Source organism: Arvicola amphibius, chromosome X (assembly GCF_903992535.2).
Source record: "Arvicola amphibius chromosome X, mArvAmp1.2, whole genome shotgun sequence".
Taxonomy (NCBI): Eukaryota; Metazoa; Chordata; class Mammalia; order Rodentia; family Cricetidae; genus Arvicola; species Arvicola amphibius.
Window position 1 is genome coordinate 65,311,884 of NC_052065.1, and position 278,702 is coordinate 65,590,585.

Here is a 278,702-nt window from a genome sequence, read left to right on the forward strand (position 1 = left end):
CTTCTCAATAATACATTCTCCTGGAACTCAAGATGCTCTATAACAGTAACAGAAAAGAAATGAATACAACAGGGAATCAAACACCTCAATGTAGATTGCAAAAGTTTATTGGTAGGAAGCAGTAAGCCAGACATTCGGTTATCTTTGCCATAATAATGTATCATTTTTGAATAGTATATTAAAAATCCATAATGAATTATATTTAAACCAGTACTAGAAAAGTAAATTAAGAATCTACTTAAGGCACTTCAGAAAAAAGCTAAATTTAAATTTTCCACAAAATTAACACTATTTTAAGCAGTGAAAATCTGCTTTCACAGATTTTAGCCCAAATGCGCCTTTCTTCATAATGAAGAATGTTGCTCTTAAACAGAGAGAAAACAGAACAATGACCACGGGACATGACCTGGAGCTCCAGAGCTTACACAGCAGGAATACTGCCCAGTTCAAACTTAAAGTCAGGGCCTTGTCACACAAGTTTCCTAAAAAACACAGCTTAAATCCATTTGGCAGAGACGAGTATAAAAATAGTGGATAAGAAATCAGAATCACTCAATTTATAAGGGGATCAAATGTATCCTCTTATTCATTGAATTTGTAACAACAACAGTAAAAACCCCACATAAACATTTCTTCAGGGCCAATGATGTCTTTCCACAATGATGTCTTTCCAAACCTTTGTTCATAGGACAGGGGCAGGCTATTACATGATCAATAGCACGAAACCGTCACAGTATCTTTTGTTTTGTCTCATTGTAGTTCAGACTGGCCTCCTTAAACATTATGTACCCACAGATGAACTTGAACTTCTGATCTTCCCATCTGTCTCCTGAGTGCGCTGGAATTACATGCATGCACCACCACATCTGGCTTATGTGATGTAGTGGATCAAACCCAGGGCTTCCTGCACGTCAGGCAAGCACTGCATCAACTCAACCACATATCCATCTCTGTATCTTTTAAATGTAATATTTCTAATATTCTTTACATTTTTTCACAGTTTCAATTCTCACTTATTGTGGTGCTGGGGATTGAACCCAGGGCCTAACACAGGCTAGCCAAGTGTTCTACCACTGAGCTACATCCCAGCTCCACACTTTCATAACAGTGACATTTCCAATTACTCTTCATAACTCTGGTGGAGGTCAGAGTCAGACATATTATAACCATGACTTAAATACTGCCCATGGAAATTTGGTTAGCCTATAGGGTTATTTCTATTATCACAGAAAAAGACAAAATTCAAACAAAATCCCCTCACAATTTTATTATGGACATATTTTTGAAATGATGTGTTGATATGATGCCACACTATGTGTCAAATTCTTGGACTTTAGGGCTCCTACTTCGGCCACCAGAGACACATGCTACCACTATTCTTTGTATCCCTTATTAATGGGGGAAATAAAAGCTAAAATGACAGCAGAAAGCAGGGTCAATGGTGGTACATGCCTATAATCCCAGCACTTGAGAAATTCAAGACCAACCAGAGCTATGTCTCAAAAAGGCAAAGACAAACAAAAAGGACCAGGTTTCAAGAAACATTTCTTTTAAGAAAACAAACACACAAATAAAAACAAAAGCCAGACTAGGCTTCAAAAACTACCTACTTAAAAATTAGCCCAAGTTTTAAGGAATATGTATTTTAAAAAACAAAATACCAGGTTTCAAGGAACATTCTTTAAAAACAAACAAATAAAAGTCACTCATAGAACAGGGCTCAAGAACTATTTTTTCCTGTGGCATTTAGGATTGAACCCAGAGTGTCACTCACGCTAGGCAAGCACTCTACCACTGAGCTACCACCTCAGCTTGAAAACATTTACATTTCATTGCCTTTTTCTCTTTTTTCTCTCCTTTTTTTGGACACAGGGTTTCACTATGTAGCCCAGGCTAGCCATAAACTCACAAAGATTTTAGCTTGTGTCTGCCACAAGCCTGACAAAATGTTTCATTTCTATCCATAGGCAACAATCAATATTTCTTGATTTTCTTTTCCCATTCTAAGATAGTCCTTTCCACGAACACAACTCAGCTTATTTTTCTGTTAGGTAAAAATGTGATTGACAATGTCTAACTAACATACACAAACATCTGAGACCATTTATAACTTATAGTGATTTTAGGCAATACATTATTATTATTAGAGAAGGGGCACTTTAAATAAAACTAGAAACAGAATGAATCAGAAATCTTTCCATGTACAAGGTAATTAGAGTACACTCATGCAAAAATCATACTTTTGTAGTTAGAGGTAATTCTTAATGTATAAAGAGGCATATGTAGCTCTTATTTCGGCAGGAAAGACACAGGAAGAAGACAGATTTATTTTTCCAAAGGCTACACAGTCCATTTTCAGAAGTTCAAATAGTGCATATGATACCTTGGTCCAAGAGGAAAGATGTAAATCATACCCATCTGCACAAAGGAAAACTAATGATGGCTTCCAGATGCAGTTGTTTGTAACAGGCAGAGGTGGAAATTCCTGCTCAGAACCTTCCATCCCCAGCCTTGGATAAGATAAAATCAGATGATGAAAAGTTAACTAAAGTAGTTTTGATGTTTGCTCTACGTAAAATGAAGTAGTAGTTTTAAATTTTATAAAGTACCTAATTCTACAAAAATCAAATGTTTCATAAGTTCACAGGGAAGGGAAGGTTAAGAGGAGACTAATTCCAAATACTTCATGATCTTACAATTGCTTATTAAGGCACTACACATCTTTGGTTAAATGATTAACTATTTAAATCACTTGACAAAAAAAGAGGTAATATAAAATACATGAGTTGCATTCTTCTTCAAACACCACATACGTCTTACTTTTCAGTTTCCATTATTATCACAGTCTATGTGTCTCTAGAATCCTCTTTAACTCATCAGAAAGCTGAAACAAAAAATATAACAATACATTAGACTCTGATAGAAAAGTAAGTTTTACTTCTTACAAATACATAGTATGTTGATTTTAATATATGGACCATGACCTGAGTATCAAAAACAAAAAAGAAACATTAAAAGATCCAGTAGTCTTCTTTTTTTGAGATGGTGTCTCATATAGTCTATGTTGGCCTCAAACTCATTATGTGGCCAAGATAAACGAGATCTGATCCTGTCTCTGTCTCCGAGTGCTGGAGTATAGGTCTATAATAGCATATGGCTCAGTATTCACAGTGGTATACTGTAGGATGATGCTGTATTAAAACAGAAACTATGGAAGCTGGAGTAATGGCTGAGCAGGTAAGAGCACTTACAGCTTTTGGTAGAGGACTCAGGTTCAATTCCTAGCACCCACATGGTAACTCACAACCTGCTGGTAACTCCAATTTCAGGGGCCCCAAAACCCTTTTGATCTCTGTGGGCACCAGGCATACGCTTGCTATACACACATATATACATGCATGTAAAACACTCATACAGACAGAAATAAATCTTTAAAAATAAAAATTTATGTTAACAAATACTGAGATTATAAACCAACACATTCTATTTGCCATTTCAGTTACTTATAACAGCAAAAATTAAGAACCTATGATATAACAATTTCCTCCCCTAAGCCACAGGGATCTCTATGAACATTTGAAACTATGTGGCTGTTTCTTTTTGTTTGGTTGGTTTTGGTTTTTGGTTTTTCGAGGCAGGGTTTCTCTGTGGCTTTGGAGCCTGTTCTGGAACTAGCTCTTGTAGATCAGGCTGGCCTCGATTCTCTCTGTTGTTTTAAAGATTTACTTTTATTCATTTTAATTATGTGTATGTATGTGTCTGCATGTAAGTATGTGGGCATGAGTGCCCTCAGAGGCTAGAGGCACTGAGTTCCACATGGCTGTGAGCCACCTAATATGACAGAGGTGTTGGGATACACCTGTAGATCCAGCTCCGGAAAATACCCCTTCTTAAAACACACCAATGAAACAAACAAAAAACAAAGGGGCCAGAGAGATGGTTCAGTGATTAAGAGTGCTTGCTGGTCTTCTGTAGGACCTGAGTTCAGTTTCTAGTAATCACATAGAGAGGTTTGTAACCCCAACTCCAGGAAAAATGATGTCCTTTTCTGGCCTCTGCACACATGTAGCATATATATTCTCTCATACACACGAAGAAAAAAATTTAAAAAAAAAAACTCACAAAGCTGGGTAGTGGTGGAGGCTCACACCTTTGACCCCAGCACTCAGGAGGCAGAGACAGGTAAATCTCTGTGAGTTTGAGGCCAGCCTGGTCTAATCAGTGAGTTCCAGGACAGCCAAAGCTACACAGAGAAGGTCCTGCCTTGAACAAACAAACAAAAAACTCACAAACAACACTTCCTGTAACCCCACAAAAGAAATCAGCAGATTGCTGGACATGGTGATACACACCTTTATTTCTAGCACTGGGAGAGAGACACCAGGCCAGGGGAGGTACATGCCCCTAGTACTGGCACTTGGGATGCAGAAGCACTGCTGCCAAATTCATAGGCAGTGTGGTCTACATAATGAGATACAAGCCAGTGAGGGATAAATAGTAGAACCCTGGCTCAAAAAAATACCACCAATACGTAAAACACATACTCAAAGAAACTGAGCCCCTCCAAAAGGCTGAGTATGGTAGTGTATGCCTATAATTCCAGAACTTGGGTGATAGAGACACAAGGATCAGGAGTTAAAGGCTAGCCTGGGGTAGATGAGATCCTGTTGCAAAAACAAAACAAAATAGAAACAAAAAAGTAGAAGCCAGGAAACTTTCAAAATAAAGGAATTAAAAAGCTAAGCAATAAAATATTACAGGCTGGGCGGTAGTGATGGGTGCCTTTAATCCCAGCCCTTGGGAGTCAGAGACAGGTGGATCTCAGTGAGTTCAAGGCCAGTTTGGTCTACAGCGTGAGTTCCAGGACAGTCAGGGCTACACAGAGAGACCCTGCCTCAAAAAAAAAATAAAGAAAGAAAGAAAAGAAAAAAAAAAAGAAAAGAAAAAACAAAACAACAAAATGAAAAAAATAATATTATAAAGCAATACTAACTAATCATTTTAAGTATAAGTAAAATAAGAATATACCTGTATGGATAGCCATGGTATTTTGATCGAAAGATAGAGAGCATCCAACTGAAGAATAGCACAACAAGTCCAATTCCAGCCACACACATCACTGTGAGAAAAGAAGAGAATAAAACCATCAGGTTGCACCTAATAAATCATCAGCACAGTGTAGGCTGCACACTTCCAAAGAGGAAAACTGACTAAGAAACAGCTTTCCCAAAGATTTAAGCCCCATTTTTAGAGACAGGGTTTATCGTTTTAATATGGATTCTGAAGACAAGGGCTAGGAGGAAAAGGGTTACTGGGAAAAAAGTAACTCACATTTTTTTTCTTGGTTTTTTTGAAACAGGGTTTCTCAGCTTTGGAGTCTGTCCTGGAACTAACTCTGTAGACCAGGCTGGCCTTGAACTCACAGACATTTGCCAGTCTCTGCTTCCAAAGTGCTAGGATTGAAGGCATGTCCCACCATTGCCCGACATTTTTTTTTAAAAGATAGTCTCACTAGCTGGGCAGTGGTGGTGCAGAGGCAGGTGGATCTCTACGAGTTCGAAGTCAGTCTGTTTTAAAGAGAGTGAGTTCCAGGACAGTCAGGGCTACAAAGAGAAACCCTATCTTGAAAAAACAAAACCAACAACAAAAAAGGTAGTCTCACTACATAGTCCTGGCTGGCTTAGAATTTGCTATATAGAAAGGGCATGCTTTCATATGAACTCCCTATGTAGACCAGGGTGACCTTGAACTGCTGGCTCTATACTTTATCTCCCGAGTGTTGAATTACATGTGTGCTCAACCACACATGGCCCTTTGCTTTTAAGATTTATTTATTTTATAATAATTATACATCTGTGTGTCTATGTATCTGCTGGAGGTATTACTATCCCTGATTTCAAGCTCTACTATATAGCTATAGTAATAAAAAACAGCATGGTATTGACATAAAAACGGACAGGTGGATCAATGGAATGTAATCAAAGACCCTGATGTAAATTCACACACCTATGGACACCTCATTTTTTTTGTTTGTTTTTCGAGACAGCTGTCCTGGAACTCACTCTGTAGACTACACTGACCTCAAATTCATAGAGATCTGCCTACCTCTGCTTCCTGAATACTGGGATTAAAGGTGTATGCCAACCAGTGCCAGGCTTTTTATAAAAGGATCAAAATTATTCAATGGAAAAAAGAAAGTACCTTCAACAAATGGTGCTGGTCAAACTGGATGCCTGCATGTAGAAGAATGCAAACAGATTTACCACCCTGCACAAAACTCAAGTCCAAGTGGATAAAAGACCTCAACATAAAACCAGACACACTGATCCTGATAGAAGAGAAAGTGGGGAATAGCCTTGAACACATGGGCACAGGAAACAACTTCCTGAATAGAACACCAATACTGTAGACACTAAAATCAACAGTTAAATAAATGGAACCTCATGAAACTAAAATGCTTTTGTAAGGCAAAGGACACCATCACTGGACCAAATCAGCAGCCTATAGAATGGGAAAAGATTGTCTCCAATGCCACATCAGATAGAGGGCTAATATCCAAAATATATAAAGAACTAAAGAAATTAGCTATTAATAAAACAAATAATCCAATTTTAAAGATGGGGTGTCCCGCCGGTCCTACAGCCATTCAATACCAAAGAAATACACAGAGGCTTATATTAATTATGTTTGGCCTATTAGCTCAGGCTTGTTATCAACTAGTTCTTTTTTTATGTGTAGCCCAGGCTGGCCTTGAACTCGTGATCCTCCTGCCTCTGCCTCCTTCAGCAAATCCTACTGGCATGCACCACCACAACTGGCTAGTTCTTACAACTTAAATTAATTCCTATTTCTTGTCTATGTTTAGCCATATGGCTTGGTACCTTTTATCAGTGCAGCATTGTCATCTTGCTTCCTCTGCATCTGGGTGGCAACTCACTCTGCCTTTCCTCTTCCCAGAATTCTCTTAGTCTGGATGCCCTGCCTATACTTCCTGCCTGGCAACTAGCCAATCAGCGTTTTATTAAACAAATATGAGTGACAAATTTTTACCAAGTACAAGAGTGTTATCCCACAGCAATGCGGTACTGATGTAAACAGAGAATTCTCAATAGAGGAACAAAATGGCCAAGAAACAAATATTCAAAATCTGTAGTCATCAAGGAAATATACCTCAAAACTACTCTGAGAGTCCATCTTATACCTTTCAGAATGGCTAAGATCAAACACGAATGATAGCTTATGCTGGAGAGGATGTGGAGTAAGAGGAACACTCATCCATTGCTGGTGGGAATGCAAACTTGTACAGCCACTATGGAAATCAATATAGTGGTTTATTACAAAATTGGGAATTGATCTACTTCCAGACAAAGCTATACTACTGCTATGCATATCCCCAAAGGGGATTCCATCCTATCATAAGGACAACTGCTCAATTGTGTTCATAGAAGCTTTATTTATAATAGCCAGAAACTGGAAACAAACTTGTATGTCCCTCAACTGAAGAATAGATGAATTAGATGTGGTACATTTACAAAATGGAGTATTACTCAGCTGTTAAAAAAATACCATAAAATTTGCAAGGAAATGGAAAAAAAAGTAGGAATAGAAAAAATCAGCTGGGAGGTAGTAGCATACACCTCGGGAGAATCTCTTTGAGTTTGAGGCCAGCCTGGTCTATAGAGTGAGTTCCAGGATAGACAGAGAAACCCTGTCTCAAAAAAAACAAAAAATGGGAAAAAGTCATCCTGAGTGAGGCAACCCAGACCCAGAAAGGCAAACATGGTAAGTACTAACTCATAAGTGGGTGTTAGCTGTTAAGCAAATGAAAATCAGGCTATAATCCACAGACCCAGAAGTGCTAAGTAATAAGGAGGGCTCTAAAGAGGGATGCATGGATATCCCTGGGAAGGGGAAATAGATTTATTGGGTGGACTGTGGGTGGGTGGTGATGGAAACTGGAGGAATCAGATGTGGTTGGGTGGTGGTGATGGAAGAAGAGTACTAGGAGAGATGATTGGAATTGGAGGGATTTTGGTTGCATGTGAAATATGGAAACTGAGTTCAGTAGAAACTTCCAGGATTCTACGAAGATGACCTCAGGAAGGACCTGTAGTAAAGGAGGATACAGAGCCTGATCTGGCCATCTTTAACTGTGGCAAGGCTTTCAGAGGTAGGACTGAGACAACAACCCAGCCACAAACCCTTCTATCTATAATCTGTCTATCCTGCTTGTAAGACATACTGGGGCAATGGAGGCACAGAACTTGTGGGAGTGGTCAACCAATGACTTGTCTAATCTGAGGTCCACAGCCTGAGAGGGAGTCCATGCTCAACACCTGGATGACCAGGAACTAGAGGTTGGATAGCCCAGAGACCTATTTTACAAAAATATTAATAAAAGATTACTAACAATATCCTTATATATTCATATATCACTGCTTACCTGATGGAGGAGAGTTATCTGTCTGTGAGAGTTAACCAATAAGAGGCTGAAACTATGGGCCAGGCAGTGTTTTAAAAGAATACAGTTTCCGTGTAATTATTTCGGGTGTAAAGCTAGCCGGCGGCCGGGTGGCGGGACACAGCCCCGCCGCTTTCACACTACACTTACCCCAATCATCATCAAAGAGCCTACTACTGACAGCTGATAGGAGCAAATGCTGAGACCCACAGCTAAACATTAGGCAGAGAGAGAGCCCAAACTGGAGATCTCCACTGGGTCCCTCTCCTTTGAGCTTGGGAAACCCCAAGGAAGAGGAGGAAGAAATGTAGGAGGGGGTTCAAGGACACCAGGAGAACATGGCCTACAAACTTCAATTAAACAGGAATCATAGGGGCTCACAGAGACTGAGGTGGCATGATTCTGAACTAGGTCCTTTGCATATATGTTTGCTAACTTGGTGTTTTTATGAGACTCCTAACAGTGGGGGTAGGAGTATCTCTAACTTTTATTTTTACCTGCTCTTGGGACCCTTTTCCTCCTACTGAGTTGCCTCATCCAGCTTTGATATATGGGTTTATGCCTATTTTTATGGTATCTTGCTATACTGTGTTTGGTAGATGTTCTTGGGAGGCATGCTCTTTTCTGAAGGGAAAGGGAGGAGGAATGAACCTGGGAGATATGGGAGGTGGCAGAGGTAACAGGAAGAATGGAAGGAGGGGAAACTGGGGTTGAATATATTAAAAACAAAATTTAAAAAGTAAAAGAAACTAAAAATAAATCATGATTGGGCCAACAAGGTGGTTCAATAAAAGGTGTTTGCTGCCAAGCCTGACTATCTGAATTTGAGCCCCAAAACCCACATAGTAGGAGGACAGAATGGACTCCTACAAGCTGTCCTTTGACTTCAACATCCATGTTGTGTCATGTTCACACACATTCACATGCATGCACACACACAGAGGAAATAAATAATAAAATGAAAATATTTTTTAAAAATCTAGAAAATTAAAATAACATACATATATTATATATTAAATGGTTAATAAATATCTATTCTTCTTGTAACATGGTTTGTTTTTATATTTTTTGAGACAGGGTCTTACTATATAGCAGTGAATGGCCTGGAAGTTGTTTTGTAGACCAAACTGGCCTCAAACTCACACCTGCCTCCTAACTGCTGGGATTATAGGTATGCACCACCATGTTTGGCAAAAGTAGCTGTCAAATCACAAATCTAATATACTCATCTTTTTACAGAAAATAAATATTATCTATAATAATTTTAAGAAATTATATTGTAGGCATCTTCCAGTGTGTATCTGTTTGATTGAGGGTCTTGTTATTTGAGGTGAACTCAAACTCACTATATAGCAAAGAATAGCCTTGAGTTCCTTATTCTTTCTGTTTCCACCTCCCAAGTGCTTGGATTGCAAGTGTGTCACCTTGTACAGATTTTTGTTTATGAGTCAGGGTTTTACTACATAGTACAGGAAAGCCTGAATTGGCAGCAGTTCTCTTGTCTCAGTCTGGCATGCTGGGATTATAGACTATGCTGCCACACTCAACAACATGCAAATGTTCTAAAGCATAAAAAGCAGATGCAGCCTTGTAGTGATGAGGCGAGCAGGCCTGCTTTTCATCCCACCCGGCTCCCGCACAGCTAGCTTTACACCCAAAATAACACACAAATTGTATTCATTTAAACACTGCCTGGCCCATTAGCTCTAGCCTCTTACTGGCTAACTCTCACATCTTGATTAACCCATTTCTATTAATGTGTATCGCCACTTCACTGTGGCTTACTGGCATGAGTCTAACCACCATCCGTCTTGGGTAGGAGAAGCATGGCGTCTGCCTGACTCCGCTTTCTTTCTCCCAAAATTCTGTTCTGTCTACTCCACCCACCTAAGGGCTGGCCTATCAAAAGGCCAAGGCAGTTTCTTTATTAACCAATGAAAGTAACACATACAGATGACCCTCCTACATCATTTCCCTTTTTACTGTTTGAACAAAAAAAGAAAGGCTTTAACTTTAACATAGTAAAATTACATATAACAAAAGTTATCAAGCAAGAATTACAGTTACAATATTTATATCTATTTTATCTTTTATCATAACAATGGAAAACTGTAACTGTAACCATTCTTCAACTCCATCAAAGACTCCAGAAGGATATAATATTACCTAAGCAAACAAGAAATAAGCAACTTCCAAACTCTAGAAATGACAGAGACATCTCAGTGCCTGGACAGTCACCCAAAGTTCTTCTGTACCATTGGGGCATCCATCTTCAGCCTACAGGCCCATAATATCCAGCGGACATTTCCATGAAGCAGGAAATTTCAAAGACAGTTTAGTCACTATCTGCTGTGTCCTGAAGAATGTCTCGCAGACTCTTTCATGAATCAGGAACCCCAAAAGACCATCTCACCTTTAGCCAAGTTCAGCAGTCCTCTCTCTGAGGGTTCTTTGTGTCCAGTTTATGCAACAGTCCAGGCAAGAGCAGTTTCTTGCCCAAATGGCTAACAAACTCCATAAGTAGCCTCTTTGCTGCCCATCTTTCTCTTGAAGTAGATTGGTGCTGCCAGCAGCAGATGTGTCTTAATGTCATGAAAAGCCCTAAGTTATTAAAACATCTTAAATGCCATGTTCTGTAGTCTTTGAAAGATATGAAGAATGTCTATTTAACTAAAATATACCTCTACATATCTAGAAAATCTAACTAACATGACTACAAACTTGACTATTATAGATGATTATCTATTAACCTATATTTCCTAATTATACATTACATTCTTAAATGAACTACACAATCACAATACCTTAATCAAGATCAGAAATAAATATACATATAACAAAATTGACCTCAAAATCCATACCAATGTAAATTATTTATATCTATATCACAGCCTGGGGTTCAAGACCTTATTAGTGATTTTCTTAGCCCTGACATCCTAAGTTTTAGAATTACAGGTGTGTGCTGCCACTCCCCATCTAAGGCTTTTATTTTGTTTGAAAGAAAGGTCTTCAACATATAGACCTGTCTGGCCTGGAACTTGCTATGTTCATCAGTCTGGCCTCAAACTTGCATCGATTTTACTTCTGCCTCCCAAGTGTTTAATTTTTTTTTGGATTTCTAACATTTAACATTTTATTTCTTTCTAGTGATGTATTTCGCTGAGTAAGAACTCTCATGGAAGGTAAATTTATGTTTCATGATTCATTTCAACATTTGCTGTCATCTTTTTTTTGAATTTTTTTATTAAAAATTTCCGCCTCCTCCCCACCTCCCATTTACCCCCCTTACCCCTCCACTCCCCCTCCTTCTCCTATCCAGAGAGCAGTAAGGGTTCCCTGCCCTGTGGGAAGTCCAAGTTCCTCACCCCTCCATCCAGGTCCAGAAAGGTGATACTGGCTTTCGGGGGGCCAAGTGTTTAATTTTTAAAGTGAGTATAAGACTCAAACACACACACACACACTTTTGTACTATTGGTGACCTTGTCTGTGAAGGACAATCACTCTATCATAGAGCTCTAGCCCCAGGCCTGCCCATAGTTTTTTCCTGTTGTTTTGTTTTGGTATACTGAGGATTGAATCTAGAGCCCAGTATACACTAGGCAAGTACTCTACAACAGAGTTAGTTACATGCCCAGTCCCCTTTTTACTTTTTTTCTTTTGAGACAGGGTCTTACTAAGTTGCAGTCTGAGTTTCATCTTATTTTATAGACCAGATAGGCCTTGAACTTGTGATCCTTCTACCTCACCCTCCTGAATGTATGGAATTATGGGCCAGTAGCATCAAGTCTGGTTCCTACATTTACAGTTTTTAAAATGTGTTTTACAGATGGGGCCAGGTAAGTGGCTCAGTTGGTAAATCCTAATACTTGAAAGGTGGAGACACGTGGATCAGAAATTCAAGGTCAGTCAATTTGAAACTGATCTAGGCTATATGAGACCCTGTCTCAATAAATTAATTAATTAATTAATTAATTAAAAAACTTTAAAAAAACAGATGTTCTTGTGGTCTTTTATTTGGTTTTATTTTAGTATTGGTTTTATGAGACAGGGTTTCTCTGTGTAGCCCTGGCTGTCCTGGAACTTGGTCTGTAGACCATGCTGGCCTCGAACTCACAGAGAGCCACCTGTCTTGGCCTCCCAACTGCCAGGATTAAAGGTGTGCGCTACCACTGCCTGGCTACAAGATGTTCTTATGAGTGAGATGATGAACACAGAGGAGGCTGAGGCAAGAGGATTGAAAGTTCAAGGTCATTTTGGCCACATGTAACAGAGTTATCTCAAAATAAACAAAAAACAATTGATCAAATAAAAAACTGTAAAGAAATAGATTATAAAGGGAAAATTAACTAGAGAGTTTTTTTCTGTATGAAAGGCAGAATTGGAACACCGCGACATGTGACTTACTCCTTCGCTTCCCAATATCCATGTCAGAGGTAGCAGCTTCACATAAAAGCACCATGCCTAAGGTAACCCCGCCATCTTAGAAAAACTGTTTAAGGAGAAATTCATGTAGCCACAAAAGACATACCACTTTCCTATTCCCAGTTTCTCATGAAGAAAATAAGATGAATTTATAAACCTTCAATTTTTTATTTTAAAACAGTAACCAAACACTCTTATATTGCACAGTGTTAATTACTACAAAGATTAAATTGAAAAGTAAGGTTGAACCAGGCATTTGGCAAAGCAAGGCCAGCCTGGGCTATATAAGACTCTTGTCTAAAAAAGAAAAAACAAAATAAAACAAACCTTGGCCCCATGCACCTGGTAAGGTGGTACATTTAATTCCAGCATTTGGGAGGCAAAGGCATGCACATCTCTGTGAGTTCAAAGTCAGTCTAGTTTATATAGTACAGGCCATCCAGTGCTACAGAGTGAGACCCTGTCTCAAAGAAACAAAACAAATGAACACCCCAAACTGGTCCCCCCCCAAAAGAATTAGAGTTGAAAATACTTCAGTTTTGTAAAGTCAAATGTAATTTTAAAAAAATCCCACCTATGCTTGGTGGTAGTGAGTGACACACGCCTTTAATTCCAGCACTTGCGAGGCAGAGGGAGACAGATCTCTGTGAGACCGAAGCCAGCCTGGTCTACAGAGCAAGTTCCAGGACAGCCATGGCCACACAGAAAAATCCTGTCTCAAAAAAGCAAAACAAAACAAAAACACCAACCACAAAAAATTCCACCTATATATAAAATCAGCTTTTTGGATATCATACCTTAAAACAAGCTGCCTGATCACAGCAGTTTTCCAACTTCATACACACTACAAAATACTAAGTAGTCACTGTTAGCACTTCAACACCCCTGAATAGGGCATACTTGAAATACACACCATTTAAGACAATAGCAACTCACTTTTAATAGAAAATAATCTCAAAAGCTTCTTCATATTTTCAACAATTAACATTTAGAGTACTAATTATGACTCAGCTACCCAATTTTGTCTTATTCTAATGAAAAAGGAAAATCCCTCATGGGGCATGACCTTATTAATTTTAATAACAGTAGCTATATAATTCAGAATGGAAATACTACTATAAACAAAAAGTACATCACATGGTTGAATAATAAAATGAGCAGTATCAGTGCCTATGTTCTAACAGAAAAGAGAACATCACCTGTACTTTTTTGAGTACTAGGAATGGTCACACACTCCTAATTATGTACATGATGCACATTACATGCTACTGCATGTGGCTGTAATTAAGTGGTAAGAGTCAGGTGTTCTAATGAAGCTCTGTAACTGACTACATTCATCTCTTCATTACCATCTTGTGCTCTCTCTTAAACAGCCTCCTGTTAGGAATGACTGTTCATTCTCCATGTTTTTAATTAATTAATCTGTGTGTGTGTGTGTGTGTGTGTGTGTGTGTGTGTGACACAGTGTACCTGTTTGCACTTACATCACAGCAGATGTGTAGAGGTTAGAAGACAACTGGCAGAAATTGGTTCTTTCCATCAACCATATAGGTCTTGGAGATCCAACTTGAGTTGACAGGGTGGACAAGTAGGCACCCTGCTTGTGTCTTCGTTCCAGCCCAATGCTATTTTTGGTTTTGTTTTTTATTTAATCTATTCAGCCAGCATTTTTCCTTTTATTTACTGTGGTTCTTATATCTAGGTTTTCTCTGAAGGACACTAGAAATCAGGGTCTTGTGCACGGTAGGTAAGTGCTATACCAATGAGGTAGATCTTAGCCCCAATTATGCTTTTAGTGTTTTAAAATGACATTTCATTTTACATCTGTTAATTTATCTATGTTTGTTTTCTTCGAGTCAGAGTTTCTCCACAGAAACTCTGGCTGTCCTTGAATTTGCTCTGTAAACCAGAAAGTGGCCTGCCTCTGCCACATGAGTGCTGGGATTAAAGGTGTGTGACACCACACTCAGCTTAATGTTTCATTTTTTTAAAGATTTATTTATTATGTATACAGTGTTCTGTATGCATGTATGCTGTAGGCCAGAAGAAGGCACCATATCTCATTACAAATAGTCGTGAGCCACAATGTGGTTGCTGGGAATTGAATTCAGGGCCTCTGGAAGAGCAGCCAGTGCTCTTAACTGCTGAGCCATCTCTCCAGCTCTTAATGTTTCATTTTAAGTCTCACCTAAACCTCATTTTTCTTCTAAATCCATACATCAATGAGCTAATCAACCTGGCTTTGCCGGACTAAAGGTTTGCCTCTCATTAGTCTGTAAGTTATTGGGTCAAGAATGAAGACACAAGCAATACAATTCCCAAAAGGTATTGCCTGCATTAGGACAGCAGCTCCAACCAAATCTGTATAGAGAACATAAGATTGTAAGAAAACAATCAAATTAAGATGGAACAATAAAGACTTATTGTAAAAGGATACTGAACAGAAGAACAATGTGGGTTTCAGCTACAAACTGGGCCTGGCTGCTTCCATGGATATAGTTCTGGGAGAGGAAGACAAAATGGAATCTTTAAATTATACATTGAATTGTAGCGTCCTAACCCTAAAATAAAGTATGTTAAACTTTATGAAATTATCAATTCACTTGCTGTATGTATATACCATACTTTGTTCGTCTACTAAAAGCTATTTCTATATTATTTATTTACTTCTTTCTTTGTATTTATACTATCTATTTAACAAAAGTGTATGAGAAAAATAATATTTAAGAGTATAAAACTATGAGGTAAAAAAACAATGTAGACATGACAATAGGAACCACAATTTTCTAATTAATCACCATGTCTGAGAGTACCTAGCACATCACTAGAAATAACAGATGCTCAAATAATTAATTAATTCTTATATTTAGTTTGAGAATGATTTTCTTAGCCATCCTAGTCAAAAGAACTCAAGAAATGGAATAAGGAACATCCCACTTTGGAAGACCACATGCTCTAATTGTACCTGAAGCTCCATAAGTGGGATGAAAGAGGCAAAACTCTACCTAGTTCCTGTATACACTGGCTCTGGCTTCTCAGGGTAATCATATTACATCAACTTTGGTATACAATGCAAAGAAATGACCAACTTACCACATGTCCTGTATGTGGATTCTTATGAGCATATGGTGGTCCTCTTATATGGTTCCACATCTGACCAGATGTCATAGCAAGTACAAAACACTAGGAAAAAAAATATTGGAATATTCATGGTCCAGCTAGCCCATATTGATTAGTTAAGCAGGTACATGAAAATGCTTATCCATTCAGGAAACACAAGACTTTTTGTTTTCAAAAAATGATTTCTTTATTAAGGTTTATATTTTGTCACAAGGATCACAATTCAACATCATTTCTGAAGGAATTTTAAACTGTAAACAGAGAAGTTTCAAAATTCAACATTGAAAATACATTCGAAGCCAGGCGGTGGTGGCGCACACCTTTAATCCCAGCACTTGGGAGGCCAAGGCAGGCGGATTTCTGTGAGTTTGAGGCCAACCTGGTCTATAAGAGCTAGTTCCAGGACAGGCTCCAAAGCCACAAAGAAACCCTATCTCGAAAAAAAAAGAAAAGAAAATACATTCGAAAACATTTTCAAAAGAAGTATAACTAGGAATAGCAAGATGGCTGAGTGATTAAGGATACACATACTGTTCTTGCAGAGGATCTGAGTTTGGTTCCCAGGACCCATGATGGGTGGCTTATAACTTCCCATGACTCCAGCTTCTAAGGAATCAAATGGCCCTGTCTTACCTTCATGCATACCTGCACTTATGCACATACCCCCCCAACACATATACACACGCTAAACATAAAATAAAATATAAAAAAGAACTATAAACAAAATCAGTTGCTTGAAACTTTGGAAATCCTAATAAGATAATGAGGGAAAGAAACCCACTTTAAGAGAGGAAATAAAAATATAGAAAATCTTAGGACCAGAAAGATGGCTTGGCATATAAAAGTATTTGCGACAAAAGCATGACAATGTATTTGATCTCCAGGACCCACATGATGGAGGGTGATGAATGAATATGGGGTCTACTGAATTTGTACTATATGTACTAAATGATATGGCCATAAGCCTAGAGGAAGTATGTCACTTGGGGTAAGCTTTGGGCTTTCAGAAGCCTAAGCCAGGCCTAGTGATGTTCTCTCTCCCTCTCTCTCTCTCTCTCTCTCTCTCTCTCTCTCTCTCTCTCTCTCTCTCTCTCTCTCTCTCTCTCTCTCTCTCTCTCTCTCTCTCTCTCTCTCTCTCTCTCTCTCTCTCTCTCTCTCTCTCCCTCTCTCTGCCTGTGGATTCAGATGTCGAACTCTCAGCTCCTTCTCTAGCACCATGTCTGCCTGCATGCCACGATGCTTCCCACCATGTTGATAATAGACTGAACCTCTGAACTGTAAGCAAGTACCAATTAAATGTTTTTCTTTGTAAGAGTTGCTGCGGTCATGGTGTCTCTTCACAGCAATAGAACACTGACTAATTCTTATGTCTGAATGGTTGGTATCCAGTTGGCAGAACTGTTTGGAAAGTGTTGGGACCATTTGGAGTCCTGGCCTCCAGTTGCTCTCCCCTGCTAATGACCTTTACTTAGCCTTCTAATTTGAGCTACTGAAAGCTGTGTCCAGCTCTGCTTCCTGAGCACGTGTTGCCTTGTCCTTGATTGAGGATCAGGAGATGAGGTTTTCACCTGCTGGCCCACCTGACTGTGTTGAGTATATAAGCCTCCATGGTACTATTCAGTAAAGGGCTTCTTTACCAGCAACTAGAGGTGTGTGTTTTTGTGTGTTTCAATCTCCAGCCCCTTGCCCGAGGCTCACCAATGGTCCTGTAGCGCAGGCGCCGCAATACAGGAGTAGTACCGCACTGCACTGTCACGTAGTACAGGCGGGCGCTACAGGAAAGGATTTGGAGATGTGACTTTTTTGGAGGTGTGTCACTGGGGGTGAGGTTTAAGGTTTCAAAAGAATTGTGCTGTTCCCAGTGTCCTCTCTGTCTCCTGACTGTGGATGACATGTGGGCTCTCAGCTGTTCCTTCACTCCACCATCATGAACTCTAGCTCAGTGAAAGGCTGTCTTTTAGCAGTTGCCTTGCTCAGGTGCTTTCAACCAAAACAGTGACCTGAGTTCAATTCCCAGAATCCAAATAAAAAAGCTGAGAGCACTGGCTAGACATTTGCTTCTCTTGTAAAATAGTGGAGTTTGGTTCCCAGAACCTCCATTAGGCAGTTCACAAATGCCTATAACTCCAGGGATCCAGTGCCCTCTTCTGTCCTCCAGCCAACCTTGCTCTAATCAGTGAGACACCTCCCGAAAACAACAACAAATCCCAAGGTAGACGGAGCCTAAGGAAGAACACCTGAGTTCACCGTTGGCCTCCACACAAACGAGCACACATACTCACATCTCCACGAACAAGCACCGACATGCACACTCACCACAACAAAAATGGGGCTGAGTAGATGGCTCAGCGGGTAAGAGTGCATGCTGTGAAAACAAGAGCACCCGAATCTAAATCCCCAGCATGGCTGGACATCCTAGAGTCCTTGTGTTGAGGAACAGAGACAGGAAGAGCCCAAGAGCTTGTTGGCCAGCTGCTCTAGCCCAAACAGGGAGCTTCAGGCTCAGTGCTAGATCCTGTCAAAAAGTGGAGTCGGCTAGGGCGGTACATGCCTTTGAACCCAACAGTGGGAAGGCAGAGGCAGGTGGATCTCTGAGTTCAAGGCCAGCCTGGTCTACAGAGTGAGTTCCAGGACATCCAGGGCTGTTACACAGAGAAACCTGTCTTGGGGATGGGGGAAAAGGTAGAGAACAATAGAGAATGACTCTGGATATCCTCCTCTAGCCTATGCATGTGCAGTTGTATGCATGTACAAGTACACGTATGTGTACACATGTACACACACACACACACCACAAAAGTATTTTTCACAGAGATAACAGCTAACAGAATCCAAGAAAAATTCTGGGTGCAGCAGTATGTGCTTGTAATATCAGCACTAAATATATGGAGACAGGAGGCTCTCTAGGGATCACTAGTGAATTCCTGGTTCAGAGAGACCCATTTCATAAAATAAGCTGAAGAAGTGACTGAGGAAGACACCCAATAGCTATCTGTGGCCTATACACAAGCACAATAAAGAAAACAAAAGAAAAAGGGTAAAGAAAATAAATTAAGTTCTTTTTCAATCAACTTTTCTCTTTCAATTCACTTACCAAAGCTGCAAAAGCCCATCCAGTTTTATTAAAGAGGAATTCCATATTGCTTCTTCGCAGATACACAAGTCCACCAATAACAGCCAGAAGCAATCCCAACATTAGGGGTCCAGCATAATTTGGAGGTCTGATTACTCTAATCTAATGGAAAAGAGAGAAAAACATTCTAAGATATAAAATTTATTTTCTAATTAATAATAATGAAATGAAAGCTGATATAGGTGGGTCTTCTATCTATCTGTTGCTTTCATTGGTTAATTAATAAAGAAAACTGCTTGGCCTGATAGGTAAGAACATAGGTAGGCAGGGAAGACAGAACAGAATGCTGGGAGGAAGAAGGCAGTGAGACAGTCACCATTGAAGCCAGCCATCAGGTCAGACATGCTGAATCTTTACGGTAAGCCACCACCTTGTGCTGCTACACACATTAATAGAAATGGGTTAAGCAAGATGTGAGAGTTAGCCAATAAGAGGCTAGAGCTAATGGGCCAAGCAGTGTTTAAAAGAATACAATTTGTGTGTTGTTATTTTGGGTGTAAAGCTAGCTGTGTGAGATCCAGGCGGGATGAAAAGCAGGCCTGCTCATCTCATCTCTACAAAAAGCAGTTAAAAATGTAATTTTCAGGAAAAATATTTTAACCATATTACTCCAATCAGTCAAAACTATACCCTAGAAACAATATGTAATAGGCACAGTATTATTTTAGTTAAAACACAATACCCCTTAGATTAAGAAATTTTGCTAAGTACACACACTATGGTCAGGAAAATGGTTTCTATTCTGAACTCAACAGGCTAAGACAAGGTATTTTATAATATTACTCTTTATCAAGATGATCCTGTTAAATCCTACTTATGAAAGATCCACCAAATGATTCCATCTCAGTGCCATGAAGACAAGACCAGCTATGACTCCCAGTTCAGATTCAAAGACAGTGAAAAAAAGACTTTTTGTAAAGTAGGGAAACTTACATTGACATCAGTTCTGTCTGCGATCCAGCGGGCAATCTGTTCAGCTGAAAACCCTCGCACCTGTAACTCGTATGTATCAGCCCTTTTGGGTTTTCCTTTTGGAGGAAAGTTGATGAAAGTTGGAGCGGAATTCATGTTTAGCTGAATCAAAAATAGTCCATGAAAACATAAGTTACCAAGAAAATAATCTTAACGACAACTAATTTTTAAAATTAAACATTTTTTTAAGACAGGGTTTTGCTGTGTCATCCAGGCTGGCCTTGAACTTGCAATAATCCTCCTGTCTCTGCTTGCTGAGTGCTAGGATTAAAAGAATGTACCACCATGCCTGGGAGAAATTTAGGCTTTTCACACACATGAAGATCATGATTATCTAAGGAGCATTATGGAGTAGTAGGCTTTCAAATGCAAGGCTACCCCTGACTGTAACAATTACACTTTATTATCCAAATAGAAATTTCTAGGTAACATACAATTTTTTTCAACTTGAATAGGAAATTTCCCATACCAGTTATTTAAGGTTGCTCAGAGATTCTTAAAAAATTAAGTATACATTCATGACACCTAAACTTATTTTATATAGCTGTTACAACCTCATGATACTAAAACGGGAAGAGTTCAACTTAAAAGACTGTTAGAGAAACACTCTGAGTTCAAGACAAGCTTGGACAACTTTGCAAGACCCTGTCTTGAAATAAAACACCAGACATGGGGTCACACATCTGTAACCCCAGCACTGGAGAGGCAGAGGCAGGTAGATATTTATGAGTTGGAGGTCAGTCAAGTCTGCACAGCAAGTTCCAGAATAAGCACCTACCAACTGCTAGGAGTATAGGAACAAGTGCCTGGCTTGTTCTTTATGTATTTACAAAAAAATTTGTGTAAGTCCCAGAAAAACAAATCCTTGAAGGACAAGAAAAACCTTGTGACAAATAAGGCAATTATCTGGGAGACAAGGCTGCATTCTGTAGCAAAGATGATGTTGGGGGAACCAGATTGATCCCAAGCTATACTGACTTTGGACTGACCATCTTGATGAACCAGAACTGAGAAAATGATCAGATGACACCTTCACTTGGCTGTTTAATTAATTACACATACCTCTTCCCCACTGCCCAATTCTTCTGTTTAAACTAGTACCAATAGAAGGTGCCACTGTTCTTCCCACACTGAACAAATTCCTCTCTGCTTTACACACACACACACACACACACACACACATTTGTGTGTTTGAGTGTGTATTGTGTAAGTTGTCAGGTAGGATGATGAACACTTATAGTCCCAATACTTGGGGATGGAGAAGAAAGGATTGGAAGTTTGTATCCAGCCTATGCTACACAGACCATGCCGCACAACACACTTAAAAGGGTACACAGACCATGCCACACAACATACTGGTTGGCATTGGTTACTGACTTTTTTGATTAGTCAAATTTTGCTTTTAGTTCACTAGCTACTCTAGCTTTTGCATTAAAGTATTCCTATTTAACTTCTTAACAATATTTTTAGATTTATGTGTATGAGAGTTTTGTTTGCATGTATGTATGTATACTATATGAATGCCTGCTGCCGTGAAGACTAGAAGAAGGCATCAGATTCCTTGGAAGTGGAGTTATGGATGGTTTTGAACTACCATGTGGGTGCTGGGTACCAAACCCCAAGTCCTCTGCTAGAGGAATGAGTGATCTTAACCAAGTAGCTATACCTCCAGCACCACTATTTAACTTCTTGTAATCACCAAAATTGTATTTTGCTTTATCCATGCTTTATTCCTGTATACAAGAAAAAAATCAAACATCTCACCATTTGAAATACATCGGAACCTTCATCAAAATCCACCATGGCAAAAAATATTCTGTTGGTAAATGCACTGGAGTACCGCCAAGAGTTTGCCAGAATCTGGAATTCTTCATCAGCTTGCCTGAATGAAATCAGATTGGTGGGGAATAAAGCAAAAAAAATATATGAAACAATTTAAAAATCAATGCAGTTTACCAGCAGTAAAACAAAACCTAATTAAGTAATAGCAATTTGTTGCTGTTGTTTTTTTTGAGACAGGGTTTCACTGTGTACCTGGCTATCCTGGAACTCACTCTGTAAACAAGGCTGACCTTGAACTCAGACATTCACCTGCCTCTTCTTCCCGTCTAGCATAATGGCAATTTTTAGTAAAAGAAATATTTAAAATTATTGGCAAGCTGGGTGGTGGTGGCAGCACATGCCTTTAATCCCAGTTGTGAGGGAGGCAGAGGCAGGTGGATCTGAGTTTGAGGCTGGCCTGATCTACAGATTAAGTTCCAGGACAGCCAGGGTTATTACACAGAGAAACCCTGTCTCAAAAAAAAAAAGGTTGTGGGTGCTGGGGATTGAACCCAAGTTCTGTGGAAGAACAGTCAGTGCTCTTAACCACTGAGCCATCTCTGCAGCCACCCAAAACAATTAAAAAAATTTTTTTGAGATGGGGGTCTCACTAGGTAGCCCTGGATATTCTGTAACACACTCTGTAGACCAGGCTGGCCTTAATTTACAGAGATCTGCCTGCCTCTGCTTCCAGATTAGATGTATGTGCCACCACAGCCAGGCTCCAAAACATCTTTGGTAGTCACAAAACAAAGAAATGCAGCTAACATCCTCTATAAACTATGGAGGCTTTCCCTCCTTTGGTGTTTTTTCCCCCTAAGACAGAGTTTCTTTGTGTAGCCCTGGATGTCCTGGAATTAAAGGATTTATTTCTATGTACATGTGTCTGTGTGAGGATGTGTGCACATGAATGCCAGTGCCCACTGAGGCCAGAGGCATCAGATCTACTGATCTGGAGCTGGAGTTACGGGAGGTTATCAGCTGCCCAACATGGGTTCCTAGAACTGAGTTGGGTACTCTCCAAGAGCAATAATGGGCTCTAACAGCTGGTCTCTCTCCAGCCAGTGTGCTGCTACCACTCTTGTTTTTAAGACAGGGTCTTGCTATGTTGCTCAACCTATACCACACTATACTGGTCTCAAATGTTCCTTCTGTTTCAGACTCTTCGTAGGAAGGAGTATGGGCATACAACAATTTTTGGGTTTGGTGCTGGGGATTGAACCCAGGGTCCCACACATTCTAGGCAGGAATCTAACACTGATCTATACCCCAAACTCTCACAATTTTGAGACCCTAAATCATCAGGCAAAGAAGATCTAACAGTCTACTTTAAAAATCAAAAGTATGTAACCAGACAGACACAGTGGCACAGGCCTGTAATACTAACACTCAGAAGGCAAAGATAGTCAAAGTTAAAACCTTGCCTGCTGTTATAGCAAGTTTCAGGACAGCCAGGGCTACCCAGTGAGACCCTGTCTCAAATTTTTAAAAATTAAATAAGATCTGGAGGCTGAAAAGACGACTCAGTCAGTAAAGTGCTTGCCTTGAAAACATGAGGACATTAGTTCATCTCCCAGAAGTCATGTTTAAAAAGCAAGAGTGGTGATGTCCTCCTAATTGCAGCACTTGGGAAGCAGAGACAAGCGGATCCCTAGGGCTGGCTGGTTAGCTAATCCAGCCTAACCAGTGTGCTCCAGGCAAAGGAGAGACCCTGCTTCAAAGAAGGTAGACAACATTTCTGAAGATGACACCAAATACTCAGGCCTCTACACCCAGGCACAAACATGTACCCGCACACATATGAACACATGTACAAACCCTCACACATACTCTGAAGCACAGATGCTGTTATTCTTTTGGCCCTTTAAGGGGAAAGCCATGCCCACTCCCAGCGACCCCCCCAACCCCCACCCCTGCCCCGCCATCTTGAATCTCTCTCTTCCTGTCCTTTCTTGGCGTGTGCACACGTGTCTGTCTCTCTGTCTGTCCCCCCTTTTCCCTTTCCCCTCCATAACAAAAACAACTCACCCACGTACAACTGTTTTTAATTACATAAGGGGTTAGAGAGTTGCCGCGACTGTTTAGAGCTTACACTGCTCTTGCAGAGAATCTGAGTTTGGTTGTAAGAACTCAACATCAGGCAGCTTATAAGCATCTGTAATGGATCATGTTGGCCTCTATAGGTATCTACATTCACATGCCAACTCCTCTGAGCCAACTCACCAGCCCTTGAAAGGGAGCTTTACACTACTTCATTTAAGTTCCACCTCCTCTCCACCTATACATAATTAAGAAGAAAACAAAAGTGGCTGGAGGGCTGGAGAGATGGCTCAGCGGTTAAGAGCACTGCCTGCTCTTCCAAAGGTCCCGAGTTCAATTCCCAGTAACCACATGGTGGTTCACAACCATCTGTAATGAGATCTGGTGCCCTCTTCTGGCCTGCAGGCAGAGTACTGAGAATACTGTATACATAATAAATAAAAATCTTTTTTAAAAAGTGGCTGGAAAGATGACTCAGATATTAAGAGAATGTACTGCTCTTGTAGAGAATCTAACTTTATTTCTCAGTACCCAGGTCAGGTGGTTCACAACCACCTGTAACTCTAGCTCCAGGAATATCAAATGCCTCTGGCCTCCAAGGGAACCTGAACTCATGCACACATACCTCTGAATAGATACACATAATAAAAATCAAACCTTTAAACAATAAAAATAGGTTGGGCATGGTGGCACACACATTTAACCCTAGCATCTGTGAGGCAGAGGCAGGCTGATCTCTGTGAGTTCAAGGCAAGCACAGCTTACATATTATCAAGTTTCAGGACAGTCAAGGATATACAGTGAGACTTGGTTTAAAAGAAATATAGTAAAAATCCCCTTTTAAGGGCTGGTGAGCTGGCTCAGGGGGTAAATGAGCTTTCTGCTGAGACTTACAATCTAAGTTCAATTCCTGGGACCCATATGCTAGAGAGAGACAACCAACTTCCACACCTGTTTTCTGACCTCTATATACTTGCATAATTTTCATGTACACACAAATAAATAAAACCCCTATAACAAATTATAACTCTACTTCAGAAATATAAAATAAAATCCCAAAAGAAAAAAAGTGTGAAATTGAAAGCATTTATAAACCCTTCCTTTTGGAGTACTGGGGATTGAACCCAGGACTTTTTCTAATGCTAGGCAATTGTCTACCCTGATATCCTGAGCTACATCCTCAGCCTAAAAGTATTTGTAACATGGGGCCAGGAGATACTCAATGGGTGAAAGAAAGTACTTGCCATGTAAAGCCTGTTGACTTGTGTTCAACCCCTAGACTCTATGGTGGAAGGATCCTGTTGGAAGGACAAAATTGACTTCTGAAAGTTGTTCTCTGGCCTCTACATGTAACATTATGTACACAAATGCACTCACTCACACGTGCATGTGTCTGTATTCTGTCAATCATGTTATAAATAAACGCTGATTGGCCAGACAGAAAATATAGGTGGAAAACCAGACAGGAAGTAGAAATGATGTAATGAGAACAGGAGAATTCTGGGAAGGAGGAAATTGATTCCTCCCACTCCTGCCGAGATCACCGAAGCAACAAGATGTGATCTGCCCCACTGAAAAAGGTACTGAGCCACGTGGCTAACATAGATCAGAAAAATGGGTTAATCAAGATGTGAGAGTTAGCCAGTGAGAGGCTAGAGCTAATGGGCCAATCAGCTTTGTAACTTATAAAGATCTCTGTGTTATTTCTTTGGGGCTTGCTGGCTGTGGGGTACCAGGCGGGACAGAAACCCCAACAAGCAGGCCTGGCTCCTTCATGTTACATGCATGTACAAATACATAATAAAAATTATGTCACAACCGGGCAGTGGTGGCGCACACCTTTAATCCCAGAACTGGGGAGGCAGAGGCAGCACTGTAAATTCAAGGCCAGCTTGGTCTACAAGAGCTAGTTCCAGAACAGGCTCTAAAGCTACAGAGAAACCCTGTCTCGAAAAACCAAAAAAATAAAAAGTCACTACAACTAGTGTATAAACTGATTATCAATCCAAATGGTGGCTCTTTGATTTTTACATAATTCATGATAGCTACAATATTTTATTCTTTCTTCCCTACCAATTGCACAACCAAACTAATTATAAAAGAGTAGTGCTAAATGCTGGAGGGATGGTTCAGCTGGTCTTCTAGAGTTCCTGAATTCAATTCTCAGCAACAACATGGCAGCTCACAATTATCTGTAATGGGATCTGATTTCCTCTTTTGGCATGAATGAATACAGAACACTTACATAGAATACATAAATAAACCTTAAAAAAACAAAACAGTAATATTGTCTGTTATTATATAACCCATGAGTAAGGTATACTCTATTTATTAACAAACCCACTGTACAAATTTGATTCTTCTGAGATAGAAAAAGTTAAAAACCAAAAACCTATTTAATTTCAAAGTGGAGATGAAAGATCATACTTGCAAACGACACACTGTCTATGAAGTTGGAGAGCAGTGAACATCACAATAACAGAGTAATTTCTTGGTGGTGCTTTAACAAGGCGACGGAACTTGTCTCCATTCATTCTTATTACAGGTCTTTTATTGGTCCATTCCATCAGCTGACTAACCTTCTCAGATAACACCATCTACAAAAGACAAAATGAGATCTTGTGAATATACTCAAGTTGGCATTTAAGGTTGGGTTTAGCAGGTCTTGTTTATAATTACAGCTACCCAGGACATTAAAATAAGAGGATCTCCTGAGCCCAAAAGCCCAAGACCAGCTTGGGCAACATAGTTAAGACCTAAACCTCAAATATCAGGAACAAAAAGCCACAAAGAGGTGTGGTGGCATATGCCTATTATCCCAGCACTCAGGAGGTGAAGGCAAGTTCATAAGTTTGAGGCCGACCTAAGATTCCTACCAAAACAGTATCCAAAAAACCCCACAAAAACAAACAAAGAAAAACAACTGGGCATGGTAAAACATGCCTTTATTAGCACCTGGGAGCAGAGGCAGGTGGATCTCTTTGAGTTCAAGGCCAAACCTGGTCTACTTAGTGAGAAACCTTGCTTCACCAAGTATTTGTGGTGGAGGAGTTTGCAGCAGCAGCAGCAGCAAAAAATACAATAAAACCAAAAAGTCACTTTAGGGCTGATAACCTGAGTTTGATCCCAGGAATCTATGGTAAAAGGAGAGAACCAATTAGAACTTGTTCTCTGACCTCTACACATGTGCTGTGGTGCATGCATACTTACACAATGAAATAAGTATATATGTTAAAATTACTTTAGCAAAGCAAGTTTCTTTTGTGTGTGTGTGGGGGGGGGTGAGACAGGGTTTCTCTGTGTAACAGCACTGGCTATCCTGGAACTCACTCTTCTGTAGACCAGGCTGGCCTTGAACTCACAGAGATCGGCCAGGCTCTGCCTCCCAAGTGCTGGGATTAAAGGCATTTGCCACCATCGCCTGCCTTGCAAAGCACCTTTCTTAAGCTAAGCCCACCAAGTAGAGGTACACAGAATATAGGAATCCCAGAGGGTGGAGTAATGGCTCACAACTTCCTATGACTCCAGTTCCAGGGGATCCAAAGCCCTCTAGCCTCTTTAGACATTTGTACACCTGTCTCCATACACATGATGAAAAAAACTCATGCAGGTACAGAAACATAGAAATAAAAGAAAGCAAATTAATCTTTTTTAAAAAAGAAAATATAAATCCTATGAAATAAATTGGGAGCTGGACCTGATGATACTTTTTCTTTTTTGTGATAAGATCTCATCTGGCAGCTCAGATGGACCAGAAATTTGAAATCCTCATGCCTCATTCACCTGAGCACCAAGATTACATGGTAAGCCACCACAATTGACTCAAATATTCTTTCTTAAAAATTATCCTTAAAGTTTAGTATTTTATAAGATTTAAACTGAGGGTGGTAGTACAGATGAAAGAGGATCAAGATTTCAAGGTTGCTTCACCTTTATAGTTCCAGGCCAACCTGGTTTACATGAGACACCATCTTTTTTGTTTTTATTTTTTGGTTATTTGAGACAGGGTTTCTCTGTGTAGTCCTGGCTGTCCTAGAACTAGCTCTATAGACCAGGCTGGCCTTAGACTCAGAGATCCACCTACCGAAGTGCTGAAATTAAAAGTGTGTATGGTGGTAACCACACAGCTCATGAGACACATCTTAAAAACACCAAAAAATTAAGCAAACATTACAGTTTAAAAGACATTACTATTTAATAATACATAAAATATAAGATCATAAAACATTTCATTTGTCAAAGATTCTAAAGAATGTTGAATTGAACCACTGGTATATGCTTTTGGTTTTTGTTGTGTTGTCTGTTCATAGTCATGGTTTCCACACACCCACACACACCCACTGTGAAACAGTTTCTTTGTGTAATAGCTCTGGCTGTCCTGGAGGGTTTTTTTTTTTTTTCGTTTTGGAACAGGGTCTCATATAGTCTAGACTGGCCTCAAACTTGAGATGATTCTTCTGCCTCAGTCTCCTGAGTTTCAGGATTACAAGCATGAACTACTCTGCAAATCCAGAGAACAGTATTTTCAACAAATCATGCTTGCATAAATGAAAACCTCAAAGATACGAAACCCTAAACACACTTTACTTAGGGGCTAGGAATTTAGGTCAGATGGTAGGGTGTTTTCCCAGCATGCACAAGGCCCTGAGTTTTCTCCCCAGCACTACATAAATCAGGTATGGTGGTGAATGCCTATAAGTACAACACTTGGAAAGCAAAGACAGGAGGATCTGGTGTTCAAGGCCATCGTTGGAGGCCACTCTGGGATATATAAAACAAAAAGAATACAACTCAATACCACTATACACCCTTTAATAAAATGAAATACAGTGGCAACAGCAAATCCTGGAGAGGATGTTGAATGAGGTCTTTCATACACTGCTGTTAGAGAAGGTAGATAAGGCCTACTGCAGCTTCTTTTAATATTTTACTATACAATAAAGCTCGGGAGTCAAATATTAAAGAATAAACCTGATTGATTCATGGAGCCATGGGGCAAAAAACACTTCACACTCTTCTCCATTTTTCCAATAGAAAAGAACAAGCATCTTTTCAGTCCCTCCTTATCATCTACACCCCTCTATCTACTCTGAGTGAGCCAGAAAACTCAATGGATGGCCTTAGAGTGAAAACAAATAAAAAAACAAATAAAACTCCCACAACATTTCCCCCTTTTTGTCTAAATAAAAGGGAAAGGTTTTAACTCTAACATAGTAAAACTATATATATATATATATATATATATATATATATATATATATATCAAAAAGGTATTAGTTGCTTTTGTTTTTGTTTGGGTTTTTCGAGATGGGGTTTCTGTGTATTTTTGACTGTCCTGGAACTCACTCTGTAGATCAAGCTGGCCTCATACTCAAAGAGATCCACCTGTCTCTGCCTCCTGAGTGCTGGGATGAAAAGCATGCACCACCAGTGCCTAGATCAAAAAGGATCAGTTTTAAGAAAGTAAAACTATATATAATAAGAACAATTATCAAGTAAGAAATATATTCACAATGTCCAGTCCATTAGTATTTGGCAAATTCAGATAAAAAACTTCATTATCTATCCTATCTTGGTGAGTCTAAAAATTTTGTATCTAGTTTTACTTTTTTTCTATCTAATTTAACTTCTAAGGAAAACTCTAACAATTTAATCTTCAACCCCATCAGAGACTTGAGAAGTGCAGAGCAAACAACTTCTAAAATTATAGAAATAACAAACATCTGGCTGCCTAGAAAGTCACCCCAAGGTTCCTCTCTAACACTGGGGCATCCATCTTTGGCCTACAGACCTAAAATATCTGACAGAATTTTTTGTGAAGAAGAAAATTTTGAATGACTGTCCTAAGTCCTGGCAAAGTTTGGCAGTCACTTCTTTTGTGTCCTACTTGTCTAATTTGGACAGCACACTGTTAGTTAAGGTAAGGGCAGTTTCTTGCCCAAATGGCTATCTTTGCCACAATGAAAGCAAACTCAAAATGGAGGTTCAATGATGCCCATCATCCTTTTTGAAGTAAACTGGTGCTGCCAGTAGCAGATGTGTTTCACTGTCATGAAAAGACTTGTTTTTAAAACATTTTAAATATTAAATTCTGTAGGTCTCTGCAGTGTTTAAAGACCATCTATCTTATATATATATATTATGACCTTGAAAACATACCTAACATAATTGTAAGTTTGATTGTTGTATTATGACTAACTACTAACCTGTCTTTCGTTATTATTCTGAATAGCTTTCAAGGACTAAAACTTTATATTACATTTCAAAATGAGCTGCATAGGTATAATACCTTAAACAAGAATAGAAACATATATACAGCATAAGAAAAATAATCCTAAATTTGTATCAGTGTACAAAAATACCTTAAACAATAAAAGAAACATATATACAATATAACAAAACATATATACAGTATAACAAAAATAACCTTAAATTTGTATCATATACAAAAACCCATACCAGTGTAAAATATTTGAGACTAGTAGTTGCTTTTTCAGTTTGAAAGTATATTCAATAATCTACCTTTTTATCCTATCATTTCTATATCCCTCTTTTGTTTTTGAGAACAATATCATAGAATTTAATCTCCTTTGTTTAGTTTCCTCCCTGACCGTGACCAATAACAATGTGTAACCACCTACCCTAAATAATGACAAACATCCATAATCCACCAAATGAATGGAATACACCCACCCCACTTTTGAGAGTTTAGGTGTCATGTTCTTAAAATTACTTCTTGCCATCTGGAAATGGCGGCATATTTGGAGGAGCCTGAGCAAACTGAGATAATGGTCAAGTCCCAGGAAAGTTAGCTGTTGTCCAGTCTCCATGTGATGGGAAAGTACAGGACTTATCTGAAGTCCTGGTTGGACCATCTTAGCTAATCACCTGGAAATTGTCCTGAACAGTTTGTAGTACAAAGTTTATCTTTGGGGAGTATTGTCAGTGTAGTGGCATGGGTCGCTTTTAGGAATGGTCATGGATCACTGCAGAAAACTTAAACATCTTAAATGTCTCATGTAGCAGACCTCAGAGAGGTTAGAGGACCACAATCTACTAAATACATTCGGGGTATACAAACTTAGTACCTAGTTACTTGCTTCGGACTCAAGCTTGAAATCATGTACAGGAAGCTATATAAAGCCTATTATTTCAGCTTCTTTTAATGTTTTATTTTCAATAAAGCTCAAGTCAAATACTAGGGAATGAATCCAGTTGATTCATGGAGCGACAGAGAAAATCACTTCACCCTTTTCTTTTTAGCCTCTCCTTGTTCTCTGCATCCTTCTATCTTCTCTGAATCCACTAGAAAAGTATGGTCCACTCCATGGGTGGTCTTGGAGTGAAAACACAAATAGTTCTCCTACAGCAAAGCCACCTAAGAAAAGCATTTGGAAATTCCTTAAAAATAAGTAACTAGAGGATATGATATAGATACATTGAATACATATATCAGATTGTTAAAGAATAAGGATAGTCTAGAAATAAATAAAATAAAAGCAACTAAACACAGCTCCTCTCAGTTCAGAGAACACTGGCTCACATTTTTATTCTTTTTAGTTTTAGTTTGAGATAGCTCACCACTAGTTGCGCAGTTTCTTCCTTAAGTTCTCAGAAAATAAAATTATCTTCAAAATACTGCTTAAAGAGAGAGCAATTAAGTATACTTTCTGAAAATAAACTGAAGCCAGATCACAACAGATGAAGTAGTTTTAAAGTTCCACATAGAATTACATGAACACAACCTGGAATTTCACAATTAGATGGTAGAACTGGGGGTGGCAATACATACCTGCAGACGTAACTACTTGGAAGTCGGAGACAGGAGAGTTGCTTAAGCCAGAAGTACAAAGCAAGATGAGATAACACAGTGAGATTCAATCTCAAAAAAAAAGCAAAATAAGCTGGGTGGTGATGGCTCATGCCTTTAATCCCAACACTCAGAAGAGAGAGGCCAGCATGATCTACAAAGCAAGTGCCAGGACAGCCAGGGACTACACAGTGAAACCCTATCTTGAAATAGCAAGAAAACAGCAAACTATTGTTTTTAATATATCTTAAAATAAGTAAGCCTAGCTTGGTTTTATAGAGAAAATACCGTTCAGAATGTGTACATGTCTGGCAGCAAATTCTGTTAAAAGCACAGATTTCTCCATTTTATCTTCCAATAGACTTGACTGAGTAGATCTAGAAAAATCTTCAAGAATATGGAATTCTAACAGATTCAACGCAATGTCCATCAAAATCCCAGCCAAATTCTTCAAAGACCTCGAAAGAATGGTACTCAACTTCATATGGAAAGCAAAAAACCCAGGATAGCCTGAACAATAAAAGAATTTCTGGGAGCATCACAATCCTTGACTTCAAACTCTACTATAGAGCTACAGTACTTGAAAACAGCCTGGTATTGGCGTAAGAACAGACAGGAGGACCAATGGAATGGAATAGAAGAGCCGGATATCAATCCACACATCTACAAACACCTGATTTTTGACAAGGAAGCAAAAAACATCAAATGGAAAAAAGAAAGTTTATTTATTTATTGTTTTTCGAGCCAAGGTTTCTCTGTAGCTTTGGAGCCTGTCCTGGAACTAGCTCTTGTAGACCAGGATGGCCTCGAACTCACAGAGATCCGCCTGCCTCTGCCTCCCGAGTACTGGGATTAAAGGCGTGCGCCACCACTACCTGGCTAAGAAAGCATATTTAACAAGTGGTACTGGCATAACTGGATATCAACATGTAGAAGAATGAAAATAGACCCATATCTATCACCATGAACAAAACTCAAGTACAAAGGGATCAAAGACCTCAACATAAAGCCAGCCACACTGAACCTTATAGAAGAGAATGTGGGAAGTACACTTGAATGCATTGGCACGAGGAACCACTTCCTAAATATAACCATAGCACCACAGACACTGAAAGAAACAATTAATAAACGGAACCTCCTGAAATTGAAAAGTTTCTGTAAAGTAAAGGACACGGTCAACAAAACGACAGCCTACAGAATGGGAAAAGATCTTCACTAACCCCACATCAGACAGAGGGTCTGATCTCCAAAATATACAAAGAACTCAAGAAATTGGTCACCAACAGAACACATAATCCAATTTAAAAAAATGGAGTGCAGACCTAAACAGAGAACTCCCAACAGAGGAATCTAAAATGGCTGAAAGACACTTAAGGAAATGTTCAACATCCTTAGTCTTCAGAGAAATGCAAATCAAAACAACTCTGAGATTCCATCTTATACCTGTAAGAATGGCCAAGATCAAAAACACTGATGACAACTTATGCTGGACAGGTTGTGGGGAAAAGGGAACACTTCTGCATTGCTGGTGGGAATGCAAGCTGGTATAACCCCTTTGGATGTCAGTGTGGCAATTTCTCAGAAAATTAGGAAACAAACTTCCTCAAGACCTAATAATACCACTTTTGGGTATATACCCAAAGGATGCTCAATCGTGCCACAAGGACATGTGCTCAACTATGTTCATAGCAGCTTTGTTTCTGTGAGTTCGAGGCCAGCGTGGTCTACAGAGCGAGTTCCAGGCTACACAGAGAAACCCTGTCTCAAAAAACCAAATAAATAAATAAATAAATCCATTCTTTAAAAAAAATTTATCTTTCCTTTTCTTTTTGCTTTTTCAAGACAGGGGTTTCTCTGTGTAGCCCTGGCTGTCTTGGAATTTGCTCTGTAGATTGGGCTGGCCTCGAACTCATAGAGATCTGCTTGTCTCTGCCTTCCAAGACTGTTAGGATTAAAGGCATGTACCACCACAGCTGACCTTATAAAAGAATACATTTTATTTTTAATTATGTGCATATATGTATGTCCCTGTGTGGGTATGAACACATCACTGCAGGTGTCCAGAGCCCAGAATGAGGTGTCAGATCCCCTGAAACTGGAGTCACAGGCAGTTATGAGCAGCCTAATGTAGATGCTGGGAACTAAATTCAGATCCTCTGAAATAGCAGGAAGCACTCTTAGCCACTAAACCATCTCCCCAGCCCAGAAGTATAATACCTTAATTATTATTTTTAGCCTTTTTTGAGATTTAAAAAAATGTGTATAAGTGTTCTGTTCGCTTGTGTGTATGTGTATTATGTGTGTGCACTGAACCCTCAGAGGTCAGATGAGTGCATCAAATTTCCTGGAACTGAAGTTAAAGGAAGCCAGGAGCTACCACATGGGTGCTCGGAACCAAACCTGGGTCCTCTCCAAGAGTTAAGTGCTCTTAACCACTGAGTCATCTCTCTAGCCTCATGTCTTAATAATTCTTAGGCACATCTTTCACTCTTTAGCCTTCTCTATTCATCTAAGGGTATTTTTAAAAGTTTATTTGTTCATGTATTTTGTTTACTCAGAAGTTCTAGAAGAGCAAAGCAGCCAGTGCTCTTAACCACTGAGCCAAGCCCCTATAGACTTGATTTTAAGACAAGATCTTACTATACAGCCTTGGTTGTCCTGCAACTCCCTAAGTGCTGGGAATAAAGGCTTGTGTGCACCACCACTGCCCAACTCTCTCATTCAATTTAAATGGAAAGGTTTTAGTTCTGTTTTCTTACTTCTGTTTTGAGAGTGGGTCTCCCTCTGTGGCTCAATCTGGCTATCAACTCATGTAGCCTAGTCATGCTTTAACCTAGTCATACTTTAACTAGGCATGGTCCTCTTGCCTTGTTCTCCCCAGTGTGTGCTAGGATTAGAGAAATTCACTCCCAGAAATCTAGCTTTCTCTCTTCCATTATGTAGCCCTGTGTAACCTTGGACTTTACTATGTAGACAAGGCTAGTCTTGTCTAGTCTTAAGCTTATAAAGATCCTATTCCTCTCAAGCCCTGTTTTAACAAGTATGCAGCACTACACCCAGGCATATTTATCTCCCCTAGCTTTATCAAAGAAGCTTGAATCTTAGCCAGGCAGTGGTGGCACTTGCCTTTTATACCAGAATTAGGGAGGAAGAGGCTAACGGATCTCTATGAGTTCAAGGCCAACCTGGTCTACAGAGCGAGTTCAAGGCAGTTAGGGCTACACAGAGAAACCCTGACTCAAAAAAATTGTAACCACTATGAATTCTGACACTACCATCTCCCAATGGTAATGGAATACAGAAATCCATTACCATTTAGAACTACAATTAGTCCTGTCATTCAAATTATTTGAGTTTCAGAAGCGTCACCAGTCTGGATTCCTCTAAAACATACCCCCCCCCTTTCTTCAAAACCTTGATGTTATGTCTGTTCTAGTCCATCAGGGCATGCGTACTCATTAAGAAAATCTTATTTTTAGCCTTCCTACTCATTTAACTGGTCTTCAGCAATACATTTATGACTCTGTTCTTCAATTAAAATGGAACTGATCTGGAAACATAATCAACAGATAATTACTGAAAGAGACAGACTGTGAGCAGAGAACTGAGCATTTTTAATTCCTTTGCCATCTGCTCCATTCTGTTTACCTACTTTCTAAACATAGCTAAAATACATCCCTATCTCCTTCTTTGATGCTTTTTTTTGGGAGGGGGGAAGGGCTGTCTCATTTTTTTGTAGCTGCTTTGTTTCTGTAATGGATACTGTCTATAGAGCTACAGGGTATGCATCTGTAATATTTCTTTGAAAGTTATTTTTCAAGTTTTATTCCATGGGTATGCTTGCTTTGTTTGCCTGTGTGTATGTGCACCACACACGTGTCTGGGGCTCAAGGGGAAAGAAGGTGGTATCATATTTCCTGAAACTGGTGTTACAGATGGTTGTGAGCCACCATGTGGGTGCTGGGAATCAAATATAGGTCCTCTGCAAGAGCAGAGTATACTTAAAAACTGAGGCATCTCTCCAGGCTAACATTTGTGATATTTCTATGTGTCAGTTTTCTACATTGAAGAATCCAAAAGTTTTTCAAGTGATACCCTGCCTCATTAAAGATACTGGTAATTCATGCCCGGGCAGTGGTAGCACATGCCTTTAATTACAGTACTTGAGAGGCAGAGGTAGGTGAATCTCTGTGAGTTCAAGGTCAGCCTGGTCTACAAAGTGAGTTCCAGCATAGCCAGAGCTGTTAAATGTTGTCTCAAAAAACTATATATGTGTGTGTGTGTGTGTGTGTGTGTGTGTGTGTGTGTGTATGTATGTGTGTGTGCACATATATATGCACACACATACATACTCACACACACATACATACATGCATGCATACATACATATATACACACAGGTAATTGTTTCTGAACTTGCTTTATTTGAAAAAGTACATCGCAAAAAGATAAAGAGTTGGAGGTGTAGCTTGGAGGGAGAGGGCTTGCCTAGCATGTGTAAGGGCCTGGATGTGAGCCATAGAACTGAAAAAGCAAAAAAGCAATTGAAAACCAGCTATTTATAGAGGAAAGGAATCACCTATATTTTATATTCCAAGTACTGCATAAGAAAATCCATGGAGAGGGGCTGGAGAGATGGCTCAGAGATTAAGAGCACTGGCTGCTCTTCCAGAGGTCCTAAGTTAATTCACAGCAACCATATGGTAGCTCACAACCACCCATGAGCTCTGGTGCCCTCTTCTGGCCTGCAGACAGAACACTATACATGAAAAGAAAGAAAAAGAAAGGAAGGAAGGAAGGAAGGAAGGAAGGAAGGAAGGAAGGAAGGAAGGAAGAAAGGAAGGAAGGCAGAAAATCCATGGAGAATCTATGGACTGTGCTCATCTCACTTAATTTTCACAAAAGCCAAATAATGGGGATCCCCCCAAACTGCTGCTGATGAAAACAAGACTCGGCAATTTGCTATACAGTTCAGTATGACTGGATTAAAGCAAATCCTCTTTAATATTTGACAAGATTTTTTTTTTGAGAACCGAAAAACAAGAAGACAGCCATTCAAACATTATCATGATCATTTTATCATTCTTTGGTATTCTTTTTGCATCTGCCCCTTTACATATTTTTCTATCATTTTTCGTCTTGGTTAGGGTATTTTTTGCTGTGATCAAACATCGAGAGCAGAAGCAACTAGCAGGAGAAAGAGGGTTATTTCACTTCCACTTTCACCTTGCTGTTCATCATCAAAGGAAGTCAAAATAGGGCAGGAACCTGAAGGCAGGAGCTAATGAAGATGCCCTGGAGGGGAGCCAGGACTACACAGAAAAATCCTGTCCTGCAGGGTGGGGGAGCAGTGAGACAAAAAGAAAGTGTCCTAAAGGCTTGTCTGTTTAGAGCCTGACTTTATGGAGGCATTTTCTCAATCGAGGGTCCATCCTCTCAGATGACTTTAGCTTGTGCCAAGTTGAAGCAAAACTAGCTAGGGCAAAGAATACAGATTCTCAGAAAGAGGGCAAAAAACGTAATTTTAGATGGTGGAGAGATGGCTCACTGGTTAATAAGAGCATCTTGTGGCCTGGCAGAGGAACCAGGATTTGTTTCCAGCACCCACATGGTTACTAACAACCAGCTCTAACTCCAGTTCCAAGGGTTCCAGTGCCCTCTTCTGGATACCAGACATGCACATGGAGCACAGACATACATGCAGGCACAATACCCACACATAAAAAAATGAAAAAAAGAAATATAATCTTACCAAGTATGGTGGCGTATATCTATAACCTCAGTACTCAGGAGGCTGAGGCAGAAGGATTGTGAATTTTAGGGCAGCATGAACAATACGGTAAGAACCTCTTTAAAAAAAAAAACTAAAAATAGTGGAAGAAGATCAGGAGCTCAAAGTCATCTACATATATTGAGTTCCAGGTCACCTGAAGACTCTACAAGCCCCAGTCTTAAAAACAAAAAACAAAAGAACCCACAGCACTTAAGAATAAGAGAATCAGGATCTCAGGATCATCCTCAACAAAGCAGCAAGTTTAAGACTAACCTAGGTTAAAATTAGAGAAGAAAAACCCATAAAACAAAAATAAAAACAGTAGAAAGCAACATTAAGAAAGAAATACAACTATTTTAGCCTGTACTAAGGACTGAATCCAAGGTCTTGAGCAAGCTACACACGCACTCTACCACCAATCTCTATCTTTAGCCCTGTATTTAAAAACCTGCTCACCAGAAGATGCAGCTTACTGGCAGTGTTTATTCAGCAATCATGAGGCCCTGGGGTCAATCTAGGGTACCAGCCCAGTCCAAAAATTGTTTTCAACTGGATGTTCTGGCTAGTTTTATGTCAACTTGGCACGCTAGAGTCATCAGAAAGGAGGGAGCCTCAAGTGAGAAAATGCCTCCAGAAGATAGGGGTATAGGCAAGCCTGTAGGGCATTTTCTTAATTAGTAATTGATGTGGGGAGGGCCCCTCTCATTGTGAGTGGGGCTGGGGGGTTGGTAGAGGCTTGTGGTCCTGATTCTACAAGAAAGCAGGCTGAATTAGCCATGTGGAGCAAGCCAGTAAGCAGCTCTTCTCCATGGCCTCTGTCTTAGCACCCGCCTCCAGGATCCTGCCCTGCTTGAATTTCTGTCCTGATTTCCTCTCATGATGAATTGTGATATGTAAGTGTAAGCCAAATAAACCCTTTTCCTCCCCCAAGTTACTTTGGTCATGGTGTTTCAACACCGCAATACTAACTCTGACTGAAACACTGGGGATATATAGAACAGTTAGTAGAACATTTAACCCGCATTTGAAAAGACCTGGGTATTCAATCCTCAGTACTCCCTGAGCACATGTGTGCGTGTGTGTGCGCGCACACACACACACACACACACACACACACACACACACACACCCTTCCTGTCTGGAGAGCTGGCATTTGCTGCTCTCTCTCTCTCTCTCTCTCTCTCTCTCTCTCTCTCTCTCTCTCTCTCTCTCTCACACACACACACACACACACACACCCTTCCCTTCTGGAGAGATGGCTCAGCAGTAAGCACTTGCTGCTCAATTATGAGGACTCAAGTTGGGAGCTCAGCACCCATGTTTCTAAGAAAGTCCACAAATGCCTGTAACTCTAACTCCAAGAAATCTGACTCCACTTTCTGGTATCTGCAGGAACTAACACACATAAACATATACTTTCACACAGACACACGCATATAAGTAAAATAAAAATTATTTAAAGACAAGGTCCTGGCTGGGGATGTAGCTCAGTGGGTAGAATTCTTGCCTAGCATACATGAAGCCCCAGGATATTTGCCAGTACTGCAGAGATTAGGTGTGGCCTGGGCAACCCAGGCTGACCTGAAACACAAGAGTATCTCCCTCCCTGCCTCAGCCTCTCAAATGATTGAGAGCCTAACACCCAAGTCAGACAGTCCACAAATGTCTGTAACCCCATCTCTAAGGGATTTAAACCCCATCTTCTGGCATCTGCACTCTCCTACACACGTATACACACTCACACAGATACACATACAGAAAGAAAATCTGACACCCTCTTTTAGCCTCTATGGGCACTGCATGCACGTCACATATGTCTTTGTGTAGACAAAACATTCACGTGCATAAAGGTTTCTTTTTAGTTATGTATGTTTCTGTGTATAGAGGTATGTGTGTGTGAGTTAGGTATGGGCATTTGAGTTCAGGTGCCCACAGAGGCCAGAGAAGCAAGATTCCTGGAGCTGGAGTTACAGGTAATTGTAAGCTGCCTGACATAGAATTGAACTTGGGTCCTCTGCAGAAGCACTACAGACCACTAAGTTACCTTCCCAGCCTCCAAAATAGAGCGAGTTCCAGGACAGCCAGGGCTGTAACACAGAGAAACCCTGTCTCGAAAAGCAAACCATGCAAATAACTAGAAGAAACCTGTCAGCCTGGTCTACAGACCAAGTTCAGGACAGTAAGGGCTACACAGAGAAAACCAAGAATCCTGGACTGACACAAGGCTGGCTGAAGCAGAATACAGGAGCTATAGAGGCCATTTTTCTACTCTGTAAAGTAGGTTAAGATGTTTTCAGGTTTTTTGTATTAGCACTCTGGAAGCATAAAACTGGGCCAACAGGGCCTTATGCAGGATAGGCAAGCACTCTACCTACCACTGAGCTATGTCCTGGCTTGGAACTCTGACTTCTGTTGACAGTATTTGTTACTCTGTTGTATAGTGGTCAACGGATACAGTAGTAAAAGTTATTTGAAATATACAGTGAATACCGTTACATTATCTCCATACTAACTTTTTTTCTGTATCTTGGTTATAAATTTCTGACATAAAGACTTGGACCCTTGGAAAATATTTTTCTTTTTTTTTAAATACTTATTTATTTATTATGTATACAATATTCTGTCTGCGTGCATGTCTGAAGGCCAGAAGAGGGCACCAGACCTCACTAGAGATGGTTGTGAGCCACCATGTGGTTGCTGGGAACTGAACCCAGGACCTTTGGAAGAGCAGGCAATGCTCCCAACCACTGAGCCATCTCTCCAGCCCCGAAAATATTTTTCTTAATTAAAAAAAAAAACCACTGAGTTACATTTCCCATATTTTTTGTTGTTGTGCTTATATCCTGTTTATGATAATTTCCTTTGATATACATAAAAAGGATATGTTAAAGGTCAGCTAGATAAGTAGTTAATGTAATTTATTTTTAAAGTCTGAACAGTGGGCATGAATAAAAGGGAGTTAGAATCAGATTATTTAAAAAAATAATTGAAGCAAAATTTATGTAACATAAAATCCAGATTAACCATTTAAAAATATACAATTTAGTATATTCCTTTAAGAAGTAAACAATTTTAGAAAAAGACTTGTGTTTTATCTACATGTATGCATGTGTACAAGTCACAAGAGGGCATCAAGTCCTCAGAATCTGATGTTAATGATGACTGTGAGCCACCATGTGGACTGAACCCAGGTACTCTGCAAGAGCAACAAAAGACCAACTGCTGAGACATCTCTCTAGCTGCCCCCCCCCACCCCCGGGCAAGAAATCTACTTTCTAAAAGGTCTAAAAGGCATTCGTGTTTTTAGTTCAATAAAAAATTACTAAACATTTTTTTAAGGACTCATGAATATTTTATTGTATGGCTTATAACTCGTTACAGATTTGAGGTATTAACCCACACAGTAGATTACGAGAGCAAACACACTGGGTGGGCAGAATGGAGCAGGGTCATGAGCTAGGCTGGGGTAGCAAAGGGACTGCAGGAGACACAGACTTGACTGACAAGGGGTGGGGGGGTGCCTGTGAGAAGGGAGGAACTCAGCAGTAAGGTTCCAAGCACAGGTGGCTGGGAGCCAGTGCCGCCGGCAGAACCCTGCACAAGGGCCGGTTTGCAGGGTCCCTTAGCAAAGGTTTCTGTGTAAACTTTGATGCTATGCTTGACCATGTTACCGCACAGAATCCCCTGCACACATACCTGATCAGTACTGTGGCTTATAGCTTTCAACACTTGGCTCTGGTTGCTATCCTTCCATAGTGAAAACTGTCACCTAGCACACAGCTAAACCACCTTCTCCAGACCCTCGACATGCTAGCCTAACTGACCTCTTTGGTTTATGTCACTGTGCCACAGACCAGTTTACCTTCACCTGCCAACTATCAAAGGCCTCTCCCTAACCACCGACTGACCCAGGCTCCTACAAGCCAGCACATCCCACCTGTTGGCTCAACCCCAGCACTGTCAGCCCAACACTGTTCCAGAATGGCTGGCGTCTTTCTCCTCTGAGTTGAGCCCTCTTGTTCTCCACCAGCTCAGATCCATGTCGTGCAGCAGATTATGTCAGTGGTAAATATCCCAATCTTATAAGATCAAAATTATATTAAAAATTTTAACTGATAAAAAAATTACTAAACATAATTTCACTGATGGAAATTCTAAGCTTACAAGCCCTTCAGCCTTTCTGCTGGGCTTGGTAGCACACTCCTATAATCCCAGCACCTAAAAAGAAAGCAGGAGTTCAAGGTGATCTCATGTCTTCGGAGAGTATGAGTCTGGCCTGGGCTAGTTTCAGGAGACCTTGTCTCACAACAAACAAGCAACAACGAAGAACCCCACATCTTTATTTTAAAAGATTAAGCGGGGCCAGTGAGATGGCTCATGGGTAAAGGTGCTTGTCACCAAGCCTGACTATCTGAGTTTCATCCCCGGGTGCCATATGGTAGGAGAGAACCTACGCCTGCAATTTATCTTTTGGTCTCCACATGTGTGCAGTGGCATTTGACACTCCTCCCCCCCATACAAACTAACAAACAAGTAAATAAAAATTAAGGGACCAAAGAGATAACTCAGATCTTCCAGAGGACCCTTCAATTCCCATCGCCCACATTGGTCAATTTATAATAGCCTGTAACTTCAGCTCTGGGTAGTTCAAGGTCCTCTTCCCGCTTCCACTGGAACCTACACACAAAGTCGCACATGCGCGCACATGCACATGGAGGCATACACGCACATCTTAAGAGATGGTATAGCCAGTTAAGAACATTTGCTGTTTTTGCAGAGGACCAGATTATATTTTCAGCACCCACATAGGGGCCCAAAACCATTTCTAACTCCAGTTCCAGGGGCTCTGATGCTCTAACATCCAATGGCACCAGGTAAACATTCATATACCTAATTTTAATTACTTAAAAATAAAAGCAAATCTTTAAAAAGAGTAAGTGACCAGGCTTGGTGGCAGACACCTTTAATTCTAGCACTGGGTAGTCTGAGGCAGGAGGACCAAAAGCTCAAGGCCAGTCTAGGCCACGGAGCAAAACATTACTTTGTGATTCTGGCACCCCAGAGGAATTCAAGGCCAGTGTGGAATATGTACCAAAAACTTGTCTAAATATCCACAGGAATGACTTACTCTTTCTCTTGAAACAATACCAATATACAGGGCAAAACGTGAAAGCATTTCCTTTACCAACATTACTAAATGCCCAGAGATAGCAGCTGCTAAGGTACTGTCATGTTCTAACAGTTTTCCCTAGGCAGATACACTAACTTACAGCTTAAAACCAGGACTTTGAGGGTACAAAATTATGTATTGCCTTGCGTATTGTTTTCTTCAAAGAATGGCTTGGGCTGGGCAGTGGTGGCACACACCTTTAACTCAGCACTTGGGAAGCAGAGGCAGGTGGATCTCTGAGTTGAGGTCTGATCTCTGAGTTGAGAAACTCAGTCTTGAATTCCAACCTCACCCCCACCAAAAAAGAATGGATTGGGATTCTCCCAAAAAGTCACATCAGGGGCTAGAGAGCTAATTTAAGTTAAGCACTCTTGATGCCTTTGCACAGCACTTGGGATTGGCTCCCACGTGGCAGGTCACAACTGTCAACTATAGTTCCAGGTGATTCCACACCCTCTTAGGCCTCCATGGAGGTGGTGAGCATCTATCTATCCATGAATTGAACGCTCAAAAAAGATAAAAGTCATATCAATTCCTTGGCCTAGCATAAAGGCTGCTCACTAGATCATATCTTTGCTAATTGTATTTTTACTTTCCTCTTTGCCACTTTCCCTAATTTAATGTTTTCATTTACCCGTTTTTTTGTTTTTTCAAATAGGGTCTCATGTAGCCCAGACTAGTCTCTAACTCACTTGGATGATACTGAATTCCTGTTCCTCTTTCACTATGATGTTTTGAATACAGGCATGGCCACCATGCCAGGCTTAGCTTAGTCTTTTTAGTCTTATGAAATAATTCAAATGCTCAGATATAGAAATTAGTTTATTTACTAATTTAACTTAACAGCTGTAATGTTTTACAGGCATTTCAAAAATGTGCACATAGGTTTTATATACTCGAGACAGTGCAAAAAGTACAGGAAATAGCATTGGAATGAAGGGCTTTAGTCTACTTTAACTACAGAAGTTAACTGTGTAAACCTAGGGTTGGTTTTCTTTACCTATAAAATTAGAGGGTATAAATAATTGTTACTAGTTGTTAGTAATCTTTTAAAGCTCTAAGGGTATATGGTTCTAAGTTACAAATGTTCAAAAACACAGTGCTAAGATTCATCTGTTTGGACTGCTAAACATCAAGCTAAAAACTACAGCTGGGTGTCGCGGCTCACACCTGTAACCCCAACACTTGGAAGGCAAATGCAGGGTTTTCATGAGAACAAGGCCAGCATGGGCTACAGTAGGAGAATGCTTCAAAGGAAACAGAGCAAAAATAGACAGAAAGGATATTGCATGTCTTCCACATCTCAAAGTCTGTTTCACAAAGGGGTGGCGTGGGTGTCTCAATTTGCTCATTTGTGTCTACCAAGCACACAGAACACAGCCGAGCACGCTGATAAACGGGCAGGAATGGCATCATCTCGCTCATGTACTTCAACTCCTGAGCTGACAAGACAGCCCTTACACACGCTAGAGGGAGCGACATGGTCGACAACAGAAGCTTGCATTATACCCTCTGGGTAGCAAATCGGGCTTCTCAGCCTGACCCCCAAAACGGCCCAAACTCCAGAATTGTCACAACTTATAGCTGCACATTTTCCAGCTGCTGGAAGCCAGCTGGCCACCCGCTCCAGCCTGCTTTTGGACCCGAGACCCCAAAACACAATAAGTTACAGCTCCCGCTTTTGTGTGGCCAACTTCCTCCCAAAGGCGGAATCCAAGTCACGCCCAGCACACATCCTGGGGAAGGAGCGAGTTGACCGTCTCTAGCCCCAAGCCGAGAAAGTCCCTGGCGCTGGCAGGCGCCGCCTCACCTCCTTCTTTCTTTGGGCAGAGGCCGAGGGAAGTCTGGAGATGAGCAGCAATGCCACCGCCGCGGTCGCACACGCACACCAGAGCCATCTCGGCGAGGCCATGTTCGCTCCTCTCCCTTGGCGGCCGGGCGAAACTTTCTTCCAGCAAGGTCCGAGGGTGGGGCGTGAGAATGGACGAGCCGAACCCTTGTCGCTCCCCATTGGCCCGGCTCAGCCCTGCCGGGCGACCCCTCACATTACGTCACGCGCTGCAGCCGCCCGCTAAAAAAATGCAGTTCGCTTCCGATTGGTTCCAGGGAGCCAATAGGGAAAAGATAATCTGGAGGTTTCTTATTGGTTTGCTAAAAAGGCTGCACCGCCCTTTTCATGGTGCGTGAAGACGTCGCGGGTCGCGAATTTCAATGCGCATGCGCAGCTGTGCAAGCCTGCGCTCTTATTATTTTGGAGGGAAGTGTTGAACAAAATGGTTTGTACAGTTTAAAATGGAATCATCCTCCAGAAAGCGTTCGTTTAGAATTGTTTCAAATTCTAGCCGCCTAAGCAACGCAAGCCTCTAATCCAAACATTGGGTCGTTTTTTGGCTACATTGCCAGGGTTCCAGGCCAGCCTGAGCAATGTTAAGATGTCCTTGAAAATAAGCAAACCAAACAAACAAATAAATAAAAGAAGCCCTCGTGGTTTCTCACAACCCAAAACACCTTCAGAGTTCCAATTTAGCCTGGGCTACAAGAGATCTTAGATCAAAAGCGTAATTTTAGAAATCTAGATAATATTCTGGAAGAGCGTTTGGAGAAATGTCTCAGTAAGAATATTTTAACTGTTCTTGCAAAGGACACTCCCAGCACCCCCATGGCAGCTAACAACAGACCAAAGTTCCAGTTGCGGGGAAGGGGTTCTGATGCCTTATTCTGACGTCCACAGGGACCTGGTGCACATACTTCCATGTGGCCCAAACATTCATATACACACAGTATTTGTGTGTGTTTGTGTGTGTGTGTGTGGTGTGTATTTTTGAGACAGCGTTTCTCTATGTAACCAATCCTGGCTATCTCTTATGGATCTTACTTTGTAGACCAGGCTAATCTTCGATTCATAGAATCTGCTGCCTCTGCCTCCAGGGATGAAAGGCATATGCCACCACCACTCTGCTTTCTTTTTTCCTTTTTTCAGTACATACTGGTTTTGAAGACGGCTTGAGTTCTGTTCCCATAACGGTGTGAGGTGCTCACAATGTCTGTAACTCCAGCTCTTGGGCCCAGGATTTCATGGCCCTCCTCAGACATCTGTTCTATGTGCACATGCTACAACAGACACAAACACATATGGTTCTAAAATAACTAAAACAATATTCTAGCCAGGCATGATGGTTCACACCATCCATCCCAGCACTCAGAAGGCAGATGGCATGCAGGTGCATCTGTGAATTCGAGGTCAGCCTGATATACAGAGGGAGTTCCAGTACAGTCAATCAGAGCTCGACATGGAAAACCTGTATGTATGTGTGTGTGTGTGTGTGTGTGTGTGTGCACGCACACAAATACACACACATACATACATATACATATATTTGGTTGAAACCTCCAGATCACCCTGTGTGATCTGGAAAAGGCCCCATTCCTGTCTCTCTCTCTGCAAACACTCACCTAAGCATTCAGCTTTTGACCAGTTTGTGGCAGACATGTCACCACTCCTCGCCTACAGGCTATATAAGCTCCCTGCTTTATTTCAGATGTGTGGCTTCTCCAGCCTTATCTCTGGGACTAGCAAACACACCCTGAATTTGCTTTGCTCAAATAATCCTGTTCTACTTTTTCAAATTCAGCTTGATCTGACTTAATAAATTGGAGAAACCTATTATCAGGGGACAGAAAACGTATCGGTACCCCCTCACATGAAAGAAAAAACTGTAATCTTGGCACTGGGAGGCTGAGGCTAGATTACTACAAGTTGAGCCAGCCTGGGCTACATACTAGACCTATCAAAAGAGTGGACTGGTGTGATAGCTCAGCACAGCTGGTAAAGACACTTGTTGTCAAACCCCAATCTGAATTCAATCCCTGGGGCTGACATAGTAGAGAGAACCAAACTCTTGAAACTGTCCTTCATCCTCAACATATGCACCATATATGTGTGCCTATACACAGACACACAGACACACACACAAACACATGCATGCAATAAAATTTAAAAAGTGTTCGGGTTTTTGGGGGGGTTGGCAGCACATATACTAAGTTTGGAATAACATAAAGGAACAATTGTCATGGCCCCTAACAGAAGGGTTTCAAATTTATTAATAGCATTTTTAAACTCTTCACTAAAACTTAGAGGGACCAAGAGGGCATTGCAGAAAACATATGCCTTTTACTATTTACTTTTGTTTTGTGGTGGGAGCAAAAGTAGATTGTGAAGAAGCATGTCCCTCTGTTTAAAGATCTTTAGTAGGTCTCAGCAAGTTTGCATCAAACATCCCCACTACTAGTACATCTAAAATAAAGATAATGCTTTCCAGCTGAGGTAAGCTTTCCATTCTTGTCCAGTTCTGTTTACTGTATTATAGAGAATTATAAAATGAGGTGTTTTCACCTGACAATGATAATTTTTCAAGAAGACTTTCAAGAAGAAAAATCACAAATAACAGCAAAATAAAGCAATCTACCTTATAATTGTGATTTACTTATTTGCAGTGCAGGGGATTGAGTACAGGACCCCAGTAAAGCTGGGCAAGCATTTTACCACAGAGATACCTCTCAAGTCCAAGTTGCATTTATTTTGAGTGTGTGGAAACATATTATATGATTACTCTTTCAGGTCCTATTGGAAAGCAAACCCCCCACAGATTATTTGGAGAGTTAAAAGATGTGCATTGAAGGAAAGTAACTGATCTCAACATAAAGAGATAGGAAATAAGATGACCATGGTGGTGCATACCTTTAAGGCTAAGCACTCAAGAGATAGAGGGCAGGAGGGTTCAGGTGTTCAATATCAGCCTGAGCTACATAGGAGTTCCACCCTGAGCTACAAGAAACCTTGTCTCTCGTCTAAAAACAGCGAGAAGAGAAGAGACAGACACTATTAATACCCCACATGTGGTGGCATTATTACATGTAATCTCAAGCAGTTGGCAGGTTTAGAAGCAGGAGGATTCACACGTTGATGCCCCCACTTGGTTGGTTACATGGTTGAGCCCCAGTCTTGAAGAGAAAAAATTGTTGAAAATAGTATATAACAAAATTAAACCTGGCCTCAAGGGCCGACTTAATTTCCAGCTACAATGGAGGTTTGAAGCAGACAAGGGCTGTAATTTCAAAGCCGGTTTTCTGGATGACAGAGTGAGTTATCAGCTAATGTGTGCAAACTTAGTGAGAGCTTATCTCAAGAAGTTAAAAATAAAAAATTTAAGTGCGGCATTTCTCACATCTATAATCCCAAGCTCTTGGGAAGCTGAAGCAGGCATATTGCCATGAGATTGAGACCAGCCTTGGTTGCATAGTAAATTCCAGATCAGCCTGGGCTACAGGATGAGATCCTGTCTCAAAGAAAGAAACAAAGACATAAGCAAACAAGCATACTAAAATAAGCATGGGTATTCAAGTGTTTTGTTGTATGCTGACTTAGATTATTTCAGGTATATGACCATATGAACACAACATGGTACAGACTCACCAATGGATACAAAACATAATGAATCAAAACTTGATTCAGAACAAGATGGTCACCAGGCAGTGGTGGTGCATGCCTTTAATCCTAGCACTCGGGAGGCAGAGGCAGGTGGATCTCTGTTAATTCGAGGCCAGACTGGTCTATAAGAGCAAGTTCCAGTATAGGCTTCAAAGCTACAGAGAAACCCTGTCTCGAAAACCAAACCAAACCAAACCAACCAACCAAACAAACAAACAAACCAGGATTGTTAGTCACAATGCATTCTTTATAAGTTACTCAGTTTCTTTTCTGCCAAACTCTCTTTTAAAAATTTTTTATGATGTATTTGTTCTTTTTTATTGCTTTTATTGAGCTATGTATTTTCTCTTATTCCCTCCCTTCTTCTCCCCTCCCCTTTACTCTCTTCTATGCCCCATGCTCCCAATTTACTCAGAGATTCCCCACAAGATACTTTTTAATTACAAAGGGACAGCTGGCCTCAGACTTAGAGATCCACCTGCCTCTGCCTCCCCAGTGCTGGGAATAAAGGTATGTGCTACCCCTGCCTGGCTCTTGTTTTCTTTTTTGAGACAGGGTCTTTCTATCTAGCCCTGGCTGACTTAGACCTCACTATGTAGCCCAAGACGCCCTTGGACTTGTAGGCTATCCTCTCGTCTGTCTACCAAGTGTTGTGATTACAATAAACCGTGTACTATCTCTGTTTTAAAAGCATTTTAAAAAGTAATTATGTGTATGTCTGAAGTCCAGAAAAATGTGTTGGGTCCACTGGAGTTGAATTTGGAATTCTTCTGATGCACCATCCCGAGTGCTGGGATTATAGATTATTCCACTACATCTGGCTTTAAGGATGTCACTTGTTTTGGGTACAGGGCCTGGAATGTAGGGCTCCCAAATACTAGATATGCACTCTACAGCCACTCCAGGAATGTTTTGTTTTATTTTATTTTACTTTTTGGTTTTTCAAGACAGGATTTCTCTGTAGCTTTGGAGCCTGTCCTGGAACTAGTTCTTATAGACCAGGCTGGCCTCGAACTCACAGAGATCCGCCTCCCTCTGCCTCCAGAGTGCTGGGATTAAAGGCATGTGCCACCACCGCCTGACTATTTTTTTTTAAAAAAAATACTTTTTAGAAACAGGGTATCTCTGTATAACCATGGCTGTCCTGGAACTTACTCTGTAGACCAGGCTGGCCTTGAACTCACAGAGACTCACCTGCCTCTGTTTCCCGAGTGCTGGAATTAAAGGCGTGCATGACACTTTAAAATTCTTCTTCTTCTTCTTCTTCTTCTTCTTCTTCTTCTTCTTCTTCTTCTTCTTCTTCTTCTTCTTCTTCTTCTCCTTTTTTTTTACAAAACAAAATAAAACTTTTTTGCAGGCTTTCTCTAAATTTGGATTTATTTCAAGATTAAAAATTGAATTTAGCACGGTGGTGCACACCTTTAATCCCAGCATTTGGGAGGCAGAGGCCAGCCTCAACTACATAGGCCAGACAGCACTACATTCCTCCCAAAATTACAAAATATAATTAAGTTAAACCAATTAGTATAGGTAATAGAAGACAGAAAATGAAAAATTTGAAATGAGAATAGTTTGAAGTGAGACAACTAACCCAAACCTCTGGAGTTTCAGCACCATCTTGAAGCTGGTGCCTTAAGTAAAGTTGGTGTCTCAGCTCTCTTGCAGAGTCACAGAGTTACCTCACTGTTTAGTAAATATTATTCTAGGACTCTTACAAAGCTTGAAACTACATTTCCCAAAGGCCTTTCTTTTCCTTTGCAGGAAACAGGATCACTATTTCTATAGGTCAACCCCAAATCTCGCGAGATCTTACCAAATACCGTACGGAATCCCCACATGGAAGCCATTTTGTTTTTCAGGGCTCTTTGCAAGGGTAGCTGGGGGTCGAATCTGCACAGAGGCAGCACCGGGTCGTCAACCGCAGTTCCATCTTCTTCTCTTCCCGCGATGTTGCCCTTTACCAAAAACGCGCTAAGCCGGCTCCAAGGTGAGTGTGGGCGAGTCCTTACTGCATCCGCGAATCCGTCTGTCCTTCGTGCTCGTCGTGCCCTTTTCCTCCCCAGCATCCTGCACTTTTAATTGTAGGTGCACAGAGCCCCGCATGGTCTCAAGTCCCTGGGAAGATAGCCACTCACCTGCAAGATAGCCGTGGACAGTGGCTTTATAAATCTCGTTGTGTTCCTAGCCTAGTTCTGCATTCTCAATCCTTCAGGGACCTATGATTTCCGGAAGAACTCTTGGCGGACACCTGGCTCTCCTTAAGTGATGTTCTAAATTTTAGCTTTGGGAGTGTATTTATTTGCAACCCCCAAATAGATGAACTGATCTTACACTGTAACGGTGATAGGAAGGCTAAATCTACATCACATGGTTTCATAGCAAGGGGAAACCCTAATGTGGTAGCCTGACAACTTTAGCCATCTGTAGGTTATCAACGGACTATTAACTATTGCGAAAACAATTGTGGTCAATTTTTCTGGTTTGAAAGTTAGGCAAGTACCGCGGAAATTTGAGACTAGTATTATATGTGAAGAACACACTGGATTGGAGAGAAAAAAATCATTTTCATACTTGCTTTCCTTTGAAGTGACCTTCAGTAATGTGAATAGAGGTGACCTTACACAACTATCTTTAGCTTGCTCTCTAACCATGTTTTTATTTTACAGAGATAGTAGTGTAAGAAATTGTGCTCTAAACACTGAAGTACTTTAGGAATAGTTGAGAAAAATAGAAGCCCAACTGATGTTTTGTAAGCCAGTAACTGTTTATTATTTCTTTTATTTAGAGCAAATCATTTAACATTTTGAACTTGTTTTCTTGTTTTTGCAAAGAGAGATTAGTAAATAATACATATTTCAATAAGTTTGTTAACCAATATCTGATAGGTAAACAGCCCCTCTTTTTTGTATAGAGGAGAGATTTAAGGAAATCCACTTGGTAAATCAGAGTGTTGAAAATAACAGTAGTTTGGTAATCTCAATTTATTTGAAAGTGATTTAGGGATTTTTATCCTGTGGAAAAGGTGATCTTAAAAGGTTGTTTCTCAATGTGAATTCCTGTACTTACTCAGCTCTAAGTGTTCTAGGAGCACAAGACATAAGAAATGTTATGAATTTGCTTAGTCTGGGTGTGGCTGTTTTTCTGAGGGAGGGTCTCAAGTAGAGTAGGCTAGCCTCCAACTTAATTGGAGCCAAAGATGATCTTCAACTTCTGATCCTTCTGCCTCCACTTCCCGTGTGCTGGGATAACAGGTACTTAGCACCTTAGAGACTTAAGTGCAAGTGTGCACATGTGGTGCATGCATATGTGCATGTGCGGATGTTGTGTGCACGCACCACTTGTGTTTCTGCAGCGTAGGGACCGAGTCCAGGAAATGTGGCATGCGCCACACCAACTGAGCTACATTTGTTCTGAGTGTGACTGGTCTAAAATTGAAAGCTAAGTAAAACAGCTAAAGAACTATATAATGGTTAAGAAATTATCATGATTATACCCCATAGAGACCATTATTATTTTAGTTTTGGGAGGTGATGGGGTTTTAACCCAAAGCTCTGCAACTGAACTATAACCCCAGGCCCTGAAAACTATTACATTTTAAGGGTTAGTGGAGGCAGCATTTTTTGTTTTGCTTTTATTTTTGAAATGGTCTAAGCATTATCTGGCATTAAAATTGAGGGCAGTTTTTCTCCCTAAGCCTTCCAAGGGCTGAGAGTACAGGTGTGGAACCACCAAATCGCAAACCAGCATTGCTCTTTCCCACTGTAGCTGTAAGCACCTTAAAACAATAAGGGCGTGATACCTAGTTTGGAAAGGAAAAAACCAAAACTGATAGTTTTTCTTGGTATTTACCACTTCTTTCTAGTTTTATTTCTTATTAACTTGCATGTATACCTTGTTCTTCATTAAAACTTGATTGGCTTCTAGCACAGTAGATCTGTCAATTTTAATTTCACATTTCTATCGCTATATACAACAGGTACTCAGTTAATTCTACTTTCTTGTACTACAGTGATTTTTTGTCTTCATATATAATATCACTTCTAGGCTAGAAACTGCCTAATGATAAGTCTCTATCTTATACATTTTTATATATTCTATTTTTAAAATAATTTTTATTTTATGTGCATTGGTGTTTTTGCCTTCCTGTATGTTTGTGTGAAGATGTCAGATCCCCTGGAACTGGAGTTACAGATAGTTGTGAGCTGCCATGTGGGTACTGGGAATTAAACCCAGGTTCTGTAGAAGAGCAGCCAGTGTTCTTAACCACCAAACCATCTTTCTAGCTCCCCTCCCTGTACGTTATTTTTTTTGAGACAGGGTCTCGTGCATTCTAGGCTCACTTGTTATTCTGCCTCAACCTTCCAAGTGCTGGGATTACAAATATGCTTGCCTGCTTATATACTCTAATATAATTGAGCCTTATTACTAATTATTTTAAACTTTAGCTTACTGTAGTTTGAAGTTATTTTGTTGTAATTTTAAGGCAATAAACATTGGGTGTGTATAAATCTGATGATTTTTGGTTCATTTCCCCTTGTATATTTTAAATTATTGAGCGATGTTGGGTAAATTTTAGTGAAAATTGAAGTCATAAGTATTCAAATTAGTGAATGTTATCCAATAAACCATTACTGATATATACCTCCAATTTTTCTTTTTCTCCAACCATTTCCTGAGTCAAGGTGTCACTGTATAGCTTACTATATAGATCAGGCTGGACTTGAACTCACAGAGATCCGCCAGCCTCTGCCTCTACCTCTGGATAACTTAGATGAAAAGGTGTGTGCTATCATTCATGTCCTCCATTCTTTTTTTCCTGAAAGTTTTCAGAAATCCAAAAAAGTGAAAATTGTGTGAAGAACATTGACCAATTATATTAACATTTTGTTATGTTTGTTTTTATCCTGCTTCTATCTCTGTGTCAGTTTATTTTATACACACACACACACACACACACACACACACATATTGAAATAGAGCATCTCTGAGCATCTCTAGCTCAGTCTAGCCTAGAATTCACTGTGTAGCCTACTTTGCTATTATACTCATGGCAATCCTCCTGTCCATTTCCCAAGTGCTGAGATTACAGGTGTGAGCCCCAGGACCTAGCAGTTTATCTTATTTTCAGAGCATTTGAGAAGGTGCTTACTTGTTTTTGTTTTATTTTTTGTTTTTGTTTTTGAGACAGGGTTTTCCTGTGTAGCCCTGGCTGTTCCAGAACTGTCTGTAGACCAGGCTGGCCTCAGACCCACAGAGATCTGCCTGCCTTTGCTTCTGGAGCACTGGGATTTAAGGTGTGCACCACTATCTCCAGGCCACTTGTTCCTATGTGTAATGTGCTTAACATTTAGTTGAGTTGCTTGGTAGTATGTAGAGTTTACTACCTTTGTTCTCCTGTTTGGCAGTTGTGTTCTCTCTGTTTTAATAATTGACACATATATTTCTGTGTTTTTTTTTTTTTTTTAGTTCGAAGCATTCAACAGGTGGTGGCAAGACACAGCCATCAGAAGCGGACACCTAATTTCCACGACAAATATGGAAATGCTATATTAGCAGCTGGAGGCCTCTTCTGTATTTCTGCATGGACATATGTAAGTACTTCACTTGAATATTATTATTTTTTTGCAGTGCTAGGTCTCATACATGTTAGGCAAGTGCTCTGCCATTGAGCTATACTCTCAGACTCAGTGATTCTTCATTTAAATATGTTTTATTCTTATCTAGTCTATGTATTGGAAATGTTAAATTTCGAGTGAACGAGCGATTTGAAAGACTATCTGATCATCCACCCATTGTCTTTATTTGCACTTAGCATTCATCCATTTTCTTAATGTTTCCAGTAGCAAATTGCTTGTTGGAGCACAAGGCAGCCCTTCTAGATTGTGCAGCTGTTAGAAGGATCTTATTTGTGGATCCCAAGCATGGTGGCATATACCTGTAATCCAGCCCATGAGAGACTTAGACAAGAGGATTGCAAGTGTGTGATCAGCCTGGGCTATCTAGTGTATATAGTGAGACCTTATCTCTAAAACAGTTAAAAATTTAATGTTGAGTTAAATATGCTTTCCTTTATAATTATTGCAACACCAAAATTCTGACCCATCATATTTCCATATGATAGCCATCAGCTAGTAGATTTTTGTCATAGGTTGTAAAGCACATGCTTAACATTGACTGGGCCCTGGGTTCAATTCACAGCACCAAATAAACAAACCAAACAAACAACACCCAAAAACCATTAGCATAATGTCTTTTAATTTGATAAGATTAAAACATCTGTAGGTGTATTGGTCAGACTTTTGTTGTATATTTTCTGAATTTTCATATTTTGAGTCACCTTCCTAGACATACTTAAGTGATCAGATTTCCTTCTAAAATTCTGTAATCAGAACTGAGGCACAAGCCAAGTGTGGTGGTACATACCTTCAATCCCAGCACTTTGGATGCTGAGGCAAGTAGATTGGAAGCATAAGACCAGCTAGAACTATAAGAAGTTTGAGGCCAGCTTAGGCTACATAGTTGACTTTGTTGCAAAAAAAAAAAATCAAAAAACCCAAAAAATCAAAACCTGAGTATAATTTTCTTGCTAGATGAAGTATAACTTGATTTCCATACTCTAGAGCGCTGTGTCTGTTGCTTAACTTATTTTCTAGTTGCTCGATCTTCAAAAGTGTAATTTTGAAATTTTAATCAATATATTTTGGGTGTAAGTGATGCAGATTTCTGAGTGAAGTGGCCCACATCTATAATTTCAATACTAGGGATGCAGGAGGATCAAGAGTTCAGGGTCATCTTCAGCTACATATCAAGTCTGAGGCCACCCTGATCTACATGGAACTGTTTCTCAATAAAACAAAAGGGACAACCCAATCCTTGCTTGAAAGTAAAGATAACTATTAATTTTGGTGCTGGGGATTGAACCCAGGGTTTTGTGTATCTAAGCATATTCATGCACCTCTAATGATCTATACCTCAGCCGTGAAGTCAGTTATTAAAATAAAATGAGTTCTCTTAGGTAGTTGTGGTGGACAGGCAAAATTTTGGAGGGGAAGAAAATGTAAAATATAATTTTGAATTAAGGACAGCTTCAAAATTCATTTTCTCAGTCTTCTAGTCACATTCCAAGTATTTAACAGCCAGATACGGCCAGCGATTCCTGTATTGGACAGTGTAGGTTTAGAACATTTCCTTCAACTCTGAACTTTGAGTTAAGCAACCTGATCTAAAGAATTAGTACAGTAATTAGTTTTGACTTCTATGAAAAGCACTATATCCCTGGTGACTTTCTGTTTGTTATTTACCTAAGGAGCAGAATTCTTTGTAATTTTGAAGAGTTTCCAAATTGAGAAAGTGGACTGCGGTTTAAATATGTATAACTGACAGCCTTTTAATTTTTACAGACAGCAACACAAATTGGAATAGAATGGAACCTGTCACCTGTTGGCAGAATCACCCCCAAGGAATGGAGAGATCAGTAGTCATGCCAGCTGGTGTAATAATCAAGGAATTATTTCAAAACCAATCAATAAGTGATGCCAAGTCAAAGAATCATGTATTCACTAAAATATGGCATATTGAAGAAAAAATAAAGTACCTTTGAAACCTTCATTTTATGTTTTGCTTTCTTTGTAAACGAAGCCAAGCGTGATGACTTTTCATTTATTTAAGCATTGTATTTGAGTCAAACAGCTGTACCATCTCTTAAAACAGCTTTTTTCTTTGAAGTGGTATGAGGGCAATCTATGCTCTGAAAGGCAACTTTATAGTAAGCTGAAATCACAGCTAGTGAACAATAACCACAGAGCTGGGTCAAGAGTTTGGTCCAGATCGGTTATGCCTAGTATCTCTACCTCATGGTTATATTTGGAGTTGGCGTTAACTCCCTTCCTCTCCTGCTTGGAGAATTTAGACTGTCACCAAACTCAAGTGAATAATGATCCTGTAAATATGAGCTAGATTTGCTAAAGACTAGCTCCTTAGCCCCCATAGCATATTCGACTTAATTAGCTGGTGGATTCTCAGCATAATCCTTATTCTGTGGGGAGCATTTGTCACCTACTTCCTAGTTACTGTTGCCATAACAATAACAGTATCTGTTAATCATGGCTTTAAAGAGATACATTTTGATACTTGACTCATTAGCCTCTCCTGTTGGTTTTCAGTAATTCTAGCAATGTAACATTTAGGTTTGGGGAATTGTCCTGAGTTTAGTATATGACACTGAACTAACTTGCTGTGGAAGATGTCAACTAAACAAAAAAATTGAATCACTCCATTACTTTTGGTTAGAATTGTAGTCTGTAGTTAGTTACATTTATAATGCTTGAGTAATCAAAACACGGAATTCTTGTCAAGGAATTTGTATTAAGTTTATTTATTTAAGTTATTTGTATTAGCTAAGGTTAGAGACTTCGCAGAACCAAAACTGAGTTATAGAAGTTGTCTTTAGCAATCTCTTAAATATATCTGCTAGGAATTCCACATTCTGCTTACTAAAAGATTGTAAGATTTGTACGTGGCAAGATTTGTAACTCTACTAATACTATTTGATAAATTTTAAGCTTGGTGTGGTGCCATATACCTTCAACCCCAGGACTCAAGGCAGGGAGGTAGGAGGATCACTCCAAGTTCCAGGCTAGTCAGATCCTACATAGTTGAGATCCTGTCTCCACCCAAAAACTTGAACATTTTTTATGAAGTCTGTGGAAATGTTCAAACTAGTATTAAGCCATTCAAATACAAATTAATCTGAAATGTGATTAAACAAGAGACTTGGATGCCTTAACATGTTAGGTCCTACACCTTTTAGCCTCAGAATTCATTTATGGTGAGGTAAATGTCACTATGATTTGTTCTGTTGGGTAAATGATGGTTGTCAGCTGCGTGTAATCTTTTACATTTACTTAATTTGTGTGTATTTGTGCCCACATTCACCACGGTGTACATGTGAGAGTCAGGACAACTTGCAGGAACAGGCTTTCATTTACCTGAAGGTTCTGGGGAATAAACTCAGGTCACCAGATTCGGCAGCACATGCACTACCTACTGACTCATCTTGCCCTCCTTTGATAGGTGCCTTTAATACTACATAACCACTGGTAGAAATGAACGAGTTGTTCATTGATTCTTGCCCCACAACATTCTAACCTTGGTGCTTTCCTGTTACACTCAGCCAGGCAGGTTCTACATTGCATGAAAATGGCGTCCCTTTTACTCCTTAGCATCTTACTTGGAATTTTATTATTACCCGGAGTTGGAAGGTCATTAACTTCTCTGTAATGTATTTCTTTGGTTGAAGAATTGAGACAATTTACCTCAGAAGCACTGCTAATCCTTTAAAAGGCTTCGAGGGACTATGAAGTACTTTTAGATTAAGGTGAATGTCATAAAGTTCTGTTTTTAATTTTCCTCTGAAATGGAATTGCCATGTATTTTTGTTATTTGAATTTATTAAGCTTATCAAGTACAAAACATTAAGATTTACTTATGTATACAGTATTCTGTCTGCATGTTTACATGCATACCAGAACAGGGCATCAGATATTACAGATGGTTGTGAGCCACCATGTGGTTTCTGTGAATTGAATTCAGGACCTATGGAAGAACAGTCAACACTCTTGACCTTCGAGCCATTTCTCCAGCTCCCAGATGTTACCTTTTTTAAAGTTAAAAGATGTGCTCTTTATGTGTGCCACTGTGTGGAGGTGCCAGTGGAGGCCAGGATACCGTGTTGGATACTCTGGAGCAGGAGTTAAGGCGGTTGTGAGCTGTTCTGGAAAGTAGTATTCTTAACCACAAGGCTATTTTCCCAGTCCCAGATGTTCTTTCCTTAGCCCGGAGACTTCGTTAAGAATATACTAATGTCAGCCCAGTGGTGGTGCACGCCTTTAGTCCCAGCACTCGAAAGGCAGAGGCAGGTGAGCTCAAGGTCAGCCTGGTCTACAAGAGCTAGTTCCAAGGACAGGCTCCAAAGCTACAGAGAAACCCTGTCTCAAAAAATAAAAGAATATATTAATGTCATACTGGAAACAATTTGGAGGTACTTAATAACTCCCAGTAAACCTGAAACTTAAGACATTGTCTTATGAAAGCTCACTCTATAGTAAACGTGAAAGGAATGTTAATATGCTTGAGCATTTCATGGGCAGTAGAAAGGATGGAGACAAAGACGACATTTTAGAGTGATGTGGTAGGTGACAGAGAAACCAATATCTAGATTGACTAGAGGGCTAGCTGACTTGCTATCCTGCTTCTTTACAACTGGTTTCCTGGTTCCTACCATTGAGTGAGTTTTATTTAATAGTTGAACAACAATTGTGTTGAGGGAGCAAATGTGTATCAAATGGCCAAAGCTATAAACCATGTGAGTAGTGATATTTTTTGTTCGTGAATTTCTTTGAGTTTAACACCAATCATCTTTCAGTTATAACTCAGTTTGTTGATATTTGGGAGCCCACTTAAGTCACGTTAGTTTCTTTTAAAAATTAATTTAAAAAAATTCCATGTATATGTGTGTGGGTATGTGCATATTTGGGTGTGGTGGCCTTGGAGTTTAGAAGAGGGTGTTGGGTCCCATGGAGCTATAGTTACAGGTGGTTGTGAACTACCCATTGTGACTGTTTGGAACTGAATTTGGGTCCTCTACAAGAACAGTATGTGCTTTTAACCACCGAGCCATCACTCCAGTTTCTTTTTATTTAAAAAGTTTATTTTATTGCATGTATTTATTTGTGGGTGTGCTGTATGCACTATATATAGCCCAGGTGTGAAGACGAGAGGACAACTTGTGAGAGTTCTCTCCCTCCACCAGGGATAGAGCTCTTAGGTCAGTAGGTTTGGTGGTAAGCATTTTCACCTGCAGGGGATTAAACTTAAGGAATTGTCAGCCACTGTGGTATACATACCTCCAACCCCATTGTATAATTTTTTAAAAAAGATAATCGTGTCTGTTTCTGAGCGTGTCTGCGCGCGCTCGCGCCAGTATGCACTACAGCATGTATGTGGGGTTAGAGAACAGTTTACAGCAGCATTCTGTCATATGTCATTTGGGTAGATGTTTTTTCTGTGTATATGGGTGTTTTGCTAGCTTGTACATCTGTACACCAGATATAGGCAGTGCTCTAGAAGGCCAGAAGAGGGCATCAGATTCCCGAGAACTGGAGTAACCACTGGTTGTGAGCTGCCATTATTTCTCTGGAAGGCAGTGCTCTTAAATACTGAGCTATCTCTGCAGCCTGGAGGAAAAAAATCTTTTTTGAGACAGGATTTTACTCTATACCCCAGTCTGGCCAGGAACTCACTATGTAGCCCAGACTGGTTGCAACTCGCCACCCTTTCAAGCGCTGGGAATACAGCGAACTGGGAAAGACGAACTATATAGAAGGTTTATGGCAAGTTTTTTTTGTTCTTCACGTACTTTTTCCCCTTTTTGTTGAGTTTGCACTAGGCACTGGGGTTGGGAGACAAGGAGGACGGCAAGCGCCTAACCCATCTCAGGCGAGGCTACGTGCGGGCAGCAGAGGGCGCAAGGAGCTCAGGGCACGCGCTCCATTTCACGTGACGTGGACCCTTTTCCCTAGTCGGTCCAGCTTCCGGGCTCCGGCATCACCCGGAAGTGGGGGCCTCGGAGGAGGGCGGGGCAAAGGCTGCGGGCTGGGGAGGCTGGGGCTGGGAAAGCAGTCGAGGGAGGAGCTGCCGCCGCTGGCGCCTAGACTCTTCTTCAGTGTGTGCGAGCGCGGAGGCTGCGAGCGGGTTGATCGCTGCCTCCCCGCGGTGTGCCGGAGCTCGAACCCCAGCCCTGGAAACCCAGGTGAGTCCCACAGCGGCTTCCCGTCGGCGACTTCATTGGAGGGGTCGTTTTGTTAGTTGTTCTACTGTCTAGAGCGGTGAGAAGGTCACCACTCTAAGCTGGGTCAGTCTCTAAACTCCTTCACAACTCACACGTTTAACCACACGTAGGCTTTACCCTCCCAACCAGGACAGAGAAGGGAGGTTGGGTCCTGATTTATGCCACTTTGTTGTGCTGTCCTGGAGAGGGTATTCTGATCGTCTGTGGCCTGTGTTAATTGTGGACACTAAGTCTGCCCGTACTGGAATTTTTGTGGACTGGGATCTTTGCTTAGTGGCATCCCTTTCTACTTTAGAAACTGAGCTTCTGAAGACCACCGTCACTGGCTAAATGTTTTTCGAAAACAGGCATTTGGCTTTTGTCACGCTCCGGGAGCATAAGCTAAACGGAGTCTCGTCACCCCTTCGTTTTGTTCTTTGTGCTCTGTTTCTAGTAAAGTTACAGCCACCCCTGTCCCACCCTGCAACATCTTTCTGAGGCTCTTCCTCTCTCCCTTTTTCCCTCTTCCTCTTCCCCTTCTCAGTGCTGGGGGTTGAATTCACTACCTACCACATGCTGGGTTGCATCTTACTTTTGACAATTTTTGCTGTGGGTGCCGAGGTTATTTTAAACTCGGGCAACACTCATGTTTTACAAGCCAATATTTTTCTAGGATCTGAACTTTGTTTTAATTATAGCCTCATTATTTAGTAATAAGGCTTTGTATTGAGACAGCGTGTGAAGAACATTGAATTAGTTGATACTGAGGTGTGAGGGATGAGGCGATGCCAGATTGAGACAGTTCTTGGACTCAAAAGAGTTTGCAATCAATTAAGTCAAATTTAGCTATGAAGAGCGTGGGTTCTAGCAGCCCCACTAACTGGATAAACAACTTAGATGGTTTATACCATCCCTCGTAATGAAAGGTTATTTTGAGCAGATATTTTAGTTTGCTAATTTCAAGCTTTCTTGCATCTATGGTAATCACATGAAGGTTTTGTTGTTGTTCTTGAGTGTCCCGCAATGAAGTAAGGAAGAAACACACAATCACCTAGTCACTTAAAATCTCGCTAACATACATTACAACCAGGAAGAATAAGGATGTATAGAAAGAAGCATTTGAGCTTGGTCTGGAAAAGCGGACAGGACTTGGCTCTGTAGGAATGGGAGAATAGTCCAGGTAGAAAAATACTGGGGAGATCATGCTGTATATCACTGTCTCTATTTCTAACAAACACCCTTTCAAGATTTCAAGAGAAAAAAAGAATAAGGGCTGAGGAAGTAGTTAGGTGATAAGAGAGTTGTCTTCCCATTGCGAAGGCCAAGGGCTCTATCCCTGGCACCTTGAATAAAGTAAAAATACGAAAGAGCTCATGAAGGATGGTCATATAGAATCAGTTGTTAATCCACAAAAGGCCTACATGTAGAAAAAATAGAAATGATAAACATAGTGAATGTATGAGGTTTAATTGGTAATGTGACCCTAGATTTAAAAGACACAAAAGTAGGAAGGCATGGTTTGTGTGTGGGAGCAAGTCTTGCCTTCCCCTCATTATGTTTCTTTGTTGAGCCTCAGTTCTTAATTCTGATTATTGTGCCTTAATTTGCAATAACTAAAAGTAATATTGGCAACTGGGTATGGTGGCAAATACCTTTGGTCCCAGCATTTAGGAGGCACAGGCCAATGGATCTCGAGTTCAAGGCCAGCCTGGTCTACAGATTAGTTCCAGAACACCCAGGACTACACAGAGAAAGCCTGTCCCCAAAACAAACAAACAACAACAACAACAACAAAAAAAACAAACCCAAACAAAAATCGTTGGCACCGAGTAACCTTTTTTAAATCCAGAAGCTGTTCTAATTTTCCCTCTAGGAATCCTTGCATTTCTCCTCCAATTGATTTCTCTCCTCATCTTGCAAATGTAATGAAAACACTTCAAACCAGTGGCAGATCTTGATTTGTGGCTTCAAGCCAATGATAAACACTACTTTTTTTTTCCTGAAGGGTAGGTGAATATCTTTTTTTCTTTTTCTTTGTTTTTTTTTTTTTTTTTTTTTTTTTTGAGACAGGGTTTCTCTGTGTAGCTCTGGCTGTTTGGAACTCACTCTGTAGAACAGGCTGGCCTTGAACTCAAGAGGTTCGCCTGCTTCTGCCCCTTTTTTTCTTAGATATCAATGTTTTAATATTCGAGGGAAATATTTCCTAGGACTTAAGTAAAAATAAGAATGAGGAAGATAGCTAGTAAATCATGACTAGAGAGTATTTTAGTTAAAACTACTACCATTCTGACAGTTGTAAATCTTTTACTTCTTGATCTCAGTCTGTAGGGTGACTTCATGTGGTATAACTTATTTCAGGGTGTGGTGGCATATGCTTAATTTCCAGCACTTCAGAGACCAAGTCAGGAATATTAAGAGTTTGAGGTCAGCCTAGGCTACATAGCCAGACTTCATCTCAAAGAAACAAAACAAAACAAGAAAACTTGTATACTTAACTTATTGAGGTAATATGGCAAGGAAAGTACCAATATTAACTTAGAATGGGTGTTATAGAGTAGCTGCTGTGTTTCTGGTTTCATAGATATGTTCCTACGTTGTCCTGCATTGTCAGCAAATTGATTTCCTCATTATGTGAGTTCAAGTATGATAGATCACACTGATTTTCACAAATACTTCTTTTCTTGATAGAAATGAGGAGAAAATATCCCAATTTTGAACTGATTATATGGACATTATTGCATGTTGTCTGTTTGGGATTGTACAGCTATGTCTAGGTGATTTGAAAAAAATTCCTAGTTTTTACTGTACCTAGTGTAGAAGTGCAGTTTTCCACATGTATGATCAGAAGTGCATTTAAATGGCTTACTTCACATGGCAGGGATACTGTTTTAGCCTGGCTATTTACGCTTGCTGAGTTTGTTCATAAAAAGCAGCATGCTTGCTGTGTGCTGTTGTGGTTGCTGCTGCTCCTGCATATGCAATTGATGTCATAACTAAAGCAGACAGGAAAGGAAAAAACTTGAATCCCGTCCCTCTTCCACTCCCAGTGGACAGTTTGCAGATCTCTATGTGTCTTTTAACATTAGAAAGAAAATAACTTCTGTTCTTCCTCTCTCTCTTTATCTCTCTCTGTCTGTCTGTCTTTCATGTTTTGGTGGTGAGTATTGAATCAAGTCTTCAGGTGCTTGCTAGCCAAGTACTTTCCCACTGAGTTTTATATATATATATATAGTCCTACTCTCTGTCCTCTTTGTTTTTTCTCTCCCTCCCTCCCTCCCTCCCTCCCTCCCTCCCTCCCTCCCTCCCTCCCTCCCTCCCTCCCTCCCTCTCTCTCTCTCTTTCTTTCTTTCTTTCTTTCTTTCTTTCTTTCTTTCTTTCTTTCTTTCTTTCTTTCTTTCTTTTTGAGACAGGGTTTTTCTGTGTAACAGATCGAGCTGTCCTGGAACTAGCTCTGTAGACCAGGCTGGCCTGGAACTCACAGAGACCCACCTGCTTCTGTCTCCCGAGTGTTGGGATTAAGGGCTTTATTTCTTTTTTTAAAATAAGAATTTAAATTTTATTTGTTTATGTGTGTATATATTTATTTACATGTATGTAGTGCTAGGAATTGCACATCCTAGACAAAAGCTCCGCCACTGAGCTATATCCTCAGCCCTACTTTGTTATTTTTGAGACAGTTTCACTATGTAACTGCAGCTGGCCTGCCAGTCACTATACAGCCCTGACTGGCCATGAACTTCTAATTCTTTTTCCTCAGCTTCCCTCGTGCTAAGATAAAAGGCCTGAGTCACCAAGAAAGCCAAGTTCTGCTTTCTTGGGCTTTTGTCCGATATGTGCTACATCCCGCTCGGGAGAAAGAAAAATGGAAAGGGTTTCTTCTATGAAGGCCTGAAAAACCATCAAAAAAGGTCAGAACAGAGAAAATGAACTGAAAAGTCAACAACCCCCTCTAAAATAAGTTCTCAGCACACTGTAGGAGAAATTTGTAGTCACTGGTGTGATAAAGTTTCTTAAAAGTGGCTGCTAAGGGGTTTGGATGTAGGTCAGTCATAGAGCATGTGCCTAACATGTGAGAATCCCAGCTTTTAATCCTTGGCACATGGAAGCGTTGGCCTTACAGCTAACCAATAGTTACAAAGAGCTCGCTTGTTAAGAGTTGCAAGTGTGTGTGATCTCCTTTGAGGTGGCATAATGAAAGGTATCTAACATCGTTTTGAGACAGGATCTCATTAACTGGTCTGGATGGTTCTGCAGCTCACTGTATAACCCTGGCTGACCTCAAATTTGAGATCCTCCTGTACTTGCCTCCTGATTGCTGGAATTATGCGCACGCACCACCACTACAATGCCTGGCTTGTCTAACTTTTCTGTTGATAAAATCATTTGCTCTGAAGATTATGGCAATGTTGATTCTTTTTCCTCTTTTTTGTGAAGCTAAATATATAGCCTATTTTATGCTAGACAAACACTCTTCCTCTGAACTCCAACTCTAATAGAACTACTATTAATAATAATTAGAATTAATTCAATTCTGTATTAGTATTAATTATTTTTAGTGTATTAGTAAACATATCAAGTTTAGGGTATAATTATTAATAAATATAGTACTAAAATATTAATATTAGTGTCATTTGAATATCGCTTGTTTCATTTTTACAAAAATGTTCTTTTTTTATTTTTTTCCTTCCTTCTTTTTTTTTCTTTTTTTGATTTTTCGAGATAGGATTTCTCTGTGTAACAGCCCTAGCTGTCCTGGAACAAGCTCTGTAGTACAGGCTGCCCTCAAACTCACAGAGATCTGCCTGCCTCTGCCTCCTAATTGCTGGGATTAATGGCGTGTACACCACCACTGCCTGGCTATTTAACTTTTCTTAAAAAAATATTTTTGTTTTAATTTATGTGTTTGTGTGTTTTCGCACGCGTGTGTAGGCTGTATGTGTTTAGATAGTTGTGAAGTCTAGAGGGCATAGGATTCCCTGGAACTGGAGTTATGGAGAGTTGGAAGCTTCCTGATATGAATACTGGGAACCAAATTTTGGTCCTCTGCAAGAGTTACAGGTACTTTTAATTGCCAGGCTATCTCTTTTGGCATCTCTTTAATATATATTTGCCAAGTGGTGGTGGCTCACACCTTTAATTCCAACATTCGGGAGGCAACGGCAGGTAGATCTCTGTGAGTTTGATGCCAGCCTGGTCTACAGAGCCAGTTCCAGGACTGCTTAGGCTTTATAGAGAAACTGTCTCAAAAAATGTAAACAAATCATTTTATTTGGCCGGGCGGTGGTGGCGCACGCCTTTAATCCCAGCACTCGGGAGGCAGAGGCAGGCGGATCTCTGTGAGTTCGAGACCAGCCTGGTCTACAAGAGCTAGTTCCAGGACAGGCTCCAAAGCCACAGAGAAACCTTGTCTCGAAAAACCAAAAAAAAATCATTTTATTTTTATTTCTGTGTATATGTACACATGTATGCAGGTTCCTGAGGAGGTTCAGAGAAGGCATGGGATCATATGGAGCTGGATTTACAGGCGGTTCTGAGCCTCCAGATTTGGGTGCTGGGAACTGACCTTTGGGCCTCTGTAAGAGCAGTATGAGCTCTGAACTACATAGCTCTTTTTTTTCCCCTTTGAGAAAGGGTTTTATTCCAAGACAAGGTTTTCTGGAACTTACCATGTAGCCTGCTTCAGCTCCCAGGTGTTGGGACTGCAGGTGTGAGTTACCATGCCTAAATTTTGTTTGTTTTGAGATTGGTTCTCTTGTAGTCCAGGCTGGTTTGAGTTCAGTGGTAACCAAGGCTGACTTTGAACTCCTAATCCTCCTACCCCTACCTCCCAACACCGAGATTACAGGCCTAAATCATCACTCCTAGCTTCCTATTTTAAGATTAATTCAGCTATTAAGTTTTAGTTCCAATTTATAGCCACAATATCTCTTTCCCCCAGAGGCAGGGTTTCTCTGTGTACGTCTGGCTATAGCCACAATACCTTGATAGTAGTTTTAAATCACAAGTATAAATACCTTATGTATCAGTTCTATATCTTCAAATATTGTATATTTTGAGCACATATATTTCTAGCTGGGTCTTTTAATTTGGGCTGTGGGAACCATGTAGTTTTCAGGTATTTTTTTCCTTTTGGTTTTTTGATAATGAGTTTCCCTTTGTAGTTCATAGTGCTTAGAACTCACTGTGTACTCAGAATGGCCTTGAATTCAGTGCCATCCTCCTGCTTTTGTGCTTTTATTATACTTAGACTTAGCTTTTTAAAATTTATTTTTATTTTATATGCATTGGTGTTTTGTCATGGGTGTCAGGTCCCCGGAACTGAAGTTGCAGATAGTTGTGAGCTGCCATGTGGGTGCTAGGAATTGAACCTTGGTCCTCTGGAAGAGCAGTCAGTGCTCTTAACCACTGAGCCATCGTTCCAGCGCAGATCTAGCTTTTTGTTTTTAAATCTTTAATCTACTAAGTGATGATTGCTAACAGATTTATTTTCTTTTTAGAAAGCATTTATTTATTTATTTAATGCACATTGAGGTTTTGCCTGCCTGCATGTCTGTGTGAGCATTTTGTATGCACCAGATCTAGAGTTACAGGCAGTTGCGTGTTGCCATGTGGGTGTTGGGAATCAAACCTGGATTCTCTTGAAGGACAGTCAGTGCTCTTAACAGCTGAGCCATCTCTCCAGCCCCCATAGATTTATTTTCTACATTGTATAATTTGATATTTAGTGCAAAAGTCTGATTAGAATTGTCTTAAGAGTTTGTCCACAGTGATTATTAAAAATATAACTCACAAGTTCCCATATCTTAACTCTAGAACATGTGTTAAAGCATAGGATCTTAAATCTTTTTATGTAGTTTTTGAGACAGAGTTTCCGTGTGTGGGCTGGGTTGGCCTTGAAGTTGGAATTCTGCTACTTTAACCTCTCCAGTGCTGCAATCATAGGCATGTACCCCCATGCCCTTGCAGTACTTATTTTTATGCATATAAATGATAGGGACCAGAACAGTTTGCTCTGAAAAAGAAATCTCACACTTTGTCTATTGTTTGTACTTTGGTAGGAGTAATAGTTTTAGGTTCTGAGGATGAATCATGGGCTTTGTGAATCCCCAGCCCAAGACTAGCTATAAGTCATAATAGCAGATTCTATTCCCAGACATAGCATGTGGATAAATTAGGGTTTCAAAACACTCAATCTTGGCTTCAAAGTCTGTCTGTCTGTCTATCTATCTATCTATCTATCTATCTATCTATCTATCTATCTATCTATCTATCTATCAACAGTCTTACTATATAGGCTAGGCTGATTTACAGGCAGGAAGTATGATTTGAAAGCACACAGGTAAACCAAGCGTGCTTGCACATTACTATAATACTAGCATTGGGAGGTAGAAGCAAGAGGATCAAGAGTTCAGTCCCATGTTGTAGGAAGTTGGAGGCCAGTGTATGTATGGATGACTATGAGACTCTATCTCAAAACAAAACAAAACAAAAGATAAAAAAGTATCCCAAGCAAAAAACTCCACATAGACAAGAACTGGATGTGGCAGCTCACATTTATAATCCTAGCATTTAGAGAGCCAAAGCAGGAGAATTGCCTGAATTTGGGGCAAGCAAACTTGGACTAAATAATGAATTCCAGGCTTCCCTAAGCTACAATGAAAGACTCTGCAGGAAAAATTGTAATAGCTCATTTCCTTGTTACCTTTATCTAATTTCAAAAGAAAGGACCTGTAGTTTCCTTTTTCTTTTCTTTTCTTTTCTTTTCTTTTCTTTTCTTTTCTTTTCTTTTCTTTTCTTTCCTTTCCTTTCCTTCCTTCCTTCCTTCCTTCCTTCCTTCCTTCCTTCCTTCCTTCCTTCCTTCTTCCCTTCTTTCTTTCTTTCTGTCAGAATCTCACAATGTCTACAAGGCTGGCCTTGAATTCACAGAGATCCTCTTGACTCTGCAGGGATTAATGGCATGTGCCAGTACCACTGACATGTTTTCCTATCTTTATAGTAAACTTGGCCACACTTCACTATTATCATATAATAATGTATAGAATTGAACTGTTCTGAAAGAAAGTACAGTAGAACTTAATAAGCAAGTACAGGTCACAACATTCCCAGTTACATTTCTTGGATCCAGTGGATATTTTCTCTTGCTACTTTAAGCTTCTTAAGTCACTTTTGTATTACAATGTTGTTTTGCTAGAGAGAGGCAATATAACATCATGTTAAAAGTGGGGACTCTGGCCTCAAACTATCTGGGTTGGAATCTTTGTTCCTCTGCTCACTGCTGGTATAGGTAATCTTACCCTTCTTCGAATTTGTAAAGTGGGGACAATAACAGTACTTACCTCCTAGACTTGGCAGTGAGTTAACACTTAGAATGCTTTAAGAACAGTGCCTGGTGCCAGGTGGCGGTGGCACACACCTTTAATCTCAGCACTCAGGAGACAGAGGCAGACGGATCTCTGAGTTTGAGACCATCCTGGTCTACAGGGTTCCAGGACCTAGCCAGGGCTACATAGAAACCCTGTCTCAGAAAAACCAAAACCAAAATAAAAAAAGTGTTTGGCAAGTAGTAAAAACATGCAATAAATTTCAGTTACTACTATTATTATTTTAATGTGTTACTCATTGTAAAAGTAATTTTAGCAACCTATGTAATAAAATTATAAGTTATAGTTCTTCTCCACTATCAATTTAGTAGACTGTAAGAGTTATATATTAATCAATACCCACAAGCAATAATTAATTTCTACATTATGCCACAGAAAAGGGAAAACTGGATTTGGGAGGGTCCAGGAGCCAACAGTACACCTACTATTTGAACATGTGACATGCATCCTGGAACTCATGCTCACCAGCAGATAAATCACCATGATGCTGTCATTCTAGTTCCCTACCATGAAAACCTGTAACAATTGCTTATGTAATCAGCAAGCCACAAACTCCAGGGCGTCGAGATTTTCCAAATGATTTCCTTAATTGCCAAATACTCGATCACAGTTCTGCTTAATGAATTTTGAAATGGAAAATGTCAGCAAGCAAAGAGGCCTGGGCATCTCTAACATGGTGAGCAAAAATAACTATTCTCATGAAGTTGGTGTAGATGGGATTCTCATGCAGTTCATCTGTATGCTAGGAAGTGTTTATGGTGTGCTTCCTGTGTATCCAGTTTTTCTTATACCCTGTGAGATACACAGAGATTTGCAAGGTGTCTGGTCTCTGGTGGAGCCTTGCCAGGGAAAGAAGTCAAATGCAGGTATTAGGCTGTAATACTGGTTCCAACGGTTTTGACATTACAAAAGAAAGTGAGTAGGAGTGTTTGGCATTTCTGTGCATAGTGGAGGTGGGACTTCAGTTTCTTTACTTACTCAATAGTGATTTACTAAGTTGCCACCCTGCTCACAAGGGATATGCTAGTGAACACAGTGGACAGTCCTATCTCTCTGGATTAGTCAGAGATAGGATTTAAATATGAGAAAGACAACATTCTAGATGAAGGGATAGAAAAGAACGAGATCAAGTAGTGTGTGACTTTCAGTGAAGGACTTGCCAGGCTGTAATAGGGATTTTATGTCGATGCAAAACATTGAAAGTGAAGGCTTTGGGGACTGTTTAAGTCTGTGGGTCTGGTGTTTCAGAGGGGGCAAGAAGTGTGGGCTTTGGAGTCATATTGCTTTGGTTTGGTGTTATCTCTGAGTTTTTCAAGTTTAGAATTTTGTTGTAAGATTTCTCAAGTATACAACTTCATAGTCATGATACTTGTATCAAATGACTGGCAATAGAAAGGCTAATCAATATGTACATGGAGTACCAGTGAGGTGTCTTAGAGATCAGGATAAACAGAAGGAAGTTAGTCAGGGAAAGAGAAAGATCTGTACCATGTGATAGTTGTTAGGGTGCCCAACATCTTCACCAAAACAGTACATTTGATTAGTCTGCTTGCCTGCCTTCTTTCTTTCCTTTCTCTTTTTGGAGACAGGGTCTCATAAATTCATGCTGCTTTCAAACTAGCTATGTAGCTGAAGATAACAGTGAACTCTTGATCCTTCCACCTCCACTACCTGAGTGCGGAAGAGCAGATATGTATCACCGTGTCTGGCTTATACACTGGTAGAAATTAAACCCCGGGCTTTACATAGGCTAGGCAAGGACAATACCAAGTCTGTATTGCTAGCCCTAGCTTTGTTTTTTCTTTTTTTTTTTCTGAGGCAGGATCTCTTTATATAGCTGAGGCTGACCTCATATTCCCTGTATAGTTTAGGGTGGCCTCAAACTTTACTTGTAGCTCAATCTGGCCTTGAATTTGCTCTGCTCTGGTCTCAGCTTCCTAAGTGCTAGGATTGCAGGTGTGTGTCACCGTACCCAGCCCTAGCTTTGGTTTCTGACTGTGATTCTGCAATAGGATGTTTCCCCTTCCCAAATATGAAGACAATCAACTACAACTACTACTTGACCCATCCATTTGAGACTTACCAGTAGTTGTTTTAGCTTGTACATTTTTGTGAATCCCGGATGTTGCCCAGACACTCCCTCAAGCTAGACCAGCTGTCTGCCACTGAGATATACCCACAACTCTGGAAATGCAGATTATGTTCTGCATCTGAAGCATGTGCTCAGTTTTAGATTATCTTTCATAATTGAAGCAACTGGCCAGACCAGTTGTGCCTTGGTTTTCTGTTGTTCCTAAGCACAGCTTGGGTAGAGGTTTCTGAAGCAAGAACTGCTTATAACATATGTTTGTTTCCCCTTAGGTTGGCTTGCAGCATGTGTGGATTGCCACATGAATGCCTACTATGAACTGTCTTTTCTCTCTTTTTACCTTTGGATTTGATGTGTTATTGTGTTCTAGAAAGGTTTGATATTACTGTCCTGGCATTTTTCAGTTCTTTTCTTCCCTCACTAAACAGGCAAAAATGATCACATAAGATCACCCTGTCACATCCAATCTTTTGTTATGATGATCTCTATGTTTAACATTTTGCTTCTTTGATATGTAGACCAGCCAGACTAACCAAGAACTCATAGCAATCTTCCTGCCTCAGTCTCCTGAGTGCTGGGATCATAGTTGTGATCCCCCTATAATATAAGGAGGAGCTACTTCTTTGTTTATATTTCTTAAAAGCAGAATAAGCATAGGTTTATTAAGAAAACGTAAGGAAGACCTCCTGAAAGGAGGAGAGATTACCAGGGAGAAATGCTCAACTTATTTAAAAATTTTTTAAAAATATTTGTGTGTGCACACACCATGTTGTGTATGTGAAGGTCAGAGAATAGCTGAGAAGAATTGGTTCTGACCTGTGGGACCCTGGGATCAAATTCAGGTCATGAGGCTTGTTGAGAAGTGCTTTTACTTGAGAACCTTCTTGCTAGCCCAGCCTAGCTTCTTTTAATTTTGACATCCTGAGGTCAGGGCAGGTTCTGCTAGTGTAGTCCTGAAATGGACTTGCTTGCTTCCCTATTTTATCTCACTGAGAATCTCATCTAGGCCATATGACAGGAAGGGGTAGATACATGAGAGAGGAGAAAACATTATGGAACCAGTTTGGGGTGTCAGGAGTAGAGCTTTCTAGATGTGCCTGTAGATCCTGATCTGCAAGTTTGAGACACCCTACTTCATTTCATCTCAGGTTGTTGTGCTACATGAACCCACAGGCCATAGGATTATGCAATGGGGTACCTGAACATTGCCCAAGCCAATCTTCTCCCTTCAGTCAGTTTACCTACTGTGTACAGACAATGAGTCTGCCAAGTTCACAATTCGAATCTCTTTGTTTCCCATCTTAAGGTTTTATTTATTTATTTTTAATTGAGACAGTGTTTCTCTGTTTAAAGTCCTGGTTGTCCTAGAACCAAATTTGTAGTTCAGATTCCTTTTTAACCCAACAAATAAACTTTAGGTGTTTCCGTATTTCAAGATATTATGCCAATATTTTTCTCTATTTAGTGTATACTCATTAGTAAAATGACAGTGCCTGCTCGGTCTAACATATAGGTTATGAATAGTAAGTAAAATAATTGTATGTGAGACCCTTTGTAGATGGATGACAGTGTGTGGTGCAAGCGTGAACTAATGTACACTTTGGATATGTTGTGTAGTAGTGCAAAGTGCACTGAAGTTCAGCTGAGTCTGGAGTTTGTCAGTTCTGCTACTAACACCCTGTGACCTTGGGCAAATTAGGTGGAATTTCCTAGCCTTTCCTTATCTGTAAGTTAAAGTTAATAACGCCACCCCACCTATCTAGAAAGTCGCAGGGTTTTTAAAAATCACTTATTCTTCTCTCATACAATATATCCCCACCCGAAGCTTCCCTCCTTCCTCTCCTTGCAGTTCCCCGACTCCTCTCCCACAGCTCAACCTCTTCCATTTCCCTTCAGAAAAGGACAGGCCTCCCAGTGATATCAACCAAACACAGCAGCATAACAGGGTACAATAAAGACTAGGCACAGACCCTCATATCAAGGCTAGACGAGGCAACCCAGTAGGAGGCAAGGGGTCCCCAAAGCAGCAAAGACTCAGAGACACCGTCACGCCCACTGTTAGACCCACGAGAACAACCAGCTATGAAAACCACAGCGTGTACGCAGAGGGCCTTGTGCAGACCCGTGCATGTTCCACTATTGCCGCTCAGCATCTGTGAACCTCTGTGAGCTTTGCTTTGTTGATTCTGTGGACCATGCTCTCCCACATCCTCGACCCCTCTGGATCCCACAATTCCTCCTTCCCCTCTTCCTTGGTGTTTCCTGAGAGTTCCAAGGGGAGGGACCTGATGGAGATCTCCAACCTGGGCTTTCTCTCCACCTAATGTTTGTCTGTGGGTCTCTTCATCTGCTTCAATTAGCTGCTGGAGGTAGCCTCTCTACTGACATCGAGACTAGGCACCTATCTATAACTATAGCAGAACCTCATTCGGAAACATTTCATTTTTTGTTTGTTTGTTTTTGTTTTTTTGGTGTTTGTTTTTGTTAGTTGTGTATGCTTCTACCCTAGGACTCTGCATTTTGGTTTTGTTTTGTTTTTTGTTTTTCTAGACCAGGTTTTTTTTAAATATATTCCTGGATGTACTGGAACTTGTTTTGTAGACCAGGCTGGTATAGAACAGAGAGATTCTCCTACCTCTGACTACTAAATCTTGAGATTAAAGGCGCACACCATCATTACCTGGCAAAACCCCCCATTTTTATTATATTTGTGTGTGTGTGTATGTGTGTGTGTGTTTGGGTGGGAGGTGTATATACACTTAAATAGAGCAAGAAAATTGATAGAACTTATCCCCACATTCAGTCAATCACCAAGTCTGTTGTCTAGTCCTTAGCATTTCTCATATGTATCTACTTTTCCTTATCTTTATTTAGTCCATGATCTGTTTTTTTCTTTCTGAGCAATAGCAGTTTTTGGTTATTGTTGTTTTGTTTTTTGATATTTGAGACAGGGTTTCTCTGTGTGGCCCTGGCTGTCCTGTAACTCACTCTGTAGATCAGGCTGGAACCTCAGGCTCACAGAGATCCACCTGCCTCTGCCTCACGAATGCTAGGATTAAAGGCATGTGCCACCACCCCCCAGCCTGAACAAAATAGCATTTTAGGAAAAAACTGGCGTGTGTGTGCATGTGTGGGTGTGCATATGTGTGTGAAAGTGAAATGTACTCTTTTTTAATATTTATTTATTTATTATATATACAATATTCTTTCTGTGTGTATGCCTGCAGGTCAGAAGAGGGCACCAGACCTCATTACAGATGGTTGTGAGCCACCATGTGGTTGCTGGGAATTGAACTCAGGACCTTTGGAAGAGCAGGCAATGCTCTTAACCACTGAGCCATCTCTCCAGCCCCTGAAATGTACTCTTATAACCATTGCTTGAATCTTTAATCTTTTGAGACCAGACTTCTCACTCGTTACATTCTGCCTTCCACCTCTGTGTGGGTTGGGGCATTGAACTCTGGTGTTCAGGCTTGTGCAGTAAGCACTTGACCTGGGAGCCATCAAGCAGTCCTTATTTTACATAAATATGAACAAATAGTTCAAGAGTGGCAAATGTGTTTGTGCTGAGAGAAAGCTGTAAGTGCCTCCTTTAATAGGAAAGGTGAAAACTCAGCTTGTCAAGGAAAAGAAAATAACGAGCTTGTTGAAAGCTATATTGAGGGGCTGAAGAAGAGTGCTCAGTGGTTCAAAGTACTGGCTTTTCCTTTGAAGGACCTGAGTTTGAGTCCCAGCACCTGCCCAGTAACTCAAAACCATCTGTAACACCAGCTCTAGGGGATCTGATGCTCATATAAAGAAAAATAAATACAATTTTTAGCATTAAAAATACATTAGGAGATTTTTTTGGTCTGTGAAACTGTAAAAAAAAAAACCCAGCTCCTTTTCCTGTTACATTTTATTTATTTAGTTTTTAATTAATAAATTGTGTATTTTATTTATATAGGTGCTTTGTCTGCATGCATCTCTGCACACCAGAAAAAGGGCATTGGATCTCATGAGACTACAGTTATAGATGGTTGTGAGCCACCTTGTGGGTGCTGGTAATTAAACTCAAGACCTCTGGAAGAGCAGCCTGTACACTTAACCATGAAGCCATCTCCCCCACAGTGCATGATAAATGCTTACTTAAGCTAGGAAAGCTATTAAATTTGTGTCTGTATGAAAAAAAGCATGGTATACTTAGGGTTCATTATGGTCTGTGCCTTCAGGCATCCACTGGCGATTTTGAGATCAGAGACTCTTGGGTGTGGAGGGTGGCTACTATTATACTTTCTCATTCTCTGTTTGGATTGGTTTATCTTTCTCTGTGCCTATATGTCCGAAATGAATTTCTTTTTGTTTTTTTAATGGTTTTTTTTTGAGACTGAATTTCTTTGTGTAAGTGGCTGGATAGAAGATTAACTCGAAAAGATCAGTAGTAGCCCTCCTATATACAAGCGACAAATGGGTTGAGGAAGAAATCAAGGAAACAACACCCTTCACAATAGCCACAAATAATATAAAATATCTTGTGGTAATTCTAATCAAACAAATGGAAGACCTGTATGACAATAATGTCACATCACTTTCAAAGTGAAGTGTTAGCAATGAGAAAACATTATACAGAATTAGTTTTTAATAAGAAGTTGTTAGTTTAGCCTGTCTATATGTGTATATTTGTCTCTGTCTACATATGCATGTACATGTATTGTAGTATTCATAAAAGATGGAAATAAAAGTCACAGTACAAAAGTACCTTACACATTTATTTCAATCCAGGCTTTGGAGGACATGTCCTATGTAGTGTCCCAGCACTATGAAGGCTGAGGTGGGAATTATGACTTCTAGTCCTATCTGGGCTACAGAATGTGACCCAGTCTCAAATCAAAACAAATACTTCAAATACTTTTTATAAGTTATGTTTATTTTATGCGCATTGGTGTATATTGCCTGCATGTATGTCTGTGTGAGGGGGTCAGATTCCCTAGAACAGACAGTTGTGAGCTACCATGTAGGGAATTGAAACCTGGTCCCCTGGAAGAACAGCCAGTGCTCTTAACCGCTAACCATCTCTAGCCCCAATACTTCAGTTATTCAACATTTGGAATTTAGTTGTAGCTTTATTCCCCACAGGGTTTTAGAATTCAAAATGTCCATCTTAGGGCAGGGTCCTAGGGCTCTGGATGGGATTGCCTGCACAACAAAAAGGTGAATTTTAAAAGGTGTCAACTCATCCTTTAAAGCATACTGACTACAGGCAGGAAATGACCTTGTGAAACTGCTTCTCCAACAGGGAACACAGTTGTCTTGTAGGCCAGGCACATCTTTACCAAGGCTACTGTAAGAAATATGTCAGCTGATTTAAGTAGAAGTAGTTTTGTGAGATGATAAAATTCATGCTGGTACTTTCTGAATGGAAATAAATCAAAAGGAAAAAGAAAGAACATGACTGCTACATGACTGCACTAGGTATGGTGTAGGAGGTTTATTGTAGATAAAAGGCAGAGCGTAGGTAGAGGCAAGGATGTCTGGGAGAGTCCAGAGTGGTCATGACCTTCTGCAGATGGGGGTGGGGGCTGGGAACGATAGGGAGAAGGTGGAGCGGGGAACCAGGTGCAGTAGCCAGGAGGCCCAAAATACAAAGAGAGTGGGTAACTAAAATGTCTGGATTATATAGGGAAGAGCAAACCAACGCCCTGGGCTCGAGAGTTTGAGATAGGGGTTGGGGTATGCCAGCCAGGAGGGTCCTGTTACAGGTAGGGGCTGAGGTGTGCAGGGAGAACCTGGTGGCCAGTTCTGCTTTGATATACCAAATAGGCATCTTAGCCATTTGACCCAGGTTTAAAGCCAAGCTAACACTTTAAACTGCCAAACCACGGAATTTAGGAGTACATTCTGGATACAACATTCTCCCTGTAAATCATGATGAATTTGTACTTTATTCTGTTTTCAGTGTTAGAGGTTGGACACCATGCACATACTAGGCTTTTCCACCCTAAATATGCATTTGAAATATCCAAAATATTAAATATTATTGTCCGTGACAATTTGGCTTGATTCATCCCACCCAGGGTTTCTCTAACTGTCCTGGAACTTCTAGACCAGGCTAGCCTTGAACACAAAGGTTGTCCTGCCTTTGCCTACCAAATGCTGGGATGAAAGGTGTGCCCAGCATTGATTTTTTTCTCTTTTTTTTAGATTTTTATTGAGCTCTACATTTTTCTCTGCTCCCCTCCCTGCCTCTCCCCTCCCCTTTAACCCTCCCCCAAGGCTATGCTCCCAATTTACTCAGGAGATCTTCTATGATTTCTTTTTTTAAAAAATGGGTTTTTCTGTGGAATACACATGTGAACTGCTAAAAGGTTACCATAGTGAAGCAAATGCACATTCAAGACAAATGTGCTGCTAGATCCTCCTGTTTTCCAGCGACTCTAGACTTGTTCACACTGTGCCTTTCCTGTGCCTTTGTGACTGTGCATCTCTGACTTCCACATTCCCATCACCCACCCCTAGGAACTACTGTTTCTCTGTCTATCTCTGTACATTCAGTTTTGTTGATTCGATTATGGTGTATTTTATTTTCTATGCTTGGCTTATTTCACTTGACAAAAGTCCTCCTACCTCATGAATGGCATGGAAAATAGTGAGCTCTTTTTTTAAAAAATAAAGCTTAATCTTCCATTGTATACATGTTCTATATATTCTTTTTCACCTTTTATGTTTATTAACATATATTTATTATACATAAGGGTTTCATTATGACAGTTTCAAACTGTATTATAGTGCATTTGATTAGATCCTCTTCCATTATTCCTTTTTGTCCCCTTCCCACTATTGCAGATCCCTTTCCCCTTTCCAATTAGTTTCCTCCCTACTTTCATGTTAAGTGACCCAGTGAGTTTCATTAGTGTTTACTTACAGGAAGCGAGGAGTTGTTTATAGGATCATGTGCACGTTGTCCGTGTAATCACAACTGAAGATAGTCTCTCTATATAGGCATATTTGCCTTGAGTTCTCTTTAGCAAGTATGCATTTGAAGTATTGCAGAATTTATTTTGTTCTTAGCAGTTCAGTAAATTTTAGATGGCTGTATTAGCACTTCTACTTGTTTGTGATAACAAATCACTTAAAACTTGCTAGATAAAAGCTGGAGAGAGATGGCTTAGAAGTTAAGAGCACTGCCTACTCTTCTAGAGGACCCAGGTTTGATTCCCAGCATCCACATCACGGCTCACAACCCTCAGTAACTCCAATTCTGGGGGATCTGTCTCCCTTCTGGGGCATCTTTGGGCACTGCATGCACATGGTGAACAAGCATACATGCAGACAAAATATCAAATGCAAAGGAAAAATAAATAGATTGCCAGACAGTAGTGGCACATGTCATTAATACTAGCACTCAGGAAGCAAAGGCAGGAGAATCTCTGTGAGTTTGAGGCCATGCTGGTCTACAAAGCAAGTTTCAGAACACCAGAGCTGTTACACAGATAAACCCTGTCTCTAAAAAACATATGCAACTTAGATATTAAGAAGATAATGGGGCTGGAGAGATGGCTCAGTGGTTAAGAGCACTGACTGCTCTTCCAGAGGACCCAGGTTCAATTCCTAGCACTCACATGGCAGCTCACAGCTGTCTGTAATTCCAGTTCCAGTAACCTGACACCCATGGCAAAATACCAATGCACATAAAATAAAAATAAATAAATTAAAAAAGGAAAATAAAACCATAATGGTAGTTGATAATGGGAGAGATTATATATATGATAGGAGGCAAATGGGAAATTTCTGTATTCTCTGGTCAGTTTTATTATGGCCCTAAGAATATCCTAAGGATAAAGTACCTTTAAAAAACACAAGTTAATTATTAGATTGTGTAAAATGTGAAGCAAAACTGGCAGCGATGCAGAACTACTAGAACATTCATTGCTGGTGGGTGGGAGAGAAAAAGCAATATTTCCACTGAGCAGAACATCTTTTGGCAGTTTCTTATGCACTTACCTGTATATGTGACTCATGAGTCTTTCTTCTAGGTATCTGCCAAGAGATATGACAGCTTAGGTTCACCAAAAAGCTATACTTGGTTGCTAGGACTGTAGCTCACAGTAAACACACTTATCCATGCTTTTGAGCCCCTGCTTTAGAAACTTAATAAAACAACCCAGTACACAAATGTTGATCGCACCATTATTTAGCAGTAGTCACCACAATTGGAAACAAGCCACTTCTTTCATCTGGAACTAGATAAGCGGATTGTTGTACTCCATGTCATGGTATGCTACTCTTTGATAAAAAAAGGAACTACCTGTTGATTGTGCAATTATGTCATTGATCTCTAACACCGCAGTTTCCTGAATGAGCGGAGCCAGCTTCAAAAGGCTACGTTGTACAAAATTTCATTTATACGACAATTCCAGAAAAGCAAAACTAAGGAGGAAAACACTGGGTGCTGTGGTTTCAGGGTATTGGTTATAAAGTAAAGGAGTAACATGGGGAAATTTTGGTGGTCCCCCTCCCCCCTCTTCCTGGTTTCCCTCCTTTTCTCCCTGTCCCCTATCCCCTTCTTAGTCTTACACCCTTTTTCCTCCTGTCTCTCATTAGAAAACAAGATGACTTCTAAAGGATAATAATAAAAATATAATAAAATAAAATATAAGATAAAACAAATGGTATCATATAGTGTTGGACAAGGCAAACCAATTGAAGGAAAAGAGCCTAAAAGAAGGCACAAGAATCAGAGACCCACTCATTCCCACACTCTGGAATCCCATAAAAGCACTAAACTGGAAGCCATTATATATTTATATACACACACACACACACACACACACACACACACACACACACACAGATGACCTGGTGCAGACCCGAGCAGGCTCTGTGCATGCTGCTTCAGTCTCTGTCTCATAATAACTTTGATCATGTTGACTTGGAGGGTTTTGTTTTCTTGGTGTCCTCCATCCCTTTTGACTCTTACATTCTTCTTTTTAATTATTATTATTTTGGGGGGTTTTTTTGAGACAAGATTTCTCTGTAGTTTTGGAGCCTGTCCTGGAACTTGTAGATCAGGCTGACCTCGAACTCACAGAGATCCTCCCGCCTCTGCTGAGAGAGAGAGAGAGAGAGAGAGAGAGAGAGAGAGAGAGAGAGAGAGAGAGAGAGAGAGAGAGAGAGAGAAACTGAACATGACCAGCAGACTTGACTTAGGTATGAGAGGAGAGAGGAAGAGAAAAGTGGAAGACAGACAGGAGAGAAGCCCAAGAGAGCATGTGGTCAAAATGGCAGGGGAATCTAGGAGAAGGGAAGTCCAAGAGCTGGTGAACATCAGGTTAGGCTGAGAAGAGCTAGGCGCATGGGCTCTGTAATAGGCATTTGTGATGGTGAGAGAGCGTGGAAGCCAGCCTCCACTTTGGTTTGCTAATAGGTACCACAGATTTGTCCCTAGTCATTTTGTCATTTGTCCCTAGTTTTTTGGGGCCTGATACTCTGAAACTAGAGTTGTAGGCTGTTGAGAGCCACTTGATGTGGGTGCTGGGAATTGAGCCCTGGTGTACAGGAAGGCTAATATATGTTCTTAACCACTGAGCCATCTGTCCAGCTGCAAAGACACAGCCAAATAGACCTCACTATAAATGAGAATTTAGCATATATGCAATAGTGAAAGCATTTCAGATAGGGAGAAAAAAACCTATCTCACTTAGCAAATGACTGGGATAACCAGTTAATGATGTGAAATGGGAAAAGTTACCTATGTTATGTACCTAAACTAAATCAAATTCTAGATGAGTTTAGTATTTAAGTGTAAAGTACAAAAGGAACTGAAGAAAGTATAAGCAAACTATTAATATAGGCTTAGGGTAGGAACAACCTTTCTAATTATACCAGAGTCATGATATAAGTTAAAAGCTGCACAAGAGGGGGCTGGAGAGATGGCTCAGAGGTTAAGAGCACTGACTGCTCTTCCAGAGGTCCTGAGTCCAATTCCCAGCAACCACATGGTGGCTCACAGCCATCTGTAATAGTGCCCTCTTCTGGCCAGCAAGCATAGACAGACAAAACACTATATACATAATAAATAAAAAAAGCTGCACAAGAGAAAAGAACCCAGAAAGAGATAAAAAGATAAACAACAAACTGTTCAGAGCATGAGGAGTATATGTGACAAAGGCATTTTCCATATTTATATCAGGCAAACACTCGTAAGAACAGTGTAGCAGGGGCTGGAGAGAGGGCTCGGTAGTTAAGAGCACTAACTGCTCATCCAAAGGATCCAGGTTTAATTCCCAGAACCCAAATAGCAGCTCACAACTGTCTTTAACTCAAGTTCCAAGGGATTTGATGCCCTCATACAGACATACTTGCAGGCAAAAAACCAGTGCAAATGAAATAAAAATAAATATTTTTTTTAAAAGAACAGTGTAGCAGTAAACATGGATGAGCAAGTATCTCTGTGGTAGGATTTGGAGTCCTTTGGATATTTGCCCAAGAGTGCTGTAACTGGCTCATATGGTAGCTCTATTTTTAATTTTCGAGAACCTTTCACTGATAGGAACTAGAATTAGCCTAGATGTCCATCAACAGATGAATATGGGACATATGCACAATGGGAAGTCTATTCCGTTAGAAAAAGAATTGAAATCATGAAACTTGCAGCAAAATGGACGGATCTGGTAATTGTATTATTCAGTGAGGTTACGTAGGTTCCAAAAGACAAACACCACATATGCCTTCATACAATCTCTAATTTTAAGTATTTATGTATGTGAGTATGGGTCATGGAACTAGAAAAGGGCCGTGAGAAGGGGGGAAGGTCTTAAGGGAAAGAGAGAGGTGATAACAGCATACATGTGACATGAAAGTGGAGAGACTCCCCTCAGTGAAAGTGGGAGCAAGGGGGATGTTAGGATAGGGGTACAAGGGAGGAGGCTCAACAACAACAAAGTGTGTATAAAAATTCCAGAACGAAATCCATTGCTTTGTATGCTAATTTTAAAAAAGGGCTAAAAGTTCATGGTGGAGGACAGGTATGGTGGCACACACTTTTAATTATAGTAGTTAGGGCTGAGGCAAGTGAGAGCTCTGTGAATTTCAGGCTAGCTTGGTCATGTAGCAAGTTCCAAAACAACAAAAAGTACATAATGGTAATAAACAGGCAGTCCATAGCAGAAATTCAAATTTTCAGAAAGTCTAATTACCAGAGGTAAAGATCAATAGGTGGACATTTTTCATATAACAGACTGACAAAGCTTAAAAATAATTAAATAAAAACATATTTTTCCTTGTCCATAATAGTTGTGATACAGTACTAGGTTTCTTCTCTTTTTCCTTCCAAGACAGGGTTTCTCTGTGTAACAGCTCTAGCTGTCCTGGAACTCACTTTGTAGATCAGGCTGTCCTTGAACTCACAGAGATCTACCGAAGCCTGACTTCCAAGTGCAGGGAGTCACCAGGCTAAAACATTGATATTAATGTGAGAAAATAGGTACTCTTCCTAAACTGCTAGCCGGTGAGATGCCTCTTTCTGGAGGATGGTTTGGTAGCAGTAGCAAAAGCTTTTACAAGTACTAATCCGGGCTGGGCATAGTGGCACACAGCTTTAAACCCGGTACCAGGGGCACAGAGGGAGGTGAATCTCAGTGAGTTCAAGGCCAGCATGGTCTACACAGTAAGACCTTGTCCCCAAAACAACAAAAACCTGTGTGTGTGTGTGTGTGTGTGTGTGTGTGTGTGTGTGTGTGTGAGATGAATTACTGTTTTTGAGGTAGGATCTCATTATGTTGCTGCAGCTGCTTTCAGACTTGGGATTGTCCTTCCTTGCTCTCCCATTGTTAGGATTACTGGCATGCTTCACTGCCTGAATTCCATCCTCTTGTTTTTGAGACAGGGTGTTACTATGTAGCTCAGACTGGCAGTTAATTTGTACTAATCCTCTGGCTTCAACCTCTCAAGTGCTAGGATTCCAGGTATGTACCACATCTGGCTCTAACCACTTTTATGAGATGTTAGAGGGAATATAAATTGGCATACTTTTTCTAAGGTCAGTTGGACACTGTTTATCAACATTTGTATTGTAGGTACTCTATGGCCTAGCAGTTCTACTTCTAGAAATTTTATCTAAAATAAAGACTATATACAAGGATATTCTTTGAAACAATATTTGGAATAGGACTGAGCTGAAAATAACCTAAATGTAAATCAAAAAGGGATATAAAATATGGCATACACAATGGACTACCAAATAATTCTTTTCAGTACTGGGGATTGAACCCTGGGCCTTGCACATGCTAGTCCAGTGATCTAACTTTGAGCTGTGTTCCCAGTCTTCATATAAGAACTTTATAAAATGGCAGGTCAGTATTTCTTCTTTTGAGACAAAGTTGTTTTGTTTTTGTGGTATTGGAGATGAAACCTGAGGCCTCACTAGCTAGGCACTCCTCTACTGAGCTACATCTCTATTCCTCCTTTGGTTTGATACTTGTTGCCAAGTCTGAATACTTGAGTTTTGTCCCAGAACTGACTTGGCACACCTATGCCATGTCATGCTTGCTCACAGTCCCATTCACATAAAATAAGTAAATAAAAATATAAAGGAATTTTTAAAATTTATATCTTTAGAATACACTTTAGGAATGGATTCTTCTGTCTTTTTCTTGTATTCAAGTTCTTTTGAATGATAAAACATGCTAAGTAGGCTACATATAAATTATCTTTATAATGAGGATGAGGATATAGCTATGTTTATTTTGTTTATTAAAAAGAATACTCTCCCAACTCCAAACCATCATATTCTAATTCATATCTTCATTTAACATATGAGCCTCCATGATTGCTAATGTGCAGGGTTTCATATAACTTTTTAAAAACAAACTGGGCACTTGGAGGTGCACACCTTTTTTGAAAATAATTTATTTAACTTTATTTTGTGTGCATTGGTGTGAAGATGTCAGATCCTCTGGAACAGACAGCTGCGAGGTGCCGTGTGGTACTGGGAATTGAACCCAGGTTCTCTGGAAGAGCAGCCAGTGCTCTTAACCACCTCTCTAGCCCTCATATAACTTCTTTATGCTTTGTTTTCCATTTTATAGACTGCATGCATTCCTTGTTTGGGAGATGATTTAATTCTTAGTTACAGGTTTCTTTGCCAAAGTCAAAGTAGAATATGAGGTGTGTTCCTCTGATCTGTAAGATTCTCAATCAGACATCTGATAATCTGGCTGCTTCTTGCTTCTCATTACAACTGGATTTTCATTGGCTTTGAAAAGTAATTGTAATCTTTGTTGCATCTTCTTGTTTTAAATTTTCCTATAATTGAAGAAAACAATTTTTCTATTTTTCTTTTGTTCTTCTGTTAGAAATTTAAGGTTAAAGAACCTTACATAGGGGTAGGGGAATGTAGCTCAGTTGGTAGTGTGCTTGCCTAGGTTGATGTATTAGGCCCTAGGTTGACTCTGTGGCAGCACAGAAACTGGAGTTGGTAGAGGACTTTATAATCACAGCACTATGAAGGTAGAGAAAGGAAGATCAGGCTGTTCTTAGATGTGTAGGTCATTTGTAGTCTGCTTGGGCTACATGAGACCCTGCTTCTAAAAATGTTAGACATTTAAAGATTATTAAGTAACTTTCTGTTAATTATTTTAGTGCTCAGCACTGTTTAGTCTAACACTAATAGAATTCTTTTTTATTAGCCCTCCCTCTCTTTTTAAAAGATTTATTTGATTTTTAATTATATATACTTGTCTCTGTGTGGGTATGCATGTGAGTCCAGGTACCCATAGAGGTGAGAAAAGGACATCAGATCCTCTGGACTATGAGCCTCCTGACGGGTGTTGTGAACTGAACTTGGGTCCTCTGAAAATGCAATGTGTACCCTTTTAAATTGCTGAGTCATCTCCAGCCCTAACCAGTCCTCTCCCCTCTTTTTTTCCTTTTATGTGTGTGCATGTATCCCTATGTGCACAAAGAGACCAGAGTTGATGTAGGTTATTATCTTCAGTTCTCCTTTTTATTTTTATTTTTTGACAGGATCTCTCTGGAGCTCCCCAAAGTAGTGAGTCCCACAATCCTTTGTTTTTGTCTCCTTAGCACTGAATTACAGATAAATGCTGCTGTTGGGTGTGACTTTTTAATGTATGTGCCGAGCATCAGACTCAGACATTCATGCTTGTGTGGTAAGCACTTTACTGACTGAACCATCTCCCCATCCCTTTTTGGTTTCCTTGAAACAAGGTTTTCTGTAGCTTAAGCTGCCCTTGAGCCGGCTGTTTAGAGAACTGGTTTTCTTGTTAGCTTTTTTTTTTTTTTTAAAGACAGAGTTTCTCTGTGTTTCTGCCCTGGCTGTCCTGGAACTTACTCTGTAGACCAGGCTGGCCTCAAACTCACAAAGGTCTGCCTGTCTCTGTCTCCCAAGTGCTGGGATTAAATGTGTGTACCACCACACATGGCTTTCTCTGCCTCTGTGTGTGTGAGTGTGCACATGTGCATGTTTAATGATCAATGTTCAAAGAGCCTGCAGCTCATTCTTCTCTTCTCTTCTGAGACAGGGTCTCCCTATATAGTCCAGGGTGGGTTGAAGTTGTGATTTTCATGCCTGGAATTACAAGTGTGGGCTATCTTAAATGCGCTTATCCCTATTGCTTTTATACATCTATGAAGTAGTTTTGTATGTTAGATTCTTTTCAGTAAAGTTGCTGAGTCATGTACATATCCTGTGTTTGTCTTACAAAATTCCCTTGTCAAAAAGGCCATAGTGATTTAGACTTGATTAACAGTATGATAAAATATTTTTCTATACCCTAACATTAGTGTTCTTTTAATTTCTTGCCAATGCAGTAAGCAAAGAAACATGATATCTGTGGTGGTTTGAATAAGAATGGCTCCCATGGGCTCATATATTTGAATGCTTAGTCGTCAGTGAGTGGCACTTTTTGAAAAGGATTAGGAAATGTTACCTTGCTGGAGGGAGTGTATCATTAATGGTGTGCTTTGGGGTTTCAAATGTGCCTGCCAGGCCCAGTCTCTCTATGTCCCTCTGTCTCTGTCTGTCTCTTTCTCTCTCTGCTTGCAGGTTGGGATGTAGCTCTCAGTTACTGTTCCAGCATCATGCTTGCCACCATGCTTCTTGCCATGATGATAATGGATTGACCCTCTGAAAGTGTAAGCAAGTCCTCAGTTGAATGCTTTCTTTTATAGAGTTGCCTTGGTCATGGTGTCTCTGCATAGCAGTGGAACAGTGATTAAGTCAATGTCATTGTTTTAGTTTATAGTTTGTTTACATAGTCCGTTAAAAAAATCTCACTATGCAACCAACATTAACCTTGAAATTATGATTCCTCTGTATTATCCTGTTACATGCTGGTATTACAGCAGGTTTTTTTTTTATCTATTACCTGTCTGTTGGTAGAAGCGGGGCATTGAAGTCACACACTTTACTGTGTTATAGTCAATTTGTGCATTTTTATCTAGTAGTGTTTGTTTTTATGAAATTGGGTATGCCAGTATTTGATGTGTATATATTTAGAATCATTACCTCCTCTTGGTAAATTGTCTCCTTGATAATATGACCTTTTAAATTTGATTTATTTCTTACTAATTTCGGTTTGAGGTCTTCCTTGACAGATTTAGTATAGTTGTTGGAGCTCGATTTGTTTGGAGTATCATTTCAGTCTTTTTTTAAAACTATTTTATTTATTTATTATTGCTGTGTGTATTTGTGTTTTGTCTGTATGTATGTTTGTGTGAGGGTGTCAGATGTGGGTGCTGGGAATTGAACCCAAGTCCTCTGGAAGAGAAGCCTTGTTTATCATGAAGCTGTTTCTCCAGACAGTGTTTCTCTGTAGTAGTCCTGCTAGTCCTGGAACTTGTTTTATTATGTAGCCCTGCCTGTCCTGGAGCTCTCTACATAGACCAGACTGTCCTATAACTTCTGCCTCTAGTGCTGGGATTAAAAGAGTGTGCTACCACACCTAGCCAATCATGAAAGCTTTTTAGTTCTCCTTCATTAGGATCCTTCTGCTAAGTATAATAATCTACTCTTCTTTCTGAGCTGTTCTCGGATTTTAGTGTCTGTTAATAATCTTGCTGTTATTCTAATGGGTTTGGCTTTGTTTGCGCATTGCTGTTTGTAGCAGAGAGCAGGTTGCTGAGGGTGCTAAGTTAGTTGTTTGTAGATTCCAGATATTGTCCACATCACCTTAACTAGCCTGTTTACTTTGCTAAGGGTGCTAAGTTAGTTGTTTGTAGATTCCAGATATTGTCCACATCACCTTAACTAGCCTGTTTACTTTGCTAAGGGTGCTAAGTTAGTTGTTTGTAGATTCCAGATATTGTCCACATCACCTTAACTAGCCTGTTTACTTTGCTAAGGGTGCTAAGTTAGTTGTTTGTAGATTCCAGATATTGTCCACATCACCTTAACTAGTCTGTTTACTTTGCTGTACTCACAGTCAGTATAGCTTCATTGTTATTTCACTATTATTTCCTAGTGCTGAAAGCACAATATTGTATTTACTACTTTGTGTTACTTTTGGAAGAAATTTTAGAGAAATGCTTTTAAATCTAAATGCAAGCCAGACATTTGAAGAACTAGTAGAAAGAATATTCACAGCATTTCTGTTTCTTATATCCACTGAAAATAAGTACAAAGCTGGAGCCAGTCACTGATGGCCATTGGTTGTCTTTTTATCCTGATCCTCTTGACCTCATTCCAAATTATTGGACTAATTCATTAATCATTTATGAACTAGAGTTCAAGGCTATTATTATATTTCATGTTTAAACTATAATAATGTGTTTGTGGTGGTACACACCTATAATTCTAGCTTTATGGAGGAGGCTGAGGCAGGAGGATTACAAATTTAAGGCTATTTTGGGACTATGTAACAAGTTCCAGGTGAACCCAAGCTATATAGTCCATATTTCAAATAAGACAAAAATTATCAAGAAAAATTATAAACTATATTATAAATGAAGTAATGTTTATATTTATGTTATATAAGCAAGGAAATGACTTATAATCAAATATTCTTTTGTGTTTTATTCATATTTTAGTTATTTTTTTAACACTGGGTTTCTCTGCATAGACCTGGCTGGCCTGGAACTCACTGTGTAAACTAGGCAAGACTAGCTTTGAACTCAGAGTTCCAGAGTGTTAGGATTAAAGGCATGCACCACCATGCCTGGTCATATTTTAGTTTTGATTATTCATTTTTCTTTGACATTTCTGAAATGTAAAACCAAAGCATGTTACATGGCATCCAGGATATAATAAGCATGGATGGGGACATGGAGATGCCAGAACTCCTGTGCATTTTTGGTAACGTGTAATATGGCCCAGTCATGGTGGAAAACAGTGTGGGAGATCCTTAAAAACTAAGCACAGTTACAACAAGAGTCACCAGTTCTCATCTGGACATACACCAGACAGATGAAAAACAAACTTGAGCAGATATTTATATGCAACTATCCATTATAGCATTATTCACAATAGTTTAAAGGTAGGAGGAACACAAAGGTTTTGCCTCATCCAACCCAATTTGTTTTGACTCACCAGAATTTATTGGTAGGCTATTAGATTGCTTATAGAGCCGGCAGGAAGGATCATCAGCCAGATTTAGAAAATGAGCAATAACCCAAAGAAAATAAAACAGAGCAAACAAGGTCACACCTTAAATAATTTGATGAGGACTTCAGTGGTACTGACTTTCTCAGATAAATGGATAATGTGGTGTGCATGTGCATGAAGTGCGTGCGTGCGTGCGTGCGTGCGTGTGTGTATTTTCAGTTCTAAAAAGAAACTACTTTTTTTGGCTTTTCAAGACAGGTTTTTTTCTGTATAGCTTTGGACCCTGTCCTGGAACTCACTCTGTAGAACATACTGGCCTCAAACTCACAGAGATCCACCTGTCTCTGCCTCCTGAGTACTGGGATTAAAGGCCTGTCCTACCACTGCCCGGCATGGGAAATAGAATTTTTACTACAACTTATAAATATTTTTAGAGAAAGATCAGATATCATTGAAACCTGTATATGAGGAAAATCATTTTACTTTTGAGTATTCTGAATGACTACAACTTGAAAATCAGTAGTATAACATACTGATTGTTATAGTTTATAGGAGGCTATTTCAGTTCATGACTTTATAGAACAAAAATGAAGTGAAATTCTATGATGAGAAGAACAAAATGAAACGTTGTTTATTTGTATTTATGTGTGAATCTGTATGATATTTTGTACACCATGTGTGTGCAGGAGCCCTTGGAGATTGCGAAGAAGGCATTAGATGTCCAGGAACTAGAGTTATAGATGGTTTTGAGCAATCATGTGGGTGCTGAGAACTGAACCAGGGTTCTCTGCAAGAGCAGTAGTAAATGCTTTTAACTGCTGAGCTGTCTCTCTAGCACCAAGATTTTCCTATTTTGAAATATAATGTAGCCGAGACTGGCTTGGAACATACTGTATAGCTCTGATTAACCTTGGATTCTTGATCCTTCTTCTTTCACCTTCCAAGTGTAGGAATTAGAGGCATGTGCCAAAATGCCTAGCTAAGTCTAGTCACTTTTTTAAAAACCTAAAACATTCATTCATTTATTTAACAATATTTATATGTAGGTCCAAGATCCTTTCTTTGTATATAGATCCTTTAGAAATTTTATTTATTTTTTTAAAAATATTTTAGTTACTTTAATTTTACTTATTTTATTTTATGTGTTTTGCCTGCATATATGTCTGTGTACCATGTTTGTCCCTGGTGTCTAGGCAAGCCAGAACAGGGCATCAGATCTCTTAAGTCTGGAGCTGTTGAAGTTTATGAGCCACCATGTAGGTACTGGAACTGACCGTGGATCCTCCGGAAGAGTAGCCAGTGTTCTTAACCACTCTGTGGTGCGGGGCAATTGTCTATATTTTGTCAGTTATGTTTTAAATAAAAGCTGATTGGCCAGTAGTCAGGCAGGAAATATAAGCAGGACAACCAGACAGGAAGTAGAGGCGGGTCAATGAGAACAGGCGAATTCTGGGAAGAGGGAAGCTCCCTCTGCAGTTCTGTCCAAACACTGAAGAAGCAAAATGGGACTTGCCACTGAAAAAGGTACTGAGCCATGTAGCTAACACAGATAAGAATTAATATAAGTTATAAGAGTTAATAAGAAGCCTGAGCTAATGGGCCAATCAGTTTATGATTAATGTAGACCTCTGTGTGATTCTTTGGGACTTAACAGCTGGGGGAACTGGGCAGGACGGAAAACACTGACAACAACTCTGAGCCATCTCTGCAGCACCCATCTTTTTCTTTCTTGTATAAACCATACTGATTGTTTCATTCCAGATTGCCAGTTTTTAGTTTGATTGTATTAAAACAGTGGTTGGCAACCTTCCTGATGTCGTGACCCTTCAATACAGTTCATCATGTTATGGTGACCCCAACCATAACATTTTTTTCATTGCTGTTTCATAACTGTAATTTTGCTACTGTTATGAATCAAAATATAAATATTTTTGGAGATAGAGGTTTGCCCAAGGGGTCAAAAAACACAAGTTGAGAACTGCTGTAATAAAAGGAAGCAAATTAAAGATGTCAGACTTATTTTAGATTATAAAGTTTGTCTTTATACAGATATTTAGGCAATAACTTTACTCTTCACCTTTATGAACTTATCCTAAAGCATTCACCTTTATTTTCATAGGGAAAAATCTTTTATGTTCTTATTTTAACAGTTTACATAATATTTAATTAAATTGTACAACTATGAGATTAGTGGACACAAAGAGCTTGAAGGTCAAGCACAACTGATTGTTAGCATGCTGATAGTTGTGATAGAGTGAGGACTGTGTGTTCAAGTGACAGCCTCTAGAAGTTAAGCACACTATGGGAGCCTGCAGTGATGGAAGCCAGACCATCCACTAAACTGCTAGAGGTTGCTTAAGATAACTTTTAACAGCCGGGCAGTGGTGGCACACACCTTTAATCCCAGCACTCGGGAGGCAGAGGCAGACGGATCTCTGTGAGTTTGAGGCCAGCCTGGTCTACAAGAGCTAGTTCCAGGACCGGCTCCAAAAAGCCACAGAGAAACTCTGTCTCGAAAAACCAAAAAAAAAAAAAAAAGATAACTTTTAACAGAGTGAAATTTGCTTTTTCTCGTTTAATATATCCTGAACATATTCTTTACATGAAAGTAGACTTACATCCTTGTTTGTAATGGACACCTGCTATTTATTGCTTGTGTATTAGGCATGGTTCTTGTTTGCAGCAACACAAAGTAGTGCTCACTCACCTAACCAGAAAAGGAATGTATTGATGGGTGATTAGATTGCTTACAGAATAAACATGGAGGATGGTCGTCTTACCTTGCTTGAGAACCCAGTGAAGCTAGAAGAGAACAAAGTCATTCCCTGGGAAGAGAGTGGTAAGGACCTTTTCACTAGCACTGGATTTCTTGGGACTTCTACCACTGCTACTGCTGGAGTGTTATAACATTAGTTATAATTGGGATTTTTTTGTGGTTGTTATAACAAAAGTTATATTTTCTTCTCTTCTTAAGGCAGGCTCATGTAGTCCAGGCTGGCCTCAAATTCATTATGTACTCATGGATGACCTTGGGCTTCCACTTCCCTAGTGCTGGAGTTAAGGGTATGCTTCACCATGCCTGGTTGGTTTATGCACTGCTAGGAATCCAGTGCTTCATGTGTAGTGCTTTCTGTTTTGTTTTGTTTTCAAGACTTTGCAGCCTGTCCTGTCTTCTTTGGAAGGCCTGACTTAACATTTTTTGGTTAAACAACATGTAAATATATCATTTTCTTCAAAATATTGAATTAGCTCTTTCCACCAGCTTTCATAAATGAGTACTGCACACTATTAGATTGGTCTTCATTCATCAGTTCATCTTTTGTAGAATTTATTTTTCTTCATTTTGACTATCATTGTTCAGTTTTTCTGTTCAAATGTTTTTTATGCAGTTCTAGGGGCTAGAGCAGTGACTCAGTGAGTAAAGTATTTGCATGGAAGCATAAAGACCTGAATTTGAATCTCAAGAACACACAAAAATGCCAGCCATGGGGTCTTGTTCCTTTAACTTCAGTTCTGGGATGCAGACCAGAGGATCTGAAAGCTTGCTGACCAACTATAGCCAAGATAGTGGTGATCAGGTTCAACAAGAGATCTTGTCTTCAAAAATTATGGTGGAGAGTGAAAGATAATAACTAAAGTAGATTTCAGGCCTCCACTGTGCACCTACAAGAGAGCTCCCAAGGTCCTGATGAGGAGCAGAAGGAGAGAGAACATGAGAAAGAAAGTCAGGACCGTGAGGGGTGCGTTCACCCATGGAGACGGTGAGACAGAACTAACGGGAGATCACCAACTCCAGTTGGATTGGGACTGATGGAACATGATACCAAACCAGACACTCTGAATGTGGCCGACGGTGGAGGCTGACTGAGAAGCCAAGGACAAAGGCTCTGAGCTTTGACTCTTCTGCATGGACAGGCTCTGTGGAAGCCTTCTCAGCTTGGTTGATCACCTTCCTGGACCTGGGGGGAGTTGGGAGGACCTTGGTCTTAACATAGAGTAGGGAACCCCGATGGCTCCTTGGCCTGAAGAGGGAGGGAGGGGGGGGATATGGGTGGAGGGGAGGGGAGGGAAGGGGAAGGAAGAGGGGAGGAGATGGAAATTTTTAAATATCAAAAAATAAACCAAAAAAAAATAAAAATAAAAAAAGAGAACACACCCATACACCTCCTACAAATATTTTATGGAATTGTTGAAATTACTCCATGTATTTAAGGGAATTCCAGAGCGGCTTGATATATAGGCATTTGCATCATCCTCTTCAGTGTTTGGTCTGTATGTTGGGAAAAAGCAAAGGTTCTGGCCTCCCACTGGTCCTAGACTTTTCATTGTCCTCTAAATTAAGGAAGCAGCCAAACTTTGTTTTTTGAGACAGGGTCTGGTTATGGAGGTAAAATTGCCTTCAAGTTCAGCATTCTCTTGCCTCAACCTCTAGAATACTAGGAAGAACATCTTTGTACATATTTATTTATCCTGCGTATATCTTTTTTTTTAGGACATTGGCCCAGTTTTTTTTTAATGTATGTCTGTGCCACCCTGTTACAGGTGAGATATGGAGGTCAGACTTACTTCAATTTAGAGTGCAGTTTTTTTTAAGCTCCTTCTACCTGTTGTTTGAGACAGTGTCTCACTGAACTTGGGCCTTGCTGACAAGGCTAAGCTATTTGGCTAGTGAGCGTCCTCAGTGATAGGTTTACGAGTTAAATTCACTGCACTTGTTTTCCTCCTCTCTCCATTTATTTTTTGAGATGGGATCTTACAGTGTAGTCCCTAGCTGGCCTGAAACTCTATGTAGACTATGCTGGCTTTGAATTTACAGAGATCTGCCTGCCTCTGCCTCTGGAATCACTAAGATTAAAGGAGTGGGTTACTATGATGGGCATGCTTGCCATTTTAACTTGGATAATCTGGATTGAATTTAGGTCTTTAAACTTGTGCAACAAGCACTTTACCTACTGAATCATCGTCTCTCCAGTCCTATTTACCTATTTTTAAATTGTTTTTGTTTTAGTATAATACTACTCTGTTGGTTGTTTTGTTATTGTTTTGAGATAGTGTCTCAGTATGTAGACCAGGCTGTCCTCGAATTCACAGAGATCCACTTGCCTCTGTTTCCCAAGTGTTGGGATTAGATGTGTGCTGTCTGTCTGTCTGTTTGTGTGTCTGTCTGTCTGTCTGTCTGTCTGTCACTCTATCTATTTGCACACTACTTGCATGTCTTGTGCCTGTGGAGGCCAGAAAAGATCATCAGATCCTCTGGAACTGGACTTACAGATGGTTATCAAATGCCATGTGGATGCTGGGAATTAAACCCAGTTTCTTTGGAAGAAGAGCCATTCTCTTAACTGTTTAATCATTTCTTCAGCTCAAGACTTTTAAATAATTAGCACCATTAAGGCTGGGGCTATAGCTCAGTTGTAGAATAACACTTGCCTATCATGTACAAAGCCCTGGGTTCAAAAATGCTCTAAAATGTTTTTTTTTATTCTTTGAGCTTATAATATAATTAATTACATCACTCCTCTTTCTCTTTATTCCTTCTAGTCCCTTCCATGTGCCCCTTTGTTCTCATTTAAATCATGGCCTCTTTGATTTTTTTGTGTTACTAGTTACATAAATACAACCTGCTCAGTCTGTATAATGTTACTTGTATGTATGTTTCCAGGGCCGACTATTTGGTGTTGCATAACCAACTGGTGTGTTCTTCCCTGGGGATGACGATTTCCCCCACACTCAGTATTCTTTAGTTGCCTGGAATTTTTTGTATAGGCTTGAGACCTCCTGGGCCTTCCCCTCTCCACTTTGGCATGTTGATTGGTGTCATCCTTTTTCAGTTCTTTTGTAAGCAGTCGTGTTTGTGAAACTTGGGTATAGCTTCTCTGACATTTCTAGGAGATACAATTTCACAGCAAACTTCCTGTTCCTCTGGCCTTTACAGTCTTTCCATTACCATCTTCTGCAATCATCCCTGAGCCTTAGGATCAAAAAAACTCCTTTTTTTCCTTTTGGTTTTTTGAGACAGGGTTTCTCTGTATAATTGCCCTGGCTGTCCTGGAACTTGCTCTGTAGAATGGGTTGTCCTTGAACTTAGAGATCCACCTGCCTCTGCTTCCCAAGTGCTGGGATTAAAGGTATACACCACCACACTTGGCTCTATTATATTTTTATACTTTACTTTTTGCCAACCAACCAACAAATATGAAATATAGGTTTTTTTCAACTTTATATGAATAGTTAAATTTTGCCAGTATTAATTTTCATATGTATGTATGAAAATTTTCATTTGCATGTATGATTTGGAATACTGCCTTGCCTTAGAACTAAAATTTTAAAGTAGATGTTTCCCGTTGAAGAAATCTATATTGGGGACTAGTTGTGTTGATTAATGATGAGGTACTCAGAACTGAAAAACAATGAAAAAATCTATTATTATAGGAAGTCTTTAGAATTTGCCTGCAAGTTGTATCTGGCAAGCTTGACTCCGATGATTGTTTTGATAGGGGCATACATTCCAACCACCTTTTTTCTTAGAATCTAAGACTGCTGCATTAAGTCCACATTTAAGGGTTGGAAAGTGATTGATTCTTTCATGATGTTAAGCAGTTCGATCTGATTCCCTCCACCTTTGAGGATTATAGCTGCCCTGGCTAAAGCCCTGTCACCCACACTGGAAACATTCACTCTCCTTCTAGTCTTCTGGCATGGCAGCAGTTGTTTAGCTTGTGATAGAAAGGTTCATGGAGACCTGAAGAATACTTATCAATTTTCGGGGAACCTGTCTTCATCTGTTTTCTTTGCAGGGTACTAATATTTTTCAAGCATTCTTCCATATTGCTTCATTTTTGTCTGGCTTTGCTTTATGGCTTTTGCAAACATTGCCCTGTTAAGTTAATCATTTTGTTGCTATGATTAACCCTGGATTACTTCCTGACCTGGTCTGTGTGAGTACATCTGAGCTTTAGCTCCTTTATTCTAAAGGAGTTTACCACTTTGCTTATTATATAGCAGGATTGTTGAGATATGTATGTGAAAGTTTTCAGCTATGCAGTACTATAGGAATCTGAGGTACACATATTGCTGTTGTATGACTGATTATTTGCAGATGCTCTGACTAGTGTAAGAGTCATAAAATAGCCAGTAAAGCAAATGTTCTATGCTGTTTTGACTTTACTAATATTTCTTTTAGTATTGACTCCTAATCTTGTAAGAATGGCCACATGAAAAGAACAATTATATATTAAAGCACACTCTTTACATACTCCACCTGTTTCATCTGGATCCTAGTCCTTCTTAATGACAGTTGTCTGATTAAAGAAAATTAGCACTAATTATTTTGAAAACAGATTATATAGTAGGATTAATTTTCCCTTTGAAAGCATTCACAATTTAAAGTAAAGGGATGTTATATATAATAACAGAGGGTAGGGCCTTTGCTGTCTGTTTACATTGCAGTGGTAGTGATTTCCAGTGAAAGCAAATGGGTAGGAAAAGTTCAGTCGATTTGGAAATATTGTGTTGCTACCCTGGAGGCAAACTAGTTCAGTGTTGTTTGCACAGCTAGAAATTATCCATGTGTTTAACTAAACAGACTTTTTAAAATTTAACAAAGCAGGCATGTTTGTATAGCTCTGCTGTTATAGAAATGGGTGATTTGAGCTACTTATATCTTTGAATTATTTGTTAATTATCTCAGTATAATTTTCAGTCTAATTAAATTATATTTCAGTTTTTGTAACTTCTAATTTTTCTACATTCCCTACATCTTCTTCAACTGTTTTCTTTTAAAATGGCCCTTTGTCTGTAAAAATTATTATAGAGCCAGGCATAGTAGCTCACCCCTTTAATCCCAGCACTCAGGAGGCAGAAGCGGTAGGATCTCTGAGTTCTAGGCAGCTGGTACTATATGAGACCCTATCTTAAAAATTCATTATATTGATAGTCGGGGGCAGGAGGATCATGAGTTTGAGATCAGCCTAGGCTAAATAATAAGAGCCTTTCTCAAGAAAAAAAAATAACAGTAAGGAGTCAGGCGTGCTATTGCATGCTTACACCTCTAGTACTTGGGAGACAGAGACCACCTGGGAGTTGAGGCCAGCCTGGAATACATAAAACTCTGTCTCAAGAGAAAAAAAAACAGTTGGGAGTCAGGCAGAGTGCTACATGCTTGTAGTCCCAACATTTAGGAGGCTTAAAGAAGAGGATATTTCGGCCTGGTGGTGGTGGTGCACGCCTTTAATCCCGGCACTCGGGAGGCAGAGGCATGCGGATCTCTGAGTTCGAGGCCAGCCTGGTCTATAAGAGCTAGTTCCAGGACAGGCTCTAGAAACTACAGGGAAACTCTGTCTCGAAAAACAAAACAAACAAACAAAACAACAACAACAAAAAAAGAGGATATTTCTGTGAATTTGAAGCCAGCCTGTGCTACATAGTGAATTTGAGGTCAATCTGATATACATAGCAAGATCTTGTAAAAAAAAAAAAAAACTCGTCCCTGGCGTGATTCCGTCCTGCGTGCCTGTTCTGAGGAGCAGCAGGCAGTGCCCTCCGTCCGACTTCTCTACCACCGAAGAACGCGCCTCCACCTCATGGAAGACTCCATGGACATGGACATGAGCCCTCTAAGGCCTCAGAACTACCTTTTCAGTTGTGAATTAAAAGCCGACAAAGATTATCACTTTAAGGTGGATAATGATGAGAATGAGCACCAGTTATCTCTAAGAACGGTTAGTTTAGGTGCTGGGGCAAAAGACGAATTACACATCGTAGAGGCAGAAGCAATGAATTATGAAGGCAGTCCAATTAAAGTAACACTGGCAACTTTGAAAATGTCTGTACAGCCAACAGTTTCTCTTGGGGGATTTGAAATAACACCTCCTGTGGTCTTAAGATTGAAGTGTGGTTCAGGGCCTGTGCACATTAGTGGACAGCATCTAGTAGCTGTAGAGGAAGATGCAGAGTCTGAAGATGAAGATGAGGAGGATGTAAAACTGTTGAGTATGTCTGGAAAGCGATCTGCTCCTGGAGGTGGCAACAAGGTTCCACAGAAAAAAGTAAAACTTGATGAGGATGATGATGAAGATGATGAGGATGATGAGGATGATGAAGATGATGATGATGATGATTTTGATGATGAGGAAGCTGAAGAAAAAGTTCCAGTGAAGAAATCTGTACGAGATACCCCAGCCAAAAATGCACAAAAATCAAACCAAAATGGAAAAGACTTAAAACCATCAACACCAAGATCAAAGGGTCAAGAGTCCTTCAAAAAACAGGAAAAAACCCCTAAAACACCAAAAGGACCTAGTTCTGTAGAAGACATTAAGGCAAAAATGCAAGCAAGTATAGAAAAAGGTGGCTCTCTTCCCAAAGTCGAAGCCAAGTTCATTAATTATGTGAAGAATTGCTTCCGGATGACTGACCAGGAGGCTATCCAAGATCTCTGGCAGTGGAGGAAGTCTCTTTAAGAAAATGGTTTAAACAGTTTGAAATATTCCGTCTTACTTAATTTCTGTAACAGTTGATATATCTGGCTGTCCTTTTTATAATGCAAAGTGAGAACTTTCCCTACTGTGTTTGATAAATGTTGTCCAGGTTCCATTGCCAAGAATGTGTTGTCTAAAATGCCTGTTTAGTTTTCAAGGATGGAGCTCCACCCTTTACTTGGTTTTAAGTATGTATGGAATGTTATGATAGGACATAGTAATAGTGGTGGTCAGATGTGGAAATGGTAGGGAGACAAATATACATGTGAAATAAACTCAGTATTTTAATAAAGTAAAAAAAAAAAACTCACAGAAAACTATAATGAGAGGCCTGTAGAAAGAGGAGACCTTATACCATACTTACGTGTCCACTATCCAGCCTAAGAAGTTGATCACCTAAGTAGTTGAACTGCTCTTTTGCTTTCCTCTACAGTCACGCTCCTTCTCTTTTCCATCCCATTTCTTCCAATATATATGTACATGTAAACAGAACAGAAAATGTTTTATGGTTTTACATTTTTGTCTCCTAAAACATTTCTCTCTCAATTCTGGGGTTTCACCTTGTTGCTCATGGCTCTAGTTCAGAGTTTTTCAGCCTGTCCTGCTGATATTTGTGGCCAGATAAATTTTTATGAGGGGCTTCCTTCTCCATCACAGGTTGCTTGGTGGTATCCCTGGTCTAAATTTGCTAGAGGCCAGTAATCCTCTCCCTTGACCTCAATGTCTCTAGACACTGCAAAATGTCCCATTGTTGGTGAGGTCACTTGCACTTAGAATCACTTTTCTAGTTGATTCATTTTAACTGCTGTATCATGTTCCAGCATGACATTGTAACAAATCTCTATTTCATTTATCCACTGATGGATATTTAGGTTATTTCCAAAATGTTAATTATTAGGAAGACTACTTCAGTGAGACTTTTTGTTCATATTCATCCTCTTTCTCAATCCCCATTTTTTTTCTTTCTGATAGGGTCTCACTGAATAGCACTAAATGTTCTGAAACTCTCTGTGTATGCAGACCAGATTGGTCTCAAATTTAAGGCAGCCCTGTGTCTGTCTCCCAAGTGCTAAGATTACAGGTGTGAGCCACCTCCTTCATGCTTTCTCAAGCACATCTGTGAGACTCTCCCTAGAGTAAAAGCAGAGGGATAGAAGAGGTTGACGTCTGTTATATTCATATTTTTAACTCTACCAGATATTGCCACATAATCTCTGTAATTGTAGAAATTTATATTAGTCAGATGAATAAAAAAGATACTGTCGCTGGACAATGGTGGTGCCCACCTTTAATCCCAGCACTTGTGAGACAGGTGATGTGGGATTTCCCTCTGTATGCTATGAATATGATTGGTTAATTAATAAAGAAAACTACCTTGGCTTATTGATAGGGTAGGCAGGGAAAACTAAACTCAATGCTGGGAGGAAGAAAGGCAGAGTCAGAAGCCATGGAGCTGCTGTGGGTGACAGAAATGCTGAAACCTTGCCGGTAGGCCACAACCTTGTGGTGATGCACAGATTAATGGAGATGGGTTAAATTAAGATGTAAGAGCTAGCAAATAAAAAGCTGAGCTAATGGGCCAAGCAGTGATTTAAATGGTATGGTTTCTGTGTGATTATTTTGGGGCTGAACAGCTGGGAACCAACAATCGGCCTCCTTGCAACACAGAGGCAGGCAGATCTCTGTGAGTTTTAGTCCAGTCTGGTCTACAAAGCAAGTTCCAGGACAGCCAGAGCTAAAACAGTGAAACTCTGTCTTGAAAAACTAAAATAAATAAATGAAAAAATATACTGTCATTCTATATAAGTACCTTGTATGGTCAGATTTTGAAATTTTTGTCAGATAAATGATACTCAATTATGATTTTAGTTTATTTGATTTTAGGGTTTTTTTTTTTGTTTTTCGAGACAGTGTTTCTCTGTAGTTTCTAGAGCCTGTCCTGGAACTAGCTCTTGTAGACCAGGCTGGCCTCGAACTCAGAGATCCGCCTGCCTCTGCCTCCCGAGTGCTGGGATTAAAGGCGTGCACCACCACCGCCCAGCTTGATTTTAGTTTAAAAAACTAAATTAAGATTTTAGTTTATGATTTATTTTATGATTATGATTTTAGTTTTAAAAACCTATCTGGATATTATTCAAAAAAGAATTAAATTTTTACTGTATAATAATTTATTGAGAATCCAGAAACCTTCTCCAAATCATGAGGCCTTATCTTACAGGAATTTAAAACTATTTGTGTTTCTGTGATGAGCTTTAAGAAGGGGTTCTGGCCAGGCAGTGGTGGCATATGCCTTTAATCCCAGCGCTTGGGAGGCAGAAGCAGGCAGGTAGCTGTGAGTTTAAGGCCAGACTAGTCTACAGAACAAATTCTAGGACAGCCAAGACTGTTACACAGAGAAACCCTGTCTCAAAAAACCAAAAAAGAAAAAAAAAGGAAAGAAAGGAAAAAAGAAGTGGTTCTGGACTGTGTACATTTTGGGGTTTGTATCAGAGATGATAGTCTAGTTGTAATGGTACTCTTTTTGTAGGAATGGCATTACTGTCTGTTTAGGGAGTGACTAAACTATTTTAATAACTAGAAATTATTTCCCTTAGTGTTGTTGAATGCTTTTGTCTCAGAGTCACTTGCTATTAATAGCCATGTACCAAATTTGTCTCTGATATTGTGATCCAAAGCCTGCATTTTTCATACCATATGAAATTTGAAATTTCTTATGCACTGTTTCCTAAGTCATTTTACTAAATGCAGTACAAGGTTACAATATATAGTCACAGTTTTGTACTTACTTTAAAGACATTTAAAATTTTTTAGATGGATATGACACAAAGTCATATTGATATGTATTATGTCCATATGTATTTGTTATCAGTAAGTGGATGATGAAATCCTCTGAAGTTTTATGTGTGTGGTCTAGTTGAAATAGAATTTTGAAAAACAAATCAAAAGAAAAATATATGTATTCGTAGTTTATTTGCCATACTTAAATTAAGATGTTGTGGGAAATCCAACTGTATTACTGTAATTTTCATTTATGTTCAGACATTGTATTCTGATCTCCCTAATATGTGAATCCCAAGAGAATTTTTTTTTATTAAAGGGGCTGTGTCAAAATACCTGACAAGAAGCAACTTGAGCACTTGAAAAGATGCTTAATATTATGAGTAATTAGGAAATTGGAATCAAAACCATGAGATACCTTTTCCTATCTACTAGTATGGTATGAGAAAAGTCAGAGCCAGGGCATGGTGGTCCCCATCTGTAATTCCAGCTCTTAGGATAATGAAGTGGTAAGATTAACGGTTTCAAGCCACCCAGTAAGGAAGAAAAAAAACTTGTCTCAAAATCACAAAGCTAACCTCACTGTACACACACAGTAAGAAGCAGATAGCAGCAAGCATCTCTGAGGAGGTAAGGAAACTGAAGTTCTCATATACTATTGGTGGGAGTTCACAGCGACACGGCTGCTATGGAATACCCTGGCAGTTCCTCAGGCAGTTAGTTAAGTGGAGTTATGACACAGCACTCTTCAGTTTTACCTAAAGAAAATGAAAGCACAAAATTTCTACCAACATTTGTAACATCAGTATTCATAAGAAGCAAAAGTGGAAATAACTCAAATGTCCATCAGCTAACAAATAGATAGTCAAAATGTGCATTTATTCTACTGTAAGAGGAATGTGTATTAGTATGTACTACAATATACATCAAAGTTACAAACAAGCAAAATGAGGCCAGGTCACAAGAGATAGCATATTATATTATTCTAGTAATATGAAATAACTTGAAGAGGAATACTATTTATACAGAAAGATTAGTGTTTGCCTGGCACTGATGGTGGATGACCTTAGGAGTTAGTGGGGGGATAAGGTTTCATTATGAGGTGATAAAAATGTTCTAAAATTAACTGTGGTTATGGCTACACTTGTGGATGCATGCATTAAGAGCCATTGACTTTTATACTTTAAATAGGTGAAATAAATGTCAACCATGTCTCAATAAAATTTTAAAATGCTTCTGAGAGAACTGCATATCTGCATGTATAAGAATGTCACCTGAAGATGAGTGGGAGAGCACTTGGCTTAGCAAGTACAAGTTCTGGATTTGATCCCCAGCACAAATAAAAGAAAGAACAAAACAATGGATAAATTAGACTTCATAAAATTAAATGCTTTTATATGTTAGTAGCTACCATCAAAAATGTTAAAGAATGAAATGTCAGTATACCTTGAAATATGCTAACTACAAGAATCTAGACATAAAACCACATATTGAATGAATCCATTTACAGTAAATGGCCAGTATAGGCATATCTGCAGAAATAGGAAGTCCATCAGTATTTTCCAGGGACTGAGTAGAAGGGAATGGGTATGATTGATAATGACAATGGGGATTTTTTCATTTCATTTTCATTTATTATTTTTGCATATGTATGTGCATATGCATACAGCAGAGTATGTGAGTGGAGATCAGAGATCACCTTGGAGGAGTTTCTTCTCCTTCCACTGTGTGAGTCTCAGGGGTTGAATTTAGGTTGTCAGACTTGGTGGTAGGTACCTTTACCTGCTCAGTAATTTTGCCAGGCTGGAGGTTTCTTTTTTGAGGGAATGGAAAATGTTCTATAACCATGTGATTGTTATGGTTGTACATCTTTTTTTGTTTGTTTTGGTTTTTTGAGACAGCATTTCTCTGTGTGGCTTTGGTGCCTGTCCTGGGACTAGCTCTTGTAGACCAGGCTGCTCTCTGCCTTGCAAGTGTTGGGATTAAAGGTGTGTACCACCACCACCTTTTCATGGTTGTACATCTTTTTAATATACCAAAACCCACTGAACTGGAACACTTGAAAGACTGGGTTTCTTAGCATGTGAATTTCATCTGGGTTTCAGAATGAACACATGGACCCAGTGAGATGGCCAAATAAAGGGGCTTGCCACCAAACCTTATATCCTGAGTTGGATCCCCTGGAACCCACATGATGGAAGGGCAAAACTAATTAATTCCCACAAGTTGTCCTCTGAACTCTGTCATAAACATATGTACACATAAACAAACATACATTCCTCTTCCCTCTTAATTATTTGACACTGAGTATTACTATATAAGTTGAACTTGGATTGAACTATTTTAAAAAATATTTTATTTTATTTGAATGGGTGTTTTGCCTTCATGTATATATCTGTGTACCACGTGTGTGCCTGGCACTCAAAAAGGGCAGAAGTGGGTGTAGGATCCCCTGAAACTGGAATTACAGATGGTTGTGAGCACTATGTAAATGCTGGGAGTTAAACCCAGGCCCTCAAAAAGAGCAGCCGATGCCTGGCCTTGAATTCTTTATGATATCCTCCTGCCATAACCTTCAAAGTCCTAAGATTACAGGGGACACCACCACACTCATAGTCACCAATGCCTTTAATGAGCTACTCTTAGAAATTAACATATTGTCATGGCCATCATAATCTATTTATTGGAAGCATCACGAAGTCTAGGTCATACTCAGGGTGAAAAGGGTTACATTCCATTTTTGAAGGGAGCAGCAGAGTCTGTGAATGTGCTGTAAACTCACTACAGCAGTGGTTCTCAACCTTCCTGGTGCTGCGTCCTTTAATACAGTTCCTCATGTCGTGGTGACCCCCAGCCATACAATTATTTTCGTTGCTACTCCCATATCTGTAATTTTGCTACTGTTTTGAAATTGTAATGTAAATATCTGTGTTTTCTGATGGTCTTAGGCAACCCCTGTGCAGGAGGGTCATTTGACCCCCAGAAGGGTCACGACTCACAGGTTGAGAACTGCTGCACTAGAAGAAGACAGAACTTTAGTAAGCAATGAACAGAATAAATAAACAAATTGTGGAGCTGCATATTAGAAGATGGGGAGTTCTATAGAAAAAATAGACGTAAAGGGAATAGGGATATGTTTGTATTGAAGGGCTATATAGGTTGCCATTTTAAACATGGTATCAGTGTGGGCCCCATGACAAAGGTTAAAGACTTCAAACGGATGAGAAAATTAGCTAAGCAGATTTCTGAAAGTGAGGAATCCCAAACCAAGAGAATAGCTAAACCAAAGCCCTTGAGTGGCAGTCATCCAGTAGATAGCATGACAGGCACAGAGTCAGGTGTGCTGGGCGGTTGGAGACCAGAGAGGTCAGTTTGAGGTGGGCAGACAGGGAAAATCATGTAGAACTCTATGAATAGCCTAAGGACTTTTAGCTGTTTTGGTTCTTCGGTCTACATCCAAATATTATGTGAGATTATATGCTAAACATGTTTCATAATCAGGAAAGTAGTTTCTAAAGGCAAGTTACATTTTAAAATTTTCTTTTATTTTGCTTATTTTTATGTGTGTGCCTATATGTGGATGTCAGAGAAAAACATTAAGGATTTGTTTCTCTTCTACCATGTAGGTCCAGGGGCTTGAACTCAGGTCATTGACTAAGCCATCTTGTTGTTCTCAAAAATTTATTACTTGGAGTGTTGTATGTTTTTTTAATTAGCTTAGCCATAGAAATCTACTTTCCTTTACTTCATCAAAGATTAGTTGAAAGGTTTTCCTCAGCAAGTATGAAAGAATACTGATCACATTTTATTATTAGCACATTTTCAATTGGAGGTGTGTAAAAAAGGTGATAAAGATTATTTCCGTGGCTGAATTAATGATTTTATATTCTCTAACAGGAACATAAAGACATCAAAAAATGGAACCAAGTATGGATGTGAATTCAGTCACTATCTCTGTTGAGGGAATGACATGTATTTCCTGTGTCCGGACCATTGAACAGCAGATCGGGAAAGCAAATGGTGTCCATCACATTAAAGTAAGTTTCTCTTTGTAAATTAGTAAGATGCCATCAACAATAATTCTGGTAAGAATTACTTCTGTTACTGGAATTGAAGCCATCAAACCGATACATTTGACTGAAAAAAAAATACTCACACTGCTAAGCTGATACTTAATAATCTGTATAATAATATATAATAATAATAACTATATAATAGTTATATAATAATAACTTATCTAGTTAATTCTGTTTTAAGAAAGAAAGCCAGGTATAATTGAGGCAAGAGGATCACCTGAGTTCAGGAGTCTAAAGGATCAGTGTGGATAACACAATCAGTGCTAGTTTTAAAAAAAACAGCAAAGAAAAAGAACAATGTTCAAACATGGACTCTATTGTGGTTGCATATGTGTGCTTTTTTACTACTCCTAATTTCTGTCTTTTTATTTGAAACAAAGTTTGGACGTGTAACCCAAAATGGCCTCAAACTCAGGATCCTCCTGCTTCAAGCTCTCAATGCTAGAATTCTAAGTATATAGGGTCATGACGAGATTGAATTTACTTTTAACTTCATGCTGGGTGAAAATATTTGATCTCAGAGAATGAGCTAGGAATTTTTTTTATCTTTTTATAGCATTAGTGATTATTTTGTGATCACAGTTTATATGACATAGCTAAAGCATTATTATTATTATTATTTAACATTCTTTAAGCATCAGCAGATTTCTCAGTGTGCTGTGGTTGCGATTGAAGTTCAGGTTATTTACCTTTTGGGAGGTAGTACTGCAGTTTGAACTTAGGGCTTTGCCCATGTTAGGCAAGAGCTTTACCACCAAGCTATATCCCTAGCAGGTTATTTTGCATTTATTTATTTTGGGGGTTTTGAAGCAAAAGTGTGCTAGGCTGGCCTGGCCCTGTATAGCCTCATCCTATCTCAGACTATCAGTCTTCTGTCCTCAGTTTCCAGAATGCTGGTTTATAGGCATGGGCTCTATGTCTGCTGAAGTCCAGGCTGTTTAGCACGGGCTATTAAGCCTCCCCAACACTGTAGGGGACACCTGTGGCTGTCTTTTGGTATTATTTCTCTTTCTGGGGGTAGCTAATGGGGCAGGAGCTATTTGTGTAGCTAGGCTTGCCTTGAGCTCACTATCTAGCTCAAGCTAGACTCAAATTTGTGATTCATTTGTCTCAGCCTCCTGAGTGCTAGGAGTATAGATGGGGGCCACCCTGCCTGCCAGTTGCTTGAGGTTTTGTTCAGAATCTTTTTTCTTTGTTTTGTTGCTTGTTTGAAACATGGTGTATGTAGCTCAGGCTGACCATGAATTTAATATTTAGCCAAGGCTATCCTTGAATTCCTGTTCCTCTCACTTCCAATCTCCTAAGTAATAAATAGGATTACAAACATTTTTGCCCAGTTAGCTACATTTGCTAGCTAGTGAGCCCCAGAAATCCTCTTGTGTCTACCTCCCCAGCAATAGAATGACTTGGTGTGTGGCACTACACCTGGATATTTACATGGGAGCTGGGAATCAGAGTGAGTTTGATAGAGGTAATGGTCCAAACTAAGGGAGCTGTGAAGATGGTTCAGTTTGGACCCTTATGCCTATCTCTTGTAGCATTTTGAGAGTCTGAGCACTGATATTAATTCATCTCATTTCACCAGTTTTCCATGAACCCCTTCTCCTAGTTCTTCTCAGCTTATACATAGAGGTCAAGGAAATGAAAAGAGCCCCTTTCTTATCAAAGTGATGAAGATTCCTGGGTGTGGTGCCTTGGAAGAAAGCAGAACGAGTGTTACTATGAGGCTGACTGGGTTGCCTAACAGGTTCAAATCCAAACTGGGCTACATAGCAAGACTCTGACTCAAAGAGAGTTTGTTTGAAGATTCTATTATAATAACAATACTATATGGGAGCATTTAAAATATTATAATACAAATTGTTTAGGCTTGAACATGTTTATTTTCACTTTTGGAGCTTAATGAGTTAATTCTAACATGTAGTGTTCTTGTGTGTCTAGTGTCTTAATATTTATTTTCACCATCTTTAAAATCACTGTATATTGATGGTAACTGTAGTTTCTGGAGGTTTTCTGTAATTTTGCTTTTATTCAATGTTCATTACAATGCTGGTGGAAAGTAAATGCCACTTTGGAATTTGATCAGCTTGCTTCAGTCCTGGAATGCTTTCTCTGTGAGCAGTTGAGATCCACATGCAAATATTGCATTCTTAGATATACTACTAAGGGCAGATGTTTTTGAGAAAAGGAGTCTCACTATGCCCTGGGGTGTCTTGGAATCTACTGGGTAGCTGAGGCCGGCCTCAAACTTGTGCTGATCCTCCTGCTTCACCCTCCTAAATGCTATTATCACAGGTGTAAGCTTCCAGATGTTAATATTTTAAAGGGAGTTTTGTCCAAATACACACCACATTTAGCACATAATTTAAAATTGAGGATTCACCAGATTCCTTTTTATGAGAAACTCATTATATTTAAAGTGTATCTATATTACATTATTGTAGTGAGGAGCTGTGGGCCACTTCCCACCGCCCGGCTCTCAGCTGCCTGGCTAGCTTATGCCCCAAAATAACAACACAAATAGTATTCATTTAGACACTGCTTGGCCCATTAGCTTCAGCCTCTTACTGGCTAACTCTCAAATTTTGCTTTAACCCACATTTAGTAATGTGTGTAGCACCACGAGGGGTGGCTTACCGGGAAGATTCTAGCCTACGTCCATCTTGGGTTGGAGCTTCATTGCATCTGACCCAGAGAGGAGAGGCATAGTGATTGCCTGAGGCATCTGCCCAAGGCGTCTGCCTCACTCCCAGCATCCTGTTCTGTCTACTCCACCCACCTATGTTCTAACTTATCAGGCCAAGCAGTTTCTTTATTAATTAACCAATGAAACAGCAGATAGATAGAAACACTCCTACATCACATTATAGCTAGAATGTTTGTTTGTTTCAAAACAGGGTTTCTCTGTGTAACAGTCCTAGCTGTCCTGGAACTCAACACTGTAGACCAGGCTGGCCTTGAACTCACAGAGATCCACCTGCCTCTGCCTTCTGAGTGCTGAGATTAAAGGCATGTGCCACCACTGCCCAGTTTAACTAGAAGTTTGTATATTTCTATAATAGATACTTGAACTCTTCTTTATCTAAATGTTAATTTTTAACTAGTCATCAGACATTTCAAATGCTTTTGGCTTTTCAGATAAATATAAGATTTATATTTTATTGTCTATATAATGTTCTTGTCTATGATTCTTCTCAGAGTCTTGAACACATTGATTTACTTTTTTTGTTTTTATTATAAAACAGTTACTGTGTCATGACACAATTCCTTTTGCATTTCCTTAATTCAAGAGCCATGTGAGAGCATTTGTATGCATGTGGTACTCTTTTCTCCATATCTTTCATACTCCTCTTTGTCAGAAAGGATGGAATAAATTGTGGGTACAGATTAGTATATGCCTGAAGCGAAGCAGTGTTCTCCTTTGTTGACCCTTATCAGCCAAGGCTAAGTAGAAGGCTGTGGTTAAGTTTAAATTCTGTCATGTGATTTGTGTTGCTTGAAGTTTTCTGTCCCAGAGGCATCCATGTAAACAGCTAGTCATATATTTTCTTTTCATCTTCTACCTTGGCCTGATTCCTTTTTACCAACAAACCAATAAGGATTTGTATGGCTGGCTTTAATGTTCTTTGGCAAGAAAGCCAGGTTGGAAAAGCTGAGAAGTGATGGGTAATTGTCTTGTTTATCACTATGCTACAAGTTTCCTAAATAAATTTATCTCCCCAAATAACCAAATTTGCAGAAATATATTTACATAATATTTATAAATTATAGTTTTATAAAATTAGATTAATACTTTGTAGTTGTTAGTTAGGGAAGACGATCAGCAAGGAAGCTCTACATTCTTCAGGCTTAAAGCTTTAAAATGAATTAATTTCAGTAAGTAATGTGTATGAACCCTGTACTTGGTTTATTCATAAATGAATCCAATTAAACCTCCACTGGAATTAAGGTAGGACTGGTGCTGGAGGCCAGAACTCAGACCTAATATTGCTAAGTATATAGTTGTGTCTGTGCTAATTACAGTAAAGCCATTTAACCACAGATGCTAGTTCACCAATTTTTCAAGTTAGTTACTTGCTGTCTACTGACCATTTTCCCAAACTTTTAACCCTTGTCTAGTAAAATATATTGAGTATTTTTTCTGTTAAAACATCTCTATATATAACTATAGGGCTAGATTCCACTTAATAAAATATTTATGTATCTATTTTGTTTTATGTATATGTACCTGAGCTGAGTATATGTATGCGCACTACATTTGAGCAGGAACTGGAATGTTGAGTGAAAGAGGATGTTGGATTGCCTGGAACTGGAGTTACAGACAGTTGTGAGCTGCCTATGTGGGTGCTGGGCACTGCATCTGGATCCTCTGAAAGAACAGCAAGTGCTCTTCACTTAGCTCTTCAGTCCTCTCCACATTTTTCTTATGGCAGGGTCTCAAGTATACCAGGTCAGTCTCAAACTCACTATGTAGCTGAGAATGTCCTTGATCATACTCTTTCTCTCTGAAGTGCTAAAATTACAGACCACCTTGTCAGGCAGCCTTTTTTGTGGTGCTGGGGATTAAAAGTAGGGCCTTGTGTATGCTGGAAAGGTCTATACCCCCAGCTAGATTATATTTTAATATTTTCAAATACATTTCTATTTTTCAAAGCACTCTACTTGTGCCCCACTTAGATATAAAACTGCTATTTCTGCTTCTAATAAAGTCTGTTTAAAGTTAGACAAATGCAATTGCATTCTGATTAAATAGTAAAGGAAGAAGAGCAGGGCTGTAATATAAAAGCACTTTGGGTTACCAACAGTGATTTATATGAATCCTAGTGATAGATACTGAAGGCTGTACTTTCCAGGGCACATTGGTAATTTGATTGCTGAGCTTGAAAGGAAACAGGTCAGCTTTTTCCAGCTCTGCCTCTCCTCCATCAAACACTTTTATGAAGGAGGATACATTGTGACCTTTCTCTTAAAAAATTGTACTATTAGGCCTCTAGACTCAGATTTATTATGAAGTTAATAAAACTTAAGTTTCAGAGCCTCTCTATGCACTAACTTCCCTCTATGACTCTGGAAAGAATCTCAAATGTGCTCACATGGATCGGTGCTTGGTTTGCTTCCTTTGAGACTGGATCAAGCTGACTTTGAACTCATGCCCTTCTGTATGCTTTCTTTACTGTGCCTGGCTTGTTTTGTTTTTATGTTGGAACTTAACCAAAATGCTAAGAAGTGATATAGGACCTCATTGAGTAGCCAAGGCAGGATTTGAGCTTGCCTTAGTCTCCCAAGGGTGGGGATTGCAAATATCTTCTACAGTGCCCACAGTCATATTTTAGACAATTTGCAAAAGCAAGATTTGAACACTTTTAGTGGACTACTGTTCTTTTCATTTCACCTCTACCTCTTAACAGAGGTTCTCTTTGTGTTGAATGGTTGGAGTATATATGAGCATTTGGAAGATCTAAGTGGAGGAGTGACATTGGAGCTATGCTTACTTTAAGATTACTGGGCTATTTGGCTTTGTGTGGTTGGTTCTTGTTATATCTAGTTTAGTGAAGTTTTTGCTAAGAACTATGGTATAAGAATGGCTCACAAAATCACTACCATCTATTGTGCTGCTTCCTCCAGGATCTTAACATGAGGATGTCAGGCCTGATAGAAAACTGGTAAAAGAATAGCACCAATGTAGTATAACTAATGTAAGACTAGTTACTGTACAGGGAATTACAAAACTCCCTGAATTTTTTTTTTTTTTTTTAGTTTTTCAAGACAGGGTTTCTCTGTAGCTTTGGAGCCTGTCCTGGAACTAGCTCTTGTAGACCAGGCTGGCCTCAAACTCACAGAGATCGCTTGTCTCTGCACCCCGAGTGCTGGGATTTAAGGCGTGTGCACCACCGCCTGGCATCCCTGAATTCTTATAGCTTATATATGAAAGAAACTCAGGACTTTCCTCAAATTTGCCAGCGCCTATAACCTCCAGTGTTCAGTTGTAATGCTGGAAGAACCCTTCTAAACTTTGACTGAAAAAATACTTTAGGGCTGCTGCTGCTGCTCAGGGTTACAGTATTCTAGCACTAACACTGTAGACCAGACAGACAGAGGAAGCTAGCATTCAGTCTGCAGGGAAAACTGAGTTAGCTTTTTGTACAAAAATGCTTTTATAAAATCATTAGCACTAAATAACTGTATGGTTGAAAGTATACGTAAAAACTTAGATATAGAGATAGATGTTTGGAATATCATTAAGAAAAATATTAGTTATAAAGGTTTATGACATTTATCTTTGTGTTTTATGTGTAAGAGGGGAGGAGAGAGACAGACACACACACACACACACATACAGAGAGAGAGAGAGAGAGAGAGAGAGAGAGAGAGAGAGAGAGAGAGAGAGAGAGAGAGAGAGAGAGAGAGAGACTCAATATAGCCTTGGCTGTTCTGGAACTCTCAATATATTCTGGCCTTCAAGTCATAGAGATCCACCTGCTTCTTCTTTCCTAGTGCTAGGATTAAAGACATGTGCCACCATGCCTGGCTAAACATTTCTATTTGACAAGTTTATAATTTGTGCTCTCTCTCACTCTCACTCTCTGTCACCCCCCCTCCCCTCTATTCCCCCCACAGGTAGTAAAAAAAAAAGATTCAAAAGAAGTTTGTAACTTGTGATTTATTTGTGTATGTATGTGTGTGACAGTCTTGCTTTTTAGTTCAGGCTGACCTTCAATTCTTGATCCCCCTGCTTCCTGAGTGTTGAGATTACAGACTTGTACCATAATGCCCAGACATAACTTAGAATGTTTGTTTTATATTCAGAATACATACTTGGTGTAGAATTTTGCTATTTGTAGTTTTATATTCTTTTACTTAAATAAGTACCCTCCAATTGTCTCAGAGGCTCTAAAAGAGATTTGTCTCTAGGCATCATTTATAAAATTGCTTTTGTTCAAACATTTATAGTCAGAATGTATTTCTACTTGGAAATGTACAAATATTGATCACTTTACAAAGAATTTTAAGTTTTAATTTTCTGGGTCATAATTTTTGAGGTTATACTATGTTGTCAGTGTATTTGTGTGTGTGTGTGATACAGGGCCTAATACCTATTGGACAAACTCTCTCACTGACCTACATCCACAGCCTCTGTGAAGGCAATTTTAAAACCAGGTTTGGGAAGAACTAATATATGGCCTAAGTCAAGGGACCCTTGGTAGTGTTTGGAATGAAGTAATAAAACAGATATTAAAATGAGTGAGCCTACTTTATTGAATAATGCAGCAATAGAAGAGATTAGAGCTTTAACTCAACGAGAGTGGAGAGTCAGGAAGTCTCTAAGTCTAAAATAAATGCAATGTGATTATTTGCCTTTTCAGCTTTAGCATTTAAATGAATTTTGGGGATTTTGTCTGGAATTGTATTGTTATTGAGTATAGTATTCTTATTTGTCCTGCTAGTGCTATCATAGTAGACTTTAAAGGAATTAACTTGAAGTTTAATTGAATCACCCCAGTGATCTGCTCAAAGAAAAAAATAACATGGGAAGATAATGTGAAGATCTTTCTCAGCAATTGATTGGCTCTTTTGAAGTGGGAATGTAAAATCAAATTTCATTAGATACAAGAACTGAATGACTGCAAAGGTTAATGCCTCATTAACCTGAAACTTCCAATGCTTACTTTTGGAGCACTTTTCCCATTTATTCGTAAGTGCTGTAGTTTACTCTCTTTGTATAGAGTATCCTTTAACAGTCATCTCTCAGGAGTCTGGGGAGATGGCTCAGTGGATAAAGTCTTTGCTGCACAATCAAGAGACCCAGAGGACCAGAGTTAGGATGCTTTGTACCCATGTAAATGCCAGGTGGCCATAAAATAAAGTGGAGAGTGATTGAGGAAGGCAGTGCCTGCAACTGCCATCCACACATATGAGTACATGTACCTGCAAATGTATGTTCTCATTACTGTGGAACACATGAATACATATGCATACCCACCATGCACATGAACACATTTCTTTCTCTCTCCTCTTAAGATTACTTAAGGTTTTGTTAAAAGGGAACACATGCACTGATAGTCTTTCAAACTGATGTCCTATTACCAGCACTGTATTAGGATAAAAGAGAATTTTAATTATTATAAATATTAGTGACTAGAGACTATTGTTATTCTTTTTTAAAGATAGGAAGGGTGGAGCAGCGATGGGTCCCCTTGGCGGGTGGGAGACCGAGATAGGTGGGAGACAGACATACATGCCATGCAGAGAATTTGGGTATAGAGTTTATTTAGTGGGTTATGGAGGGGAAATGGAAGGGGAAAATGGAAAAGAAGTGGGGAAAAGAGAAGAAGGCAGAGAGAGAGAGAGGGAGGGAGGGAGGGAAGAAGAGAGAGAGAGAGAGAGAGAGAGAGAGAGAGAGAGAGAGAGAGAGAGAGAGAGAGAGAGAACAGAGAGGAGGGGAAGAGAAAGAGGCAGTAGCCACCTCTTCAGAAGAGGGTCTGAAAGAGAGAGAGCACGAGAACACAGGCTGGAGGAGGTGAGAGATAGCTTCTCTTGGCAGAACGGTAGGACTGAGAGTGGGCAGAACTTGTCTCTTAAGGGGACAAGTTACCCAGGTGACAGGCCAGGCCAGTATATCATAACAGCTATAGAAATGGCTCAGTGGTTAAAGAGTACCTGCTGTTCTTGTAGAGGACCAGGATTCAGTTCCCAGCGCCCACATGGCAGATCATAGTCATAGTCATCTGTAATTCCAGGGGCAGGGGGTCTGATGCTGTCTTCTGGCCTCTGTAGGCATCAGACATACATATAAAGCACACACATATAATACAGGCCAATAGCCACATAAAATAAAAAATAAATAAATTTTAAAAAAATAAATACTAATGAGCAAGCATGCATCATGAAGACATTGTTAGTTATTCAAAGAAGATTAGTTTTCTGAACTGTATTTCAAGGATCAAAGAAAGATGAAATCTAAGATAAAAACCTAGCAGTAGAGAAATAGTATGGAGAGGGTATTTTAGTATTTCCCTTTTATACTGCTGCATTTGAATTTTATATGAATAATTATGTATTGCTTGTACATTTCTGAAGCAGTTGAAATCTGTTAGAATGGGATTTGACAAAGCACTCAATTTAAAAGTAGCTTAGTTTGTGAAAAGTACTGTTAATATTTTTTATAAATCTATGAAATCTGTCTCTTTCATCTTAAACTATTTGAATATTTATACATCTTTTGGATTATTGTTGTAGTTTTAAGAACTGTCTTTTACAGTCTCATAATTGACTTAATAGTTGTGGATGGTAACCTTTCTTTTGATTGGTCTAATAGGAAAGCTGGGGATTGAATTTAGGGACTTGCATATGCTAAATATATACTTCATCACAGATCTACAGCTCTGTCCCCTGGATAAATATTACTAGAGCTTTAATCTTGTTTTATTTCAGTTTTCAGTGTCATATATTAAAGGACCAGCATCCAGCATTACTCTAATAATATACATGCTTTTCAGCAAGTCATAATATAGATTATATTGATAAATGACATTTTTTAAAAATCTATTTTTCTAAAAAAGAAAGCAAATTATCTTTTTTAAAATTATATATACTAATCCAAGTTTCCACTTCCTCCTCTCCTCCCTTTCTATACACCTACCCCATCCCTCAGAGAGGATAAGGCACATTGCTTTGGGGAAACTCCTACTATATCTAGGCTGAGCAAGGTATCCATCCAAAGAGAATAAGTTCCCCAAATGCCAGTACAAGCAGTAGGAATAAATCCTGGTGCCACTACCAGTGGCCCCCTCAGTCTGCCCCAGCCATGCAACTGTCAACCACATTCAGAGGGACTAGTTTGGACCTATGCTGTTTCCTTCCCTGTCTGTCTGGTGTTGGTGAGCTTCTGTTAGCTTAGGTAGACTGTTTCAGTGGGTATACCCATCATGGTCTTGACCTTTTGCTCATATTCTCACTCCTCCCACTCTTCAAATGGACTTTGGGGGCTCAGTCCAGTGCTCTGATGCAGATCTCTGCCTCTGTTTCCATCATTTGCTGGATGAAGGTTCTATGATGAATGATATTTAAGATATTCAGCAATCTGACTATAGGGCAAGGCCAGTTTGGGCATCCTCTCATGTTGACTGAGGTTTCTGCCCCACCCGGTCCAACAGTCGTTTAGTCCCAAATAAATACACTGAGGCCTACATTAATTAAAAACTGCTTAGCCTGTTAGCTCAGGCTTTTTATTAACTCTTATAACTTATATTAGCCCATAATTCTTGTCTGTGTTAGCCATGTGGCTTGGTACCTTTTTCGGCAAAGCAGTCTCATCTTGCTTCCTCTGTGTCTGGGTTCCTCTTGTGTTGACTGCAGACTGAATCTTTCCTCTTCCCAGAATTCTCCTGTTCTCATTGCTCTGCCTCTACTTCCTGCCTGGCTACTGGCCAATTGGTGTTTTATTAGAAATAAAACAAGTGACAGGATAAAAGACCTGTCCCCCCCCCACACACACACACACAAAAAACCCCAAACAAACAAACAAAAAACCAAGAACTTTGAATCGAATCTCCTTTGGTTGGCTTTTCTCCTGACCATTATCCATAGCAACTTGTAACCAACATTCTAAACTAATGCAAACATCCATAATCCACTTTTTGGGAATGTGGGCATAGTTTTCCAGGCTACTTCCTGCTGATTGGGGGCACTGATAATCTTATGGTGGCCTAAAGAAAATTTTCAATTATGGTCAAGTCCTGAATGGAATATTCTGTGAGGCTTGATCCTTGCGGCCAGCAGTCTTGAAACTGTTCTGGATGCAGAATTCAGAGGAAACTCCAACAGAGGTCCTCTGAAATGTTGGATCATCTGGACCATTTGCTCCTATTGGAGATTCTTCAGGGGATTTTCCTTGATCAAACCTGATTTTTCTTAGCCCAGAATGTATCCATAGCATCTCATTTTCTGTGGAAACAAAAGCAAAACCTCTCCTCCAAAGTAATTTACCTTTTGACTTCAATTTTGAAGTGAAGGCATTTTCAAAATACATATGTTGGATTAATCTAGCAGCATTTATAATCAAATATCTTTTAGCAGCTTTTGCTCCTTCCTCAGCCATCAAACAACTTAAAGACAACACAATTAATATATAGTATCCAGACTCTCTGTGTTTTTCATTTGTACATGGCTTTATTTTAAATTCTATTTTTTTATTTTCATTTTTAATTCCTGGCTTTTTGAGATTAGGTTTCTCTGTGTGTCTTTGGCTCTCCTAGCACTCACTCTGTAAACCAGGTTGTCCTTGAACTCAAAGAGATCTTCCTGCCTCTGCCTCCCAAGTGCTGGGATTAAAAGTGTGTGCCACCACACTCAACCACTCTCTTTCTTTTCTATTTTAAGGACTTTATCCTCTTTTCTTTTCTCTCCAAGCCTACATATATTTTTTAACACACTGTAAACCATTTAGAGGTTTTCTTTGTCTTTGAATCTGTCTCCAGCACTAGGAAGTGGAAGCAGGAGAATCAAGAGTTCCTTAGCCACAAAGTGAGTTTAAGAACTGGTTTGGAGCTGGACGGTGGTAGCACACACCTTTAAAGGGCAGCACTCTGGAGGCAGAGGGAGACAGATACCTGTGAGTTCGATGCCAGCCTGGTCTACAAGAGCTAGTTCCAGGACAGATTCTAAAGCTACAGAAAAACCCTGTCTCGAAAAATAAAACAAAAAAACCCAAATAAACAAATATAAAGAAAAACTGGTCTGAGCTACATGAAAAACTGTCTCAAGAAATGATGATGTGAAATGTGAGGAGGAAAAACAGACATATAACTAAACTTTGATTCTAACACTAGAAATATTTCATGTTTTTCAGTTGTTTATATATATAAGCCATATGTTGCTCCAAATTGCAGGCATAGAATTTTAGTTTTCATTAACATGGAGCTATGTATCTTAACCATTTGTAGATTATGGAATTATATACATTTGCATTTGAAACCTCTTTCATTTTCTCCCTAAGCATCCTAGGTAGTTGATTTAGCTTTTATGGTACTGGAACACCTTTGCCTTAGTCTGTTCAGGCTTCTATAGGAAAATACCACAAAGTGACTTATATATAAGAAAATTATTTCATTTATCTATTCATTTTCAGACAGGGTCTCATTCTATATGCATATAGCTATATAACCCCCAGGTTGACCTAGAACTCAGAATCGTCCTGCCTGAGCTTCTCAGGTACTGAATTTACAGGCATGTGCCACCATGACTATTATTATATTATATATAATATATTATATTATATAATAATAATAGCATGGCTGCTATTATTGTTGTTGTTGTTTACAGGGTTTCCGTATATAGCCTAGTCTCACCACAAACTATATAGTCCAGGCTGACCTTGAACTCAGAGTCTTCCTCTCCAGCCTTCCCAGTGCTGGAAATACAAGGATAAACCACTGATACTTGCTTCAGAAATTCAATTCTTACTGTCTAAAGGTTGGGAGGTCTAAAACCCAGGCATTAACATATTTGGTGTATGCCAATATTTTTATCATAGTCAGTGTTTTCTTTCTGTATCCTCACATGACTGACTCTTCATATGAGTTCTCTGGGTCCTTGTTTATAAGGATCCTAATCTTAATTATGATGACTCTGCTTTTACAAACTAGTTACCTAGGACCCTTCAATTCTGGAATATTTTTTTACACTGTGAAGGTGTGTTTTTGCCAAGGTACCTTCTGATTGGTTTAATAAAGAGCTGAATGGTCAATAGCTAGGCAGGACTTCCGGGAACAGAGAGGACTCTGGGAAGAAGAATGGCAGAGTCGCCAGCCAGATGCAGAGGAAACAACATTGCCAGTATAAAGAGAACAGAATGTAGAATAAAATAAATGGGTTTATGTAAGTTATAAGAGCTAGTGGAACAAGCCTAAGCTAAGGCCAAACTTTCATAACTAACAATAAGTCTCCATGTTATTTGTGAGCCTAAAGAAAAGTCCAACTACATCTTCCTTGTTGGCTTTGAAACATTGGAATTTTGTGGGAACACATTTATTTTATGTGATTGGGTGATTTGTCTATGTGTACATATGTACATGCTTGTCTGGTGCCCACTGAAGCCAAAAAAGAGCATCAGATCACTTGAAACTGGAGATACAGAGTTGTAAGCCACCACTTGGGTTCTGGAAATCAAACGTGAGTCCTTGGCAAGAGCAGATAGTGCTCTCAACCGCTCAGCTATCTCTCTGGTCCCAGTTTTAAAGCTTTTTAAAAAATTATTTATTTTTATTTTATTTGCATTGGTGTTTTGTCTGCATGTATGTCTATGTGAGGATATTAAGACTTTGGACTTATAGACAGTTGTGAGCTGCCATGTAAGTGCTAGGAATTGAACCCAGGTCCTCTGGAAGAGCAGCCAGTCTTCTTAACTGCTGAGCCATCTCTACAGCTCAAATTTTTAGCTTCTTAAAGCTAGCCAGCCAGCCAGTCTGCCTGCCTGGCTGCCTTCCTTCCATCGTGTGTGTGTGCGTGTGTGTGTGTGTGTGTGTGTGTGTGTGCGTGTGTGTGTGTATGACACACATGCAAGGATATTATAGAAGATAACTTGTTGGATTTGGTTCTCTCCTTTCATAATATGGATCCTGAGACTGAAACTCAGGTTGTTAGACTTGGTGATAAGTAAGAGCCTTTATCCACTAATCCATCTTCCTGGCACAATATTAAACTCTTACAGAAAACTAGAGCTAAAAAGGAATATTTTCTCTGGTCTTCTCAGGAAACTGAGAGGTGGGATGATTCTTCCAAGGTTTTCATTTTTTATATTGTCTAAGAATAGAAGATACAAACCACATATTTATACAGTTTACATAGATGTTTTATGTAGAGAAATATGCTATATCTGGGTTGTCTCCTCCCTTTTTGAATGGAGTTTCACCGTGTAAAACCAAGATTGACCTGGACCTGGGACTCACTGTGTATTCCATGTTAGACTCAAAGCAGCATTGATCCTTCTGCTTTAACCTCTCAAGTGTTATAGTTTTGTATCCGGATTTCATGTTTAACATTTCAAGAGACACAGAAAATTATAAGCACTAATATAAATTATGTGAACAGCTAGCAACCTGTCTACATTATGGTTGTGGTGGTGGTGGTATGTTTGTGTAGCATGTAGTTTAAGATGGCCTTGGAGCTCTGACCTTCCTGTTGGCAGACACTTCCTGAGTGCTCAGATTATAGGTGGGCGCTGGCGTACCTGCTGTTGCTAAGATCACAGGGTGCCATTAGTTTACTTTCTGTTCTTCTCTCCCACTACCGTCTTCTGCTAACTAGTTTATACTCTTCTGTCTTCAGTGCTTCCTGCGCTCATGATCTGTAGGCTGTTCTGATTATGTTCAGAGGGACTCTTGAAATAATGGAAAAGGGTTTCTTTAAGAATAAAATGACAGCACTGATTCCTAATGAAAAATGATGTAGAAACGTTGGAACAGTGTGGGGAGTTGGAGGTGATGATTTAGGGATGAGGGGAGCATGTGAAAGGAGAGCTGCTCAGGCAAAGAATCACACTGCTACTAGCAATTTCCATCTCTGCACAGCCTTGCCTGGCTTGCCTCACCATTGTGTCTCTAACAGCCAGTACAATGCCAGGCACATAATGGACACTCAGTAAATATTTGTTAGGTAAATAAATACCAGCTTAGCTTCCTACCCAAGGTTTTGGCACTCAGTACTGTCCTTGATGATTCTGAGCTCCTGCGTGACTTTCTTCTTAAAAGAAAATAAGGGGTTGTGAGTTTTGCTTCCTTTGATACTTGAGGTTTCTAAAGGCTTTTCATTATAAGTTGAGTGCTCATACCCCAAAGTGATTTGTGCTAAGCATGCTCATCTAGCTTTAAAACATAGAAATAGAAGTAACTAAATAATAACATGTTTTCCTCATCTGCAGAATGAATAATATGGGGAAATACTACTTTTTTTGAAATACTACTTTTTATTTATTATTGTTGTTTGAGACAGGGTATTATGATGTCCAGGCTGGTCTCAAACTCACTATGTAGACCCCCTGACCCATAAGCAAAAAAAGGTAACAAAACATTTAAAAGGATATATTAGCTATGATGTAATGAAACTTATATGCAGTAGTCCCCACAATAGGGCTGTGCAAGAATCTTCATCAGTGATAGAAGTGTTTTATATATGATATCACAGGCACTACCCACTATAAGCACTTCAGTTATAGGGAGGGAAGCTGAAATACTGAATTTTAACCTTATTTGAATTTCTGATTTTAAGAAATTGTCATGTAGAACCAGATGTGGAGGCACATACCTGTAATTCCTGCATTCAGAAGGCTGAGGAGGGAACATTTGGAGCTTGAAATAGGTGTGAGCCTAAAAATTTGCCATTTAACAACATTGATCCTTTTTAGGTGTATAATAATTAGAATTTTTCTTATTTTTTGCATTAAAATCAGAGTTTTGCACATGCTAGGCATTTTTATTTTTGTGAGTGTTATTGATTGTGAATGTTAAAACATGTTATTTTTGTAAATGTACATTTACATTTTGTGAATGTAATCAAATAGACTAGGTTCCCATCTGGTTGGGTACAAAAGCTAAAACAAGCACAGCTAAATATAAAGGAGTGAGGAAAGATTTATTACCTATAGCAGGGAAGGTGATGGGGTAATTATTTCCAAAGTAGTGCTTACCAAGGAAGCTTGAGGCTTTTTATTCAGGAAGCCTGCATATTTTCATTCAGGGGTTGGCCCATTGTTAAGCATGCTCAGTTAAGTAGTACAATCCTGATTATGATGAGTTTAAGGTCATAATTTAAGAAGGAAAGATAATAGGCAAAGTTTGGGGCATGATTTGCCTAAGGTAGTGGAGCACATGTTCTAAAAATCAGGAGAAGGAATGCTTCTGGGCGTGTTCAATTTGTATCATAAAGTTTTAGCTGAAAAGAATGAGAAAGAACTGTTGGAAGGTGTGTTAACAGAGCAGTTTACATCTGAAGGTTTCTCCCCCATGTAGCAGGTAGCAGAAATACATGTGCAGATTCATTCACCACCACCACCACCACCACCACCACCACCACCACCACCACCCCTGAAAACTACCTGTACTGCCTAAGGCTTATGTATAGACCCTGACAACCAGTGATCTATTCTCCCTCTTCTCCTTTAGCCTTTTCTTTGCAACACTCAGGATTACTCTAGGGCCTTGCAGACTAAGCAAATATACTACTACGAAGCTGCACTCACATCTATTTCCTCAATCAGAATGCCATAGACCTCAGGCAAGTGAGATTAAAAGAGATCTATTTAATAACACGAAGACCTGCATTTGATATAATGGCTACCATTATATTGTATCTTTTGAAAACATGTATGTCTATAAACTATAATGTGAAAAATATGTATCGTTTTAGTTTTATTATTTTATTTTATATGTATGAGTGTTTTATATATATGGCTGCATGTAGATCTGTGCCTTTAGAGGGCATTGATTCCTGGAACTGGAGTTACAAGTAAGGTTGTGAGCTGCCATGTGGGTGCTGGGAATTGAACCAGGGTCCTCTACAAGAGTAGCAGATACTCTTACTGATCCATCTTTCCAGCTTCAAACTTTATTTATTTTTATTTTGTATATATGTGTATTTTCCTACATTTTCATATTTTCTGTGCACCATGTGTATGCTTAGTGTCCATGGAGGCCAGAAGATAATGTTGGGTCTCCTGGAACTAAAGTTATAGATGGCTGTTAACTGTAGTATAGGTGCTAAGAATTGAACCCTAGTTCCCTGAAAGAGAATTATGTCATCCAGGCTGTACTGTAATTTGTACTATGCCTTGAAATATAACATGACTATAGGCTGACCTTGACCTCCCCCGAATGCATGAAGTATAGGAATGCATCTCGATGTGTGGCTTTAATTTTTCTCCTTTTCATGGAAAATATTATATGGTAATATCTAAAACCAATATAAATTATTTTCCCATTTCTGTTGATCATTTATGCTAGTGCTCTCTTCCACAAAAAGCTACCTGGCTAGAGTTATCTGAGCCTTAGAAACCTCCATGCCATGATCATATTTCAAGTTTTTATCAAACCTATTGTTATCAGTTACAAAGCTAAAGGAAGAAATAAAAAAAAAATGAAGTTCATTAAAATGAGCAAAAGGGGGCATCTTAGTGGTTAAAAGCACTGTCTGCTCTCTCGGAAGATCTGGTTTGATATCCAGAACCAAAATGATAGCTAACAACTACATGGCCAAAATACACATACACATTTATAAAAATCTAAAAGAAAGGGCTGGAGAGATGGCTCAGAGGTTAAGAGCATTGCCTGCTCTTCCAAAGGTCCTGAGTTCAATTCCCAGCAACCACATGGTGGCTCACAACCATCTGTAATGGGGTCTGGTGCCCTCTTCTGACCTGCAGCTGTACACACAAACAGAATATTGTATACATAATAAATAAATATTAAAATATTTAGAAAAAAACTAAAAGAAAAAATTAACAAAATGTTTAACTGTACAGTAATCACAGAAGATTTAAAACAATGTTTCTACTATAAATTACTTTAAATTTTTTGCGTTATTTTTGTTGTATGGAACAAGCTTTGTACTAAGAATTAATAATAATGGTACCTATTCTTTAACTGTTATTTAAACATCATTCTACTGCTATCTCAAAATGAACAGTTTTAGCATTGAATTAATAATATATCCCTTCCTTTTATTTTAATCTGCTAACTACCTCTTGTCCCCCTCCCTTATATAATTTAACATCACTACCATCTGCCCATTGGCCCAAGCTAGAAATCTACAAGTCATCTTACCATCTGTATTTGTTGCTGGGTCTCCCTGTGCTAAGCATGTCTTGGAGCTGCTTCTGTTCCCTTTTTTCTCATGCACATGTCTTAATTCAGAGCCTGTGTTATGTTGTTGCAATTAGAGTAGCTTCCTAATTGGTATCTCTCCAACCAGCCCATAATCTTCTAGGCAATGATTGTTTAAGATAGAGATCTCATGCTGTTCCCCTGTGTAACTTTTTTATGATACTCTATTATCATTAAGGTAGATTATATACTATTATTGACGTAAGACCCCATAATAGAGCAATCCTTTCATTCCTAGGCTTCATATCTTTCTACCTTTGTGCTTCTGTTTGTCTGCAGTTTCTTCGTATGTGATGAATCCCTTTATCATTTAATAAGCATTATTTTCTTGAAGGAGCCTTTTCTGAGCTGTAGTGTCATGGACCAATGGTTAGCCACCTTCTCTATTCTCTGTCCTAGTGTTGATCCATGTGAGTGTGGCATGTTCAGCTTTGTGACCTAAGAATCCCATTTCCTGGCACACGTAACAAGTGCTTAGTAAATGTTAGCTGTTCTTTGTTTACAATTATTTGATAACTTATTACTGCAACAAAGAACTTTCCTACTTCTGAAAACCCTGGAAGGTAATGGGGCTTATGCCCAGCCTCTGTGTATGTGTATGTGTGTGCTTACTGAGAATTATATCTAGGGCATTATATCCAGGGTCTTGTGCATGTGAAGCATCCACTCTGTCACTGAGTTATACCTCAACCCTTTAATTAATATTTTTAAAGGATTGGACTTTATATTTACTTGCATTTTATATTTTAAAAGGTTTTTTTCTTTATAGACATGGATGTGAGGGCTCATGGGTACTCAAAGGCTAAAGAGCATCCTCATCTACTACATTCTCCCCTTTCCTCTTGAGGCAAGTTCCTTCTTACATTTTTCTCAGCTATGGAAGCCAGCAAGCCCAACCATCCTCCTGTCTCTCCCTCACTCTTTGCTGAGCTAAAAGCTGTGTGCTGGATACCTAGATTGTTATATAGGTGCTGGGATATGACCTCCGGTTGTCATGATTGTACAGCGGATGCCCTGAACTACTGAGCCATCTCTCCAGCCCTACCTTTTATTTCCTATAGTAGTACTATTTCTTGTATAACCTTTTAAATCCGTATAATGTGACATGTTGCAGTAATTTATGAAAAGATATATTAGGAAAGTATAGTCTGTATTCTGTGATGAGATTCTAGAGTGTGCTTGTCAGTGCACCTACTTTGATTATCTGATTGGTACCACAGTTATGAAGGCCTACACATTGTTCTTCTGGGTGAATAAAACATTTTGTGTTTCTTTCCAGCAAGAGTAGTAAAGGTGAAAACATAGTTGAGAAACTGCTAGTTTCTAGTACTGTTATTTATTTCATCCTTCTTGAATGTGGTGTGATTGATATTCTTTTCCTAGCATATTTTACTTTTAAATTTATTTTGTTGAAAATTTTGCACATGAGTACAGGTATTTACCTCATTTCTTCCCCTTTGTCCCCCTTTCCAGTTCCTCCTATGTTCCCCCACCACTCACTCTCAAATTTATGGCCTCTTACTTCTTTAATTATTATTGCTACATGTTTACACACACACACACACACCGATGAGTCCATTTAATATTACTCATGTTTAGGGATGACCACCATTTGGAGAAGACTGATTCTCCATCTCTCAGCAACCATTATTGGACTTTATCTCTATATCTAGGGGTGGGAGTATGTGACTTTTTTTTCTACTTACACTGACATGTCAACTGATACTGTCATTGTGCAGGTCTTGTTTAGACAACCATATTGTTGTGGTTTCTTGGATTCATCTTCTTTGTCATGCATAGAAGACACTATCTCTTAGCAGATATCCTGGTCTTTTGACTCTTATGATCTTTCTGCCCTCTCTTGCAATATTCCCTGAGCTTCAGGTGTAGGATTTGTGTTGCAGATGTATCAATTGGGAATGAATATATATTGGTACTCTGCATTTTTGACCAGTTGTGGACGTTCTATAATAGTCTTGATCTGCTGCAGAAAAGAGGTCTTTGATGAGGTCTTTATCAGGGAAGGCCAGTGTGTGAACTAAGTGTCCTGGAGCTAGTCTTGGAATATGAAATGGCTCAGGAAGGCTTGGTTCTTGATCATTGATATTCATCTTCTTCCTTTCCTCCCTCCTTTAAAAAAAAAAAAACCAAAAACCAAAAAAACAAGAGTCTTACTATGTAGCCTTGACTGTCCTGGAACTCGTTTTATAGACCAGGCTGACCTTGAACTCACAGAGATCTGCCTATCTCTGCCTCCCAAATGCTGGAATTAAAGGCCTGTGCACCACTGCCCCTTCTCAATTCCTGTTATTCTTAATTCCTAGGTCATATAGTTGAGCTAAACTAACTTCTGAAATTTCTTTCCAAAAGGTTTCACTAGAAGAAAAAAATGCAACTATTATTTTTGACCCTAAACTTCAGACTCCAAAGACCCTCCAAGAAGCTATCGATGACATGGGCTTTGATGCTCTTCTCCACAACGTCAGCCCTCTCCCTGTTTTAACCAATACTGTGTTTCTGACTGTTACTGCTCCACTGGCTCTGCCATGGGACCATATCCAAAGCACATTGCTCAAGACCAAGGGTGTGACTGGCGTTAAGATTTCCCCTCAGCAAAGAACTGCAGTAGTAACCATAATCCCTTCTCTAGTGAGTGCCAGTCAGATTGTGGAGCTGGTCCCAGACCTCAGTTTAGACGTGGGAAGTCAGGAGAAAATGTCAGGAGCGTGTGACGAACACAGCACACCTCAGGCCGGGGAAGTCATGCTGAAGATGAAAGTGGAAGGGATGACCTGCCATTCGTGCACTAGCACCATTGAAGGCAAAGTTGGGAAGCTGCAAGGTGTTCAGCGAATTAAAGGTAATTTGTCTGTGCTCTCTCTCTCTTTCTTTTTTTGGCTTGTTTTGTAAAGTTCTTTTGTGTTTTGATCTTTAAACTTTTTGCTTTCTTCCCAAGCATGAGCTTCGATCCGTGGGCCTGCAATTGCTTCCTGCTTCATTGAAGTTGGAGGCGTAGCATATTCTCAGGATTAATGTTAGTGACGTTAATGATTATAATGAAAGGTTATGAGAGTCTTGAACTTTAGTTTAGTAGAAGAGGCAGCTGCAGTAACAATTTACGGCGTTCAGGCTTCCTCAACAGGCTGCCTGGGGTGTTCTTTACCTCTAATGTATTTCTACTGGGGTGATCCAGAAATATGGAGACCATAGGAACAGTGGTCATGTCTTTTGCTTGTTTCCAATATATGTCAGTCCCTTTTTCTGAAAAGCACAAAAGTATTTAAGAAAAAGCATTGAGAAGAGTGAGGGAGAAACAACGATTGACTGTGAAGTGGCCCAGGAATAACTAAGTTAAATATGTTTCTATTTATTATTTAGTGTCCCTAGACAACCAAGAAGCTACTATTGTTTATCAACCTCATCTGATCACCGCAGAGGAAATAAAGAAGCAGATTGAAGCTGTGGGCTTCCCAGCTTTCATAAAAAAGCAGCCCAAGTACCTCAAATTGGGAACCATTGATGTCGAGCGCCTGAAGAATACACCAGTCAAATCCCCAGAAGGATCACAGCAAAAGATCCCATCTTATCCCAGTGATTCAACAGCCACATTCATCATAGAGGGCATGCACTGTAAATCATGTGTGTCAAATATCGAAAGTGCTTTATCTACACTTCAGTATGTAAGCAGTATAGTCGTTTCTTTAGAGAATAGGTCAGCCATTATAAAGTACAATGCAAGCTCAGTCACTCCAGAAACACTGAGAAAAGCAATAGAGGATGTTTCGCCAAGGCAATACAGAGTTAGTATTGCAAATGAAGTTGAAAATACCCCCAGCTCTCCCTCCAGTTCATCTCTTCAAAAGATGCCTTTGAACTTAGTTAGCCAGCCTCTGACCCAAGAAACTGTGATTAACATTAATGGCATGACTTGTAATTCTTGTGTCCAGTCTATAGAGGGTGTCATATCAAAAAAACCAGGTGTAAAATCCATCCGTGTTTCCCTTGCGAATAGTACTGGGACTGTTGAATATGATCCTCTACTAACTTCTCCAGAAACCTTGCGAGAAGCAATTGAAGACATGGGATTTGATGCTATCTTGCCAGGTAATTATATTTTTCTTTGATATCCCTAATATTTTTATATTCCTATTTTGTTTCTTTACTTGGCATTTAGCAACAAGAAAATATTCACAGTTACTAAAATTCCACCTTTTTTGAGATAGGGTTTTACTATGTAGCCCTTGCTGGTATGAAACTCACTAACTCTATCAACCTGACTGGCCTTGAACTCGCAGACATTCCTCCGTCTCTACCTGCTTAATGCTAGGATTAAGGGCATGCACCACCATACCAGGCTGAAATTCCGCTTCTTACAAATGAGTCCTGTGGCAGTTGTCACCAGTGTGTATAAAATGCCTAAAATATCATGAGCCTAAAAAGCTAAAGGCCGACCAAACATGGTGGTTTATACCTGGATGTGCTACACTGTACAAAAAGCCATGTGAGGAGGTTAGAGAGATGGCTCAATGATTAACAGTGTATTTATTGTTATAATTATTCTGTTTTATTGTCAGTTGTTAAGCCCTTACTATGCCTCATTTGTAAATTAAACTGTATCACATATATATGTGTATACATACACACATCATAGGGTAGCAGTTTTATTGATACTTTCATGAACCCACTGAAAAATATCTCCCATAGATAAGGAAGAATTCTTTTAATGTCATGTACAAATTGCCAGCATGATAATGCCACTTAAATACAAGCGTAAGAACTGTCTGGTAACCAATTAGTCTCTACTTGGGGTTGGGTTTGGAGATAATGGTTAGAAGAATCTGACAGGACTAAAGGGTTTTGGTTTTGGTTTTTTTTAAAATTATGACTAAAGTTTTAGATATTCACTTGGGTCAGATTTTCTTGGTACCTGGGTGGTCAGTAAAGAAATTCAAAGTCATTGCTGAGAAAGGGTAATAACAATGTATTTGTTGAGGGCTTTTAGGAATTTACTGATTTTAAAAAATGGATTGCCAGGTATGGAGGCATGGACTGTGACATATGTGACATGTGACAGCGTGGCAGCCGGAGAGTAATTAATACCACAAATGAAAAGAACCTTTCTTTTTCCACCAGACGCAAACGAGCCATTGGTAGTGATAGCTCAACCCTCACTGGAAACACCACTTTTGCCCTCAACTAATGAGCCAGATAGTGTGATGACACCAGTCCATAGCAAGTGTTACATACAGGTCTCTGGAATGACTTGTGCTTCTTGTGTAGCAAACATTGAACGGAATCTAAGACGAGAAGAAGGTAAGACACTTTTAAGTTTTGTAATTTTATGGACTTATTTCCAGATTATTTCCCATTTGTATTTTGTATCCATGCTTATAATTCTTCCCAAGACTTCGTAAAGAAAATCCTCGATTCAGAGAGCAACTCTGAATTTCTGGTAGTTTTTGTTAGTGTTATTTCATTTATCTTATGGTCACATTTTAGTGCCAATGAAATTTACTGAAAACTTTATAGCCAAAAGAAATGCAAAGCCTTACTTTTATGAACCATGGCTATAATGGACTATGAGAAACTACATTTTTGTTAAAGTTTTCCTTAAAAGTGATAATGATATGAGTTAGCTATTGTCTTATCTATATAAAGCACGAGAGCCCAGCCATATTTGTCTCTTGAAACAGTTTGACCTCTGATCTTCCCTTGTGGTAGGAAGTCTATGTTGCTTAGTAGTGTGTCTTTTCACTTCAGGTTACAGAATCTTCAAAAATCAGCACCATAGTTTTTCTTCAGTCACTCGGCTGTTTTGGCTCAAATTTATATTCATATTTATAGGTGTTTCAGTATAGCACAGTAGCTTAGTTAACCGTATATATATGTGATTATGTTTAATGAAACCAAAGTCTTACGTTTGGTGTTGACCTAACCCTTAATGTCTTGATGATAGATGTTACTCACAAGGGCTAGTTAAGGAAGTAAGGATTAATGTGGCAAGCATATCCTGGAAATTGAGGAAATTATTTCAAGTGTAATTAGCACATCATCTTTTATAATAAGACTAGAAGATTATTTTGTGAAATGTAAGACATATATCTTTGGTTCATTGTGCCTTCATTTGGTTATTTGTGCATTATTCATTTCAGCCCCCACTGTTCCTGACTGCAGTCAAGGCTTTGTGTGATTCATTAGAAAGGAAAAGAATGGCAGAAACACACAGATCTCTGTGAATTTGAGGTCAGGCTGGTCTGCATAGCCAGGTCGAGGACACCTAGCACTACATAGTGAGATCCTATTTCAAAAATGAAAAGGGAAGAAGGAAAGGAGGGGGGGGGAATAAATGAATGTTGACAGGCAAATGAATGCAGAGGAAGTTTGAACAGTTCCTGTTTGAGAAGTACTACAGAAATTTCCTTTTCATGAGATAATGTCAGTGCTAGTTATAATTGTCTTCTCAGGGCCTCGAGAAAGCTAAATGCATACTTGGATATTAAGTGACAATCCCAGCCCCCATTTTAAAATTTGTTAAGCTAATTCTCTTGGCTAACCCCTGTCGTCCTTTTTACCACCTCTTAACTGTTGGCCTTAGCCTGTGGAACTAAGGAGTACCAAGCTCCTCATTAAGTCTGTGTTGCATTACTTAAAAAGCCCAGAGGTTCTAAGAGTGAAAGTCCACAGTACAGCACAGCTCATTGGCAGTGTGTGGGCCATGTCTAGTCTCTGTGACGTTTGTGTTCAATTGTCCAGTACCACCCCCGAGGTGGAAAAGATTAGAAAGAGCTCTTGTTATGCTTCAGAGATTTGTTAAAATTAAAATATCTGCTGTTTGAAATTTGAAAAGTTATACTCTGTTTTTGCCAGGCTTCTAAGTACATTCAACAGAAGCACAAAGATTTATTCTGAATCATCTTTATTACTCTTCTCTGTCATTTTTTTTTAAAGACAGGATCTCACTATGCAGCCCTTGCTAGCCTAGAATTCACACCAGGCCAGCTCCCACTCACAGAGCTCCGCCTGCCTCTGCCTCCTGAGTGCTGGGATTAAGGACGTACGCCACCACTGCTCTTCATACAGACATTTTCTCTGATCATCTGAATAATTTTGTACCTATAAAACTAAAAATGTAAGCACTTTATATAGAAGATTTAGATTATATTAGGTACTTTTACAAGTATAATCTGTTCATAAATTAATATTTGTTTTTTTAATTAGATTTCAGAACTGACTTTGGGTTCTTTTTTGTTTATTTGTTTGTTTTGAGACTGGGTTTCTCTGTGTAGCCTTGGCCATCCTGGAACTTACTTTGTAGACCAGGCTGCCTCGAACTCACAGAGATCTGCCTGCCTCTGCCCCCTGAGTGCTGGGATTAAAGGCTACCACTGCCCAGAGATCTGTAGATTTTAAATCCTAATTCCTTGTTAGTATCTTCCACCTACCATTGATTCCCAGAAAGAGCCATTTTTGTTGTGTGCTGTTAGTATCTTCTTGGCAGTTACAGCTACAGCTGGCGTAGGGAAGTAGAAATGAATAACAAAAGTTTGCATCTGCAAACAGCATTTCTGTCAGATAGTGAATTCATTTGCTTTATTAACAGGTTATATAGTACCTTTTGAGATTAATATGAGACAGTAAAATTTGAGAATTTTTAATTATCTGTCATTTGACAATATTATGATATGTATATTAGTAGATTCTTAGATTCTTGATTATAATTCTCAAGTGTAGAATTCCCTTCCTTTCTCTTAGGAAGGGAATTAGTTTTTGTTTTTGTTTTTGAAACAGGGTTTTATATAGCCAAAGATATTCTTGAAATTCTCATCCTCCTACTGCCACCTCTTGAATGCTAGGATGCCAGACATGTACTACTGTGTCCAGTTTTATGGGCTACAACTCAGAGTCTCATGTGTTCTAGGCTAGCACTCTACCAACTGAGCTGCATCCTCAGCCCCGGTTTTATTAGTTTCTAAAAGTAATTTTTTTCTATAAGATATAGATTTATCTCATTTTCATATATCTGTCTTATTTGGATCCTAATTTGGACACAAAACTGTTAAATTAACAGGTTTAAGAATATTGTTTTACATGTGAAGATGTTGTTTATGTGGTGTGTAATTGAAACTCACACATACTAAGCAACTGTTCTACCACTACATTCCCTGTCCTATTGTGGTTGTTTGTAAGGAGATTTTAGAGATTCATATTTAAATATTTGCATACAAAGTAATGGGTGTTTGGGATTTGCTTCAACATAATCTGGATAGAGGGCTAGGAGTACAATCAGTAAGAATGTAGATAAACAAGAAACAGTTGTTGTGACTCCTGTGCTCCTGGCCATCTGATAGGCTGGGACAGGAAGACAGCTTGTGTCTAGGACTTGTATGTTAGCTTGAATGACAGCAAGATTCTGTCTGTAAAAAATAAAATAGACCTGGGCGGTGGTGGCACACACCTTTAATCCCAGCACTTGGGAGGCAGAGGCCAGCTTGGTCTACAAGAGCTAGTTCCAGGATGGACTCCAAAGCTACAGAGAAACCCTGTTTCAGGAAAAAAGGATGATCCAGGGGTAGTGGTACATATCTTTAATCCTAGCACTTGGGGCACAGAGGCAGGCAGGTTTCTATGAGTTCTAATTCAAGGCTAACCTGGTCTGTATAGCAGGTTCCAGGCCAGTTAAGGTTGCATAGTGAGATTTTCCTTGAACAAAAACAGGTGAGCCAAATTTTATTGATAATAGTTTAAGCTCGGTGAGGGTGAAACATGTTGTTGTCCCTTCTACATATATATGTATATATAAATATATATATTTAAAACTTTGTAGAATAAGTTTAAGAAACTAAGGCCTCCTTTGAAAACAGTTTGAAATTGTTTCAGTTTAAGACTTGTATAAAGAATTAAGTAGTAAATTTCTTCAAATTTTTTTAATACTTTTGCAGTCAACTAAAATATATGAAAATAGTTTTAGCATCATTATGTTTTTGGTAAAACTTATTACGTGCATTGTTTTTCTTACCAATGTTTCCAGGAATATATTCTGTACTTGTGGCCCTGATGGCCGGCAAAGCAGAAGTAAGGTATAACCCAGCTGTCATTCAACCCCCAATGATAGCAGAGTTTATCCGAGAGCTTGGATTTGGAGCCATGGTGATGGAAAATGCTGATGAAGGGGATGGCGTTTTGGAACTTGTTGTGAGTAGGAACTTGTGTATTATTAACAGACTTCTAACAGAAACTTGGAGAGGCTTTCAGAGAAAAATTGTTATAGATATAGGTAACTAAAACCTTGGAAAATAGGGCATATAATGAAAATGAAGGAAGCTAAAAAATAGAAGGCTTTGACTTAATGGCAGTCTTCAAGCGTGGAATGGAATTATTATCTTTTTAAAAACCAAAATTAGGTGTGGCTCCTGGCAAGATGACTCAGCCAGTAAAGGTGCTTGCCAATAAGTCTGATGACCAGAGGTTTGTCTTCGTGACCTACGTGGTGAAAGGAGACAGCTGACTCTGGAAAGTCATCCTCGTATACCATATGTAAATAAATGCATTAAAAATAGTGGGGTGCGATTGTGGATGCTCATAATTTCAGCATTTGGGAAGCAGAGATAGGAGGATTCCTGGGAGTTGAGGTCAGCCTGTACTACATAGTGAAACATTGTCTCAAGGAAAGGGAAATGAAAGAAAAAGATAAACCAACTTTGTATAAAGTAACTCTAGTGTAAAGAAAAAAATTGAACCTGATGGGTTTAAAAAAATTAAACAAGAGGACACAAAAAGTTGGGTGGGGAAGGGGGTGTGGATATAGGAAGAATTGTGGGAGATGAGGTTATTATCAAAATACATTGTACGAAATTCTCAAAGAACTAATGAAGTAAATAAAAATAAAAATTGAAAAACAAAAATATATTTTTATTGAAATTAAAGTTATCTTTATACAATATATTCTGATTATAGTTTTCCCTCCCTGTTTCCTCCCAGATCCTTCCTACCCTTCCAACTCCTTTTTCTCTTAAGAAAACAGACAAGTAAATAGAAAAGACAAAAATGACTGAAAGAGCAAAAAACTAATAAAGAGCATGAAAAAGGCATAAACTTGTACACACAGAACAGACACACATACATACATACACAAACCCATAAAAACACAAAGTACTAAACCATAATATACTAGAAAAAGATCAGCAAAGTTAAAAAGAAAGTCTTAACAAAGCAATATGAGACAACAAATCTCCAAAACTAATTTGGGTTTGTTTTGTCTTGGCCATCTACTGCTGGGCATGGGGCCTGCACTTAAGTGGGGTTTGGATACTCAGAGACTCTTGAAGAATCTAGTTTTTTCTTTGTGAATGGTTGTTAATTGGAAATAGCTTCTTGATTGGGAATGGGAGCTTTTGTCTACTTCCCCTAAATAATGAAACCATTGCATGCTAAGAAATGTTTCCCAGGAAGGAGTTTTTTTTTTCACTCAGTGATTTCCAGCCATCCAGTCAGGGTAGACATTTTTGCAGGGGCTATTTCCAAGGTCCATCTGACAGGTGAAACGCTCAGTTCTCTGGAAAGGAGGCTCTGAATGAGCTCTTTGTTCTGGGATGTCCAGTGGATACACTGTTGTTTTTCTTCATCTTTGTGGACTCTTAGTTCCCTCCCACAGAATGGAGAAGAAGAGAAGAGAATGCAACAGATTGTAATACCACACAGCTTGCTGGTTTTTATCAAAATTCCTGATTTGGTTTTAAATAAATGCTTCCTGGATATCTACAAGTTGAAAAACAAATTGGTTAAGACAATTTAAAACCTTTTCTTGCTTTTATGGAGAAATTTTAGAGGCATTTACTTAACTTTTTACTTACTTAAAATAGTTTTATTTATACATATGTGTGTTTTTCTATATATATTGAACATGCCTGCAGGTATCTTCAGGAGGTCAGAAGAGGATGTCATATTCCTTGGAGCTGGAATTACAGGCAGTTGTGTTAACCCACTTGGGTCTTCGGTAAGATCAGCAAGTGCTCTTAACTGTTGAACCGTCTCTCTAGCCCTTATTTAAAAGTTTCTAAGTGGGCTGGACAGATGGCTTAGCAGGTAAGAACACTGGCTGCTCTTCTAGAGGACCAGGTTTAAACCTCAGCACCTATATAGAGGCTCACAACCATCTTTAACTCTAGTCCCAGGGTATTTGGCACCTTATTCTGGCTTGCAAGGGCACCATACACACGTGGTGCAAAGACATATGTTGGCAAAACACACCCATACACATAACATAATTTTTAAAAGTTTTATTTGTATTTGTGTGTACATGCACTTTAATATATGCCACATGTATTAGGGTGCCCTTGGAAGCCAGAAAAGAGTGAATTTTGTGTTCAGCTAGAGATGTTGCTTCATTAATCCCAGTGAATAAAGTAGAGCAATTAAGTAAGATATCCAGTTTGACCCTCTGGCCTTCATACATGTGTATGCATTTAGACATAACATAGACACACAGACACACACACACACACTCGTGCACATGCAAAACTTTCCACACTTAAACACATACACATGCACACCATATATGTACACAACAAAAAATAGAATTCATTTTTCTTTATTAAGTTTTTATCAAGATAATCTATGACTCACATATACTGAATAACCTACTCTGACAATGTAGCACTCCATGGCTTTTAGTATATGTGTAGCTTAGTACAGTTGTCTTCAGACCCAATTCTTTTTATTACCCCTGAGAATACATCAGAGGTAGGGCTAGAGAGATGGCTCAGTGGTTAAGAGCATTGCCTGCTCTTCCAAAGGTCCTGAGTTCAATTCCCGGCAACCACATGGTGGCTCACAACCATCTGTAATGAGGTCTGGTGCCCTCTTCTGGCCTGCAGACATACACACAGACAGATTATTGTAGACATAATAAATAATAACAAAAAAGAGGTGGCAGTCCCTCAGAAAAACAAGATTCTAATGATCAAATCAAAATACATTAATTGTACAGATATCCTGTGTTATGATAGTCCTTTTATTTAGAAGTGGTAACTCCTTTTGAACTGAAGAAAAGAGATAGTTTCAATAACAAAGGCTTTGTTTTTAAACAGGTAAGAGGAATGACGTGTACCTCATGTGTCCATAAAATCGAGTCTACTCTCACAAAACACAAAGGGATCTTCTACTGCTCTGTGGCCTTGGCAACCAACAAAGCACATATTAAATATGATCCAGAAATTATTGGTCCCAGAGATATTATCCATACGATTGAAGTAAGTGCCGTGACTTTGCTTTTCTGTCTTACCTTTCCAGTCAATACTTCCTGGAATCACATCTGGTTTATATTTATATTAGATACAGACAATGAACAGACTCTAACCCCTTTGACTATTTCACATTAGAACATTAGTGTAAGTGTATCTGATTTTGTCCCCCACCCACACTATGGCCTTCATCAGGGAAATTTAGAGAAAGGTACATTTGCACCATTAAATTGTGAGCAGTCTTAAGATGAAACTATCAATCAAAGTATTTAAGAAATGGATATAAAGTATAAGTTATAATATAAGGAAGACTTAATCAATATGAAATTAGACATCATGCTAGATGTGTTATGATTTGTTGTTAAAGCAAAACAGAACAAAATAAAACAAAGACACTTTCAAGTTAAAGTTCAACTGCCAAACCCTTTCCTTTGTACTAAATTTATCTTGTGTTCTTCAGTGTGTCTTAAGCAAATATATGTGTGTGTGTGTGTGTGTGTGTGTGCGCGCGCGTGTGCGTGTATGTATATATATGTGTGTATATATATATATATATATATATATAAAATGCAAAGTTTTAGTGTGCTATGAAGTTGGTGTTCTGATGATTGAAAGCATATTATACTTCAGTTAACACCCTATTCATTTAGGCATCAATACCATTGACACCTGTGAAGCAGACATTACTGATTTTCTACCCTAGCCACTCTCAGAAGGTACTCAGTAGTGCTACCAAGCTTCAGTTCTGGATTCTTACAGCAGGGCTACCGTCTTATTTCAGAGGTGAAAGAACCTGAGAACTTACTTGTTGAGTCCCATGACCTTGATCCTGATCACTCTGCCCCCAGACTCATTTGCTCTTTTTTACCGTGTTACACTGTTAATGGCTAAAAGATGGCAGCTGTCTCCCTAGCAATTGAAAACATGGGATCTATAACTGTCTGTGTGTGCGTCTTGGGTGTTGTTCTCTTTTTATACTTAGTTGCATTGGGGAAAAGGATTTTTGTTCATGTTCTTTTTATGATGGAACAAGAATAAAAACTATGTAGGCAAGGCCTTGGTCAATGTATGAAATGTAGTGCTAGCTTTTGTGAACTGCCCCTGGTGAAAACCTCTATTGCACTTGAGAGAAATTGCTAGTCTGGGAGAAGCAGAATAGACAGTAGCTAAAATCAATGAGCTATTAATTTAGAAACCAAAGTACTCAAGGGCAGGAAGCTCTGGACGGCTTTATATTGCTGTTCCCCAGAATGACTTTTACTCAGGAATTGAACTGAATTGTTCTAAGTGATAACAGCATGGATTAGAGTATCTCTGCATTGAGTGAAATGACATTTTTCTTATGAATTTCCTTAGAGCTTAGGTTTTGAAGCTTCTTTGGTCAAGAAAGATCGGTCAGCCAGTCACTTAGATCATAAACGAGAAATAAAACAGTAAGTACTTTGGAATTGTTAATAAAAAGCATTTCAACTTCTTTTAGAAATTTGACATCCTGTTAGCATGTCAATTTTGCTATAGCATTTTTTCAGATTTACTTTTTAAAAAAATTATGTATATGTATATGTGTGAATGTACACCACATGTATGAAGGAGTCTACGCAGAGGCCAGAAGAGGGCATGGGGCCTGCTGGTACAGGAGTTACAGGTGCTTGTGAGCTGACATTGGTACTGGGAACTGAATTTCAGTCCTCTGCAAGAGCAATAGGAGCTCTTAACTGCTGAGCTGTTTCTGCAGCCCCATGATACCATTCTTACACTGGGTGAGATGGTTACAATCTGGGTTTCTCTGTAGTACATAGAATATTTAACTTTTAGGTACTCACCAAAATGTGCTTTTTTTCTTTAAATGTTTCCCATATAAGATGGAAAAGGTCGTTCCTTGTGAGCCTGTTTTTCTGTATCCCTGTAATGGGACTGATGATATATATGATGGTTGTGGATCACCACCCTGCAACTCTTCACCACAATCAGAATATGAGTGATGAAAAAAAGATCTCTATGTTCCTGGAGCATCAGATCCTGCCAGGACTGTCCATTATGAATTTGCTGTCTCTTTTATTGTGTCTACCTGTACAGGCAAGTGACATATTAGCAAGTATATTTGTTGATAAAGAAAAAAAGTAACCAAAATGTGGTAGGCACTGTTATTATCCATGGTTAAACAGATCATGGCCAAAAGTCGATCATTTTATGCTGGGTACTTTACAAATAATTAAGATAGCTAATATACTCCATTTAATGCCAGAGGATATTATTTCACAATAAAGTGGAGAAAAAGTTTGATTTTTAAAAACTGGGTATTGCTATGTGCTGTCATATATAATTTTATAGTTCTTTCTGACTCTTTAGTTATTTGCTTTTTATACTTTTCTACTCATATTTTGAGATAAATTTTTACTATAAAAAGTTATACTACCATTTAATAAGTTTTCCCTTTATTTGATCGCCATTAAAGGTTTTAAGTGAGGGATGGGGTGTAGTTCAGTGGTAGATTACAGAGAACCCCAGGTTCAATCGCAGCACCACCAAAAACCCCAAAGCAAAACAAAAGGCAATTGTGATAACAACTAATTAATACCAGTTGCACTAATAAAAGACAAACTCTCCTGTTATACTTCCCAACAGAACCCACGGTTTGTGGTTGACTTTTAGGAAGAGGCTAAGTATTATATATTTACAAAAGCCATTTCCAAAGTCTATAAATTTGTTTCCTAGTTTACTTGTTTAGCCTCAAAAAGTAAATTCAATAGCTATTTGTCTTTCCTTATGGGAGGAAGTAGCCTCTGGTTTTTAGAGGATGTTCCTAATGTCTTGCACAGCAATTTGAAGCCCTTCTTTTGTACATAACTCTGTTAAAATGCAAACTTGCTCCAGCTCAAAATTTCCCCTTTACAGCCAGGTGTGGTGGTGCAGGCCTATAATCCTAGGAGTTGGGAAACAGACAAGGAAGATCTTGTCAAGTTCAAGGCCAACCTGAGATACTTACGAGGCTCTATAACAACAAACAAAAAAAAATCCTCCTAGTGTTTATGGATTAGTTGAAAGGCAAAGGATTTAAACATTGATACTTTATGCTGTTTATTTAGGTATACATATGAATTTCAGTGTCTAAGGAAATCACTCTTCTATTACAGTTTTGTGGAGGCTGGTACTTCTACATTCAGGCTTACAAAGCGCTAAAGCACAAGACAGCAAATATGGATGTGTTGATTGTGCTGGCAACTACCATCGCATTTGCCTACTCTCTGGTTATTCTTCTGGTCGCAATGTATGAGAGAGCTACAGTGAACCCTATTACCTTCTTTGATACGCCTCCTATGCTGTTTGTGTTTATTGCCCTAGGTCGATGGCTGGAACATATAGCAAAGGTAAAGTAAGGAAGCTGTCATTTGTGAAAATATTGGATCAGTCAAAGACCTTAATATTGTCTAGACAGCTTATTAGAAATATGTATTGAATTATGCAGTTAATCATTTTAGGTTTATCAGTATCTTCAGGAAACGTATCAAATTTATATTACTGCCAAGAATAGTATACCCATGGTACTTTATGAGAGACATTTGAGAAGTACTTATATATTATATCAGATTATTAACTGAGAATTGATTTGGTCATGTGACTTAAACTGATGTCAAAGTCCATCTGTGCTCTCATGCTGAGATAAAAGTCAGTTCTAACCCTGTTCCGTGGAACTTTATGTTTAGTAGAGTAGAAAGCACTGTACGCTTTTCCCCTGACTACAGTCTAGACAATCACTTCCTATTTCTGTCAAGTCACTGTGCTCTGATTTACTAAACTATTCTAGTTTTCTTCTCAGTTAAGTTTTTTCCCCAAATTTTTGTTTTAGATAATACTACACTGAACATATTCATGTCTAATAGTCATCTCCTCTGAGCTTAGGAGTAATTATAGAGGGTATAATTGAGGTATTAAAGGGCATATATCTTTTCACGGTCTCATGCTATAAGCTGTGGGAAATTTTGCCAGAGAGAGTTTGTCAGCACAGTGGTTTTGACCGCAGCATCCTCGGCATTGCATCTTATCTAAGTCCTTCTAATTTACTAGATGTTACGTGCAATTATAAGATGGCTTTAGTTTGTGTTTCTGGCTAAACATTCCCCCATATATTGAGTATTTATATTCCCTCTTGAAGGATCTTTTGCTCATGTATGAATTAGATTCCTGATATTTTTCTAATAATTGTATTTCTTCATAAAATATACTTAATATTTTAAAAATGCTTTTTGTAAGATATTCATATTCCAGTGTAAACTTTTTTTCTGATCAAATGTTTTTCTTAAGCTGATGTTTGAGTGAATGTTAAAGATTACAACTTTATGGTTTAAGCATTTTCTTTCTTAGTATCATTATTGTGTTTTAACTTATAGGGCAAAACCTCAGAAGCTCTTGCAAAGCTAATTTCACTACAAGCAACAGAAGCAACTATTGTAACTCTTAACTCTGAAAATCTCCTCCTGAGGTATTTATCTTCATTTCCTTTTGTAACTTGTTTTAAACATTTTATTACATTAATTTTACCGTGGTGAGTACACACATGCCATGGCACATGTGTGGAAGTCAGAGAACAGCTTGTGGGAGTTTCCTCCTTCCATGTGGGCCCTAGGGATAGCACTCTGGTTGTTAGGCTTGGCAGCAAGCAGTCTTACCTGCTGAGCCAGCTTACTGATGCTCTTTTGTAATGTATTTTGAGCTGTATCTAGAAGTAAGGAATGTTATAACCACACATAATCTACCTCTCAGATTTAGCAGTTTTCCCCATGTTATCATACTTTACTCTAGCTGTTTCATCTTTCTTTCTTTGGTTGCAATAGGAAATAAATCCCACTTATGTAATTTTAGTGGTAAATTTTCTACACTATTTCTTTATAAAAGGACATATTCAGGTATATATCTGTAATCCCAACATTCTGGAAGATGAAGCAGGGGGATCATGTCTTTTTTTTTTTTTTTTTGGTTTGTTTGAGACAGGGTTTCTCTGTAAAACAGTCTGGGCTGTCCTGGAACTTACTCTGTAGACCAGGCTGGCTTTGAATTCACAGAGCTCTGCCTGCCTCTGCCTCCCAAGTGCTGGGATTAAAGGCATGTACAACCACCATCTGGCCTATTTTTTTTTCTTTTAGTATATATTTATTTTTATGTGCATTGGTGTTTTGCCTGCACGTATATCTGTGTGAGGGTGTCAGGTTCCCTGGAACTGAAGTTACAGATGGTTGTCAGCTGCCATGTGGGTGCTGGGAATTGAATCCACGTACTCTAGAAGAACAGCCAGTGCTCTTAACCACTGAGCCATTTCTCCAGACCCTGATCATGGCTTTGAGAGTTCCTGGGCATCCCTATCTTTTGACATAATGTCTTGCTTTGTGGTTCTGGCTCCAAGATTTTTTCTGGTGTTAAAAAATAGCATGAGGTCCTTGAGTATGCCAAGTAAGTGCTCTGCTACTAAGTACTTACTTTATTTTTTTTTCTCTTAGTAATCCCTCCTTTGACTGAAGGAGGAAGTAAGTAAATAAGGAATGAAGGAGATGTTCTATTTAAAACTAAACATAAGATACCTGACGGCAATTATATATAACTACTGAGGGTCTCAACTAACACAGGCTGATCTTGAACTTACTGTATATAGCCCAGGATGACTTTGAACTCAGAATTCTCCTGCCTCCACTTCCCAAGTGCTGGGATTACTTAATCAGTGACTATGGAAAAATATTTAGAATGTCTACTTTGAGCCAAGACTTTGTTCATTACTACCAGTGAGCAAAACTAATATAGATAGTTGCTGCTATCATAAATATTGGTCCTAGGTTCTGTTGATAGTAATTATGGAGCTATAAACTTGGCATGATCTCCAAATTGTATGTGTGGAGGTTAGATCAAGAACCAGATGCCATGATGCTTTTTATGTTAACTTGTATGCAGTGAAGAACAAGTAGATGTGGAACTTGTACAGCGTGGAGATATAATTAAGGTGGTTCCAGGAGGCAAATTTCCAGTGGATGGCCGTGTTATTGAAGGACATTCTATGGTAGACGAGTCCCTCATCACAGGTACGTTCTGTCAGAGGATCATGGCATGAAAACAATGTGAATCCAAAGTGATCATGAAAAGCAGACACTAAAGCAGAACCAATACATGTATAAATCATGAGCAAAGAATATGAGTTCTTTAAAGTATGCCTTCAGTTTCCTCAGGTTTACTATATTTTTAGGTGCATTATTGAAAACTAAACATTGAAGATTCCTTTTTAAAAAGATTTATTGATTTTTATTTTATTCATATGCGTGTTCAGTTTGTTGGTAATTGGACTGCTGAACCATCATTCTGTCATCCACACTGAAGATTCCTAAGGACTATAATGCACAAGAATAAAGTTTTCAGTGCCTTGTAGAACCAGGTTGATTTTGGCAAATTTGCCAAGGCAGATAAATATTCTGTTTTCCTGCCTTAGACAGTGAATGAGCAAGCATCTTTCAAGAGGATAGTGATCATTTTTTTTCTTCCTTCAGGGGAGGCAATGCCTGTGGCTAAGAAACCTGGCAGCACGGTGATCGCAGGTTCCATTAATCAGAATGGATCCCTCCTTATCCGAGCTACCCATGTGGGAGCAGACACAACCCTTTCTCAGATTGTCAAACTTGTAGAGGAGGCACAAACATCAAAGGTAACCTAGTCCCTAGGAGAAGCAGGTGTTTTCTTTAAAGCTTTCTAGTATGAATCTTGATGTGTATTTTCTTTTGATCTAGTTACATTCATGTGAAATTTATTAAAATATTTTGATCCTGTATTCAGTATTAGAAAAAAGACTTCAAGATACTTATTATTATTATTATTATTATTATTATTATTATTATTATGAATTCTAGGCTCCTATCCAGCAGTTTGCAGACCAACTCAGTGGCTACTTTGTTCCTTTTATCGTCTTGATTTCCATTGCTACCCTCTTGGTATGGATTATAATTGGATTTCAAAATTTTGAAATTGTGGAAACCTACTTTCCCGTAAGTGACTTGGAACAACTCTTGATTATGTGCAAAACACTTTGTGAACCTTTTGTAGAGTTAATTAATTAAAAATAATTTTGAGAAGCTGGAGAAATGGCTTAGTGGTAAATGTTGCTCTTGCAGAAGGCCCAAGTTATGTTCCCAGCAGCTATGTTGAACCAATCCCACCCATCTGGAACTCCAGCTACAGCAGAATGTGAGGCCTGTGGCTTCTGAAAATACCTGCACTCATCCTCACATACCCACACACAGATATAGATACATAAGAAAAATCAAAAAGATGATTTTTGAGCCAGGTGTAATGGTGCATGCCTTAAATCATAGTATTCAGGAGGCAGAGTTGGGTAGATCTCTGTGAGTTTAGGGCCAGCCTCTGTGAGTACCAGCTGAGCTAGGTATGAACTATGAAACCTTGTCTCAAAACAAACACACAAACTTTGGAAATGAGCAGTATTGGCTGAGAGTGTAGGTGATAGAATTCTGCCCAGCATTTGTTAAGCCCTGAGTCTTAAAAGCAAGGAGGGAGGGAAGAAGGGAAGAAAGGAAAGAAAGAAAAAAATGGAGAATGGAAAAGAAAAGACAAACGTAAAGAAGAAATTCGCAGTGTAACAGTCACCCCTTGTACTTTGGGAATATATTTTAAGAGCCCCAGTGGAGGTCAGAAACCAACGCTATTACCTAACATTGTATGTGCCACCATTGGCCCCCTATACAAACACTTGTACACAGATTGAATGCGTTTTCCATCTTAGCTAAGCATTGTCATTACCTGTGTAGTTTTGAGGTATGACAGCAAAACCAGCACAATTTTCCATTTTGTCCTTTACATTGTTGTGAATAAAAGATTTGTTGTTATTGTAGATCTTAGTAAGCTTAGCATATGATTTTTTTCTATCTGTGTAATCAAGAACTTTCTTCTTTTTCCTTAGAAGAAGCATATATGTCATCTCTCTGTCATATCTGAATTGCCATCATGACACTTTTACCCTTTGGGAACACAATTTAACAAAACGGGTTCTACACAAGTGCTACAATGTTTCAATAACCAGGAGGCAGCTAGTAGGTTGCTAATGGCAGATACTATATATATAATGGGTATGCTGTTCACATAGGACAGAATAATACTTCAGTGTGCTCGTTAGAATTTTATGGGGGTTTTTTGTTGTTGGTGGTGGTGGTTGTTTTTTTTTTTTTTTTTTAACATTTTTAGGACAGGCCTTCTTGTAGCCCTTGACTGGTTTGAATTTCGCTGTGTAGACCAGGCTAGCCCTGAACTTCTGTCTGTCTCTATGTCCTCAGTGCTGGAACTAAAAGTGTAAGCCAACATATCTAGCTGGTAGTGACATTTTGTAATGCTCATTTTGGGTAGCTTGTGAAGGTTAAATAAAATAACACACATTTGTATGTATACGACACAGAGTTTCAAGGCCTTGAACTTGTGATACCAGGGATAAACTTGAACTCCTGGTTCTCCTGCCCTCATTTCCCAGTGTTGGTATTACAGGTGTGTACTATCTTACCCACCTAAGATAATGTATTTTAATTAATTAAGTTTTTTGCCTGTGTGTATGTCTATAGACCATGTGTGTGATCAGTGCCTGTGGAAGCCAGAAGAGGGTGTTGAATTACTGGAACTGTACTTATAGATGGCTGGGAGCCACTATGTGTGTGCTGGGAGTCTGAGTCAACATGTGGGTGCAGTGACTCGAACCTAGGGCCTTGTGGCCTTGTGAAGAACAGCCAGCACTCTTTTTTTAACTGAACAAGCACTCATAAAAATATATTTTGAACAGCAAAGAGAAGTTAATAAAGAAAGTAAATTGCATTAGCTTCTTCATTTAAGTCATTTTAAACATATAATTATCAAAAAGGTAGTAGAAGATTTTTTTTGCCTTGCTGGCACAGGTCTATTTTTATTATTATTTCCTCTCGAAGAATTTTAATTAGGATTTCATTTCATTGAGCTATACATTTTCCCCTCCCATCCTCTCCCCTCCCCTTCAACCCTCTTCCATGGTCCCTATGCTTCCAATTTACTCAGGAGGTCTTGTATTTTTCTACTTCCCATGTAGATTAGATCCATGGATGTCTCTCTTAGTGTCCTAATTGTTGTCTAGGTTCTCTGGGATTGTGATTTGTGGGCTGGTTTTCTTTGCTTTATGTTTAAAAACCACTTATAGGTGAGTACATGTGATAATTGTCTTTCTGGGTCTGGGTTACCTCACTCAGACCCAGATGTTTTCTAGCTCCGTCTATTTGCCTGCAAATTTCAAGCTGTCGTTATTTTTTTCTGCTGTGTAGTACTCCATTGTGTAAATGTACCACACTTTCCTTGTCCATTTTTCAGTAGAGGGGCATTTAGGTTGTTTCTAGGTTCTGGCTATGACAAATAAAGCTGCTATGAACATAGTTGAGCACATGTCCTTGTGGCATGATTGAGCATCCTTTGGATATATACCCAAAAGTGGTATTGCTGGGTCTTGAGGAAGGCTGTTTCCTAATTTTCTGAGAAATCGTCACACTGACATCCAAAGGGGTTGTACCAGCTTGCATTCCCACCAGCAATGCAGAAGTGTTCCCTTTCCCACAACCTCTCCAGCGTAAGTTGTCATCAGTGGTTTTGATCTTGGCCATTCTTACAGGTGTAAGATAGAATCTCAGAGTTGTTTTGATTTGCATTTCTCTGATAAGGATGTTGAACATTTCCTTAAGTGTCTTTCAGCTATTTTAGATCCCTCTATTGAGAGTGCTCTGTTTAGGTCTCCACTCCATTTTTTATTGGATTATTTGTTCTTTTGATGACCAGTTTCTTGAGTTGTTTGTATATTTTGGAGATCAGACCTCTGTCTGATGTGGGTTAGTGAAGATCTTTTCCCATTCTGTAGGCTGTTGTTTTGTCTTGTTGACCATGTCCTTTGGTTTATAGAAGCTTTTCAGTTTCAGGAGGTCCCATTTATTAATTCTTTCTCTTAGTGCCTGTGTTGTTGGGTTCTATTTAGGAAGTGGTCTCCTGTGCCGCTGTGTTCACGTGTACTTCCCACTTTCTCTTCTATGCAGTTGAGTGTGGCTCAGCCAGCACTCTTAACTACTCAGCAATCCCTCCAGTTCCCAGAGAATAGGGCAGCTGAGTGAAGCCATGGTGTCAGTGCCTATTCAGCGAGTTAGCTGATGCTTTCTAAAGCAGTGCTCTGTAACGTAGGAAAGTAGACCTGTGGTGTGCCTAGCTTTATTTATTTTACTTAGGCAGCGTTTAATGAAAGTTGTACATGAGATTCCTCTACTCTGTCTTCTCAGTTGTTTCATCCTTTCCCCATTCCTACTTGTCGAGACTTGGCCCTCCTTTTTTTTTTTATGTATAGTCTTTATCCAGCTTTAGCCTGGTGATAACTGCTTTGCTGAGGTGTGTGCCCACATGGATGACCAGTTGTGTCATTAGCCTTTTCTCACTGCACTTATTCAATGTAGATGACACCTAGACTGCTTGGCCAGTCTGCTGGGCTTTATAGTATCCTCGGAGCACAAACTTTGTCATCCTTTTGAATGGGCATAGACAGAACATTATACTTCTGTCTCGCCTTTTTGGAAAGAGGGAAAAAAGCTGATGTTCCTCCAAATGTGGGAAAAGATGTGTGTTGAAATGCCATTTGCCGTTCTTGCTCTGTCCTGAAGTCATAAAGGGATTGAATTTCATTTTGGTGGCTGTAGATAGTGATCCCTCACTTTAGATATATAAACTTCTGTTTTTGTCAGTTGCAAAGTAGGAATAAAAATGCCTAAATTAAAAGATTTGGCCTGGCGGTGGTGGCGCACGCCTTTAATCCCAGCACTAGGGAGGCAGAGGCAGGCTGATCTCTGTGAGTTCGAGACCATCCTGGTCTACAAGAGCTAGTTCCAGGACAGGCCCCAAAGCTACAGAGAAACCCTATCTCAAAAAACAAACAAACAAAAAAGATTTGGATTCACATACGTGAGAGCACACAATATATGTGAAAATATTCATATATGGTGTATATGAAAGTCTAAGTCTATTTATAAAAATACCTTCTAACTTTCTCTTTTAAAATATTTTAAAGACTTACCTTTTATTATGCATAAATATGTGTATCTGTGGGTGGAAACATCCATGTGAGTGCAAGTGGCCATGGAGACCAGAACAGTGGTCAGAGTCCTTGAAGCTGGAGTTAGAGGCAGTTGTGAGTTACCACATATGGGGTCTGGGAACTGAACTTGGGTCTTCTTCAAGAGTAGTAAGTGCTCCTAACCACTAAGCCGTCTCATCAGCCTTCTTAAACATTTTTAATCTTTATTTCACTTACTGTGTGTGTGTGTGTGTGTGTGTGTGTGTGTGTGTGTGTGTGTGAGGGGGGGGGGAGAAAGGTAAGGTATGTGAATGTTGGAACATGTGTGCTCCTGTGTGTATGTATGGGGAGGATAGAAAACAGCTTTGAAGAGCTTGTTGTTTCCACTCGAATTTCTTGGAATTGGACTGAGGTTGTGAAGCCTGCATAGCAAGCACTTTTATCTGCTGAGCCATCTTGCTGGCTCAAACCTTTGTTCCCTAAAATGAATATTTAAGTTATTGTCTTTAAAATTTTGTATTAACGTCCAAACTATGACCTCAGTATCAGAGAGTCAGAATTTATTCAAGGCCAAATTTGTTGAGAATTATGTTGCTGATTAATGTTGCTTCTAGAAATGGAAAAAATTGTGGAGTTCTGTGTTCCTTATTTTTCTCCATAGTTAGTAACTCTGGAATCATCAAAAATTAAATTTTGAGTTCAAGACTATGACTTGTTAAACAGTTTTTATGTTTATAAATGAAAAAGGTGTTCATTATTAATAAGAAAAATATACATCAGCAGCTAGGTAGGATGTGTGATTTTGACACTGGTTTTATTTAAACAGGGTTGAGCTTTGTTTCTTTTATTTTCACAGCTCTCACTGTAAATGAATAACCAAATTTCATGTCTTCTTCTAAAGGGCTACAATAGGAGCCTCTCACGAACAGAAACCATAATACGCTTTGCTTTCCAAGCCTCTATTACAGTTCTGTGTATCGCATGTCCCTGCTCACTGGGACTAGCTACTCCAACTGCTGTGATGGTGGGCACAGGAGTAGGTGCTCAGAATGGGATACTTATCAAAGGTGGGGAGCCCCTGGAGATGGCTCATAAGGTAAGAGTCTCCAGAACTAAGAATTGCACTATCCAAACTTAAACTCGCACCTTTATTGAGAAATAGGGGCCTTAGTTCTTTTCATGTGTTTCCTAGACTGAGCTCTTCTGGGATTACCCTGAGGGTTGAAATACAAAAGCTGTGATGTTGGTTCTTCTTCAGATTGGCCGTAGTTATTTAAATCTCTACTAATACTCCCTCAGCCATTCCCTCACAGCAAACCTGAATGGAGAACCTGTAGTTCAAACCCATCTCAGATTACACCCGTCTTCAGTACTTGTCTGGGAAAATTTGCCAGGGCTTCCCAGGGTTCTGACCTATTTGTATCTGGCTCCACCTTATGGGAGCTGCACCTGCAATGGTAGTGCCTTTACTGCCACCAGCTGGCAGTTTGCAGTTATGACTTCAATTAAAGCCGTGCTCTCACTAATACAACCTTATTACAGTGATATAAAACATATATAGATGCATGGAGGATACATAATACATGGCTAAGTACAAATCTGAAACCTTGAATAGCTAACACACACACACACACACACACATATGTATTATATGTTAAGACATTTTAAAATACGTATGGTGTATTGCCTGCATGCCTGTCCATGCATGCAGAGGTTAGAAGACGGTGTTGGATCCCCCTGGAACTGAAGTATTAAACAGTTGTAAGCTGCCATGTGGGTGTTTGGAACCAAACCTGGGTCCTCTGGAAGAGCAGCCAGTGCTTTTAACCATTGAGCCCTCTCTTTAACCCTGAGGAACTTTTAAAATATTCATTTTTATTTTTATTCATGTTTGTGGGTATCCATGGGACCAGAAGGTCAGATCCTCTAGAACTAGAGTTACAGGTCATTGTGAGCTGCCCAGCATGGGTGCTGGGAACTGAACTGGGGTCCTCTGCAAGAGCACAAGTGCTTTTAACCACTGAGTCACCTCTCCAGTTCCCAGACTTGTAATTTTTATGGAAATAAATTGGCATAATTTCAAACCTAAACGTAAGGGTTCCCTTTTTGCAACTGTTGGGCACCTATCTGATGAACAAGGACATTTCCTTATATGAGCACAGTGCATTTATCAAAATCAAGAAAGGAATATTGACAATGCTGTTGTCTAATCTGTAATTTCATGTTCTTTTTTTCCTCTGTTGTTTCTATGATAACCTTTATTGCAATTTTTCTCTTGTTTAGGATGATGCTTTGAATATTATTCTTATCTTTTTATATCAGTTCATTGGGCTTCCCAGTCTTCAAGTTTCTCATTCTGAGTTTATGATGAAGTGAGCCTGTTCTCTCCAAATTCTTCCCTTTTCCTATGTGGCCTAACTTTCTCAAACTGCTTCCCTGAGCTTCCTCTTAACATCCCAAGTTCTTAACCAAGACCTAGTCAAGGCAAGCAACCCAGCTGGGTTACCGTCACCCTAACATTTACATTTTCTGTTAGTCATCTGCTGTTTACCCAGATTTCTCTAATAGATCTATAATTCATTAGTATCGAAAGCCCTTGGGTTTTCCCCAGAGATGCCAGTGGTATTTCTTACCTATTAACAGTCAACCCATAGCTAACAGCTCTAATTGTCTGACATAAATTCACAGACATTTAACAGGATTAAAACTGAACTGTTGGGTAGGGAAGTTGGTTGCTACAAGATCAACTTAGTGTGTTCACGCAAAGATGATCAGTTGATGAAGTTATGACGCCAAAGGACATTTTATTAAGAAATTAAGTAGCAGTCTGTTGAAAAATAAACCTGTTTCTCATTTCTGGGAGAATGATGTCATGTGGATGCATTGTGTTTTTAACTTTTCTCCAGGTAAAGGTAGTGGTATTTGATAAGACTGGAACTATTACCCATGGAACCCCAGTAGTGAATCAAGTAAAGGTTCTAGTGGAAAGTAACAGAATACCACGCAATAAGATCCTGGCCATTGTGGGCACTGCGGAAAGTAACAGCGAACACCCTTTAGGAGCAGCTGTGACCAAATACTGCAAGCAGGTACAATTTTATATTTCATATTCATGTTGGTATCTCTTATAGAAATGATGCAGACCAAATCTGGACTGGCTTTTGACTATAATTTTTGTATATATTGAGTATGAGGATAAAGAGAATTGTATTTTCTTATTTAATTGAATATGTTGGGGCTGGAATGTAGCTCAGTTGGTATAGTGCTTGCCTAGATGCTTGAGGCCCAGGGATTGATCCCCAGCACCAATAAAGTGAGCATGTTGGCTCATGATTTTAATCTGAGAATTTAGGAGGTAGAGGCAAGAGGTCAGAAGTTCAAGATCATCTTTATTACATGGTAAGTTTGAGACCAGCCTAGACTGTATAAGACTTTGTCTCAAAAATTATTGATTATGCCCTAGTTTTTACACATAGACAACTGTAAACATAACAAAAGAAATGAACCCCTGTTTGACATAAAACATCAAAATATAAGTAATATGTATTAGCCGGACAGTTATGGCACACACCTTTAATCCCAGCACTGGGGAAGCAGACAGATGGATCTTTGTGATTTCCAGGCCAGTCTGATCTACTCAGTTAGTTCCAAGACAGCAAGAGCTACACAAAGAAACCCTGTTTCAGCCCCCACCACCACCACCAATAAAATCTGTCAGTGCAATTTCTAGATCAAAGGGCGCTTAAAGTTTTTTTTTTCATGGCCATTACTAACATCAGCACAAACAGTTCTATCAGTTTGTACCTGCACCCAGAGTTTTGAGTGCCTGTCTTCTCATATACTTACCAATGCTATTTTTCCAATTAAAAGTTATTATACCATCTATTTATTTGTTTACTTATTTATTGTGTTTTGTTTTTGTTAGGAGCTGGACACTGAAACTTTGGGTACCTGCACAGATTTCCAGGTTGTACCAGGCTGTGGTATTAGCTGTAAAGTTACCAATATTGAAGGTTTGCTATATAAGAGTAACTTGAAGATAGAAGAAAATAACATTAAAAATGCATCGCTAGTTCAAATTGATGGAATTAATGAACAGTCTTCAACTTCATCTTCTATGATTATTGATGCTCATCTCTCAAGTAAGCTGATTTCTTTATAGTAGTTTGTAGTTTTTTAGCTGGAAATTTTCTTATTCTTTTTTTTAAATGAAAATAGATTGTTCTTTCATACAATACATCCTGACCACAATTTCCCCTCCCTCCACTTGTTCCATCTGTCCCTACCTCCCTTTTACCCTGGATTGACAACCCCTCCAACTCCCATCAGAAAGGAGCAGGCCTCCAGGAGCAACAACCAAACACAACAAAACAAAATACAATAAAACAAGGCAAAAACCCTCACACCAAAGCCAGAAAAGGCTATCTAACAGGAGGAAGAGCCCCAAGAGCAGGCAAGAGTCAGAGACATGCCCACTCCCATAGTTAGGAGTCCTACAAAAACACCAAGCTAATAGCCATAACATATAAACAGGGAACTTGGTACTGGCTCATGCAAGCCCTGTGCTTGGTACTGCAGTTTCTGCAAGCCTATATGAGCTCTGCTTAGTTGATTTAGTAGGCAGTGTTCTCCTGGTATCCTCTATCCCCTCTGACTCCTACAGTCATTCTGCTGCACACAACCCCCCACCGTGGGATTCCCCAAGCTTTGAAGGGAGGGACCCAGTGAAGACCTACAATTTAGACTCTCGCCCTACATAATATCTGGCTGTAGGTCTCTGCATCCGCTCCCATCTGTTGCTGGAGGAAACCTCTCTGATGTCCGGACAAGGCAGTATAGCAGACTATCATTAGGAATTATTTTATTGATTTTTTTAGATTAATCATGTTGGGTTCTAGCCTAGGTCTCTGGGCTATCCAATTTTTCGTGGGTTCCCACTCATGGAGTGGGCCTCAAGACATTAGCATATTATGCAGGCAGGATAGATTGTAGGTCAAAGGTTTTGTGTCTGGGTTGTTGTCCACATTTCTGGGTTGTTGTCCACATTTCTCTTTTGGTAGCCTGCAGAGTACCTTCCTGCATCAAAGAGACTGGGACATATAAGTAAGGACTCCATGCAGGCACCAGCTTGACTTCTACATGTTCAGTGAGCTGTGTGGATATTGTCCTTGGCAATGGGGCCCTGCTGTCAGTTTGCAGAGAGCAACCCTCTGTCCTTGAATTCTACTGTGTTGTTTAGTGATCTCCAAGGCACCCATTTAGCCAACAACTCAATCAAATGGAACCCAGTCCAACCTTTGGAAGCCTTGCCTGGCTACAAGAGATAACTAGTTAAGATTCCATATCCCCTATTGCTAGGAGTTCTCACTAGAATCTCTAAGATTCTGGAAGTTTCCACTATACTAGATTTCCACAGCACACTCCAGCTGCTCCCAAACTCTAGCCATCTCTCCCCATACTCTTTCCATCCCATCTCCCACGGCCTGATCCTTCCCACTCCCTTCCCCACCTGCTGCCAGCTCACCTACAAAATCTATTCTATTTCCCCTTCCCAAGGAGATCCATGTGTTCTGCCTAGATGCCTCCCCCATACTAATCTCTCTGGGACTACGGATTATAGCTTGGTTATCATTTACTTAACAGCTAATATCCACTTATATGTGAATATGTATCATATTTGTCTTTCTGGGTCTGGGTTACCTCACTCAGGATGATTTTTTTTCTAGTTTTATCCATTTGCAAATTTCATGATATCATTTTTAACAGCTAAGTAATAATGCTCCATTTTGTAAATGTAGCACATTTTGTTTATACATTCTTTTGTTGAGGAACATATAGGTTGTTTCCAGTTTCTGGCTATTATGAATAAAGAAAGCCATGATGAGCATAGTTGAACAAGTGTCCTTATCGCAATATAGAGCATCCTTTGGGTATATGCCCAAGAGTTAGGTATAGCTGGGTCTTTAGGTAGTTCGAATCCCAATTTTCTGAGGAACCGCCATATTGATTTCCATAGTGGCTGTACAAGTTTGCACGCCTACCAGCAATGGAGGAGTGTTCCCCTCGTTCCACATCCTTATGGAGAAGTGTTCCCCTTGTTCCACATCCTTAACAACCTGTATTGTCACTTGTGTTATTGATCTTAGCCATTCTGATAGGTTTAAGATGGAATCTCAAAGTAGTTTTTATTTACATTTCCCTGCCTAATGGCTAAGGATGTTGAACATTTCTTTAAGTGATTCTCAGCCATTTGAGATTCTCTATTGAAATTCTCTGTTTAAATCTGTTTCCCATCTTTTAATTGGATTATTATATTTTTGATACTAAGTTTCTTGAGTTCTTTATATATTTTGGGTATTAGTTCTCTGTCAGATGTGAAGTTGGTGAGAATCTTTTCCCATTATGTATGCTGCCACTCGTGATGGTGTCCTTAGCCTTACAGAAGTTTTTCAGTTTCATGAGGTCCCATTTATTAATTGTTGATGTCAATTCCTGTGCTATGTGCTATTGGTGTTCTGTTCAGGCAGTTGAGAATATTGGTTGAGTATTCCTCCAAAAACTCCTTTCTCCTCTGCTCATATGCCTTGGCTATTTCTGGATTCTTCTCTTCCCACTTTGGGCATTCTTTCTAATTCTTTTTTTATTCAAATATTAGCTATCTTCAATGATTTACTTGGTGTCTGTCTGACTTTCTTCTCATTTTTCATTCTCTCCTCTATACAATGTCATTCATACCTATTTCTTATTTCTTTTGTTGTTATTGTTTTGGGTTTGTTTGTTTGTTTTGAGCCAGGGTTTCTCTGGGTAACAATCCTGGCTATCTTGGAATCCCTCTGTAGTCCAGGGTGGCCTTGACCTCACAGAGATCCACCTGCCTCTGTCTCCCACACCTGGCTTCTCATCACTTTTTTCATCACCTACAGGTTTTCATCATCACTCCAAGTTCTGTGCCTTTTGTGGAGATGTATTTCTTACGTGTCATGTTGGTCTGTCATCTGATCACCAACATAATCTACTTACATAAGTGTTCCAGAACCTCCCCTGCCATTTGTACCCAAGTGATTTTGCTAAAATCAAATCTGATGATACTACCTTCTGACATATGACTTTATTTTAGTGGTTTATAGTCTACTTTATTGTTTGTGGGCTTTTGGGGGGAGTTTTGAGACATGTTTTCCTCGTGTAAAAGTCCAAGACAGGATTTCTTCGTGTAAAAGTCCTGACTGTCCTGCAACTCACTTTGTAGATCAGGCTGGCTTTGAACTCAGAGAGATTCGTCTGCCTCCACCTCCCGAGTGCTGGGAATAAATGTGTATGCCACCATGCTTGGCTGCCTATTTTTGGTTTATGGTCTTTTGAAGGAATGTGCTGAAAATTGTGGAACACCCCCATAATAAGTAATTATTATATGTCTGGCTTAAAAGATTCACTTGTATCCTAGAGCACTTCCATGGATCTTAACTAAGGATCTGTGTTTTTTGTTTGTTTTGAGGTAAGTTCTCACTCTACCCATAGCTGTTCTGCAACAGTTTGCTGTGTCTACCAGGCTAACCTCAAATTCATAGAGATCCACTTACCTCTGCTTCCTGAGTGTTGGAAGGTGTGCACTACTGTGACCTGCTCAGAATCCTCGTTTTAATTGTTCTCACTCATTCAGGACTTTGGTTTCTGCTCTGCTCTGTTCAGTCTCTTGCCTCCCTTATTACTCATCTGTCTTTCCCTGATGTTCCACGTGTGCTCAATGTTCTCACAATATTAATTACCTATCTGTCATTTCTCCTCATAATCTACCATTTATTCTATCACTTTTTTCTTGAAATTTTTTTCATATAATATATTTTGATCATATTTTCCCCTCCCACAACTCCTCCTATACCCTTCTCACCTCCCTACCCAGTCAACTTTATCTTCTTTCTCCCATTCAAAAAACAAAACAAAAAAAACACAAAAAAGAAAAATCAGTAAGACAGAAAATGTCCAAACGAAGAAAAATGAAACAAAAAATCCACAAAAATACCACTGAGTTAATTTTGTGTTAGTTAACTACTCTTGGACACAGGACCTGCCCTAGAGTGTGGTTAATATTATATACCTGATGACACTCTATTGGAGAAACCTGACTTCCCTTTGACAATGGGTATCAATTGCAGGTAGCTTCTTTGTTAGGGATAGAACCCCGTCTAGCTTTAAGTCTTGTGTATCCTGCCACAGCCTGAGTTGATATGTATGTGCAAATGTTCTGTTGTGTATAGAAGTCACTGTTTCCTTTGAGTCATCCATAACCCCTGACTCTTAAATATTTCTGCCTCCTCTTCTTCATAGATCCCTGAGCCTTGAGGGGAGGGGTTTGATGAAGACATCCCATTTAGTACTCTAAAGTCTCTCGCTCTCTGTACATTGTCCAGTTGTAGGGCTCTGTGTTAATTTCCATCTTCTGCAAGAAGCTTCTCAGATGTTGATCAAGTAAGGTGCTGATCTATGGGTATTTCAGTATGTCATTAGGAGTCATTTTATTCCTGATTCTTTAGTGAAATAATGACATTAGCTTTTACCCTATTTATGATCTATCTACTCTGAGGGTCTTGGCCACTTTAGTAGTGCCAGGTATGGGTTTCATTTCATGGGGTAGGCCTTAAACCTAATCAAAAAGTGGTTAAGTCACTCCCATAGAATTTGTACCACTGTTGCACTAGTATGTCATACAGGCAGGTCACTGTTGTAGATTGCAGGGTTTGTTGCTGAGTGGTGATATTGATGGTGTACCTTTCTCCTCCATTGGCGTGCATAGTACCTTCTGGTACCTTGAACACTAGTCATTAGGAGTGAAGCTTCTAGTTAGGCACCTGCTGGACTTCTCTGTGTTCTATGATGCAAGTAAATGTTGTCTTCAGCAATAGGACCTTACCAGTAGAGAACAACAAATAACCTTGGCAGTAGCCTGTAGTATGGAGCTGTGGGCTGTGTTCCTGCCGCCCAGCTCCTGGCTGCATGGCTAGCTTATGCCCCAAAATAACAACACACAAACTGTATTCATTTAAACACTGCCTGGTCCATTAGTTTCAGCCTCTTATTAGCTAATTCTCACATCTTGCTTTAACCCATATTTAGTAATGTGTGTAGCACCACGAGGTGGTGTCTTACCGGGAAAGATTCAGCATGTCTGACCTGGTGGCTGGCTGGCTGGCTCCATGGCGTCTGTCTCAGAGAGGAGAGGCATAGCGTCTGCTCGAGGCATCTGCCTCACTCCCAGCATCCTGTTCTGTCTACTCCACCTATCTAAATCCTGCCTTATCAAAAAGCCACGGCAGTTTCTTTATTAACCAATGAGAGTCCTCCATCAGTAGCCTGTGGTGTTTTTTGGGGGGGTTCCATGGGACCCCTTCATGGCCATTTCCTACTTGTTATTCCATTTACTGTTTTCTCCATGCAGTGGCCTTACCCACAAATCACACTACCCTGTTGACTTATGCTTGTCTTTCTAGACCTGACTGACATCTCTTTTCAGTGACACCTTTGCTGATATGCATTGATAGAAATACTTGCTCTTCTTAAATGTTAGCTGTACTTCATTCCCATTATATTAGACACACTATGAAATGATTCTTTCCTGGCCATTTCTACTTCTCTGTGACTTCTTTTTATTTGTCTATGGATGTAATATCAAGTAAGTGACATGTCAGAAATCACTCAGCAGCTTTTTTGTTGAGAATCTGTTGTATTAGGGACTTTTCATAGCACTTTGAATGATCATCAGCAAAGGCAGAGGCGTAACTCAGTTCTCTACTCCCCTTGTGCTTAGGACGTGTGTGAGGCCCTGGGTTTGATCTCCACTACCACTGAGAGGAGATGGGAGCTAGGCGCAAGGAAAGAAGTTGGGAGATGAGTTACTGGGCTGTTTTTGTAACCCAGGAAAACATATTAATGGCTCAGACCAGTGTGGTAACAGTAGAGTTTGTAAGAGATGATCAAATTCCAGATGTGGCTTGAAGGGTAAGCTGGAAGATTTAATTACCAAATTAGATATATAAAATGTAAGTAAAACAAGAGTCAAGGAACTGAAGAGATGGCTCACCACTTAAGAACATTGACTGCTCTTCCAGAGGACGTAGGTTCAATTCCAAGCACCCACATGGCAGCTCATAACCAGCTGTTAACTCTAGTGCCTGAGGATCTCATGCCTTCTTCTGAAGTCCATGGGCACTGCATGCACATGATGCATAGACATTCATGCAGACAAAACACCTATATACACAAAAAACTAATTTTTAAAAATTAAAACACAAGAGCCAAAGTCCTGTCAAACTTACTAGCCTACCCATTTAGATAGATGAAGTTACCATTTGAATAGTATAAAGAAGACAAGAGAAACAATACGGGAGACAAGATTGGGAATCCAGTTTTATAGATGTTACATTTGGGTGTCTGATAGCTATGTAAGTGGAAGTATCTTATAAATGGAAATATTAGGTAGGCAGTTGTCTACAGGGGTCTGAAAATCCAGGAAATAGGCTGAATTAGAGAAACAGAATTGGGAGTCATTTGCTTTGTAGATCTGTGGTATTGGGTACTATAGTCACTAGTTACATATGATTATTAATTTTGAGTTTATTAAAATTTTATTTCATGTAAAAATCCAGCTCTTTGATCATTTTGGCCCTCAATAGCCACATGTGTTGGCTAGTGGCCATAGGATCAAATAGCAGATGGAGAGCATTTCCATCATTGCTGGAACAGCTGTTCAAACCGCATTAGGTTTACTAAAGTAAAGGTCACTGGTGCATTGTGGGAATAGTTTATTGGAGTAGTGGAGACTAAAGCTTTATTTGAGTGTGTTCACAAGAAAATGGGAAGTGGTGAATTAGAGACAACTGGTAGGGCAAATACTTCTTGTGCACAGAAGTAGAGAAGTGTGATAGCTAGAGCAGTGAGCTCAAGAAGCTTCTTCTGTTTTTAAAGATAATATGCAGCAGAGATGATAAAAATTGATTATTCGGGAGGGAGAGAAGAGAGTAGTTGGGGAGATGGTCTGGAATGGGCAAAGGAGCGTGTACTAACATACAGGTAGAGAGATGGTCTTTGGCAGGCACTGACTCTGTTTATAACAGAGGGAAAAGAAGCTGTGTGTGCCTAGGATGCACAGGAGGCAGAGAGACATGGCCATGAGAAGTCCTCTTATGATTGCAGGGAGCAGTTGCATGTCAGATGAGAATGGGGGAGGAAAAGTTAGATTTGAAAGCAGAGGAGATTTCAAATAGTCATCCTGAGAAAATAATGAATGGTCTGGGGACATGCGGTCAAACATCTAAGGGCTCACTTAAAATTAGTGAGTACCAGTTTAAAACGAAACATCAGCATAGTTGCATATTTACATGTAGCCTCATTAGCTATTGATGCACAGTTAAATGTTTGAATTGTGGTGTTGGAGTGTCAAAGGGAAAACCTCAGTAAGAAGGGAAGCTCTGAACTAATACATTCTCGTCCCTTTTCCCCATCTTGCTTGAGATTGAACCTAGAGCTCCCTTCACTCAGGCTAGGCAAGCACTCAGCCACTAAGTTATATCCTAGCGCTTGAACTAGCACTTGAACAGTATAATGGAGTTTTCTATTTGGAGCGAAAGCTTAAGGACCTTTGAGTCATGGTAGCAACATGGGCTCAGAGGATATGGAAGAGCAGAATGTATTCCTGGAAAACTTGAAAATCACTGTCAGAGGTCATATTCTACCAAGACTGCATTAGAGTGACTGCATGGTTAGGCAAGAAGAACTTGCCTCAAGATGGATTTAAAAGTTAAATAAGCTCACTAAATGTTATTTCTGTATTTCTAGATGCTGTTGATACTCAGCAGTACAAAGTCCTCATTGGTAACCGGGAATGGATGATTAGAAATGGTCTTGTCATAAGTAATGAAGTAGACAGTTCCATGATTGAACATGAAAGAAAAGGTCGGACTGCTGTATTGGTGACAATTGATGGTAAAGTTTCTCTAAAATATTCTGTGACACAATTGTGATCTCAGTCATTATTTTATGTGTCTGTGGAACTTAAACTCTGAGGTTTATTCCAAAGAGGCTTGAATACTAAGTTATAATATTAGCAAAATATGATTATTGTTAATTAAGATTTTCTTACCAGCTGTTATGGCACAAGTCTTTGGGAGCCTGAGATAGAATTATGACTATAAGGGCTACATAGAAAGCCCCTATCTCAAACAACCACCACAACAACAGAAACCTAAATCAGCCGGACATAGTGGTACATGCTTGTAATCCCAGCATTTAGTAGGTGGAAGCAGGAGGACCAATAGTTAGATGATGCTGTAGTGAGCTCAGTGCAAACCAGGGCTATATGAGACCCTGTATAAAACAAAAACAAAACACTAAATTAAAAAAGGCCAAAATATTAGGCAGAGTTCAGAGAACCCTTAGGAAGAGGGGGAGGAAGGATTGTAGGAGCTAGAGGGATTAGGGAGACAAGAACATGGCCCACAGAATCAACTAAGCAGAGCTCACAGAGAAGTCTCACTTATCCCAAGAATCCCAAAATGGCCTTGAACTCACTATGTAGCCAAGAAAGACCTTGAATTTCTGATCATCCTGTCTCTACCTCCCAAATGCTGGGAATATAGTTGTGCACCACGACACCTGGTTTATGTGGTACTGGAGATTGACCCTAGGGCATTGTAAATGTTAAGCAATCTCTCTACCAACTGGATTGCATCTCCAACCTTGCACTATTTCTAATGTGTAGTACATTTTTCTATGTAAAAAAATTGGGGGGAGGGGAGGTTCCAAGACAGGGCTTCTCTGTGTATCCCTGGAACTCACTGTGTAGACCAAATGGCCTTGAACTCAGAGATTCACCTGCCTCTACCTCCTGTGTGCTGCAAAATTAAAGGCATGTGCCACCACTACCTGGCTATATGTAAAATTTATGTCAATAAAGTTCAATAAAATTTTAAAATCCTGTTTAGGGTATATGCTGAAAAGATAATTCTATGATGAAAAGTACTTGCTACTCTTGCAGAAGACCAGATTTTGATTCCCAGAACCCATGTTGCCTGTAATATCAGCTCTAAAGGATATGCCCCCCTCTTCTGGTGTCTGTGGGCATTGGCATAGATGCGTGTATACAGATACACACAAACATATACGCACAATTTAAAATCTCAAAAAAAATAAACCCTTAAGAATCCTGTTGGAGATGCAGTTCAGCAGTAGAGTTTCATACCTGGGTTTCATACCTAGTACTAGGGAAAAAAGTTGGGGGGGAACCAGTTATGGTTATGATCACCTTGGGAGGCTCAGGAAGCTGTGTTTGACTATCTGGGACTATATAGTTAGATAGATGAGTGATACAGTGTTTGCTTAGCATGGGCACGGCCCTGAGTTCAAACCGTAGTACCACACAAAAATAACTTAGGAATACATATTATTTTATTGAGATTTATTTTACTTGATGAAATATTTTCCATTATTGCCATATAATTGTACTATTTATTTCTGCATTCTGGAGATCAAACACAGGACTAGGCAAGCACTTTACAAATGAGGCTACACCCTATAATTCTAGAATTTTATTTTAAGCTATATGCTGTATAATCATTTCCATGTTGTTATAACTTTATTTTTTACTTGTATTTTGTATTTTACTTATATTTTTCTGTGTGTGTTTGTATGTATGTATGTATCTGTCTTTCTGTCTATATGAGGGTACATATGTTCCACAGTGCACAGGTGAAGGTCAAAGGACAACATGTGAGAGTCAGTTTTCTCTTTTCAGCATGTGGATTCTGAGAATCAAACTTAGGTTGTCAGGCAAGCATCCTAACTCACTGAGGCATCCTGCTAGCCCTAGTCTTGATATTTTACCTTTATACCGCAATAAGCATACACATAAAGTTTTACATGCTTCCTATTTGCTAGGGTAAATTTCTAGTTCTGAGACTATTTATTCAACATTTACGGTCTGGTGTAGGAGTTCCTTCTGTTTGTGTGTTGCTTTCATTGGTTAATGAATAAAGAAACTGCCTTGGCCTAGTTGATAGGGCAGAACTTAGGTAGGTGGGGAAGACAGAACTGGATGCTGGGAGGAAAAAAGGCGGAAAAAGGGAGAGACACCATGGAGCTGCCAGAATCAGACATGCCAAGTCTTTCCTGGTAAGCCACTGCCACGTGGCAATACATAGATTAATAGAAATGGCCTAAATTAAGGTGTAAGAGTTAGCCAATAAGATGTTAGAACTAATAGGCAAGCGGTAATTTAATGAACAGTTTTTGTGTGGTTATTTTGGGGCTAAGCTAGCTGGGCGGCCGGGACAAACAAGCAGCCCTCTCCTTGAAACAATAGTCCTTGCTAAGTATGAAGGTATTAACTTCGTAATTTTAGTTAGGTACAGGATAAAGCATAGAATAACATTTTATTCCATTGCAGTTTGGGTGTGCAGAATATGCACACAGTAGCCAGAGGAGGACAGTAGATGTCTTGACCTATCACTTTCTCTACCTTACTCCCTTAAGGCAGTGTCTCTCAATGAACCTGAGACTAGACTGACAAGTAGCAAGCCCCTGTGATCCTTGTCTCGACCCCACTGCCCAGTATTGGGGTTACAGAATTTTAATTTGAGTCCTCATGCTTATGTAACAAGTATTTATATCCACTGAGCCATTTCTCCAGCCCCCTTACTTTTGTTTTTCAAACAAGAAAATTAGGACCTTTTGGTAATTTTCCCTTAGCATCAAATACCAGTTTTATCTCCATTCACCTATTAGTTTTTCATTCTGTTTGCATTTTAATTAGCTAAAAAGTATTTGTAGCTATAGTTTTAATACCTAAGGGTGGGTGTCTTTTAGTTTTTAGTGACATCTTACTTTTCATTTTACTACTATTACCTTTATTAAATATCCATACTTTATCAATTTTATTTTCCACAAATATGGAAGCTTATCACAGAGTGTGTGGTATAAAGTCTGTATGGATTAGGATGTTTTGAGTTAAACCAAGCCCTCAATGGCTTAACAGAGTTCATTTCTTTCTGAAATTTTATTCTGCTGTTTTGTTATTCTTCTTTCGCCATAATCTGTCTTTCTGCTGCTCCTATATTAGATGAGCTGTGTGGCTTGATAGCCATTGCTGATACTGTGAAGCCTGAGGCAGAGCTGGCTGTCCACATTCTGAAATCTATGGGCTTAGAAGTAGTTCTGATGACTGGGGACAACAGTAAAACGGCTCGATCTATTGCTTCTCAGGTAATTCATTGGTTTACTTAATTATTGGGATGGGCACATGTGCTAATATCTCATTCTCAATACACATTTTCTTTCTTCCATTTAAGTGCTGAGAAAGTCACCTTACCTATTGTTTGCATTATCATCAAGTAGCTATCTCTAACCACTTAAAAACAATCAGTGTGGTATGGTAGAAGGACATTGTATGTTAGAGATGTGAAAAGGTATTTGCATAGCTTGCAGGATGTTTGAGTAGCATTGCTGAACACTGGTTTCTGTTGATGCTTCTTTTGAAATGATGCTGTAAAAATGGCAGGAGCTGCATGCAGGTTCCTCTCTGGTCCATTCTGGATGCCACCAGTGGGACTCATTTTTTGGACGTACCATTTGGCTTAGCCCTACATTTGTTTTATTTACTTCCAGCATTTTTTTTATTAAAAAGCACTTACAATGATTTCTCTCCTCTTCTAGTGTGTATGTATATAGGATGTACATGTGTGTGTGTGTGTGTGCGCGCGCGCGCGCGTGTGCATGTGCCACAGAATGTGTGCATAGGTCAGAGGGTAAACTTGTAGAAGCTCGTTCTTTTCTTCATTGTGTGGGTTCTGGGGACTGAACTCTGGTTTTATCAGACTTGGTAGTAAATACCTTTACCCACTGAGCCATCTTGATGGCCCTCTTCTACTAAGTAACAGAAGGAATATGTAAGTACATTCTTATGTAAGAATATGAAGGTTGTAAAGAATTTGTACCATTTTCCACATTCTCTGTCAAATTCTCCCACCTTACTTTCGTGTATGCATATACCTGTATCCAGGTATGTAGTTCTGCATGTTCAGTACTAATTGGATCATTTTATAGTTTATTAAGTAGTTTTATATATAACAATATTTCCCAGATCTTTGTTTATGTCTTGGTACATAAAATTATTTCATTCCTTCTAAACTTCTACATAGAATTCGATAGTATGGATGAATTATAATTTATATTACCATTCCCCTAGTAGTGGACGTTTAGGTGGTTTTGAATTTTTCGTTTTTGAAAACTGGCAATAATAAATATTCTTGACATCTTTGGACATGAAAGAGTGTGTCTAGATATAGTTGAAAGCTGATTTTCCAGAGCAGATGATGTGCACACTTTGAATGCTCTTACCATGAAGACAGTGTCGTTCTGTTCATAATAACAGTATACAAGATTGCTTATTGGCTGGAGAGATGGCTCAGCCATTAAGAGAACTAGCTACTCTTGCAGAGAACCTAGGTTTGACTCCCAGGGTAGTGGCTCACAACCATCTTTAACTCCAGTTTTAGGACATCCAGTATCCTCTTCTGACATCTGTGAGCACCAGGCACATGTCTGGTATGTTTACAAACATGCAGGGAAAACATTAAGAATAAATAAGTCTATTAAAAATAATGTTCACTTCTTCCCATTCTCAGTGAATATTTTCAGTCTTTTAAATGTAAGCATCTGGCAGGTTAAAAATGATGGCTCATAATTCTAAGCTCAGCTTTATTTGCGGTGTTTACTATTACTTCCTGAAATGAATTGAGTTGATTTTTCTTCATATAGGTTGGCATTACTAAGGTGTTTGCTGAAGTTCTGCCTTCCCATAAAGTTGCTAAGGTGAAACAGCTTCAAGAGGAGGGAAAACGGGTAGCAATGGTAGGAGATGGAATCAATGATTCTCCAGCTCTAGCAATGGCAAATGTTGGAATTGCCATTGGCACAGGCACAGATGTAGCCATTGAAGCAGCCGATGTGGTTTTAATAAGGGTAAGTAAGTCCTGGAGCTCCAGTGGTGCAGTCAGTTAGCAGGCAGTACTCATACACTAGAGTAGGTCCTGTGCTCTGAGATCTGAGGAGTGGGCGATTGCCTACCACGGTTAGTGGTAGTGCTGTAAGGCGTACTTTGTAGTGATCCTGCCCGGAGTCCCATGTTCCTTCCTAGCTATGAAGTCTGAGTTTGGAGTGGAAGTTACTGACGTTCTCTCTCAGTCCAGCAACACAAATGAGAATCACAAGCTTCTGATGTTAAAACAAGATTTAACAATAATATAACTGTCTACAACAGTATTCACTGATGTTAGTTAAATATTCAATCCATATACTAGCACACAAACCTGAAAACATTTTCAGAACCCTCAAATTTTTTTGAAAAACCTCTTTCAAACTTGACTCAAGGCTTAGCGGTATCTGAAATTTGTACTTAATTCACAGTATATTCCAAGACATAAATAATCTCTATTGCACAGAGTGCTGAGGAGAGGAGTTCCTAGTGATGTTAGACTAGTCTCACTAATATCGCCCATCTCTCTCTTCTCAGAATGATCTTCTGGATGTTGTAGCAAGTATCGACTTGTCAAGGAAGACAGTCAAGAGGATTCGAATCAATTTTGTCTTTGCTCTAATTTATAATCTGATTGGAATTCCCATCGCTGCTGGTATGTGATTCTTAACAGCTTTTATTTTTGTGGTTAAAGTCATTAGACACCTATCATATTGGAAGAATTAGGTTTAGTTTTGACCTTAGTTTTTACATATACCTTGCAAATTTGGTGAGAGGTGATGTTAAGACCAGTAATATTCAATGAAGTTTATTACAGCCTAAGAATTTGTAAACATTTTGATACTTTAAAATTTTTTCCCTTCAATATTATAATTTGAAAAAATTCGTACCTAGGTAAACATTGAAAAAATGGTACAGAAAATCTGTACCTACACATCTGCACACACACACACACACACACACACACACACACAATTAAAAGAAAAATAAAAGGACTGTGCAGTGGTGGTACACTATTTTAATCCCAGTACTCAGGAAGCAGAGACAGGTGGGTCTCTCTAAGTTCAAGGCCAGCCTTGTCTACAGAGTAAGCTCCAGTACTTCTAAGGTTACACAGAGAAACCCTGTTTCAGAAAAAAAAACCAACAAATTGACAAATAAATCTATTGAAAAAAATGTGTCTTGACATGGTGGCTCACATCTGTAATTCCAGCATTTGAGAGGCAAAGGCAGGAGGTTAGCAGCAAGTTTAATGCTAGCCTGGGCTATATAGCATGTTCCAAGTGTCAGAGCTACCATAGCAAGGCATTGACTCAAAAACATAGGTTGATAGATGGGCAAATAGACAGAGAGACAAATAGATTTAAAATTTTAAGTTAAAAAAGTTGGGTCAGGTATGATGCTGCATACCAATTTAATCCCATCACTTATGCAATTCTCTGTGAGTTGAGGCCAGCTAGGGCTTCATAGTGAGATGCTATCTCACAAAAAGAAAGTATGCAGAAAAAAGAAAAGAAAAAGCATGTGTGTGTGAATTAGTAGAGTATGAGCTCCGATATACTAGATAACCAAGGACTATCTACCTATAGCTAACAGGATGCACCCCTGGGAAATTCTGAAACATGAGTAAATGGGAACAAGAATATTCATGAAAGCACTCACTCTACTAAGAAAAAATTGACAGCAAACACAAATCTCTACAACTAAGAGGATAAAATGCTGAAGAAATAAGAATATAAATTGTGCATATGTTATAAATGTGTTGATAATTCAAATTTGTTTCCAGGAGTTTTTCTGCCCATTGGTTTGGTTTTGCAACCATGGATGGGATCCGCAGCAATGGCTGCTTCATCTGTTTCTGTAGTACTTTCTTCCCTTTTTCTCAAACTGTAAGTATGACTTGCTCATCATTTTCTCAGTAGGTTTGATTCTTGTATTGATGAGTATACCCAAGTAATTGTGTGTGTGTGTGTGTGTGTGTGTGTGTGTGTGCTCGCGCGTGCACGTGCGTGCACGTACATATTACCTGTGTGCACATGTGTGTGGTGGTCAGAGGTCGACATCAGGTGTCTTATATTTTCTTTACTTTATATTATGAGGCCGAGTCTCTGACTGGACCCAGGGTTCACTAGTTTAGCTAGACTGAGCCGAGCCCCCAGATTCTTCCTGCTTCACTTCCTTAGCACTAGATCACAGGTACAGGCACCACACCCGGCTTTGATGCGGGTGCTGGGGATCCTAACTCAGGTTCTCATTCTTGTACAGCAGTCACTTTATCTGCTGAGTCGTCTTCCCAGAGTCCTAAACAATTCTTAAGAATTATTAGGGAATAATTAATAAATATTGTGTGTGTGGTGGTACACACTTGTATTCTCAGAACTCAGAGGAAGGGGCGAGAGAATCAAATTTTCCAGGCTAAGCTACATAGTAAAGACCCTGTCTCAAAACAAAAAGAAAAAGCTAAGTAGCTATCATTGTATGTAGTGTATGCATTACAGATAAAGCCCAAGTGGGACTTTGCATTATGTGACACCACGAAGTCCATTTCAAGCAACTTTCTTAGCGCTAGCCACCTTTGCACATCTTCATACTGGGCAAATCTTTTGTTTGTGCACACAACAAGCATCTAGTTAACATTTGGTTGCTTTTAATGTATGTTTAGTTACAGGAAACCAACTTATGACAATTATGAGTTGGGTGCCCGAAGACACACAGGACAGAGAAGTCCTTCAGAAATCAGCGTTCACGTTGGAATAGACGATGCCTCCAGAAATTCTCCGAGACTGGGCTTGCTGGACCGGATTGTCAATTACAGCAGAGCCTCCATAAACTCACTACTGTCTGACAAACGCTCCCTCAACAGTGTTGTTACTAGTGAACCTGACAAGCACTCGCTTCTGGTGGGAGACTTCCGGGAAGATGATGACACCACACTGTAAAAGGTCTCGGGGGATGCTGCTAGTTGAAGTTCATGTGCACTGATGGAGCACGTACATTGTCATGGAAGGATCTTATGTCAGTCTCATGCTCTTATGTGCAGGATTCTATCTGAGTTGTATTTGTTAATGGCAAAAATATATTTCTCAGGGCAAGAGCTCTGAACCTGGTATTATCCAAAACAAATTCCCAGCAGTTTTGTTTTACTAGGGATAGAGGATAGAGCAGCAAGTTTAGAACAAACTCCACAGTTAGAGGTTGCTGACTTGCTGCTAATAATGACAAATCATTTTTAGTTGACCAAAAAAGTACCCAAAGACAGGATGATTTAAAATGTGAAGATTTGAGAGCATGACCTTGAGGATATTCTTGAGCCTGTATCCTTGCCCCAATGGGAAGCAATGGCTTTCAAAGCACTGTACAAAGCATCTAGTTTAGAAGGAAAACAGTTGCAACTGTTTCAAAATAGATGTGCCTTATTTATTGTGGGTTTGCTTTCGCCTCATAATGCCTGAGTCATTGTCCTTTAGTTTCTAAGAGCCCTAGGATGGCTTTTGTCACCTTTCAAGTAAACCAAGTTTAGGTGGTTTTTCCTTGACTGAAATAACTGACTTGAAATGAGGCAGGAGGATTGCAAGTTCAAAACCAGCCTGGACTATATACACTAAGACCCTATCTCAAAACATTTTTGTAACTGACATTTTTCTGAAATCTTCTCTTATTTTATTGTGTCACTCAGAAGACCTTAGAGAGTGCAGAATTCTCTACCCTTCTGTTTCCCCACTGCTGTCAGAAATCACTGATTCTTCAGTTTGCCTAGCTCTGGGCTGGCATTCAGCTCTCTCCTGCTGAGTTCAGCTTTGTTCCTGGTGGAGCCTGTCCCTCAGTTCCAGGCTAAAACTTATCATTTGAGCCTCTTTCACGGAAAAGTTCTTCAAAGATTGACACTAATATTTTAACATATATGGGCTGTATAAAAGTACCTGAACTCACTAAATTCTTCTTTTGGGATACAATCACTTGGCTGGTATATTATAATTTAATAAAAATTTAGTTACCTCTTATGTTTTAGATAACTTATCAAAATGATTCTTAAATATACTATCATACAAAGCTGCTTTTATCAAAATACACAGCAAGCTGTAATATAGAAATAAGAAAATCTCTGGTTTGTGATATCTTATAGTCAATTATATTTTTCTCTTGTTCAAAACATTTGTGCTTATAAACAAACTCCTAATCTTTTATTTGCATGCTATACTTTAAGCACATTGCCTATCTTATATGATTTGTGCTCCGAAAATGTTCGTTTCTCCTTTTCAGGTCAATATTGAATATAAAAAATCTTTTTATAGAGCAGAGTATAAAGTAAAAAGGAGAATGGGATTCTTCCATTCCACCTCTTTTCTCTCTTATTCCTTCACAACCCCCAGAAACGTTTACATTCTTCAGAGCTGTCTTTCCAGACTTGTGGAAGACCTAACTTCTCTCTTAGCTATCGTAAAGAGGTGAGACTTTTGATGAAGGTGCTATTAGTCTAGAAAGGCAAACCTGTTTTAATAACGTGTGAGTGAGCTTATGTGTTTAAACTCCATTTTAGACCAATCCCTATATCATCTTAAGAATTTGAGTTTGAATATTTGTTTCTTAGTTCTAGCAGCCCATCATAGCATAACTCGTTGACTCCTAGAAGAAAGAGCTAATGCTAGAGATGTACAATAGACTTTTCTTGCTCTGGACTCAAACTGAGAATAGAAGTCCTCCAGCTCTCAGCCAGTCACTCCTTCTGTTACACATGTATAATTGAGCCCTCCTCTTGCCTCCACAGCATGTTGTAGGACAGTGAGAATAGCATTTCACTTCTCACTACCAGAAAAAAAAAAGTGTTTGAGAGAAGCTGTATTCCTAGAAGAGGGGTTCATTTAGAGAGGAGATCAAGCACATTGCTTTCAGTTTTCAGGCGGTCACTAACTTTAGATAATGTGTTACTGTTGAGAACAGGTTCTACAAGAGGATGTTCATATGCATATGTATATACACATATCACACACACACACACACACACACACACACACACACAGAGAGAGAGAGAGAGAGAGAGAGAACGAGAGAGAGCCCACAGAAAGAAAATGGGTTTCTATTTGCATCTGTTTTGAGGTTCTTTACACTTTCTTTGCCACTCGTCTATACTCATCAGCAACCATTCTCTTTGTCAGAAGGCACCGTGGACACTTTGTTGTCCAGTGCTTGATGCAGACTCAGCTAGGGGACACCTTTAACTTAAGTATCCAAAGATGCCTTTTGAATTTAAAGATTAAAACACAACTAGAGTATTTACTATTGTAGTTTTAAAAGTATAGTTGTCAGGTGTGAAATAGAAATGTTGCTTTTCCTACTTTAGTATCAACATTTTAGGAAGTTAAATTTGATGCCTTATGAACAAATAATTTTATATTATGCTTTAATTTTTTAAAAAATTATTCTTCATTCATATATACAGAATGTTTGAAATAGCACTATAGACAAGATGTTTCCAAAAACGTGAGTGTGAATATCTTTTCTGTACACAGCTTAAAATCAAAAAGATGTGTAGTAGAGGATTTTCCCATTACTTGTGGATTCTGTTTTAAAATTATTTTCTTAATATTTATTTTACTCTATCTTGTTATTTTCTTTGAATGAGGCATCTGGTTTCAGGTTATTCTTTTTAAAAAAATATATACATTCCTGATATCACTCCTTTGGATTATTTTGTTTTCTGTACTTAAAAACAATTTATTTACCAAATATAAAAATACAGATCCATGCCAAATCATTACCAACTTTTATGCTGACTTACTTGAGTCCTTTGGTCTGGTATGGGTAAAAAGATAAAACAAAAAGCATGAATTCTTATTTCTCAGTCACCTGAGCTTTTTAATGACATTGATAATAATAAATGCCTTTTGTAGCCAGAACCAGGTGTCTCAACCTTGTGTTTTTAAAGAAATGTTTAGTCATGTATTGTAAAACTTTGGTTAGTATCCAAAACAGGAGCGGACAACTTTGTGCAATATTTGTTTGCTGTAGTCTAGTTTTTCTCATGTGCATGTAAATTGATATTTCTGCCGAAGATGTGCCTTCAACTTTATAATTATAGTGTTGTAAAAAAATGTTGTCAAGTGTCACTGTGTTAAGTCATCCAGCCCCCTCCGCCAGCAGCTCCATACTACCCTTGTTGTGTTATTTGGGGTTTTTTGGATGTTGTTTCAGCTGTAAATCCATGATGCACCAAGATCAGAGGCAGCAGCACACGTTCAGGTGGGAGGACAAAATCTATTGACCTTCAGATCGTATTCACCCGCCACTATCACTTAATGAGAATGAGAAACAGGAATATGCATGGCCTCTTCTTTGTAGTATCTAATAAATTCTTGATATGATGTCTACCCTAAATGAGCTTTTCTTGATTTGGGGGAGTCCTGAGTGGTGTGGAGATCCAATTTATGTCATGAACTTTTCCTGGGGAGATAGGAGTAAGTGTGTCTACTCATCCCCAATAGGGCCAAGAACAGACCAAAGTAATGAGTCCACCCAAGTCCAGTTTGGTGAACCAGTGAGTTTATTTGGCTTATTACAGGCACATAGGTGATCCCAAAACAGCTTCATTAATTAAAGTCTCAGACCACAGCTGCTTTATCACCTCCTGACACCACATACAGCTGGGCAAAACATGCACAGCTGGGTAGGAGGTGCAGGAGCCAATGGCTGAAATCTAAGCAGAGGATCTAAGAACATTCCCCACCCCTTCTGGGAGAGAATGACTGGCCAGATCTTGGGACTCTTGAGTAGTCACAGCTGCCATACTTGGAGGATAGCATTCAGCACCACCCATCATGCATTCCCACACTCCTCATGCCCTTGAATTTAATAGTGTGGTTTTTTTTTTAATCTCACTTGTGAGAACTGATTCCTACCATCCACATCAAATACCTGGGATAATTTAGTCAGCAAAGGGAAGGTAGCCAGCAGGATTAACGTCTCTGATTTTACTGTTTTTTTCCAGGACTGAGTTTCTCAAGAATAGCCTTGGCTGTTCTGGAACTCACTCTGGCCTCAAACCTAGAGATCCACCTGCCTCTGCCTTTGAAGTGCTGGAATTAAAAGGCATGTCCCACTACCGCCCAGTTTGAGATTTTACTCATGTTCCTTTTCCCATCCCTTTACTCCCTGATTCGGAAGTGAGAGCAGCAGTGTAGTCAGTGAAGTTTCAAAACTTTCCAGATTTACCAATCTGACCGAGCCTTTGTGCTGGAAACGCTAGGTTTTAAGACTCAAAGGTCCTCATAGAATGAGGATAGAGACAAGTAGAGTTGTCTTTCTGCTTTGAGTAGGACCTACACGTCTTATCTCTCAGTTTGTGCACGCAGATCATAAATTGCAAGCGAGTTAGAAAAGGGAAGGCACCTTTGTTTTTTTTTAATTAAAAATTTCCACCTCCTCCCCGCCTCCCACTTACCTCCCCCTTCCCCCTCCACTCCCCCTCCCTCTCCTGTCCAAAGAGCAGTAAGGGTTCCCTGCCCTGTGGGAAGTCCAAGTTCCTCCCCCCCTCCATCCAGGTCTAGGAAGGTGAGCATCCAAACAGGCTAGCCCCCCCCCCCCCAAAGCCAGGGCTCTGTTACTAGCCTTGGCTGTCCTGGAACTCTCCACTTAGACCATGCTTGGCCTTGAACTCACAGAGATCCACTTACCTCTTCTGGGTTTAAGGGTATGTACTGACTGGAAGGGAAGGCTCTTGGCCAGGTTGAAAGAGCTAGGAAACAGCAGCAGTCATAAACAGCTGAAAAACAACCATTTCTGTACAATTAGTATCTCCTTGGAAAAGTTTGAAATCGACTGAGCAGCCTTTGGCATTCTGGACCTATTGCCCTCAAGTGACTTCACACTTTTAATTGTCATCACCCGTGGTGCTCCTTAGAAGCCCAAGACTAATCTGTAAACCAAAGTGCTGTCCTCACCCAGTAAAACTCCCAATTTCTTCACTGCCAAGTATAATAACCAAGTATGACAGAAAGGTTGAGATGAACTCAATCCATTCAAAAGGACCAGTGACTTTCAGAGCTTGCCAGAGGTGTTGGCAATTCATTTGAAAAGCATGCTCTACAACCCAAATGACTCACTACTGAAAGGACAAGCAGGCCATGCATGTGGAAGAGATTATTTAGGGCTGGTATGGTGATCTAGCTGGGCATGGTGGCTTACACCTGTTCTTTCAGCACTCCAGAGGTAGAGGCAGGAGAACTGCCATGTGCTTGAGTAGCTGAACTTACATACTGACTTAAGCCAGCTTGGGCTACAGAGTGAGAGCGTGTCGTGATATCCAGTTATTATCTTACAATCTACAAAATGAGAACAATGCTGTCTACCTTGTGGAATTGTGATACTTACCAAGAACGGAAGTGATATTCCTTTTTTTATGAGACAGAGTTGGTGTTTATTAAAGGTAATTTAAAATAGATTTTAAGCCTGAGAGTTATGAGAAAAGGGGGTACTCTAGAAGAAAGTAAGACACACCCTAGAACATGGGTGTGGACTAAGAAAGAGTCACTGGAAGGCATGTAGCAAAAACTGTGGTTTCTCTTCCTTTCCCTGAACATAAGGAAAGAGAAACTGGTCTTGCCACTTGGCCTGTAGGTCCTTTGTTAGTATGGAGCTGTTAGAGTTGTTAATTCTATACATCACAAAGTTTGCCTTGCCTTTAAGAAACCTTCCTGTAGTGTGACTAAAAGGACACCAAAATGGCAGTCTCCTTGCCCCACATACTCCCAGCATCAGTCATTCACTTTTGGGTGCTTAAATTTAACATTGTTAGCTTTCCCTTTTCTTCCATAGTTTTTGTTCTGCATGTATATGCCAGTTCCACTAAAATAACACTGCTATGTTGAACTGTGACAGAATACATTTCTATATTTAATATCATAACTCTTAATAGACGAACAGCCTCTGTTTAAAATAAATGTGTTTGTTCCTTTGGAAGCTGAACCACTGCAATAAGTAAAAGAGAATACGGGTGCATAGAAAAAACACCTATTAGGAAAGAGACCACCTCAGCCATAGGCAGCCTTGATGGCATCCCAAAGGGAATGAGATTGACCCTTCAGTTTCAGGAATGTTACAAGAGTTATAGTATCATATCATAGGCAGCACGATGGGATCTTGAAGAGAGAAAACACTTCTGATTCCAAAGAGCAAAGGCACATGTCTTGTTCTTACCAGTTTTCAGAGTGGAATGGGCAATTAAGTTCCATGCTATATGACCCTGGCTTCACGCTACAAGTCAGGAAATGACTGATAAGGTCTGACTATGACCCAAATCTGTCTTGGGTCTGAACAGTAGGGAAAGCTGTCTATTCTTAGGGTGGACCCAAGCTATACTCAAGCTATCGCCCCACCCCAGACTGAATGAACCAGAACCTGCCTGTTGACAGAGTCCCAGATGATGTGTATAAGCATGAATTTTAGCAGCCACAAGGTCAAACCAGGAGGATCAGAAATTCAAGGCTAGCCTTGAGTTCAGATTTTGCTGGGACTACATTACTGTCAAAGAAAGGAAGGAAGGAAAGAGGAAAAAGAAACCGCTGCCCAGCACTTAGAAGGAAGAGGCAGAAACCATCCTAAGACCTTCTTCCTTTCTCCAAAAGAAAACACTCACAAAAAGGAGTTAGTACATTACAACAGTGACTCTCACTGTGTCTTGGGATGAAGTGGAAATACTTACAAATCTGTCAAGGACTTGCCTTCAGTAGTAGCTACTTGTCTTTCTCCCGCTCTCCTAGGAGCTCTGGGTAGAATCTACATTTAAAATTTGCCCAGGCCGGGCGGTGGCAGCGCACACCTTTAATCCCAGCACTCGGGAGGCAGAGGCAGGCGGATCTTTGTGAGTTCGAGACCAGCCTGGTCTACAAGAGCTAGCTCCAGGACAGGCTCTAAAGCTGCAGAGAAACCCTGTCTCGAAAAACCAAAAAAAAAAATTTAAAAAATTAAAAAAAATAAAATTTACCCAGATAGTTCTGTTAAAATGAAGGCTTTTTATTCTTTCATTCATTCAATAAATATGGGATATCATTGTGTAGGAGGCACTGTTCCAAATGCTGATCATACATTAGAGCATAAAACATTAAAAACAAAAACCATAGCATTGCCCCCAGGGATCTTAGATTTTGGTGTAGTAAGACAAATAAATGATTAACAAAATATTTACTATGATAAATGACAATAATTTGTATTAGTTTTCTGTCGCTATGATAAAATATGTGGCAGGGAATCTATTCATTTATGGAGGGGGAGTAGACAGACCCCCTCTGGTGAGTGGAAACCATCTTTTATGTTTATGTGGGCTCTTTCCCACCCTCCTCCAAGAATGGAATGGGCAGACAGCATACAGAACAAATGGGAGCTACTTTACTGTCAATGTGGGATTACAACCATTAAATGAGTGAAACAACTTGAAATTGATTGTCATGTGAGGTGTAAATGGAGCAAATTTGAACTCAGCGATGCTAGGTGAGAACAAGGGATGCTAGGTGAGAGCTGTTGCACCTCAGAGAAGTGTTGAACTCCAAAGCTCTGGGAGGTGCTGGGGTGCCTATCGAGAGCTCTCCGTGGCAGAGCAAGTCTGCAGGCCGGCAAACTTCTCCAGCCGCTCATCTCTAAAGTGGTGGGTGGCTGCTACACATCGAGCCTTGAAACTACTTCAGAATTCTTATTGGAATCTGATGTGTGGAGTTTTGGAGACTGAGACAGGCATGAGGAGTCCCCTCTGCCTGCAGGGTGCTCTGAAGCCCTAGAGATGTCAATTTTTTGAGGGGCAGTAGGCACTGATTGGCTGATTATCTTACTCCATCCTGCCAATCAGGGAAGAACTGTCAAAAACTACCGGCAGTTTCCGGTTTTATGGTGATCATTGTAAGTCCCCAGCTGCTCTTTTTCTAGCCTGGTAGTGCTTGGGCAGGAATCTCTGACTTGGGGAACATTTTAAGTACAAATTATAGTAACCACCACGGGGGAAAATGAACAGAGGGGACACAAAGAATACTACAGGGGACTGGCTATTTAAGGTGTTCATGGATTGAACCTATGGAACCTACTAGAAATCTAGCATTTGAGAAAAACCCCTGAAGTAACTGTGGGGAGTTTGCCATGAAGAGACAAAGGAGAGGACCACTAGAGAAGGATACTATATGGGGCACATATTTTCAAAGATTTCTGCTGTTTATCTGAAATTCAAATCGAAAAGGATGCCTTGTTACTTGATCTGTCAGCCCTACCTCGGAGACCACAGCATTAATCATGACAAATGGAAGCTCAGGCAGCTCAGACGGGGTGCTAGCAGTGAAGGTGCTTCCTGGTCCCTGATTTGATTAGAAAGAAGGAGAAAGAAGAATCAAGGACAGCTCCAACGTTTCTGGAGTATTAGAAAGGCTATGGCCAGGCATAGTGGTGCACACCTTTAATCCCAGTACTCAGGAAGCACAGGCAGCCTGATCATTGAGAGTTCAAAGCCAGCCTGGTTTATGTAGTGAGTTCTAAGATAGCTACATAGAGAGACCCTGTCACCAAAAGAAAAGGTGGCAGTTAATCAGCTGTGAAGGGACACACCTGTAGTCTCAGCTACTAGCAGAAGTGGTTGCTTGAACCGGGAAGTTCAAGGCTAGCCTGGGCAACAAATACTGAGAAACTGTTTCAACAAACAAACAAGGCTGGGGCTGCCACTTACTAAAATGGGGGAAAACTGTAGGTGGAATGGTTTAGATTTGGGGACAGAAGAGAAAGAGAGGTGTAATTTTGATTTATCCATAGGTATCTTAGAGGAGATATTAAATAAGCAACAGGCTATATACAGTTCAAATTGTGAGATATATAGAGTACAAGTTCAGTATATGACCAGGCAAGCACATGGTACGCAGACATCATGCAGACAAAACGCCCATACACATTTATGAAAAACAACAAAATCTTATATTTTCCCCAATTTAAATGGATGAGATTCATTTTACATACCATACTACTTTGTGGTGATGAGGACTGAACTCTGGGCCTTGTATGTTCTAGGAAAGCACCCTGTCACTGAGCAACACCCCTGACCCTTTGGTTCTGTTCTGAGGAGGACCTAAATCTGAGGTCCTCCTGTTTCAGTTAACAGAAGCCCCAGGTGAGTTGCGTGTGAGTGAATTCCAAGCAGATGCAATTAGAGGTGTGAGCCACTGGGCTTGGCTGCCATACTTCTGTCCCCCTCTTCCGCATAATCCAAATAGTCTGCAGTTTATAGCTATAGGAAACCAAGTTCTCAGTTCATAATTGTGATGACTTCTTACCAAAGCAGCTGGAACTATAGTTCTTAGAACTGTGTCCCACCGTATGCCAGAAAACTCATTTTGCAAGAGATTCGAGAAGCAGAAGTGAAGCAACATCTCTACTCGGCTTCATTTATTCTGGGAAAGTCGGTGGCTTGCCTGGAGCACCAAGATGGATGGCACACACTGTTGCTGACCCCTGGGGCTCACCTTGGTGTAGGTGGCACCTAGGCCCACAGTTCATTGGTCACCACTAAAGCCCCTTTAACAGATTGTGCAGCTGCAGACCTGTGATGAAGGCACCACCTTCTCCTCTCTCTCTGCCACTCACAGCAGCTGGCAGACTGTGCCAGTCACATTTCTCCTTAGCATCCTGGCCTCACAGCAGCTTAAGCACACGTGTTTCTGTGCAAGGAAGAAGGCCAATCTCAAGAGAGACAAATTGGAAGAGAAAAATGCTTCCATTGGAAGATTTTCATATTTCAATGTGCCATTTAAATAAGCAAAGCTTTTTGTTGTTTTTCTTCTCCTAAATGAAATCTGTAATTCTCCACTTAGGAGCAATTTATGGTAATGTTGTGGTAGGGGCCTGTGGTGGTTTGAAAGAGAATGACCCCCCATAGGCTCATAGGGAGTGGCATTGTCAGGAGCCATGGCTTTGTTGGAGTAGGTGTGGCATTGTTGGAGAAAGTGAGTCACTGGGGGTGGGGTTTGAGGTGTCAGGTGCTCAAACCAGACCTATTGGGGGATATTTGGTCACACTGTGAACCTCGAGTTTTCATTTGCATTAATAAAATTAACCTTGGGTCAAGAAGCTATGTTAGCAACTAGTTGACAGAAAGTAATCATAGAACATTAAGAGGGCATCTGGAAGAGATAAAGAGAAATAGGAATTAGTAGGGTGGGGTTTGGAGTGGTGCAGCTTTTTCTGGTTTGGCAAAGCAAAAGCATGGGTTTTTCAGAGATGGCGGCAAGGAGGGAAGGTTAGCTAATTGCAGCCCAGCCTTTCTGAACTTACAGGTTCTCACCACAGCCTTTGAATCCCAAGTCTTATTCATAAACAGAATGGTAGAGATTTAGTGAACGCTACCTTTAGCAGCAGCGACAGGGCTGGTGCCTGCAGAAACAGCATTCTTGCCAGGCTGTGAGGCCACTGCTAGAGAAGCAGTCTGGTAACTGCAGAATTGTAATTGACTGCCTGAGGTAGCAGCAGATTTAGGTGCAGCCATTGTGCCAAAGTTAAAACGACACAGACCGAGTATGGCAGTCTCTATCTGTGGCCTGCAGATTCAGATGGAGGGCTCTCCGATGCCTCTCCAGCACCATGGTTATCTGCACGATGTCATGTTTCCTGCCATGACAATAATGAGCTATACCTCTAAACTGTTAGCCAGGCCCAACGAAATGTTTTCCTTTATAAAAGCTGCCATAGGTCTGGTGTCTCAGCAATAGAAACCCTAACTAAGATAGTGCCCTTTGAGATTTTTCTTCTACACACAATCAAAGTTCAGCAGAAAGTGTTTTTCCCCCTGTGGCTGAGTGACTGAGGTCGTGAAATTTAGCTGCCACTAATTTTTCACTCTAGAGACAGTCCCCACTCACAGATCACCACCCGCTGAAAGGCATCGGCTTGGCTGGCTGCAGCATTTGCTTTAGGAAAGTAGCGCATGTGGGGGTGGGGAGTGTAGCTAAGGAAAAGCACACACTTAACCTGATGAGGCCTAGATTCACAGAGCCATAAAAGCCCAACTCTGTCCACAACAATATTTTAAAAGGAACTGTGCTTTTCTGTACAAGGCAGCTCTCCTGAAGGAAACAAATCGGGCAGCCAGCAAGTTGTACAGGTGCAGACTCAGATGCAATATCCTTTCTCCATGTTTTGGGACCATACAGGAGATATTGTTGAGATGAGTATAACATGAGTCACAGAGCTTCCTGTAAAATGCTTCTTGGGAAGAAAGCCGCATTTGCTCCAGCTACAGGCTTACCCTGTCATCTCCACTACACTTGCTTTGCAGCAGATGGATGCCTTTGCAGCAGGCGGCTCTTGGATGTGTTGCCCTTCCTGCTTGCTGCTCCAAGGTCACCATCTGCGGGGGCTGTGTGAAAGTGACCTTTAGAAGCTCCCTTCTTCTGGCTCATCTAAGATCTAAGGGCCTGCACATTGGGGTCTGTTTCTCATCACTAGATATAGCTTTTTACCTTGAGAATAGCCAGGGAACAGGGAAGTGAGACGAGAAATGAGGAACTTAGAATCTTATCCTCTGATATGGCAGAATAATAAAATATGTATTAGGGATTGTCATCAGAAAGGCTTCCCCTGGCTGATGATGGGAGCAGATATAGAGATCCACAACCAGACATTAGGTGGAGCTTGGGAACCAAGCAGAAAGGGTGGGGGATTGTAGGAGCCAGAGTGGTGGAGGACACCAGGAGAACCCAGCCCAGATCGACTAAGCAAGGTTCATAGGGGCTCATCTATTTCCTCTGCATGTACGCTATGGTTGTTTAGCTTGGAGCTTTTGTGGAACTCCTAATAGTGGGTGTAGGTGTATCTCTAACTCTTTTGCCTGCTCTTGGTATTATTTTCCTCCTACTGGGTTACCTTGTCCAGGCTTGATATGAGGGTGTGTGCCTAGTCTTCTGTGTCTTGTTAGGCGAGGTTTGGTGGATATCAACCACTGTGAGGCCTGCTCATTTCTGAAGGGAAATGGAGGAAGAGTAGCTCTGGTAGATCTGGGGGGGAGCATGTGGTAGCGGTGTGGGGATGGGAGGAATGGATGGAGGGAAAACTGCAGTTGAGATGTGTTGTATGATAGAAGAATAAATAAAAATAAAATAATAAAAATAATGATAATATATACATATTATGTGCTGGATATATATATATATATATATATATATATATATATATATATATATATGGGAAATGGCAGAGACCTAAAGTCTTCTGGGCTCTTAATACATGATTTGATTGTCATTTTTACTCACAAGGTGTGGTTGAGGTCATGGAAAATACCAGTGGAACTCACTCTTGTTCCAATGACTGTCCTAGTTAAAGATAAGATTAAAGTTACTTTCATCTTGCTCCACCTCTTTCCTATATCTCTGACTTTGTTGAGTAGCCTAATCTCTGAGCAGAGTCTGAAAGGTGCCCGACACTAGCCAGCTAGCCTAGTCAGCATGATGAAATGCCAGGTCAATGAGCAGCACTCCCTCAAACAGAGGGCCAGAGAAGCAACCACACACCCCATGAGATTGTCCTCTTAATAAACAAGTTCTCTCACGTGGCAACCCATTTAAAACTACATTTTGTTTCTGCCCCATTTCCCAGATCTCTTGAAAGGCACACTATTCACCGGGGCCCTCCCTCTTTAGGTAATGTGACTGCCATATCTTCTTAACATCCTGACTTTATGTAAAGCCAACTTTGATAAAGGTTCATTTTAAAATGTGATCCTGCAGCTGGGCGGATAGCCCAGTGGGTAAGAGTGCTTGCTGCACAAGTGAGAACCTGAGTTCAAATCCTTAGCACATACATAAAAAGCTGGGTGTGCCCATGCATGTCTGTAACCCCAGTGCTGGGTGCTAGGCTTCCTTGAGCCTCTTTATTCCCCAGGGAAAGGTGAGTGCCCTATCCACACATTCCAGCAGCCTCAAGATGCAGGACAGTCAAACATGATAGGGAGTCGAGTCAAAGCAGGAACTCAGTTTATTACTGTGAGCGTCCACTTATCAAGGGTAAGCGACATCCTGTGATGTGAGGGTACCTTCAGCCAATGAGAGGCAACTAAACCCTCCCTCTGGCTGGAAGGGTATTTACCTAGTTTTTGCTGTCTCATCCTCACTCCAACTCGAGCCAGGCTTTTTTCTGTCCTGTAGGCCTCGAGGTATAGGCCCTGAGATAATTTTTGTCCAGCACTGGGGAGGCAGAGACAGGAGGATTGTTGGGGCCACCAGCCTAGTTCCAGGCTAGTGAGAGATTCTCTCTCAAGGGACAAGACAGTCAGTGATAGAGCAGGACACGAAACATCCTCCTCTGGTACACCTGTACACATGTGTGCATATGGCAAATAGAAATATAAAGAAATTAAAATAAAATACTAAAACTGTGGTGTTCACTAGGGATATATCTTGGTGGAAGGATGCTAGTTTGATATATACAAGGCCCTAAATTCATGCCCAGTATCTCTCTCCTCCCTTCCTCTTTCATTGCCCTTGAAACTGTCACAGGTTTACCACTGCCAAACCGAGTGAGCCCACTGATGTTCAATTTTGAGGGAAACATTGCTAGTGCATAGTTCATGTTGATTTCCTGATCAACTAAACTTACTAAATATTCTGGAGTTGGTACTTGTGAACAGGATTCCCATTATACTTGGGGAAATAATCTGATTATTATCAAATCATTTGGCAAATATTTATGGTCTACAACCTTTAGAAGACAGAGACTAATTCCTCTTCATCTCCAGCAGCGCTGACACATAGAAGTTCATGAAATGAGAAGGTTCACTGCTTTATATTTGCCCTGATTAAACTATGCAATGTCTTTACTGCATTTTCCAGACTTATGTAAGCAAAGTAGATGGGCAAAGTGTTTAGAGTCTTCATACTCACAATAATGTTCATTTAGAGTTCATGTGGTGCATTGGTGGACCACCAGCTTCTTTAGTATGGACCAGACCCTAGTCTCCATCACCAGCACTGCCAGCGGTTGCTTAGGGAAGAGCAGAGAGCGAAGATGTGTAGCTAGCAGGGGCTTTGCAGAGTGAACCACTGTGAGGACATCTTGATGAACCTGCTCACTTCAAGCCTTCCTTTAAATGATCCAGTCTGAATTTTGCCAGACACTGCTTCAAATCAACACTTTGCACATTGCTCCTTTGATTGCCAAGACAGTCCCTGTCTTCACTGCAAATTACTGCAAATTCATGTTTCTATTCCCTTGAGAAATCTGTTTGTTTTGACAGAAAAAGCAGAAACAAAGTAGAAATGAGGCACATCCTTTTTTTCCTCTGTTGTGGACAACAGTGTATCATCTATGTTCTTTTCCTGGTGTCTCACATTCCAGAGGAAAGCGCCTTGTTATTTTGTTTTTTTTCTGCAAAGCAACCATACTTACAATCCCCTGTAACTTCAGCTCCAGGGAACCTAATGCTCTATTCTGCCTCTTAGGGCACCCACATTTTTATATTGTCTCTTAAAGGGACCAGGGACCAAAACCATAACACACATATTCATGCATATACACAGGCATACACACACACACACACACACACACACACACACACACACACACCCTAAAATGTATCTTTAAAAAATAAGGTAGACTTAATAAAGCAAAAATGCCTTCTCCAGCCGGGCGGTGGTGGCGCACGCCTTTAATCCCAGCACTCGGGAGGCAGAGGCAGGCGGATCTCTGTGAGTTCGAGACCAGCCTGGTCTACAAGAGCTAGTTCCAGGACAGGCTCTAGAAACTACAGGGAAACCCTGTCTCGAAAAACCAAAAAAAAAAAAAAATGCCTTCTCCAGCATAGCATTGTGTCTAACTGCACATCACCATGTTCCCCACCATGATGATAATGGGCCGGATGGACTGAACCTCTGAACTGTAGGCAAGCCATCCCAATTAAATGATTTCATTTTTAAGAGTTGCTGTAGTCACGGTGTCTATTCACAGCAATAGAAAACCTAACTAAGACAGTGAACAACCTCTTATTGATACTGAGAACTGAACTCAAGTTCGCTGAAGGAACAGGAAGTGCTTTTAACCACGCAACCATCTCTTCAGCACCTCTTATCTTTTTTCACTTTGACCCACTGCATTTAATTAATGTTGCTTTCATGAGCATGGGTAGGGGGTTGTCTGCTTGAGCAAGGACAACATACCAGTGCCTATACCACTGAGGAATATGACTCCTTTCTCCCAGCAACCATTAATCACCTCTCAAGGATGTGTGTGGATGTTTTTGGGCCATAGTATTGTTTTAATTGGTCTTTTTGATTACAATCATTTTACTTTGTTTTCTGACGCTGTGATAAACACCAAGACTAAAAGCGACTTGGGGTGGGGAGGAAAGGGTTTAACTAATTCTACACTTCCAGGCCATAATTCATCATTGAAAGAAGTCAAGGAGGAAGTCAGGACAGGAATTCTTCAACTCAGGAATTTGAAAACAGAAGCTAGGGCTGAATGTGGTCGTGCTCTCCTTTAATCCCAGTCCTCAGGAGTCAGAGGCAGGCAGATCTCTCCTAGTTTGAGGTCCTCCTGGTCTACATAGAGAGTTCCAGGACAGCCAGGGCTACACAGAGAAACGCTGTCTCAGAAAACAAAACTTAGCAAAATTAATTAGAATAAAAATTAAATTAAAAAAGAGCTGATTTGAAGCAACTAGCTGCATAGAGTTGTCACGGAGGCACACTCAGTGCTAAAGAGGTAGAGACCTGGAAGACCAGAAGTTGAAGGTCTTCCTTAGCTACATAGCAGTTTGAGACCAACCTAGGCTAGAAAGCTGGTGAGATGGTGCAGCAGGAAAAGGCACTTACTGCTTCAGTTCCTAGTGGAATGAGAAAATTGACTTCTCAAAGACCCCCCGCCTCATACACAAATAAATAGATACATATTTTTTTTTAATTTGGAAAAATATCTACTGCTTTAAAAATGCTCTGTCCTCCTATCACATTACAGCCCAATCTAACATTAAGCAAGATGGCTCTGCCTTTGAACTATATTAAGAAGCTTCCAACTTGCTGCTCCCACCGTTCTGCTAAGGTCCAGTCAATCTGATGTCACTGTTGTCTATCTGTACGAATAATCCAAGATGGTTCCCTCTGGTGTGCTGTGGTGGTTTGAGTGAGAATGGCCTCCCACAGGTTCATATGTTTGAATATCGGTCCTCAGTTGTTAGAACTGTTTGTGAAAGATTAGGCAGGGTGATTTTGCAGGAGGAGGTGTGTCCCTGGGGCCAGGCTTTGAAGTGTACCAGTCTCTGCTTCGTGGTAGTGTCTCAAGAGCTCTCAACTCCTGTTCCAGCGCCATTCCTTCCTGCCTGCTGCCCATGCTCCCTGCCATGGCAGGTGTGTACTCTAACCCTCTGAAACAGTAAGCCACAATTAAACTTTTTCTTTCCGAAGTTGCCTTGGTCATGGTGTGCTATCATGGTAATAGAAAAGTAACTATGACATCTACCTACTCTCAGCCCAACGGCCAGAGAGAGGCTTCGGGTAAGATCTGTCATTTCCTTCAGATGCTTTCATCTCACTCAGAAATAAGGAAATAAGGGGCTGGAAAGATGGCTCAGTGGTTAAGAGCATTGCCTGCTCTTCCAAAGGTCCTGAGTTCAATTCCCAGCAACCACATGGTGGCTCACAACCATCTGTAATGAGGTCTGGTGCCCTCTTCTGGATTTCAGGCATACACACAGACAGAACATTGTATACATAACAAATAAAGAAATATTTTTTTAAAAAAAAGAAATAAGGAAATAAATGAATGTGGCAGATACAGTGACTGATCAGTGCCACCAACAACTGCTCATTTCTATTGGTTCATAGATAGTAACACAAGATCAAAGAGAATGGGAGACCATGAGGAGGAGATCTATTATAACCATAACATCAATTATATATATATATATATGTTCACGTTCTCCCAGATTTTGAAATAGAGTTCTGGTCTTAGAAGTAAATAGTTAATACATAAAATACAGGACTTTCTACTGGGCAGTGGTGGTCACGGGTTTAAACCCAGCACTCGGGAAGCAGAGGTAGGTGGTTCTCTGTGAGTTTGAGGCCAGCCTGGTCTATAGAACTAGTTCCAGGATAGGCAAAGATGTTAGACAGAGAAACTCTATCTCAAAATACGTAAGTAAATAAATACATAAATAAATAAATCAAGATTTAATCTCAATATCACTGACCACCAGGGAATTGATAATCAAAACTATACTGAGATGCTATATCAGAGCTGTCATGGTGGCTGTCATAAGATTTTTAAATGACAGTAAATAGTGACTATTGGTGAGGATTCAGAGGCAATGTCTATAGTGCCTTGTCTGTAGTAATGAAAATGTGAAAAGGCAAAGCCTTTATGGAAAACAGCATGGCTGCTTCTCAAATGATTACAACTAGAATATGACCCATCAATTTTATTTATATATTATTATCTAATTTTTATTTTTATGTATATGAGTGTTTTGTCTGCATGTATGTCTGTGCATCATGAGTGTGCTTGGTGCCCTAAGAGGTCGGAAGAGGGTTTCTGATCTCCTGGAATTAGAGTTAGAGATGATTGTAAGCCAAGATGTGGCGGCTGGGAATCCAATCTGGGACCTCTGGAAGAGCTGCCAGTGCTATTAACCACTTGAGCCATTTATCCATCCCCTTTTATTTTTTATTTTTTCAGAATTTCATACATGAATACTGTATTTACATCATTTCTACCCCTTCCCTTTACAACTTGCCCCTGTGTGTGCCCCGTTCCCTCCATATCTGGGTCCACAAGCAGCAGGAAGAGTGCGACACTGCCTGACTGGAGCTTTTGAAAGCACAAAGCCCACCAGGAGTGACACACTTCCTCCAACAAGGCCACACCTACTCCTCAAGTAGTGCCACTCCCTGATGACTAAGTATGCAAATATATGATCCTATGATAGCCGTTTTATTCAAACCACTACAATATACAACCTGTCTCATCTATTTAGTGTTGCTCATATGTAAATATGTTTAGGACTGACCACTTGAAATTGGACAGCCTATCAGGGGGCTTACCCCTGAGAAGACTTATTCTCCCTCTCTCAAACCGGTTCTTGATAATGTGGTGACTTGAGGACTTGCTCTTTGTACTGGATGGTTTTTGTCAACCTAACACAAACCTAAACATACATAGGAAGAAGGAATCTCAATTGAGAATTTCTTCCCTTAACTCGACCTATTCACACAGGTCTGTGGCACATTTTCTTGATTGCTAATTGAGAAAGCCCACCATGGATGGTGCCATTTCTGGACAAGTGGGCCTGGATGTGAAATATTCCTTCATAGTCTCTGCTTCAGGTCCTACCTTCAGGTCCCTGCCTTTGAGTATCTTGCCTTGGTGTTCTGTAACCTGTAAGATGAAATACCACCCCTGAGTCCCTTCTTGTTAATGTCTTATCAGAGCAACAAAAAGCAAACTAAAACAGTTTCACAAGCCTCTCATTGCCACAGTTTTAGGAGAAAAGTCAAATTGTGTTCCCCCCAAATGAAGTAAATACAGAATAGAATTGCATCAATTCGGCAACAAAATGTGTGATGGGATGATGAGTCAAGGGTCAGGAAACAGAGTCAGACATCCTGATCCCGTGATTTAGTTACCACTGGGACTTTGATGTACAGGTCCAGGTTCAGGGCAGGATGGTTCTCAATACCAGGGCTTAATCCAGCTGAACATCCCCAAAGGAGATTACACAGGAAGAAACTCGGGGGAAAGTATCGTGGGCAGAAGGTGAAATCTCCTTAGAAGATTGTTTGGCTTTGCAATATACATCAGTCAAGGTTTTGGTCTATTGATGGGCAGGGGATGGGAGCATGGGGGTCGGGGTGAGGTGGGGATAAGGGGAGATAGGGGGAGAAAAGGGAGAAAGAGAGGATGGGGAGAGCTTGAGGGAATGGGATGGTTGGGATGGAGGAGGGAGGGTAGGGGAGCAGGGAAGTATATATCTTAATTATGGGAGCCATTTTAGGGGTTGGCAAGAGACTTGACTCTAGAGGGGTTCCCAAGTGTCCAAGGAGATGTCCCCAGCTTGTTCCTTGGGCAGCAGAGGAAAGGGTGCCCGAACTGGCCATGTCCTATAGCCACACTGATGATTATCTTGTATATCACCATAGAACCTTCATCTGGTGATGGATGGAGATAGAGACAGAGACCCACATTGGAGCACTGGACTGAGCTCCCAAGGTCCTGATGAGGAGCAGAAGGAGGGAGAACATGAGCAAGGAAGTCAGGACCATGAGGGGTGTGTTCACCCACTGAGACGGTGGGACAGATCTAATGGGAGATCACCAAGACCAGTTGGAATGGGACTGATGGAGCATGTGATCAAATTGGACTCTTTGAATGTGGCTGATGGTGGAGGCTGACTGAGAAGCCAAGGATAATGGTGCTGGACTTTGATTCTACTGCATGAACGGGCTCTGTGTGAGCCTTGTCAGTTTGGTTGATCACCTTCCTGGACCTGGGGGGAGTTGGGAGGACCTTGGACTTAACATAGTGTAGGGAACCCTAACTGCTCTTTGGCCTGGAGAGAGAGGGAGTGAGGGTGTGGGTGGAGGGGAGGGGAGGGAATTGGGAGGAGGGGAGGAGATGGAAATTTTTAATAAAAAATAAAATAAAGTACACCTCCTTATCCCCCTCCTCCACCATGCCTGGATTTAAAAAAAAAAAAAAGAAGAAGAGGTTTGAAGAGGAAGGAAGTGTCTCATGTTTTAAGAGTTTGGAACAATCATTACGAGGTTTCTAAGAGTCCAGAGACAGAATGTCATTGTTTAGAGAAGATGAAGAACTGCGGCATGGGCCAGGAGCTTCTCCGAGGTATGTCGTTTTCTTTCACTTGATTCCGTTTCGGCAATATATAGCAAATGGGGATATGGCCATGTACCCCAAGTTTGACTGGAGCTCTCTAAAAGCCAAGGATGCTCTTCTACCACTGATCTTCTGCTTCAAGGGTACTGGGATTGCAAAAATGCATCACCACTTCTGACCCAGACTTTTTTTTTTAATTCAACATAACTCACTTCATCACTCCCACCATTGGCAGCAGTAACACTTACTGCACACAGGGGGAGTGACATTTACTTTCTTATAACAGTAACGTCCTTGCTCCCTGGTGCTTACACATTTTGCCTATTATTATTATTATTATTATTATTATTATTATTATCGAGGCAAGGTCTTATGTAGTCCAAGTGGGCTTCAAACTAGCTAGGTGGTGAAGATCACCTTAAACTTCTGCCCTTCCTATGTCCACCTCCTGAGTCCTGAGTGCTGGTCTTACAAGTATGCTCTACCATACTCAGTCTATGTAGTACTGGGGATCAAAAGCAGAACTTGGTGCTTGCTTGACAAATACTCCACCAAATAAACTACATCCCCCAACCCATTAATCAGCAACTAAATATTTGGCATTCCTTGCAGTACCTACTGGGCAGAATCTGCTATGCAAATTACTGTTGTGTTTGAAGTGTACTTCTATGCGTTGGATAATAAACTTTCCCGAGTACCATATGCAAATTTATCTTATTTTTATTTTAACAAGCTTTAATTTTTTTTAAACTTTCCTTTGCTTTTTTGTTTGCTTAAGACAGGGTCTCACTATATATTCCTGGATGGCCTGGAAATGAGTACATAGACATAAACACACCTACCTCTGCCTTCAATGCCTTCAAAGTGCTAAGATTAAACGAATGGACCACTGTGCCACAATAGTCCAGATTGACCAGAATTGGCTTCCTGCCCTAGTGTCCCGTGTGCTAGGATTATAGGATTACAAATTCTCTCTCTCTCTCTCTCTCTCTCTCTCTCTCTCTCTCTCTCTCTCTCTCTCTCTCTCTCTCTGTCTCTCTTCTGTGTGTGTTTGTGCGCGCGTGCGCGCGCATGTCCCTCCCTCCCTCTCTTCCTCCCTTCCTCCCTCCCTCCCTCCCTCCCTCTCTCCCTCCCTCTCTCTCCTTATCTCTTCCTTTCCCCCTCTCTCTCCTTTATTTCTTTTTTTCTCTCTCTCCTTTTTCTTCTCCTCACTCACTCCCTTCCTCCATCTCACCAATTTTTTCTTTCTCCTTCTGATAGGATTCCAGGCTGGACTCAAACTTAATGTTTAGCTCAGGGTAATATTTAACTTCTGATGCTCCTGGTGCTAGAAATAAAAGTGTGAGACACTAAGCCTGGTTTATTTGGTGCTGAGAAGGGAACCCAGAACTTCACATGTGCTAAGCAAACAAGCACTCTAAGTTGATAGGGTTTTGCTGCATTTCAGAGGTGCCCAGCACCTCTGTTATGTGAATGGGGTAGAACAAGTATGCATAGATCTGTTTGCTCCCTCTTTGCTGAAGGGGTAAGAGTTCTGGATTGAGGTCAGGAGGCCTGAATTTGAAAGGTAATATTGCATATCATTTACTAGCTGAGTGCCAACTCATGCTACTTCTATGGACTGGACATCCTTTCCTTTTCTTCTTTTTCTTTTTCTTTCTTTCTTTCTTTCTTTCTTTTTCTTTTATTCTTTTTTGGGGTTTTTTTTGAGACAGAATTTCTCTGTGTAGCTTTGGAGCCTCTCCTGGAACTCACTTTATAGACCAGGCTGGTCTCAGACTCACAGAGATCCGCCTGCCTCTGCTCCCAAGTGCTGGGATTAAAGACGTGTGCCCTGACGCCAAGTGGACATCCCTTTTCTATAAAACTTATGGATGGGTTGGACAGACAGCTCAGTGATTTAGAACATCGCTTGCTGTTCCAGGGGTCCTGAGTTCAATTCCCAGCAAACATGGTTCACAACTATCTATAATGGAATCTGATGTCCTCTTCTGTTGTTCAGGTGTACATAGAGGTAGAGCACAATATCTATAAAATAAATGACAAAAAACTTTATGGAGAATTATGTGGTAGGACTGTAAGCTATGAAATTCTAAGTAATTATGAGACTTTTTTCTCTGGTCAGCAAGTTGTACAGACCCATTAGATTAGAGCCCGGACTCTGGCATATTTCCTGTAAAAATGGAGGCTCTCCTCCATTCTTACACCGATGGTCAAATAATAACATTGCCAAGCAATTTACAGGTCAATAGAGTAGTATATCCCTGAGATCCCGACCTTGGAATTTGAGTCAAGAGGATTCTTGAATCCAAGAGTTTGTAGTCAGCCTGGGCCACACAGAGAGAAAAGGTGAGAGAAGGTATAGGGGAGGGTGGGGGGAAGGGAAGGAGGGATGGAAGGAGGGAGAAACAGACAGACAGAACACTCCAAGGGCAGCGATAGAAGCATCTTTTTAATAAAAAAAAGTATTTTATTTATTTAATTTCATGTGTATTTGTGTTTTTGCTTCCATGTATGCCTGTACGAGGGTGTCAAATCTCCTGGAAATGGAGTTACAGTTATGAGCTGCCATATGGGTACTGGGGATTGAACCAGGGTCCTCTGGAAGAGTAGCCAGTGCTCTTAACCACTGAGCCGTCTCCCCAGCCCCTAGATGCATCTTCTTAACTCCACAGAAAAAGATTAGAATTATTATAAAAGTAGTAAAGTCTTTATAGTTTCAAAGTCATAGAAAGCTTTTATTAGAGACTCACAGGACACTTCAAAGACACTGGGGGCCTTACTTCAAGGCACATAATACCGATTGTGAGTGTGTGTTGTAAGTTTGGAAAAGAGTCAAGAAGTTCTGCTTCTTACATAATATTCCTCAGGACTCCTTCAGACATCTTTAGCTTCACACAGCCCCTAAGCCCCTGCCCATTTCAGGAATGCCTTTGATAAATGCTAGAAAAACCAATAGGGTCATGGACCTACTCAGAAAAGAAGCTCAGGAATGCTCCAGAGACAGGATAAGCCTTGCGAAGGGAACACCAGTAGGCTTCTCTTCTGAGTTCAGCTTATCTCTTGCCGGTTTTGATGTGGCTGCTGACAGGTCAAAGGCTGTTGTTTCCTGTGGGGCCAGTCCTGCCTCTCAAACTTCAGTGTCATGAAGGGTTCAGTGTTGAGGGAAAAACTATATTTCTAAGCCTGTTGCCTGAAGGGTGTGTGTGTGTGTGTGTGTGTGTGTGTGTGTGTGTGTGTGTGTGTGTGGGAGAGAGAGACAGAGACAGAGAGACAGAGACAGACAGACAGAGAGAGAGAGAGAGAGGAGAGAGAAAGGGAAACAGAGAGAGACAGAGACTCTGCTTAACTGTGGTGAGGTTGGAAGCTTTGTGAGCATATTTTTTATCTGTAGTGAGTATGGGGTAGAGATTGAACTGACCATGGGGATGGGGGCCACTCCTGTTTCCTCTCCAGTGATTTGGTTCAGGGGAAAACCGAGGTGGAGGCTGTGGGGATTGTTGTTCGGAATGTGGTCTCTGGAGGCATCAATTTGACATGGAAACAGGAGGAAAATGCAAATCTTGGGCCCTCTCCAGATCAAGAGACTCTAAAATTGTCAAGGGGTGGGGCTCAGCAACCCTTGGCTTTAGAGAACCTCCCAGGTGAATCCGAGTCATGCTAATCGGAGAATTTCTTCTTCTGATCTTAGTTTCAATCTTGTCGTCATATTCAGACATTTGTTTTGAATCTAGACTGCAGTGAGACCAAAGGTCCCTGGGGGATTCTGCTTCTCAGGCAGGACTGAGAACCAGACATGTGTTCTGTCCTTGAGGACAAGTGTTCTGGTTTGCTTTCTACCGCTGTGCTAAAACACCATGACCAAAAGGAACTTGGGTTGAAAAAGGTTTGTTTCAGTTTGTGGATTACAGTTCATCAAGATTGAAGTCAGGGTAGGAACTCAAGGCAGGAAGTAAAGCAGAGGTCATGGTAGGGTGCTTCTTACTAGCTTGCTCCCCATGGCTTCCTCAGTTTGCTTTCTTATACCACCTAGGACCCCATGTCCAGGAGTGACACCACCCACACTAGTCTGGGTCCTTCTATATCAATCATTAATCAATAATATGCCCTAGAGGTTTGCTTAAAGGCCAATCTGATGGATGCATCAATTTTCTTAAATGAGTAACCTTCCCCCTTCACAGATGACCTTAGTTTCTGTCAAGTTGACAAAAAACAAAAACAAAAACCCACAACAAGTTACTTGGGACCACATTTTCGTTGTGGACTTTCTATCCCCTTGCATTTCTAGATTGGAGTTTTAGGATTAGAAGGTTTCCTAGCTCGGGGCCTGCCTCTGCACTGGATCAGAGACTAGGTAGGGTGAGCCTGCGCTTAACAGAGAAGCTCAAGGATTTCTGGACGTCTTCTCTTTCTTCTCTCTTAAAGGTCTAAAAACAGCAGTTGACTAGATAAAATCCCAATACATGTACGTGCTATGGTTTGGGAATTTTATTCAGCTACAAAGAAGAATACAAGTATTGTTTGCAAAAAATGGAAGTGATTGGATATTATCATATTTAATGAATTAAGTCAGTTGGACTGAGAAAGACATATAACCATAGTTTCCCTAATTCATAGGCCTTAATCAACAACAAAAATAACTGGGACAAAACAGTAACAAGAAGCAGCAATAAAAAGAGAATTCTGTTACTAAAGCCTCTGACCTTCCTTATTGCAACATATAACCATAGTTTCCCTAATTCATAGGCCTTAATCAACAACAAAAATAACTGGGACAAAACAGTAACAAGAAGCAGCAATAAACAGAGAATTCTGTTACTAAAGCCTCTGACCTTCCTTATTGCAAATTAGGCATTGCTATTATGTAGACAATTATCTTAGCATTCTGAATTAAAACATTTCCTTCCACCTGAGTGTAAACACAGGGCTGGAGAGATGAGTCCATGATTAAGAGCACCAGTTGCTCTTTCAGAGGATTTTGGGTTCAGTTCTCACATGGGTGCACACACCTCACTGCAACTCCAGTTCCAGGAGATCCAATGCCCTCTTCTGGTCTCTGGGGGTACTGCATACATATAGGTGCACATGCGCACACATGCACATGCATACACAAATCCTAAAAGGAAATAAGATATTTTTATGGAACCCTAGAAATATTATATACAAAAAAACTTTGTATCTACTGTGCCTAATGGAAACTCAGTCCTAGTCCTTGTCTTTATCAGCTTGAGCTCAACAATTAAACACTCAGAAATCCTCTTCCTCCTCTGCCTTGTCCTTCTCCTTCTTTTGAGAAAGGGTCTTATTATATAGCCCTGGATGGCCTGGAACTGTTGACCGAGGTTTCTGTCCCACCAGGTCCCACATCCGTTTAGTCCCAAATAAACACACAGAGGCCTACGTTAATTATAAACTGGTTAGCCTATTAGCTCGGGCTTCTTATTAACTCTTATAACTTATATTAGCCCATAATTCTTGTCTGTGTTAGCCACAAGGTTTGGTACCTTTTATCAGCAAGGCAGTCTCATCTTGCTTGCTCTGTGTCTGGCTTCCTCTGTGTCTGGATGATGACTGCAGACTGATCTTTCCTCTTCCTAGCATGCTCCTGTTCTTGTCATCCCACCTCTACTTCCTGCCTGGTCACCCTGCCTATACTTCCTGCCTGGCTACTGGCCAATTAGTGTTTTATTAAAAATAATACAGATGCCAAGATAAAAGATCATTGTCCCACAGAATGGAACTCAGGATTTCTCCCAGAGATCCACCTTCCTTTATCTCTGGAGTGCTGAGACACAGATTTTTTTTTTGATTTATGTGTGTATGCACATGCATGAATGCCTGTGTATGTGCATGCCACGGTGCATGTGTAGAAGTGAGAGTACAACATGTGGAGCCAGGTCTCTCCTTCCACCCTGAGATCCAGGAATCACATTTCTCAGACTCGACAGCAAATTTACCTGCTGAGACATCTCATCAACTCAAGGTTTAGTTTTTGAAAGAATGGATTAAGAGAAAAAGCCAGAGGGCACAGAAGAGTGGGCTAAAAAACAAACACAGTGCTGAACATGACAGCATATGCCTGCAATTCCAGACCTTGGGGAGGCAGAGGCAGGAGGATTAGGTGTTTAAGGCACGCTCTCTTACATAGTGAGTCTGAGGCTAGCCTGGGCTACATGAGACCTTGTCTCAAGAAACAAAATTGAAAAACAAAAAAAGAAGAAAAGAAAAAAGGAAGCAGAAAGTATAAATGCCAACTGATTTACCAATAATTTCATAACCACAACTAACTAGTACAGAGGTGTCTCTGTACAAAACACAATGAAAGTGTTACCTTAACAAGGGTGATAATGCCAGTTCTGGTATTTGGAATTTAGAATGCAACCTTGGTTTTCAGATGGATCTCAGCATGCTTGACACATCCCATGCTTTTAACCAGAGCTGAATGGCCACATGCCCCACGTAGAAGTAAAGGAAGTCATTGATTTCATATGTCACATAACTACCCCATTCCTTGCATGATACAGTGCCAGATGGGGTTATACTTCTTGCTAGACTCTTGCCATGGGCTGTGGTGTCCTTTGCTTTTGTATTTCTCCAATTGTGGGTAGCATACTCCACCAAAGCCCGTCACATCTCTTCCAAAATGTTTGCACTTAACAACTCTTATATTTATTTAATTCTATATGTATGTGTGTTTTGCCTACATGTATGTCTGTGTACTACACGAATGTCCAATTCCTGTGGAGGTCAGAAAAGGACATCGGATCCCCTGGAACTGAAGTTATAGATAGTTGTGAGCTGTTATGTGGATGCTGGGAGCCAAACCCAGGTCCTCTGAAAGAGCAGCAAATGCTTTTGGCCATTGAGCTATCTCTCCAGCCCCCATGTCTGCACTTTTTATCACTGCTTTCCAGTAACACAAGTTACTATAAAATAGGGTTGGCCCACTACAGCACTCGGGGAGATACTGGCATGGCTATGGCCACATTCGGATTTGTTGTCTAGAAAAGGAGGATAAGGGTGTGACACCTGTATCGTGGGGTTGGAATAACATTTGAGATCTTTCATGACATGCACTAGTGCACAATACATGACAGTAATAGCTATTATCTGCATATGAAGAGCAGCTATATAACTTATCATGCAAAGCAGCATATTATTGTGAGCCAAAGGAGGAGCTCATTAAATGGCACTACTGAGCTGTAGGCATAAATCTAGATACAATAGTCACTCTCTATATTTCTTCCTTTCCAGAACCTTTCCTTTGTGAGATACCCTCACGAGGAGTTCATGCTCTAATGAAAGGAATGTTTCTTACACATCACCTAAAAGAGTAACTGAGGTAGGCACTGGACATGTGTGTAGAATGAGTTCACAGATGAATGCATGGGTCCAAGACAGCTTTATATTCTCATACTAGTACTTCAACTGTCCTAACACTTAGTTCCCTTAAAGCCACCTTTGCTCTATCCTCTCCAAATAGAGAATCATGTCGTTCCTGTTTTAACTCATAGACTGTCTCTTTCGGCCTCATGTATGGGGGTGACCAGGATGTTGCAATCCACTGGATCTCTGTTAGTTCCTGTTATTTTTGTTGGCCTTCTCATAATCAATGTCTCAATTTCTTTATTAAATTGTGCATAGTCATCCTTTGTATGGCATCTTTCCTCTTCTTTTGTTTGAAACATAATAGTCTGTGGGTGTCATACTGGAGCTTGCCCATTCCAGACCAGCGCTCTGCCACTGAGTTTTATCCCAGACCTTCTTGTTTTTAAGACTGGTCTAACTAAATTGCCCAGGATGGCTGTGAACCTACTCTGTAGCAGGCCTTAAGCTTGTGGTCCTCCTGTGTCAACCTCCTAGTAGCTGTGATTGTAGGGCTATAAAATCAGATCCAGCTAAGATGTTCTTGCATTATCCTTAGCTTGTCTCAGGACTATGAGCTGTATTAATGGCACTGTGTTTACTGGCATTTATCATTTGTACATTTATCCTATATAATGTGTGCCAATTCCTATTTGTAGAGAGAACATCCAGGTCAGAAGTAACCTCTAAGCAAGTGTTCATACCACCATAGGGTGTTATGAGCTCTCAGGCCTTGCCATGTCGTCCCAGCATTCCTCTGCTTATAGTAGTCCAGGGTCTGCAGCAAGATTTTCATAAGCTTTGAAAGTCTCTTCTAGATTTGAGATTCTCTAGTTACTTTTTGTTTGTTGTTTGTTTGTTTAAAGACAGGGTGTCACTCATAGCCCAAACTGGCCTGAAACTCATTTGAGGACTGGCTTTGGACTTGACAATGCTCCTGCCTCAGCCTCCTGAGTGCTGCCAGGATTACAGGCCTGCATCATCATGCCTGGCTCTCTGTTGGATTTCAAGGCCAGATTGGCAGTATAGCTCAGTGGTTATACTAAGGGTTAAGGTCAGCAGGTGGCAGACCCCAGGATGGAATAAACCACAGAACCAAGAACTCTCCATCTCTGTTAGGAAAGGAGCTGATGGCGGCAGGCATGTTGGGCACCCCTTTGTTGAAACGTCACCATCCATCTTTCTCAAGCTGGGTTTTCCAAGATCACCAACGTGAGTCAAGGGCAGTGGTGGATTATGACCGGCGCTGCCTGAATCCCATTTGCACTCTTTACTTTCCCACACAAAAGCAGCTGACCCAGCCAGCTTCTAGCATGGGAAGGACACCATGCCACAAACCACATCTGCTCTCTAAGTCCCTAGTGGCTGTAATGAAGGGAATGACTGTTTTCTAGCTCCGCTTCCATGTTGTACCACTTCTGAAAGGCAAATGTTCCTGGCTTCAGCTCTTCTGCCCAGTCTGTACCCGCCCTCACATCCACTGCCCAGTCTGTACCCGCCCTCACATCCACTGCCCAGTCTGTACCCATCCTCAGCTCTCATAACGGGAGCAAAACTTCCTTGGTGAACCGAACAGTGGCTTCTAGTCCTGCCCCCTGGGTTTTGCTACAATGGCCTAGGAATTTGGAGATGGCTCTCACTCCAGAGCAGTGTGAAGAGGACCTCTCAGCTCCTCCGCCACACAAAACAGTGCCTCCCCTGCTGCTCCTCTGCCCATGGTGCCTTGGTTCACTTTCCGTTTTCTGTGGGAAACTCTCTTTAGCATTAACATGTGTGACAGCCTTTGGCCTGTCCAGGACCTGGGTGGATCCATGCTCACAGCAAACTTTTCCACTGAGTTAAGGGTTGTTAGTTATCGAGTCACTATTTTTCTTGACTACATTTATCTGTCTGTCTGTCTGTCTGTTTGTTGTGTATGTCTCCCTGTGTGTATATGCTCATGTTCATGCATCACAGCTCACGGGTGGAGGTCAGAGAGCAACCTGCAGGCGTTAATTCCCTTTCTACCATGTGGGTCCAGGGACTGAACTCAGGCCATCAGACCTGACAGTGAGCGTTCTTAACCCATTTAGCCACCTCACTGACCCTGTTGTTTAGGATATTTGAGATGGGTCTTCAGGGAGCTCAGGGTGACCTTGATCTCAATAGGTTACTGAAGTTGACTTGAGATCCCGATCTTCCCGCCTCCACCTCCCCAAGGGCTAGGATTGCAGGTGTGTGCCACTAAGCCCAGAAAGGTAATCAGTTGAGTTCCAAATGAACAGACGAGGAAACAAGCGATAAAAGTATAGAACTTGAGCACATGAGGTAAATCACAAAGTAGGTATATGAAATAAATTTGTGCTGACCTCGAAGCTAAGCCTTTGTCAGGTTATGTTGGCCCAAGAATCTGCTACTGCTCTTCCTTGTTTCCAAGGGAATGGATGGACTGCAAAGTTCAGGTGCTCTCTCTGGGGTTTCCAAGAGTTTAAAGAGAGTGACAGCCTGTGGGTTTTTAGAATCTAGACAGTGCTGCTGAGGCATCGCAATGGGACACACCCTATGTAGGTCCACGTGAACTTAAAAGGTCAGTCCTCCAGAGGGTCATTGTAGGGAAAGTCAAGAGAAAAAGCCAATGTCAACATTTTGTTTTTAAAAGGATGTGCCTGTGTTTTTCAAGGGTGGTGGCTTGCATCTTTAATCCCAGCAGTTCACAGGCAGCAGCAGACAGATCTCAGTGAGTTCTAAGCTACATACACCCCCGTCTCAAAGTGTGTGTAAAGGGGTGGCTTTTCTGCAGATTTTCCATTTTCCTCTTTCCCTCTTTACCTCTGTCCATGTCCCTCCTTCCTCCTTTCTCTCTTATGTACAGGTTTAGGCAGTCTACCATTGAGTGACATTTACAGCCTGTAGGTTTTTCTTAAAGGTGCAGTGTAGGACTTTATACAACATGTCTATAGGCGGAGACTGCTTGCTTGTTACCTGGCCGCTTTGACCTGAATATCACACAGAAACTATATTAATTACAACACTTAGGCTTCTTATTAACTAACTCTTATTTCTTAAATTAGCCCATTTCTATTAATCTGTGTATCGCCACAAGGATATGGCTCACCGGGTAAGGTTCTGTTCTGGCGTCTTTCTTCTTTGGTAGCTACATGCCATCTCCATGACTCCTACTCTCTATATATCTCTGTTCGAATTTCCTGCCTGGAAGAAGGACATCCCACATCACATGTCCAACAATAAAGCTGGGGCTGTGAATGTGCTCAGTGTCTCCCATGTGTGGGAATTGGGTTCCATCTCGAGAATCAAAACAAAATGGTAAAGTACAGTAAGCTTGTCTTCTTTGTCTATCTCCTTAGTCTCCACAACCATCTAGGCCTCAAACCTGTCTCTTCCTGCTCACCATTCCCCTATCCTTTTATTCTCAGCCCTGCCTAGATGTAGTATCTCATTCTGGCTGGTTTTCCCCTATAGGGAGAAGACTCCCCCTGAATTCTGATGCATTGCAGTTTATCTGTGATACTGTGTGTCTTAGAAGTAATCACCTGGTCACAAAGGCCCTGAAAAACTGACAATGTCATCAATAAACATGATGTTTTGGTCATTTTGGAACATACTTAAATAGCTGAAAGTTGTCTTTCTTGGTCTTGTAAGGACACTGCCAGTTATAGCCCCAGTTCCTGCCTAACAAGGACTGGCACTCATTGAGAACCTACATCATATCAAGCCCCATGCTGAACAATATCATTAATGCTATTTAATTCTTTTTAAAATTTAATATTGTATTAATTCTTTGATATTTCATATAACATATTTTGATCATACCCACCCCCTCTCCTCCCAGATCCATTACACCTCCCTGAACTCCTTCCCAACTTCATTTCCTCCTTTTTTTATAAAAGAGTTATTTATTTATTAAATATACAGTGTTCTGCCTGTATGCGTGCCTGCAGACCTGAAGAAGGCACCCTATCTCATTACAGATAGTCATGAGCCACCATGTGGTTGCTGGGAATTGAACTCAGGAACTTTGGTAGGACAGGTAGTGGTCTTAACCAGTGAGCCATCTCTCCAGCACCCTTCTTTTTTAAATAACTCAACAAATCCAATTTGGGCTGGCCATATATGTCTGAGAGTGGTAATTTGCTGGATTGCTGTCAACCAACCAGGAGCCATAGCCCTAAGGAAAACTGACCCTCCCTTCCCCAGATACAATCAACTGGTAATAGCTTCATGCTAGAGTGTTAACTGGCTTCATCTTGTGTTGGTCTTATACTGGTAGCCACAGTTGCTGAGTTTATGAAAGCAGTGGTCCTATCATAGCCAGAAGGTAATGTTTCACTCTGGTCCTTCCTCAACTCTGGCTCTTTATACTCTTTCCATTCATCTTCCACATGGTTTCCTGAGCCTTGTGAGGGTGTGTATGTATGATGTACATGTCCCATTTGTCTTAAACATATTTTTAAGGTTATGTATGTTGAGTCATAATAGAGAGTAATTAATCTTTCACATTATTCAGTAGTGTGAGAGGATATTTGGAATATGTCATAAATCTAAACTACACAATTTGGGAGTTTGAAAGGACATTAGTTGTTGTCTGGGAAATTAAGAAGTACACTTTGAAAAAAGACCATGTACATAAATGTTCATTGTAACTTCAGTCATAACAGCCAAAGTTAGAAACAATTCAGATGCCCATCAACTGATGTGGATAAACCAGCTGTGGTATATCCACAACCTGGACTCCTACACAGAAATGAAAAGAGTACAATTTGCGTCAATCTTTAAGGAATTATGCGCAATTTAAAAAATCGACTGTTGCACGAGGAGGGTGGCCTTTTGTTTGTCCTGGCCACCTGGCTAGCTTACACCCGAAATAACCACACAGAAACTGTATTAATTAAAACACTGCCTGACCCTTTATCTCTAGCCTCTAATTAGCTAACTCTCACATCTTGATTTAATCCATTTCTATTAATCTGTATATCACCACGAGGTCGTGGCTTACCGGGAAAGATTCAACATGTCTGATTCTGGCAGCTTCATGGCAATTCTCTGACTCTGCTTTCTTTCTCCCATAATTCAGTTCTGTCTTCTCTGCCTACCTAAGTTCTGCCCTATCGACTAGGCCAAGGCAGTTTCTTTATTCATTATCCTATGAAAGCAACATACAAACAGAAGGAACTCCTACACCAATCGACCTCTATACATCATATATTGCCTAATTCCATTTGTATAGCATTCTTAAAATTACTAGCGTGGAGAAGCAGAGACCAAGTTAGAAGTTATTTGTGGTATTGTAACCATCTTGTGTTTTGAATGTGATACTGTATATACAAACATATCTGTATGCAATAAAATTATATAGATCTGAGTTCATACACACAATTACAAGACCAGGGAGAGCTAATATAATCAGGGGATTATATCAGTGTCAATCTCCTGGTTGTGATACCGCACTATATGTTTGCTTGACAGAATCATGAAAGGAAACCGGGCCAAATGTACAAACATCTGCATTAGTCCATTCCCATTACTGTAATTCAGGTGAGGGGCTTTCAGGTTTCAGGTTTGATCTATTGGTACTGAGGCAGCACACTGCAGGAATAGATATGTGGTACAAAAAAATCTGTTTGCTTTGTGGTTGAAGAAAAAAGAGAGAAAGAAAGAGGGACCTGAGTTCCACTAGTCCCTTCCAGCACATGCTTCCAGTGGCTGGAAGACTTCTTGCTAGGCTCTATTTGCTAAAGGTTCCACCACCTCTCCTGCAGTGCCACAAATGGGGACTCAATCTTTCTTATATGGACTTCTGAGGGACGTTCAAGATTCAAGGTGTAGTGGTATTTTTTTGTATTGTTTCCTAATGTTGCATGGGAATCCCTATTATCTCAAAATAAAACATGTAACAAAAAAAACTAAGCTAGGGTACTGGATAGATGGTTCAGCAGTTAAGAGCAGTGGCTGCTCTTCCAGAGGACACAAGTTCAATTCCTAGTAGCCACATGGTAGCTCAAACCTTCTGTAACTCCCATTGCAAGCACTTACATGGTGCACACATACATGCAAGCAAAACACTCATACACATAAAAATAAAACCTTTTCTTAAAAAAATAAGAGGGCTGGAGAGATGGCTCAGCAGTTAAGAGCATTGCCTGCTATACCAAAGGTCCTGAGTTCAATTCCCAGCAACCACATGGTGGCTCACAACCATCTGTAATGAGGTCTGGCGCCCTCTGGTGGCCTTCAGGCATTCACACAGACAGAATATTGTATACATAATAATAAATAAATATTTTAAAAAATAAGTAGGCTAGGGGGCTAGGGAGGTGACAAGTCATGAGGTCCTGAGTTCAGATCCCCAGAACTCACATGAAATGCTGGTCACAGTTAGGGAACAAAGACAGAAGGATCCCTGAAACTGGAAAGACAGCAGAGATCAACCTCTGGCCTCCACACACATGTATGTACATGTGCATAGGCACTCACTCATATGTACACACACTCACACAAACAAGTACATACATTACACACACAAAACACATGCAAAATAACAACAAAAAATCAGAATAACAAGTTATTGGGGTTTCTTTGACATTCAATTAAAATTTCCTAACCTGAGAGGAGATTTTGAGGCTTTAAGAGAAACAGAGTTCAAATAACTGAAATGTGGTTACAGATCGTAGGCTCAGGCTCTTCTCTGCAAACAGTGCAGTGAATATTTTTTAAAGCCTTGGTTGAGCCTCTGAAAGGCTCCCTTGGCTTTGCAGTTTCTGCAGTGAGAGCTCTCCTCATCAGAGCTGCAGTTTCCTTAGCTGGTCCCTGGAGCCTGGAGAAGCAGGCTCCTCCCTTTCCTGTGTTGATTTCACAGGCAGGTTCAGAAGCTTATTAAATCTAAAAGTAGTTGCATCTCAGTGGGGAGCAGGAAAGACTGGCTGTCTAAAGGCCAGTGTATAGCAAAGACAGAAACAGTAGCTTGGCAAGCTGATAAGGACCGAGCAGAATCAAGAATAGGATCTGTGGGCTGAGACACAAAACACCTGCCTGTTTCCCCTGTAAATGAGCTCGTTCGTATGTTCTGTATTTGCTCATTCTTTCCCATTTCTCATGTATTTATTTTGTTCCTTAATTGACTAGTGGGGACCAAATCCCAAGTGTTTAGAGAATTGAAGCTTTAATTTTCTGCAGTAGCTTTGTACTGGCTTGCATCCACTCATTTAAAGACACACACACACACACACACACACAATATAAAATTTCTTTATTTTGTGTGTGAAGGGGTGGAGATGTTGAGTTGTGCATGCCATGCTGTGTCCGTGAAGGTGAGGACAGCTTGGAGGTGACAACTGTCTTACCATGTAGGTCCTTAGGCTATCAGACTTTGTGGCAAATACCTCTACCCACTGAGACATATTAGCACCTATTTTTTCAGGGGGTTTCTAATTTCTCTCTGTAGCTCTAGCTGTCATGGAACTCGATATGTAGACCAGACTGGCCTCAAACTCACAGAGATCTGCCTGTCTCTGCCTGCTGAGTGCTGGGATTAAGGGTATGCACCACCACCACCTGGCACAACGCAACCAGGCTGGCCTTAACCTCATCATTTTCTTGCTTCCATCTCCTCAGTGCTGGGATTATACATGTGTGTCACTATTTCTGGCTTCACAGTTTTTGTTTGCTTGGTTTTTGAAAAGGGGGCTCATGTAGCCCAGGCTCTCAAACTTGACATATTGCTGAGAGATTAACCTTCAACTCCCAATCTTCCAGCCTCTACCTTCCAAGTGCCTAGTTACCACATCCTGCTCACCCACTTTCTCTTCCAGCTACTTGAGTTTTTGTTTGTTTTACTTGAATTCAGGTATGTTTAGTGTAGCATGTAGTCCTAGCTGAAAGATAAGTGTTAGGCTTGGGGGTTTGTAAACAAAGACGTACAACATTATAAACCATTGACTTTTGTTTCTCAGATCTTTCTTGAGGTCTCCCTAGTGCTTGGATTACAGGCGTGTATGACTGCACTAAGCATCCTTGCCTTATTAATGTCACAACTGGAAGGGGTTAGTTCTCTGCCTTGTTCTTTCAAAAGTTCCTGGCATCAAATCGTTGTGGCGAGTGAGCCTATAAAATCCAGTTGCAAGAGTCAGCAAATAAAGACACTTGCTGCCAAGCCTGAGGCAACCAGAGTTTAAATTAATCCCTGGGACCCAAATGATGAGAAGATAGAAACAAACCCACACATTGTCTTCTGACCTCGACATTCGAGCTGTTGTGCACTCGTCCACCCAAAACACACACACACACTCGCGCGTGCGCACACAATCAAATGTAATGCTATTTTTAAAATCCAGCTGAAAGAGCAGTGCCTTTGAAGGTTGGCTTGCTCCCTGCTTCTCTCTTCTGTGTGCTGGGATCTCACCTGCCAAGTCTACTGAAGGCAGTTCCACACCTTTAAAAATTCTCTTTGTATGGCTGTCAGGCCTCAGCTTCCTGCTCTGAGTTTTGCTCCTTGTCTGCTCCTTGTCTCCTCCACCAGCCCTGCCCCAGGAAAACTTCACTGATGATGTTCTCCTATCTGTCCCTTGAAGCATGGGATATTTACATGTTTAGAACGTTTTTCATGTTTGCCTTCAGACTTCTTCATGGCTAGTGCCCTGCATTTACTATATTTTTGCAGCAAACTCTGGTACATTTGAAAGCATAAATCACTGTCCTTCGTCTTCTCTGAGAACAAAGAGCACATTAATCTAGCAATGTCATCTTGTCCCACCCAGTTTCCTCTAGCCACATTATGCAATGTGGATTTACTACTTCTTCCTCTTCCTTCTCCATTTCTCCCACCTCTCCCCCCTCTCCTCTCCTCCATTGCCCTCTTTGCTTCTTTCCTATTTTTCTTCTTTCCCCTTTTCATTCTTTCTGAGTTGCACAGTTGGATCTCAGGTTTCTCAGCCAAGTTGTTATCCCACCTCAGCTCCTGAGTGCTGGGACTATATGTATGGATACCATGCCCAGAAAGTTCTTTTGCTTTAGGAGAATCTTGGGACCCAAACTCAGGGTCTTGTGCTCTAACACCTGTCTCCATCCCCATCTTTCCTTTTCTTGTATTAACATTTATAGATCTCTCTTCTCTGTTTCATTTTTGGGCATTGAGATGGAGTAATAAAAAAATGCTGCAGCTCCCTGAGTGGCTGCAGCGGGCAGCGGGCCATGAGACCACGCTGCAGGTCTGCGAGCAGGGGCAGGCAGCAGGCCCCAGAGCAGCCAGTCCCAGGCAAGGCACAGATGGCACAGTTCCCACACCACAGGCGAGACCCAGGCTGCAAGCAGAATGATCTGACTGCCTCAGTGGATGGGGAGTGGGGGGTGGGGTGTAAGGGGCGTGGCTTGTCTCTTAAAGGGACAGAACAGATCATTACAGGCATAATGGTGCATGCCTTTAATTCCATTATTCAGAAGACTGAGACAGAAGAACTACCACAGTGCAGCCTGGGGTGCATAGTGAGTTCCAGAGTGGAACCTTCTTCTCAACAACTACGATGACAAAAAGCCATAAACCTCTGCTCCCTATCACTGAGTTAACTTATTCATCTCAGTTGTGGTGCCTACTCTGTAGTCCAAGGATTCTGGCACCCTTTCCATGTAAACAGCTACCCACCCCTCCCCCCATCTTAGAAATTGAGGAATAGGAAGGCATTTTCTTATCTTGACATTTGCAATGCTGTGACAAATAATAATAATAGGAAGCTTATAGATGTCATCTCACTGACAAGAAGACGTGCTCTGTCAGTGCTGTAACTTAATACGGTATTTGAAGCTGTGATCACATCTGGAAATCAAATAGAAAGGCACAGAAATATATATAATTTCAATTACTTGCAGAAGGCATAATATTAACAGATAAAACTACACTGGTTATAGTAGAGAGCACCTTTAACCCCAGCCCTTGGGAGGCAGAGGTAGGCAGACCCCTGTGAGCTCTTAAGGCCGGCCTGGCCTACATAGTTCTAGGACAACTAGAGCTACTTAGTAAGACCTTGTCTCAGCAAAAAAGCAAAAATAAACAACGACAACAAAAACCAAACTAATGAAAATCCCTAATATAACAAACACTCCCTTTTAAAAAACAAATAAGGGAATTCAGCTTGTTATCTTTGTGATCAACACCAACAAAAAATTTTTTAAATATTTATTTATTTATTATGTATACAATATTCTGTCTGTGTGTATGCCTGCAGGGCAGAAGAGGGCACCAGACCCCATTACAGATGGTTGTGAGCCACCATGTGGTTGCTGGGAATTGAACTCAGGACCTTTGGAAGAAAGAGCAAGCTATGCTCTTAACCTCTGAGCCATCTCTCCAGCCCCCAACAAAAATTTTGATACCCTTGCTGTATCAAACTAGAAAATAAGAAGAAATCGAGTCCTCAAAATAACATGACCTAAACACTTCCAGGAGACAGGACAGAAAACAGCATCTCACGGAGTTGTAGTTCATATGTTGTCCAGGAAAATGTGGGAATGGTGCCACCCACTTTTAGGGATTTTCCCACATCAATTAATATACTTAAATCAACCCCCTACAGACATGCTCCCAGGTTAATCTCATCAAGACAATCCTTCCCCAAGACTTAACTTACTTGATTCTACATTCTTTCAGGTTGATAATTAAAACTAACCACCATACCATATGATTACTGATTTTTTTCTGTCAACAAAGGAGTTCGTAGACAATGTTAAATTATAGATGGCAGGAGATATTTAAATTATTCATATTAACAATGGATTGATATACAAAGACTATACGAGAGTGTTCACAAAACATCAAAAAGAAAAAAGAAACTGAAGAATAGAGATAAACAAGCAAGTCACTGGAAGAAAAGCTACCAAATATATAGACAGAGTCTCCAGATCATAAATACTCAGATATTATGTTCCTGCCCTTCACTAGTCAGGGCATCTTGCTCTAATTATATCAAGTTATCTCAGTGTTCTTCTTCCTTATGCCCAATGTTTCTCCCCACCTCCACCCCTCCCCTCCTTTTGATCCTTCAGTTTAGCTCAAGTACAAAGCTTTACCAACTCACCTCTCCCTCTATCAAATGCAAATTGTGGTGAAATCATTGATCACATGGCCTCCCTCACATTGAGGCAGAAGTGACTTGTGTCATTTATGGCATTCCATTCCCCCAGCCCATCTAATGCATCAGTAGTGATGGCATTTCAGGTATCAGCCTACAAGTGGGGGGGGGGGCTTCTTGATTTATATAAATTAAATGACACATAATGTTGCCTCCTTTGGTTATTGTTATGCCCAAATCCATGAAGTCCCCCAAAAGCCAACAAGGAGACTGAGTCCTGTATGTAAAGCAAAGAGCCTTTATTTTATGTAAGTTTGGAAACTCGGTCTCTCCGCATGTCCAACATATTGGAATAAATGGAGAGCCCCAAGCTCAGTTAGAGTTGGGTTTTTATAGTAGTAAAGGTGGGGTTGAGGGGTTTCTGAGGTTCAGGACCCCTGATTGGCTGACATTTGTCTAGGGGTGTCCTAGTGAGTGTGTGCTGGCAGGTGATCCTATCTACAGTGATTGGAACGTTAGGCATTTCCTTTGAATAGTCTGTTCTTGGGTGGTACTTGGGTAATCTCAGTTTGTGGTTCTTCCAGCAACCAGAATTGCTTCAGGGTAAACTACTTATCGGTGGCTGAGTCCTACAATGGCAGGTGATAATGGTTGGAAGTAAAGAACTTCCTTTGGGCGATCTGTTCCTCTTTAGTGTATCATGGCTGGCTCTTACAGTTCCGTGTCCTGAAATTTTTGCTTGCTAAAAAAGGGCAGTAGCCTTTTTTGATAACAGACAGGGTTCTGGAAGGGAGTTTTGAAAGTTGGTGTTGGGCCGGGTGATGGTAACACATGCCTTTAATCTCAGCACTCAGGCAGAGGCAGGCAGATCTACAAAGCAAATTCCAATACAGCCAGAACTGTTACACAGAGAAACCCTACCTCAGAAAAAAGAAAAAGTTGATGCTGGGATTGAACTTTTTGTTTCCTTGAAGCAAACTATAAAATACTTATTAGGGAAGAGAAATTTAAACTAAAAACCTTTGTTTTTTCTTTTCAGGAAAGTTTCTATGTAAAGAGCATGCCTTCTAACATGAGAATCGCCTATGTGACTGGATTTTTTTTTCTGTTGTAACCTGGATGCCTAGGGCAGTCAAGATGAGTTGGGGCAGCTATGTACTTTCTCTCCAACTCCTGGTCATGTTAATAGGGCTTTCTCTGCTGTCTCTGGTAGAGACATATGGGTTCAATAAGTGTACACAGTATGAATTTGATATTCGCCATGTGTTCTGCATTCGGAAGAAGATCACTAACTTGACAGACGCCATTAGTGACATACCTAGATATACTACTCACCTCAACCTGACAGAGAACTACATTCAAGTCCTTCCTCCCCAGAGCTTCACTAATCTGCCTGCTCTGGTGGACTTGAGACTAGAGTGGAATTTAATTTGGAAGATCGATGAAGGTGCGTTTAGGGGACTTGAAAATTTGACCCTTCTAAATTTAGTGGAAAATAAGATTCAAAGTGTGAATAAGTCTTTTGAGGGCCTGTCCAATCTGGAGATCTTGCTCCTGAGCCACAATCAGATTACCCATATTCACAAAAGAGCCTTTACTCCTCTTGTCAAGTTGAAATATTTGAGCCTCTCTCGAAACAGCATTACCAATCTTTCTGTTGTCCTTGAAGCAGTTCAGTATCTTCACTGCCTGGAGTATCTTGATCTTACTAACAACAGCATCATCTACTTGGACCACAGCCCTAAGGCACTGACTTCTCTGATCCACCTGAGTTTTCAGGGGAACAAACTAATGGAGTTAAATTTCTCTGCTTTGTCATTGCCTAGCCTAACCACGCTAAGTGCTTCCCAGAATGGCCACGGAGTCATTCAGAATGTGTATCTGGAAACTCTGCCCCAGCTTAGGAGCTTGAATCTGAGTGGAACATTGGTGAAACTGGAGATGCTTTCAGCCAAACACCTGCAGAATGTAAGGGTTATAGACTTCAGTAACCGGGAACTTAGACATGGTCACTTAAATGTGGAAACTGTTTGTCACCTCCTCAAAAACCTACCCAGGTTAGAGGTCCTGGTTTTTCAGAAGAATGCCACCAATGCAGAGGGCATTAAGCATCTGGCGAAGTGTACCAGGCTTTTGTTCCTTGACCTGGGCCAAAACAGTGACTTGGTTCATCTCAATGACAGTGAGTTTGATGCTCTGCCCAGTCTCCAAAGGCTGAATCTGAACAAGTGCCAGCTTTCCTTCATCAGCAACAGGACCTGGGGTTCCCTGCAGAACTTGAGCATTTTAGATCTGAGCAACAACAAGCTTAAAGGTTTTCCGGATTTTGCCTTTTCACCCTTGAAGGGCTTGAAGTCTCTCTTTCTCGCAAGAAACCCCATCACAGAACTCAATAACCTGGCCTTCAGTGGGTTATTTTCACTGAAGGAGCTCAATTTAGCTAGGTGCTGGATAGTAACAATTGACAGGCATTCCTTTACTCAGCTTCCAAATCTAGAGTTCCTAGATCTTGGAGCCAACAATATCCGGACTCTCAACCATGGAACCTTCCAATGTTTGAAAAAACTCAATGTTTTGATTCTCTCCCACAACCGGCTGGAAATTATAGAGCCGCGTGCATTCTCTGGTCTCAGTACTCTGCATCAGCTTGACCTAATGTACAATAGCTTGTCATATTTTCAGGAACACGTTTTCTCTGGCCTGGAAAATCTTCAGGTTTTGAAACTCGGTTTTAATAACATCAAATATGAAACTACTAAGACTTTTCAACATCCTCCATTTATGAAGCTTAAATCTTTGAAAGAGCTCAACCTAGAAGGACAAAGAAATGGGCTTCAGGTTGTTCCGAAGAATTTTTTCCAAGGGTTGAGTAGCTTGCAGGAGTTACTCCTAGGAAAAAACCCCTCCGTATTCCTGGACCACTACCAATTTGACCCTCTGATTAATCTCACAAAGCTGGATATCTCAGGAACAAAAGGTGGAGATCGAAGTCTCTATTTAAATGCCTCCTTATTCAAAAAACTCAAAAGGCTAAAGATCCTGCGCCTTGAAAATAACAACTTAGATTCGTTGATTCCTGGCCTGTTCTCCAGTTTACAGAGCCTACAGATCTTATCTTTAAGATTCAACAACTTGAAGGTCATTAATCAAAGTCATCTGGAGAATCTGACATCATTGATGTTTTTTGATGTCTATGGGAACAAACTTCAGTGCAACTGTGACAATATGTGGTTCAAGAACTGGTCAGTGAACACAGGGGAGGTCCACGTCCCCTTCCTCCGGAGCTACCCTTGTCAGCAGCCAGACAGCCAGAGTTTGCTTATAGATTTTGATGATGCCATGTGTAATTTTGACTTTGGAAAGGTTTATTTTTTCTGTTCCTTCACGATGGTCCTCACCACCATGGTCTTCTCTTGGTTCAGTGCCAAGATGATTTCGTCTCTGTGGTATTGTTTGTATATATGTAGGGCTTGGTACCTCACTAAATGGCACAAAACAGAGAAGAAGTTCTTGTACGATGCATTTGTCTCCTTCTCAGCCACTGATGAGGACTGGGTATATGAAGAGCTTGTTCCAGCCCTAGAAGAAGGCAACCAGACCACCTTTAAGCTTTGTCTTCACCACCGGGACTTTGAACCCGGCATCGACATCTTTGAGAACATCCAGAATGCAATTAACACAAGCCGAAAAACTTTGTGTGTGGTCAGTAACCAATACCTGCATAGTGAATGGTGCCGGCTTGAAGTCCAGCTGGCCACCATGAAGATGTTCTATGAGCACAAGGATGTCATTATCTTGATCTTCCTTGAAGAGATTCCTAACTATAAGCTGTCGAGCTACCACCGACTAAGGAAACTCGTAAACAGACAGACATTTATCACTTGGCCAGACAGTGCTCACCAGCAGCCACTCTTCTGGGCTCGCATTAGAAATGCATTGGGCAATGAGACTGTGGAGAAAGAAAATACACATCTAATTGTTGTCGAGTGACTGAAAGTCTTACAACCCCAAATCCGGCTGCATAATGTTGCCCAAAATACATGGAAGCTGAGTCTGACGAAATGAACCCATTCTTCAGGGACAAAGGCAGGGCTTGCCTTTGTCCCTGAAGAATGGGGACCTGGGACCATTTGGGTAGTGTTATCAGGCAAGCAGGAGAGTACAGAGAACTGCTCCGAAAGCTTTCAGGAGCAGGGTCCCACTGTTATGGGATTGTGTAGGGGGAAGAAATTCCTATTCTATTAAGGAGAAGACTTGGAACAGCAGTCACCTGAAATTCTGGGGAACAGAAATGTTTTATGTGTCTTGAGATCGTTGTTCAAATATTTTCTCCAAAGAAGTTCCTGTCAAGAGAGACTGTATTTGTGTACCAGCTTCCTCCCAGATTAAAACCTTCTATTTTACAGGGAAGCTTCCTAAAACGGATGTTTACAGGGAGCTAAAACAACAGGATGTTCTAGGGGGAGATTAAAATATTCCATCCTGCAGGAAAGCTTAAACAGTAAAGCCTGCTGAGAGATACCCTTAGGCAAGCCTATCTGCCTGGCAGAAGCAGAGAGCAGCTGAGCTGCCAGGAAGGGGCTCAGAGCAACTGAGCCACCAGGAAAGGACACTCTCCATCCTGTTAAGCTGTCTGCAAGTTGTGTAGTACGCTCTAGTTTTCCAGCTTTTGTGAAGTGCCATCCAAGCGTGGGTGGACTTTGGTGATGCAGCTGTTTTATAGTCATTTCTGCTCCTGTAAATAACCCCTCACTCATGTTCTTGTAAATAAACCTAATAAAACTCATTGGCTCACAAAGTTGGACTTTGGTGGTATCTGTACTTTGGTATGTGGTCACTTCCCTAACTGGAATGAGTAGACAACTCTTCATTTCTCCCAGAAATGACACATTTCACATAACAACACTGTACTGCTAAGAACTCATACCAACAGAACCAACAAAACAAAGACGATACAACAACAAAGAACCACATTAAAACAAAAAGTAAAATAAGGGGAAGAAAGAAATTGCCTCCTACACGACTCTGGTTTGTGAGTGATGTCTCCGACACACAGCCATTGGAGTTTTTAAATCTATGGGGCTTTTTTTGTTTTGTTTTGCTTTGGTTTGGTTTTTTTAAGATGGCATTTCTCTGTGTGTTGCTCTGGCTGTCCTGGAACTCACTTTTAGACCAGACTAGCCTCGAACTCACAGAGATCCGCCTGCCTCTGCCTCCCAAGTGCTGGGATTAAAGGCGTGCTCCATCACTGATCCTCAAATCTGTCTTAAGATGTTTTTAGATGGCATTTCTATGAAGTCTGTTTTGCCCGACTAGCTTAGATGATAACTTCTGTAAGTCTTACTTCTCTAATTCATCAAACCCTCTTCTTAAATGGGTAGATCTATACCATCATTCTCCTAAGCTCTTGTGCTCTCTGTCGGAGGAAAAACTGACTTATGGACTCTCATGACACCAGAAATTGTAATGGGAACAACACAGATTCTAGTCCATATATCCACCTTAGTCCCCAGTATTTTTATACATAAATAAAAATGGGGAACATTTTGAACAGTGCTGATTACCAATAATGTGTCCACTGTCCAAACTGGACCCTGGAACCTGGGACTATGCTGCTTCTGGGCAATGCTGAGCAGCGTAATTTTTGCTGAAACCGGTCACACCCATTCCTTCCTGATAGTCTGTCTCCTCCTTGGGGTGGAGTGGCTCTTGAGTAATGGAAGGGACGTGCAAAACTGTGTTCCTCTCCTGATCTTGCGCAATCTTCACCTGTCTGGCTGGTCTGGTGACTGCACGTTTGCTTCCCCCACCCTGTGCTTGCTCTCCTCTCTGCTGTCTCTGCATGGCCTACAGAAGAGAGGTGGTGTTCAAACAATCTCAGCAGGCATAAGAACAGGTTCTTCTGGATGGAGAGAGCACTGTTGTCTTCTCATTCTTACTGTTTCTCCTCACTCTTACTGATTCCTTCATAGTAGGGAAAGCAAAGCATAGACTAAGACCTAACATAACTAACATGCCACATTTATCTTAATGAAACTAACTTATCTCACAGAACACGAAAACGACTAAGCTCACTAGGCAGCCTGCTGGTCAACGGCCTAAGAGTCCTTGAGACTATGTGACGCAAGGCTTCCCATGCTGTGAAGACGATGATGGCTGGGAGCTAACAGGAGAGTGTACTTAGGTACATAGAAGTCTAGTCTTTTATGATAGAAAGGTAAATGATTAACTACTCAGACTGACTAAGTTTTGGAGACGATGAGATAGGTGTTTTCTAGGAAATGTATGAACAGTATGTTTGCTCTTGTGCTGCAGAGACTGGGAGATCCTGTGTAAAGTAGAAATGTTGCTGGGCACGGCAGTGCTTGCCTTGAATCTTAGGGTTCTGGAAGCAGAGGCTGGCTTATCTCTGTGAGTCCAAGGCCAGGCTGGGTTGCGTACTGAGTTCAAGGTTGCTCATAATTTCAAGATATAGATCAAGAAGCATTCAACCAAGCACAAGGACTTTCAGGGTTTGGGGCCTCATGTGAGGGCATCAGTCATGTGTTCATGGAAGTGGTATTGCTTGTTACTGTCAGCTAGAATTATATCAGCTTCTCCCCCACAAGATCAGTCTCCAGAGAGGAAATCGGTGGGGGTTCGCCCAAATCTTCTAAGGAACCACTTCTAAGGAACTAAGCAGTAGACAATTGTTGCAACCCAATGGTCCTGCACCCCTGAAGCAATCTGAGATGTGGACTGTGGTTGGCATTTAAAAAGCAGTAGGGGCTGGAGAAGTGGGTGGGTAGGTAAGATCACTTGTTCCTCTTTAAGAGGAAAGGGATTTGGTTCCCAGTCCCCACATGGTGGCTCAGAGCCATCTATAACTCCACTTTCAGGGAATATGACCCCCCTCCTCTTCCGGCCTCTGAGGGCACTGCATGCACATGGTACACAGACATACATTCAGGTAAAACCCATACATATAAAATCAAAATAAATAAGCCTGAAATGGAAGAAAAATGTGAGGACAATCAAGACAGATCAGCAGGCAAGAGCACTTGCCTCAAAATACAATTACCTGTGTGTGATCCTTGGAGTCCCCATGGAGACAGAAGGAGAGAGCTGACTCTACAAAGTCTCTCTGTGTGACTCTGTCTCTCTCACCCACTTACGATGATGACAACGATGATAATGATGATGAATTTAATGAAAGAAATACTGTTTGGTGCCATCACTGATAAACCAGTACTGTCATCATTTTTGTTTGAGGCTTGGGAGGGATGGCACTGTAGTTCAAGGCATACTCATTCATTTCACAGGGGTTTGTATTATATGTTGTTATGTGTCAAATATTAACTAGCTAGCCAGGACACAAGAAAATTCATTTCCTAGATGAAATTACTAGAACTCCAAGTACTTTTTAATTTTTAATAAAAGCATTGGACTCTCTTTAACAAAGACATTTGAAAATCTTTATATAATTTCTCTTTTTAACAAGTCTGAAGTAGAAAGTATTATAGTAGAAAAAATTAAACTATAAAAATAAACACTATCCTTATAAAGACAGAAATATATTACGCTTTAATTTATTTTGAAGAACTGAAATGTTCTTCCCTATGAATGCTGAAAAGAGGGTCAGAGACTTCTCCATTGGGAAATGAATCTGAGGCCTACCTGTGTGACTCTCAAGCTTTTCCTAACCACAATTTCAAGGTCAGCTTTGTATTCATGAAAAAGGGGTAATGTCTGTACCTCCTCATTGATTATGTATTGTTGTGGATTATCCACCATAGAATACTGCTCAGGCATGGGTTAAGCCAATAGAAAGTCTTTATTAGTCAGCCAATGACCACACTTGGTATTTGGGATCCCAGCGTAGTTCCAAGCTTTCCTTGGGTTGAGTTTTTAAGCACAAAACCATGTCCTAGGTTGACTTATGCTGTGGGACAATGGTATTTTATCCTGTCACTTATATTATTTTTAATAAAATGCTGATTGGCCAGTAGCCAGGCAGGAAGTAGAGGCAGGATAATGAGTATTCTAGGAAGAGGGAAGTTGGAGTCTGCAGTCTTGACCCAGATTTAGAGGAAGCAAGAAGTGATTGCCTTGCCTGAAAAAGGTATCAAGCCACATGGCTAACATAGACGAGAATAATGGTCTAGTTTAAGTTATAAGAATTAATTAATAAGAAGCCTGAGCTACTGGGCCATTCAGTTTTATATTTAATGTAGACCTCAGTGTATTTCTTTGGAACTGAATGGCTACAGGACTGACTGGGCGGGACAGAAACCCCTCTCAACAAAGACTTATTTCAGTTAACAAGAACAGTTAGCCAAAAGTGGGACTACAGAGGCCAAAAGGCAAGGCTGCTACATTTAGAGACTTTCCAGAATTATAGACCGATAGATTAGGTCTTTGTTTTTATTTTGGCAGGTGGTACTGTCTACATGCTGATTTTTATGGCCTGAATGATACTCGCATTATGGAGTCAGTTGTGTTAAGATCTGAGGGCCTGTTAAGGTCTGGGGGCCCAGTGACTGTACTTTCTTGTGACCACACCTATTCTATTAATAGGTTTGGTGGTGATTTAAAAGGCAGAGCCAGGCCTGATCAGGAGGATCATGAATTTGAAGCAAACATATGCTATATAAGGAAACCCTGTTTTAACCACACCAAACCAAACCAAACAAGAGGCAGAGTCAACATGACTGCTTTCTAGTCACAGTGTCACACAAACCCCAAGCATGAGGATACACCCCGAAAGCTTTTTAGAAATACACAATCTCAGGCCTACTGAACCTGAATCTGCCTGTCAGCAACATTCCCAGGTGATTCCTAGGCTCAGCAAAGTTTGAGACACTCTGGGTTAAATAGTTACTCTGGCAATGCCCTAGCTTCAAAAATTAACTCCCCTTAGGTGACACAGTGATTAACATTTAATCATTACATAGTCTTCGGATTTCTCTTTGTGTAATATCTCTTAAAAAAAATAACAGTAACAGGCCCAGCGCCAGGGCTCAGTAGATAAAGGCACTTGCCAAACAAGCCTGAGTTTGATCCCAGGAATCCATGCAAAGATGGAAGGATAGAATCGACTCCATGACTTGTCCTTTGAAGCCACCTCTCCCCACACATCATATGTGCACACACAACAACAATTTAAAAATAACAGTAACAATAATGTAATTTTGCCATTATAAATTTTATTAATATTTCACCAAAACTTTCATACCTATGACCATCTTTGTTTTTTGCATTTTAATCATTCTACCAATAAATATAAAGTTAGGTCAATAATAATTATATGTGTATTATGTGTGTGAGTGTGTGAGGTATAACAGTCAGAAGACAGTTTCTGGGAGCTGGTTCTCTCCTTTTACTGTGTGGGTCCTAGGGATCACACTCAGATTGTCAGGCGTGGAAGTAAGCACTTTTATGGTTGAGCCATTTTTCAGGCCCATATATTGCTTTATTTTTAAAGGCTGCTATTTATAAACCTAAGAAAAACGTAGGTACAGTGAAATCCAAATAAATTATGATTATAGCAGGTATATAAGAGTTATGCTTGGGGCTGGAGAGATGGCTCAGAGGTTAAGAGCATTGCCTGCTCTTCCAAAGGTCCTGAGTTCAATTCCCAGCAACCACATGGTGGCTCACAACCATCTGTAATGGGGTCTGGTGCCCTCTTCTGGCCTGCAGACATACATACAGACAGAATATTGTATACATAATGAATAAATAAATATTTTTAAAAAAGACTTGTGGTATAAAATGGAATTTAGTGAGGATGCATGTCTCTGTATGAAAATACATAATGCTCATCAAATCCCAGAAGGGATTTTTACCCTTGGGTCAATTTAATTGTTTGTCCAAAATAATGTTCATTCTAATTGTCAAAATAATAAAATAGAGGATCTGCAAGCTACATTATGAAGATTTTTGTTTGTGTGTGTGCTTAATTTTTGAGACAGGATCTCATGTATCCAAGGTTGACCTTATTATTTAGCTGAACTACTTGAACTTCTGATCCTGAGCTTCCAGCTCCCCAGTGCTGGGATTAAATGCATGTGCTATCACACTGGCTTATCTTTGATCTCTCTCACTACATATCCAGTCATACGTTATGTATTTATATAAAACTGAGCAATTTGAGTGTCCTTCTTCCATTAGCTCAGGAAAATTGGACAATTAGCTCAGGATGTATACAAGCAGGTTTCTAGATGTGCCTGGACACTGGCTGCTGTGCAGATCTATCTGTAAACCAGGAACGTTAACTTGATTAAATAATGGAGCAATGTAATCATCTCACTTGAGTATGTACTTCTCCTTCAGGGTACATTTAAGCTTATTATTGATGGCCAGTGGTAAGTAGATCACAGATGAAGTTTGCCAGTGGCTTTTTCCATATTAAATCATTAAATACAAAGACATGAACAAGAGCCTGTCATGGGTTTGGATTTTAAGTGGCCCCCACCAAACTTCCCATATTGTAAATAAAGACCTGTTTGCCAGATTGTGACATCTATTGGGTGCTGGTAGAAGCTTTAGAACTTGGGGCCCAGTGGGAGGTTATGTCAGCGGGTCAAGCACTGAGGGGTATATTGTGACTTTGATCCCTTCTCCGCTGTCTTTGAGGTTTAAGACTTTGCTCCATGGTGCTCCCCACCATGCTATTCTGCCTCACCACAAACCCAAAGCCAGTGGAGCCAAGCTATCAGGGAAGTCTGATCATGGGTCAAGTTAATCTTTCCTTCCTTGTGATGCTTTTCCTCAGGGATTTTGTCACAGCAATGAATAGGTCATTACCTCCAGGTCTAACTAGGATACTTCCCCAAATCACATGTTGACAAGCATTTAGTGGAAAGCAAAGGTTTTAAACACAGCACCAGATCCCAGTTGAACATCGAAGGTCAGCTAACTTTTCTTTGATGGAAATTTGCTAAATATAGGTGTACAACATATAGGTGATGGTTAGTATTGGCTGTCAACTTGATAGCTCTAGAATCACCTAGGAAACAGACTTCTGGGCATGTCTGTGAGGGCATTTGTAGGTGGGTTGATTGTGGTGGGAGTGGGATGGTAGCTAGACTGCATAAAAAGAGAAAGCGAGCCGAGCAGAAGCGTTCATCTCCTTCTGCCCCCTGGTTGCCGATGCAGCCTCACACTCTAGCTACCCTGCCTCCCACGGCAGTGGACTCTACTCAAACCGTGAGTAGATACTTGAGTAGAAACCCTTCCTTCCTTCAACTGCCTTTGCCAGGTATTATCATGGCAGCTAGAGCAGTGATGAATAGAGCATCTCTACAGAAAATGATCATTGCTATGCTGTGCAATGATCAAGGATCAAATCAATGTAATCAAATGTAATCAAATCATTCTAATGCTGTACAATGTTCAAGGATCAAATCAATGATGTGGTTTGTGAGTAAATCAAAGAAATTGATAGCCGGATAGTAACTAACTCTGATGTTCAACTTCCTAAACTTTGTGCGTCCCATCTATGAAATGAGCAAAATCGAATCAGCATCTTCCAAATTGTTGTAAGAATTAAGGAAAACAATACGTACAAGGGCTCGTTGGCACTCCTGGCCCACAAATGTTAACTAAGAAACCCATCCTCCTCCTGACAGAAGGAGCTGGAGGGGAAAGAGCATTGTGTGTCTGATCATAGTCTTATTAAAGAGAAGCCACTATAAATACAGTGGCACCAGCTTGTCCACCTCAACATTTGCTAAGACCAGCCCTAAAGGCAACCCTGCAGTTTCTCCAGAGTTCACAGCATTTGTTTATTTCTTTTAGTTATTACGATACTGGAATTAAACCTAGAGCCTCAATTCACCACTGGGTTATATGCACAGCTCCCTTTTGATGTTTTATTTTGAGACAGGGTCTCACTAAGTTACCTGTGCTGACCTTGAACTCCTTCTGCATCCCAGACAGACCTTAAACTCAGTGGAGTCCTCCAAGCTATGCCTCCTGAGCAGCTGGGATTATAGGCATGTACCAGTAGATCCAGATCAAAGGTTGCAATTTTCCAGCATCCAAAGCTTTGTAAATACTAACAGATCTTCAGCAGGGCACAGTGGCACTTACCTGCTGTTGTAGATACTTGGGAAGCTAAGGCAAAAAGATTGACCTCTCAGCAAGCATGGGCAACACAGCATGACCTGGTCGAACCAATTCCTTTTCAGTTCTGGAGATACCGAAGCTGGCGACTGGGAATGTAGCTCAGTTAGAAGAGTTCTGTCTTAACAGGGATGCAATCCTGGGTTTGAACCTCAGCACCACATACACTTGGTGTGGTCATCTACATGTCTTTCACCTCAGCAGTCAGGAAGTGGAGCCCAGAGGATTAGGAGTTGAATACATACTATTGTACTACATACTGAGGTCTAGGCTAGCCTACATGAGATGTTATAATAAAAGAAGAAAGGAGGAAGAATAAGGAGGGACGGGAGGGAGGAAGAAATAAATGCCCCATCTAATTTCTAGCTTCTAAATTATCTGCAGCCTGAATATGCACAAAGGTCAAACATGCCGCTTGAGGGAAGAAGATTCTGGTTTTATGGGTAGGAAGGATAAAAACAAGTAAGTGGTGTAAAGAGGCCGAGGGATCCAGGTGTGGTAATGCATACCTGCAATCTCAGCACTTGGAAAGTGGAGGCAAGAGGATCAGGAGTTCAAGGTCATTCTCAGCTATATAATGAGTTTTTAGAGGGCAGCTTGGTAAGATCTTACGTCAAGAAAAGAATACAGAGAGAAAGCATGAGCTAGAAGTCAGTTCCTCGCCATCTCCTTTACAACACCTCCACCTGGTGGTTAGCTGAGGAATAACCAATCAGCCGGTGCTGGAGAAGGTACTGGGGGCAAATCCATGATGTCCTGCTGGCCCCATTGTTCTTTACTAATGAGCCAGCTAAACACTCCACTGCTAACAGATAGAGCAGGTAACACCGAGTTATTGTATACTTATTGTGACCACTGTAATGAATTCCTGCAAATGTGGTGACTTAAAGCAACAGAAAAATATAATTCACAGTTCTAGAGGTCAGACATCCCAAATCACGTGTGTGTGTGTGTGTGTGTGTGTGTGTGTGTGTGTGTGTGTCTGTGTGTGTGCACGCACGCGCCAGAGGCCTGTGCTAATGTCTTCCTTGATCACTCTCCCCCTTGTGTTTTGAGACAGTCTTTCACTGACTCTCGAGTTCATTGATTGGCTAGCAAGTCCCAGGGGTCATCCTGTTTCTGTTTTCCTATGACTGAGGTTATAGGTGCTGGTTGCCACATTCAACTTTCATGTGGGTGTTGGGTATTAAACTCAGGTGATCAAGTTTGCAGAACAAGCGTTTTACACATTGAGCCATCTCCGCAGTGCCATTTACTCTAGTGTTGATAATAATAGATAGAACTGACCTGTTGGAGACCGTGTGCTGAGTGGATAGCACACAGAGTGCTGAGTTTGGAGTTTGGATTTGAGGGTAGGACAAGGAAGGAGGGTATGTGGCACCAACTTTACAAGGGAGGCTAGCTGGCAATGGAGAGAGGTGGGAGTGGAACTGCATCATGAGAGCCCCTTTGTGTGTGTGTGTGTGTGTCTGTGTGAATGTACATGCCGGTGCCTAATGAGGCCAGAAGAGGGTGTCAGAGCCCTGGCAGCTGGAGTCAAAAGCCTTTGTGAGCTGCCCAATGAGGGTGCTGGGATCTGATTGCCCACATAGCTCTCCAGCCCTAAAGCTATTTCTTGAAGTATTTTTTATAATGGTGAAAAATTGAAAATACACTGATGATTTATATGTCCATAGAGTGGGGTGCTATAAAGGTCTCATCAATGAGAATCTAAGTGAAAAGAAGCATATTGCAAGTTGTATTGTAAGTTGTAAAAAAGATGTCAAGGAAATTCCCATGTTCATATATGTACATTTATATGCCTAGACTTGAAATTACAATTTTATAGAGGCACACTCCAGAATATTAACAGTGATGATCACTGAGTGATAAGACTTTGGGTGGTTTAATCTTTCTATATCTATATTTTAAATTTTTTTCTCTAATGATGTGTACAATTTGTGTGTGTGTGTGTGTGTGTGTGTGAGAGAGAGAGAGAGAGAGAGAGAGAGAGAGAGAGAGAGAGAGAGAGAGAGAGAGAGAGAATAACTAATTTGGAAAAATCCTGAAAGAAGGACTGGGAAGATAGCTTGTGTATATGAGTGCTTGCTCTGTAAACATGAGGACTTGAGTTCAAATCCCAACAGTCATGGCAAAAGCAGGCCTATAATCCCAGCCCTGGGCCATAAACGGGTGCATTCCAAAAGCTTGCTTACCTGTTAGTTTAGCCCAAGGGTTGAACTTCCCATTCAATAAGAAAACATATCTAAACCAGGCAGTCGTGGCACACACCTTTAATTCCAGCACTCAGGAGGCAAAGGCAGGTGGATCTTTGTGAGTCCGAGGCTAGCCTGGTCTACAGAGTGAGTTCTAGGACAGCCAGAGCTATTGCACAGAGAAACTCTGTTGTTGTAGAATATTATTTTAAAATGTGTTATATTATTTCATACTGTGGAATATTTGTTTAATGATGCAAAGATGTGTTGCATTCTTTTATGTTGCATTTGTTTAACTCTGTGAAGCTGTCTAAAACACTTGATGATCTAATAAAGAGCCAAATGGCCAATAGTAAGGCAGGAGGAAGCATAGGCAGGGCTGGCAGGCAGAGAGAATAAATAGGAGGAGAAATCAGGGAAAAAAATCTAGGGGCAAAAGAAGGAGGAGGACTCCAGGAGTCAGACACCACAAAATAAGAAGTGAAAAAACAGCATATAGGCTAAAGATAAAAGCCCAGAGGCAAAAGGTAGATGGAATCATTTAAGTTAAGAAAAGCTTGTTCAAAACAAGCCAAGCTAAGACTGGGAATTTATAAGTAACAATAAGATTCTGTGTGATTTATTTGGGAGCTGGGTGGGGGGCTCCCCAAAGAGCCAAAAAGTGTAAACAACAACAACAACAACAATCAACAGCAGTCTTTCTCAAAAAATAAACAAAAAAATGTTCAAATCTGTAGGTTTCCCCTAATCCTGGGGCTTGAGTTCAGGTTGTCAGACTTGATGGCAAGTGTTTTTAACTCTTCAGCCATCTAGCTGATCCTAAAATGTATTTTTAGAAAAACTCTAATTTTCAAATAAAAAGCCAGTCATATAAAAATATGCACTGGAGAGCTGAGAGATGGCTCAGTGGCTAAGAGCACAGCCTGCGCTTCCCGAGGTCCCAAGTTTGATTCCCTGCTGCGAAACAGCGGCTTTCGGCCATCTGTCCTGAGTTCCTGCGCCCTCTTGTGGCGTTAAAGAGAAAAAATATGCACTGGAATGGACATTATCAAGATACTTCGTATATATGTTTGAAATCACCAAAGAGCAACTAAGAAAAGATCTGGTTCATGTCAGTTAACAGCAGTCAGAGAAGCTGAGGCAGGAGAATCTCGAATTCATGGCCCACCTGGACTGCATACTGAGACTGTTTAAAAAACAAGCCAGCCAGACAAACATCTGACCACAAATGGTCATTGAAGCTTCACTCAAGATTGCTCAAGCTTGAAAGCCACCATGATGTCTTTCGATAGGTCAATGTATAAACTGTGAAACATCTAGGGAGCAGAATAATAATATTCAGAATAATATTTAGTGATTTAAAGATGTATCTATCAATCCACAAGAATCAAAGAGGAAGCTTGGTGTGCTGAGAGTCGGTGGAGAAACATTAGCTAAAGGCTTTTTTTTTTTTTTGGCTTACTCAACCTGCTTTCTTATACAATCCAAGACCACTTGCCCAGGAATGTCATTGTCCACAGTGGTCACATCAAACATTAATAAAAAAAATGCCACAAAAACTTGCCTACAGGCCAACGTGATGGGGGCATTTTTCTAGTTGTGGTTTCCTCTTTTTTGGCTTGTGTCAGTTTGGCAAAATCTAACTAAATGTAAGGAGATCTGTAATGCTCGGGGATTTTTCTTGTCTTTTTTTAAAGATTTATTTATTTATTATGTATTCAACATCCTTCTATGTATGCTTGCTTGCCAGAAGAGGGCATCAGATCTCATTATAGATGGCTTGAGCCACCATGTGGTTGCTGGGAATTGAACTCAGGACCTCTGGAAGAGCAGTCAGTGCTCTTAACCTCTGAGCCATCTCTCCAGCCCCCTGTCTTTTTTTTAGACACAATGAGAAAATACTTATCCTTTAATCTATAAAGTGCAGATCTATTTTATGTAACACCCGATTCTGTGTTACCCCCTCAGTACAATTCGCACACCACTGTACCGTACGCAAGTCGGGCAAGGGCCTGGAGATTGAAAGAACACACAAAGAGACCTGGGTCTTTCGAAAGGAGATCAGCCGAATGCCATTTATTTAACCTTGGGGAAATCCTTATACCTCGCCTCTGCACAAGGATTTCCACCCAGGCAGGTGGGAAATTACCACACCAAAGATGGAGTAAACAATGCCCTACAGCTAATCACTAGGTGGGGCAGAGGGAGAACAGGAACAAACAGAATGTTTTAGTTAGCTGACCAGAAACTGTCCTCAAGATGAACCCCAAGAACAAGGGTAGATCCGGGCCCTACAATTTTACAATAAGTTCACAGAAATGGAACTCCTGGCTTAAAAGTAAAAGTATGGGCTGGAGAGATGGCTCAGAGGTTAAGAGCACTGACTGTTCTATTAGAGGACCTAGGTTCAATTTCCAGCACCCACATGGTGGCTCATAACCATCTATAATGAGAGCTGGTGCCCTTTTATGGCCTGCAGGCATACACGTAGTCAGAACACTGTATACATAATAAACAAAAGGTAAAAAAAGGTATACATAATAAATAAAAGGTAAAAAAGGTAAAAGCACTAAATCTTTTTCCATTTAGAATTTTACCTGCTGCATTGTAAAAAAAAGAAAATTGAATCTTATCTTTCTAGGCTAGACATCTAGCTCAGTGGTCTAGTGCTTGCTTAGAATGTACGGGGTCCTGGTTTCGTCCTCAGCATCATGAAGAAATAAAAATAACCAAAAAGTTATTTCAGTATGTAATTGCACAGTTGACCCAGCACCACTTATTTTTAAAAAGAAATCTACATTTACTCCCACTGATCTACTAATGGGCCAACGGATTTTCTCTCCCTCCCTCCCTCTGTGGGGGCAGGCAGTTCAAGACAGGGTTTCTCTGTGTAACAGTCCTGGGTGTCTTGGAACTATCTTTGTAGACCACCTGCCTCAGAGTCCTGGGATTAAAGACATGTGCTACCATTGCCGAGCCCAATGGACTTTCTATTATCTCTCATTGCTCTGTCTTCTCATGTTCTGTGCCCCCATGCATGCATGTATGTATATTGGGGAGGTGTATGTGGTATCCTTTTCAAGGTTAGTTCAAGCATAGTCTTATTAGGGTTAAGACAGATACTGCAACGAACACTCAAAATTTCACACAAGTTGTTTAAAGGTGATAGAAGTTCATTTCTCTGTCATGTTAATAGTGTAGCGGTGAGTGGCCCAGGACTGGTTAAGGAATTCAAAATGGCTTCAGTAGCTTTGGCCATCTTCCAGCCAGCGGGAGAGAGTAAAGGTCAGAAGAAAGCATGAATTTCTTAGCAGGGTTACACTGTGGAACAATCCAAGAAGTCTAGAATTTGATCACATGGGTGCTTGAAGCTGCAAGAGAAATAAGGAAATGTAGTCTCTTGTTGGATGGCTATGGCTTGACTAAAAGTTAGGTGTTCTATACCTTAATGGAGAGCAAATAGTATGGGTTATGATGGTGGTGCTAAGGATACCAGTGTAGAACTGGGGCATTGTAATCTAAATAATCGCATAATGCCTCCTCTTTGGGAATTTGTTTTTTGTTTTTGTTTTTGTTTTTGTTTTTCGAGACAGGGTTTCTCTGCAGCTTTTTTAGAGCCTGTCCTGGAACTAGATCTTGTAGACCAGGCTGGCCTCGAACTCACAGAGATCCGCCTGCCTCTGCCTCCCGAGTGCTGGGATTAAAGGCGTGCGCCACCACCACCCGGCTCCTCTTTGGGAATTTGCAGATGACTGATGTCAGGGTATTCCAGGTTCATGCACCTTTGACTCCTTGCCTTCCTATGTAAATAACACGTTCTCAGCAAATAGCACTGAACATAGGGAACTCAGTGTTATTTACTGTTTGCTGGAGCTCTTGTTCTTTCCATGTCTGTGCAGCTGAATGTGTGCTTTTTCTGTTGCCTCTTTTCCCATTGCTCACATGTCCATGGAGACAGCAATCTATTTCCAAGACAACTCTTGGGGCTTGTTAATAAATTAATTGGCAAAAAGATGCCTCCCAGGGAACAAAAGCCAGAGTCTTTTTATACCTCTGAACTTTCTATCTCCCTTTCCTTGCCTCCTTGCTTGAATCTGAGAAAGAAGGAAGGAGTGGGGATCAAGAGGTCTAAGTGGCCCTTTTTGTCCTTTGGGAAGGTTCAACTTGCTTGTGAAAGGGAACCTGGGTTACAGACACTGCTAAACTAAAGGATGGGGATAAAGCCACAAAGAAATGACAGTAATGTCATGTGATTTAGCAGCCAAACCAGAGTACTTTAAAGAGCTTAGGGCACTGAAGTAACTCCCTATGTCAGAGAGTTACCTGCTGACTGAAAATTCACTTTATTAAATTGGTAGGCTATAAAAGAGTTCTATTCAAAACTAACTTGCTGAGCTGGAGAGAAGACTCAGCGGTTGAGAGCACTGGTCACTTTTCCAGAGGACCTGGGCTCGATTCCCAGCACCCACATGCCAGCTCACACCTGTCTGTAACTCCATTTCCAGAGGATATGGTGCCCTCACACAGATATACATTCAGGCAGAGCACCAATGAACATTAAAAGAAAAAACAAACAAACAAACAAACAAACAAAAACCCAAAACAAAACTAACTTCCAGCTGGGCAGTGATGGTGCGTGCCTTTAATCTCAGCACCTGGGAGGCAGAGGCAGGTGGATCTCTGAGTGTTTGAGGCCAGCCTGGTCTACAGAGCAAGTTCCAGGGCATCCAGGGCTACACAGATAAGCCCTGTCTCAAAAAACAAAACAAAACAAAACAAAACAACAACAACAGCAACAACAAAACGAACCTAGAAAACCCACAACAAGCAAAGAACAGTAAAAAACTAACTTCCATAATAAAATCATTCAGAATAATCGAGAGTTATGGTCAGTCTGAACCACATGCCAAAACCATCACAAATAAAGAATTCTTTTTAAATAAACAATATATGTTTCATATGAATAAATATTAGAGTAAAATCCCTTATTTACATTGTTTATCTAGACATTAAAAATTAACATAAATCCCCCTGTTACCCAGAAGGCTGTGCAGATGCTGGGGGTGTCTAGTCTGACATCTGAGGCCATATTGGTGCCCGAGGATTGTGCTGTCACCAGAGCCATCCAGATTAGATTGGCCTGCACACCTACTGGGGGCCATGGTGATGTCCGGCTGAGCTGTGGCCAGGGGTCATGTCTGGGTTCATAGCCCTACCACAGCCAGGATCTGTGTTGATGTCCCTTGCCCGTGTTACTACAAGGGCCCATGCAAAACACATATTGAACCATGTGTTGAACTATATGTTGAAATACAGGGTTGTGCTGAGCCGGTCCAGCCCCTCACTGGCTTAGGCACAGGAGAGCTAGTTCTGACCTTCATAGGAGAGCTATCCCCAGAACTTGAGGAAGCTAGCTCCAGCCCTCACCAGGGGTCTGGGAGAGCTGGTTCCACCCCTCACAAAACAGTCAAAATACCTAGAGATAAAAACCCTTAAGGGCAGGGAACCTCTTCCTTACTCTGCCTTTCATGTAGCAGTATTATACTTCATAGGGAAGATGAAAAAAAGCCAGGGAATCTGCACTTGTAGATTTAGCTGCAGAGTAAGTTTTCAGAAGTGGGAGAAGACTTTTCCTGGCAAAGTATTCCTCTGGACCCTGAATTCCAGTCTGGTTTCCTTGCTGACAGAGACTGACTGAAAAGGTTTGATCTCCTAGGGCTTGTGTTCCATTGCTGCAGTATGGAGACCTGTTTGGCAACCCGCCTTCCTCATTCTTCCAATGAGTACATATGCTAGCATTTAGTGTCACCTACTAGTACTCGTTCTCTATTTCTGTGAAACAAATTTCACAGTTTAAAGTAGAACGTTTTCACAATCTCCCAGTTTGTGTTGGCCAGGAGTCTGGGGTACATCTCATCCAGATAACCTGAGCATATGTCACTAAGGGTATGGTTTAGTTATCATCCAGGAAGTAGTCCCATCAGAGGTTCAGCTGAGCAGAGTTGTGTTCTTCTTTAACATTGTCGGCCAAGTTTATCTTCTAGTTGGAGGACTTAGGCCCTATTTTCCTGCTGACTACTCACCAGGGGGTAGATCTTACTCATCCTAGGGTCTCCCCATACTTCCTTGTGTGAGAGCCAAAGTTACATTTTAAGTTTTAATTACTGTGCCTAAGGGATTGTAGAGATGACTCAGTGGCTAAGAGAGATGACTCAATGGTTGAAAGCACTGGCTGCTCTTCCAGAGAACTCAGGTTCAATTCCCAGAACCCACATGGGAGCTCACAACTTTCTGTAATGCCTGTTCCTGGGGATCCAACATCGTCATACAAATATACATGCAGGCAAAACACCAGTGTACATAAAATAAAAATGAATAAATTGTTAAAAATTGATGTGCCTAAAAAACCCATGAAACAAAACTATCCATCCCTAACCTATGCTCCCATTGGCCAAGGACAGATACTTTCAGAAATGCTGAGGTTCCTGTTTATGGGAGATAACAAGCCACATGTTTTCACTCCCGTAAACAAGTTTGTGTGACCCAAATGTGCTTGATCACATGTAGGCAGGAGGTATGTAGACAGGATATGAGAAATAGGGTAGCCTTGTGAGGTTGCCATTTTAAGCCTCTGCAAGATGGTACTTGTGGCCATTTCCTGGGAATCCAGGAGTGGACGTAGTCAGAGTCCATCTTCCTGGCCAGAATTTAATTAAAACTTGCTTCACATTTGGCTTTAAATTGTGGTGGTGGTCTTATTCTCAACTGGTGGGATTAACACTTGCTATGTGCCCCTCTCTACAGGACCTTGCACAAAAGGGCATTTACTTCAGAGCCAGCAAGGGAGGTTCCCTCGTGTATACTAACAAGATGGAGTTCCCAGGGCTATGTAACAAATCTAATTACTGGAATGATACCCCATTGTTTTTAATATATTCTGTTGGATACAAGCAACGGACAGATTCAGCTCATATTTAAGGGGGAGAATTATACAAACATATGGATGGTAGAATGAAAGATAATAGGGGTACTCTTAGAATTCTTCCCAGTATTCTTTGGGGGAAAAGTAGCTGAGATTTATATAGCAGTAGATTGTGGAGTGCTTCTTCTAGGCCTTACCCCCTCTGAGGAGTGGATGGGGGTGGGATGGAGGGAGGCAAGGGGGGATAATGAGGAGGGAGGGGAAGCTGCGGTTGATATGTAAAATGAAAAGTAAAATTTTAAATAAAAAATGTGGAAAAATAAGAACAAAATTCATAAAGGAGTAAAGAAATAAATATAGACAGGGAAAAGGTGTAATGGCAGGTTCAGCCTACAGACGTTTCTGAGACACAGGTGGGCTTTTGGAAGGATAGACAATTTTGAGCTGCACGTGGACCTTTAGAAATAGCCCAGAGGTGAAGCATACAGATTAGGCCTTTGTGACTCCATTGAGCAATTGTTGTTTGGTGAATGTTCCTGGGAATGGGGGCGTGCCATAGGCAAGGCAGCACTCTTCACAACAAAGAGAAGTTTTTGGAAAAGGAATTAACTGTGAACTATCAGTAATAAGTCAGTTGGTTGTATCCGACAGAATACATTAAAAGCAATGGGGTATCATTTCAATTAAGAATTGCTTCCTCAATTCTGAACAGCATGTAACATGTAACATTGACATTTTACTTAGTAAATTAAAAAATTTCCTCCACAGCCAAGTGGTGGTTGTGCACACCATTAATCCCAGCACTCGCAGAGGCAGAGGCAGAGGCAGAGGCAGAGGCAGAGGCAGAGGCTGAGGCAGGCAGAACTCAGTGAGTTCAAGGCCAGCCTTGCAGCTATACAGCGAGTTCCAGGACAGCCAGGGCTACACAAAGAAACCTATCTTGAAAAACAAACAAACAAACAAACAAACAACAACAAAATAAAGCCCCCAAAATTTCCTTCACAATTTCACATATTTACCCAGCTTTGTGAGTAGCATTCAGTTGATCTATAATACAAAATGCACTAAACACTAAATACTTGGGGCTATTCGGACAGCTGAGTCAGTATTACGTGTTAATGAGCTTCCCATAACCACAAAACCTAACTGAGATGAATCGACTCATACAGAGAAAGGCTCTGTTGCTTTGGTTGATGGCAAAACACGAGAGCATACTCGTTCACCTCACGGCCAGAAGCCAAACAGAAACAGACAAAAGAGCTAGAGTCCCAGATCCGGAAGGGAACACCTGCAGTGACCTGAAAACCTCCCACTAGGCCCACCCCATAAAGGTTCCACCACCTCCCAGTGGCACGGCACTAGGTAGAGATTTACCATGGGGACCTTTGGAGGACACAAGATTCAAATACAGCAGGCTACTGAGCGAAAAAGGTAATGGTAGTGACCAAAATGCTGAGATTAGTGGAAGTGGATACAGTCTTGAGAATGAGAACTCTTTCATGCCCTTTATTAGTCTGCAAAAGACCACTGGAGGGCCAGGACTAAGGGACCAAATTTCTCAAAGTCAAGGACGCAGTTCAGCAAACAATGATAGAAACAGAAGCACAGTGAACTTTAATAGAGCTCACGTCTCTAAGATTAAAAACTACTTGTATGCCCCTGGAGAGGCGGCTCAGCAGTTAAAAGCACGGGCTGATTGTTTACAGAGGACCGGGGTTCAGTTCCCAGCACCCACACGGGAGCTCACAACTGTAACTCCAGTTCCAGGGGATCTGACACCCTGTGAGAAAAACATCAATGCACATAAAATAAAAATAAAATTAAAAACATTACTTGTATGAAGGAAAGAAAGAGGAATCGTGTCTAAATTATAGTTCATGAAAAATATATCTGAGAGTTTTAATTACCTCAAACTTTAACACTATGATATAACTGAGGAAAATGATAATAAAACCGTAAGCCCCCCTTGTGGAAGTCTAGATTCTACAGACAGCAATCAGTTCTATATTTGCGCTAAGCAGACCTCTTCTCAACCCAGTTCAAGGCACCAATGTATGAATCATAAATACACAGCTCAGTGAACTTTCACTAGACAAACATTTAACTGTTAGGGTGACTGACTGTCCTACTGGCATTGTCCTAATTCTAGCCCTACAAATATTGAGTGCTTGGGTCCTAGGCAAACCAGACAGTGGACACCCAGAATAATAGGAAATTACTGATATCTAAGAAGTACTTAAGTGACTGGTTAGTTAATACCCACTTCTCCTCTGCAAAAGCAACCACCCTCTCCGTGTTCAGCATCACAGATTATTTTGAGACACTGTATTTTAATATGGGTATATAAAGAGCAAAGGTTACAACCTCATGGCCCATGGGTGGAATCCAGTTGGCAGACCCGTTTTGAGTCATGCAATACTAGCTTGCAAAGCCTTTCCTGATGGAGGAGAGTTATCTGTCTATGTTTTTTTTATTGGTTAATTAATAAAGAAAACTGTCTTGGCCCTTTAAGACACAGAAAATTAGGTAGGTGGAGTAGACAGAACAGAATTGTGGAAACAAGGAAGTAGAGTTGGGGAGACGCTTCAGGCATTCGCGAGAGGAGTCTCCATGCTGCTCCTCTCCGAGATGGACGCAGGTTAAGATCTCTCCTGGTAAGCCACAACTCGTGGTGCTACCCAGATTACTAAATATGGGTTAAAGGAAGATGTGAGAATTAACTAATAAGAGGCTAAAACTATGGGCCAGGCAGTGTTTTAAAAAAATACAGTTTCCGTGTAATTATTTCGGGTGTAAAGCTAGCTGGCGGCCGGGTGGTGGGTGGCCGGACGCAGTCCCGCCGATTCACACTACACTTTCCCTCCTTATTTAATATTTTAGTTGGCGAACAGTTTTAGCATGTGTGTGCGTGCACACACAGAGAGACACAGAAAGAGAGAGAGACAGAGACAGAGAAAGAGAGAGACAGAAGAAGAGAGAGGAGAGTCATGTAACAGCTTCAGCAGTCAGAACAATGAGACAAGGAAGGGATATTTATACAAACTCACCGCATCTTTCTGAAAATTACCTACTAATTACAATAAAGGAAAATAGAATAAGGGTAGCTGGGCATGGTGACACATCTGTAATCCTAGCACTTGGGAAACTGAAAAAGGAAGAGATGCTCTACATAGTGAGTATTAGGCTAGTCAGAGTTATATAGCAAGACTTCATCTAGCCGGGCGATGGTGGCGCACGCCTTTAATCCCAGCACTCGGGAGGCAGAGGCAGGCGGATCTCTGTGAGTTCGAGACCAGCCTGGTCTACAAGAGCTAGTTCCAGGACAGGCTCCAAAGCCACAGAGAAACCCTGTCTCGAAAAAAAAAAAAAAAAAAAAAAAAAAAAAAAAAAAGACTTCATCTAAAAAAATTACGGGTAGTTTCAGGGACTGCCTTAGCCAATGATGAAAGGTAATATTACAGCAACAAACATCATGTGTTTTCTAATACGAGTGTACTGAGCACACATTGCTCACCTTTAATCCCAGCCCTGAGGACACAGAGGCAGGTGGACCTCTATGAGTTTGAGGCCAGCCTGGTCTACAAAGTGACTTCCAGGTTAGCCAGGATGACATAATGAAATCCTATCCCAAAAAACAAAATGTCAATAACAGTTAAGTGTGATGTCTCAAACCTGTAAACTCGGAGCATGGAAGGCTGAAGAAAGGATTGCCATGAGTTCAAGCCCAGGCTATCCTGTGTAGTGAGTCGCAAAAAAAAAAAAAAATCATTAGCAACAACAAAATGCCAATGAAGTGAGTCTGGTGTATAATGCTAGAAGTAAGAAAGTTGAGGCAGGAAGGAGGTGGCCTGGGCTCATCAGTGAGACCTGGAGAGCTGGAAATGTAGCTTAGTGGTTAAAGACCCTGGCTTTGATCCTCACATCACCAACAAAAGAAAAATATCTCAGTGTATGTCTAAGATAAAGACCCTTCAAAAATCAAAACTGAGGAGAAGTGGGGTTGGATTGTGAGGAGGGAGGGGTGGATGTGACTGTCTGAAACTCTCAAAGTGTTACATTAGCACCACACAACTGTATAGCTTTCATACCTGAAATTTGAAATCAAATATCCAAAGACCATCAAATATCCAGTCAATATTAAAAATTTTCCAGTTGTTCCATAAATTGTGTATGTGGATATTCATGTTTATGGCTGGCTTGTTTGAATTAGGATAGTAACAGGAAACATGCACCGTATTTCCTCAAAATGTCTCTTATGTACTTAAACATGTAGTTTCCCAACCCTCTTCCTGTCCTTGCAATTTTAAAAACCAGGTTGTTTTTTTTCTGTTATTTTGAGACAGCATTTTTTTAGATTTTTTCATTTTTTTATTAAAAATTTCCATCTCCTCTCCTCCTCCCACTTCCCTCCCCTCCCCTCCAACCATACCCCCACTCCCTCCCTCTCCAGGCCAAAGAGCAGTCAGGGTTCCCTACACTATGGGAAGTCCAAGGTTCTCCCATCTCCCCCCAGGTCCAGGAAGGTGAGCATCCAAACTGACAAGGCTCACACAGAGCCCATCCATGCTGTAGAATCAAAGCCCATCGCCATTGTCCTTGGCTTCTCAGCCAGCCTCCACCATCAGCCACATTCAAAGAGTCTGGTTTGATCGCATGTTCAATCAGTTCCATTTCAACTAGACTTGGTGGTCTCCCGTTAGATCTGTCCCACCGTCTCAGTGGGTGAACGCACCTCTCACGGTCCTGACTTCCTTGCTCATGTTCTCCCTTCTTCTGCTCCTCATCAGGACCTTGGGAGCTCAGTTCAGTTCTCCAATGTGGGTCTCAAGACAGCATTTTTCTGTGTAGCCCTGGCTGTCCTGGAACTCACTCTGGAGACCAGGTAGCCTCAATCTCGCAGAGATTCATCTGCTTTTGCTTCCATATTGATGGGATTAAAGACCTGCGCCACCACTGCCCCCAGGTAGACCAGGTGATTTTTTTCCTCTTGGGATTTTCTGCATTTAGGATTTTGCCAGGTGTATCCCAGGTCATAGTTTAATATAGCAATGTCTCAGTAATTATAGCAGTGTAACTATCTTTTAATGTGATATTCACTGAATATTCAAATTGAGACTAGACGCTAAATTCCAGTTAATGCAGTGGTCATTGAATGTTAAAGCTAGATGTTCAAAACCATCACAGGCATTTAACTACAGAGAAGGGACATGTTGGGACCTGTGAAATTTTCAGAATTGTTACCAAACAGACATTTTACAATCCCAAGAAATATCAGCATAGGTGAGATATGAGTATAAGTATAGGCAATGGTCAGAGGGACTGAACTTTGCTGTCTTTAATATTCCTTTTGTTTTCTTCCTCATGGGCTAAGAAATGCCTTCAGGATCTCATCAGACCCAGCTCTTGGCAACAAAAGAGTTAAGAGTTCCTTCAATGGCTTCCTGTCTAGACTGTTTCTTTTTTTTGGTGTGGGGGGGAATTGTCACAGAAACCTTGGGTGTCTCTCATTCTCAACTGTGAGTCTGCAGTCATCAACAGGACCCTGAAGTGCCACTCTTCACAGATGATGGTTTCCGGTGGGGGTGGGGATGGGGAAGACCTCAGTTATCTTTAAGGGGCTGCCCACTGGGAGTTTGACCATGCTCCAGTGGGTATATGGGCAGCACATATTGGACTGGGTATCTTTTCTTTCTTTTTTTTGGGGGGGGCGGGGAAGGTTTCAAGGGTGGGGGTAGTGGACCTGGTAATACTGGGAAGTTAATGTGATTGGAGAGTATTATATGAAACTCCCAATTAATCAATAAAAATATTGTGTTAAAAAAGGGTCAAGAAAAGAGTCAGGTAGTTTTCAATAGTCAAAAGATCTTCTCTAAGCCGGGCGGTGGTGGCGCACGCCTTTAATCCCAGCACTTGGGAGGCAGAGGCAGGCGGATCTCTGAGTTCGAGGCCAGCCTGGTCTACAAGAGCTAGTTCCAGGACAGGCTCTAGAAACTACAGGGAAACCCTGTCTCGAAAAACCAAAAAAAAAAAAAAAGATCTTCTCTATTTTATTTTTAAGAGGTGAAACTCCAAATGAAAGAAAAAAAGGTGAAGTCCACTAACTCTCCAGCCCAGTGGGGATTGGATTTAGTGATTCATTCCCAGTGACTGGAATCTGGATGAGGTGAAGGTGCATGACATTGAGAGAGAGAGAGAGAGAGAGAGAGAGAGAGAGAGAGAGAGAGAGAGAGAGAGAGAGAGAGAGAGAGAGAGAGAGAATAACAATGGCTACTGTAATTTGAGGAGTACTCAACTCCTATCATGAGGACACTCATTAAGCCTTATGGCAAGGACCATGTTGTTAAGAAACTGAGATCTCTTTCCAAGATCCATGTGAGCACCATCTTGGGAAAGGATCTTCACCTCCAGTCAAGTGGTCAGATAACTACAATTGACAAATTAGCTCCTTGGACCAAAACTTCAGTCAGGGTCAGAGTTTACCATTTGACTAGCTCCAACTTTGGATTTCCATCACTTGCCACCAAAGAACTGGGTTTAATCTATAATCCTGTTAAGTCAGATTAGGGAAAAATCTCTCAAGGACAAGGACTTGAGTTGGATCCTTAGAGCCCACAAGGTGGAAGAAGAGAATTGACTCCGGAAGGTTGTCCTGTGACATCTACCCTGGTGCTTGCATGTACACAACACACACAGCATGTGTGTGTGTGTGTGTGAGAGAGAGAGAGAGAGAGAGGAGAGAGAGAGAGAGAGAGAGAGAGAGAGAGAGAGAGAGAGAGAGAGAGAGAGAGAGAGAGAGAGGGAGAGAGACTGGGTGGGCCTGGCATGAACTTTTGAAACCTCAGAGCCCACCCCACTGATACATTTCCTTCAATAAAACCACACATCCTAATCCTCATCCTTTCAAACAGTTCCACTCCCTGGAACTAAGCATCCAAATATATGAGCCCGTGGGGTCCATTCTTGTCTAAACCATCATAGCTCCTTCTACTTGGTGGACTCTGAAGTCTTAGGAATCTAACTGAAGCTTTGTTCATCTTTTCAGTCTCAGTTGCCTCTTCTGGAATTAGCACGTGGCATGTAGGAAAATAATCCAAATTACAGATTTACTTCTTTAAAATATTGTTAGTCTGTGTGTCCATATGTGCATACTACAACATGCTTTGTGAGATCAGAGAATGACTTGAGGGAGCCAGGTTTTTATTGGCTGAAGCCCCAAATTTACTTTTTCACACACACACACACACACACACACACACACACACACACACACACACACGGTTTTTCATAAATATATTGGTCTTTTGAGACAGGATTTCTCTGTGTAGTTTTGGGGCTCTTCCTAAAATTCACTCTGTAGACCAGGCTGGCCTCAAACTCAGAGAGATCATCTGCTTCTGCCTCCTAAATTCTAGAATTAAAGGTGTGTGTGTGCACCACTACTGCCTGGTGTTTCCTAAATTTTGGTTGTATAACCCTCTATCGCCCTTGGTAGTTTTCTAACATTTTAAAATTAATGTTTTAAAGTTTTTGGCTAAACTGGACCCAGTGGCACATTCCTGCAATCTTAGTACCTGGGACAATGGGGCAAGGGAATCACACATTTAAGTCTGGTTTGGGCTACAGAGTGAGTTCAAGTCCAGGTCCAGCTTGAACAACTTTAAAAAAAGCTGTAATGTTTTCCCAGTGAGTGTGAGGCCCTGGGTTCAGTCCTTGGCATAGCTTCCAGCACTGGTCCCTACAAAAATTCCAGCTTTTCTATTATTTCTCAGTGAGAGAATTAGCCTCTACTATCTACCTCCAATATTAGCAGATGTGAAAATCTCCTTAAAAATGGATGTGTAGTCAGATGTGGTGGTATATGCCTGTAATCCCAGCACTCAGGAGCCTAACACAGGAGGATCATGAATTTGAGGATGGCTTGGGCCACATAAAAAAAATTTACAAAAATCTCTACTTGATTATATGAATACCATTTAATTCCCCCGAGATGTTTTCAGCTGCAAGCAGCATTATCTTCGATAAATTATTACTCACACACCAGAAAGACAGGTGGTACAATAGTGCTGTGGTTGGTAAATTCAGCAACCCACTAATGTCTTCAGGGGCTCTGTTATTCTGTAATTTGAGTTCACCATTATCACTGTTTAGGTGATTATTTTGTTTTACGGAACAAATTCATTGCTGAAACTCTCTATTACTTGTCTGTTTCTGAGTAAGAAAGTATCTCAAAGTTTAGTACTTCAAAACAATAAATATTGCCTCATACTTTCTATGAGACAGGAATTTGACAACAGCTAAATTTGTTTTAGTTTGAAGCTCCTCCTGAGATTGCAATTACATGCTGTCCTTGGTGACACACATTTGAAAGCTTGACTTGGGGGTTCACATCTGAAACCTGGCCTTGGGGGCACCAGAGTCCCTTTCCAAGCTAGCTCCTTTACAGAACTGCAGGCAGCAGGACTCAGTTCTATGCTGGTTGTTTAAAGGTGATCTGAGAGACTCACCATCTGGGCTACCCCATAAAACTATTTAAATGTATTGGACATGGAAGTTGCTGTCCCCAGAATGAAAGATCAGAGAGGGAGAGGAAGAGGAGGGAAAGGGGAGAAGTGGGGGAGGAAAAGAGAGAGATTTATGGCCTAATGTAGAAGTCATCCATAGTTACTTCCTAACATTCTATTAACTAGCAATGCGTCAATATATGTACAGGCCTGGCTTTTCTTCACTGTTCTCTGTTGTTTCTCAGCACAGCAGGCTTTCCTTTTATCTCATTGACCTAAGTTGGTTCACTGCCCATTCCCAGACTAATGTGTGACAAAAGGGCATGTGGGGGATGGGATTCCCAGACTCAGACTTAAGTCACCAGTGATTTATCCCTTGGTGCTAGGACATAAGCCTATCCTTGCTGAGCACTGGTCACTATACCAACGCGCTATTAAATCGGATTTCTGCAAGCAGTGAAGGAAGGGAATAGCTACTGGTGAGGGAACTGACGGTAACGAAGAGTGTCTCAGTTCTGCTCACATGAAAACTGTGTCTTAAACATTGTTACAACACCCAAAAGCTCTGATCCATATCTGGCCTCACACGTATAATTGCAGATTTCTTTATTTTCCTGTTTTTCAGTTCTCAAAGCCTTCTCCTCTTAGGCTGTTTCTCATTGTTATTTCAGGCTTAGCAGGTAAAAGTGCAGTCCCTCTCTCCAATTCATGGCTGCTTTCTGTGTGTGTGTGTGTGTGTACCTAAATATGTAATTACAACCATCTCACTCTGTATAAAGTTACTTGTATGTATACGATTGTATACAATTTCAGACCACTTAGTATTGAATAACCAATTGGAGGCTGTCAGCATTCCACAGTTGCCCGAAATTCTTTGTCTCTTCCATGTCACATGTCTTTTGTTACCTTTTTTCTCCCCCTGTTCTCTTAACACCGCCCCCCCCCCCCCGCTTTGTGGACCTGTATCTACCCTCTCCACACACACACACACACACACACACACACACACACACATGCTTATATAACACATGCATATGACAGAAAACACATGCTAATGTCTGAGTTACTTCCCATAATATAGTAATTTCCAGAGGTGATCTGGTCAGTTTCTCCTGGGTGTCAGCTAGTGGGAGAGGTGGAAACGAAAACCAGGGGAATGAGGGGGAAGGGCTTACATTTCTCACGTGCCTTTCATTAAGTAGCTGCCTCGTCTCGAACCGTAGGCAAGCGTTTACCTTGCATCCTTAGTCCAAATAAGTATCAGTAGTGATTTAGACTTTTTTCTCCAGTGCTGGAGATTGGATCGCATGCACTTTTTACCACTAGGCTACACTCACAAAGGAGTCTAAGTCCCAGTGGCCCAGGATTGAAATAATCACTTAGAAGCTCTGTTATCATGCGTACGTAAGACATTAAACCTTTGTCCATCAGTTACTTCATCTTTAATAACAGAGCGTACTTAGACGTTTTATGAGCATTGTTAGTTAACATGACACATGCTGAACGTATTCGCCATTACAATGAATAAAGTAACCACAGCAATTACACTGTACCTTTTATTATAAAAGGGGGAAGAGGACCTGGTCCTTTTTTGACTTCTGAAAGATCTCCATTACTAAGTAAGGCCTTATGTAGCATTCCATTTGGGAGCTGAGAAAGCAGAAGATAAAGGAGATGGTATTTGCAAAGATTTTGAAAAGCCCCCTGGGAATTCCACCGGGTGGGGGTGCTGCTTTTCCCAAGGCAGTCCGGAGCATGCGCTGTTTAGCAGCCGGGCTGGGCACTTTGGCTGCACTAGTGGCATCTGGCCCCGCACACATTCCACGCCCACCCTGAGGCGCCATCCGCTCCCTTCTTTCCGGGCCCCACCGCGAACGCTTCTACTCCGCCCCTAGTCAGGAAGGTTCCCCCGCTGCTCGCGTCGTGCTGGACGTGACAAATGGAAGTCGCACGTCCCAACAGTCCCTTGTAGATGGACAGCGCCTCGGAGCAATGGAAGCGGACCGGCCTTCTGGGCGGCGGCCAATAGCAGCTTTGCTGCTTCATACTCTGGGAGCAGCGCCGGGAAGGGGCGGGTCCAAGGGCAGGCTCAGGGGCGGAGCCAGGGGCGGGGCGGGCGCCCTCTGGTCCTCCCGCAACCCGGCGTTCTGCACGCTTCAAAAGCGCACGTCCGCCGCAGTGGTCTCCTCTTCTTCAGGACCGAGCCTCTTGATCCTACCGCGTTGCCAAAATGTCGCTTTCTAACAAGCTGACTTTGGACAAGCTGGACGTAAAGGGGAAGCGGGTCGTGATGAGGTAATCTTGTACTGCGGCTCTCACGCCCTCGGGCTCTAGCACAGCCTCTCTGGCCCTGGCAAGCACGCTTTTCCGTGCACCCTAAGTTGTGCTTAGTTTTCAGCTGGGTCTCGGGGGTCTTGGGTTAGCAGAGCAGGGTGTCCACCTCACCCCGTTGGGGCGGATACTGTCCGGGTTTGATGCTTCCTAACTGCTTCTAGCATAAAAAGCGACCAATAGTGTCCTTTAGGGAGTGGATCCCACCGAGAAAGGGTTCAGATTCTCAGGAGTCAATGCTTTTCCCGTTTCTGAAATGCAGCTTCATCTCCTGTAACGAGACGGGACCTAATACTTATCCTGTAAATCTCTAGGCCCCAGTGGAGGGACCTTGAAAGGTCATTTAGCTAATTTCCCTTCCCCCACGGTCTTTGGACCATTTCTGACGAATTCGAAACCGCCCACGTTTCATTGGTCCCGGTACAAAATGATTTCTTCCCCAGAGGATGTTGCTCGAAATGCTGAGGAGTGGAGGTCTCTCCCCAAAGAATTGTGGGTGGGAGGGTGAGGCCCACTGGATGAAGCTCTGTACAGCTTATATAACAGGCCTCTGCTGCCGTACCTTGCCGTTGGACTCCTGGCCTTGCTTGGGGTTTGCATCAGGGTTGTGACACATACAGGGTGTGGCCGCCCAGAGTTGAGGCTTCTAACCTCACCCTCAGAGGTGGCTAGAGAAGCAGGATGTTAGTTAAAGTGAGGAAGGCTCCACGCACATGGCACTCTTCTTCCCGCACACGTGGATCCCTGGTCATTTATCAAGTTGGCTTCTCCCTTACCTGACAGAATTTACTAGCGTGTATGGCACTGACACCTTTCTGCCTTTCTTACTTTATAATGTGTTTCAGGAGTGAAGGATGATGGTGAGATACGTAAGTGATGAACTCGTAAGTGATGGACTCAAGGATGGTAATTTTGAAGGGCCATAGATAATCGCAGTGACTGCTGCCGGCTTGACCTTTTTTGGAAGCAGTTGATTGATTGGCAGCGTGTGAATGACGTAATCCTGGTCCCTTTCACAATTTGGGCCAGTTCGCATGAGGGCATCTTTTAGATATTAACACACGTGTAAGGGAGCAGAGGCTCTCCTACCTCTCCAGCTAGGAGTTAGAGAACTGTACAGCCACATATTTCATCGTAGCCAATATTACTTGGCAGGTGACCCTTTCTTGCTGTGCAGATAACCAGAACCCAGTGCTCATGCAAAGCACTCATGTCTCAAATGGGACAGACCTTTGTAATCCCGATGGAGTAGAGATCCCAGCCACCCTCGGGTTAAAGGGCAGGTTCTAGCTCTTCATGGTGCTCCAAGGAAATGAGATTGACTCGTGAAACTAAGAAGGTAGATGTTGGCCTGCAACTAGCTTAATAAGGCTTAAAATAACTTGTACCTCCACTGGCTTGAGACTGGCCCTTCCAGATGCATGCAGCCGCTGAAAGACAGTGGGACATTGTGTTGGTCACCTTTCTGTAATTGCAGTTTGGGGCTTACAGTTAAGGAATTAACTCTGGTTGGGGGTAAGAATGGAGGAAACAGTTTTTTCTCCCTTTGCACCAAGTCAAATTTCACTTAACACAGGTTAGCCTTGTGTCTTGAAATGATTGACTAGTCCAGTTTTGCGGACGGAGATGTTCAAGGTTATTGAACTAGATTCTCTAAAACTCTTGGATATGATAACCCAGGGACAGTTTGAAATAGACTGTCGGGGTTTACAATCTCTTCCTTTTGTATGGATACATTGTACTTGTTTTTAAGGCCACACTGGCAAAGTTGCTTTGTTTGCGCATTATTAATGCTTCTTGAATAAGGAGTTGCATTGTAGGCTTAGATATTTAGAGCAGTCTGGGCGGCCATGCCTTGGTGAGCTCAATACCTTCTTGTTCAGTGCTTTGTAGTTATTGGCAGTGCTTCAAAAATGGTGCCTCTGGAGGAGTGGCTGTTTCCCTTGCCTCCTTTCTGCCCTGTAGAAGGATAGATATTTGTCTCCTAACTTGTCTAGTCCCTTGGTTTGAATTGGCAAGGGAAGTTGATTTGTTGGGGTAATTTATTTTTGATGTGCTGGGGAATCAGCCTGTAGGTATTTTATGTTTGAGCGCTCTCCCACTCAGTCACACCCCAGCTCCTTTTGGAGCAGCATTAAAATAGCCAGAAACCCTACCAGGTTCCACTAGCAGTTTTTTCCATCCCTCCAACTCATGTTGATTTTGCAAGGTTATTTGAGTAAATTTCCCGCTGATTTCTGCCCTGTCATTTCCTTTCTTTCCACTCACAGGTTACCAGTCATCCTTTGCTTGCTGGTAAAGTACTTCTCTTTTTCTTTTACCTTCCTGTTTTGTTTTTAATTTAAATTATTTTTTTCCAAACTCACTGGTTTTTTTGTGACTTGCAAAGCAACAGTCCTGGTGGAAAGAAAGAAAATGGAATCACACGGGTGTAATTTAGCAGTCAGACCACGCGGCACCAATGGGCATGGTTCCTCTGAGCGTTTAGTAGAGCTAACTGGCCTTGAAACCGGGAGATTTCAATAAAGACTTGTTTTTGTTTTTGGTTTTTTTTTTTTTTTTTCCGAGACAGGGTTTCTCTGTGTAGCTCTGGCTGTCCTGGAACTCATTCTGGACCAAGCTGGCCTCTAATTCAGAGATTCACCTGCCTCTGCCTCCCAAGGGCTAGGATTTAAGACTTGATATTCTAACTTAGTGGGTTTTAAAAAATTAATATTTTGTAATAATTTCAAATTTCTAGGAAATTGCAAAGATTGTACAGCAATTCAGTTTTTCCCATGGCTGCATAGCACATAATTGTAGGTCAAAGTCAGAAGTAGGAATTTGACATTGGTGTAAAGGGTGTTTAGTTCTCTAGCGTTTTATCACAGGTAGATTTGTATAGCCACTGCCTCAAGCAAGATATAGGATTGTTTGATCACCACCAAGTCGTCTCCTCTCTGTGTTACTTGGTTCTAATCATGCCCTCCACTTTTAATCCCCAGTGATTTCTGACCTGTGCTCTACTTTTAATACTTGTCACTGCAAAAGCATGGCATATACAGATAGAGTGTAACTTTTGGAATTGCACTCTTTCACTTAATGTTCGTTTAATAGTTATCCAAGTTGGTACCATGTACCAACAGTATATTCCTTTGAGTTGCTGGATACTTTTTCACGGTATGGGTGTATCGTAGTTGAATCATTCACCCAACCATTGAATGCTAGCTATCTGGGTTGTTGCCAGTTTGGGGCTTTTACAAATGAAGCTGCTATGGATTTTTTTTTTTTTGAGGAGGGGTGTCAGTCTTGGTTTGACCACATGGGTCTTGGGTAAGACACCTAGAATTGGGCTTGCAAGCATTTTGCGACTGAGCGATCTCATGTTTAACCTTTTGAGGGATCCCCAGATAGCTTTCCAAAGATGCTCACCATTTCACATTCCTGCTAGCAATGTGGTCAGTTTTTCTGCATCCTCACCAGTACTGGGTGGTAGAAAAACTGACTGGCTGGAGATATTTTAGCTATCAGACGATTAAAACAGGAATCTCATGCTGGGAGAAGAAAAGCTTGGGCTATTTTCCTGCAATATTACACCTTACACAGACAAAGATGGCTCAAATTGGCTTATCAGCAAAGGGTGGATGAACCTGGGTTTTTGAGGCACAGATTGTCACTGCAAGTTTGGTAGTTGTCATTTTTTTGAGACAGGGTTTCTCTGGAGCTTTGGAGGTTGTCCTGGATCTAGCTCTTGTAGACAGACCATGCTGGCCTCCAACTCACAGATTTGCTTGCCTCTCTGCCTCTGAGTGCTGGGATTAAAGGCGTGAGCCACCACTGCCTGGCTACAGTTGTCTTTTTTAATTTAGCTGTTCTGGTATATGTAGTGATACTTGACCTTGTCCTTAGGCAAAGCTTGAGTATTCCTGCGATGTGGAGAAAAAGGTGCGCATTATATATAGGAATAAGTGGGATGTGTAGGGAAGGCTGTTCCCTGCTTTGGAGTCCTCAGAAGAGAAGCTAGTGCAGGCAGAGTTGTGAGTCTAGGGGTGATTGGTAAAGGTTGAAGTGATCAAGAGGGCAGTGAGAGAGCTAATCCAGTTTTCATAAGTGAGCTGATGCCAGCAGAGCTTGGACGAAGCCACAGAGGTTGGGATATTTCTGCCCAAAGGCATTCCTTCTTAGGTTTTGGTGGCAGCGCTGTTTCTCCTATGCAGTTAACCCTTGTGTCCATTAGCCTTCCTGGGAGGCTGTGAGAGGCTCATGGAAATAGGATACTTGATCCACTTTGGTCTGAACTTTAAGTCTGGCAAGGACCTGCTCAGGATATTTAAAGAGGATGCCTGAGGTGCCAGAAACCAGCTAAGAGTGTATTTCGTTGTTCAGAGGCATAGTGCCATTTAATTTTAAAGGCTTTCTTAAATCCGAATCAAGGACTATGTCCCTTTAACTCCTTGGTGAGGCGGATTAGTGTTCAGAGCATGAAGGAAACCTGTGGTCTGCAGGACTTGGGGTCACTGCTCAGACAGGAGGAAAGAGCAGTGAAAAGCTTTGCAAAGGGGAGTTTCACAACAAGGACAGCAGCAGTCCTGTTGCCATATCGTAGTCCCTAGGTGTTTTTTCAGTAATGATTTTAATATGGTTGATCTGTCAAATAACAATTATAGTTTGGAGAGTCATTAACATATAATAACAGCCAACACTTGCATGATACTATGCCACTTCTAAGCCTTCTATCATTCACTAACGTGTTTCTCTTAATTATGAGTTAGATACTATAATCACGTCTCAGATTTAAGAAAAATTAATAAGCCAGGCAGTGGTGGTGCAGAGGCATGTGGATTTCTGAGTTTGAGATCAGCCTGGTCTACAGATTGAGTTCCAGGACAGCAAGGGCAACACAGGAACCCTGTCTAGAATCACTCTTCCCCACAAAAAAGAAAAATGAATTAAAAATAGTCTTGGTGGATGTATTGGTGCAGTAATCTAATACTTAATTTCAGCATTTATTCAGGAAATGAAAGCAAGCTAGATTTTATAATGAGTCTGTTTCAATCATGGCAGACAAAACTTTGACATTAAAATCAGCCACAGTACAGGAAATAGTTCAGAGGAATTGGTTCCTAGTGGTAAAATGGGGCTGGGGATCTATGTGTGCTGTAGATTTGTCTGGCGTGGCCAGGGCCCTGGGTTCAATCCCCAGCACCACCACAGAAAAGAATAAGGCAGTAATCTGTTAGGTCATTATATTACTAGCTTTCATTTTAATCACTTGCCTTCCACTTGCCTGTTTGTTATTTCATTCCTTTTTTTCCTCAGGTTCTTTGAAAGTGACTTACATCAACTGGATACTGGAGCCTAGGTTTTTTCCTATTCTTAGTGTGCCAGATATTCTCTGAAAAGAATGAAATGAAATTCTCTTGATCTGTTTTTTGTTCTTTTCTTTTGGGGAATGTTTTCACAAGGAGCCAGATTCAATGTCAAAAGAATTAGAATCTCAAGGTATATTACATATTGTCACCCCCACAGACTGCTATAGATACCACCAAGCTAAATAGAGAATACCAGGCTAAAATAAGTATGCATTTATGTGTAATCACCTTTAGCTTCCCAGATCTGGACAAGTTCTTGTGGTTTGAAATTTTTTAAAAATTATTTGCTACATATCTAAAAAGGTTTCCACATACTCAAATTTCTTTGAAATGAGCACATTTGTTTAAGCAGTTCAAGAACATGAACCTATACCGCAGAATCATCATCTGGCCTATCCCTATCACTATGATCACTCCCTTCCAAGTGACTGAGTACTGTCTTCATTTAATAGTTTTAAAATGACATTTTGTGTGTGTGTGTGTGTGTGTGTGTGTGTGTGTGCGTGTACATAGACATGTACATATCAAGGCACAGGTGTGGAGTTTAGAGGACAACTTGCAAGAGTTGGTTTTCTTCCACTGCATGGGACTTAAGGATAAAACTCAGGTTTTCAGACTTGGCAACAAGTGTCTGTACCCCTTGAGCCATCTTTCCAACCTTCTTTTAATGCCTCTTATTTTAAAGGTGAGATTTGAACTTTTGAGGTTCAAATTTTTGAGGTACCAAGAAGTTGATCATGGCTCTGAAAATGAAGCCTTTTTCTTTTCTAGGGTGGACTTCAATGTTCCTATGAAGAACAACCAGATAACAAATAACCAAAGGTAAGATTACTGCTAAAGCCGGCTTGGGTTTAAGATGTATGAGTACATGGGATGTACATGGATGCAGATTTCTTTCTTTACATGCTGGGGAATACAGCAACTGAAGCCATAAGACTTTGTTTGGTTCTATACTAGCCTGCTCTCTTGTCAATGTGAATTTGATTATTCTCAATTTATGAAAACTATTGGAAAAAAAAGTCACCTATTCTGTGTGTGGTGGTGCATGCCTTTAATCCCAGCACTTGGGCGGCAGAGGCAGGTGGATCTCTGAGACTAAAGCCAGCCTGGTCTATAGAGAGTTCTGGGACAGCCTGGTCTATGGAGAGACCTTGTCTCAAAAAAATTCAAACAAATTCTAGCTTGTCTAATGGTGCTAGTTTTTGGAAGGCTGGGTGTAGGAAGTCATGTAGCATGAGCTGCAAAGCCACTTTCAGGCCATTCTAGGCTATCCTAAAACTTGCCCCAACAAACCAAAACGAGTGAGGGGGTTTTGTATAATACTTGAGAATTAATAAAACATTCATTGTATGATTCTTTTTTAAGCTGTTTTTTAAAAAATATTTATTTGTTATATATACAATATTCTGTGTTCATATATGACTGCATGTCAGAAGAGGGCACCAGATCTCATTACGGATGGTTGTGAGCCACCATGTGGTTGCTGGGACTTGAACCCAGGACCTCTGCAAGGGCAGGCAATGCTTTTAACCGCTGAGCCATCTCTCCAGCCCTGTATGATTCTTAAGAATTAATAAAAATATCTTAAGACAAAACCAAACAGAAAACTCCAGACTACCCTCCCCCTAAAAAATCCTTCACTATCAGCAGAACATCCTGAGGAAGTTCTTGTTTTTAAAAAAATATTCAAGGAACTTGGAGATAGTACTTTTTAAAATCAAAGTTAAAGGTTAATTGACTTGCAAAACAAACTGCAAGAGAAGCATTTTAATATCAATTTTTTTTTGGTTTTCAAGACAGGGTTCCTCTGTAACTATCCTGGAACTTGCTTTTTAGACCAGGCTGGCCTCAAACTCAATGAGATCTTTTGCCTCCTGAGTACTGGAATTAAAGGTGTGCACCATCACTGCCCGGCAATATCAGTCATTTCTAAGCTTACATGTAGATTTGCCAGAATTTGTTCTCAGTAGCCCAAATGAGGTATTTTTTGTGGGAAGGTTTGGTTTGCCTTTAGCCTTCTAAAAAAAAAATCAGAAGACTTCAGAAGGAACACTTTCAGTCAGTTTACCTCCCTGGTGTCTTGGATACGAGCTTCAGAAGCAGAATGTCTTTGTAAAGATATATTTTTATATGAGAGAGTATGTATGTATGTGTGTGGGGGGGGGGATTGGTGCACTGTTAAGTTGCCTGTGGAGCGCACAGGGTATTAGATACACTAAGCCAGCTGATATGGCTGCTGGGAAGTGAATGAATGCATGTCCTCTAGAATAGCTACAAGCCTTAACCACTGAGCAATTTCTCCAGTGCCTGTGTAGAAGCACTGTTGTCGCTTTGAGAAAATTAAAAGGATTTTATTTCAAAACATTTTTCTGAGACAAGGTGTCAGTTTTTGCTGAGCTTGAGCTTGGAGTCCTGCCTCAGCCTTCCAGGTGTTGTGTTCCAGGCATATAGTTTAATACCTGGCTCTTTATTTTTTATGTTAAATTCTTTTTATTTATGTACAGCTGCATCAGAACCTATTAAAGATGGTTGTGAGCCACCATGTGCTGGTTGGGAATTAAACTCAGGACCTCTGGAAGAGCAGCCAGTGCTCTTAACCACTGAGCCATCTCATCAGTCCCAAATTGATTTTTTAAAAAATTTATTTTATGTATATGTAGAGTTTATTTTTTGTGACTGAATGATACCTCACTTTTTCCTCCATTCATCTGCTAATGGGCAACGAGGTAAAGTCTTCATTTTAGCCATTGTGAACAATGCTACAATAAACTTGGGTGTGCAGATATCTTTCTGTATGCTAATTTCATTTCCTTTGGGTTCATGCCAAGTGACTCTGGTCACAAAGGTATCCTCTACCTAGCAACTACTCACATTTCAGACTTTGAGAAGGGAGCAGGTGTTGGTCGTGCATTGCCTGGCTTATCCAGAGGATGGAAACAGTGAACAGTTGTTTTCGAGAGAATGGAGGGGACGCTTTAAGAGCCAAGGTTGATGGTTTATAGACATGGTCTCATGTGTTCCAGACTGGCCACATTTGCTGTTGCTGAGGATGATCTTAAACTTTGATCCTCTTCTCCCTCCCGAGGGCTGGGATCCCAGGTGTGCAGCACCATGTGCAGTTTGTTCTGCTGCTGCTGGTCTTTGTGCATGCCAGGCTTTGTGCATCACCAGCCCCTAGAAGCCAAGGGCTAACCTTCCCTGCAGGTCCTGCTGTAGACTGCAGCTTCCGTCGGCTAAGTTCTTTTCTACATGAGGAACAGGTCTATGATGAGACTGTGTAGTTCCAGGTGGTAGTTTTTATCATGTCTGTCTTCTGAATACAAACCTGAATTCTGCAACCCTCAGACTTGAGGAAACTTTGTATTATACAAAGTTACTGTTTAAAATGGTTCTCACTAATTCCTAGGAAGAACGTTGTTCCTGTCTAATGTTTTCTCTTGCTTATAGGATCAAGGCTGCTGTCCCAAGTATCAAATTCTGCTTGGACAATGGAGCCAAGTCCGTTGTCCTTATGAGCCACTTGGGCCGACCTGATGGTGTTCCCATGCCTGACAAGTACTCCCTAGAGCCGGTTGCCGCAGAACTCAAGTCTCTGCTGGGCAAGTAAGTACAGGGTCCTGGTGCTGGTGAGCTCTGGGGATAGGTAAGGCCTGCTGTCACTGGTTCTCTGCTTTCAGCTTGCTCCAGTCTTCATTGCTTGCTCCTCCCTCCCCACAGGGATGTTCTCTTCTTAAAGGATTGTGTGGGCCCAGAAGTCGAGAATGCCTGTGCCAACCCAGCAGCTGGCACTGTCATCCTGCTGGAGAACCTCCGCTTTCATGTGGAGGAAGAAGGGAAGGGAAAGGATGCTTCTGGGAACAAGGTAGGCCCTGTGCCTTTGATATTCTTGTGCCTTAGGATCTGAATTTGTGTGAGGCCACAAGTAAAGGATAGTTTAAGCTTACCTTGATTTTTTTTTTTCCCCAGACACCTTTTGAAACTGAGTATACCATACTTGTAAAAATGTACAAATGCGGGCCACGGATGGAACTCAGAGTAGTGTGCAATGTCCCGGTACAATCCTCAGCACTGTAGAAACCAAAACAGTTATTTAAATGCACAGTGTGATGAGTTACCAGTTGTCACAGAGCAGAGTACACACACTATATAATCACTCCCCGGTGAGGGAAGGAAATGTGACCAGCACCGCAGAAGCTCTCTTCCTATTCACTTTTTGAAATGCCTTTGCAAAGTACTTGAATGCTCTGGTAACCAGAGTATTCGGTGAATGTAATGGTCATTGTGAGATTACTTCAGGCATTTGATTTAAGGCATTTCTTTCTTGGGTGGGGTAGGAGTGGTTTGAGATACAGTGTCACGTAGCTCATGTACTGGTCTCCACCTTGAGATGTAATCTACTACTATGACCTCGAACTTGCTCTCTTCCACCTTCCCAGCGCTGGGTTTCTCCGCCTGGTCTCTCACCTGACTCAAGGCTTTCTCTCATGAAATGTAGTGTTTTCATTTGAGTCTCTGTAAGATAAATAGGTACAGATGTCATCCTCATTTCCTAAGCAAACAAATCTCAGCGTAAGAAGCTTGGGTTTCAGGCAGGCAGTCATTTTGTTTAAGTTAGTGGTACTGATGCTGGACTTTATAGTTCAGGCAATTAGATCTGCAACCTTTTTCTACAAAGAACCAGATAGTAAAATGTTGGAGGCTCTGTGGGTCCTGTAGTCAATTGCAATTGTATGCAGTCTGGATCTATTCACATGCCATTGTCAAAAGCTGTAGACAATCCACAAGACGGGTCACTAGGCTTGACAACAGACTTCAATTATTATTTTTTTTTTTGGTATTTTTGAGACAGGGTTTCTCTCTGTAACAATTCTTGCTGTCCTGGTACTCACTTTGTAGACCAGGCTGCCCTTGAACTCACAGGGATCCACCTGCCTCTGCCTCCCAAATGCTGGGATTAAAGGCGTGTGCCACCACCGCCTGACCTCAATTATTGAATGTTAAAACTGCCTTACTGAGCATGGTTTCATGTTTCCCCTTTGGGTCTTTAAAGATGAAAGAACAAGATGCTCTGAGGGTATTTATCAGTCCCCTTTTGACTTCTGACATTTCTTAAGGTCATCTGGTGTGCCCACTCTGTTTCTTTTCTTAGCAGCATAGGCCCTGAGCTGGCCCTACCATGCTTTGGCACAGTCTTGCTACAGTACTACTCAAGTGCTAACCTAAAATTTAGTGCCCTTTTAAACTGAAACTCAAGATGCCCAAACTGTAGTGCTTAGAAATGGCAAGCACAACTGGAAAGTTGATACGGAGTGTTTTATTTAGGAATCAATGAACCGACTATGCTAGTCTCTGACTTTTAGTTAATTTACTGGCTATTCAATTCAATGGCTTAGAATGCCTGAAATTGCAGGAACCAGTCATAAGTTCAAACTGGACACAAACGAAATGAAGACAAAATTCAGTTTTATATTTTTTTAATATTTTGTTTATTTATTATGTATACAATATTCTGTCTGTGTGTATGCCTGCTGGCCAGAAGAGGGCACCAGACCCCATTACAGATGGTTGTGAGCCACCATGTGGTTGCTGGGAATTGAACTCAGGACCTTTGGAAGAGCAGGCAATGCTCTTAACCTCTGAGCCATCTCTCCAGCCCAAAATTCAGTTTTAATAGCTTATTTTTATAGGCGACTGTGAGCTCTGGAAGAGCAGCAAGTGCTCTTACCCACTGGGACATCTATCCACTCCCATAATTAAATGCTGTTTAGTGTGTTCACATGGTTATTTTTAGAGTTACATTACCTCCCTTGTACCCATTGCCTGGTCCAAATGAGAAATGTCTGGATCATTAATTTCCATGGCATCTTTTCAATGAAATTTTCAATTTATCATATTTGCTCTCATTCTTTTTGTTTAGTTTGAAATTTTTTATCACATGTATTTAGTGTTTGTGTGTGTGTGTGTGTGTGTGTGTATGTACATGTGTGTACGATTTTCAGGAGGCAATGGAGACAGGAAATGACCAAGGTACCTGGAATATTTGGGAGAAGGAATAGACCTTGCTGCTAATAGTAAATCTTTTTCCTACTAACTCAGGGTTTTTTTTTTTTTTTGGTTTTTCAAGACAGGGTTTCTCTGCAGCTTTTTTAGAGCCTGTCCTGGACCTAGCTCTTTTAGACCAGGCTGGCCTCGAACTCACAGAGATCCGCCTGCCTCTGCCTCCCGAGTGCTGGGATTAAAGGCGTGCACCACCACCGCCCGGCTTTAACTCAGGGTTTTAAGATGTTCAAGAGGATTCTTGGTGGCCTGAAATGCTTTTGAAGTTGTTTTTGGAGCCATTAATATTTCCTATGTTGAATTTTCCTTTTTCAATTTTTTTTCTGCAGATTAAAGCTGAGCCAGCCAAAATTGATGCTTTCCGAGCCTCACTGTCCAAACTTGGGGATGTCTATGTCAATGATGCTTTTGGTACTGCACACCGAGCCCACAGGTACTGAGAGCTTTGTCAGTAGTACTAGGCAGAATACAGTGATCTTGGATGCTTGAGCAGCTCAAATTCTATTCTTGTGATTAAAAAGTCAAAACATCAACAGCAGCTTATGGGGAGAAAGGGTTTGTGTGGTTTGTCACAATCCATCGAGAGAAATCAGGGAAGGAAGCTTTGGCTTACTTGCTTATTCACTGGCTTTTACTCAGCTAACTCTTTGTTTGTTTGAGGCAGAGTCTCTTTTTGTAGCACTAGATTGGCTTGGAACTTATGCAGACCAGGCTGCCCTTGGACTCAGAGATATACCTGCCTTTGAATCCGAAATGTTGGGATTAAAATAAGCATGGGTTCCCATGCTTCCAGTGCTAGCCAGTTTTCCAGGCCCATCAGCCTAGGGTTGCTACCACTCATCCTGGGTTGGGCCTTCCTACATCAATTAGCAATCAAAACAATGTCTCACGAACATGCCCACAGGTCAGTTTGATCAAGAGATTCCTTCTTCCAGGGGACTCTAGGATGACTTAAATTAAGAAAATCCCAAGACAAATGCATCCTTTGAACTTTTATCTCTACTTGAGGTTATCTGTTCTGTTTTAAATCTTGATTCAAAGTGGAAATAGAGACAAAATGTTTGGGTGTGGTAAAACATTTTATGAAGCTGAAGGAAGAGATTTCTTTAACTTTATAAATTTTTATTTGAGAACATTATCAAAATATCTATTTTCGTATCAACTGTGATTCCACCTTTGATCTGTTAACTATTAACTGGGTATTTTTAAACTTTTAACATATTTTGCCTACATGTTTATCTGTACCATGTGCATGCAGTCCCCTCAGAGGCAAGAAAGGGGCATCTGATCCCCTGGAGGTGGAGTTAATAGGGTTTTGAGCTGCCATGTGGGTGCTGAAAATGAACCCAGGTCCTCTGTAAGAGCAGCAAGTGATCTTAGCCAGTAACTGGGTACTTTATTGTTTTATTTATAAATTCTTCTCTTATACATTATATCCTGTTCATCGTTTCCCCACCCTCCATTCCTCCCAGTCCTCCCTCCCACTTCTCCTTTCCTCAGATCCACTCCTCTGTTTCCCTTCCTAAAAAAGAGCAGGCCTCCCAGGGATATCAACTGGACATAACAAGTTACAATAGGACTGGGCACATACATTCATCAAGAATGGACGAGGCAACTCAGGAGGAAGAAAAGAGTCCTAAGAGCAGGCAAAAGACTAAAGAGATACCCCTGCTCCTACTGTTGGGATTCCCACAAAAACACCCAGCTACACAGAACCAAGCTCAGATCCTGGGTATCTTAAATTCCACCTCAGCCCATTGCTCTTTTTTACCCTTGGTTGTAAACTTAGTCAGAAATGTATCTAAGGGATGAAGCCATGGTCTCTTATTATCCCAAGTGGTGAAAGCATTTTAGTGGTAAGGACCTGGCTTCTGGGTCTAGGAAAAATGGTAGAATTTGACTGGATTTTGAATACATTGTTTTCTTTTTTTTTCCTCCTAGCTCCATGGTGGGTGTGAATCTGCCACAGAAGGCTGGTGGATTTTTGATGAAGAAGGAGCTGAACTACTTTGCTAAAGCTTTGGAGAGTCCTGAACGACCCTTCCTGGCAATATTGGGAGGGTATGAAGAAGACTTTTGGATCATGTTTTGGTGGATAGTGTTATCCTGGGAGTCGATCATAACTTGGGTGGTTTATAGTTAGCCAGCTCAATCATATTGGGTAACTGAGAATTCAATAAAGGAACTGTGGAGAGGTGATGGTGGGGTTTAAGGAAGTCCCTCAATAGTTTGGGGCTAATAGTAGCTATCAATCAGATAGCTATTATTCCAGAGAGGTAGTCGGTGGAAAATGGCGGTCTTTAGTCAGGGTATAGAGGACTGGTCATCTGGTAGAGGGAACCAAGGAAAGTGCTTTTGCTTTAATTTTCTGCTAGGATACTCCCTGTACACACCACTTATTGGCCCAATTTATCTGGAATGCCGAAGGCATGTGAGCCTCTTAATGTGGTCTATGTAGGTCAGCTTCGTTGGACAGAAGAGAGTAGAGACGGGCAGAAAATGGTTCCACAGGGAAAAATGGAGAGCCTTTGAAGGTGGTCATGAGGCTTTCCCCCCGCTTTAAGATAAGTTCTCATATACCCCAGGCTGGCCTTGAAATTGCTTTGTAGTTTAGGATGGTCTTGAGCCCTGACCCTCGTACTTCAGCTTTCTGAGTGTAAGGATTACATACTTGTGCCACAGCTTTTCAAGGCTCTTCTTAAAACAGTTTCAAAGTTGATATATTATAACCTGGTGGGGTATAACTATGAACTTAACTCTCCAGATCATGTACCTATTTTATGTTCTTATGGGCAAAGGCAGTGTGTGCGTAAGTGTAATATAATAGTTTAACCGAAAAACATTCAGAAGTGAAGGATGAGAAAGCTGCCTTTCCAGTGGCACAGCGGTGGCACAGCTGCTTGGGCAGCCTTCTCTGGCCTGGGTTTTTTCCCTTCCAAATGAGTAAGCACACTCAGCATCTCCTGATGAAAATTGACTCTGGAACTGGGTGTCAGTTTCACGGAGGAGCATAGTTGCTCTCTAGGCTTCATGAGCCCTATTTTAGGGGCCTAAAAATAACCCAGATGGGTGTAGGTTTTTGTGTTGTCTTCTTGCAAAAAGGTTCTTGGAAACATGGACTCTTTTGTTTACTGAGTTAAAAGCATCAGACTCTGGCCTCTGGCTTCTCTTCAAATTAGCATTTGAGCTGTGTGGGTTGACCCTTACACGTTTTCTGAAGATCTAGAATTTGGGAGTGAATGCCACCTGCTGGCAGGATCAAGGTTTAGAATAAGACTGAAACACAGCAGTCTACTTTAACTACAGGGTATATGCTGTAAGATTTCTGAACACTTGAAGCCAAGAAGAGCACAAACCCTAAAGAATAGACTGTTTTTTGTGGGTCTACAGGCAGCAGGCAGAGAGACAGACTGAACCTGGCATGGGTTTGGATACCTTAAATCACACAGTGACACGTCTCCTCATACTGAGACTAGGTATGCTAATGTGAGTCCATGGAGACCATTTCCATGCAGATCATCAGTTACTAATCTGGCAGTCTGGACTTTGAATTTTGGATGAGGGTGCAGTTGATAAGGAAGGTCTTGTTTTTCTGTTTTTATGGTGCTGAGGATCAAATGCAGGGTTTTACCCATGGAAGACAAGTGTTTTTATATTTAGCTATGCCCTTAACCCCAGAAAATCTTTTTTTTTCCAAGACAGGGCTTCTCTTTAACTTTAGATACTGTCCTGGAACTAGCTCTTGTAGACCAGGCTGGCCTTGAACTCAGATCCGCCTGCCTCTGCCTCCCGAGTGCTGGGATTAAAGGTGTGCACCACCTCTGCCCAGCGAGAATATCCTTTTTTAAACCCTTGTTTCGGAGCTACCTTCAAAGGATTTATTCAAAGTATGGAGTGTTGGAGAAACGTGGCTAAGCTTGGCAGTACTTTTGCCATTTGGGGGCATTTTCTTATCTCCTGCTGTGTCTATACTCAAAAATTGTGTGCTTGTGGTGATGAGTCTTGCTTTCCCTTCTAGAGCTAAAGTTGCAGACAAGATCCAGCTGATCAATAATATGTTGGACAAAGTCAATGAGATGATCATTGGTGGTGGAATGGCTTTTACCTTCCTTAAGGTGCTCAACAACATGGAGGTAGGAAACCAGTGACAAGTGGCTGTGAAATGACTCTAGTCATAGCAGTATATGGGAATTTAATGTGAGTCCTAAAACCGTTTTCATCTCATCTGAAGTTGCTTGTCTTTTGTTCCTGTATTACTATATAGTTATGCTCCTGTCTGTTTTGGGTCAGTCATGTTCTTAGTTTAGATGCTGAACTTTATCTCCTTGACTCTTTTGTATAGATTGGAACTTCTCTGTATGATGAAGAAGGAGCCAAGATTGTGAAAGATCTCATGGCTAAAGCTGAGAAAAATGGTGTGAAGATTACCTTGCCTGTTGACTTTGTCACTGCTGACAAATTTGATGAGAATGCCAAGACTGGCCAAGCTACTGTGGCCTCTGGTATACCTGCTGGCTGGATGGTGAGTCAATCATGTGTTCGGTTATGTAAGTACTCAGAAACTTGGGAACATTCATTCATCTAGCAGATACTTTTTGTGGCACTGGAGATCCAGCTGAGTGTTTCACAGATGTTAAGAAGTGCTCTGCTACTGAGCTGTGCCCCTCAAACAAATTATATTAATAATCTCCATGGAACTCAGTATGGGAAATGTTCCCATACTTGAGGGCAATTCCATCAGTATAAGTGGTGCTATCAGATTGCTGCTGTTTTATCAATAACAGAGCAAACACACTTTTAAAATATTATTCAGTGTTTATTTAGCGAGCACTATAATGCTGGAGATAGTATTCTACCCCTTCCTGATTTGAGCTGTTCTGGATTACATGGCTAACTGTGAGCCATTTAAAGAAAACTATCATGTTGGCAAGGTGGCTCCGTGGGTAAAAGTGGTTGCTAAACTGAAGGAGAGTACAGATTTTCAAAAGTTGCTTTCTGACTTCTACATGACATGTGTGTGTTCCCCACAATCGAATGCCCTCTGGGCCCCATATACATGTAGATAAACACATATATGAACATAAGCATAAATCATACAGACTAGGCATGGTGGCACTCACTCATCTTTATCCTGCTCTGGAGGGAAGGCTAGGCATCTCTGAGTTTGAGGTGGGCGTGGTAAACATACCAAATTCCAGGCCAGTCAAGTGTATATAGTGAGATCCTATGGCTAAAAACAAACAAACCCAAAACAAAAAGATAAAAGTCTTGAGCCCTATTTTAGACCTACTAAATCAGAAACCCTAGGAGTGGGATTCAATACATTGTTTTTGAGCAAGGCTTCCTGGAGATTATGATACATTGAAGGATTGAAGGTGATTTATCTGATTCATTGTCAGTCTCTATTGACATCTCTAATAGTCTTAGCTGTGGCTAGGCCGTTGTTACATTGTGACACATGTAAAGTATCACTAGCTACAAGGTGTCAGTTGTGCTGGCTCCATGTTGTGACAACCAACAATGTCTCCAGACATTAGCACATACTTGTTTGACAGCAGAATCGATAGAGGTTGAGAACCACCTAGCTTGGCTGCCATTGAGCAACATGAGGTTTCCCCTTCTTTGATCCATAAAGTAGAATGTTCTGTCAAAGGGTGTTTACACACAGGCTAAAGGATACATTTTGATTCTAATAGAAACTCCGGATGTTTGCTCAGCCTTATATTGTGGTTTTGGTGGAGATGATATTTGGTCGTAGTAAGTTTTCTTAATGGTTCATCCTCTTGATTCTACCATCCAGGGCCTGGACTGTGGTCCTGAGAGCAGCAAGAAATATGCTGAGGCTGTGGCTCGAGCCAAGCAGATTGTTTGGAATGGACCTGTTGGGGTCTTTGAATGGGAAGCTTTTGCCAGGGGAACCAAGTCCCTCATGGATGAGGTGGTAAAAGCCACTTCTAGGGGTTGCATCACTATCATAGGTAAGGGGTCCTGTGCTACTCTCACACTAATGCAGCAGTGGCAGAGCTCTATGCAGGGGAGGCAGAGGGGGAATGTCCTTAATATTTTCCAAATCTCTGATAGTTCATGGAGGTGTCATTCTTAGGGAGTCCTCTTAAGATGCAGTGGGGAGTTCATTAGCTAGCAACCTTTTGGGTCAAACCTTTACAGTTCCGATGCCAAAACCCTTTTCTCTGGTCTTCATTCAACAGGCGGTGGAGACACTGCCACTTGCTGTGCCAAATGGAATACAGAGGATAAAGTCAGCCATGTGAGCACTGGGGGTGGTGCCAGTCTAGAGCTCCTGGAAGGTGAGGTTATTCTCTGTTTTGATTATTTGAAGGCAGGGTGGGGAACAGTAGCAATCGTTAGTTAGATAGCACAAACAAAGCACCTACAATCCACTTGGCGGGAGGGCATACTAGGAACACGTTTTAATTGACCTGGGACCAAGAATGCAGGAGTGCTTGAACTCCTCCCGTACTTTATCAATAGAAAAATAGGGCAGCTGTAGCTTAGTGGGTCTTAAAGTAATGCTGTCTGTGTATGTGCTCTCTCAAAAACAGGTAAAGTCCTTCCTGGGGTGGATGCTCTCAGCAATGTTTAGTATTTTCCTGCCTTTTGGTTCCTGTGCACAACCCATAAGTCAACTTAGTGTGTTTTCCGCATCTCCATTTGGTGTTAGTGCAAGATTCAGCTAGTGACCGAGATGCAGCACCAGGAACCCTTAAACAGTTGCACAGCATCTCAGTTCGTCCTTACTTCATCGGGATTTGTCTACATTCTTCAAGATCCCATTTAAATTCCATTGTGACTAAAGCCATTGTGCATTCTAGAGTGCATCTATTTATATTCTGCCTGTAAAAGAAAGTGAGCTATAAAAGCTTAGTCCTCTCTGAGTAGCCTCTGGTTGGCTTTGTCACTGTTCATGACTCGGCATGGAAATAAGATGAAATTCCAGCTGTAGATTTGGAGAAGTTGATGATCTATTAATAAAGATGTCCGCCGAAACTGGAGTTTTCCTGTCATATTTTGTTAGGAAGGGTGAGACTAGAATCTTCATATGGGATCAAGTATCTATCTACATTTTGATGGAAGGATTGGCTGTAGTAGTGGGGAGGTGGCACTAGACAGATGCCTATTACTTAGTGAAAGCCTATAAATGTTTTACAATTGGATATAAACAAAACCAACCAAAACAAGCCTCACCTCATTCCTCCCATTCTTGATTCACATTGCCTAGTGTGACCATTGCTTTTCTTCTTGATTCCCATTTCATGGTTCTAAGTACTGAGATTTTCAAACATGTCTATTAATTTCATACTTCGAAGAATGAAATCAACAGCCTCTGTCACACATATACTTCATTCTCAGTATTGTTTTGCCATTGCTGTAAATTAGATCAGAAATTTACATTATGAAGGGTCTGAGCATGGTGTTTGCTTGTAATTCCTTCACATGGGTAGTGAAGATAGGACAGTTCAAGATCATCCTTGGCTATGTAGTGAGTTAGAGGCCAGTCTTCAGATCCTGTCTCAAGTCTGAAGGTTTACCCTGTGATTACAAGTGTTTGTATATGTATGTAGTATGCTATATTTTTGCCATTTTTAAAATAACGTATTACGTTTACAATGTTATAACTACGTGTATGCCTGCAGGCCTGCAGGGGGCATCAGCTCTCATTATGAGTGGTCGTGAGCCACCATGTGAATGCTGGGAATTGAACACAGGACCCATGGAAGTGAGTAACCAGTGCTCTGAAGTGCTGAGCTATCTCTTCAGCCATATTTTATTCCTGCTGGGCATGATACACAAGTCTTTGATCCTAGCACATAGGGAGTTCCACATCAACCAAGGCTACAAAGTGAGACCCTATCTCAAAACTAAAATAATTTTCTCATTTTCTTTGCACTATTTCATCCCAACATACACTAAAAGTATGAACATGAAGTATATGGAAACACATCAGACAGGTTTTTTTTTTTTTTAAGTTTTGAAATCTGGAATCGTTGGTGCCTCTGTTCCAGTTTTCCTGGCTACCCTAGGTTTGTTTTAGCCATATTGCTCAGGGCTTTCCTGTGTCTCTCTAGGGGATTCTTTTTACCTTTGAAACCTTGTTTTCCCTTCTAGTTCTCTGTTTACGTTTCCTTTTGGATAGTTAATTGTGTTTCTTTTTTGCCAGCCCTCACTGACCTGGATATTGTTAGCTAACTCAGGCTGCCCTTGAACTTCCAGTGATCTCTCTCTCTGCCTTTGCCCCCTCCACTCCACTAGTACTAATGGCAGGAATGCATCACCATACCTGGCTGATTTACTTTTTATGCAAATCTGGATTTAGTAATTTCCTGCGAAAGACTGCCAAGGAGGAAGATCTGAGACTTGGTTTGAAACTGAAATATCAGTTTATCAGAGTTGAAGGCATTGTTTCATTGTCACTGTCGTCTATTTTGGCAGTTGCTTAAGCAGAAATTGTGAAAACTCCAGTTATTTTCTTAATTCTTTTGCATTCTAGTTTATATGCTTCTCCATATTTGTGGTTAATTGTACATTGTACCATTTTTCTGTACAGTATCAGCTATAACTGGTTTGAGCAGCAGGAATTTTGCAGATGAAGCTTAGATGTTGTAAGTGAATGTTACTATTGTGCTAGAGGTTTACCTAAGTGCTGATGCTTCTTGTCCGTCCCCCCCCCCCCCCAACAACCTTTCTATACTTAGTTCAAGTGCTCAGAGAAGCTGAAAGAACTGTAAATAGGCCGGGTGGTGGTGGCGCATGCCTTTAATCCCAGCACTTGGGAGGCAGAGGCAGGCGGATCTCTGAGGCCAGCCTGGTCTATAAGAGCTAGTTCCAGGACAGGCTCCAAAGCTACAGAAAAAATAAACAAAACCCTGTAAATAGATATCCATGCATTTAGTATGAATTGACAGCATCATCTATCAGTTTTTTATTGTATCTTAAGTATTTTTTTTTTTTTTGGTTTTCCGAGACAGGGTTTCCCTGTAGTTTCTAGAGTTCAGTTCTAGAGTTTCTAGAGTTCAGTATAGGCATCTCTCTATACGCATTCCCAATATACAGAGCATCTTCAGTTTGGAAGATTTTAAACCCATATTTGATTTTCATTGATTTCTTTACTATGAATCATGCCAAATCCCAGCAAAAGCAAGCTGTCCCCTGACAATCTGAATTGCTCTACTGTTGCCTTATTCACCTCCTCGAATCCCTTCAGTCAGAAATAAAAGGTCACTGATAGTTAAATTTTTATTAATAATCTTGCGACAAATACATTAATAATTACTTAAAGGTTTTACAATCTTGAACTTTCTCTCACACAGCTAAACCCTCACAACATCCCTGTGAGGTAGGCAGGGTAGGTGGTATTTCCCATTACTAGTGAACAAGGCTCAGAGGTAAAGTAAGGTCACGTGGCTGGTAATGAAACTATTACTAGAAGCCAGGCTGTCGAATATTCTGCCTCCCTGAGAACATTCAAGTCGTGACGTGAGTGCTATAGAATGCACATTTCTCTTGTGATACTGATCAGATCAACCTTCTGTAACATTCCTAAACATACAAACTGGGACGAGACATTTCTGTCTTGTTACTGTACTATTCTTGTGTCAAACACCATCCTGTGCCAATACTTAGTAAGTTTGATGACCCATGGCTATAAAATGTAATTAATATGGAGGTTTTGGGAACCTCTGCTTACATTTTTCCAGTATTGGCTAGATAGAACTTAAATCCCACCAAATCAAACAGTGCTTTCTTATACTCAAAAAAGCTTTGCAGTCTTCCCCAGTGTGTCTTGTAGGTATGTATAAAAACAAAATAGAAAGTGTTTGGAAACACATGGGTGGGAAATTTCTGTAGGTCATGTGTAAATGGAGTCAGGTGACACTAATGTTTACCCTGTTGGCCTTATGGGGAAGGAGAATCATTAGACTCTACTTTGAGGCTTGATCTTATCTTATGTGTGATGTCCTCAGCAGCAAGATGATCTGAATGAAATCAATAGACCAGTTCAATCAGTAGTGATCAAAGGTGGGAAGAATAAAGAAACAACAAAAACACTTTATTTCAGTGTTTTTTTCCAGGTCCAGTGTAATGTACTTACCAAGGCAGCTTTTACATTATGTCTGTTAAATTATAAACATGAAAGATGGTGAGGCTGTCCACTTGGAATGCAACTGATGTCAGAGAGTAAAGCCTAGCAGGCATGGCAGGTAAGGGCTGAGACCCGCCTGCGCTGGAGTCAAAAAGCAAATGCAGACACCCAGGTTCAAGTGAACTACAAAATGCTAGGTGCTTTACAAATTCCAGTTAGTCTTAAATTAAAGCACAATAGCTAGTGACATAAGGCGATGAGAGGTGGGAACAGAAACTAAATGGCATCTAGATAGGTAGCTGAGGTGGGGAGTTAAAAAAGACCAAACCCAAATACATTCAAAATGGATTTAGCATACTTCTAAATCCACTGTTTCAAAAAAGTTTACTAGATTGAGAGATTTGGTCACAAAGGTGACAATGTGAATAGTTGACCTAACAAAGTCATGCTTAAATGTAAATGAGACCAGGGACTAATATCCGAGTGCTGCTGTCAGTCATATGTCACAAAACTGCTTCTAAAAATAGAATTGCCATAGTGAGACTAAAGCTGTCTAGAAACGAGAACTTAAATATCTAAAGCATACTGAGAAAACATTTGAACTCAATGAAACCTATCATGTGTAGCTAATGTAAAGAATACTGTTTCTACATTTCTAAGATAAAACTTAAGACCTAGGCTGTTCAGTCCACCATGTGGGCCTAAACGCACTATATTTTAATATCTGTAGAACAGACTTTATTCTTTACATAGTGTCATTGTCATCGTCATCATCACGCTTCCTCTTCAGTGGGTTTGAGTCACTGGCTGTGTTCTGTGAGGAAACCATATTGGTAGTAATGAGAATATTTTTGGAGCCAATCATTGAAGGATTAATCAGAACATTTTGGACTGTAGTCGTTGCAGGAGCTATAAATAGAAGAAAACCCCACAGATGTCAGTTACCCATGATACAAAAATAGACAGCAAAGCAGAATGTGATTTTTATACAAGTTCATTAGCACAGCACACAACTACATCATAGAGATACATGGAACTGCTAAGAGTGGGATTCAATCTTTAAACATTTGTATCTTAAGTTTGCTAATAGTGATTTTATCAGGCATAAGTATATTTTGATCTATGTATAGATAATGCTCCCTAAAATTGCAAAGTTAACTATTTTTAATTATCTGACCTTGTAATTAGCATTTAGTGTACTGGATTCATGTGTGAGGCCAGGAGACATGCTTCTTTCATAGGAAGTCTTCAAAAGAATTGCATTTAGTTACTTATGTGTAGGTGTGTGCACACCACGGAACATGGGAAGATCATTGGACAACTGTTGGGTGGTTCTCTCTTTATACCATGTGGGTCTTAGGGATTGAACCCAGGTCATCAGACTTGGTGACAAGTGCTCTTACCTACAGGGCCATCTTGCTAGCCCAACTTTTATCTAAGTTGTTTCTTGTATGGTGATAATGTTTCAAAAGATGCAATCTGAGCATACACCTAAGCAAACTGTTATGCTAGCTGTCTATTAACATTATTTCAGTCACAGCTGCCGCCTAGAGAATGAATGAGGCACACTTCCATTCTAATTTACAGCGGGATTATTCACACCCCTCACTAACTGGTATCATTTTCTTGAGTTTTTACTTGAAGTGCTTTTCCCTGAAGACACCTTAGAACTGTGAACCCCAATTTCTTTTAGTTTATAGTATTTTAGAATTTGGAGAGAACACTCAATATATCACCCTGCTCCTGAAATGTATAACTTAACCTAACAGTAGAGACCTTGTTCAAAGATCCCAGATTTGCAGTTCTACCTGTCAACCTGTTGTGACACTAAAGCCAGTCTTCCTACAGTAAGACAAACTTGTATAATTGAAAGTTATTCATGAATTCTGTCCCCACACCCATATCATGTTACCTGGTTTGGCAGATGTGGACTGAGAAGGTGGAATCTGCACTGCAAATCTTTGGCTTGTCACTGACACTGGAGTTGGAACTTTATTTGGGACAGATCCTGCTTGTGGGGGTGCTGTAGTTACAATGAACAAATCATAGCAGTTAGATGACTTATATATATATTCTCTACTCCATAGCATACAGAAATATACCTTCAAAGTCTAGAGGGCTGATGGGAGGTGCAAAAATATTATAAACGAAGGCTGAGTAATTAAAAAGATTTTACAATGGGTATTCTTCCTCTGTAATCCCTCTCGGGTTTTTCCCCCTTACTTTTCCTTAGGAAGTATGTTTACTGTGCTAAAAAAGAAAAGTTTCCTTGATTTTAATGATTACATCTTTAATAGAAATTTTAGATTAAGATTTCTAGGTGTTACACTTTAAAGAATGTCTAAAATGACTTGAAATGTAAAACAGCAACTGGTAACTGCAGTTGGCTTACTTGCCTACCACATATACCTTCTCATTACACCCTGCTGTTTTGTGCACAGTGGCACACAACCTGTAGTTAGCTAGTCAGGAAGCAGAGACAGGAACACTTGAGCTTAGGAGTTCGACACAAGCCTGGGCAACATAGGTAATTTTCACAAAAACAAAAAAGCAAAAATTTGATATTCACTTAATTTGAATACAGGTAAGTCGTATATAACTGAAAAGTTACACAGATTTTCTATGTAACTTTTTGTTGACTGGAGGTTTTATGTAGGTTTTTGGAGATATACACCTCACTAATAACAGCTTTAAAATGCTGACATGCAAATTCATATCCTGAGAATACAGAGAGATGGTTCACACCTCAAAAGTTAAATCAGAGCTGGTCAGCATTCCTCAACTGTAATCTGAATACTCAAAAGGCTGAAGGATAGCAAATTTAAGGCTATCCTGGGTTACAGATTAAGACTCAGTTTTAAAAAAAAAATTCCTTTTATTCTAGATATATAATGACACTGGTAAGACTCAAGTTAAAGCAGCAAGAACCATGAAGTTAACACAAGGGGAAAAGGTTTTTTAAAACATGAAAAAAAGCCGGGCGGTGGTGGCGCACGCCTTTAATCCCAGCACTCGGGAGGCAGAGGCAGGCGGATCTCTGTGAGTTCGAGGCCAGCCTGGTCTACAAGAGCTAGTTCCAGGACAGGCTCCAAAGCCACAGAGAAACCCTGTCTCGAAAAACCAAAAAAAAAAAAAAAAACATGAAAAAATTCAAAAATGAAAAAAATCAGAAAACTTGTTTTTTTTAAAATAATTACATATAAGAGTTCCTAAATACCATTCACTAAATGAACTAAGGTTTAGTTGTAGAAGTGGTTGATTCTAAAGCTTGGTGAATATAAGATAGGCTTGGAACATCGTGTGTCAGAAATGTACGTAGCATGAGGGAGAGCTATCATACATTATAGGCCACAGCTTGAGGCCTCTTACTGACATAATTAGCATGATCTCCTTTATGTCACCCAGGCTGGTTCTTGTACTGGTTTCAAAAGGTAAGTATTAAAACCTATTTTTAACATCCTTGAGCTTTCTTTAGATTTTAAACCTTGAACTTGTAGCCAGTTTATTGAGACATTTCTTTACGTTCTCAGTAAGTAGGTAGCTGGCATGGGTGTATTTGGTGACTTGAAGCACAGACGGTGGAAACACAAAGTGTTTTTGGGATCAGTCTTTGTGGTTTTTTTTTTGTTGTTGTTGATTAAAATTACTAATAGCAACACATTGGAGTTTCTGACTCCCATTTTGACTTGGTTATTGTTCAAAGGCACATGCAGAGACATTGTTCTTACTGTCCAGAAAGGCCATTTCCCTCTTTAACTTACCTACATTAGGAGTAGCAGGTCTGCTACTAACACCACCGACATTTAATCTAGGCACTAGTCTTCCTTGGTTAGGTCCCTGGGGGATTTAAACACAAGTTAGTTTTAATGTTAACATTTGACACCTAAACTTGATGAAAAGCAAAATTATAACTGCTGATGTAAGTTATTAGTGAATGATCAAATGAAAAAATGTCTGTTTTATTGTGTTTTTCTTTTTGTCATGGTACTGAAGATTGGACTCTTCTGTCGTAAATCCAATATTTGGAGTTTTTGCATACATACATAATTGTGACCCTATCTAATTCTGTATGAATGGAGACAAATACTAACTTCCTTGTATTATAATTTTGGATTTTTAACTAGTCAGTGTTTTAACTGTGCCTAAATTAAAACTGTCTTACAGCAGAGTCCAGAAAACAAAGGTAGCCTAATATGGGGTGCCCTTTTTCAGTGCTGAGACAACCTTAGGTGATATGTCTGAAAAAGGTCTAATTACTGATGGCATATCATTCACTTCATTATTGTATCTCACACACCAAAGAAGCTACTAGATGTGGGAATCAGCCCTAGCTTTGCTGCTGACTCCATGAGTTCAGGTTCAGTTGTATGATGAGAAAAATTCCCACTGGGTTAGATGAAAATTTAAAAAAAATCTAAGAATTATTTTAACCTTTACTGTGCTATCTATACGAATTTTGCTTTTTATTAGTTTACCTTTTATTTCCACCTTCTAAAAATCATAAACTAAGCTGGGTAGTGGTGGTGCACTCCTTTAATTCCAACACTCAGGAGGAAGGGACAGGTGAATCTCTTGAGTTCAAGGTCAGCTTGGTCTACAGAGTGAGTTCAAGGACAGGCTCCAAAGCCCCTGTCTCGAAAAACCAAACCAAACCAAACAAAAAGCCAAACCAATCTAAATAACCCCCCCCCCAAAAAAACCCCAAACATAAACTAACTGAAACTTCCCTTTTTTTGAGATAAGAGATTGATGTAGCTCAGGATGGCTCTGAAGATATAAGGATGGCCTTGAACTCCTGATCTTCCTGCCTCAGCATCCCTATTGTTGGGATTAAGGCATGAGCCCGAAATTCTTACCTTTTTAATTAAGGACTTCAGCCTATAGTTTGGAGCTGTTAGGCAGTATCTATCAGGTGGCAGTCTAGGTCCTGCATACGGCTTAATCAGTGGCAAAGGCGTTTGATTTTTCTGCCTTGCAATATCTAGTAAAAACTAAAAGAAAAATCCTCATTAGAAATATATTTTTTAAAGTGCAAGTAAAAATAATTTTAAATAAATGTTTGCTCACATCTCGTGGGGGAGGAGAGGTAAAGGACTGGTCAGCCCGGCACTGGATTGCCAGTCTCACATCATCTGCATCAACAGTAGGTTTCTTAGCATGACTTGAATAAATTTTTGCATCATCCAGAATTGTAGTCACATATCCTTTAAGAGCAAAATAACTTTTATTACCAGAAGGTATACTTACATATATATGTGTAAATACTATATATATATATACATATAATAAATATACACATATATAAATACTACTTATATATTTATGGCTCCTTTTAAAAGGTTCCACTAATTTCTGGAACCTTTCTTGATTTTAATAATTCTCCTATTTGCATGGTACTTTAGTTAAACATGCATGCTATATGTAAATACTGCCGTCCCTTAACTTGGGCTCCTTCTTAGTGCTTTACTCATTCCTAGACTGGTAACAGAATATACTTTAAAGTGTTACAATTAGTCATCTTTTCTAATTAACAAGGTCTAAAAAAATTTTTTTAACTTACGGAAAGCAAATTCCAACATTTGATTTATGACCCTTGGCTCATACTCAGTGATTCCCATATCCTTCAGGATCTGTGCCATCACCTGTGGATTCAAATAAAAACAAAAAAGCCAGATGCACAATGTAGATACAAGAAATCAAAGTTGGACTGGAGGCATACTCCTATGTTTTTTATAAAGTCCTAAACTCAGCCTTGTGCCTCCTCCAGTCAGTGTCAGCGATCACACAAAATCAGTCATATGCTTTTGGTAATAACTTTTATTTTAGCAAGGCTGGGGGCAAAGACACAAGAAAGGTCTGAACTGGCTTTCTAGACAGAGGTAGGGGTGGGTCCAGCTGGCTGTCATTTTCAGATTTGACAGTGAGGAAAAGCTAGCATCCGAACCTATGTCGCAGCCAGGACTCACAGACTGGGCGAACCGAGGAGGCTGCAGACTTGGGCCGGGGCCGGGGCAGGGGGCGGGGGCGGCCCGGCGCTAAGGAGACAAAAGCCCCAAAGCAGCCCGCGCCCCTCAGGATGGGTTCCCGCAGTGCGGACGACGCCCCAGGCACAGGAGAACCCTATTGCCCCTTTCCAGCTATGTCGCCCAGTTGCACATGGCACGCGAACCCCCTGCCTCCCCGCCAGGCACTCAGCTAGGCTTGCCACACGGGGCTCCTCTAAGTGCGCCCCAGCCTCGCTGCCCTGCGCTTACCAAGGCATCTCTAGGAGCGTTCTTGGGAGGCGCCATCTTGCTGGGCTCCATTTTCTCCTGCGAGTGTTCCACCAGGGCGAGAGCTTGGCAGGCTGATTCCTCCTCGCTGGGGCTCCACCCCTGTGGGGAAGGAAAGGCGGGCCTAGCTTGCGGCTCTCCGGCCTGGGCGGGTTCCCAGCCGCCTGCCCCCACCTGCGTGGGCGCGGCTACCCGGAGCCCGGGTGGCCGCCGGCGCCGAGACGAGATGCAGAGAAGTTGCCCTGGTAACGCTGGGCGGCTCTGCAGCAGGCGTCCCCAGCTCTGCTCCCACTATCCTCACTTCCCCTTAATGACCGCCTGTCCTTTTGAATTTCCTGGAATTCCCGCAGAAGCCCTTCCTCCACCTGTCTCAGGGTGAACAGGGCCCTGGCAAACTCAACCTCCCCTTACATTTGAGAATCACATTAACAATGAATACAGTTTTGTAAGCGTTATTACCACATTTACAAGGGGCATATTAATACTACACAATTATGTGCTGCTTAGCTGACATTCAAATTTAACTAGCCATTCTGAATTCTTTTTTTCCTAAATCTGACAACCCTACCCAATAGACCAAAGGTTCTCAATCTGTGGTTCGAGACCCCTTGCAGAGGGTGGCGGGGTGGGCTGTCGCATATCAGATATCCTGCATATCAGATATTTACATTATGATTCATACCAGCAGCAAAATTACGGTTATTCTGAAGTAGCAATGAATAACTGCGGAGATTTAATTAATAATTCTATTCAATAATTTAAAATTTAATAACCTTAACATTTTATATATTATGTTTAATGTCTAAATGTACATATGAATAATTATATAACATAATTAATATTTAATAAGTTTAATAATCACCCCAACATTAGGAACTGTATTGAAGGGTCGTAGCCTTCGGAAAGTTGTGAACCACTGAAATAGGCACTATTCTTTACATGTAGGGCTTTGGTCAAGTCTGCATAAGGACCTTCTTCCCTCTATCCTTCTCAAGGTCTCAACAGTTCATCCCACTAAGGTCCAAACTGGGCCCTTTCTTACTTCCCAGATTTCCCAATTCCATTTATATTTTCAGAATATGTTAGGCATAGGGACCAGCAAAGAGAGAGCACGAGACAAGTTTGTAGACCTGTCCTCCTCTACGAAAAGCCCCTGGGCTTGAGCACCATGACGGTCATGCCCTGGCATCTACTCTCCCGATCCCCCCCCCCCCCCAATTAAAAAGACATCAGTTAACAGTCTCTGTCTTAAAAGGTGTGGGAGAATCCTATTTCTACATGCATCAACTGTTCTACTATCTTCTGACTTCAAAATGGTTGCCGTGAGCCCTAGATTAGAAACGGCCAGGCAGTAATGTCTCTTTCCCTTAGTCTGTTAATTAAGAACAAGTCCTATCACGGTGACCTCACAAAATTACATCACATCTCGTTGTGTATCGGTATTTAGTTCTAGAGCTGTGATGGTAACATCTTCACACCAACCACTTACTAAGACTGAACTAGACCTGCCTAATAAGGCCCTGTCACTTCCTCGCAACTGAAGGGATCTCTTAGTTACAACAAATACTGTTTTACTTAAAATTCTCCAATAGTACCACCCACACATTAAACGTTAGGGGCTTAGAAAACCTTCCATTTTGGGTAGAGCAGTTTACCTCCGATGATACCTCAAACATCTCGTCAGAATCGTCCGACTTCTCGGCAGCCATTTTGAACTTTGACGTCTAGCCACGCACACTAGTGGCGTACCCCTCCCAGCCCCAGTTAGTCACGCATTATTACCTGCGGGAACCTTCAGTCTGTAGCGTCTTTCCCCCATGCTTAAAGCAGTTGTCCAGTGTTCAAAACTAACAATGATTACCCCTTCCAAATAAGTAGAAACTAATAAATGTGTAGTTTGTATATAGTATATAACACTTAAAAAAGAAAAGGCACTGTTTAACTTCCAGTTTTGATTTAAAAACTTGTCTATGCAATATACAAGCAGTCCCTTGTCTTTATTATTTTTTCCCTTTATTATATTTTATTAGGCTGTTTAGCCTTTAGAAAGAAAACCCGGAACACAACTATACTGGGTACGAAATCCATAAGACAATATATAAAAAGTAATTATACACAGTGTTATTAGTTGAAAATCAATGTTCATTTTAATTCTTTAATTTAGTCTTCTGTTAACAAAGTAACTGGTAACAAAGGAGCAAGACTAAATAATTGAACAAGGTAATAAACAGGCTATGTCCAAAAATATAGGACTATTTTTCATTTTTGTCTTCTGTCAGCAAATAAATTCTTGGATTCTGTGAGTCATACTATTGTATCTTCTTAATAGATGTATGTAAGTTTTAAAAGGGAAATATAAACAAAACAACAAACAACTATCACCTATATTCAAAATAAAATGAAATGTTCCTTTTGTTCCTGTAGTACAATAATATTTTAAAAGTATTTATTTTCTTTTTCTGTGTATGCATGTATGCCTGAGTGCATATATATGCACCACAGGTATGCAGGAGTCCAAAGAGGTCAGAAAAACTGTCAGATCTCCTTAAACTGGAGAACACACTCTCTCTCTCTCTCTCACACACACACACACACACACACATGCACGCACACTCACAGAGTTTTTTCCTCTCCATATGTATGATTATGATAAACTCATTTTTGTTTGCCTTTGTTACATCCAAATTTCCAGAATAATTTACTAATCTTGTGCCTTGGGGCCATTTTTAAAAAATGTTTATTTATTTATTATGTATACAGTTAGCCAGAAGAGGGCACCAGACCTCATTACAGATGGCTGTGAGCCACCATGTGGTTGCTGGGAATTGAACTCAGGACCTTTGGAAGAGCAGGCAATGCTCTTAACCACTGAGCCATCTCTCCAGCCCCCCTTGGGGCCATTTTTAAGTAAAAAAAAAAACCCAGTTGTTTGCCCACATGCACTGCAGCAGTTGAGACAACGACTGAAATAGTTACCGACTCATTCGTGAATCGTGTGTGCTTGGGATGCACTACCAAAGGGATGAATCACTGTGGGAGGGCACAAGACCCTTATACGCTACTGAGAACAGCTTGCAATTTATGATTCATGAATTGCTAATTTCTGGAATTTTTCATTTAATAAGTTTGGACTATGGTTGACAACAGGCAAATGAAATTGTGGAAAGCAAAAAACACAGTTTTAGAGAGATTATTAAAAAGAAATGAGAGTCCTACTTCACTCTGGTGCTTTTTCTGATGACTTTGTATGTGCTTATATATGCTCTGAAGCTATTTTCAAATACAACTCCCTCTATTTTTCTTTCTTGTATGAGAGTTGTCTGTGCTGATTAGTTTTTTGACAACTTGACACAAGCCAGGTTCATCAATTGAGAAAATACCTCTGTGAGACTGGCCCTAAGGCAAGTCTTTGGCGTATTTTCTTGATTAATGATTGATGTGTGCGGGCCCAGACCACTGTGGGTGGTCTACTGCTGGGCAGGTGGTCCTTGGTTGTATAAGAAAGCAGGCTGAACAAGTATTGGAAAATAAGCCAGCGAGCAGCGTTCCTCTATGATTTCTTCTCCAGTTTCTGTGCTGATTTCCCTGCACAATAAACTACAACTGTAAGATGAAATGAATCTTTTCCCCCCAAGTTGAGTTTGGTCATGGTGTTTTATCATTTCTTCCAAAATCATGAAGCTCTTTGGGAGAGACAGCATATAAATATGTTTGAATATTGTCTATTCTCATTCCTAGTGTTTTTCCAAGTTAAATGCATTTCCTTTTTCCCATTAACAAAGTTTCAATGTATGGCAGACCAGCATTTTAGCATCTTTTCTATGGCCAATGACAAAGATAATTATTTGGCAGGCACATGTCTTAAATTATCACTTCCATTTCAGTAATTTAAAACATTTCAGGAACCTTTGTACATTTTCAGGAAACTGAAAGTCCACAAAAGCTTCCACTATGGTTCCACGCTATTCTCAGTAGCGTATTAAGGTCTTGTGCCCTCCCACAGTGATTCATCCCTTTGGTAGTGCATCCCAACTATACACGGATTCACCCAGGAGTCGGTAACTATTTCAGTTGTCATCTCAACTGCTGCAGTGCATGTGGGCAAATAACTGTTTTTTTTTCCTTAAAAATGGCCTGAGGCACAAAATTAGTAATTCTGAAAATTTGGATGTAACAAAGACAAAAAAAAAAGAAAGTTTATCATACATATATATAGAGAGAGGAAAAACTGTGTGTATGTGTGTGTGTATTTGTATGTTTGTGCTTAATACCATTCCTAGATCTGCAATATCCTAGGCAAGAAAAATCACATCCCTCTTCATCAGAACTGTGTATAAGACTTGCATATAGTACATCTAGTTGGTTAATAATCTTGTAAATTTCTTTGCTTGTAGTTTATGGACTGACAGAGTAGAATATATTAAAATTTATATCTGTATGTTATTTGAATATGAATACAACTAAGCAAAAATGCACTTTGTATTTGGAGAAAATAGCAATATTTTGTTTTATATTTTATACAGTTTTATTATTATCTTTATTAATCCAGTTAGTAGATTTGAAACTCCTTTGTCTTCAAGTGCTCATTCCTAAAAATGAGAAGGAACATTTGTAGAAAGTATAATTGGGTTCTGTACCGTGAGAGGCCAGTCCATCTACTGTCTAAAACTTTTTTTCATTTGTTCATAAAATGTTTCAGTTATATCTGAACCAGGAGCAGTAACTTAACTACAAAGAGCAACCAAAGGAGCTTCATAATAATTTATATATTTTTGAATTTCTAATTCAACAACTGTTCTTTTCTTTATTTATTTCCTTTAGACAGTCATTGGTTTGAGACAGGGTCTTGCTGTATAACTCAGGCTGGCCTTGAACTCACCAATATAGTACAGACCGGCTTTAAACTTGTGATTTTCATGTCTCGGCTTCCCAAGTGCTGCAATTACAGACATTGATCACGGTGTCTGTGTGGTAGCTGTGTTTTTAACTCAATACTGGAGTCTTAGGAGAGGTGAGCAAACTGGCTTTGGTCTCCATATCTCTTTCTACTTCCCTTTCTTCCATGCCCAATCTTATGTTCTTTTTTTGTATATTTTGGAGCATGCTTTATTTTGGTTATTGTTCTTTCTATTCTAATGTGTGTATCTTGAAAGAGATCAGAAGGACCAAGCTCTTACAAGAGCATTTGGTTAGGATTTAAGCACTACTAGATAAAATTCATTGAAGAAATATGTTATTTTCAAGTTTATATTTGTTGTCAGCAATTCTTAATTTTTTCTCTTTTATCCTTTTAAAGAATTGACTTATTATTGATGTGTGCCTGCTTGAGCATATGCACTGCCTTAGTGCAGGAGCTCTTGGAGGTCAGAGGACATCGGATCCCCTAGAATAGGAGTTGTAGGTGATTGAGAACCATTTGCTGTGGTTGTTGGACACCAATAGCAGTTAAGTGCTCTCAACTGCTGAGTTGTCTCTCCAGATCTGTTCCTTTCCCTAAAGACTGAAGACTTCAGGCACCTGCAGTTGGGTTATTGAATTGAATAGCTATCTGACTCTCCCTTTCTGGCACTCTGTCTTAAGAGCAACTTCCAGGGAGTGGAATTGGGTGACTCAGGTTGAGGCCAAAATGGAGGTCAGATGGGGGCTACTATAACTTTTTGTCCAGGTTTTTCAAGACTGTCAGAAATAAACTTTCATTATCATGGTGACAAGCACATCTACAGTTTGAGCATTTTCTCAGAGGCTGCACAAACTATCAGTCAAACCCTTACTTCTTAGGTAATTGTTTCAACTCTCCTAACAACTGTGACCACTTTAAACACTTCACGATTGCATGAAAAACTCCTAGTCAGTTCAGGCACCCAGAAGATCCTGATCTAGGTACCGATGACCTGAGAAGACTTCCTTCCAGCCATTGGGACCATTGTGTTTGTCAAACCTTGGATTTGCTTCAGTAAAATTTGCTTCAATCCTGGCATCACCAGACCCTCGGAAACAGTTCTGGGAGACTTCCATTGGATCACGACAGCTTCCGGTAACCCTTATATGTGTGGGCAAAAGTAGTGACAGTCACTATGGAAAGCAGATCATCTGTGTTTTATTGATAGTAGAGACAGTGCTGTTTTTTAACTTTTATTTATTTTTGGCCACTGTTTACAGCTCAGCTGTTTTCACCTATTATTTAAGATTTTCTTATGTCAAAACTATTTAGGAACAATGTTTCTTGTGCTAAAATCATGACAATACATGCAGTGGGGTGATGACTCATCTGGGGTTGAGGAGATGACTGAGCAGGCTAAAACACTCATCCTGCAGGTAAGATAACCCGAGTTCCATCCCCGAACCTACATTTCAAAAGCGTTGGATGTGGTGGCAAACATCTCTAATCCCAGTCCTGGTATGATGAGATGGGAAGTGAGTCAAGGGAATTGCTAGGAAGTTTGTGAGCCAGCTAGCCTGGGTCATGAAACACAACAGCAGGAAAAGCAGGAGAGCCCCTCACCTTCCAGAACTCAAGAGGCAGAGGTAGGTAGATCTCCCTTGTGGAATATTATTTTAAGATGTGTTACATTTGTTTATGCTGTGGAATATTTGTTTTAATGATGCAAAGATGTGTTGCATTTCAGGAGGCAGAGATAGGCTGATTTCTGTTGTGGAATATTATTTTAGATGGGTTACATTTGTTTATGCTGTGGAAAATTTGCTTCGCTGATGCCAAGATGTGTTGTATGTTTTTAATGTTGCACTTGTTTAACTCTGTAAAGCTGTGTTACTTTGCCTGTCTAAAACACCTGATTAGTCTAATAAAGAACTCAACAGCCAATAGCAAGGCAGGAGAAAGGATAGGCAGAATTGGCAGGCAGAGAGAATAAATAGGAGAGATCTGGGAGAAAAAGAAGAACAGAGAACGGAGAGGAGGACTTCGGGGGCAGTCACCCAGCTATATAGCAACCCACGAAGTAAGAAAGAAAGGTATACAGAAATAGAAAAAAGTAAAATCCCAGAGGCAAAAGATAGATGGGATAATTTAAGAAAAAACTGGCTAGAAACAAGCCAAGCTAAGGTCAGGCATTTATAACTAAGAGTAAGCCTTTATGTGTAATTTATTTGGGAACTGGGTAGTGGACCTCACAAAGAACTAAAAGAGTAAAGAATTTTTTTTTAAAAAAACAGATCTCTGAGTTTGAGACTAACCTGGTCTACAGAGCGATTTCCAGGACAGACATGACCACACAGAAATCCTGTCTCAAAAAATAAAGAGGGGGGTGGGATACAGACAGAAAGATTGACTTCACATATCACAAAACTCACCTATTTATAGATTCAATAGATTTTAGTCTAGCCAGAGAATTATGTGATCATTAAACTGTCAATTTTGGAACCTTTCCCTAATTCTACAAAGAAACCTTACTTTAGGAATTACCTGAATCAAAACTCTTGGAGTTTCAGTGTGGCTGGTAGTTACTACTCTTTTTTTTTTTTTTTTCCCAAGACAGGGTTTCTCTATTTAGCTTTGGAGCCTGTCCTGGAACTGGCTCTTGTAGACCAGGCTGGCCTCGAACTCACAGAAATATGCCTGCCTCTTCCTCCAGAGTGCTGGGATTAAAGGCATACAGCACCACCACCCACTACTATTTTTAGAAGCCACCAGAGGTCTGAATAAAGAGTAACATCAGGGAGTCTACACGAATGGGTCTCTAAATGGTGGCTTTGCATTGCTCTTGGAGAATAGGCAGGGAGAGAGAGGAGAGGCAGGCAATTAGCACCACGTATTATGGAAGAAGGTGTTTTGCCTCTGGGATTTTACTTTTTTCTATTTCTGTATACCTTTCTTTCTTACTTCGTGGGTTGCTATTCTAGCTGGGTGACTGCCCCCGAAGTCCTCCTCTCCGTTCTCTGTTCTTATTTTTCTCCCAGATCTCTCCAATTTAGCTTCATTGGCAAACAGGCAGGAAAGTTGGGAGCCCAGTCTACTAGGTGAATGTCTGCCTTTCAGTTTTGATCCTGCCCATTACTGAAGCCATTTGGGTGTGGTACAGAGCTCGAAACTGACTGGGCTCTGTCTCTGGTACAACAAAGCTAAACTTCCATTTAAAAATGGATGTCGTGGCAACCCCAAATTATTATTAGTGTGTATGGTGTATGTGCACATGTGTGGATGTGGGCTCCTGCTTGTTCAATAACAGGTCAGAGGATGTTGGATGCCATGCTCTAAACATAACATTGCAAGTATTCACTACAGGGACCCCAAAACAGATTTTTGTTGCATTAAATAGTACTTCCACTCCCAATACAGTCTGCCTCATTAGGACATTACTTATTGTAGTGACATCAGGCTTATCCTTGCCTACTACACACTAACTTCTTTTGTGCTTTTGGAGATAGTTGTTAGAGTTTTTGAGATACTAACAACTGTCATCCATTCAGTAGATCATGTTTTCTTTCTTTTTTTTTCTTTCTTTTTTTTTTTTTTTGTTTTTCGATACAGGGTTTCCCTGTAGTTTCTAGAGCCTGTCCTGGAACTAGCTCTTGTAGACCAGGCTGGCCTCAAACTCAGAGATCCGCCTGCCTCTGCCTCCTGAGTGCTGGGATTAAAGGCGTGTGCCACCACCGCCTGGCACTAGATCATGTTTTCTTGAGAATGCTACCCTGAAGCTCTTTTAAATGAGTCTAATACAGGTCATTTAACTTCGAGGAGCACAGACTGATTCCCTCTTCATATAAGCTTTGTGAATTACAGTTTCCTCACTGAGAATAATACAACTAAAAAGTGGTTCCATGTTTCTCTCTGCAACTAGCAGAAGTCCTACATGGCACTGTTTTGCTCTGGAAGTCTAACATGCTAGTCTACATTCATGATCTATAATACTAAGAAGAACAATAGATAATAGTGTAACTTAGTATCCAGAGATGTTATGATGGGTTTTCATAGACCACCTGATTTCCCCTTGGATAGTCAAGAGAAAATTTGTACTACTGTAAATATTTCACATTGTACTTACACCAACACTATAGGACAAACAGAATAGCCTAAGACTATGCAGAGAGAAAAACAAATTGGCTCTCTAAAAAAACGACCCAGTTGGATTTTGGGACATAATTTATATTATAAAACTCAAGTTTCAAAATATAAGGTCCTGGCTTTGAGATCTGTAAAGAGAACCAATAATTATTCTGTTTCCGGTAATAGCCTGTATTACGGTTTGGTGCTGGACCATATCCAGGAGTGCTGCAAAATCACTGCTCATGTTAGATAGCCCAGCAAATTACCCTGTGTACTAGCTAGTTTACCGCCAACTTGATACAAGCTAGAGTTACTGAAAGGGGAACCTCAGTTGAGAAAATGCCTACATAAGTTTTCAGCTGTAGGGCATTTTAATTCTGGATTGATAGGGGAGTGCTCAGCCTATTTGTGGGAGGTATCATCCCTGGGTTGGTGGTCCTGGATTCTATAGAAAACAGACTGAGCAAGCCCTGGGAAGCAAATCAGTAAGCTGCACCCCTTCATGGCCTCTGCATCAGTTTCTGCATCTAGCCCTGCTTGATTTCCTGTCCTGACTTCTTTCAGTGATCGACTATGATATGGAAATGTAAGTCAAATAAACCCTTTCCTCTCCACTTGCTTTTGGCTAAAGTGTTTCATCACAGAAATAGAAACCCTAACTAGGACACCCTGCAACAAGAGAATGGAAGATGAACCCACATCTAGGCTAGACTATGGTTACTTGACACTCTTCTGAGTTTGGCCAGAAAAATCTTGGCCATGGTGAAAATTTGATTATATTGGGTTGAGGTTCTGTGGTCTGATTTTAGCTAAAAGAAGGAACTGTCCTAGACAACCATCACTTGACTCCAAGAGGCTTTTCTATTACAGTAATTACTGAGTGTGGTTAGGTGTTTGCCTGGTACATAGTGAGAGGTCATTTCATGCAACAATGTGAGTTTAGATTCTTACCTTATATCATACGTCAAAAGAATATAGATTTAAATATGAGATCTAAAACTATAGAACTTTTAGAGGAAGCATTACAAGAGCTTTCAGACCTTTTACTACATAATTCATCTTTGTATATGCTACTAAAATACATAATATATTTTAAGTGGCAAATTAGATTCCTTCCAAGTTATTTTCTGAGCCTTAAGAGGCGTCATTTAAAAACGGATTGCTGCATGTGGATATTCAATTGTCCTAGTGCCATTTGTTAATAAAACATAATTTCTTCCTTGAATTGTTTTGTGAGTCTTTACTGAAAATCCACTGATCAAAATTTTAAGTTTTTTTTTTTTAAATTTTCTACTTTGTATCATTCATCTATATATCTATCCTTATGTCATTATTGAAATGTCCTGATCACTGTAATTTTATAATCACTTTTGTTGGGACAAGATCTCACTATATAGCTATAGATTGATGCGGCAAAGATTGGAAATAACCAAAAATAGTCCTTTTATAATTATTCAATTTTAATACAAAGGGAGATAAGGGAACTCACAGAACCAAGGGTCCAACGGAGCAGAAGGAGAGCGCGGGCGAGCGCCAAGAAGGGGCTGCCTTCCGGCCCCCAATCCTATTTCAAGGGCAATGCTACCCCGCTGGAGCAGCCACGCCCCTGAACGCAGGGATTGGGCCAGCTGCCCCAACATCTCCCCTTTTTTGTCTAAATAAGACAGATTCAGAAAACAAATACAACTATATACAATGGGAACAGATCATATAAAATTACAAAAAGTAAACAATATCAGGCGAGAAGTATATAACGAAGAATTTTTCTAATCACTCTACTTTGAGAAGTCTAAATAATCTAGAAGGTAGCTACCATTATCTATTCTTCAACCCCATCAAAGATCTGAGAAGGAGAGTAAAATTACCAAAGCAACCAGGAAGCACAAACGAGAAACTTCCAAAATGTGCAACAGAAGACAGAGACAATTGACTACCTGGGCAACCACACGAAGTCTTGATAGCAATGTTGAGGCAACCAACTTTGGCTGAGGCCTGAAAAAACCTGACATACCATTATACAATGGCAAGGAACCTTTAGTAGAACTATCCTATCCTGTCTTGGCAAGATAAGACAATTCTGTTTTATCCACTTATGGATATTTCGTACTTTAGTCAGTAATGGAGGTATGGGCTTTTCTTTGCCCCAAGGCCAGTTCTGCCAAGTAGAAGACAAACTCCCAGTGGAGTGTCTTTGGTGCTCAACGTTCTCTCGGGAGTAGAGCATTGTTGCCAGGAGTGATTGTGTCTCATAAATACAAAACTGTAGGTTAGATTAAAGGCCATGTTCTACAGTTCTTCAAAGAGGTTGAAGATTATGCTATCTATACTAAATACAACCTCTATGTGTCTAAAAAACCTGATTGTCCTAAATATAAATATGACCAACATATAATTCTCAACACTTATGTAACTGTAAGACTAATAGAATAGACAACTGTGCAAAAAAAATGAAGACAATGATTTCCAAAATGTAAACAGGGTCCTTACATAAATAATATCTGAGGTAGAAATGTACAGTGCAATATGGTAAACAATGTCATTACATAAATAATATCAGAGGTAGAGATGTACATTGCAATATAGTAAACAATGTCAATATAACAATTGTTTCAAACAGAGGTGGTATCATACTCTCATATAATGTTCAATATATCAATATACAAGAATCAACACTCATATAGTTTTTTTTTTAAAAAAAAAAGAAAAACAATAACTCACAAAAATCAATTATTCCTTCAGATCACCAGTTAATCCCTCCCTCCCCCCCCCCTTTTTTTTTTAATACATATAGATATACACATAAATTATACCCCTGAGTCCATATAAAGCCTTCCACAACCCGACCACCCTATACCAGCCACCAATTAGTGTCCCTAAATCTGAGGGTAAACTTTGTTGGGAGGGGGGGGCGTCGTCATCCAAGATTGCTTCCAGCTGACATAGGGGCGACTTTTCTTCCCAGGGGTTCCTGTGAAAGCAAATGATGGTAGAATACCCAGGGTAACATTTCGTCTAGGAAAACTGTGTCCAGCCTCTGAATTTTTTTTTTTTTTTGAAAAATGAGGCCAGAACGTTGTCAAAAATGTGCACCATTCAAAAGTGTTCTGTGCAATTGGTACCAAAAAACAGGCCAAATATTAGCGCTACTAAAACATGACGTCATAATAACTAGTTGGAGTTGATGTTGCGGGGCCCCGTCTTCATCCTGGAAACTGCAAAGATTACTGAAGAAAAAAAAATTTTGTTGTTTGTTGCGAGAGAGATAAGCATTATCTACAAGGACACATACAGACGTATACGTGCATATCTTCAATGAAAGGTGCATTAAAAACAACCATAGATATGAATGAAGGCAAAGAAGGCAAATATATTGGTACCATTATCAACATTATTGTTATTAATATTCTGTCTCATAATTTTACTCCTAACCTGAGACAGAAACTCTGAGAAATCTCTTATAAACAAGCTTGGAATTGGAGAGGGACTGGGCCAGAGTCCAACTCCAAGAAACCAGCTCTGAATATCTATGAAGAAAGGCATATTGACACACATACAAAAATTGTTTTTTATACTCACCGAGCTTACCCAATGTAAATGCTGATCCTTGTTGGGTTGCAATTGGTTCCAATTCATCAATATTCAAGGTATGCAGGGTCCCTCAGGTCCTTTGAAGGTGAGCGTCTTCCTGTGGGGATAAGAAAAGAACCCTGCCCCCGTACTATAGGTTTCTTACCATCAGTATGGTCACCATCCTTGTGCATGAATTGTTATTTTTCTTTTCCAAGGGGGTTCTCCTCTTCAAACCGAACCTTTATTAATTTTGATGGTATCCACGATTTTTCTTCTCCTGTGGAGACAAGAGCAAAACCCCTTCCCCAGCGCAGCACATCCCCTGGCTTCCATTGTGAGGTTAGCACATCCTTGAAATAAACTGGTTGATTTAATTCAACAGACTTTTCCATTATCCAATGTCTCTCTGCAGCCGTTGTCCCCTTTTCATTAGCGTTGAGAAAATTCAAAGTTAGTAAAGCATTATGTAATCTATTCCTGGGGGTATTCTCCACTCCCTTTTGCTTGTTTAACATTTCCTTTATCGTCCTATTTGATCTTTCAATGACTGCTTGACCTGTAGGATTGTAGGGTATGCCTGTAACATGCTTAATATTGTAATAGGTAAAAAACCGTTTCATTTTTCTAGAGACATAAGCTGGACCATTATCCGTCTTTATTTGCGCAGGTATACCCATGATGGCCATGACTTCTAATAAGTGAGTGATTACTGAATCGGCCTTTTCTGAGCTTAAAGCAGTTGCCCATTGGAATCCTGAATAAGTGTCAATGGTATGGTGTACATATTTTAATTTTCCAAATTCTGCAAAATGGAACACATCCATCTGCCAAATTTCATTCCTTTTGGTGCCCTTTGGATTAGTCCCTGCAGGCAGTGGTGCTTGGTTATAGAAAGAGCAAGTAGGGCATTTCTTTACAATCTCCTTAGCTTGTTGCCATGTAATAGAAAACTCTTTTTTCAAGCCTTTGCTATTGACATGATGCTTTTCATGAAATTCGGAAGCCTGCAGCACACTACCAATCAATAGCTGATCAATATCTGCATTGCCACGTGCTAAAGGACCTGGCAGACCCGTATGGGATCGGATGTGTGTTATATACATAGGGCAAAGTCTGTTCCTGATCATTTCTTGTACCTGGATAAACAATGAGGTTAGCTCAGTATCATCAGGTATGAATTCGGCAGTTTCAATATGTAAGATAACTCTTTCTGCATATTGTGAGTCAGTAACAATGTTAAGAGGTTCCTTAAAATCCCTTAGCACCATAAGAATGGCAAATAACTCTGCCTTTTGGACAGAATCATAAGGACTTTGTTCCACCTTACTCAAGTCTTCTGATTTGTAGCCTGCCTTCCCTGATTTATTAGCATCAGTATAAAACGTGCGGGCTCCAGTTATCGGAGCATCATGGACAATTCGAGGAAGAATCCAAGAAGTTCTCTTTATAAAGTTAAGCCTTTTGCTTTTTGGATAGTTGTTATTAATTTCTCCTAAAAAGTTAGCACAAGCTCTTTGCCATGGTTCATTATCTTCCCACAATTTTCGTATCTCATCAGCGGTGAAAGGCACTATGATTTCTGCTGGGTCTATGCCTGCTAGTTGGCGAAGTCTCAATTTACCTTTTATGATTAGTTCAGAAACCTTTTCCACATAGGTTTTTAATTTCTTACTTGGCTTATGAGGTAGAAAGAGCCACTCTAAAATAATATCATCTCTTTGCATTAGAATTCCTGTAGGAGAAATTTTTGAAGGCAATATAACGAGAATACAACTGAGTTCTGGATTCACCCTATCCACATGTGCTTCTTGCAATCTTTCTTCAATCATTGTCAGTTCTTTTTCTGCTTCAGCTGTTAATTCTCTGGGACTGTTTAGGTCTCTTTCTCCATCTAAGGTTTTGTTTAAGTGAACTATCATATCAGGTGTTATCCCAACAGCCGGTCGAAGGCTGGAAATGTCTCCCAACAACCTTTGAAAGTCATTAAGAGTATGCAGCTGATCTCTCCTAAATTGTGCCTTTTGTGTCTTAATTTTTTGCAAACCTATTCTATAACCTAGATAATCAACAGAATCTCCTCTCTGAATATTTTCGGGAGCAATCTGTAATCCCCATTTAGGTAGAACTGTTTTTACCACTTCAAACAGTTTCTCTAAGGTATCCATGTCTGAGTCAGACAATAATATGTCATCGACATAATGATAAACAACGGATTTGGGAAACATCTTGCGTATTATTTGTAATGGTTGATTCACAAAGTATTGGCACAGGGTAGGAGAGTTCAACATGCCCTGTGGGAGGACGGTCCACTGGTATCTCTTGGTAGGTTGAGAGTTATTATAAGTAGGCACAGTGAAGGCAAACTTTTCTCTATCCTTTTCTTGTAAAGGTATTGTGAAGAAACAGTCCTTTAAATCGATAACTATGAGAGGCCATC

The 278,702-nt window shown here is 40.5% G+C and overlaps 7 protein-coding genes across 8 annotated transcripts; 5 read left to right on the top strand and 2 right to left on the bottom strand.

The window, feature by feature from the left end:
* Positions 1–2,296: 2,296 nt before the first annotated feature.
* Magt1 (magnesium transporter 1) lies at positions 2,297–45,835 on the bottom strand. 2 transcript variants are annotated; one of them, XM_038316365.1, is made up of 10 exons: positions 45,710–45,835; positions 26,397–26,566; positions 21,873–21,990; positions 20,070–20,210; positions 19,098–19,238; positions 15,977–16,066; positions 15,321–15,384; positions 12,866–12,940; positions 5,029–5,119; positions 2,297–2,884 (listed from the first exon to the last, which is right to left on the bottom strand). In XM_038316365.1, the coding sequence occupies exons 1-10, from the start codon at positions 45,740–45,742 to the stop codon at positions 2,869–2,871; spliced, it is 939 nt and encodes a 312-aa protein (XP_038172293.1). In that variant the 5' UTR covers positions 45,743–45,835; the 3' UTR covers positions 2,297–2,868. The 2 variants fall into 2 exon arrangements, with proteins under 2 accessions (XP_038172293.1, XP_038172292.1); XM_038316364.1 differs by lacking the exon at positions 45,710–45,835 and adding an exon at positions 44,533–45,695.
* A 4,200-nt stretch (positions 45,836–50,035) lies between these two features.
* Positions 50,036–55,818, top strand: LOC119804752 (cytochrome c oxidase subunit 7B, mitochondrial). The gene is made up of 3 exons (XM_038316390.1): positions 50,036–50,197; positions 53,677–53,801; positions 55,611–55,818. The coding sequence occupies exons 1-3, from the start codon at positions 50,047–50,049 to the stop codon at positions 55,686–55,688; spliced, it is 354 nt and encodes a 117-aa protein (XP_038172318.1). The 5' UTR covers positions 50,036–50,046; the 3' UTR covers positions 55,689–55,818.
* A 4,069-nt stretch (positions 55,819–59,887) lies between these two features.
* On the top strand, positions 59,888–167,587 carry Atp7a (ATPase copper transporting alpha). Its single transcript, XM_038316510.1, has 23 exons — positions 59,888–60,019; positions 104,201–104,340; positions 124,623–125,112; positions 125,631–126,356; positions 127,386–127,565; positions 131,281–131,444; positions 134,339–134,500; positions 135,848–135,924; positions 136,354–136,567; positions 137,626–137,859; positions 138,880–138,971; positions 140,429–140,556; positions 141,016–141,170; positions 141,373–141,507; positions 146,491–146,685; positions 148,496–148,678; positions 149,515–149,731; positions 157,416–157,562; positions 160,693–160,835; positions 162,390–162,593; positions 163,144–163,261; positions 164,393–164,495; positions 165,269–167,587. Exons 2-23 carry the CDS (start codon positions 104,221–104,223, stop codon positions 165,543–165,545), a joined length of 4,464 nt encoding a protein of 1,487 aa, XP_038172438.1. The 5' UTR covers positions 59,888–60,019; positions 104,201–104,220; the 3' UTR covers positions 165,546–167,587.
* Positions 96,550–97,824, top strand: LOC119804805 (nucleophosmin-like). Its single transcript, XM_042054379.1, has one exon. It carries the CDS (start codon positions 96,629–96,631, stop codon positions 97,505–97,507), a length of 879 nt encoding a protein of 292 aa, XP_041910313.1. The 5' UTR covers positions 96,550–96,628; the 3' UTR covers positions 97,508–97,824.
* A 17,807-nt stretch (positions 167,588–185,394) lies between the features above and the next one.
* LOC119805076 (toll-like receptor 13) lies at positions 185,395–208,650 on the top strand. Its single transcript, XM_038316884.1, has 2 exons — positions 185,395–185,442; positions 204,892–208,650. Exon 2 carries the CDS (start codon positions 204,972–204,974, stop codon positions 207,840–207,842), a length of 2,871 nt encoding a protein of 956 aa, XP_038172812.1. The 5' UTR covers positions 185,395–185,442; positions 204,892–204,971; the 3' UTR covers positions 207,843–208,650.
* Positions 208,651–235,698: 27,048 nt separating this feature from the next.
* Positions 235,699–254,325, top strand: Pgk1 (phosphoglycerate kinase 1). Its single transcript, XM_038316116.2, has 11 exons — positions 235,699–235,873; positions 242,032–242,082; positions 244,708–244,863; positions 244,978–245,122; positions 247,647–247,750; positions 249,259–249,378; positions 251,336–251,450; positions 251,660–251,839; positions 253,118–253,295; positions 253,527–253,625; positions 253,881–254,325. The coding sequence occupies exons 1-11, from the start codon at positions 235,809–235,811 to the stop codon at positions 253,919–253,921; spliced, it is 1,254 nt and encodes a 417-aa protein (XP_038172044.1). The 5' UTR covers positions 235,699–235,808; the 3' UTR covers positions 253,922–254,325.
* Positions 254,326–256,558: 2,233 nt separating this feature from the next.
* Positions 256,559–263,787, bottom strand: Taf9b (TATA-box binding protein associated factor 9b). The gene is made up of 7 exons (XM_038316117.2): positions 263,674–263,787; positions 262,980–263,061; positions 262,487–262,623; positions 262,276–262,410; positions 261,181–261,256; positions 259,332–259,442; positions 256,559–258,328 (listed from the first exon to the last, which is right to left on the bottom strand). Exons 1-7 carry the CDS (start codon positions 263,722–263,724, stop codon positions 258,165–258,167), a joined length of 756 nt encoding a protein of 251 aa, XP_038172045.1. The 5' UTR covers positions 263,725–263,787; the 3' UTR covers positions 256,559–258,164.
* Positions 263,788–278,702: the final 14,915 nt, after the last annotated feature.

What these genes read in the sequence shown, in the direction of transcription:
- Magt1 (XM_038316364.1), bottom strand. Translation starts at nt 44,733, where the DNA reads ATGGGGAGCGACAAGGGTTCGGCTCGTCCATTCTCACGCCCCACCCTC. An exon ending in CTGCCCAAAGAAAGAAGGAG is followed by an intron (nt 26,567 to 44,532) that starts GTGAGGCGGCGC and finishes TGTCTTTTGTAG; the next exon opens with ATGGTGTTATCTGAGAAGGT. An exon ending in CAGACAGAACTGATGTCAAT is followed by an intron (nt 19,239 to 20,069) that starts GTAAGTTTCCCT and finishes CTTTTCCATTAG; the next exon opens with ATTAGAGTAATCAGACCTCC.
- LOC119804752 (XM_038316390.1), top strand. Translation starts at nt 50,047, where the DNA reads ATGGAAGCCATTTTGTTTTTCAGGGCTCTTTGCAAGGGTAGCTGGGGG. An exon ending in CGCGCTAAGCCGGCTCCAAG is followed by an intron (nt 50,198 to 53,676) that starts GTGAGTGTGGGC and finishes TTTTTTTTTTAG; the next exon opens with TTCGAAGCATTCAACAGGTG. An exon ending in GTATTTCTGCATGGACATAT is followed by an intron (nt 53,802 to 55,610) that starts GTAAGTACTTCA and finishes TAATTTTTACAG; the next exon opens with ACAGCAACACAAATTGGAAT.
- LOC119804805 (XM_042054379.1), top strand. Translation starts at nt 96,629, where the DNA reads ATGGAAGACTCCATGGACATGGACATGAGCCCTCTAAGGCCTCAGAAC.
- Atp7a (XM_038316510.1), top strand. Translation starts at nt 104,221, where the DNA reads ATGGAACCAAGTATGGATGTGAATTCAGTCACTATCTCTGTTGAGGGA. An exon ending in ATGGCGTTTTGGAACTTGTT is followed by an intron (nt 131,445 to 134,338) that starts GTGAGTAGGAAC and finishes GTTTTTAAACAG; the next exon opens with GTAAGAGGAATGACGTGTAC. An exon ending in TGTATTGGTGACAATTGATG is followed by an intron (nt 157,563 to 160,692) that starts GTAAAGTTTCTC and finishes CTCCTATATTAG; the next exon opens with ATGAGCTGTGTGGCTTGATA.
- LOC119805076 (XM_038316884.1), top strand. Translation starts at nt 204,972, where the DNA reads ATGCCTAGGGCAGTCAAGATGAGTTGGGGCAGCTATGTACTTTCTCTC.
- Pgk1 (XM_038316116.2), top strand. Translation starts at nt 235,809, where the DNA reads ATGTCGCTTTCTAACAAGCTGACTTTGGACAAGCTGGACGTAAAGGGG. An exon ending in TTCCTGGCAATATTGGGAGG is followed by an intron (nt 249,379 to 251,335) that starts GTATGAAGAAGA and finishes TTTCCCTTCTAG; the next exon opens with AGCTAAAGTTGCAGACAAGA. An exon ending in GTATACCTGCTGGCTGGATG is followed by an intron (nt 251,840 to 253,117) that starts GTGAGTCAATCA and finishes TCTACCATCCAG; the next exon opens with GGCCTGGACTGTGGTCCTGA.
- Taf9b (XM_038316117.2), bottom strand. Translation starts at nt 263,724, where the DNA reads ATGGAGCCCAGCAAGATGGCGCCTCCCAAGAACGCTCCTAGAGATGCC. An exon ending in ACGCTCCTAGAGATGCCTTG is followed by an intron (nt 263,062 to 263,673) that starts GTAAGCGCAGGG and finishes TTGAATCCACAG; the next exon opens with GTGATGGCACAGATCCTGAA. An exon ending in AATGTTGGAATTTGCTTTCC is followed by an intron (nt 262,624 to 262,979) that starts GTAAGTTAAAAA and finishes TTGCTCTTAAAG; the next exon opens with GATATGTGACTACAATTCTG.